Here is a 264933-nt window from a genome sequence, read left to right as displayed (position 1 = left end):
CAGGGCTGTCTGCGCTGGCAGTCATTTTGGCAAAGCATCTTTGAGGGAGGGAGAATGTCTGAAAGAGGGAAAGGAATACACTGTGTGGAAAACAGAGGCGTTCAGCTTTCCCAAGGCTATTTCACAGACTGAGTTAATCCGCACTTTTTCCAGTGGAACTCTGAGCCACATACTGGGGAAACAAACTGAAACCCATAGCAGGGCACTAACACCACATGAAAGCATTTTAGGTTGTAGCCACCAGCTGCACGTATGTCACAAACAACTTCTCAAAAGAGGCGTGAGAAGCAGTGCCACTCGGACTTTGGTAGATTACGTGACGGGGTCTGAAGGCGCGACTGCCTCCACCTTCCCAGGGCTCCCCTCGGTTTAGGTTTACCTCTCTGCCACTACCTCCTGGTATCCGCCCAAGAGGGATACTTCCAGCCTCTGAAGGCTCCCTGTCCGCACACAGGCTGGAGGCCGAGCGGCGAGGCCCCGTGCTGGGATCCTCCCCCAGGACAGGGCCTGGCCCTCATGGGCCGCGGCTTCGCCGGCTCTCCCACAGAGCTCCTCGCAGCTCTCCCCACCCAGACACCCTTCCAGGCGCCGCTTACCCCTGCAGCCTGCCAGGCTCCACTTCTTATCTTCCCTCCCACTTTTTTGCCTTTGAAGTCCTTGCCTTGCCTTTTGATCTCTCTCAAACCCAACAATTTCCTGGTTAAAACTGGGCAACAGTGTCACTGGGGAAGGAGAGAGGCTGGGCCACTCTCGCCTACCCTGAGACGCACCTTGATGGAGAGCACGCAGCAATTGCAAAACATAAAGCAAACACAGGTTGGAAGAAGACGGAATGACCAGTCACCCTTAACTTAGCTGCTTGATAAGTACCACATACAAATCTCGCTAAGCAGAAGCACTTGTAAGTCTTCTAGCTTGCTTCTGCAGATAATATTTAAAATTAAATAACCCCAGCCCTTACATTACTTCCCAGTCAGCCAAGAGAGACTTACCCAATTCACCACCGGGAACTAGCATACGAAACCAAAATGGTTTGAGAAACACCACGATATGAACCCTTTTATACGATTTCAGTGTCCGTGTCCCCGGAAGTGAGACACCTCAGGGGTATGGAAATAAAATTTGTAATAATCCAGACCTGCTCCACCTCCAATCCTTAAATTACCTGCTTACATTATAATTTTTAATGAAACCTCTCCATTGAGGTGGTACATGCAACCTATGACATCTGCCTGCAAGCCTGAATTCCTCATCTACGTATTTCGTATGGGGGGTGGGGAGCAAAGAACAGGTGATACAGCATGGAAACAGTCCCCTTGGGATTAAATTGATCCTTCAATAAAAGTTAATTTAGTACATTTTCTTGCACCTTCTGCTGTGACACCCCGACCTGTACGTGGGATAGGACTCAGAACAGTTTTGTTCTGCTTTAGTGTCAGTTTCCATGCTCTTCCTTGTATACACTATCCCTCACACCAAAAAAATATTTTATTTTTTACAAAAATTATGTATTCCAGGTAACCTGGCCTTTCCTTTGTTGCCACATGCAGTCATTCTCTCCCACCCTGTCTCTGGGTGCCTCTGAGAAGAGCCTGTCTTCAACATTAATACCCTATGGATAGCTGCAGGGAGCACAAGGATCTCCCCTAAGCCTCTTCCTCCCCAGGCTGAGCAGGTCCTTTGGCCTCCTCCCCACCCACCACCTGCTCCAGCCCCTGGACACCTTGGGGGTCCCTGCAGGACTTGCTCCAGTTTGTTGGAAGCCTTCTTGTACTGTGAGCCCCAGACTGGAGCACAGACATGTCTCAGGAGAGGAGCACTCAGACCCTGCACCTGAGGGTGAGCTCCTGAAAGAGCAGCAGAGCAATGGGAGGACCCACATCTTCTGGGTGGCTCCATAACATCAGCGCTCCTCAATCAAACTCAGTATTCCAGAAAAAATACATATATATATGTATATATATATGTGTGTATATATATATGTAGTCCCAAAGCTGGGAAAAAGACAAAGAAACCTTGAAGAAAATAGGGAGGCCTGTAGCTTGTGTAGTGTATAGTCTTTCTATAGCTTGTGTAGTCTTTTAGCTGAGAAAATAAGGAAAGAATGAAATTAATTTTTTAATTAAAAGGCCTTTGAGTGGATTCTGATTCTGTGGGCACTGCACACCGGTCACGAATCTATGGACAACATATATACATATATGTATATATATATATTCAGTATTCCAACATAAATTTGTTATGATTTTGGCAGCAAGCCAGCCAGGGAAGACTTCACTGTGCTAAGACCTTTAATGTCAATTAGGTTCCTCCTGCAGTCGCTATATTAGGGCCCCTGTTTGATTTGCTGTGCTCACAATGTGGGCTAAAATGAGACCGAGATGCACCCTTCACAAGATAGCAAATGGTGTGTGACTGCAACAGCATGGAGCAGCTGGGTTCTGCCTGCCACAATTGTGGTCAAGTAACGAAATTCTCATTTGAAATCCCCTCACTCTAAGGGAGAAGGGAGAGCCAGCGAGTGCATTGCCTCTGAGAGATCAAAGAGGCTGAGACTTCCTTCTCTACTCACTCCGAACTAGCCCTAAGTCACTCAGTGACACAAACATCGAACCAGTATTACTTGCGTGCAGAGACGAGCTCATACATCATCCAGAGACAAAGGTGCATGCTTGTGTCTGCGCTCTGACCTCCCTCTAAGTGTGTGGTGTACATGCTGCTGAGCATGGTGATGCCCCACATAGTGGCTTTTGGTTATTTAAATTGAAAGAAATAAATTCAGGATGCGTGACCACTTGGGTTGCCAATGTTCTTCCGACCACAGCGATTTGAGTAAACCTTTGGCGTAATTCATCTGCCTTTGGTAAACCAGCGGGCTGAAGGGGAAAGGGTGGTGGTCAATCCTCTTGTCAGCCCTCTGCTCTTGAGGGGTGCAACTGCACGGGGATAAAGGCAAAAACCTGGTGAAGGAATATTGTTTTGCTACCTGAGTCAGAGTTCTAGGAGAAAATGCAAAACATCACGAGACCGGCGATGATATAAGAGTTTCCAGAAGCACACCAGGACCCTACAACCAGTAGTGCCACATCCAAACAGGACAGGGGCAGTGACAGAAGCAGGTCAGATATGGCTAAAAGTAAAGGAATCTCCCACATCCCACATCCCACCCAGTCTCTAATGGCCCTCAATGATGTGTTGGGCTGGAGGATGTTTTACCGTCACAGAAAAACTGACCATGACAGGCTGACTATTTGACAGCAAGCCCTGAATCCATTCATTTCCCAAATTCTTCTCTGACGTCAGCCCTGCTGGAAGGACACGTGAATTCGCAAGCTATCTGGGCTCACTCGAGGTTATGCTGCAGCCACGGAAATAGATGGTTTCCATTAAAAATAATTAGGCAGGGCAGAGGCGGAGCAGGTCCATGTTAGCAAAGGGTTGCTTGTCTGTGTGCCTGAGGCACCTCATCTCCGGAGGCCAGGCTCTTGAATATACAAGGCAGATCCCAGGTTAAAGTTGCTGGGTCTGCTTGCTGGCTTTATTTGCTGATACTGAGCCGGGTAAGTATCTTCAGGATTTACAGATCTAAGCCTACTACTGGCGTGAAACTTCTGCTGAGATAGATTACTGCTACCCGCTGTGTAAGGAAAATTGTTTATTAGCTCTCACATCTCATTGGTGATAAGAGTCTGAAAGAGTAATAATCTTCTCCCTTCATGCTTACTTTGCTGTAACTCCCATGGATGCTCTGCAAAATGATTTCTGGCGTCCCAGCACTGGATTTAGAGGGCTAACACACCATCCTGCTCACCGAGGAGACGAAACTGCTGTGCATGTGGCTGTCATCTAAGCGGTGAAGTGACTACAGCATCGGTACGGCAGCGGCCAAGGTAAGAGCACCTGGCCCCATGGTAGGCAGCACATCCTGGCTTTTTCCTGTTGAGCCTGTTGCTGCCTTTAGCAATGGCAAAGACAGGATGGTGACAGCTGCTCCTCTTGCAGCGGCTGCAAGATGGGTGTTCTGCAAGGGCAAACAGGGCAATTAGAAAATACCTGCAAAAGAGAGGAGAATATCTTGAAGTTTACAGCTCTGCTGAAAACGTTAATTAAATCCATCGCTATCTGTGCAAGGAAATACTACTAGGGTGGAATTGTTTGGCTGAAAACCAATTTTAAATAGAAAAGTTGAGTTTGGATGTTCATAAAGAAAAACAGCATGACCAAAGTTCTCTTTGTAAGGAATGGTTGCAGAATTTGAAATAACAAACAGCCAATTTTCTCTCTATTCCTTATGTCATGCCCACATTGTGGCACGAGCAGCAAGTACCTTGCTGAAGAATTCACCAGCCAAGAAAGCAAACAGTATGAAGTTTTGTGTTGCTGGACACCAAACTGATCTGTTTTCTTTCAGGCTTGCCTGCAGTGGTGAAAGATGTCTCACCCTCCTGCCTGCATGGGGGCGGCTGCGCTCACTGACGCGTGCCCATCGTGCTGTGCCGCAGTGGACCAAGACACCTGCCCCAAACAGGATATGCATCCCTGTCCGGAGCAGAGTTTTGAGGTGGATCCCTGCCAATGCCAGGGTGCAGCCCCGTGCCTGGATGTGTGCCTTCAGCTGGGTCCTGCCTGTGCACCCCCCACTGTCCCTGTGCCTGGGGATGCCTGCTGCCCCGAGCTGCCACCTGCCTGCAACTCTTGCGTGTCTCCGTGTGTCACCGCCTGTGTGTGTCCAGCGGTTGTCCCCTGTGACCTCCAGCAAAGCCAGGGAGGGACCAGCTTCCCGCTGAAGCCCACAGCCTTGCCAATAGAATCCTGCAGCCCTGAGATCGTGGGGACATGCGGGGAGACCTTCCCTCACCAGCACCCCGTGTCACCGATGGAACCCTGCACCATCGAAGTGCTTGAGACCGGCATGGAGACCTTCCCCGTCGGTTGCACAGCCTTGCCGGTGGAGCCCTGCTATGCTCAGGCTGCGATCAGCAGTGATCCTTGCCCCGATCAGTGCCCGGTTACACACGTGGATCCCTGTACGCCTCTAAGCGTGGTTTGTGCAGAGCCGTGCATGCCCCAGAGCACTGCGGGACCCTGCGCACCCCAGAGCACCGGGGAACCCGTGGCCACCGACTCCACCAAGGGCACAAGCAAAGGTGCTGGTGCCTGCCCATCCCCACGAGCACCTTTCCGCCTCAACACCCGCACCGCGGCCATTGTGGAGCGGTGCCTGTCCCGGTGTCAGAACTGGCTGCGAGGCAAGAACTGAGTGGCATCAGCAGCAGGCGCACCAGATAGGAAAGGATCCACTGCATCAACGAGACCTCTGCTGGTGAGTCTCTTAGTTTCTTGTGTATCAACAGGAGAGAAAATTGCTTCACATTAAATAAAAAATACTTTTCAATCATCTGATAATTACAGCCCTTATTTTTATTGCCTAATATTAACTGCAATAATAATGGCAAAAGTGCAATGCACATATTAACTGAATTCACAGAGACCCGTTTCATCATCTTCAACCTTTTTACTTCCCACATATAAATAACTACTTTCACAATCTGCCTTAAATTCAGTTAGGATTTTGCCTTTGGGTTTTCTATCTTCTTTTTTAATGGTCTCTTAGATTGAAATTGTTATGAGAATATTGAGAAAAGTAGCTCAAAGGCGTGATTTTAACATAGCTCGAGAAAGGTCTTTTAAGGAGATATAAAATGACAGAAGGTATTTCAGGTGAAGAAAGAGCAAATGCTGAATAGGAAGAACTTGCAGAAAACACCAGGCAAAGAATAATGCTGAGAAATGCAAGTTTTGTTGCACAACGTCCAGTTAAGACTGAGTAAAATGATGCGTAATTAAAAGTTCCCCGCACGTAACATTCCCCAGAAATGGAGCTATATCTCTGAATACTAGCAGCAGCCTGATGCAGTAGATGGATAAAGCCTTAAAAAAATGAGTAATAGAAAGGCCAGGGGGAGAAGGATCCGCCAGTCGTTCTGCAGCTGCCCGCCATGCAGATGGGGTACCACAGCCTGATGTCTCTTGCATCCCCCTCCGGCTCAGCGCTGGCACCCCGGGCTCTCTGTGCTCCCAGGGGCACTCGCTCGCAGGCTTCTGCTTGCTGGCATGGCTGCTTGCTGCAATCAAGCCCGCTCCCGGCTCAGGGCAGCCTGGAAAAATGATGGGAACAAGCTCAGGCATCCAAAACAGCTGCTCGATGAAAGCCGGTTTTATTGGATTATGGCTGGGTCTTTAATGTCTTCTGTTAGGAAGGATTTTTCTGCCTCCATATGCACATCAAATAAAACATCCCTACGTGTTAGTGCACTGCGTGCATTTGCAAAGAGATTAAATGAGTTCCTCATATTGTAGCAATAATTGCAGCTTACTGGATTGAGGGAATAAATTTTCATGAATCTGAAAAGTTTGTCAGCTATTTCCTCACCCACCCCACCTCCCTCCCATTAAATAAATCAACAGATTTCATTCTCAAGACACCGTGCCAGATTATCGTGCCTGGAACTATATATATTACCCATTATGTTGTAATACAATTCTTTTACGAGTTAGATTAGATCTGCAGTATCAGACTTCGGAAACAATTATAAATCAAACATTAGTGAAGATAGCCTATAGTAATGTAAAAATAACTAGGATGAACCAGAGGAATACTGTTTACTGTAGTCCCAAATGTGCGCTTGCAAAGTCAGATAAGCTCAGCTCATTGTTACAAGATAGATATTCCTTTGACACGGTATTAGTAAGCTGTCCTTTACAAATTGTTGTGCTCTCCAACATGATCTCAATTACCAAAATAACTTCTCATTACACACTCTCATCGTCCCGGTTGGCACTTCTCGTCGCAACCCCAGCATTTATGGCTATGCCAACAGAGCCTGCTCCGTGCCGGCGGGTTTGACACGCAAACACCCATCCTCTGATGCTCAGAGCTTGCTGGCATCATCCTGGGTGCTTCTGAGCACAAAACAACGACAACAAAACAAAATCTGGAGGAAGAGCCATTGCCTTCAGGAAGCTGGAGGAGTTCATCAAGACAAGCAAAGATTTCTTTAGCTCTTCAGTTGGTGAGTCTACCCAGGGCCACAAGTATCGATAGTTTGTCATGTTTTATATGAAAATTAAGCCTGAAAAAAAAAAAAATCTCCTTTTTTGTTGTGCACGACAGTTGTAACTTCAGTGAATATTTATTCATTCAAACAATCTGTGACAGAGGGAGGCTTTGAGCATGGGCTGCAGTGCTGATGGCAAAGCAAGAAATCAAGAAGAGGACAAGATCCAGCTAGATCCTTTCACTGGTCCATGTTTTCTGGCAACGTGCTGCGTTTGCATCTCAGCACTCATGAACAGCCCTTTCATTGCCTTCCCCAGCTCTCTGTTCCTTTAGCAGTTCTCATGTTCCCCTCGCCATGATCTCCTCCCCTCACTTGTCTGTCATTATTCTGCCTTGTGACAGCTCATCATCATCAGGGTGGAGCGTAATTGGTACAGCTGGAAAAGAGGCATTAGGTGTGATTGTGGCATTCCGAACATATCAGCTAGCCATTTATCGCTTCCCTGCAGAGAGGAAGGAAAAGACAAAATGCCAGCTAGCCTGGCTTTGGCCGAACTTTGTTTGCAAACCCCAGGCAAAGGCCTCATTTCTCAGGCACAGCCAGTGCCGCTGAGAGCTGTCATACAGACCTCCCAGCTGCTCTCATTTTCACGGGGTGGGAGCTCAGCATTCTCGGGACATCTCTTAAATCCCATTTCCCAAAGCATCCAACAGGCAAGAGAGAAGCCTGGCACCAAATCCAGAACCCACAGCTGCCATAAGAAACCCCTGGGGGACGCACTGTTGTCAGGGAGCATGAGCCACTTGGTGGCAAGCTCCAACATCCTTCTCTTGGCCTTTTGGAGGGCAAATGTTGTTAATTCCCCAAATCAACTTCAGCCTGTGGGAACAGCAAGCATGAGCCGGGCTGCTACAAGTCCTCCCTGCCCACGATTCTCAAGCCAGAGGCAGGAGCATCGCTGTAATGACAGCTCTGCTGTCCCCAAGGCTGGGACTGCGTATCCCATGGAGCTAGGTGAGTCATTTGAGGAAGCCGATCCTTCAGAGCCGGTCAGCCGCTGCACGTCTGAACCTGAGCGGTGCCAGCCTGGAGTCCTCATTCCCCTGGCCTGAGTCACCAGCTCCGGAGGGGCTTCCAGGCACAGGGAGACCAGGAAGCAGGGCTACGAGGAGCATCTCCCACCCGCTGCTGAAAGCAGAGAGCTCAGCACCCCGTTAGCATGCTTGGGAAACTCTTCACAGCACACCGAAGCTGCACAAAGTGAAGCATTTAACACAAATAGCATTCGGCCACCATCAGATTGGATCTGGATTCACCTTTTTTTTTTTTTTTTTTTTTTTTTTTTTAAATCCCATTTTTCCCCTCTGGTTTTCAGGCTTCAGCTCAGCATCTCGGTGGATTCAGGGCCAGGTGGCTTTTGCCCATAGGCTGTGACCGGCTCCATTGCCATACAGCACAGCTCTGAACTTCAGCAGAAACATACAGCATGGGGAGAAGTTCTTGAGACTGGCTGGGAGCCTGCCAGAGCCCAGCTTCTTCCTCCGTGTTCGCCTTCGCAGCGTAAACAAACAGAAACATGTCTCTGGAACAAGGCAGCCCACAGGCAGAACTGGTAGAGCCTGGTTTCAACCGTCTCTCCTGTGTCCAACTGCCCGACAAAGGGAGAACTGGCCCATCCTTTCTACGGCGGCAGCATTAGCCAAAGCTATACTGCCTCTTTTTTTTTTTTTTTTTTTTGTAAAACTGGTAGAAGTTTAGCGTTTGTTTGAACCACACCACTGTGTCAAATTTGTTTGCAAATAACAGGTTAGGGTATAAAAATTGGGAGCGTAGAAGTTGTCCTTCTTGGGAAAGTCAGGCTAAAGGAAGATCAATCCCAATGTTTAAGAGAAAGCTCGTGATTTCCCTGTCTATCCATCTCCTGGGAAAACAGGAGTGGAGTGGGCAGGGCAGTCAGGGATTGCCGTGCTGAAAGTGGCATGGGTAATGCAGCCAGGACGAGGGGCACCAGCCTGGCTTTACCCCCTGTGCCCCGCTATCCCTCCTGACTTGTGCAGGCAGCTGCCTGCCCCACTCCTGCCACCACACACGGGTCCCTGCCAGGTGAGCGCTGTCGTGCCCCAGAGCACCCGCTCCGGTGGTCGGCTGCCAGCCCAGCGCAATGCCTTGCTCCTCCCTGGCGCACCTCATCCAGCCAGCTCCTCCACCCCGCCGGCCTGCCCTTGGTGGGGTTTCCATCAGGTCGAGTTTCCCAACACGTCCTCGCTGCCCCCCCTCCCACCCCCTGCTGCAGACACGCTCCCATCCCTGCAGCACGGCCGCCTCCCAGCCCTTCCCCATCGCTTCCTCCCCACCCGCCCTGGATGCTCCCGCAGTCGTTCCTTGGAGCTGCTGTTTGGGGCAGCAGAAAGCATCTTTCCACCCCAGCTAGAGAAAATCCATTCCCTGAAATCGCACCTTCCTTCTAAAACCAGCTAGCAAAAAAAGAACCAAAACTCTCCCGCTGAAGTGCCGGGCAGCGAGGAAGGTAACGGGGAAAGGCACCGAAATCGTCCCCACCACCAAGGGGAGCAGCCCGAAGGAGCGCAGCAGTGACTCACTTCCACCGCGGCCGCAGGAGGTGACTCAGGTCTGCACCCAACCCTCAGCCTTCTCAGACAGAGCCAGGAGGGACCACAAGGGAGCTGCTGCCCCATCCCACCTGCCCCGCAGACAGCGTGAGGACAGCTTGCGGACAGGTGGGGACAAGCTGCTGCCGCCTCCATCCCTAGCCCAGCAGAAGCGCCGAGCTCAGCCGTGTGCAGCAGGGGAAGAAGAGCACAGAGGAGAGTTCCAGCCTTCTGCGCACTGCCACGAAAACCTGGTTAATGCTTAGAAGAGGATTTTCCAAAAATCCCCATAGCTGGACGTGTCCAAGCAAGGTCTGGGGGTGGGCAGCAGACCCGGCGGGAGGGCTGGGGTCCTGGCTGACCACCCAAGCACACACAGCTGTGGTCGTGTGTGCACACACATTGCTGCACCTGCATCCTCCTGCAGGCAGGGAAAGGCAGGTGCCTGCAGAGGGAGGGGAGATTATCCCACATTTTCTGCTATGAAGAATTATCTCATCTCACCTCTGCTTCCCTTAGCTTTATTCTCGATCTCTAATTACTAAAGGTTTGCTTAACATGAAATACAGAAATTCATATGTGCTCTCCATATAACACCATGCATGGCAGTGCACCTATCATCATTTACTTAAACAGCTCTGTGTATGGAAGAGGAAAGAAACTTAGGAGTCCCTTTGCCCCTTCAGAAAATAATTTACTTGAAGATGGCTTCTATATTTTGCATTAAAACAGCCATCTGGATAAGCCATGAGCAAATGAAGCACAGAAAAATCCTGCTGTCACAAGAAGGATCAAGGGGAATAAAATAATCTGAAATACCTGTGCCCCTTTGTGAGATCTGGGGTAGAAATGCAAAAGAAGGTTTTAATTAACTTCTCCGTAACTATGGTTAACATATGTATTAAAACTGCCTCAAAACAAAGTATCCTCGAAAGCTTTGTTTCAGCCAAGAGATTAATTCCTAATTTTAATTGTGGGATTATTCAAATGCAGAAAGTCTTTTAGATATTAAAGGCACTGCTAGCTGGCTTTCAGTGCATTACCACAGGGAGCCTCGGAATCCAATTATCTCTGAAGAAATGTTAAATATGCTCATTAACATGTAAGAAAGTAGAAATGTGTATTAGAGAAAAGCTGATGTATTACACTCCTTAATGTCACAATGAATTAGCAGTAAAGAAGGCAGCAACAGAAATAACTTGCTGAAATGCCTAGGCAGCATAGGAAAATAAAGCATTTTATTGCAATTAGCTTAATTCCTGATAATGACATAGATGTAGTGATAAAGCTCTCTGCATAATGGGCTCCAGCTCTGGGAAAGTTTGGGAATTGCGCTTTGTGTGTGCAATGAGGCAAGAAAAGGGAACCTCAGCATCAACTGCTCTCAGCAGACGAAAGAAAAAAAGGGGGAAAAACCAGGCAGAAAGTACAATAACTGCGGACAAACCTCTGGATCCTGTTGCTGCATACAGTGAAGACACTACAGCAGGCTTTTGCTTTTTCTTCTAACGTCCCAAAGCAAACCCCAACTCTTTCAAGCCCCCAAAACCTGCATTTAAACACTTTATCAGGTTAAACCTTCAGTGTAACACTTTCCCTCCTTCCTCAGCGCTAACCTACACCTCTGCTCTTCCCTGCCGAGCAGGAACAATCCCACTGACTCATGCAGGAACAAACAATAATTTCCTGCTCCTTTTTGTTGAGAAACCTGACCGCTGTGACCGAACCCGCACCCCCAGGCACCCCCGGTCCCAACACCAGCTCAACACCGGTCCCTGCTGTTACCGCCCGACGCCTGCTCGTTGCAACCCCAGAGCTAACAGCTGCTAAATTATTTAAAGCCTCTTGTGCAACCGTGCACACTTAGATTTTCCACGCCTTTCTTTTTTCCTGCCCACCTGACGAGAATCACGCTCCAAACGGCCACGCCAAGGTCACAGCATCACCCCCAGCCCCCTGTGGCTGTGCAGGTCCCCAGCCCGGAGAACCCACAGCAGAAAGAAAGGCAGACTGGATGGATGAGGACAAAATTAGCGTCCAAACTCTTTAAAGAAAGCAACCAGAGTATTTTACAAACAGACCAAGTTTGAGTGCACACTGCCTAGCCAGAGGAGCTGGTTTGCCCATTGCCCCAGCACATTTTCTACCGGTGAGCTCAGGAGACAGAGCTCCTTTGGCAAACACGCCTCCAAAATCTGCGATTATCACTGCAGCTCAGTTGCCAAGCAAACAAGGCTGCAGCCTCGCTCACTCCCCCGCCACACCTTGCCCCGTCCCTCCGCGCCTCCCTGGCAAACCAGCCTCGGGAAGCCAGCCCAGATTAATGTGCATTTTGGCTGCTTCAAACGCAAGCTCCCAAAATATTTGCTGTTCTCATGAGCACGGGTGGCATCACAAGGGAAGGAGCGATCGCTCATGTTAAAGCAAGATCCTGCCCTGACATCAGAACCGTGGTGCGAACGCCTTCCCAGCACCGGCCTCTCACACACGGGGCACAGCCTCGGAGGCTGCCAGCCTCTTCTGATACTGGGGGAAAAACACAGAAACTGCAGCTCGTGCTTCACCTGAGCCAAATTGCACAAAAAGTTTAGGCTCTGCAGGCTGGCAGAGCAATTTTCCTGGCGAAAAGCAGCCGAAACACTGCTCCTGTGCTGCAGGAAGAGCTGTCGGGAAGCTCAGCTCCTTTCCAGCCACCAACCTCACCCCAGCCCTGTTTGAACCCCCCCCAGGATTATTAGAAACCAGCTGCAAGCTCGTGCAAAGCTTCCCCCACACCTCTCACCGCAGCACCGCTGAGTTCCCGGGGATTTTGTTAACCAGAAGGACCTGCCCTCTGGGTTCCTCCTCATTTAGCTCCAGCTCTCCTGCAAGCAGTGCCTCCTGTTATGCCGTTCTCACTTCATTCTTTCAACTTCTTCACGTCCCATTTGACCCCCTGACCTTTTCTGCTTTGTAAAGCACGTATGAGGTCCTGCACAACATAAACCTCTTATTGTCTATGGTTGTCTATGAGGGAGAAACGGCCCTGCCCAGGGTCTGGGTGATTTGGCCAGAAATAACTTCTGCAAGAACACCCTGAGCAATTCTGCCTCTCCAAGGCAACCCCAGTAATTGCCCCCCACCCTCCCTGCATCTTAATGGGATTAGCAGCAAACGTGCCCCGCCAGAGGAGAAGTGGTGTGCCCCCGCGCACATACAACAGACAGGTCGATAGATTAATAGAGAGGAATAAAAGCAGAATTATTGCTTCCAAGATTCAAATTCCCTTCCTTCATTCAGGTTCAAGCTGACTCTTTGTTCAGAGCCGAAGCTTGAGCATGGGAGAAGAACCAGAAGCCATCAGAAGAGGCTCCCAAAGGCCCCGAGCCTGCAGCTGGCAGCGCCTCGGGAACCGGGGGCAGCCGGTGCCCCTGCATGAGGGATGGAAGCGGGGATGGATCAGAAAATTCCCGGTTTAAGGAAAAGGCACGGCTTCAGACAGAGCTTGCTGGAGTAACAGGAACCAAGGCACAGGACAGCCACAAAGCCCTCCAGCTCTGCAGCACCCCCATTGCATTAGGGGGGCTCCTTGGCCCCCCAGTTTATCCCCTCCCAGTGCCCCTGCCCACCTGCCAGTATTTCACCCAAAATCACTGGTTCCCATTAACCCTCCCTATGCCAGGCATGGAGCAAGCTAGGGCACTTCCTGAAAGTCCTTTTCCTTACACAAAATTGGCTGTATTTTATTGTCTGTGCCCGAAACACCTTGTACCTTACAAGCTACGTGCATTTCCAGCTGTATTTTTTTTCAGACTCTCTTACCGCCAAGAAAAGGACTTTTAAAAGCAGACAGCTAAAGCGAGGACAATTAAAAGTCTTGCACAAAACTGCCTAGGAAATAACTTCCATATCACACTGCAGCTGTAGCAGCAGGGGGGATATGGCAGTGCAAGGACATACAAAGGTGGAGCAGAAGCCCCTTCCTCGCACCGTGCCTCAATTTCCCTGCCCGGTACCGCAGTGACTGCAGCCCCTGGCCACGCCGTGTCACCCCTCTGTCCCACCCCAAGTGCCACTTGGTGGCACTGTTGGAAAAGGTTTCTTCACTGGGTGCCTGCCTCCCTGTCGGGTTCCAGAAGTGGGAGTTTCTGGAAGGAATCACTTTAATCTTGGCATCACTATATCCTTATTTTTTCTACCTTTGTTTTATTTTCTCTTTATCCACCATGCAAGCGCCCCCGGGCAGCCTCCTCCCTGGTGTCAGTCACTCGGATCGCTTGCTCACCAAACACATTCGCCAAAGACAAGAGTCCCGGGCGTTGCTTGGGCATCACCTTAAACTAAATCCTGCAGCACTAAAAATAGCCTTTTCTACTTAATTCCTCTAAAATGCGTCTGCAGGTGGGGCGAGCTTAGGAAGGATCATGGCTTAACTCCAGAGAACAGCATCAGAGCCGAAGTTAATGAGAAAGAGACAAATGAAGACAGGGGGATGACAGTGTAATTGGGCGCGAGATGCGGCACCCTGCTGATGGGGTGTCTCCTCTGCGAGGTGCGGGCCGTGACTGACGACTGTATATAAGGCTGCTGAAAGCGGGGCCGCTCCAGATCGCGCTCCCGAGGCCAGCGCTCCTGCTCCTGCCCAGGTAAGCCTGGACAGACGCTGCTGGACTTCGCCACCACACTCACGCAAGAGCTTCTTCCTGGAGCTGAGCTCCTCTAGAGAAAAAATATGGAAAGGGGTTGGGAGTTATGCTGTTCTCTGGTTCATTAGAGACACCCTGCATTCACGGCTCTGCTCCGGAGAAAGCCAAGTGGGATTTATTTTTTTTCTCCTCTCTCTGAGCCCCCAGCAGCTTGGCTCTTGCTGTCCCTCATCTCTCCGGCCACTGCTCGCCCATCCTTGCACCCAGCCGTCTCCATGGCGAGCTTCATTTTTTCAGGGATTTGCTTTCCTGCAAGTCTCTTCTTGCTCTCTCCTTTCCCTCCCTTATTCTGTATCATTTTATCTGTGTCCTTCTGGCTCGTCCTCCTCTCTGCCTGTCCAGCTGCATTGTTCAAGTGTAATTTACCTGAAAACCAAGCAAACAGACAAAAGCCCCTTTTTGCCCGTGTTTCTCTCGCAGGCTGCCTCAGCTTTGTGGGGAGATGGCCCAGCTCCAGGAAAACATCAACGGCATCATCGCTGTTTTCTACAACTACGCCAGGAGGGACGGCGACTGCAGCGCCCTGAGCAGGGGGGAGCTGAGGCAGCTCATCGAGCAGGAGTTTGCGGACGTGATAGTGGTGAGGATCCAGCAAGGCGAGCCACAGGGAGGGGGGCACGGGGGTTGGCTCTGCCCCAAGACTGCTCCAGTAGTCCCAGAGAGATGTAGCAAAGGGCTCACGGGCTTTGCCAATGCTGTTTGTCTCCATGCAGAACCCCCGGGACCCCAACACCATCGAGAAGGTGCTGCGCTTCTTGGATGAAGACAGCAATGGCAAGGTTGAGTTCAGTGAGTTTCTCAGCCTGGTTTTCCGGGTGGCCAAGGCTTGCTACAGGCAGCTCCAGCAGTGCCAGGCACCAGAAGATGGTCAGGAGACGACGGTGCAAGAGGAGGCAGGCAAGGAGCAGACGCCAGAGCCGCGCGTGGCAGGGCCGGTGTCCCCCCAACAGCAGGACCCTGAGCAGCGGGTGAGCAAACAGGTGCAGGAGGGTGCAGCAACCAAGCTGGAACGGGACACCCAACATACCCAGAAGACTGAGACACCGAAAAAGGATCAGGATGCTCAGGAGACCAAGAAGGGTGAGACACCAAAGAAGGACCAGGGCACCAATCAGGATACCAAGAAGGGTGAGACACCAAAGGACCAGAACACCAATCAGGATACCAAGAAGGGTGAGACACCAAAGAAGGACCAGGACACCAATCAGGATACCAAGAAGGGTGAGACACCAAAGAAGGACCAGGACACCAGTCAGGATACCAAGAAGGGTGAGACACCAAAGAACGACCAGGACACCAATCAGGATACCAAGAAGGGTGAGACACCAAAGAAGGACCAGAACACCAATCAGGATACCAAGAAGGATGAGACACCGAAGAAGGACCAGGACACCAGTCAGGATACCAAGAAGGGTGAGACACCAAAGAAGGACCAGGACACCAGTCAGGATACCAAGAAGGGTGAGACACCAAAGAAGGACCAGAACACCAATCAAGACAACAAGAAGGGTGAGACACCGAAGAAAGACCAGGACAACCATCAGGATACCAAGAGGACACCAAAGAAGGACCAGGATGACCATCAGGACACCAAGAAGGATGAGACACCAAAAAAGGGCCAGGACACCAATCAGGACACCAAGAAGGGAGAGACACCAAAGAAGGGCCAGGACACCCATCAGGATGACAAGACTAAGGCACCAGAAGGGGATCCAAAGAGAGGTGAGACCCTGTATACTGAGACCCCAGAGCAGGACAGAAATACGCATAAAGCTGCAAAGACACCAAAACAGAACCCAAAAAGTCACCAGGCCCAAGACACGAAGGCATCAAAGCTGGGTCCAAACCCCAATCAGAGCCCGCAGACGGAGCAAGCAGAGCAGAACCTGAGCTGTTCCTCTGAGACAGCAGGGAGAGACACAAACAAGACCCAGGTCTGCAAGACCTCTTGGCAGGATCCCAACCCAGGTGAGACCCAGAAGCTGCTGCCCCCAGGATGGGGTGGGAGCCCCCAGCCAGACCCCAGGCCCTGGGAAACGCACGACAACCAGGCTCGACCTGCATTCCCCGAACCCAAGGTGCAGGACAACAGGGGGGCCGAGGCTCAGCCTTTTCTGGGACAGCAGCAACAGGGCAGTCATGGCAAAGGACAACACCCTGTGGAGCAGCAGCACTTGCAGCCTCAGTGGCCACCACAGCAGTGAAGGCTGAAACCCTGTGTGACCAAGGCTGTTGCCCCCTGCAAGGTGGGACTTTTTGTCCAATGCCACCCTGATTTTACATTCCTATTTGTTATGTCTTGTCCCACTCTTTATTAACCCTGGGCTTCACACCCCTGGTTTGTATAGAATTATTCGAGGCTTGAGACCTTTTCTCTTATCCTGTATTAGACTGCCTCTGCCTGTGTAAGCAAATCAATAAAACTGAAGGCAAAACAGCACAGTGTCCCGGTGTTTTGCTGCAAGCGTGCCCTTGGCCCAGCTCTGAGCAGGCTGACGCGGTGCAGAGGACCCGGGCACCTGTCCCTTGCATGCCACACGGCCACATTGCCCCAGGGTGGCTGCAGGGAGGCAGCGTGCTTCGGGGACAAGCAGCCTGCAGGAGCTGCTGTTCACCTTTGCAATTTAGCCAAGGTGAACTGATCACTTCTCATGGGCAGGGATGTGACATCCTGGCTAGAGATGTCTTCAGAGAGGGTAGGTGTCTGGATTAATACAATGGCATGACCAGCCTCTGAACAGATCCCCTGCAGCATCCATCTGCTCTGGGCGTTGATCATGTCTGCTGTGAAAAGAATAAACAGCTGCTTAACACTCCATGGGAGGGATTTGTCCTATTTAACCTCATTTATTAATAATCTCAGAAGCAAGGGGAATGTGGAGCATGGTATGAAGATCAAAAAAACCTTGTTAGCTACAGAAGGTTACAAAGGAAGGAGTTGAGATATACTAAACAACAGAAAAAAATGTTATTCAGGTACATGTAGTCCCAGCAACACCTGGGAGGCCAGAGACAAAAAGCTGACACGCAAACCAAGCACACGTGGAGTGGAGCCAACCTCAGACTCAGGTGGCTTGGGGTACCGGGTCCTGGGCACTCGTCCAGACGTGCATGTAGGAATGTGGGTAACTCTGCAGGCACGAGCAGCCCGGTGAAGTCAGTGGGGATTATTAGAGGGTTCGGACGTGCTGGACCACCAGGCAGGCCCAGGACTCCGCATCCCGCAGGGAGGGTGATGCTCAGCCTGTTTTTCCCCATACTATCTTTCACTTGCGACCTATCAGCCAAATCAGCAGACGACAAATGCACCCGCACCTCCTGCTCTGTGGCCAGTGACAAGCAGCACACAGAGACCTCACGAGGAAATAAAACGTCACTCCTCTGGGACACCCCAGAGTTTCACAATTTGCTGCACGCTGAATCAGAACTGAAAAACCAGCGTTTCAAAATGATCCCTAGAACACGTTGCAAAAATGATTTGGCCTAAAAGTGCTGATGTCAAAGTTAAATGTGTTAGACACAAAATACACCAGTCTGCTCTACCGCTGATTAAACACCTTAGCAAAAACAGGTTCTGACCTACCTTAATGACAGCTGTGGACATTGTCAAAACGAAATGAGACAGTCAAGATTTAAATTTCATCACCTATCCATCAAAACTCCCAATCCTACTGATTCATTCCTTGAAACATTTCATTTTCCAGAAAAAAGAAAAAACAAAAACATTTTCCTTACAAAATAGATCGCAGCTGGAGGACTGTCGAATAGCTCTTTGCTACTTCTTAGCTCTGGGTGAGGGTCTAAAACCTCCAGACCCAGCCAGCCCCCTGTCCATCTGCCCATCCAGCAGCTGCTGCCTTTTGTAACTTCAATAAAAAACTGACCTCCCAGTTCAGCAGGCATTGAGCCCTGTTAGTGACGGGCTAATTATATGCTCTATTCTGAATATCACTACTTTTGCCATCAGGAGTATTGTATTTGAAGTTGGGGTGGATTATTTTTTTTGGTTCATTTTAAGGAGAACATTACAGCCCAATGAATATTATCCCACTGACACAAATACCTATTTAAGAAACCTGCAAGGCTGGGAGGTGTCAGAAGAGAAAAGGTCTTTTATATGTCTTGTGGGGAGCCCAGTTCCACCTTGATTAAATGCAACAGAGGTTTGGCCACCCTATAGAAATGGCAACGGGGATGGGCACAGAACTGGGTAGGAAGCAAGTGCCCACCCTGTTGGGTAACAGCTTTGAAAAACCAACTCGAGTCCCTGCTTTTGAGAGCGTCCTAGAGGAAAGCCAAGCCCTTAGAGACCTGGGGTGCTGGTGCTGCCCTGATGTACCTCTCCCGAAATCTGCCCAGTGTCTCCTGACGTCCCCAGCGCCCGCAGGGGATTGCAAACTGTTATAGGACACCGTGCGTACAAGCTCCAGCCGCACTGTAATGTTCTAATTTTAATAATAACTCCAATCTACCATAAAATTACAGTTTCCCAAGGGTATCATTATCCCACAGGTGGGGTATAATTTACACAAGTATAATTTAATCTTGAAAAAAAGCTCAAAAATGAAGTATGGTTAGTAACAATCCTCTGTGCGCACTTATATGAGTATCCCCAAGCTGTTACCAGCACTAATTAATTAGGCTCCTACACCCAGTATGATCTTACCTTACAGATGGGCCAGATCAGCAACTCACCCAAGGCTGCGTGACAGGTTCATGCTCCGGAGGCTCTCCGCAATGTCTCCAGCACGCTTGTCAAGGCAGCAGCCCAGCTCCAAAACCAAACGCAGGGGCCCAAGTGGCATGGCTGATGTCTCTCTTATTTGCTCCCTGCACACGGAAAGTTCAGAATGAATAAAGAAATCTGTTGGTCTCTAATTAATTTACACTTAAAAGATTTTAAAAAAAAAAAAAAAAAAGATTGTACAGGTAATTACAGGAAAAGCTGCCTAGAGCAACCAGATGAAGCTTCAACATGAATTGACCTCCCAGCCAAAAGGTTTCTGCTTTCATTTTTAATTAAAGATCAAGCAAAGTGAAAATAGAAGTCATTCACAGAAGACAGTTAACATAAAAAATGCTTTATCACAATTTTTCTCAATGAAAAGTCATTGCTTATTTAATAGGCATTTTCTTGTAAATATATATATATATTTTTTTGCAAACTTTACCATTTACAAATGTTTCGATTTGTTGCGGGTTTTTTTGTTTGTTTCATCAAAAACCTGCATAATACAATGAAAAGGCTCCTTAATAAGAAGTTATCAAAAAAAAAAAAAGGATATTTTTGAGTACGTGCTACAAGGACACCACACAAGCCTAGACCTCCTGGAAGATTTTGGGATCTCTCTGCTGTGCACCTGCATTTCAACACGTTCAGAATGGTTAGGTCTTCATCTGTCCTTTCTCTATGAGCAAAAACCAGCCCCAAAGCCAAAGCACAAGGAAAAAGGAAGCACAAATCACCTCTGGTGGTGCAGCACCAAGCTGGAGGGACATGCAGATCCCCTCTGTCCCCAGGGTGCTTACAACAACTTTGCAAACGTCAGCACTTCTATCGACATCCTCCAAATCTGGTACTACTTTTATGGGTGTGTATTACACATATATAAGTGCATACCTATAAAAACGGGCATTCATAAAAAATACACCCTCCCATTAATACATATATATCTGCTTCATAGCTATTCTAGATATTTTTTTAAAAAAATCTGAAATACAATCACCTGTAAAATAACTTTACAGTCCGGATTAGGTGGAACCAGCTGATGCCTGAATTGCCACATGGCACCTGCTATTTCTGGGTTAAAATGATAGGTAAGGGGATGATAAGTTAAATAACCCGTTTGAGGACATGAAGGTGCAGCTGGGCTTGGCCAAAGATGAATCAGGACAACGTCCACAAAGGGTGGCTCCTTTCTGCTCCTCTGTCGGGGACCCTATATAAGCACCCAGGTCCTCTGATCACTCCGCACGGCTTCACAGGAATCCCACTTGATCCCGCTGGTGATTTGGGTAAGTCATTCCTTCTGAAATGCATACTTTGCTGGGTGAAAATGAGTTATTTCTATAGGATTCATCTTGGGTGACAATGGCATTCCTGCTTCAATATTTTCCGGGAGCCTTTTGGGTTTATCTGCAATTAAGTGCTATTTTGTGCAATTTGGCCACCTGCATGCTCTCCTTTGTTGGTGTGGCAAGGCGGCTTTCCTCCAAACAGAAAAGAGAGTGGGAGCCAGATTTGGTGCCTTACTTTGGTCTGCACTCATCTCCCAGCCAGGATGGACAGATTGCCGAAATTTTCAGTTTTCTACAGAAATGCCAAGAAACAGGGTTTCGTACACAGAGGTGCACACGCTCGCTCCTGCTTTGAGCTCATTACGGTGGCAGCGAGGCAGGCAGGGCACAGCTTCCCTGGCTGTGAGCTGAGATCCCAGCACTGATGTACCCGATAACAGGGTCGGGGATCCTACGAGAAGGACAGAGGTAGCTTTCGAGGTTTCCAGACACAAAACTCGATCAGGAGCAGTGCTTTCTGCCCAGCAGATTGCAGTAAAATTAAATAAGTTTCTCTGACCTAGGTGATCTGACAGGTCCCTCTTGGCCAAAATCTAGTTGTCAAGGATTCAGTGGTGTACGGAAAGATTCATCAATTCATTTGCGTTACTACTGGCCACAGGAGGACTGGCCACAGGGCTTGTTTTACCTCTCTGTGAGCACTCTAACTAACTGCCTCTGCCCTAGCATGGTCCTGTCTCAGGCCATGCCAGCGCTGTGTTAGACAACCTCTGACATGCTCCAGAGTAGCTGCTGTGTCTTGGCGCCAACCAGAGATAGAAGCATGGAGCCTGGCGACTGAATGCCTGGGTAGAGCCCACGGAGACTGGTTCTTGGGGTGTCTCTTGAGTCACCACCCCCAGACCCCTCCCTGCGACCCACAAACACGGGCATCCTGCCATCCCATATCAAACATCATTCAAATACGTCAGCAGACAAGCTGGAGGACACTCCCCATCCCACCAAAACCCCTAAGCATTTGAATATCTTCCCAGTGCTCTGGTGAAGCCGAGCTCACCATGGCAGACGAGTGGACACAGAGCTCACGGCACTCCGCATCTTGTTAGCTGGCCCCAGTGATTCTTCCCCCAGTTCCCACTCTCAGAGGCAAGCTAAGCTCCCATCCTTAGGTCTGCTACTTTTCTTGCAGGCTTTGTGAATCTGCAGGAAGATGTCTCGCTTCTTAGACAGCGTTTCCATCATCATTAGCACTTTTTGCAAACACGCAAAGGAAGATGGAGACCAGTCCAAACTCAGTCGAAGGAGGATGAAAGAGTTCATCCAGAAGGAGTTTGCAGATGCCATAGCGGTGAGTGCTGCAGCAATGGGGAGGGCTTGAGGCTGAGACTGGAGGTCGGGATCACAAAATGTCCTGGAGAGGGGGTAATTCATATGATCAGATCGAATAGGGATGGAGAGGCTTTTACCAAGGGTGAGCAGCAGATGTGTGCTTTTGCACTGTCCGCGACAGCTCTTTTTTATCAATTTTGTAAAGAGCAAATGGGAAAAAAATGGAGAATGGACTGTGGAGAGGTGTGGTTACCTTCAAGGAGTGGAAGGAAATGTATCCAGTGGAGCAGTACAGCATCTCCCAGAAAGAGAGCTTGTTAGTTGTGGCCATCAGGAAAAAGGAGAACACAGACACGGAGGAGATGCAGAGCTATAAAAGAGAACCTGAGAGATGCAAGGAGAAAAGATGGCCATTATCCCTGAGTTTGCATTTCTCTGACGAGGAGCAGGAAGGCTAAAATCCCTTTTTTGTTTGCCTGTGTGTTTTTTTCCTGCAGAACCCACATGACCCTCAGACGATTGACAAGATTCTGCAGTTTCTGGAGTGGGATGGGGATGGGGAAATAGATTTTAATGAGTTCCTGCTTTTGGTATTCAGAGTGGCTAAGGCCTGCTACTGGTACCTGCAGAAGGGACCATGCCTTCTGCAAAAAACAAAGCTGGTAACCAGTGGCAAGACACTGCAAGAGCCTGAAATTAAGAATAGAGGAAGCCGTCGGCAGCTGCAGGAAGAGGAACCACGAACCCGTGAGACCAATCGCCATCCCCCCTGCGAACCTGAGCCACAGCGAGACACCAGGATCCAGGAGCTTGAAACGCTAGAGGAGACGGAGAGTCATCACCAGCAACGGACCACACAAAGCAGAGACGATGCAAAACGAAGCACAAGGACAAGAGAGCTGATCCCTCAGGTACATGAAGAGAGAAGCCAAGAGCCATGCGACCAACATAACAGCCAGAGAAGACGTCAGCCACCTGAGCAGGACAGGCTAGAAGATTTACAACACCGCAAGTGCGGCAGCTCGAAGGCACGTCAGCCTGGACCACAGGCGGATGAGAGACAAAACCGAGAGGGGCCACAACCAGAACAACTGGCAGACGTGAAGAGTCACAGACATCCCTGTGAACCAAAACCACTGCCAGACCAGTGGAGTGGCCACCAGCCACGTGAGCCAGCACTACCAGCATATGATCAAAGAAACCATCAGCTACAACACCAACAAGCAGTGGCAAATGAAGGAAGAAGTCGTTGGCCACATGAACCAGAAGAAGCAGATAGGGGAAGTCACAAATGGCCACGTAAGCATGAATTACTCACAGATGAGAGAAGCCGCTACCACCTACGTGAGCTGGAACAAAAAGCACTTGAACAAAGCAGCCGCCAGCCATGTGAGTCTGAATGCCTGGATTCAGAAAGGCCCCATCAGTCATATATCCAGGAACCGCTAGAACTGGACAAAAGATACTTTGAGAAATGTGGGCAAAAAGAAACTATCTATGAAGAAGAAAAGCAACAAGAAGATGAGAATGAATACAGACATACTCAGAGACGCAGCTATCAGGTGCACAAGTGTGAAGAACAAGATGATGCAAAGAGAAAGGATCAGCCAAGGAGACACCAAAGAGAAGAATATGAAACAGAACGTAGTCTGCCACAAGAATATGAAAGAGATGGAACGAGAAACCGTGAAGCCGTGAGGTACGAAAGGACGCGGGAGACCACCGAGGTCTCCGCAGAAGCGGACGTGAAGGTCCACCGCGTGTCCCGGGAACTGCAGCCTCGTGACGAGGGAGAACGGAGGGACCGCTCCCGGGAGTGCGAGGAACCAGAGGACGAGACGAGGATTTGCCACGCACGAGACAGGGAAGAGCCCGTGGTGCACGAGAGGAGGCTCGAGCGCCAACGGGACCTGGAGGTGGAGGTCCACGAGCGCCGAAGCCGCCTCACTCGCGAGAGGGAAGAGCGAGGCGCCCCCAGAGAAGAACGGGAGGCCCACGATGGTCGTGAGTGTCGCACCCGGGAGCCCGAAGACGATGCCAGCAGACGCCATGAAGCCGTGAGGTACGAAAGGACGCGGGAGACCACCGAGGTCTCCGCAGAAGCGGACGTGAAGGTCCACCGCGTGTCCCGGGAACTGCAGCCTCGTGACGAGGGAGAATGGAGGGACCGCTCCCGGGAGTGCGAGGAACCAGAGGACGAGACGAGGATTTGCCGCGCACGAGACAGGGAAGAGCCCGTGGTGCGCGAGAGGAGGCTCGAGCGCCAACGGGACCTGGAGGTGGAGGTCCACGAGCGCCGAAGCCGCCTCACTCGCGAGAGGGAAGAGCGAGGCGCCCCCAGAGAAGAACGGGAGGCCCACGATGGTCGTGAGTGTCGCACCCGGGAGCCCGAAGACGATGCCAGCAGACGCCGTGAAGCCGTGAGGTACGAAAGGACGCGGGAGACCACCGAGGTCTCCGCAGAAGCGGACGTGAAGGTCCACCGCGTGTCCCGGGAACTGCAGCCTCGTGACGAGGGAGAACGGAGGGACCGCTCCCGGGAGTGCGAGGAACCAGAGGACGAGACGAGGATTTGCCGCGCACGAGACAGGGAAGAGCCCGTGGTGCGCGAGAGGAGGCTCGAGCGCCAACGGGACCTGGAGGTGGAGGTCCACGAGCGCCGAAGCCGCCTCACTCGCGAGAGGGAAGAGCGAGGCGCCCCCAGAGAAGAACGGGAGGCCCACGATGGTCGTGAGTGTCGCACCCGGGAGCCCGAAGACGATGCCAGCAGACGCCGTGAAGCCGTGAGGTACGAAAGGACGCGGGAGACCACCGAGGTCTCCGCAGAAGCGGACGTGAAGGTCCACCGCGTGTCCCGGGAACTGCAGCCTCGTGACGAGGGAGAACGGAGGGACCGCTCCCGGGAGTGCGAGGAACCAGAGGACGAGACGAGGATTTGCCGCGCACGAGACAGGGAAGAGCCCGTGGTGCGCGAGAGGAGGCTCGAGCGCCAACGGGACCTGGAGGTGGAGGTCCACGAGCGCCGAAGCCGCCTCACTCGCGAGAGGGAAGAGCGAGGCGCCCCCAGAGAAGAACGGGAGGCCCACGATGGTCGTGAGTGTCGCACCCGGGAGCCCGAAGACGATGCCAGCAGACGCCGTGAAGCCGTGAGGTACGAAAGGACGCGGGAGACCACCGAGGTCTCCGCAGAAGCGGACGTGAAGGTCCACCGCGTGTCCCGGGAACTGCAGCCTCGTGACGAGGGAGAACGGAGGGACCGCTCCCGGGAGTGCGAGGAACCAGAGGACGAGACGAGGATTTGCCGCGCACGAGACAGGGAAGAGCCCGTGGTGCGCGAGAGGAGGCTCGAGCGCCAACGGGACCTGGAGGTGGAGGTCCACGAGCGCCGAAGCCGCCTCACTCGCGAGAGGGAAGAGCGAGGCGCCCCCAGAGAAGAACGGGAGGCCCACGATGGTCGTGAGTGTCGCACCCGGGAGCCCGAAGACGATGCCAGCAGACGCCGTGAAGCCGTGAGGTACGAAAGGACGCGGGAGACCACCGAGGTCTCCGCAGAAGCGGACGTGAAGGTCCACCGCGTGTCCCGGGAACTGCAGCCTCGTGACGAGGGAGAACGGAGGGACCGCTCCCGGGAGTGCGAGGAACCAGAGGACGAGACGAGGATTTGCCGCGCACGAGACAGGGAAGAGCCCGTGGTGCGCGAGAGGAGGCTCGAGCGCCAACGGGACCTGGAGGTGGAGGTCCACGAGCGCCGAAGCCGCCTCACTCGCGAGAGGGAAGAGCGAGGCGCCCCCAGAGAAGAACGGGAGGCCCACGATGGTCGTGAGTGTCGCACCCGGGAGCCCGAAGACGATGCCAGCAGACGCCGTGAAGCCGTGAGGTACGAAAGGACGCGGGAGACCACCGAGGTCTCCGCAGAAGCGGACGTGAAGGTCCACCGCGTGTCCCGGGAACTGCAGCCTCGTGACGAGGGAGAACGGAGGGACCGCTCCCGGGAGTGCGAGGAACCAGAGGACGAGACGAGGATTTGCCGCGCACGAGACAGGGAAGAGCCCGTGGTGCGCGAGAGGAGGCTCGAGCGCCAACGGGACCTGGAGGTGGAGGTCCACGAGCGCCGAAGCCGCCTCACTCGCGAGAGGGAAGAGCGAGGCGCCCCCAGAGAAGAACGGGAGGCCCACGATGGTCGTGAGTGTCGCACCCGGGAGCCCGAAGACGATGCCAGCAGACGCCGTGAAGCCGTGAGGTACGAAAGGACGCGGGAGACCACCGAGGTCTCCGCAGAAGCGGACGTGAAGGTCCACCGCGTGTCCCGGGAACTGCAGCCTCGTGACGAGGGAGAACGGAGGGACCGCTCCCGGGAGTGCGAGGAACCAGAGGACGAGACGAGGATTTGCCGCGCACGAGACAGGGAAGAGCCCGTGGTGCGCGAGAGGAGGCTCGAGCGCCAACGGGACCTGGAGGTGGAGGTCCACGAGCGCCGAAGCCGCCTCACTCGCGAGAGGGAAGAGCGAGGCGCCCCCAGAGAAGAACGGGAGGCCCACGATGGTCGTGAGTGTCGCACCCGGGAGCCCGAAGACGATGCCAGCAGACGCCGTGAAGCCGTGAGGTACGAAAGGACGCGGGAGACCACCGAGGTCTCCGCAGAAGCGGACGTGAAGGTCCACCGCGTGTCCCGGGAACTGCAGCCTCGTGACGAGGGAGAACGGAGGGACCGCTCCCGGGAGTGCGAGGAACCAGAGGACGAGACGAGGATTTGCCGCGCACGAGACAGGGAAGAGCCCGTGGTGCGCGAGAGGAGGCTCGAGCGCCAACGGGACCTGGAGGTGGAGGTCCACGAGCGCCGAAGCTGCCTCACTCGCGAGAGGGAAGAGCGAGGCGCCCCCAGAGAAGAACGGGAGGCCCACGATGGTCGTGAGTGTCGCACCCGGGAGCCCGAAGACGATGCCAGCAGACGCCGTGAAGCCGTGAGGTACGAAAGGACGCGGGAGACCACCGAGGTCTCCGCAGAAGCGGACGTGAAGGTCCACCGCGTGTCCCGGGAACTGCAGCCTCGTGACGAGGGAGAACGGAGGGACCGCTCCCGGGAGTGCGAGGAACCAGAGGACGAGACGAGGATTTGCCGCGCACGAGACAGGGAAGAGCCCGTGGTGCGCGAGAGGAGGCTCGAGCGCCAACGGGACCTGGAGGTGGAGGTCCACGAGCGCCGAAGCCGCCTCACTCGCGAGAGGGAAGAGCGAGGCGCCCCCAGAGAAGAACGGGAGGCCCACGATGGTCGTGAGTGTCGCACCCGGGAGCCCGAAGACGATGCCAGCAGACGCCGTGAAGCCGTGAGGTACGAAAGGACGCGGGAGACCACCGAGGTCTCCGCAGAAGCGGACGTGAAGGTCCACCGCGTGTCCCGGGAACTGCAGCCTCGTGACGAGGGAGAACGGAGGGACCGCTCCCGGGAGTGCGAGGAACCAGAGGACGAGACGAGGATTTGCCGCGCACGAGACAGGGAAGAGCCCGTGGTGCGCGAGAGGAGGCTCGAGCGCCAACGGGACCTGGAGGTGGAGGTCCACGAGCGCCGAAGCCGCCTCACTCGCGAGAGGGAAGAGCGAGGCGCCCCCAGAGAAGAACGGGAGGCCCACGATGGTCGTGAGTGTCGCACCCGGGAGCCCGAAGACGATGCCAGCAGACGCCGTGAAGCCGTGAGGTACGAAAGGACGCGGGAGACCACCGAGGTCTCCGCAGAAGCGGACGTGAAGGTCCACCGCGTGTCCCGGGAACTGCAGCCTCGTGACGAGGGAGAACGGAGGGACCGCTCCCGGGAGTGCGAGGAACCAGAGGACGAGACGAGGATTTGCCGCGCACGAGACAGGGAAGAGCCCGTGGTGCGCGAGAGGAGGCTCGAGCGCCAACGGGACCTGGAGGTGGAGGTCCACGAGCGCCGAAGCCGCCTCACTCGCGAGAGGGAAGAGCGAGGCGCCCCCAGAGAAGAACGGGAGGCCCACGATGGTCGTGAGTGTCGCACCCGGGAGCCCGAAGACGATGCCAGCAGACGCCGTGAAGCCGTGAGGTACGAAAGGACGCGGGAGACCACCGAGGTCTCCGCAGAAGCGGACGTGAAGGTCCACCGCGTGTCCCGGGAACTGCAGCCTCGTGACGAGGGAGAACGGAGGGACCGCTCCCGGGAGTGCGAGGAACCAGAGGACGAGACGAGGATTTGCCGCGCACGAGACAGGGAAGAGCCCGTGGTGCGCGAGAGGAGGCTCGAGCGCCAACGGGACCTGGAGGTGGAGGTCCACGAGCGCCGAAGCCGCCTCACTCGCGAGAGGGAAGAGCGAGGCGCCCCCAGAGAAGAACGGGAGGCCCACGATGGTCGTGAGTGTCGCACCCGGGAGCCCGAAGACGATGCCAGCAGACGCCGTGAAGCCGTGAGGTACGAAAGGACGCGGGAGACCACCGAGGTCTCCGCAGAAGCGGACGTGAAGGTCCACCGCGTGTCCCGGGAACTGCAGCCTCGTGACGAGGGAGAACGGAGGGACCGCTCCCGGGAGTGCGAGGAACCAGAGGACGAGACGAGGATTTGCCGCGCACGAGACAGGGAAGAGCCCGTGGTGCGCGAGAGGAGGCTCGAGCGCCAACGGGACCTGGAGGTGGAGGTCCACGAGCGCCGAAGCCGCCTCACTCGCGAGAGGGAAGAGCGAGGCGCCCCCAGAGAAGAACGGGAGGCCCACGATGGTCGTGAGTGTCGCACCCGGGAGCCCGAAGACGATGCCAGCAGACGCCGTGAAGCCGTGAGGTACGAAAGGACGCGGGAGACCACCGAGGTCTCCGCAGAAGCGGACGTGAAGGTCCACCGCGTGTCCCGGGAACTGCAGCCTCGTGACGAGGGAGAACGGAGGGACCGCTCCCGGGAGTGCGAGGAACCAGAGGACGAGACGAGGATTTGCCGCGCACGAGACAGGGAAGAGCCCGTGGTGCGCGAGAGGAGGCTCGAGCGCCAACGGGACCTGGAGGTGGAGGTCCACGAGCGCCGAAGCCGCCTCACTCGCGAGAGGGAAGAGCGAGGCGCCCCCAGAGAAGAACGGGAGGCCCACGATGGTCGTGAGTGTCGCACCCGGGAGCCCGAAGACGATGCCAGCAGACGCCGTGAAGCCGTGAGGTACGAAAGGACGCGGGAGACCACCGAGGTCTCCGCAGAAGCGGACGTGAAGGTCCACCGCGTGTCCCGGGAACTGCAGCCTCGTGACGAGGGAGAACGGAGGGACCGCTCCCGGGAGTGCGAGGAACCAGAGGACGAGACGAGGATTTGCCGCGCACGAGACAGGGAAGAGCCCGTGGTGCGCGAGAGGAGGCTCGAGCGCCAACGGGACCTGGAGGTGGAGGTCCACGAGCGCCGAAGCCGCCTCACTCGCGAGAGGGAAGAGCGAGGCGCCCCCAGAGAAGAACGGGAGGCCCACGATGGTCGTGAGTGTCGCACCCGGGAGCCCGAAGACGATGCCAGCAGACGCCGTGAAGCCGTGAGGTACGAAAGGACGCGGGAGACCACCGAGGTCTCCGCAGAAGCGGACGTGAAGGTCCACCGCGTGTCCCGGGAACTGCAGCCTCGTGACGAGGGAGAACGGAGGGACCGCTCCCGGGAGTGCGAGGAACCAGAGGACGAGACGAGGATTTGCCGCGCACGAGACAGGGAAGAGCCCGTGGTGCGCGAGAGGAGGCTCGAGCGCCAACGGGACCTGGAGGTGGAGGTCCACGAGCGCCGAAGCCGCCTCACTCGCGAGAGGGAAGAGCGAGGCGCCCCCAGAGAAGAACGGGAGGCCCACGATGGTCGTGAGTGTCGCACCCGGGAGCCCGAAGACGATGCCAGCAGACGCCGTGAAGCCGTGAGGTACGAAAGGACGCGGGAGACCACCGAGGTCTCCGCAGAAGCGGACGTGAAGGTCCACCGCGTGTCCCGGGAACTGCAGCCTCGTGACGAGGGAGAACGGAGGGACCGCTCCCGGGAGTGCGAGGAACCAGAGGACGAGACGAGGATTTGCCGCGCACGAGACAGGGAAGAGCCCGTGGTGCGCGAGAGGAGGCTCGAGCGCCAACGGGACCTGGAGGTGGAGGTCCACGAGCGCCGAAGCCGCCTCACTCGCGAGAGGGAAGAGCGAGGCGCCCCCAGAGAAGAACGGGAGGCCCACGATGGTCGTGAGTGTCGCACCCGGGAGCCCGAAGACGATGCCAGCAGACGCCGTGAAGCCGTGAGGTACGAAAGGACGCGGGAGACCACCGAGGTCTCCGCAGAAGCGGACGTGAAGGTCCACCGCGTGTCCCGGGAACTGCAGCCTCGTGACGAGGGAGAACGGAGGGACCGCTCCCGGGAGTGCGAGGAACCAGAGGACGAGACGAGGATTTGCCGCGCACGAGACAGGGAAGAGCCCGTGGTGCGCGAGAGGAGGCTCGAGCGCCAACGGGACCTGGAGGTGGAGGTCCACGAGCGCCGAAGCCGCCTCACTCGCGAGAGGGAAGAGCGAGGCGCCCCCAGAGAAGAACGGGAGGCCCACGATGGTCGTGAGTGTCGCACCCGGGAGCCCGAAGACGATGCCAGCAGACGCCGTGAAGCCGTGAGGTACGAAAGGACGCGGGAGACCACCGAGGTCTCCGCAGAAGCGGACGTGAAGGTCCACCGCGTGTCCCGGGAACTGCAGCCTCGTGACGAGGGAGAACGGAGGGACCGCTCCCGGGAGTGCGAGGAACCAGAGGACGAGACGAGGATTTGCCGCGCACGAGACAGGGAAGAGCCCGTGGTGCGCGAGAGGAGGCTCGAGCGCCAACGGGACCTGGAGGTGGAGGTCCACGAGCGCCGAAGCCGCCTCACTCGCGAGAGGGAAGAGCGAGGCGCCCCCAGAGAAGAACGGGAGGCCCACGATGGTCGTGAGTGTCGCACCCGGGAGCCCGAAGACGATGCCAGCAGACGCCGTGAAGCCGTGAGGTACGAAAGGACGCGGGAGACCACCGAGGTCTCCGCAGAAGCGGACGTGAAGGTCCACCGCGTGTCCCGGGAACTGCAGCCTCGTGACGAGGGAGAACGGAGGGACCGCTCCCGGGAGTGCGAGGAACCAGAGGACGAGACGAGGATTTGCCGCGCACGAGACAGGGAAGAGCCCGTGGTGCGCGAGAGGAGGCTCGAGCGCCAACGGGACCTGGAGGTGGAGGTCCACGAGCGCCGAAGCCGCCTCACTCGCGAGAGGGAAGAGCGAGGCGCCCCCAGAGAAGAACGGGAGGCCCACGATGGTCGTGAGTGTCGCACCCGGGAGCCCGAAGACGATGCCAGCAGACGCCGTGAAGCCGTGAGGTACGAAAGGACGCGGGAGACCACCAAGGTCTCCGCAGAAGCGGACGTGAAGGTCCACCGCGTGTCCCGGGAACTGCAGCCTCGTGACGAGGGAGAACGGAGGGACCGCTCCCGGGAGTGCGAGGAACCAGAGGACGAGACGAGGATTTGCCGCGCACGAGACAGGGAAGAGCCCGTGGTGCGCGAGAGGAGGCTCGAGCGCCAACGGGACCTGGAGGTGGAGGTCCACGAGCGCCGAAGCCGCCTCACTCGCGAGAGGGAAGAGCGAGGCGCCCCCAGAGAAGAACGGGAGGCCCACGATGGTCGTGAGTGTCGCACCCGGGAGCCCGAAGACGATGCCAGCAGACGCCGTGAAGCCGTGAGGTACGAAAGGACGCGGGAGACCACCGAGGTCTCCGCAGAAGCGGACGTGAAGGTCCACCGCGTGTCCCGGGAACTGCAGCCTCGTGACGAGGGAGAACGGAGGGACCGCTCCCGGGAGTGCGAGGAACCAGAGGACGAGACGAGGATTTGCCGCGCACGAGACAGGGAAGAGCCCGTGGTGCGCGAGAGGAGGCTCGAGCGCCAACGGGACCTGGAGGTGGAGGTCCACGAGCGCCGAAGCCGCCTCACTCGCGAGAGGGAAGAGCGAGGCGCCCCCAGAGAAGAACGGGAGGCCCACGATGGTCGTGAGTGTCGCACCCGGGAGCCCGAAGACGATGCCAGCAGACGCCGTGAAGCCGTGAGGTACGAAAGGACGCGGGAGACCACCGAGGTCTCCGCAGAAGCGGACGTGAAGGTCCACCGCGTGTCCCGGGAACTGCAGCCTCGTGACGAGGGAGAACGGAGGGACCGCTCCCGGGAGTGCGAGGAACCAGAGGACGAGACGAGGATTTGCCGCGCACGAGACAGGGAAGAGCCCGTGATGCGCGAGAGGAGGCTCGAGCGCCAACGGGACCTGGAGGTGGAGGTCCACGAGCGCCGAAGCCGCCTCACTCGCGAGAGGGAAGAGCGAGGCGCCCCCAGAGAAGAACGGGAGACCCACAAAGAGGAGGAAAGGAAGAGCCTCTACCAAACAGTTGATGTTGATAGTGGAGACCTCTGTCCCCCTGGGGAAATTTCATCTGTTACCGACATGAGGGTCCGTTATATACCTGCTGACCCTGACATACAGCCAGAGGTTCAGGTCCTCCCTGGTCCCTGCGAGCCTCAGACCATCGCGTACCTGATCCATGTAATCCAGAACCTGAATGATCCCAATGCTACCACTTATGAGATTGTCTGTCATCAGCCCCACAACCTGGAGCAGCCTATCTATGTGCGAAAATGCTATGTGTCACCCCAGGCACCAGCTGTGCCATGCGTAGAGAGCAGTGTCCCAAAGGCAGAATCCTGTAAGGACGATGGCAAAACACGCGAGGCTGAAGAGCCACAGCACAAGGACATGTGCAGGATGAAACTAGGTATGGATGAGTGTCAAAAACGGCAGCTGCCAGCTTCCAGCTCCCAGGAAAACTCAGAGGAGCTTGATGAGCCTCAGAAAGCTGAATTGAAAGACGGGTCTGCAGTAGGGGTGAAGGTAGCATCTCAGCAGGCTTCTGCCCCCGAATCAGATGGTGTGAAGAGTGATAATCACCAGGTTGAGCCCAGGGAGGATGGGAGTGACAACCAGCACCCCAGAATGCCCGATGCAGAAGAAAAGAAGTACCAGTGCCAGGGTGATGGATCAAAAGCCAACAGGGAGAAGGTCCCACAGGAGTCTGAATCCAGCTGCCAGGTGAGCAAAGACAGGGAGGCCAAGAGCTGCCTGCCTCTATCACAGGCTCCAGAGCCACAGAAAGCTCATGAGCCAGGCCAGCGAGCTGTAGAAGAGCAATGTCCCCAGCCACCCCGAAGGGATGAAGCTGACTGCTGCCAAGAGGATGAAGAGCTTCCCCCACCAGAGAGGAGCTGCCAGCCACGAGAGGAGGAAAACATCAAGAAGAGCCCACAGCAAGAAAGCAGTGACCAGCCTCAACAGGAAGAGGAACCCCGTCTTTGCACCAAGCAGAGCCAGGGCTCCCCCGGCCCCGTGGCTTCACAGAAGGCAACGAGCCAACCTGCTAGGGATGAGGCCAAGGCATCTTAAGGGGTCATCCCCTCTGTGGCATTGGTGAGGTTTCTCCAAGCCTCTCTGAGGATCATTTCTGCTCTCTGCTTTCAGCTTAGGATGCCACCGTGCAGTGGCACAGAAGTGTTCAATTCAAAGGGTTAACGGGGCTCTGTGAGGTGTCAAGTGGCTTTGGGGGGTTTCCAGCTAACACATCCTCAGCAACCAGGGAAGGCAGAGAGCTATGCCAGGATCCGCAGCTCCTGCCTTCCTGCATCATGTCTATCAACCCCAATGCAGTATTTAGTCACTTTTCTGTTCTAATTGGATTCCTTGGGTCTCTCAGTCCTTTGTGTCCCTGTCATCTCTTTTACCCTGGGGCATGACAGTTCTGCATCTCAGTGCACTCACATCTCCCTAGCCCCATGGCTGGCTCTCCTGCTTGTTAGCTTCTGCTGTGCAATGCAAAAAATAATAATAATAATAATCCCAGGAGCTTAACCATACTCTTTCTGGGGCCCGAAAATTGTTGAGACTGGGATAAACACCTTTGTAGGCTCATAGCTTTTGGTTACACCTTTCTGCTCTCCTGGAAACTGAGCAGAATCCCAGTTCCAGCATCACGGACGCTTTGAAGCATCTGAGTTCTGCTGCGGTTACTGCAGGGTAATGGTGGTGGTGGGGGTGGGGGGGTCATTCTCTACTTCACAATGATGTATTGCATGAAAAATCACAATAAACAGCTGATGACTGCACTGACTGCTGCCATCCTTCATCCTTCCTTCTAATTTCTACAAGGGCTTCAGCCCACTGGGAGGGTGTCCCAGTTCAGATCACCCATCCCTCCTGATTCTAGGCACTTAATCCAGATAGGGGCTGCTGAAAATTACAAATGTCCCCTACTGTATGCCTTGGAGCCCATACACTTCTAACCTTGTGGTCCTCACTATAGATCTGCATAATTCCAAGGGCTCCCAGTGTACACTGTGATCCCAGATCCATGCAGAGATGGGCAGGTAGGAGCCACCCAGGTGCAGTTTCCCGGCCTCAGGTATCCACTTGCCTTTTCCCCTGAATTACCCCACAAGCAGGCCCATTCATGGGTCCTCAGGCAGTAGAGAGGCAACAGCACAGCATGCAAAATGCTCCAGATCCCACATACGGTGCACTTGGCCATGGATGGAGACATTCATGACCCCTCCCTGGAGAAAACCTGATTTAATTCACTTTCCTTTCTCTTGAGCAAGAGAGAATCAATTCTCTCAGCAGCAGATGGGGCTGCAGTTTTGCAAGAAGAGCGAGAAGCGAGGATGACCCCAGCAGTGGCTGAGACTTGCGCCTAGGTGCAACCAGAGCTCTCTGGCTGGTGCTGGGGCTGGCCAGGAGGAACAAGGGCAGCTCAGGTCCACCAGAGCCTGACGCGGCACTCAGGCCTTCTCTCTTGGCCAGCCACAGCCATTTTCCTGGCATGGTTTGGACGTGGTGCTAGGGGTACTCAGAGGGGTCTGTCCCAGCTGGGGCAGACGGATGCACTGGCACTGCTCTCTGCCACCCCTCTCTCATGCACGTGACCGTTGCATGTCCCGGTGACAAACATATGGCAGCACAGATGGTGCGTCTGCAAACGGTGCCAGCGCCTTGATCGCAAACACACACAGCAGCAGCAGCAAGAAATAGAAATCTCCCCAAATCCCACACCGCAGCCAGGCTGGGGCCAGGCCACAGCCCCTCCGGGATTTGCTCTTGCAAAGGGGGAGATAAAAGCTAGGGGGAGATAAAAGCCGGGCGGAGGAGCGAGCATTGCTGCAGCGCTCAGGAAACACAAAGAGGAGGCTGCAAACCGCAGGTGGAAGCGCAGACCAAAGAGCAGAAGCCTTCCTGCCCTCAGCGCCCCGCATCAGAAAATCTTTTTGATTCATTTGCAATGAACTATTTATGGGATTTAGGGTGGTGGTGGAGAAGGTATTTTTCCCCAATACACAGATAAAAATATGGGAAGGGAATTGGGGAAAGAAAGGAAGGAAATGAGATTGAGGATGTTTGCCCCCCAACCTCTCCACTCCACGCCTCCCCCTTCCTCCCCTCAAAGCTTTTGGGCAAAAATCGGGGCCAGGGCGGGCGGCTCCGTATCCACACTGAGTGCCAAGGACGTCACCACACGGCGATTGCAGCGACGGCGTGGGCAAGGCCAGGCTGACGTGTCCGAGCAGCCTCCCAGGTGCCGCAGGATGGGGAGGGGCAGGGCAGGGCTGGTGAGGACACCCCCGGGGCAGAGGCACCCAGCAGGACAGTTTCTGCCCCCGTAGCCCCCCAGCCGGGAGAGAGGTGGGCCCAAAACTTTGCCTTTTGGTGTCTCCTCTCCCTCTTCTGCTTCTCCCTGTCTTCAGCCTTCCAGCGGCACAGGGACTGAGGCTGCTTGGGACAAATCCTGCCTGCAGCAGGACCCCAGGGGGCTGCCTTCACCCCTAGAGAGCAGCTGCCCCCTTTTTTACAGCAGGTTGAGCTTGTAACACGTTATTGGCAAATAATAACAGGTTATTGGCAAAGCTCTGCCGGTGGTGAGCACAGGAAGGGGCAGGGACACGGGGGGGGGGTCTGCCCTCAGGGGTGCCCAAAGCTCGCTGGAGGAAGAGGAAGGCCCGAGGGTACTGTGGGGAGCAGCGAGGCAGCTCCAGGGCTCAGCCCTGAGAAGACTGGGTTTAAAAAAAAAAAAAAAAAGGCATAAAGAGACAAGTAGACAAAACTAAGGGGAAAAAAAAAAAAAACGGACAAAAGAGGAAATGGAAGCATGAAAAAATGAAACGCAGGAGGGAAGAGGATGGAGGGCCCGGAGGAGGGGCCCAGGCCGAGGTGGGGACCGCAGGCACGTCGGGATCTGCCGTTAGAGCCGCCGATTGCCCAACGTGGCCCAGGGGGCTGAGCCGGGGCTGGGCGCTGGCAGGGCGGTGGCGGACGAGGCTCACACCCGTCTCGATTCTACCTCGCACCGAACCGCGGTCCTGCCGAGCCCGGAGCCCCAGCCATGGTGAGTGAGCACGACCCCGGGCCTGGGGGAGAGGGCGTTGGAGCGTTTCCCTCAGGGAAGAGGCCCCGAGCTGGAAGCGAGCCGGGTCTTGGCACTGGGAAGAGGGAACGGGGCCAAGGGCTGAGCTCAGCCTCCTCGGGGAAGGGGGGTTTGGAAGGGGGCTCAGAGTGGGAGAGCAGAGGGGCCCGGGGCTGCCGGAAAACAGCAAGGGGACATTTGCCCCCTATTTATCCCCCCTCAGTCCCTTCCCCTCCCTTCACCTTCCTCTTTCCAGTGCTGCTCCCCCTGCCCAGCACTGGGCCCAGGGCTGTGGCTTCGCCTCCACTGAGCTCACAGCACCAGGGCTGGGGGCTCAGGGGGACCAGCAGATGAAAAAACGAGGTTCAGGAAGGAAGCAACTCGGTTCCACTTCACTTTAACCAAAAAAGGCTGAATTCAGCCTCAGGCGGGGCAGGATGTGGCAGGGAGTCCCCAGGATGCTGAGGTTAGGGAGGGAAGGGCGGACTCCACCCAGCCCTGCCTGCGAGGTCCCTTTTCCCAAAAACTGGAGCCCTGGGGAGGGGGAAGAGCCCCATGTTCCCGGTGCCCCCTCGCTTTTAGGGCCTGGCTGGCCCTGCTGGAGGCTCAGGAGCCACCCCAGCTCCCCCAGCCCAGGCAGCAGCAGTTTGGGGAGCCAACTCCGCTGCTGCTCCGCTCACATTTTTCTCTGGTGACTCAGAGTTTCTCCTCTGGCCAGGCAGGGCAGGGGGAGGGAAAGGAAGGTTTATCTTCCAGCCCAGCCATGCTGGAGAGCGCTGAGTAAGCCAGAGGGAGCAGCCCTCCTCCTCCCTCCGCCTGCTGGTGTCTCCCCAGGGAATTTTCCATGCTCCCAAGGCACCCAGGTGCTGCCCAAACCACTCCCTGCCCCTCCCCTGGGTCCCTCCTCACCGAAGAGCTGTGCAGGTCACCAAAAAAAAAGGAATACCGAGGAAAAAATGCACCTGGACAGGTTGGGCACAGCAGGCTCCCTAAAGGGGATGTCAGGAGGTCTCTCTCAGCCCAGCCTCCCTCCAGAAGCTGTCTGTGCTCTTCTGCAAGCACAGAGCTCGCTGCAAGCACGGGCCTGAGCTTCTGCTTTTGCTCCACTCCTGCAGTCCAAGGTGTCCCCCACCGAGACCGAACGCTGCATCGAGTCCCTGCTGGCCGTCTTCCAGCGGTACGCAGGGCGCGAAGGGGACAACTGCAAGCTCTCCAAGAGGGAGTTCCTGGCTTTCATGAACACTGAGCTGGCTTCCTTCACAAAGGTGAGTGAAATCCAGGCCAGGAGTCGCCCGTGGCAGTTAACGACTTCAGCCACATGAGTATGGGGGAGGGGGGACAGGGGAAAGACCTCACTTCTACCAGAAGCCAGAGCAGAGCCTGATTGGAGTTGCCCCAGCTAAATTCTGCTTCCCTCTGCCAAACCCTTGCTGCTGGTGATGAACTCAGCAGCTGCGGGTTTGTACCTGGGTGTGTACAGCAAAGGACAGCTTTGCCTCGAGGCAGACATTGATCCCAATCTCTTTTTTTGCAGAATCAGAAGGACCCAGCTGTCCTGGACAGGATGATGAAGAAACTCGATTTGAACAGTGACGGGCAGCTGGACTTCCAGGAGTTCCTGAACCTCATTGGAGGCATCGCAGTGGCCTGCCACGACGCCTTGCTTATTCAGGCCCCTAACCACTAGTCCCAGCAACTTTCATCTGCCCCACCACTACCAACATTCCTCAAACAAAACCCATGCAAAACTGGAAGGAGCGCCCTTAAGATTGGGACATTCCCACTCCCCCTTTTTATGAATAAAATAAAGGTTTAAAATCCTAGCGTACGGCATGGTTTTATTTCAGAGAAAGAACTAGGCAACTAGTCCAGCCACAGAGGGAGCAGGAACTCTAGGTTTTCTGCTTCTCCACTGGTGCAAGAACATAAGGTTCAACTTGTCACTCCTGGAAACTACAATCTGCCTGGCTCTGAAGACCCTCCAGGCTGCTAAGTACCACATGGAAAGCCACAGTAATACCAACCAGTACAACTAGACATGGGAAGGTGAGGACAATTTGAGCACAGGCCAACAGCAGTTCCACACTAATAATTAGCAGAAGCAGCCCCTGCTGGCATGATTCATTATTTCATTACTGCTGCCTCCATTTTCTGGAAACTTCAGAACTCTTCAGATCTGGCAGCTCAACAGCACAAATGAGGGGGAGGTGGGACGTGAAAAGAGGAAATGTAATGTGGTATCTGCTGTAAATCAGTAAGAACAACTAAGCTGCAGAACAGGAAGATCTAGACAGTCAATTTACTTTATTCATGTAGTAAGAGGCAGATCATGTTGAGAAATGCTACTAGGACAACAAAACAGTCAACACTAGCACTTGGTTGCCTAGCTGCTCTCCAGCCACTTCTGAGGGCAGCAGTGCTGCCCTGAGCAGGGACAGGCCCTGCCTCGGTACCGGTTCCAGACAGTGCCAGCCTCTTTTTGAGACCCAGGCTTGACTCCTCCTGCTGCCCAGGTTGCAGCAGGATCTTTGAGCACTTCTTTTAGGAGCCCAACACTAAAGGACGTGAGAGGCAGTCCTTGTCTCTTGAGCAGTTTCTATTGAGCGCACTGTACTATACCCAGGTCTCAGCAAGAACTACACTTTATCCTCTGGATAAAAAATGCCTGGAAGCAATGGTACACAAAACATCACATCAGCTGGATCAGATGTGAAAACAGGATCCCAAGTTAGAAACAGGATCCCTACTTAGAAGCAGCTGAGAGTCTCGCTACAGCATTCCTGGGTGGGGAAGAGCAGTTATGACACAGCACAGGCATAGCTACGGTGAAGAGACAACTAGAAGCTGGAATGGTGGGAGGTGAAAGTTTCCACACTGTGCTGTGAAACGGGACCATTTCCCTCTGATCCCACACCTCCCTGGGATGGGCACGTGCCTTAGCGGAACTGGAGTGGGCTGATCCGCAGCCCGATGACATCCTTGCCGATCTCTGTCACCTGAAGGATAAAAGGGAGATAATTAACGTTCAAAAGTAACAAAACAGCCTGACCCTGTATGTTCCGCTGACAGCCTAGATGGTTCTGAAGAACACACATTGCCAGTCGCTGCAATGTCAGTCCCTGAAGGGGACTTTTAAGCTACACTGTATTTCACAATTCCCAATCTGCTCCACCCCAAATGCCAAGTTCCCTGCCACTGACCCAAAACCCATGCTGACTCAAGATAGGGGGCACAAGGGGGAAGCTGCTGGAATCCATTCCAGCAGAAAACATCACAGACTGGGTCGCAACAGAGACTCCCTTACTGTTGTGACACGGCAGATCTGCCCCTGGAACTCAGGGCAGTAGCAGGCTCCACTAAGTGGACACTTCTCCACGGGCTTGCCACGATAGATGGGTCGGTAAGAGGCGGCACAGATGTCAAAGGGGTTGTGCATGTCGTAGTTAAGCTGGTAGGTGTCAGTGGGATTCTTCTCACACGCTGACAAGATCTTGCGGGTCTGCAAAAAGCAACCACATCAACCAGAGGTGCAGCTAGGAAGCAGTCCAAATAGGGTCTGCCACAGCAAATATTTCTGGCAGTGCACCTCACAGACATACCTGCTGGGCCACCTCAGGCTTCGGACCCAGCTCTAGCAGCCGACGAGCAAAAGTAGCAGCTGTCTTGAAGTTTTTGAGTTTGAAGAAGAGGTTAAGTGCAGTGCGCAGTACCAAGATCATGTGGACAGGCTGCAGGTTGGAGTGGGTGAAATAGGCAGCCATCTGCAGCGGGGGCAAGGAGGAAAAGTGGGGATGCAATCATTACCTAGGACGTGAGAAACTGGATGCCCTGAAAATGCTCCAAGAAACACACCGACCCCTCCCAGGTAATCACTGCCACATCTGCTTTGAAGGCAGGAAATAGAATTCAGGATTCCTGACGCTTTTTTAAACCCAAAGGCTTCTCCCAGGCACTCAGCATGGAAATTCAGAGTTATTGTACCTCACAGATTCGCTTCTGGTGCTCCAGGGTCTCCTTGGGCAGCTTCTTCCGCTCAATCTCCATTGAGAGGCCTACGATATACTCCCGGCAAATGGCTATCAGCTGCTGGGCCTTTGGGAGAGGAAGACGGAGTCAAGCATTTGGCCTCCTGCCCCAGGGGCATGCAGACAATACGGACAGAAGAGATCTGCCCCTTACCTCAGCAATCTCCTGCTTGTTGTCTACCACCAGCAAGGGCACACTGAGCAAGATGGAGCGGAACTTCTCCACAGCCTCCTCAAACTTGCCAGCTGTAGTGAGCTGGTAGCACAGCTGCAAGCGCTGGATCAGGTCATTAAGCTTCAGTCCCACAGCAGGGAGAGCATTCTTCAAGCCAGCTTCTTTCCTGGGGGCAGAGAGGGGATGGGGGTACAAGCAGGACTAATACAGGGGCCAGCAAGAACACACCTGCATTACACAGTCAGCTCAGCTGCAAATACCAGCAACGTTTTGACCCAGGGCCATGCTGTTTTTCTTGGCCATTAGCTTAGCATAAAAGACACCTGTGCTTCCATTAGTTGTCACATTCAGTGCCCAGCTCTCTTTGCATTAACACACTAGAAAAATCTGGCTCATTTTTCTACAGCAGTTTCCAGCCACCACTAAAAATACACATCTGTGTTTCTCTAGACATCCCAAGCTTTAGCCTAGCTTTGTCAGAGGCAGGGCATTAGTGACAGAAAAGACAACACCCGACTGCCTCACTCTGTTTTCACCAAAAAAAATAAAAATAGCTCTTCAACATCTTAACATCTAACCATCAGCAGAAAAATCCCACTAAAGATGGAACACGCTTCCTATTAACGTCCAGCAAACAGGAAGGCTCCTCCCTTCAGAACTGAGAGTGAAAGACTCAGGGAGGTATACGGCACCAGGAAAAAAGCACAGAAGAGGAACTAACCCAGCTGCTTACCAGTTGCGATGTGGGTATCCATACATGGTAGGGAGACATGGCAGGGCTTGGTAGGTCGTACGGCCACGGGCATAGGTCTGCAGGAACAGCTGCTTGTAGGGTCCAAAGTTTGTTACTCCTACCTGGTCATGAAGGAGCTGGAAAGAATACATTGATGTGCTGAATAAAAGCTGTCCAAGGCCATACAGAAGCCACAGTCATCACTCAGGCTCACAGAACTTCTTACTTTACATCCAGAGAAAACAACGCATAAAATGATTCACAGTAGAACACAAAACAAAGCTTCAGACTGGATCAGAAATAAAAATACATGGGAAAAGGGCATTTTTTTCCCCCAGGAACTCCAAGTGTAACTTACTCTCATCGCTGTCTCAAAGGAGCCTGCCAGAATGTGGTCAACAGGAAGCTGTGAATTGTTACACCACACCTACAAGATGGGAAAAAAACATACAAGAGGAGTTGTGCATACGCACATGTTTTTCTGATCTTACCCTCATCACCCCCCGTTCCCCTTAACAAGTTCCTGTGTTGTGCTCACAGATGAAATGTTAGTAAGGTCTAAACCTGAAAAAAGCACCAAAGCAGAAAGAAAGCAGAAAGGTTCTCAAAAATCAAAGACGTGTGCTGTTACCTGAGCTGGGCTCGTGCCCTTGGTGGGTGGCACAAAGAATCCATCCTCTGCTCCTCCTGCTGGACCAGCAGGAACATCCTGGGGGAACACACAGAGCAGCAATTAGCGTGCAAGTTTCCAGCACCCAGATGAAATCAGAGGTAGCCAAGCCTCTAATGAAGCCCATAATGCTTTTCCCCCGTCCCCACCCCACCATGACTTGTCATTGCTTTCCTAAGTAACTACAACTGGGATAAGTGAGAAGCCTCCCAAAAGCATCGTCGTCTCAACAGCCCCTTACCAGTTCAGGGGGAAGATCCAAATCTTCTTCAACTTCCCATCCACCTCCTTCTTCCTGTCCTTTACCTAGACCTTCCTCTCCAAAGCCTTCTCCAGCATCCACAAAGCCATCTGCATGGGGAGGTGGAAAAACAGTTAGAGCTCCTACACAGACACATTTTCACTTCCGTAAGACACACTCTTCAATTTACCTACCTTCGTCCAGCTGCAATTCTGCATCTTCTCCCCAGCCCTCGGTGCCAACGTTGTCAATATCAATGTCAGCAGCTAAGGCACCCCCTTTGCCTAAAAAAGAAGGACAGGATTATTCGTTTACTCATCTCTGAGTCGGCCAGGTGTTAAGAAAAGAATTAAGTTAGGCCAGCATTCTCCCCTCCAATTGCCAAATCCTATCTTGTGTTAAAAGAACAAAGATTTTTAGAAGATTTGCCGAGGATGATGTAAATACCAAGCTGCAGTCCAGCCTCTACTAGTAACACACAGCAAATCCGGGATTTAACAGCAACAGACCAGGAGCCATGGGAACAAATATCTCTGTTCTCCATATCCCAACTTCACACGACCTTCCAAGTATAAAGCAATACCTTTGCTAGCAATTGTTCCTTCAAAGAACCCCTTGGAAACAGTCAGCAGTGGCCAGTTGGTATCCAGAGGCATGACAGGAGCAGGAGGCTGCAGCAGTTTTGCATTAGGATCAATGTCTGGAATCTGAGCAGAAAGGAGCAAAAAACAGCTAAAGGCCGTATAAGGAAAATCCCGTTCTTTGACCTACCCACCTCCATGCAACACAGTCTCAAGGTTTTGTGAGTAGTGACAGAAAAGGAATATGGTGTCTCCCTCTCAGAAAGGAGCTGTCACGCCAGTCACACTAACACCATGTCCCACTGCCATCTTCTTCCCAAAACTCTAGGGTTCTTGTTATGAAGCATCAGTCACTAACCGTTTCCTTTTCAGGATCAAAGGTTTCCTTCAGGTTTTCAGCTTCCTCATCCAGACCATGAGTTGCAGCCGTGAGATAGGCCAGGGACTCTGGAATTAAGTATAACAAACATGAGTGTGTGTTCTTTGTATTCTGGAGAAAGAAAACCTCTCATACCAACAAGCATGGCCGCACTGTCAAAAGGAAAGATTAGCAGCATACTAAAGTGTACAATTACACTTCTAGGGGCGCCACTGGATTTAGGACTAGTGTGAGCAGGCAACGACTGACCACCTGAATACGCTCCAAGGTGGTTTCACATCTCCTGGATTGTATTGTGACTCTTGGGTTACTTTCTCTGTCCATCCAGTTCAGTTTCTCAGTAAGAGATTATGCTCATCTCTCTCCAGAAATTACTGTTCACCCCAAAACCTCTCCAGCTGCTCCTCAGTCCAGAGAAACACATTAGACTAACATTACTCACTTTGCCCACAGTTCTTCAGGATCCTCACTCTCTCTGCCACATCTCCTAGGTATAAGGCATTCTGGTAGTGGCCACTCATATCCTTACGGATCTCAGCTAGACAGAAACAAAAAAAAGTCACGATAGCTCTGCTGTTCTTGGCCTTCTCTGGGATGCTGCTCATTCTCTCTGGGAGCTCAGCACCTCTTAATTCATTCTCCTGCACTCACCTATCTTCATCATCTTCCGAAGCTTCTCCAGATTGCCAGTGATAAGGTAGAGAAAGGAGAGCCTATCAAAGTTCTTGGTGCGCTGGTAGCACATCTCCACAATCTGGTGATTTCCCTGCAGTAATGCCACTTCTCCCAGTTTCTCCCAGCAATTCTTGTCATCCAGAGCCTTGGCTGCTTCCAGAGCAATCTAACAAGACAATTGATGCGGTTACAAGGTCAGATCTGAAAAAAAAAATGCTCAACACACAAGACTTGAGCTTGATTCTCTGCCCAACCAAAAATACTGTGAGGGTTTGCAGAAGCAGGTTTCTCTACAGGCCTCTGTTGATAATGCCCCTTATGAAAAGCCGGAGATTACAAAGTTCACTGCACAAAATCATGCCTCCACATGAGGGCCTGCACCTTAGTAGGGCAGCTATCATCCCCAAAGTGACGACCCAAAAGACATGCCCTTCTCACGGCACCATCCGCCACCTCACCTCAATGTTGCCACACTCCAGTGCCAGGCTGAAACGGGTCTTCTCATCTTTGACAAAGTGCAGGGCCACCTCAGGGTAGCCCTTTTTCTGCAGGTAGGCAATGATGGACTGGCCCACAAGCTTAGCATTCCTCACCATGTGCAGTACCTGCAAAGAAAAGGCCCAGGCAGTGAAGCTGACGTCACTTGCAAGGCATGTTCCTGAACCCTCAGGCCATGACCAAGAAATAGCGCAGAGTTTCTCATGCCTCACCTCATCGTACTTTCTGTTAATCAATGCCAGCTTGAATTTGAACTCTGTGGGATCAATGGTGAGGACCCTGGGGCGGCATTCTCTGTCCAGGCAGTACACGTTGTTCCCCTTCACACGGGTGACATAGATAGGAAGGTCCAGGGTGCGGATGATTCCATGATCCCTATGCCAACACACAGCACATGTGCACACCAACATTTCTGTATGGCCACATCCCCTACCTCAGAGGAGGCTCACTATGCTATTTTAGCCTGCAAGCCCCAGTCAGACGAATAGAGCAGCCACCCAACCCAGCAATAAAACACTAGCGCATAGGGTAAGCGCCCAAACATGAGCCAAGCGCATCTATTTAGCTCTAACTGTCTTGGGGTACATCCACACTGTAAAAGTGGAGTTGCACCAGCACTAACTTTGGCATCTGCCAAACAAACAAAAAATAAAAACACTGGTAGTCTGCACAAGGCCGGCCAGTTCAAGGACTCTGTTTGACTCTCAGACTTACCCTGTGGTGACAGCATATTTGATGTGGTTGCTGGTGGTATAGATGAAAACACCGCTTTCATCCCAGGCACCGCTCTTGACACGGATGTTTTCGTGGATGTTACACAGGGATTCTAGCTTTCTGTTGCAGATCATGATGGCTGGAGACAAAAGCAGAAAGGAGGAGGATCAGGTAACTCTACTCTTAAATATCTGACTCTGACTTAGAGCTTCTCTCTTCCACAGTCCCAGAAATAGGGACTATATTCAGATTTAGACATTAAGGAGATGATAGTAACCACAACAAAATTGTCACCATCTGCCCTTTTTTTTTTTTTTTTTTAAGAAAGACAAAATAGCTGATCCTTTTTGAGGAATATAGCAAATCATCTGTTCTATAAGCTTGCAAAAAGGTTTTACTGAAGAGAAAAAGCAGCAGGGCTCACACTGAATCCGTCTGCAGCTGCACCTTCACCACTAGACACAGCACTGAGCAGTTACTCTAGCAGATCACAAAAACAGGAACACGCTCCCAGCCAAGGAACGACCTAGCATGCACTGGAATCCAGGTGAAACACTGCAGCCTCCCCTGCTTACCATGCTTGGCCAGCAGAGCTACGTGGGACATGTCAGCCGACCAGATGACGTATTTCACCTTGGAGATCTTCACCGAGGCCAGAGTCCTGGAAAAGGACAGCACTGACGTTAGAGAGTTGAACAATATGCCTCCACAGCAAGCTCTATAATCAGCTACCAGTCTCCAATACACTGAGCCCAATTTGCAGATGCTCTGAATCCTCTTGATGCAATTCTGAAGCTACAAAATCACGCAACAAAATTCAGTGTGTCTCTAGTTCAACAAAACAAAGCTTTCTCCATGCCTGTGCAGTAACAAACACATCTGAGGTGACAACTGACTTGAAAAATATGGAGATGATTAAGGATGGTTTTAACAGAACAAAGGAAATAAGGTATTTACGAGTAACATTTGCTTTAATAAATTTATCCATAACTTTCCCAGCAATACTAGAAAGACAAAGACACAGAAATAAGGAAATGAAACTCAAAGTAAATTCTGGGACATAAGCGATCAAGACACACCACATTTATCTGCTGCTAATCCAGAACCTTCTCAAACTGACAATGATGGCCAAAAGCACCAGCTACTTGTCTGTTTCTTTGTGGCTAGCAACACATAACCAGTACAAACTTGCTATCATGCTCCAATTTAAAAGCATTTTGAACAGATATAAAACCTAAGGGACAAGGCATTGGGCAAGCTTAGCTTGACTGAGTATGGGGTTTTTGATTTCTTTCCACTTTTATAGTACCCGATTCTGTAGTCACAGAATTTATAAGGATATGGCACACATCTCCCTATGATCAATGGCACAATGCCTGCAGCATAAACTGCACCTTGGCTATGTTTACACTCTGCTCTCCCTAACAGTTGTTAGCCGTGGTTTGGATCAGTCTGACGCAGCCTGCAGCTGATGCTGAATTCTGGAGTGCATTAATAGCTATTACTTGTCCCTAGAGGGCACACGCCAACAGGATTACAATATTAAAACTTCCCCCAGCAGACTGGATCTTACCGCTTCTGCTGCACGTCAAAGAGGGTGATGGAGTCTGCATCTCTCAGTAACAGGTTCCCTGTGCCAGCATAGAAAATCTCATCACAGTTCGGCACCTGCACCTTCTTCGTGATCTCATTCTTCAAGTTTTTGATTAGGATCTGCCATTCGATGAGAGGAAAACAAAACACAGCAACACAGGGCAGTCAGATAGAATATACAAAGAAATTTAGGATCGTTTTAGCTCAGAATTTTTGTATAACTGAACCTCAAGAGCCCAAGTTAAACACAAAGCCTTTCACAAGACAGGATCAGATATTATCCTTCTGGAAAACCCAACAACTTAAGTTTACCAGGGCGCAGACATAGGAGTGCGAGCTTTCCCTTTAACCCCACTGCTGTCGTTGTCAGCTAGCTGGTATAATTTTCAAGCTCTCCCTGCACTGAGTATATGAACAAAGTAATCATGAAGGGAAGGAGGGTGGGCGAACACAGGGTAAATAAAGGAGATGAGGAAGTTGTAAGGGGAGAACTGCAAGGAGAGAAAGGGAAGGCAGGGAGGAGTAACAAAACAGGTACAAGAAACTGTAATATACTAGGCAAAAAAAATACTGAATCAGTTACAAAATAAATAGATAAATACTCTGCATTGGGCAAAGAGTAAGACTTTTCTTTCCCTTTCCACCAAGTAAACTGAAGTGGGGAGAACTTTCCATGACTTTCTTTCCCCCTTCTTTCTATTTCACTCCACAAGTGAGATCAAAGACCTTTATAAAAAACTAACCTGCTTTTTCAGCATTTCCTCATTACTTGCATGCTATGAAAGCAACCTGGGTGGCTTCACAGCCCTGTTCTGGTCAGCTGTCATTTCTGAACTCACCTGCAGTAGCAGGCTTCCGGCAACTGAGCCAGCGTTTACCATAAATTAAATAATATTTCAACTCCCTACATTTTCATTGTATTATATTTCTTCATGTGTTATCTGCAGCTCACTTTCTATTGAGAATGCCTTGCCAGTCTATGTGGATCTCCAATAATTCTGTTAACCCAATCTCCCACTATTCCATTTGCACGTTTCCAAATGACAATATTCCCCGTTAAAAAGATGACCCTATTAAGCCTGTCCCCTTACCGAATGCATTCGATCCAGGACTGCAAAGCGGTTACGAGCTACCCACACAGCTGTTAGCCCGGAGGAACGTTTCCCTTCAGGGGCTAGGGAGAGAAAGACGCAGGCAGTGAATAAAACCTCTGGCAGGCTCTTATGGCAACACATTAGTCAGTCTTGTTTGATCCCATCTTGGCTGTTGTAGCTGCTTCCTACTAATTCATGTTTAACCTGAGGCTATTCGCAAGACTCATTTCCTCCCCCAATGTCCTTTCAGATCGCAGCGTGGCCAGCGCCAGCCCTTCTCTCCAGCCAAGGCACAAGACAAGTGGCTGTCTGTACCGCCAACGCCACTGCTTGGCGCTGAAGCGGGCCATCCTGGGCGACAGCACAGTCTGTCAAGCTAACGAGCAGAGCCTTGCTGGCCAAACAAACCGAGCAGCGAGGGTCCCGGCTTCAATGTAAGCCCCCCTCCCTCTCCCCCCTGCAAACTGACATAACGAGCTGGAGGAGAAAGGCTGCACTCTCCGCAGCACGCAGCTGTTCTCTCAGTTTTAAAATGCTAATACAAACACAGCGCTCTGCACGTCAGACACGCATAAAGAACCATGCTGCAGGATTTTTCAGATGCAGAGAAGGTTTTGAAACAGGAGAAGGGAACAAACAAGCGAGGCGAGAGAGTTGCTACTGCTCTGGTAAAACAAAATTTCTCCTTCTTTAGTTCGCAATCCCCCTTCGCTCTGGTCCTCCCGTTGCTCAACACGAATGTTTTTGCAGACCCACCCACCAGACTGGGGACTATTTCACCACGCACAGCACTGTTTGTGGCAGATCTACAGCCGAACAAATGACTTAAACCTGACTGCCTCAGCCCTCAGTTACTACCCTACGCAAGAAAGACTGGTCTAAATTCTATTTCCAGCTCTGCTTAGGGTTTTCTGATGGCAACTTCACCTGTTTTTCTGAATTGCCACAACGCAGCATTTTTACTGGCTTTAGATCTTTAACACTGGCTGTACCTCATTCAGAAAACGACTGAAGTATTTTACCCAAAAGATGATTAAGGGGTGATAAGGAAGTTTAGCTTCCCTTGTAGGTCAGGTAAATAAACTGAAGGGCACGAGGATGAGAAATCCAGTGCACGTGTTAAATATCTACATTACAGACCAGGGAAATCACGAGAACTCTGCATACACGGCAGTTTGTTAAAGAAAATATTTATCAGCTAGTAGAATTACACGCTGTTCTTGAAAATGCATTAAAGGTGCTTAGTTTTCATGAGGCCTTGACACCTCCTCCTCCAGAAGAGGATAAAACCTCTTCTGGAATAAACCCTTTCCTCTCTAAAAGGGTGACAAGCCAGGTGTCCCCAGACAAGTCAGCTTTGAATGACTCAATCAAAATTAATATTTATAATATCCTCAGTAGCATTTCACCTATATAAAGTTACCAAAAAGCTCCCTTTCTCTGTCTCTCCAAATATACCTGCTGACTGTACTCAGCAAAGAAACTTTCCCTTCATTAGATCTGCAGAAATCAATAGATGTGAGAACAAGCGAGCTGGATTCCAGTCTAACACATTCATCACTCCCACTCATTTCGAAATCTTTACTGCCATGACGACAGAGGCAGGAGAAACCAGCTGGAGTTTCAGATCCCAAATGGAATTCACAGTTAGGAGAAAGATTTTTTTTCTTTTCCTAAATCATGTTTTGACTTGTAAATTGCACAAAACTGATCTGGAATTTGCCGAGAGGAAGAATGAACACTGGCACCCTGGCACTGTCACTTTTACAGCCACTTTTCAGAGTATAAAACCTCTTCGAACAAAATATATATGGTTAAAATCCATCTCTGTTGACAAGCCAGGAATGCTGCCTGCTGCGTCGAAAGGGAAAATGGAAAGTTACTAATAACAAAATTATAAAATATATATTTGTAGCAGTAAAAGTTTGGGATGAACATGAATTTTTCAAGTCAGTGTCGTGTGATATAGTAAGCAGGAAGCCTGCCAAATGATGTGTGCTGCAGGGACATTGGGAAACATGAAGAAAAAAAATCCAATGAGCGGCTTACAAAAATGAAGCTTTTTTATATATAACACACACATAGCTGGAGAGAGGAGGAGGAGGAGACAGCTATACAACAATAAACGCTCACAGGAATAATGTGAAATAAGAAAGTGCCTACCATCCGGATTTTGGGAATCTGCATCCTTGGGAATGGTGTACAGATCATAGGTACTGTTCTCCAAGTTGCTGGCTCTCTGCACAAAGATGGGGGGAAAATTTCCAGGGTAGGATTTCAGAGAACTGCCATTCACAGCCTCATGCAAAGTTCTTTAGCACGTTACATAGCAAAACTTGACTTACTGTGCAGAGAAGGACAGCGTTCTCAGCTGGGTTGTATGACATGTTGAACACAGGGAACTTGGAACCGCTGAACAGAAGTCATAAATAAAAGAAAGTTACAGTGAAACAAGATTATTTCTAACACTCATCTTCACTTTTTTTTTTTTTAAATAAACTGAGTGCCAAAAAATGCTGTTTTGATGAATTTCCTGAACCACCTGGAAACACTGTAAGAACACCAGCATTTTATAAATGAAAGCTGGCATTTCAGTCTGAATTACTGCAAACTTAAAGCCAGTTACAAAAAAAAGTTACATCTATGCAGAATGTGACAATCTGACCTATCTGTACGTGAGGAACTAACAAGGGATTAAAGATGCTAGCAACGCCTTTCATAATATGCTAAGTACTCATCTCTTACCTTCGCAGCTGCATGACAGCAACATCTTTGGAACTGTTAAAATCAAGCTGGCGGAGGAAACGGTCCTTCACATAATACAGCATGTTCCCATGCACAGCATAAGCAGGCCGCTCACGCTCCAATTTGAACACAATCATGCCACCGTCATGGCCTGGGAAAAGGCATGCAAGAATTCAAACGTGAATTGAATCCTGTGGGTTTTCTCATCATGGAGATGCCAAGACCAAGCCCTTCAATGCTTTTTTTGTTTTGTTTTGTTTTTTACCTGCAGCAAAGAGGTTGAGGTTGGGATGAGCTGCCAATACCCAAAAGCGATCGTGATCACGGCGAAAGGTCTGAACACCCGTGCTAAATACGCAACATAAGAAATAAGGAGTATAAACAAAATGGAAACTCTGCCGTATGCTCCGGGTCCCCAAATAAAGATCCCAAACTTCAGACTAATCTCTAGCATTCAGCATGGGGAGTCCACACAGAGTTCAAAACACTGTATTCATAACCTTCTGCCAAATAATATATTCTCATTTAAAACATTTGCAGCAGCAACATCACTAGACAAGTCAGTCTTCTTCCACTTGCTTTCAGACAATTGTAAGCTTTGCCCATAACACGCATCTCAAAGGGACAGCAAACATGAAAAACATTTCTTTCTCAGTAATTATCAAACACTAGAACTAATGTTTTAAGAAGTTCTGGTCTTCAGTTTCTCTAAGAATAACTGCAGGCCTCTCACATGTGTAAAAACTTCCACGATGAGGTTGAGGCAGACGCCTGACATGCACTAACCGTTTCGACATATCCCAGACACGGATGCTTTTGTCTTCTGAATTGCTGAGGATCAGTTCCTGCCGGGGGTGGAAGACGGCACACGAGACATTGTTGTAATGTCCTCGGCAAGTGTCAACCTCCCAGGCCTTGGATTCTAACCAGAAGTGGAAAAGAAAGAGGAAACTAATGCTTGAACAGGTTAAGTTATTCCACAGGAGAAAACACAGCAAACACCTTAATGAAGTGGGCTCTATCAGCCTATTACTAAACCATTCCCTGCAATTTATTTTTGTGACGTTTAACTGCTAGCACAGTTTGCCTGAGAAACAGATAAACCAGGTTTCCAAAAAGGTGCAAAGAATTTTATATAGCTTAGCTGGACTGAGCTGGCAAAAGGGCATCCATTCCTGGTGAAGTGCTTCTCATTCTAGAATCATCTCCCTTTCTTATTCCATTGGCGCATATTCAAAAAAACTTTAGAGGCAATCTTTTCTGTTCCTACAAACCTCTGCTCAGCAGTGCATGCAAATCAAAAGCAGCTAGAAGTGTTTGCTCGGGAACTGAGCCCTCTTCAGACTGCAAAAGCCAACGCTGTTTGGGATTATTTACCACTGCATCCTACATACATGCTTGCAAAATGTAAATTACCTTCAGGTTCAGCCTACAAACGTTCAAACAAACTTCAGTTCTTAACACCCTTCTCCCCAGGGGTTCCCCCTGGAGAATCCACTTACCATTCATCCGCCAGATCTTCACTTGTCGATCATCAGCTCCTGACACAATAAGCGGCATTGTGGGATGGAAGGCAGCCCAGTTCACTCCACGATCGTGGCCCTACAGGGCAAAAAGAAAACAGTCACTTGAAGCAGGTTAGTGACTGAACGTAACGAGCAAAGGAAAAACGAAGTGACAAGACTGCAGACGGGCTTGCCAAGACGCAGCTCTCGCTATTTTTTGTACGCCATGCTGCTCATACCAAATGCTTAGACAGACTTTGCCCACAGTAACGAGCTTTGCAGATACCATCCTTCGTCAGCAGAGCAGCACCACTTCCCAGCTTTAACAAGCCATTACAGAATGCTGCTTCCAGTAACACAAGGCAATAATGTCCGCTATTTAATGGAGCTTTTAGCCATACAGAGAGAACAGTACTCGTTAGGTTTCAGTGCAAACGTCTCCAGATTTCAATTTACAGAATTCTTGGAGCACGTTACTCCACTGAGCCGGGGCTGGTATTTTAACTCTTTTCCCTCTGCTATTTTTCTGGCCTTTTAGAGAGTCATTTGGGTCACAAGGATTTCAACTAAACAAATTTGAAAAGGTTGTAGAGCACACACACTGACACTGTACCTCAAGAACATGCTTCACAACTGCATCTGTTGTCCCAAACAAATCCACCCCTGTTATTCCTCTGACATCCGATTCCACAGCTCCGGGGGACAGGTTCTTCTTCCTTAGGCCTTGCAGAACAAAGGGGAAGGAGAAACAGGGTGGAGGAAGCAGGAATTATATAATCAAGGCAACAATCCTTATCCAGAAACTAGTTGAGCGCTCTCCCATGTTGTTTACATACTTCTTCAGGTGGAAAGTGAGAACTTGAAGGAGTGGAAGAGGGTGAGACATATCCAGGACTCCCTTCCACTTCCTCCAAAAGCACAAGCTAAGATTAGACATACCAAAAAGAAAAGTCTGCAATGCAGTGCACCACTGAAAGGATCACCTCAGCTCACTGGGACACAGACAGTGGCACTTCAGCAAAGGGCTGAGGCATTCTGATTTCTCTTCCTCTCATTCCTCCTTCACTGAATTGAGCTTGCAGCTTTCAGGGGACTTTTCAACCATGCCACTCTGCCCAAATCCATAATCCTGAGGTCATCAATCTGCCTGGGCACAGGATATTTTGGGGGAGCTAAAACTATAGGGAAAAAAAAGCCTGTTCCTGATTCTGAAGAACACTAAGTTTTCCCAATTAAAACAGACGTACTTCAAGCCATTCCTCATTAAAACGCAATGTAACACAGTATGGAAAGAAATGAAAAGAGACTCTCATCTGACAGTGCACAGGGAAAGACTGTACATAAAACACTAAAACAGAACTTAGAAAATACCCTTTTAGATTCAAAAGAACTTGGCCCAAGAAAGCTATCATGGAGTTCATAGAGTAAGAAAAATCTGTCTAGGATAAATGAAGAATTGCACTTCTGTGGAGACCAACAGAGAGGGAAGTACAAGAAGAGAATAAACGATACAGAAGGCAAAAATTATTTTCTAGTTGCAATTCTCATTCCCACACTCCTCATAGATTAGCAGCTCAGCATCTCAACAAACCCTCCTGCGAAGTTAGGCTGATGAAATGACCGTGACAAGCAGCGCCTCAGAGCAAAGCACAAACGCTCAGCACACCGAGTGAGGTGCACACACAGATGGTCCAAGTAACGATGATGATGAACTTGAACGGCTGAGTGGAAACTTCTACAAAGCTGGCACAAACCACCCCAGAAAGGAGGAGTAAAACATATATAACCCAGAGGAGGCGAGGGAAGAAACGTAGGATTTTCAGAATAGAAAATACTTGAGCCTTTGACAAGCTAGCGAAACAGGACTGGAACACAAGTGGAAAATTTCTGGCATAACTGCACAAATCTAAGGAAAGGCAGAACACTCACAGAACATAGCAGCTTCCTGTGTTGCTCTGGGGAGGGAGCAGGGACAGAGAGGGGACTGGCAGCAGAAAGGCAGATATTAGGCACTCTAGGGACAGCTGTTTAGAAGAACAAAAAAAACCTGAAGAGCAGACTCAGATGGACATGCACACAAGCACTCAGAAGAGCAGGTATTAGAACAACCAGAGGAAAAGGGGCAACATACTGCCGGTGAATTACACGTTGTAAGTTAGGAGAGAAGAGAAAGAGACCAGTGAAGCATCAGGACACTCCTGGCACACATTTTCTGGAACACTTGGCTGATGTGTTAGAGACAGCACTGACCTACAGGTACGTGGTCCTTTACAAATTCTTTTCTTCTATCATCTTCCTCACAATTCGGGCCTCATACCTGAGGTCAGCAACCTACCCAAGGCGGAAACTAAAGAGGGCTCTTGGGTACTGACTACACCCCTGCTGGGCTTAGGTTCCTTCTGGCCCCTCCAATCCACCCGCGTTCAGTGGATGAGCAGAGAAGTGAAGTGGGGGCTGAAGTTGTACCAAAGGTTTTGCCAGCCATCACCACACATGCACAGAAGGTGGTGCTCAAGGAGAGGCAGCCCAGGTCTACGGGTGCCACGTGGGGACTTTCAGCCGAGATCCTCCCAGTCCCAGGGCGTCTCGGCACCACCAGCCCAAACCCTCAGGTGATCCTCACTTAAGCACGTCACCCAGATCAACTAAACGGAGTCCTGACGGAACAAGGGCGTTTTGTGCCAAGCAACAGACATCAGTTATTTGCCAACCAAGAGGAAGGTTAAACAGGAGTTGGTGTGTGGTGGGTGTTAAAGCGCAGACAGAAAGCACTCTGATCAGAGTAAGACCACCAGCATCCTCCTCACTGGTTAATACTTGAAAAGAAACAAGAGAAAAACAGATTATTTTGTAGATTTTGTAGGTTAATATCAGCCACATGAGCAAGGACTTCATTCCACAGCACAGGGGAACAGTACAACACAAATGTTCATGCATTTTAATACATAAACAAGCTTATTCTGACTGCATTCACACTCTCTCTCAGCAGATTAGCAGGAAATAGACCCTTCAACCTCCAGCTTATTTGTTTTATGTTGAAGATCCTTTATCAGCAGGTTTCAAACCAAAGACCAGTAAATTTGTGGGAGTTCAGAACTACAAGGCAGTCTTCACCCTGGTCTGGTCTGGGTCATGCTCCTCATCCCTCACACTCTGCCACAGCTGCCAACAAAGCTGAGTTTTGGGAGGGAGAATTTGGAATACGACCTTTAAATTCATTTAACTGCGGGCATCAAAGATCCAGTACTAAAAACCCCAAAGCCTGGTGAAAAATAATCCCACTGATGTCAGCAGAAGCTGCAAGTTATAAGCAGCACTCAGAAATGGAGTTAAAGCTCAACATCACATGATGCTCTCTCTGATTAGGATTATGTGGATAACAGGAATCAGACAAAATGTGGAAATAACCATTTCCAGCAGGCTGCTAGAGCCAGAACAGAGTCCTGCTGAGGACGGAAGCCATTTGGGGGAAAAACTTTTTTGGGGGAGGAAAAAAAAAAAAAGTACTATTTTCAATCTGTTTAACATCTACCCGTGTTTTTCTCCACACGCTAATATTCCTGCAGTGTCGTGTCTGACTGGAGCGACAGCTGAGTCAATAATTCAGCATGTCTCTAAAACCCCTCATCACATATCAGCTGAGGAAAAAAAAAAAAAGCCCTGTACCATCTCCAAACCAATTTGGCAGCTGGAACTCTGCTGAGAGAGAGCGTCTGTGGGAGAACGCAGCAGCAAAGCTTCCTAGCAGAATAGCTGTTAAACTCCCCGTGCTGGCAGTACGGAGAGGGGGACAGGTTTTAAATAACCAGGATATCCTGTCCCCGGCCCCTACTGTTGACACAGCTGGCCATGTCTGAGCGTGTACTACAAATAACGCAGCATGCCCAACCAAAACTGCAATGGCGAGAGCGGCAGATCAGATGAAGGGCCTCGGTCTGTCTCTAGAATAGTTTAAGTTGTACCACTTAGTGCTGCTCCCACCGGCCCCTTCTCCACCTATTTTCTTGGCTTTTAGCTTTTCGTTTACGGATCCTACGCGATTCCACTGAATCACCTCGTGGCCTTAGGTATAACCTAAGGAACACCTCAGACATCAGCAAAGGACTTTGGACTTTTGACTTGCAACTCCTGCTCTGATCTCCAGGCCACGCCTTGCTTTATGAAAGACAAGCAGACTGGACGATGAAGGAATTCCTAACGTTATCGTCCTGTCACTACCCACAATTAAGCCACCAAAAAGATCCCCTGCCCATAGTGCGATGAGCAGAGAGGCCTTTTTATCTTTATCTCAGAACAAATGACTTGCTGCTGCCTCCAAGAGATCTTGAAAGGGATCAAGGTGACCCAGAAATGTTTAGAATTTTTCCTACAAGTCTTGCACGTTGGCAAAGCTGATCAGACAACAGCGCCGTGCCCATTCTGAACAGCAATACTTGTTGCCTGTGTTGGCTATAAAAATCAAACTCTTAAGAGTTTGTTGGGCTGCACAAACCTACGGCTCACATCTACTGCTGCAGAAGGCTGCTTCAAGCATAAAGTTGGACTAGATGAGCCCCAGAAGTCCCTTTCAGCCAACAATCTACAGCTTCTTGAAAAATGAGGGGGACTAGATCCCTGCCAAACACCTAACGTTCTTCCTGAGGCTCCTAGAGCTGACAGGCTACTCTTCCTGCTCTCGGGTCGGAACCAACTTTTGCCTGCCTCGTTTGGCTTTCAGCAATTGCAGTTTTGAAGTGGGCCTTGCCACCGGACACCCCCTCGATCTGGGCAGCTCACCAGAAATATCCCAAACGCGCACAGTCTGATCCAAGCTGGCTGACACTACCAGGTCCTCAGAGGGGTGAAACTGGGCACACATCACATAGTGGTTGTGTCCTGTCAGCACGCTACAACAAAAAGGACAGAAAACACCATTTAAACATAAGATACATTAGCACGCACTCTGATTTGCACCAACAGCAATAAGCTCAGTCTCAGAAGGGACAAAGAGGAATATGGTTGATAATACTTGGAAGGGAAATACAAGAATTCAAGAACTCTTCTTGAAGAACTCTTCAAGAATTATCACAGCTACTCAACACAGCTGTTCTCAATGAGAACATTCAGGGGCTGGCTCACTGATGTCAGTAACTTCACCGGTATCAACACCGCTGCATCTTATTTTAACTTCGAAAAATTTTCAACCAAACACCACAGGAATTTACAAACGTGTTTAGTAGTATCAACGTAAGTGAGCAAAAGTCACAACTGACAGAAATCTTCATTACTAATCTGTTGGTTTTTTTTTTGTCAGTTCTGTTCCTTCAACTATCCACGGTTTGAAATATCGATACCACCTCCCACTCGAAAACAACAAACGAGGATAGCTCGCACCCAAGCCCTACAGTTATTTTTAAAGCATCCACTGATTTTACCAGACACAAGTTCTGGACTGCCAGTTCCAAACCCGAATGGTCTGGTCATCAGAAGCACTCAAAATCCACGGATATTCCTAAAAAGACAAAGCAGTTTGCACATGAAATAATACACCCCCCCACACATTCCCTCCCTCCAGCATTTTTCAGTTGCCGCCCAAAATTACCCTCTTTTATTTTATTTCACTTAAGATCTAGGAGGCAGAATTTATGCCTCTCACACCTCTAAAAAGGACCGCACCTCTACTTTTTCCTTTGGCAGAGCTTCCTTAGCAAAGATTCCCATCCAAGGAAGCAAAAGAGATTTCCACTCACACAGGAGGAACACGGGCACGCACCGGGGTAAGTACTAGAGGAGCTTACGTGGTGGAAGAAGGTGGTGCGGATGTAATCCAGGTGTCCGAGCAGAGTGAAAAGGCAGCGGCGCAGTTTGTAATTCCACACCTGAGCAACACAAAAGCAGCGCAATGAGGGTACGTGCCCCAGCCAGCTAGATTTTTTTGTGCTTTTTCACAATAGGCTAAAGATTTTAGTCTTTTCGTTCACCTACAAGCCTCTCCCTCTTCCAGTTTAAGATATTTCTAATGCAAGCCATAAAAAGACTTCAACTTGCTGCAATTACCACTAATTCCTCTGAAACAGCAGAATCATAATTCCTGAAAGATTCCCTCCCCGGGCAATGCCTTTTAAAGAAAAGTTGTAAAAGGAGTAAAAGGTTACCTTTATTTTATAGTCATCGCCTCCAGAAACAAACAGAGGCTGCTGTTTGTGGAAATCAATCCCTCGAACGGGTCCTACGAAAAGGAAGAGAAGGTTGGACGAGGCAGGCCGACTGACAGCTGGAACAGTCCCTTACATCCCATGAGGGGGGCGTTTTGCACTCCCCATTGCATTTTTTACTACAGATAAGTTGAAAGGTTCAAAGCAACAAGAGGCCACTTTAGAGGATGGTATCCCACTCCTAAACACCTTCCTTTTCATCGGCACGCTTGCAGAAAAACGTCGCAAAGCACCCAAACCCTTTGTACTTATACCCACATATCTATTTTTCCACCAGAAACGAATCCTGCCCCACTTTATTTGCGGGGAAGCGGTGCTCAGAAAGCACCAAGCCGGCCACTACAAACGGCAGGGTGCAACACCCACCGCCGGCAGCCCCGCAGAGCCGCTCAGCCCTGCTCCTGCCCCGCACGCCGCCCCCCTCGGCCCCCAGTCCTGCTCCTGCCCCGCATGCCGCCCCCCTCCCCTCGCCCCCCCGCTGACCGTCGTGCTCGTCAAACTTGTCGATGAGGGTGCACATCCGATAGTCCCACAGCTGGATGACGCCGTTGTGCAGGCTGGTGAGGATCCAGGGCCGCTTCGGGTGGAAGCTGAGCCCTGCCGAGGCACGGAAAGGGGGGATGAAGGGGCCAGGCCGGGACAAAGCACCCAGTGCAGCCTCAGGAACCCCCCTCAGGAACCCCCCAGGACCTCCCAGGAGCCCCCTCAGGAGCCCCCGAAGGCCCCCCAGGACCCCCCCCGGAGCCCCCTCCCGGACCACCCCTCAGGACCCCCCCGGAGGCCCCCTCAGGAGCACCCCCAGGACCCCCCCGGAGCCCCACCCCCAGACCCCCAGGAGTCCCCTCAGGAACCCCGGAGCTCCCCTCAGGACCCCCCCGGAGCCCCCTCAGGACCCCCCCGGAGCCCCCTCAGGACCCCCCTCAGGAGCCCCCGAAGGCCCCCCAGGACCCTCCCGGAGCCCCTCTCAGAAGCACCCCCAGGACCCCTCAGGACCCCCCCGGAGCCCCCCCCCAGACCTCCAAGAGTCCCCTCAGGACCCCCAGGACCCCCCCGGAGCGCCCCTCAGGACCCCCCCGGGGCTCCCCCCGCGGCCCAGTCCCACGACTCCCAGGCCCCCTCTGGTTCCCCCGAGCCCCCCCCCCCCCCCCCCCCCCCCCCCCCCCCCCCCCCCCGCTACCTTTCACCCGGGCCGATTTGGTCTCGAACTTGGTCAGCATCGCGCCCCCACCGCCGGCCGCCTCCGCCGCCCCGACCCCTCCACGTCGGCGTCCCGGAAGCGGCCTCGCCTTCCGCTTCCGCCTCCCGGACCAGCGAGACGCGGTCCTCCCGGCGGCACAGAGCGGCTTCCGGCCGCGCCGCAGGAAGCGGAAGAGCCGGGAAGATGGCGGCGGCGGCGGCGGGGAGGGCTCGGGGCAGGCGGGGGATGGCGGCAGCTGCGGGGAGCCCTCGGCTCCCGGCCTGGTGTGGGCCGCTGCGGGGGCTGCTCCTCGCCGTGCTGGCGGCGGGTGAGACGGGCTGGGCCGGGCTGGGTCTCCCCCCCCCCCCCGGAGCTGGGGTCCCCCCTCTCCCAAAGGGCTCTGGGGTTCCCGCTCCGCCCCCCCCACCCGGGATCTGGGACCCCCCCCCCCCCCCCGTGTCTCCCCGTCCGGGATCTGGGGTCCCGTCCGTCCTCCCGTTCCCTCCCCCGGGATCTGGGGGTCGCCCCCTTGGTCGTGTCCCCTTCCTTCCCTGGGATCTGGGGTTCCCCCCCCCCCCAAGGATCTGGGGTTCCCCCCCCCCCCAAGGATCTGCAGTCTGCAGTTTCCCTCCCCCGGGATCTGGGGTCCTCCCCCCAGGAGATGGGGCCCTGGGAGCCCCCGGCCGTTCCCTCCAAGCTGGGCAGGGGTTCATCTCCCCCCCTACCCCCCCCTTTTAGCTGGGGGGAGCACCTGGAGGTGCAGGGAGCACCCCGGTTTGTCCCTCTCTGAGGCTGGGCCCTGCCTTCTTCCCCAGGCTCCTGCCAGGGGAACTCTGTGGAGAGGAAGATCTACATCCCCCTGAACAAGACGGCGCCGTGTGTTCGCCTCCTGAACGCCACCCACCAGATCGGCTGCCAGTGTGAGTACAGCCCCGGAGCCGCTCCCGGGGGGGAGCCGTGCCCTGAGGAATGGGGTACGGCGCTGCTGGCCTGCCTAGTTCAGCACCGTCCGTGTTCCTAGCGCTCCTTGCTGGCTTTTCCAGTCCCACTCCGCTAACGCTGACCTGCTTCGGCCAAATTGAGGGGTAGAGACCTTAGAAAGTCCGCGTTTCCTAGACCCCGCAAACCCGTGGCTGGGCAGAGAGTGACGTTTTCAGCACGCGCAGCTGGTCATGTGCAGGACAAAGCTAGTTCACCACGCAGGCTGGTCCTTGCCCAGCCAGCACCCTGGGTAGGAGGCAAAGCCGCGAGCCCTGCCGAATTCACAGGCTCCTAGAGAAACAGGCAGGGAGTGAAGAACCAACAAAGCGGCGTGCGGAGGGCCCGGAGGGTTCGGTTTAGCTGCTTGTGCAACGCTTGTTGCTTTCGTGCGGTTTTTGTGCCGCGAAGATGCAGGAGGTAGGGCCGCTTGGCTGCTGGGGATGAGGGGGAAGGTAAGGGGGCCCGATTCAAACGGCGCTCCTTGCTGAAGAAGAGCAGCTGTTTCCCTTGCGGAAAGGGCAAGCCCCGAGTCAGGGATTTGTTAATTTGCGCTTGAATTTCGCTTCCCTTAGCGAGCCGCTCCCTGCAGCGAAGGTTGTGGCAGCTGCCAGGGCAGGGCAGCACAGTGCGGCTGCGCTCAGTCCGCCCGATAACAGCGCGGGGTGCGGGCTCCCCGGCCCTTCTGCCCTCTGACGTGAGCCTGGCGGTAGTGCAGACACCAGCACACGATCCTGCTGTCCCGGCCCTGGGCAGTGAGTAACGACGACCGCTTTTTCGAGCTGTGGGGGTTGTTTTTTATCCGCAGAGGCTTAGGAAAGGGCTTCGTTTTTTTGGGATGGGGTGAAATGACAAGCAGGCGGGCCTGCTCGGCTGCTAGTCCCCTGCGCTGCCCTGATCTTTTGCCTCTGTCACCTCGTGCTCCTCTGAGCTGTCTCTGAGCGCTCCGTTTTGGAATTTGCAGCCTTCGATGATGGTCAGCACGAAGCTGCTTCTGTCACTGTGGTCCTCAACTCGGGTCCTGTCTTCTCTGCGCGATTTTCTGTCCCTGGGCCTCAGTTTCCTCCCGGGCCATGCCTAATTTCCTCCAGTCCCAGGAGACTTGTAATGCTTAGATAGCTGAAGTTCCTTCGGTGCTTTAGGGGACTTAAACAAAAGATGCTTTCAAGGCTTGGGTGCTTATTTCTGTTACTTTTTGAACTGTGCTTTTCACTTTTGTTTTTCTTCTTCTAAAAGCCGTTCCTTTGTCTGTCCTGTTCCAGCGAAATGGTGCCGCTTTACCACATTGCTTCCTCCCGTCCTCTTCTGAAAGCTCTCTTAGCCGTGCAGCCCCTCCTGGTTTGGGGTCGTTGGGGTGCGAAGGGATCACGGTGAGACACCAAGGGCGCTTTCTCTTTCCGCAGCCTCCATCAGCGGGGACACGGGAGTGATCCACGTGGTTGAGAAGGAGGAGGACCTCAACTGGGTTCTCGCTGACGGCCCGCACCCACCCTACATGATATTGCTGGACGGGAACCTTTTCAACAGGTCAGCGCTTCTTATCTTCCCCGGGTGTGCCCAGAAGACCGACGGGGGGCCCTGATTTGGGGACGAGCAATCTGATTTTTTCAAGTGAGAGGTGGCAAAATCAGCCCTGACTGCACTGCTCCAAAGCACAGTGAGGGTGGAATGCGCATGTTTTGGCTGTGTTTTACTGCCTGGAATTATTTCTTCGTAAATAGCTAGTTTGGTCGTCGTTAGAGCTCTGCACTGTGCGTTTTCTTACGCCACGTTCATTGCTCTAGCCGCGCCTGAAGTTCATTAAACGAGGCGGCTAACGTTTGCCGCGTCTCTGGGGCAGAGCAGGAAAGAAGTGGTTGAAATTTTCTGCTTGTTACCATTTTGCGTGCTTCAGGGAAGGCGAGCAGGAAGGAACGCGTTGATTATTCTGATCATAAGCATAACCACGTGCTTGCGTAGTATGTCAGCAACGGCATTTCTTGGATTGTAACCCTTCGTGAGCGAATTCACAGTTTCATTCCTTTCTCTGCTCCAGGAAGGTGCTGATGCAGCTGAAGGGAACCTCCCGAGTGTCAGGCCTTGCCGTGTCCATTGCCAAACCTAACCCTCCCCAGGGGTTCTCTCCTGGTTTGAAGTGCCCCAATGACGGGTTTGGTAAGGAAATGTGAAGTCTTTTCTTCTTGCTGGGAGGAGGAGGAGGAGAAGGAGGAGGAGGAGGAGGAGTTCCTTTCCGTTGTAAGGTCAAAGCAAGAACTGTAAAGGCCACGTGAAATTGTAGCTTTGCTTTTCTGTCAAAATTGTGCCCGAGATAACATGCTCGATAATTCCTTTCGAAGTAACTGGTCTGATCTGGAATCTCATCAGTTCTGAGCAAGGGCTGGGACTGATGTTTGGGGGAGGACTGTTGGATGAGCTGGATAAAACAGCGTTAAGTCACTGAAGCGTTAAGCCTGGCCAAGGTTTGCTGCAACATCTTTTTCTTTCAGGTCTGAAACTTGTACTTTTTCCCCGCCTGCTCATTAAAGCTTCCATTTCCGTAGATTGCGTGGGGCATGTGTTAACCTCTCTTTTTGGGCCAGTTACTTTTTTCATTCCGTTCTGCCTCCCTGAATTCCCCGGGAGGTTTCAGTTAGGTTTTCACTTCGCTGGTTTTTTCATGCAGCGAGTTTACTATCTTTCAGTTTGTAGGGAGAAACTACCTTCTGGGGTTTGCACAAAGCTTCCTTCTCGGCCGTGAAGGGTGCCGTGTAAACTCCTGAGATACGAGTGGTGTGCTGGCGTTTGTCGCCTCTCTGCCTTCGTGTCCTTTGTGCAGTATCTAGGCGTTAAACAATTGGCACGTTGTGGATGCCTTAGGGGTACTTCCAGCACATGATGAGCTCAGAAAATGCTGGTTTGTGCGTTCCCCCTTTTGAAGTGTAATGTTTCTCTGTGTGCCTCCTCCGCTCTCTCAGCATGTGATAAATGCTCGCTGAGTGCTCCTGCCAGCCGCCTGGCATGTGATGGCTTTGAGCACGCACGTTTCTTATTCTCCCTGCTCGGTACGGTGCTCGGTCTCTGCCACTCTGCCGCATGCAGTGACCAGCTCCATCTCTCTAAGCTTTGTCAGCTGGTTCCCTAGCCCATAATGGTGCTCATTTGGTATTTGCTGCTATTTTCCCAGCAGGCCCTACCTTTCCCACAGGCTGTTATTCTCTCACAGGCTCGGATTTGCCCATTTCTTTCTGTTTCCAGGTGTCTATTCCAAAGATTACGGCCCTCAATATGCACACTGCAATACGACTGTGTGGAATCCTGTGGGGAGTGGGCTTTCATATGAGGATTTTGACTTCCCTATTTTTCTACTTGAAGATGCCAACGAGACTCAAGTTATTAAGCAGGTACTTAACTTCTTCAACAACTGGGAGAGGGGGAACTGCCACCCAGCTCAGGAAGGAGGGCAGAGGTTGAGGTAACTCAGCTTAGATGTCAAAATCTACAGGAAAAACGTATGGTCCAATTTTATAGGCAGCACACCACGCTGTTAGAGAAACGCTAAGTTTTGTGATAATTTTTATTTCTGTCCAGTGTTATCAAGACCATAATGTCCCTCGTGATGGATCTGGCCCTGAGTACCCGCTATGTGCCATGCAGCTTTTTTCCCACATGCATGCTGTCACCAGCACGGTTACATGCATGAGACGCAACTCCATCCAAAACACGTTCAGCATTAATCCAGGTGAGCAGATTCGTCTCTCCTTGTCTTGATAAGTCTGGTGGTAAAAATCCTAGCAAAATACAGTTTTGCAAAAGAGAGAAAATTATGCAGTTTCCTCGAAGGCTTGCTTCCCGGCTGAGCCTTTTCAAAATAAACAATTCAAGTGGTAAGGAATTTGGGGGTGTGTTTGCCATCGGTTTGGAAAATACGTAGAGATGCTGGCTGAGAAAGACGCCTAATACATAGATCATCAAGAATGGCTCTGATATTACTACTACATTAGGCTGTGTGTACCTGAATGGAAATCCTGGTCCTGGTGAATGTTTTGTCAGTGACTTCCCTGGAGCCAAGACTTTCCCCCAGCTGGGAACAAGTTTGCTCTTGTGATAGGACCACTGGTGAGCTTCAGCTGACCAGAAAGATCACTTCTCACTTACCTCTGCTGTAATCTCAACTCAAGCAATGTTGTTTCTGCTTCCTAGAGACCGTATGTGATCCGCTTCTTGATTACAATGTGTGGAGCACCTTGCAACCTATCAATTCCTCTGGAAAAGTCGATCGCGAGCAGGAAGTGATCATTGTCGCTACACGAGTAGGTATCTCCTTAATACTGCTTTGCAGAGAGGGTGGCTGGAAGGACTCCGGGAAGATACGAGCTTTGAGTCTTATGAGAATATACTCCTCTTATATATTTTCATTTCTTCCCATGTTCCAGACCTTTTAGATTTGACTGGCTATTGTGGTTCTACTGGTAGGAGCCTTTTAGTTGGTGGGTTTGAGTATTGTTTCAATAAAAGGACATGTGGGTTTTGTTTCTGTCTGTATTACTGTGTGAGACTTTTTTCAGCATTTTTCTCAGGGATGGGAAATCTTTACGGAACCAGACAAGTAGAAATAATTAGTGTGTGTGACATGCTTTCCTAAAATACTTCACATGCTTGAAACATGTTGAAGAGGGAGAGAGGGCATGGTTCACTTGTCTGTATCGATGGGAGAGGATGAATCACATGGAGATTTTGGTGTGTGTCAAGCGGTGAGTCAATGTCAGAGCTGAGAAAGAAGTTCACTTCCCTGTCTAGCAGTCTGTTTTACAGTCATTTTCCACCCTCCAGAGATACGAGTTCAAAACTCCATTTTGTGACCCGCACGGAGGCACACGCTGCATGTTGGTGCTAACAGTGAAACTGCAGCACGCCTGATAGCGTTAGTTTTCAGGTCAGGGCTGAGGGGTGTTGGCAGTGCTCTGAGGCCTCAGGACTACAAAAATTACTCATCTGGTATTTGAAGTTCCATTAGGCAGGATGCTTTGGTTCTTCCCTTATCAGTAGGGTGAGTGGGATAAGAGAGGGGTGACAGATTTGCTTTCCCAGCGCAGTATTCGTCTGTCTGTTTGCAAAATTCTTACGCCTGCTGTTCATGCTTACAGATCGACAGCCATTCCTTCTTCTGGAACATTGCACCCGGGGCAGAGAGTGCCGTCTCCTCTTTTGTGACCCACTTGGCTGCTGCTGAAGCTCTTCATAAAGCGTCAGATGTTCATTCGCTACAAAGAAATGTAATGTTCACCTTCTTCCAAGGGGTAAGAGCAGCAGCATCACTCCACCATTTGGCTTGTTCCAAGACAGCAAATCAGCCCTTGGCTCCGTGCAAATGAACTTTTTCCTAGTCTTTGTGCAGTCGTTTATCTGCATCCCCACACCATAGTTCTCTCCGCTCCCCCAGTGAGAACAGGATCTTAATTGCACTGGGATAACAACAGCAGATGGGGCTTCCAGTGGGGCAGCCCATGTTCTGCCCCACCGTTCATTCTGGTCGAATAACTCAAACTTTGCTTTCCCTCCTGTCTCTTCCCAGTGTTCCTCTCTGTCTGTCTGTTCTCTGCCTCCCCGCCCCGTTCAGGATGAACTGCAATGGCTAGGCTTTAAATCCTGAAATGAAGCCCAGAAAAAGCTAGATTAAAAATATATGTGTTGACAGCAGCGAAATGTAGTTCATTTCTGAGAGCCCAGCACTGGAGCTGGCAGCTGTGGAAAAGCAGAACAAGCTTGTGGAGGAGGGACTGATGGCCAACAGCTGATGTTCCCCTGAAGGCATCTACATTGATGGCTTCTTTTGTGCAGCTTTGTGAAACTGGCTCCCACAGCCCCATGCTGTGGCCATGTGATTCCCTTCATTCACCCTCCCCAGCACATACATCCCTAGTCAGAATTTCCCTGGGGAGGCGAGCATACAGCACGATGGAACGGACACTCTCTGTCGTGCTCCCAGGATGTAAGAGGAGTGATAAGACTTGGCTGTAAATTAGCCAAGAGGAAAGTCTGGTGGCTGGCTGACTTCACTGTCCTTTTCTGTCACGGAAATTCTCTTCTTCAGGGCATCTATTCATGCCCAAGCAAAGCTCAGCCTCTTGCAGTTCTCTTGACAAACTCGTTTCTGTCATCTTGCCTTCAATCCCGCTTTTTCCGGAGAAACAGATACCCCTCCTTTTGGGAGAGCTTCATGTCTTTAACTCCTGGAATGGAGGATTGCCCTCTTCCCTGACCTCCTATTCTGCTCTCCCGAAAACAAAGAGGAAGGTGTGTGCCAGAGTGGAGGGTGGAGTAACGTCCCTCTGCTGTTACTCACTTGCAGTACCTTGCGACTTGTAGGTACTCACATAAGCTGACTTTGTGCCTTTCTTGCTTGTGGAATCCAATAGCTGTCCCCTGAGTTTTTGCTGTTTGCCTTCATTTTTGTCCTTTGCCATGTCCCTGCCTGCAATACCTTTGTCCCTGGGTCCAGGCACAATGTAACAGTTCCTTTGGTGTGTGCAAGGCCGTCAGACCTTCAGAAATACTTGGTGCAGTAGCTGGCCCTTGAATTCTAGTTTTTTTTTCCACCTCAGCTTCTCAAATAGTGCTGCTGGTTGTGCCAGGCAGCTATCCACGTGCGGTTCATGTGTTTTATTTTTTTCTGTTGCAGGAGACTTTTGATTATATTGGCAGTTCACGAATGGTGTATGATATGGAAAAAGACAAGTTTCCTCTCCGTTTGGACAACATTCATTCATTTGTGGAGTTGAATCAGGTGAGAGAGAAGTTAGGGGACCTTTTTATTCCTTATTTTTCTGTGATAATTTTAGCTGTAGTTTTCCTAGCCAGCCTTCTACTACTTCTGTTGTTTCTTTCCTCATCTGGACTTCCCTGCTCCAGAAGATTCAGTGCTGTCCTAGTATGTGTTTAAGATGGTGGTTTGGTTTTTATTTTTCCCTTGCAGGTGGCTCTAAGGAACGGCTCCGTTTTATGGATGCATACAGACCCCGTCTCCTGGATGAATGAATCTGTTCAAACACAGGTGATTGAAAGCAATCTGTAGTTGCTCACCTACCCAAAATGCTGTGGGATCTTTGGCATGCTACAAATGATCAGGATGTTAAACTTCCCAGACAAATTGCACATCCAAAAGAAGAGCGGAACAGTGCTGTTTTCTCTTCTCGTTTCCAGGTTAGAAACCTGCTCGATATTCTGAGTAATAGCAGCGTGGGAGCAAACGTAACTTTGCAGGAAGCTGGATATTCGCAGCCTCTTCCCCCATCTTCCTTCCAGCGCTTCCTTCGGGCCCGGCACATCCCCGGAGTGGTCCTAACTGACCACCAGGCTGCCTTCCAGAACAGGTACTCCTCCGAGGTGGACAGCACAGGCTGGCCCTTGGCCAAAGGCAGCAGAGCCAGCAGAGGGCAGCCCGAGCTCCTGCAACGCCTCTGCCAGGAGCGTGCTGCCGAACATACATGTAGAGCGGCAGTCCGGGGGGAGCGGAGGAGCAAACGTGTGCCATGTAATTGAACAAGCGCAACATAATTATTCTGACAACCGAAAGAAATCCAGTTTTGTACAGAAAATGTTCCCCACAGCTGGCTGGGAGCCAGAGGTGAGCAAATGGCAACTGAGCGTGCCTAAGCCTCATCTGTTCTTCCAGAAGCTAGCTGCCTTTTTTTTTTTTTTTAATATAGCTTTCTGTTTGTGATGGCAGAAAGCCCCAGGCATTGGAAAAGGGCACTTTGGTTCACCCTACATGACCCTAATACAGCATGTTCCGTGGGGAACCCCTGTTCCTCTTCAACTTTGGAAATGGGGATGTGGGGTAGAGGACAGACATCCCCTTCTCACTTTCTCTTTTTGCCTCCCCCTTCATCCAAACTCTTCAAATTGTCTCCTTGCCTTCATCTTCTACCGTTGCTTACTGTTACTGAGAATCTGTGGCATAATAAAGGGGAAGTAGCTTCCCTTTTTTCCCCTTTCAGCTCTGTCTGCGCTGCTTTGAAGGTGCAGGAAAAGCTGAGGTGAAGGCAAGCACGCCTCCTGGGTGCGTGACCATCTTCAGACTGGGGGGATCAGTCCCACATTGTCTGGGAATATCAGATGCGTAGCCCATGCAGTGGGCTTTCAGCCCAATTCCCAGTGCAGCTGTGTGCGCTACAGACACTTGGGTGTAAATCTCTCATAGAGTTCACTTGGAATTCTTCACTGCCTTCAAGATAAGGCATTAATAAAATCCACTAGCATGATGTGCGTTAAAAGCTCTCTTCCCAAGAGACCTTCTGCATGGGTTGTCCTTGCCTCAGTTTCTCTACCCATTTAATAGATTGGGCAGTTGCCCACTGGAAAGCTAATCACAGCTTGTAAATTGCTTGGAGATCCTCAGATGGGAGAAGCTGTGGAAGGGCCAAGTTAATTATAAAGCCTCATTAAATGGTTTAAGGAGCGTGTGGCAGGGCAGTGCTTTGGCAGGGCTATATCTCTGCTCCCAGGAGACTGCTCCCACTGTTTGCTTTAGGCACACTCTGAATTGAATTCCATGCCCTGTGGTTTCTTTCTGCCCCTCCCCAACCTCTGTTTGACTTCTTCTTTTCAGATACTACCAGAGCATGTACGACACTCCAGAGAACATCCGGATGCAATACCCTGAGGGGCTTAGCCCCGAGGAGACCTTGGAGTATGTCACAGACACAGCCAAGGTTCCTACCCCACATTTTCTTTAGCTGCTGTATCTGGGATGGGTGGGGATTTGGGCAGGGACAGATCACAAGTGGGATCATGGAGAGAGGGGGAAAGCCGTTTTCAAAGGAGGCAGAAAGAAATGAGAGTACTTCGTACAGTTATAACGGCAAAAGGCACTCAGATGTTAGCACGATGTAAGCGTTTCGATGGATGTGTAGGTTCTGGCTTGCTCTTCCTTGTTTTGCTGTGTCTGCCTATCTTGATTAACACCGAGCGCTCTTCCTTTGCAGTCCCTGGCAGAAGTTGCCACAGTGGTCGCCCGTGCTCTCTACCGGCTTGCAGGGGGAGCCAACAACACCTCTGCTATTCAGGCAGATCCAAAAACGGTACGAGCAGATGGAATTGTGTCCCTGGCATCTATGATGAGCCCTCACGTACTTCCCTTCTGTCTCTGTTTATGTGTGTTTACACAGCATGCTGTCCTGTCTGTCTCCATGAGGGCTTCGCCTCTCCCCCCTTCTCCCATTCCCCACCAAGGCTGAATGAAAAACTTTTCACCCTTCTCTAGTTCCTTGCCTCTCAATCTCAAGGCAGACGTTAAGCTCCATGAGCCTTCTGCAAACAGAGCTCCTTTATCCTTGTTCCACAAAGCAGAAGAGGAAACAGGTGAAATGGCAATCAGTGCCACAGGGATCAGTCAACAGATGTGGAATCAAACCCAGCTTTCACAGCTCAGCCCTGTATTATATAAAGTTGTGACTACTTTCCTGTGCTCTTGGTCCCTGGAGTAGAAAACATCCACCAGCCAAATAATCTTGAGAGGTGTAGCTATTAAGATGCTTTGCTCTCTCTTCTTTGTATAAACCAATTTCCATCTCTTCTCAGGTCACTCGAATGCTGTACGGGTTTCTGATTAAAATGAACAATTCCTGGTTTCAGTCCATCATTAAGCCTGACCTAAAAGGGATTCTTGGTAAGAGCAACACAGGGAAGAACGTGGGGATGGGTTTGACCCCATATGTTACCTGGCAGCTTTCTAAAGCTCCACAGCAACACTGTCTGCTTCTGGCAATCTCCCCGTCAATCCCATTTCTCTGACTGTTCCAGGTGATGTTCCCCAGCACTACGTCGCTGTTTCCAGCCCTGTGAACACCACCTATCTTGTGCACTATGTTCTGGCCAACCTCACGGGCACTGTTGTTAACCTCACCAAGGAAGAGTGTTTGAACCCTGATAAAACACCAAACGCTGAGAAAGAAGTAAGTGCCGTCAGAGTGGGGTGGGACAAGAACACAGCTGTTGTCTAGTTTGCCGGTTTTCTGCTTTTGAGGGAAGCTGGTTAGGAATGTTTGCTACTCCCCATAATCACACATGGGAGAATTCATTCAACTCCTTCAATAAGGAAGCATTTTAAAGCCCAAGGGCAGCGGAGGGTTGTGTGAAAGGATCCCCTTGCAGTGAGAACCCTCAGTAAAACCCTCTGTCTCCTTCCAAAGAGAGGCAAGATTCCAGAACAAGGGCACAGTCTGGTTATTTGCTCGTGCTCTGCTGGGTCTTACTGCCCTGTTTTCATTGCAGCTGTATGATTATGCCTGGGTGCAGGGTTCTCTGGACCCTAACTCAACAACGCGAGTCCCCTACTGCGTTCGGTCAACTGTTCGCCTAAGCAAAGCGCTCTCTCCTGCCTTTGAGCTGAGGCAATGGGGATCTACAGAGTATTCCACGTGGACAGAGAGTCGGTGGAAGGAGATCCGCGCCCGGATATTTCTGGTAGCCAGCAAGGAGCTAGAGGTGAGTTTGTGCTTGTGTGAAAAAGAAAGAGGAAAAAAATGTGACGAGGCCAAATCCAAAGGTCTTTGAATAACATCTGAAAGCTGGAGAAACAGTTCAGAGTTTGTTAGATCGTGTGCTGTTATCATAGGTGAGCTTCCCAGTCAAGAAGGCAGGCTCTGGGCCTTGTGAATGGGATAACCAAGAGTGTATCGCTGGTGATAACCCTGCCACCTCCTGCCATTTGGGGGGCAATAACCTAGTCGCTGAGGCTGAGACAGAACAGAATAATCAAGAATCCCATGAGCAGGCTGAGGTCTGTGAATAAAAGATTGAAGTGGCAGGAGTCTCAACCCTCTCCCCACGTACAGGAGGCCAGACCAGTGAATCGGGCTGTTGGGGTGGCTTGCCTGCTGTGCAGCCCGGGTCTGCCTTGCTGCTGTTTGAATCCCCTCTTGCCAGCACAGAAATAACCTTTGTAAAAGCCTTCACAAGTGAGAGCTGTTGCTGGTTCAGTGTCTCAGATTCGAAGCAGCCTTTAGCTGGGTGTGATGCAGCTGAAGTGCCAGCAAAATACGTGTTAAGTGTGCGGTCCCTTTGGGCCTGGCTGCCCTCTGGTTAGCTGTTAATGAAGTTGTGCGCCCTGCCACGACAGCTCCAGAGCCTTCTTGTCATCATTTCCAGCGGTAAGCCACCCAAAGGCCATGCAAGCCCAGGTAATTGTTGCATCTTTCTGATGGTTATTTGCACTATGAGTAACTGATTTGTGTGGCACTGGACCTTTTTAGCTCTGTCAGGCAAGCACAGTGTCCTGCCCGTGTCTCTTGCCCCGTGTCACAACCTGGTGGGTAGTGGTGCCCTTGAGATGCACGTTTTGAGCCCAGCCATCCCTGAAGTGCTGATGGAAAACATGTTGTGGGAGCTGTAGCAGCACAGGAGTGCCTGGCCAGTGGATGGAGGCAGTTCTGTGATAACCAGGGGAAATTGGGAACGATAGTCCTACGTGCAAGAAGGGTTGACAGCAAGGAACCCAGTGAGGCCCTAGACTGGTCAGGCACTTAAGCTTCGGGAAACACGATGAGCAGGAGGTAATCTCAGTTATGCAAAGGTTATCGACAGATGTTGATTCTGCTAGCAGCTGTGCTTGTTGAAGGCATTTACAGTTCCTTACGGGGGGATGTGACAGTTCATTCAGGAGTAGCCAAAGCGTCCCATTAAATGCTTGCTAAAATTCTTTGCAAGCTATGTGGACTACTCCAGTGACTTTGACACGTGATATATTCTCCTTTATCAGTCATATAGTTTTCTTGCCTTTTCTCTTAAACATCTGCGTGCACTGTTGATAACTGCAGAGAAAGCTGCACTGATCCTGCTTGGCAGTCACTGTTCCTTTTGTCTAAGACTGTACGGTCCTCAGGGTTTGTTTTTATTTTAATGTGCATAGTGCCTGAGGAGTGAGAGCTGGTCTCTGTGACAGAGACCCCACCGGGTACAAATTCTGTGAGATGCTGCAGGTCCGTCTTTGTTACGACAACGCTAAGTATTTCTCATCCCTCCCTAGATAATCACTTTGGTTGTGGGCATTGCCATTCTGGTCTTCTCCCTCCTCGCCACGCATTTTATCAACGCCAAAGCGGATGTACTTTTTAGCATCCCTCGGGACCCTGGGGCTGTGGCTTACTGAAGACGCTCTCAGGGGTTGAGAAGTCTTAGTCCTTGGATTGCAATTGTCAAAGAAGAAACTACACTGGAATGCCCCTCTCTCTGGATAGGGACACAAATGGTTCACTCCAGAGCTTCCACGCTCGGGTTCTGGGGACTGAGCCCCAACACGTAAGAGACTTTCCCAGAAAACTGTGCCGACCAAGCCCAAAAGAAATCATGACTGAGAAGCTCCCAAAGCCTTTTGTTTTTAATTTGTCCTTACATCTGTGCAGCTTGAGATGATTGGTCCTGAATGCCACCGAGACGACAACGTGATGGATACGTTCCCTAAAGGAGGGCAAGGGTGGAAAGGGTAAAGGTGTTTTCTCTGGGATGTATGGACCAGCAGATTTCCGTGGTGTCTGATAGCACGGGTTGCCTGTTCATGTCCAACAGTTGCTGTGAATCTGTATATATACTACAATGCAGGGAGGGCAAGGTGTGTTTAACAGATGATTAGATGTAAAATGTCCTTTTTTTAATGGTGCAATATTTTCTGGGTTTTGTATATATATAAATAGTTCCGTTTAATTAAAAAAAAAAATCTCCGCTTACAAATTAACCCATTGCCTGCATTGTCTTCAGTTGCTGCCAAAAGGACCAAAACTGCTGGGTGTTGCAATGTGTTTTGATCTTGGGAGGAACAGCGTTTGTCTGATTCAGTTTTTGACTCTCAAAATTCTTTCTACAACTGGATGAACGAAAGCCACGGTGCCCTCTGACAGGACAGGGAGTTAACTCACCAGTGCTCAGACCGTAAGCTCTCCAAGGCAGGGATGGCTGGACGCTCCATACAGTGCCTTGATCTTGATTGATCTCTAGGTGCTGGTATAATAAATATCTTTTCTAAATTGCATGCTCACGCACTTTGTTCCCTTTGATGGTATTGCTTAGCACGCAGCAAGACCAGACTCTGAGGGCCAGCAGTCACGACTGACCGGGCTCTCAGATATTCCCAGTTGTTCACCTGTTCTTCGGCAGTCTCGATTCAGAGGTGCGATAGTGCTGTTGTCCAAAGCGAGGAGCTCAAAAACAGGTAGAGAGGATTAATCACAGAAATCAGAGCTGACTAGCACTTAAGCAGGCATCGTTTTCTCTTCCCTAGAGGACCATGCAGCCTTATTGTGTTTAAGTCTTTTCTCAACTAGACATAAACTGTGGAGTTTTAAAGTAATTCAGACCTTGTACTTTCGGTGCTTCCCTGAGGGGAGACTTTTTCCACTTGCTAATACATCTTAGTATCAGGAAACTGTTCCTGATACTTGGTGGAATGTTTCTGTGCCTGATTTATTTTCATTTCTTCTAGCCATTCCGAAGAAACTCATATCTCAGTTTAAACTGAGATATCTTTTCTTTATAGTAAGGATTTTCATGGCCTCTAACTCCTAATCTTTAGGCAGAAAATATCAGTTCCCTCAGGTTATCCAAGTAGACTATTTCTGTGCTAGAAAGTGCTTTAGTTGAGAAAGAGGACCACAAAACAGCAAGTGATCTGACAATTTTTCGAAATATATTTTTCCCTTCATAAGGTAAGTTTATTATATTTTTTTTATGTATCAAAATGCAAATGCAGAGTTCTGGGTGCAGCAGTGCCATGTTAAGAGGTGGTGGGATGAGAGATGGCTAATCAGCAAAGTGGGTCTATATACACAAGGTTCTTGATAATTTTAAAATTATAAATGCTTCTTTAATGCTTCCCTCTCTCTCTCTCCTTTCAAATCTAGGTTCTTTGGGGCTTTTTTTTTTCCTGAAGGCTTCTGGCTGGAATTTTTTTTTCCCCCTCTCCTTGCTCATTTTCCCCGTACAAACAGAAATAAACCCTTTTACCACTCCCAGCCCCATTTTCCACTCCCAGCTTTTTGTTCGGAGCCGCTCTCTGGCGAGGCGAACAAACAGCTGCCTCCGTTGTCTGTGCCTACGCCGCTCCTCGGATGGCCAACAGGTCTCCCCTGTGGACAGTGCAATGAGCAACCCTCCTATCAGTGGCTGACAAGAGGAAGGGAGAAGCAAGGGGGCTAGGCTGGCAGGCGCTGCAGCAGACGCACATTTTCCCTACCGCTGCCAATGCTGGAGAACACCAAAAGTCTTCGCTTGACTCTCAGCCCAAAATTTACCCCGAGCTGGGGATTTGCGTGTCCTTCAAACTCCTGGTGCCAGCAGTGTCGCTGAGCGGAGGGGTAGGAGGAGAGGCAGTAGCCATCGGTGTTTCCAGCCCTCCTCATTGTGTTTTGCCATGGTCAGTAAATTCATTTTGCTCAGCTGGCTTTTGATGATCAGGCTTGCGCTGCTCGGATCTGAGCCTTCCCTCCTCTGGGGAATTGGGCCTGAGTGTAGGATGAAAGGGGGTGGGGAAGAAATAGGATTGCTGGATTCATCTGGGGAGTAAATGAGCTACAAGAGTGAGTCGCTCTCCCCGTGTTTCTCTTCCCTGTCCTTCCCCTCGCGGTGCCCGTTCTCACTGGTGACACAAACTCAGCTCCTGGCCTCTTTGACAGGGGCGAGGGGATGCTCTTGAGACCTCGAGGTGAACAGTACTTGAAATACAAAGATGTTTTGTTGAAGTAGAGCTAATGTTGGTGAAAGGAGCTGCTTTGTGTGTCGCGGAGAATGAAATCGCATTTTATACAGAAACAGCACCATGCAAAAAGGTCTTACGTTCACCTGCATCCCTCTCCAGATCATAAATGGGGCAAGCCGGGAGGAATTGGGATCTCTGACCTGTTCAGTCATTTATTCTCACTCCTGATCTTCAAACAAAGAGCCGACAGTGGATTTGGGAGTGCTCGTTCCCCTCCGCTGGGACCGGGAAGGCCTTTGCTGCTTTTGTGTATGGCTGCTAAACCGCTGCCCCTTAGGGAATTGCTGTCTGCTGGTTTAAGCCCGGAGACAGTGTCTTAGCCCTGAAAAGCCTCACTCTAAAGCCATCCTTTCCATGCCTTCAGTCTGAGCAAAGTTATCCGCAGTAGGTGCATTTTCCCACTTTAAAAATGAAACAGCCCTGACCCCCTGTTTATCTTCCTTTATAACGTACGGTAGCAGCCTTTGGGGCTGGGTTGCACATCTCTGGTTCCTCCTGCCCGCCCTGATGTAACAGCAGCTGTCCTCAGCTGCACGAACCTTAAAGTTGATAACTCCCCCGATACGCTTGTCTCCATCACTCCTGAGATTATGTGCATTAATTAGAGCATCCCTAATGCTAATAAGCAACGGGGAATAAGTGTTTTCTCAGGACGCGGAAAGTAGTTTGAGCGTTGCCTTAAATGTCGGTTTTTCTTTGCAACAGCGACAAAATTACTGAGTTTGGAGGTGCAACCGCGTGTGTTTTGATGGGTGCTGGCTGAATCGGGTGGAGTCGAGGTGGCAGCCTTTTCCAGGCAGCGATGGCAGAAGAGCCATCCTTTCCTTCTCCCTCTTTCGTGCTGGCTGCTGTGCTTCAGACGGCTGCGCAGGGCGACGGCGCAAAGCTGGCGGTGTGGCCTTCTTTGAGTTGGGCTGATGCAAGCAAGATAATGCCCCTTGTTCAAAGCCTGCTTTCTGTGATAATTAGATAAGTTTGCATGGGAAATTATGCAAAGCATATGGGAAGCAAACAACTTGTCTGGTCATCTTTTGAAGCGAAGGCTTTGAGCTGCCTCTTGGTCTAGGGAAGGGAGCAAACACCGCGTGTCTGCTGTAGCTGGTCCAGGAGGACATAGTCCAGTGGGGAAATGATTCACAGGAACACTCCAGAAATAGCTGTTTTCTAGCCTTGACAGACTTCTTCTAGCAAATGACTTACGATACGCTCCCAGCTGAGTAGCAGAGCCAGCAGAGGGGACAAAAGCTCACTCCGGTGCAGCTGCTGCATACCAATCAAGTTCAGGTACTGGGGAAAATGCTTTCTTCTGCCTCTCAGACTGGCTTGTTGCTCCAAAGCACGAGGACTTGACTTTCTTCCAGTACTGCATTTTGAGGTTGTTTTACATCATTCCTGGTCTAACCTGTTCTTCCTGCTGCTTATAGATGCTGGGTAGCTTTGAGTTCCGTCCAAGCACTTGGCATCCTTGGCATTTTTTAGGCACTGAGTTCAGCAGGTCACTTATTCTGCTGGTTTAGTGGGATTGGGGAGTCTGCAAGCTCACTCCTTTGCTCAACGCTTGACCAAAGGAACAGGAGAAGGAGAAAGCAGCTGAGCAGCCCAAGAGCAAATTCACCCTCAAGGGATGGAGCCTGGGAGAAGCAAGTTCTGCGGCCTTCTGCCAGGGGCAAAAGAAGTGATGCAACTTCTAGCAAGTGTTGCCGAACTGCTCTTCAAAATAAACAGGCTGACGCCGGTGAGGGCTGGGGCAGCTGCTCCCAGGGGCAATCTCCTGTCTGCACCTTGCGCTCCTCTGTTGAAGGTGAAGGCTGCAGCTCTGCGCCTCTTCCCATCTCCTCCCCGCGTCCAGCCCTGGTGAGCCTGGTGGTGGCGGAGCAGCCCTGGAGAAGACGGAGGATGCTGGAACCAGCTTTCTTGTTGTGCTTGGAGAGGAGCGATTTGCTGCCTGTCGTTCTGCTACAAAGTGCTGAGCCTGGAACAGAAACGCAGGCAGCTCTGCCTCGCTTTTCTCCTGCCAGTCCTCGACTGTCCTCCAAAATCTACTTTGTCCCTTTGCCTTGCCCAGCTCAGAAGTCCTGTCCTTACTGATATCCCCCCCCAGACTCTCCATGCAACTCCAGCGCTGCCTCTGGTACTGAGATTGGTCGATAATCCAGGCAGCAATCTGAAGAAACTCTCCCCACACCACCTCCAGCTACATCAAAGCCTAGACTAGGTTTTTTTGGGCAGCCCCTCGCTCCTCTTGCTGAGGAGGGCAGCTGGCACATGCTGTCTCTGCCGCAGAGCCCCCAGGCATCTTGCTGAGACACTCCCCCGCCACGCACACACACAATCTGCAAGCATCAATTTCCTCTCCTCTCTCCCCACGCAACTCTACCAGGGATTTCTGCACAAAAAGAAGATGCCACTGACTCTCTTGACCTCTGAACTCAGCTGCCTCCCAGGAGGCAGAGGGCTGGGGCTGAGCCCAGAGAGGAGGGTTTGCAGCTGCCCTCGTGCCCGGAGGGGGGAGACATATGGGGGTGACAGTCAATGAGACAAGGAGAAAGGAGAGGAAATGTGTGTTTTCTTAGCGCCCGGCCTCCCAGCTCCTGGGAACTTTATGGCTCTGGAATATTAAGAGGCAGGAAAGTTAATTAATACCCAGAACAAAGCCAGGGCTGTTTGGCTTCTGGGAGAAGGAAGTAGTGGAGACAGGAAGATAAAAATCGGTGTCTTCCCAAATAATTTTTCTGTTTTATCAGCAGCTAAAATAGAGATGAAGCTGATCTGAGGATGAAGGGTTTGGTTTTTGGGGACCAAAGAAAGGCTTTCTGACAGAGGGCAGGAAAGTTTGCTCTGGTGGGAGATGAGTGAGCTGTAGGAACAGCTACCGGTGCCTTATTCAAGCTGGGGACTGAACCTGGGACTTTGCAGAGAACCGTTCATGGTATCATACTCTCCATCGCTTCTTCAGGAAGTCACCATTTCTCTTATGTGAGCTGAAACTTCTGCTCTCCACATTGCGTCCTTCCTCTCCAGGCTGCCCAGCTTCTGCCGCCTCTCCTCTTCCCAGTGCTGGAGCCCAGCATCTGCGCTTTGGGCACCAGCGGCTGCTGCTGGCCAGCGTCGAGCTCCCCGCAGATGGCCCTGCTGGGGATGTCATTCCCCCCCTTTGCTTGCCCATGATGGGCAGCATTGCAGTGGGGTTGGGTCCAGCTCCCAGTTCAGCTATTGCCAGCTTTGACACCTTGCTCAGCATTTAGAGATACCGAGGCATTGTTCTACGCGCTGCTTTTAGGTGTATTTGGGCAGCCAGGCTCTGTTTTCACAAGTGACAGTTGCTTAGGTGGGGACTAGTGAAGGGAGAGCATTTAGCCTTAACTCCCAGATAAATAGGTAGAGAAAATCTGCCACCCACTTGCTTCGTGAACAAGTTCTACCCCTCTGCCTGCCTTTGAAGTTGCTCCAGATCTCTCTGGAGTGGGCCTGAGCCCATCCTTTGCCTACACAGACTGGTCCATGGACCGCTAAAGCGGCTGTGGATGTAACGGAGCCTTTGTGCGATGCTGCTGTCTAAAGGACACATCCGGGACTGCTAAGGAATCATTTCGGTTACAAGAAGCCACCCTGGGGAAGTGTTTGCTTGGACAAAAATAAGCAGGTGGGAAATGCAAACCAGAAACCTCTGTCTGCACGTCCCTCACCCCCTTCGTGCAAGGATCACGGGGTGCCGTGTGATGATGGTGGGGGCCGCCTGTCCTTGTCCAGGACACTCCGATGTGATGGTGGAGTCAGGTGTGCAGCCTGATCTGGCTCTAAAGCTCGAGGAAACTGACGCAAAGAGACTGCACGGTCTTTTTTCCTGAGTCAATGAAAGCTGTAAGAGAACCCAGGGGTCCTGTGTCGCTGCCTCGTGTTCTACCCAGCAGCCTGCAGTTGCTCTCCAGGGCTCCTGCTGCCACAGTGGTTGACAACTGTTTTCTGTGTTGTACCCACGAGCAGCAGTGAGTCCAGCTGAAGGAGCGAAGGCAGCTTAGCTCAGGACAACCATCGCAGCAAGCAGAGGTCGTTGGCTGGTGCCCAGCAGGCATCTGAGTCTAACGCGTTTAAAATCGGGGTCTGAATACTGCAAATAGCAGTGAGGTTATTGCCAGGCTGGATCATGCCCAGGGTCCGTATCTGCTGTTGCCCTTGTCTCCGACAGAGACCAGCAACTGCTGCTATTGGGAAAGGCACAAAAGAACCTGGAGTGACCCCGCATCCCAGCTCCCAACCGTGCAAGACCTGGGCACCTGATCCCCGTGCTCAGTACCGTCGAAGCAGCCCACCCCAGCTCTGCTCAGCCTCGTCCTCTCTCTGTGTGCAGCAAGAAGACCCGCTCAGATTTTCCTACTGCAAGCCTGTGCCTCTGTCTGTCTGTCTGTCCATCAACCAGCCAGTTGCGTGCATTCCTGGAGAAAAATGCTGGGGCTAGAGGAAACGTGAGGTAGTTTGGAGAGATGGTGCTAGGAGGAGATGATGGTGCTAGGAGGAGGTTTTGCCACCACCTCCCGTTTAGTGACTCAAGCTTGCTCCTTCACAGCCTGCCCTGTGCTCCTGGGGCCCTGTCCTTTTATCTCCGTGCTTTGTGCAGCCTCTTTCACCTGCCTGTCCAGCCCCTGCGTGGTGCAATTACTCGGAGGAAGCAGAGGATGAGGCAGGGACGGAGGATGCTGCTTAGGACCTACAGCGCTCTGCTACCCAGGTGATCTTTCCCCAGCGCCAGCACAGCTCTAGCAGCGAGGTTTCTGGGGCTAATCAAGATCGACGTACAAACAGAGCAGCATCTCTGCATCTCGCAGCCAGCAGAAAGGGAGAAGCAGATGGGCTAGAGGAGGCAGGGAGCTGCTGCTAAATGGATTGATGGAGAGGCCTTTAAGAGAGATGGATTGGAGAGGGAGCCGCTGGAGGAAAGGGCCGGGGCGGCCACGCTGCGAATGGGGCAGGGGCCCAGGGAGATGATGGGAAGGGAGAAAGGCCTGCAGATAACAGATGGATGGACACAAAGACTGGAAGGGAAGAGAGGGACAGATGGACAGGCAATAGAGAGAGTCAGGAGAAGAGAGGGATCTGAACGTAATTAGATTGGATCCGATTATGACAGACTCGATTAGAGCAATATTATGATCAGGAGCTTCTGTCGCTATTTGGCTTTTAGGGGGGAACAAAGCCAGAGAGCACGTGTGGAAGGGGGACAAGCAGAGGCGAAGGGAGCTGGGAAGGATGAAAGGAAAGGGGCTCCTTGTGAAAGCTGTCAGTGGTGGTGGTGACAGATTGTCTAGTTATCGAGCACCGGGGCCGTCTGTCACCGACCGCTCACAAAACCTGCACTCAATAAAAGCCAGGGAGACAAAGGCGAGGAGAGGAGAGGGGCTATCGGAGCCGAGAGCTTCTGTCACGAGCCAGGCAAGCGTGCCCAGGGCGTGGGGTGTGCTGAGCAGAGCAGGGCCCTGCTGTTATTAGCTGGGCGCATGCACAAGGAAACACGGGGATGCGCACAAACGTGTGTGTTGAGAGGTGCTGGGCCGTGCCCTGCCACCTACCCACGCTCACACGTGCCCTGCAGCCCAAGTTTGCACACTCACTTGTGCACACACAGCTCGCACGGACAACCTGCGTGCACATGCAGTTGTGTGCTCTACCACGCTCAGCCAAAAAAGGTTTCGAGCCCGGTGTTGCGAGGGCGGCATCACCCCGAGCTGCCCTGGTGTTCCTGGGGTGCCGCTTCCCACCGACTGCCTGCGAGGTGGCCGGAGCACCGCCCGGCGGTGTCACGGGGTGGTCGGCGAGGCCGTGCACCGGCTGCACGGAGCAGCCCGAGCCCCGCAGCCAGCCCGGCTGCAGCAGTTGGTCGTAACGGAGCGCTGCAGCCCAGCCCTGATGGGGACGGCAGCTGTAGCCTCTACGACCCGCGCGTCTGCACACCTGGAAGAAGGGTAACGGCACCGAACTGTCGCCACGGGTGCTGGAGGACCTCTTCTGCAGGGGGTGGCCCAAAAACACCGGAGAAGGCTTTGGTGGGAGTGAGCAGCTGGGTCACGGCAGGAACACGGGGGAGCTCGGCAGGTTTTGTTCTGCAGAGGGTCCTTGCTAGGCGGACGGGACGTGGTCCCGCCATGTGCGTGAAGATGCCAGTCCTCGGGGGCAGAAGTGGTCATGTCCCGGCAGCGATTCTCTTTCCAGCATCCGCGAGTCGTGGCAGGGATCTCCCTCGCGCTCTCCCACCCATCGCTGGGGCGCGCAGCCCCTCTCTGTATAAAAGTCTTCAAAACTCCGGCTGGGTCTGCTCCAGCAGCCCAAGGGTTAAAGCTGCCTGTTTTCCCTGACAAGCAGAGGCCAGCGTGGTCCCCGGTGGCTTTGTACAATATGTCGCCTCATCTCCTGCCAAATGCTGCCTCTTGGAGCCTCTTTTCATACCTCCCCGTGCCCTCCCTGCACGCAGGCGGGAGGCCGGGAGCGGCGTCCCCCCGCGGGGGTCCCCGGCCGTGCCTCCTCCCGCAGCTCATCCCCAAAAACCCCTGGCTCGAGGTGGGCAAAGCCTGGGGGGCTCCGTCCCCTGGGGTGGGAGCACCACGACGGACCCACCTCGACCTCACCCTCGCAGGTCACGGCGAAGCTAGCGAGAGGTTTTTGAAAGTTGGCCGCGCTCCCGCCGCCGTTCACCAGCTGCGTTTGCCGCTTGAATGCCGTGTTGAAAGGGAGGCCCAGGAATTCGGAGGGAAGGAGGGCTTTCTGCAGGCTCCGGCTTGTGGGCTCCTGCGGTTAAGAAACCCGGTTGGGTTTGGTGAGGGATACCAGTGTCTGCCCGTCAGGAAGTTGGGAAACTGAGAAGGGAAGAACAAAGCCAAAGGGTCTCTTGTTCTCCCTCCCCCGATCCTCATCAGTTTTTGGCCAGCCTTAGGATACCTGAAGCTCCCAAGTTCTTGCTGAGGAGGCAGAGGAGGAGGCAGCAGCCGAACTCCCGGGGACCACAGCTGCTCCCGTGGGCTCTGAGCAAGGGAAGGTCGCAGCCGAGGGGGGAACTTCGGCTTGGATTGCAGGAGAAAGGTCTTGAGTTTCTCGCTGTGCCGTCACCCTCCCACGAGACCCGTGGCCATGGCTTCATCTTGGCGCGGCGGGGAGGCGCGGCCCTGCCGGTGCTCATCGAGCCCCTGCGAGCACGAGGGCTGCGTCCTGCCCGCAGGCACATCTCACGGACGAGGAGCGGCCGAGCTGAGGGACGTCCCCAGGTGAAGTCCTCCCTCCCGGCAGCGAAGGGGCCTTTGCGATCTCAGCTCCTGCCTGTGGAAGGAGGAAGGCTGGGAGGCAGCCGAGGGCAGAGTTAAGGTGATGGCAGGCTGGGACGGGGACCGTCTGCCGTGCTTGTGTCGCTGGGGCCACGCAGAGGGCTGTCCTGGCTGATGTCCCCCACCTCGGGGCTGAGCCAGGCAGCCTGCGCCCTTTGCAGGGGGAGGATGGAGCTGCCTGAGCCTGGAGAGAAAAACTTGAGTGGGGGCCTGCTGAAAGGAGCAGGAACCTGCCCCCGCGCCTGGACGCTGCGGTGGCCACGAGGCCGGCACAGCCCGGGCCTGGCGTCCCTGCGGGGAGGCTCCAGCAGCCAGCTTCGCTCCTTCCCTCCCCTCCTCCCCGAGCCCAGCCCGGCAGGATGCCCGGAGCAGCCCAGCATCAGCTGCAGAGAGAGGTGGGGCCCTGCTGGCGTCCTGGCAGGGGGAGAGGAGCTGGCCCTGGGGGTGGGCAGGCGAGACAGAGCAGAGGAGGGAGCAAGAAATAAATGCGAACAGCCCATCGGGCTCTCGGGGGAGACGGGGGCCCAGGCGGAGCGCTGCCGCGCGTGCGGAGAGAGGAGGGGGACGCAGGGGGATGTGGGGCTGGTGAGCGGTGCCCGTGCCCCTGTGGACGTGCGTGCGCTGCTCGTTTTCGCGTGCAAGAGGAGTGATTTGTGCGTGTCGTGTGTGAGAAGCGTGCGTGGGGCAGGCGTGCGCTGGGTGCGTGACGCGCGTTGCATCCAGTGCCTTCTCCAGGCGCGCTGCGCCTCGCGCGCGCGTTCGTCTCGGGGCGGATGTGGCTACTGCCACGAGCTCATTAGGCGAATATTGTTTTATAATCGGTGCCATAGCAATGGTGAGGCAGGCTCCTCGCTGCCACCTGATCCCTCCGCCTCGTCCGCCGCACGCCCTGCAAACTCCGAGACCATCTGCTGATCCGTGCCACGGGCTGGAGCCTGCCCAGGTGCCGATGCCCATCACCTGGGCTTCGCCCGCCGTGCGGGGAGGGGAAGCAGCCCCTGGGGACTGGGAGCGGGGCAAGAATCCAGCACCTGGGGGAGGGATGGAGGGGGTGACGGCGGGATGCTCCAGCAAGCAAACTGCAGGGAGGTGTGGGAGGATGCACACAAGTACGTATGTATGTGTGGGACGGGGGATGCACGGGTTTCCGAGCCGGGAGTTTACCGGTAAGGGAGACAAACTAGAGCAGATTTTTTCAAGACGGAGTTTAATGCAAGAATCTTAAATCTAGGAAGGGTGAGAGGCAGAGACGGTTTAACCCACAAAAGAGATCATTGCTTTGTGGTTGGCAGGGCTTCGGCGCAGTACCCATGTGGTCTGGGTACCTCTTCCTTTCACTTTCTTTCTCTCTCCTCACCAAACTTTACTCCAGGTGAATTTCACAGCAGCTCACAGGCAGCACCTACGGGACAGTTGCTGCTGCTGCTGCTGCTGGAGCCTGTCTGGGAGAGGCTCCCAGTGGTCCAGGCACCCACGGGTGCTCACCTGCCCCACGCGCAGACCCACGGCCGGGTGATGCCCGCTCCCAGCTGCTTGCACGCGGACACACGTGCGCGCCAGCAGTGCACGGACACACAGCCCGCCTCGCACACGCACCCACGCCGCGGCGGGGAGAGCCGCGCCGTCGGTCCCGCTGCTTCTGCAGCCGCCTCTCCTCGTCCCACCCCGGCGCAGAGCCTCGCCTGCCCATCGCTCTCTCGCCACGCTCACTCCCCATCTCTCCATTTCTCCTTTATGAAATATGCATGGAGAACAGATGTCGCCTTCTCCCGGAGCACCCCCACCCCTCCTCCCTCCCTCCCTCCCAGCCCACCACCTCCATCCACCCTCCAGGACCACATCCAACCTCCACCTCCCTCCTCTCCCGGGGGCTCCAACCTCCCGCACAGCCAATGGCATCCCCCTCTCTTGGCTTTAATATTTATGAGGGGGGGAGCAGCGGAGCGGCCAATGAGGCTGCCGGGGTCGGACCCGGCGTGCGAGGCCGGGGTGTATATATAGCGTGCGGGGCACATGCCTCCTCGGGGTGTCCATCTCAACGCGCGGTGGCCCGCCGGCGCTCCTGCCCAAGGAGTGAGATGCCAGGGCCCCGAGGCCACCGGGGCTCCCCCTGAGGCCCGGCTCCATCCCGCCGAGCAAGACGCCAACTTTCCGCCTCCTCGATGGACGGATGAGCCGAGCGGCTCCTGGCTCCCTGGATTATTTGAGCTTCTGGAAGGGAAAAGCTGGAGCCCGGGAATGGTCGGCGGCTTGGCGGTAAGGGGCCTCTCCTCGGGGTGGGATAGCAACCGTGCCCGGCCGCTGCCGGGAGCTTTGATGCTGCCGAAATTCGAGTGGGACAGGTGGGGAGGTGCGGGGTCAGCGGCGTTACGTGCTCCAGGTGCTCTCGGAAGGGGTGCCTGACCCGCTCATGCTTTGGGGCCACCTTTAGGGCACGAGCACGCACTCGTGTCCTTCGCTTTGGGCTTGGCGGTGACCTGGGGGATTCTGTTCAGAAACAAGGGAAGGAGCCTCCGCTCATATGGCCTGAAAGTGGGGTCCCAGGCACAGCCTGCGCCCTCTTTGCGTGGCCAGGGAGCCTTCAGAAATTGTCGCTCTGCTGGTCTGGAGTGCAAAGGAAAGGGCGAGGGGGAAGAGCAAGGGGCTGGGGAGCTTTGCTTCCCCTCGGGGCCATCCCTGGGGCTTTGCTGGAGGCAGGGCTGGGACAAGCAGGGGTTTACAGGAGGTTCTTGCAGCAGATGGCTTTAGGAAGGTGTCAGGTTATGGTTCATCCAAAGAAAAGAGCCCCTCAGAGCACGCGTTTCAGAGGAAAGCTTGTTGAGGCTGGACTAACCCTGCAAAGTAGGAGCAGGGTAAGGAGTACTGGGGTCCAGTTCTGAAACTTGTCCTGCTGACATCCTCCTGCGACCAAGAGCAGAGAGAGGCCCCGGGCAGGACTCCTGCCTCCCGTTGCTCGATAACCCCTAAAATTCACTCGCGAGGATGTTGAGACGGTGACAGCACAACGCGTCCCACAGCCCTCTGCACCGGCACGCTGGTGCGTGGTGCTCGGGCTGGTCCCGAGCCTGCTCCCCATCCGTCTGCCCGAGGAGAGGAGTTTTTGCAGCCTGTCCTCCCCCAGGATGGCAGTGACAGTGTCACAGGAGGCTGGGGGGAGGCTGGGGCTGGAGGCTATCGTTCCTCTCCTCCCCTGCCCCGTGCCGATGGGGCCGGGGGGCAGTGCCGCGGCTTCTTGCCACGGGGCAGCCCCGGGCTGGATGCGGCAGCACCTGAGTTTGCGGAGCGAGAGGAGAGCGGGCCCCTTGAATTCAGGGCAGCAGCGCTGGGATAACGGAGGCAGAAGAGGTCACGAGCGTGGCCCCGGGAGCAAGGGGGAGTGTTTAAAGAGGAGCCGCACACCTGAGCGCCACCCTGGGTGTCCGCACGCTGACTCCTCACCGCACCCCAGGTCCGGCACCGGGCACAGGGCTGCTGTGGCACGTGTCCGGCCCCAGAGCTGACGTCCCCCCTTCTCCCAGCCCCGCTGCAGCCTCCCCGGAGCTCGGGCTCCCGGCTGGAGCCGCAGCAGCTGGGAGCGATGCTCCAGGGAACCATATAACGAGCAGGAATGGTGTGACCACACAGGAACACAGCCGTGGTGACAAGGTGGCCAGGCAGAGCAGCGGCAGAAGGGATGCTCAGCTCGGGCACGGCTTGCTTGGAGCTGTTTGCACCCTGACACGCTGCTCCCAAGCAGCCGGCAGGGAGGGACAGAGCACGAGGAAGGAGGTCCTGGCTCTGCGGGAAGGGGACAAGAGAAACGAGGGGCTGGGGAAACGAAAGCAAGACGGGAACGGAGGAGGTTGAACGGGGTGCAGGAGGCACGGCCGTCGTACACAGCTACAGCAGCTGTGGCTGATGTGGGAACTTCAGGTGCACGCGTCTGTGTGGGTCCGGCTTCGCTGTCCGCAGGCAGAGCAAGTCAAACACGAAGCCAAAGTCGGGCTCGCCCTAAGGACAGCGTAGTTTATGTCATGCTGAAAGCCCTGAGGATATCTCCCGAGAGCCACCTTTCTATCAGCCCTTACTTAAAGCAGCTCCAGGCTAAGGGCTTCACAGGAATAACTTTTTGTTCAGGGTTTGGGTGCGTTACTTGTGCTGCCGCACTGTTCTGTGTTCCAGGAAAAAAAAAAAAAAAAAAAAAGAAAAAGAAAAAAAAGAGTCCATCTGTTTTTGTTTTTTTTTAGTGAAATCTGAATATTCCAGTGCAAGGGTGAGTGTGTAGATGCCTGGCGGGGCAAATATATGAGCCTGGGTGTAAATTACTGTGAGTAAATGGATGTGGGATTCTCACAGAGGAGTTTTTGACTGGGACCACTCGCGTGTATCTGCTGGGATGTGTGTGTGTAAGCACACAGGAACAGCCACGTATGTTAGTGTGGGGACAGGAGGACCGTGCAGTCCCTTCTGTGCATGCTTAGGGGGTTCCTTGCGCTTCCTGGGCAGCGTTTCTGTAAATGCACATCAAGGCTCCGTCCACCAGCCGCCTTTTAAAATGGGATGTGGGCTATTTCTCCCCAGTCATCGCCTGTCCATATTCGTTTAGGTTCCATTTCTCAGTCATATGGCTCATTACGAGCTTGTCAGGCCTGAGCGATGTAATATGTTGTACATCTCTGCCTGGCTGCCTTCCCAGCCCCGCTGCCATCTCTTCGCGCAGCAGCGTTTCTCCTTCTGAAGTTTGTTCCCCGGCCCCTGCTCCACCCCAGCACGTTCCCCTGCCCGGGGACAACGTCTGTGCAGCAAGCCCTTATCTCTCCCCGTGCTGGGGCTCAGGGTCCCCAGGCATCAGCGCCGAGCAGCAGAGGCAGCAGGCAGGGGAGAGGAGCGAGGACAGGAGGCAGCCTCCCCGGCCGGCGGCACAGCATCCCGGAGGGAGCGGGCAGCCAGCTTCTATTTGGACACATCAAGCAAAGCAGCTGTGTTGGGTTCCATATGTCTGGGGTGCCAGGATCCATGACATACGGGCTCATTTAGTATACAATAAGCCCCCCTTCCCCTCGCCCCCGCAGTCTGTTTTTCCCCTTCACTCATCCACCACCTGTCATCCCTCCGGAGAGCCAGGAGAGGCGGCTTCCACCTTCTCCCAGCGCTGCTCCGCGGGCTCCTTCTCCGCCACCGGAGCCCCGTCCCAGCCCGACAGGGACAGGCTTTCCCCCCGCCACCGCCGCAGGGCAGCCGGAGCAAACCATCACGCCTCCAGCATCCCCTTTCCGTCCTGCCCAGCGGCTCTGAGAGCCCCTCTGCTTCTTTTTTTCCAGAGCGCGCCGGAGGAGCTCGGCTCTGACACCTGACGGCTCCAAACCTGGGTCCTGCCGCAGCTGCACGGGGGAGCCCCCAGTCTCTGTGCACCTGCAAGGTGCCAGCACCGAGGATACTTATTTATTTTTTGTGTTTCTATGCATCCTGCCCTTTTATTTACACGGTTTATTGTTGAAGTCGTCGCCCACCCAGCGAGGAAAAGGGAAAAATTTTGAAATTCCCTTGCAGGGACGGTGTGTGATGAGGAGGAGGAGGAGGAGAATAAGCAGGGGTTCACTGTGAGCCGGGGACCTCGTTCAAGCCGAGCAGCTTTGCTTCGACGTGGTGCCCGCGTCAGTCTGTCCTGCAGTGCCTCCTGCCCGAAGCGTCCGTCCGTCTGCCTGCCCGCCCCTCCTCTGCGAAGATGATGCTCAACTCGGACCAGACGGAGATCGACCTGCCCCCGACGCACTCCGAGTCCGAGTCCGTCTTCAGCGACTGCGGCCGCGCGCGGGCAGCGTGGAGGACGCCGGCGGCATCGGTCTGTGCGCCCCGTCCCGCATGGCCGAGCAGGGTGAGGCCGTGAAGAAAGACCTGCAGCACCTGAGCCGGGAGGAGCGCCGGCGCCGGCGGCGTGCCACGGCCAAATACCGGACAGCCCACGCCACGCGGGAGCGCATCCGCGTCGAGGCCTTCAACATGGCCTTCGCCGAGCTGCGGAAGCTGCTGCCCACCCTGCCGCCGGACAAGAAGCTCTCCAAGATTGAGATCCTCCGCCTGGCCATCTGCTACATCTCCTACCTGAACCACGTGCTGGACGTCTGAGCCGCCCAGCCTGCGTGCGTGCATCCGTCCGTCCGTCTGTTTGCCACATCTCCTACCTGGACGTGTGCTGGGCATCCGAGCCAAGAGCTCAAGTCCGTCTGTCCGTCTGCGACCTGCGCCACATGTTGGGCACCCGAAATGCTGTGCCTGCATCCACCCGTCTGTCCGAATGGACCGAGTCCCCGTCCGTCTGCTCTGCCCCCTCTCTGAACTACGGTCTGTATTCCCCACCACCAAGCCCACGTCCGTCCGTCTGTCTGTCCTGAGCCACGCTGGCCGTTCGGTCCTTCGGCCGTCCGTCTGTCCTGCTGGATCTGCTGCCTCAAGGCCGTGCTGGCCGTGTGTGCTCCCAGCTCCTGTCCGTCCTCCTGCTGCACGTCCCGCTGAGAGCGCTGATGGGATCCTGAGCCCGCATCCGTCCTTCTGTCCGCCACGTCCACTGCCTGACCCACAGCGGGAGCCTCCAAGCCCGAGTTTCTCTGCATCACCCCTTTTATACCAGCCACAAACCAGCCCCGTGCAGCCCCAAGCAGCCCTGGGGGCTTGTCCATCTGTCCGTCCGCACCTTCGGCCACCGGGCACCCCACCAGCGCAGCCGCTCGGGGCGCTGGGGCTTTTGCTGCCGTTCTGCTCCTGGCGTTGTGCTGGGCACCTGATGGTCCACACGGGGACCTTCCTGCCACCCCAGCCCGCTCTGCCCAGCAGCATCCACGGGCACAAAGCAGCTTCTCGGGGTTTGTCCTGGCTTGTCAGGAAGCACAGGGCATGCTGCTCCGTCACGAGGTGCCCAGAGCCACGTTGTCCCTGATCCCATCGCAGTGGAGCTGCCTCCACCCAGGGTCTGGCCAAGCCCCTCCATTGCACATCTGCCCCAAAACCTCCTGCTTTGGGAGCATCAAACCCCAAACCCATGCATCTCCGGCTTTGCTGCCCTGGACTCTAGTGCAAAATGAGTGTGGAGCCCCCCCGGCCCTTTATTCGCTCTCTTTGCACCAACAACCGTGACCACCTGGAGCAATCTTCATCCCACCCCCCCCGGCACTTCCTCTGCCTCCCCAGTTTTTGTGTTTTATTTTAAGAGTTAATTTTGCACTGGCAGCAGCAAGAGCACAAGCAGAGCCCTGCAGGGACCAGGACCGAGCCGAACCCCCCCAGCACACCAAAAGGCAGCGCTCTGCTGGCTGCAGGACAGGCAGGGGCCGGGCCCTTAGCGTGGGACCGGGGAGATGGAGTCGGGGGGCTGGAGGGGAAATGTTCTCGGCGAGGGTTGGTGCCAGGTCCCGCAAACACCAGGGGGGCGGCCAAGCGGGGGCTCCTCCTCCTCCCTCCTCACTGTCTGTCTGTCCCGCTGCCCGCTCCCCGCAGCCCCTGCCCTCCTGGGGTCCTGCACTCTGCTTTTTGCCCCCGTGAGGTGGTCACAGCCACCCGAGCCCCAGCTCAGGAGCTCGCCAGCCTCCCAGCTCCGTCCCTCTCCTGTCACCGCCGCCAGCTCCCACCATCACCTCGCTCCTGACCTCATCTCCCCGCTCCCCGCAGAGGCAGGGGACCCGCCGCTACCTCTGTGCCACCGGGTACCTCTGTGCCACCGGGTACCTCCGTGCCACCAGGACGTGCCAGGGGCTGTGGCATCCCCAAGGGCCGGAGCAGGGCCCCCATCACCACGGCGCTCAGCGGCCGAGCAAAGCAGAGCAGGGCAGCCCACCCTTCCCCTCCACTCGCAGACCACGTCCCTGTGCCACGAGGATATTTATTGAATTAATTTATTGATAAATGTTATTATTTATTTGCTGTGTTGTGCACTTTTTGGAAAGGAAACCTAGAAAGCAAGCAAGCAAACAAACAATGACCATGGCAGAAAACAAACCGACCCACCCTTGTACACGGTGTGCCCCAGCGTGTGTTTGTCTTGGCTGTTCAGACTGTGCAAGGATTTATTATTTATGAGTTCACGAGGAAGTCGGGGAGGGGGAAATGAATTAAACCAACAGCAAAAGAGAGATCTTGAACTCGGAGTGCCCGGCTTCCCTTTTTCTTTCTTTCTAACCTTGCTTTTGACCATCTCCTCCCGGCAGCTGTGGGATTCCCCACGCCTGTGGCCGGAGGCGGTGGCAGCAAGACCTCAGGACCGGGAAGCATCGTCCTGGCTGGGCTGGGGCTCGCGCCGAGTCCTGGGCTTTTCCCCAGCTCTGCAGGCAGCAAGCACACGGGTGCTTGCAGGGTGGGGTGTAGCAATGAATCCGGGCAGGGAACGGGCACCCCGGTGATGTTCCTCCTGGAGATGGGGAAGGAACAAAGCCACAGGGCTTATGCTGAACGTCCTCGTCTGGATCGCTGCTTCAGCCAGGCTGGAAAGCTTCCTTCTAGTCCTTAGAGTTACCCAAGCCCATATTGGGCACCACAGCCACTGTTTTAGCCAGGACAAGCAGCCCGCGAGCGGTGCCGTCCCTCTGGTGACAGCAGAGGGCTGAGGACACGTGGTCCAGGCACCAGCATCTCCGAACGCGCCCAATAAATCCTCCTTCACCCCCCTGGGAAATCAGCGCAGCCCCGGCTCCAAAGCCACCCGTCACTCGCCCGTGCCCCTCTGCCCAGCAGAGCCCCCTCGGTCCCCTTCCCGACATGTCCCCACCCTGTCCCCGGTCCCCCTTGTCCCCGCGAGCCCCCGGTGCTCTCCCCGCTTCCTCGGCCCACCCCGCGCCGTGTGGGGAAGCAAGTTTGCGGCTCCTCTCCTTTGTCTGCGCCGATCCCGCGCATCCCTGGGGGCAGGTTGCAGCTGTTCACCGACTTGCTCCAAATTTCTTCATATAATCAATTGGCCTCGGCTGCAGCTCGGCTCAGCGGAGATGCGTCAAAGGGGAAATAATAAAGATGGGGAGGGAGCGGGGGAAGGACGCGGGGAGGCTGCAGAGCCCCCGCACCGGCAGCAGGAAAAGGTGGGGAGGTGCAGGAGCAGCTGATGGAGAACTGGAGCCCCCAGCTCTGCTCCCAGCACCTCCAGGTCTCACCGGGGACATCTCCATCCCACCCCATCCAGCCCGGAGGTGGGAATCGGGTTAGGGAAGCTCGAGCCCCACCTCGGCTCCCGAACCTCTGCTGTCCCCGGCTGCCAGCCCCGGCCCTGACATATGGTCCTCATTGTGTCTCACACAATGGCAACACTTCATGCTAATTCAGACGCTGGTCCTGGCCTCGCTGTCATCTCCAACAGATTGGGTCCCTCGCCTGCTCTTTGTGCTCGCAAGGTAACGGGCAGCTCTGCTTCCCCTCTGCCTCCCCGAGCACTTCCCTAGATGCTTCCCTGCTCCCGCAGCCATTCCCCCCTCTCCCCGTGCACATCTCCATCTCTCCATCCACGCCGGTGACGCTGGTCCCAGTGCACACGCGGGTGCGTGCCCGAGGGAGGCTTCACACAACATTTGGAAAAGAACCACGGAAAATTGTCAAGAATGTGCCGATGAGCGGGCGTGCATGAAACTGCTCGGCTGCTTCTGCCCGGCATCGAGCATGAGGACGAGGAGGTTGCCTCCTTTCCTGCTGCTCTTCCTCCCCCCAAGAGGAGCAGGGGGCAGGACGGGCCTCCCCGCTTCGGGAAGGGGGAAGGACCCCGCTTGTCTCAGCAGCAGCGGGGCCAGGCGTGCCTTGGAGCGGGTGGCCGGGAGGCTGCGTCCCCGGGGATGTCACCACGGGCAGCAGCTGTGTCCCCAGCTCGTCTGGATGAGGCGGCAGTGCCATCTGCTGGGTCCCCAGAACGGGGTCCCGTACACCGACGTCAGCTTCTGTCACCCCAGGCTGGGGACCCCAGGGCCCTGCAGCAGCCTTGTCCCCAGGCAGAGCGCCAGCCACCAGCGGGTGCGAGGGACAACGGGAAGCAGCGCCCGTGCGCTCAGGTGGGACCTTCCCAAAGCGCCCTCAGCGAGCCAGTGTTCAAAATGCTGCTGTCGATGCTTCTTTAGGCCACGGGGGTACCCCCAGCTGCTGGGAACGGTGAGCCCAGACCCTAAAGGGCCGATGCCCTAAGAGCCAGGGAGCAGATCCCCTGCTTCCAGACAAGGCAGCGGGCTGCCTCGCCGATCTCCCAGCAGAGATAAGCAGCAGCAAGGCAAGAGCCGGGCGGGAGGGCACACGGCCGGTGCTGTTTGGGACCTGCTGTCCCCCCCGGCAGGGTCACAGCACGTGGGGCAGGGGCAGGAGGGTGGCCGGGACTCTGCCGCCCCAGGGTTTGCAGACAAACATCTGCGGGGAGGGCGCAGACGCTGCTGATCCCGCCTGGGGCAGGGCCGCTGCTTTCTAGGACTCCTAATCTCCTGAGCTATCTGGCTGGAGCCTTCGCCCCGTCCCGGTGGTGGAGCAACAAACCCAGCCGTGCCGCCCGGGGAACGCCTCGGGGTCAGACCTGCCGGGGCTGGAAGGGGCAGCAAGGGTCCTTCGCAAGAGGATTTTGGGGTCAAGGCAACATGGAGCTGGTGCTGGGGAAGCTTTTGTCGCTGGGAGATGGGCGCACGGTGCCCAGCACCCCCATGCTGCTGAGTCCCGGTGCCCCTCGCGGTGCTTTGCTGGCCGGGGCTTTTCGCCTGCTGCCCTGAGCAGGGTGCGGAGGGAGGGAGGGGACCGTCCCTGTAAATCACAAGGTGGAACAATGCGGCCCTTCCCAGATGGCGGGGAGGCTCCGGCAGCCCCAGCTGGCCAGGAATGAGCTCCCAGGGCCCATTAATCACTCCTGGAGCCGGAGCTGGAGCGAGAGGACAGCCCGGGGCAGCTGGCTGCAGGGGGAAGGGGGGAGCAGAGGGGCCCCCACCCAGCAGCGATCCCCAAAGCCCCGCGGGGCCACGAGGGCCCGAACCCAGCCGGGGTTCCTGCACCCCCCAGGGCTGCACCTTGAGGCCAGCCTCAGAGGCTCGCGGGGCCTGTCGTGAAAACGGGGGGGCAGCGACCCCCCCAGCTCCGGGCCTGGAGCCAGGGGAGCAGCACGGGCTGGGATCTGCCTCCGGCACCGCATTGCCTCGCCATTTCGCGGGTGGAGGCCGAGAGCCACCCGCAGCAGCCCCAGGGGCTGAGGCTGAGCTCCTGCAGGATCCGGCCCAGCCGGCAGGTAGGAAAAGCTCAGGGGGGCCCCGCTCGGCCTCCACCAGAGCCAGAAAGGAGGAAAGGAGCCGTGCGGGCCCGGGGGGAGGTGGGGGGCCCCCAGCTCAACCCCACAGCCTCGGCTGCCTCCTTTGCCCCACAGCCGGCGAGGGGAGGCCTCGAGCCCCCGAGAGCGGCGGGGAGGCTGCCGCCGGCCTCCGCCTGCCCGCGCCTCTACCTGGGGGGGGACTTGGGGGGACCCCGGGGGGGTCGGGGAGAATCGTGGGGAGGATGCTGGGGGGGAACCCTGTGGGGCTGGGGGCAGATCCCGGGGGGCTACGGGGCACCGAGGCCGAACCGGGCGGAGGCTACGGAGCCTCCCCCGCCCGCAAACAAGCCATTTAAATCCCACCAATGGGGAGGCGGCGGGAGGGGAGCTCGGCACGCCATTGGTCAGCTCGGGGGGGGCGGGGCCGGCCTTTTCCCAGCCCCGCTCATTGAGAGAAAAGCGCCCGGCGCTGTTCCGCGCACAGCGCCCCCCCCCCCCCCCCCCCCCCCCCCCGGCACCCGCTATGGGGGTGCCCCCCCCCCCCCCCACCGGCCTGGGGACGTTGGGGGGGGCAGAGCCCGGCCACGGGACGGGGTGCGCAGGGGGCACCGCGTGGGTGTCCCCTGTTGACCGTGGGGAGGGGCTGCCCCCCCCCCCCCAGCACCCTGGGGTGCAAGGAGGCGGTGGGAGCACAGCCCTTGAGAATTTGGGGGGGGGGGGGGGGGGGGGGGCTGCTCCTGAATGCTTGTTCCCAGTTGCCCCAGTGGGGACCCCCGCTCCTGGCATTGGGGCTCCTGTAGGGCTCGGCTCTGTCCCTGCTGTCCCCCCCCCCGCGCCCCCCAGCACTGCAGGGGCTCCCACGGGGCCTGGCTCCATCCCTGTTGGTCCCCCCAGGTTCCCTCTCCCGAAACGTGCGGCCTGCGGGTGTGTGCCACCCTGCCCTACCCCTTCCTCTGTCCCCCTTCGTCCCTCTTGGTGTCCCCCCCCTGCAGCCATCCGTGTGCACCCCTCATCCCTGGGGCTGCCAGGAACGGGGCTGGGGGGCTCCCAGGTGCTCCCCCCCAGCTTAGGGCTGGCCCCCCCGACACCACGACCCGCGGCTGGGATGCCCCAGCTGCGACGGGCACGGCCAGACCCAGGCATCCCAGGGACCGTGCTGGAGGTGGGTGACAGACCCGGCTTTCACGGGGGGGGGACACGTTCAAGGACGGGGGGGAGACGTTTGTTCACACGCACGTCCTCACCCCAAAGCGCCCAGGCCTGGCACAAAGGGTGGGAGCAGGAGTGCGGCCCCGATGGGCCGGTGCCCTTGCAGGGTCACCTCTCCCTGGGGGAATCCTAAATTCATTAGGGTCGGAAAAGAGCTCCAAGCTCATCTGGTCCAGCCGTCCCCCTACCCACTAAATAACACCCCACTAAATAATATCACACCCTAACCCACGTCCCCAGGCACCGCGTCCAACCTCTCCGTAACCCCCCCCAGGGACGGCGATGCCACCACCTCCCTGGGCAACCCGTCCCAATGCCTCACCCCCCTTCCTGAGAAGCAATTTCCCCAAATTTCCAACCTGAACCTCCCCCGGGTTGGTCCCACCCTAAAAGGGGGGGACCCTTGGGGACACGCACACCCCCGGCACAAGCTCCTGGTGGGCTCCAGGGGCCCGCTGGCGACCTGCACCCCAAAACCCCCATTTGAGGGGGGGGGGGGGCAGCACCAGGACCCCCCCCCGCCCTCCCCATCCCCGCAGCAAGCGATGCCGGGGAGGGGGGGGGACACAATGGGGCGGACAATGGGGTCCCCAAGCCCCGGAGGGGCGCCGGGAGCGCGGATGGGAGACAATGGGAGGGGGGGGGGGGGCCGGGAACAGCGGCCGGGGGGGGGCCCGGGGAGCGGCGGGGCCTTGGGGGCCGCTCCGCTGGGAGCCGGGGCTTCCTCCGCCTCCTCCTCCTCCTCCTCCTCCTCCTCTTCCTCCGCCTCCTCCTCCTCCTCCTCGGCCGCCGCCGCCGCCGCAGCAGCCCCGGGATTTTCGTGGCGCTGGGCGCGGGGGGGGGGGGGGCGCGCACAAAGGTGCCCAAATGGTGAGTGGGGGGGGTCCGGGGGGGGTCCCGGGCTTGGGGGGGGGGGGAACGGGGAGGGGGGAGCCGCCTTGGGGCCGGGCCTGCCCGAGGGCCTGGGAAGCCGGGGACTTTCCTGGGGCCGCGGCCGGGCGGGGGAAGGCGCTGCTGGGCGAGTGGGGGCGAGCGGGGGGCGAGCGGGGGGCGAGTGGGGGCGAGTGGGGGCGAGGGGTGGGCGGCTGCTGGGAGCCCACGGGCGGGGGGGGAGCAGCGGCAGCCACCACCCCACCACCCCCCCCCAGCCCCGCTGCTGCTCGCTCGCTTCGCCCCCCCGCCCCCAGCTGCGTGCCCCCGGTGCCCCCCGCTCCCCAGCACCGGGGGGCCGCATCGCGGGGCTCGGAGCCCCTTGGTGGGCAGCAAAAGCAGCCGGCACCCCCGCACCCCCCTCCCCTGGCACCCCTGCCCGGGGAGCAGAAGGGTGCCGGGGAGGTGGGCGAGGGCTCGGCCCCCTCCCGCGGTGCTGGGTGCGTGGCGGGGAGCAGAAAGGTGCTGAGCCGCTCCCCGCCGCCACGCTCACCTGCTCCCGGCAGAGACCCGGCCGGATCCTGATCCGGTTTATCTTGGTCCTGGCCCTGGCGCAGCGCCCTGAGCCGCCTGGGAGTTCCCTGCGATCGGCGGGCGCAGACACCGGCCCTGCTGCCCCGGCTGGGGCGAGAGGCTTCATTTCCCTTGGGAGAGGGAGTAGAGCCTGTTCCCCCCCCCCCCCCCTCCCGCTGCGGGCCACGGTATAATAAGTGAGGCGGAGGTTTTAAAAAAAAAAAGGAGAGAAGAATTAAATATTATCTGCACGGAGCCTCTGGGGACGGCTCTTGCTTAATCACAGCAATTCGGGATCGTGCTGGGGCTGAGCCGGGCTCGGAGGCAGCCTGAGTCAGATGCGATCTCCGGGCTTCTCCTGGGGATTTGGGCTGCCTTTGTGCTGGGGGCGAGCGCGGGACCCGAGCAGATGATTTAATTAGCAGATGACTCCGTCGGAGGCAGGGGTAGCTCCGAGCCCCGTTGGTAGACCCGGGGGTGCCCGTCGCCACGGGGGGGTTTGGCCCCGCTGCTCTCCTCCGGAGCGAGGCAGAGGCACGGATCCAGCCATCGGCCCCGCGAGGGCTCTGCCCGACCACCGAGCGCTTCCCAGAACGTCAGGCCTAGGATTTGGGGTCGGTTCGGTTCCTTGCAGAGTCCGGAGGGGGTCCCTTCCCGCAGCTTGGGGTGCTTTGTGCTGCTGGTCCCGTTTCTGCCGTGGGTTCCTGGGGAATTTGGCCACCTCGGGGCAGCCAGGAGAGGGGGAAGGTGGGGTCTCATGCTGGCAGTGGGGGACATTCGGCAGCCAGGGCTGCCTGTGCTGAGCCCCACGCCGTGATGTGGGGTGATGGAGCCTCCTGCTCGCCCCAGGGCACCCTGTCCCACGGGGCAGAGGGTGCGAGGAGCTAACGGGGTGGCACAGCCCCACGGACGGGCGCAGCCGGCTGCCATTCCCACTGCTCCTTTAACAGCACTCATCGTTCCTACAGGGACTTGGGGCCTTGGGGGCAGCCGCAGGTTCCCATTAGGCGCACAGCGGGGCTCCCAGGAACTTTCCTGGGATGTGGCGTGCTCCAGGAATGCTTCTCCGCGGCTGGCAGCGTGCGCCAGCATTTGGATGCTGAGCAGGGACCCGGTGCTGGCCATGCTGGAGGAAAGCTGCTCCGTCCCGGGGCATTCCCTGCTGGAAAGGGTGACCCGGAGGAGGGGGGCTTCTGGCGCGATTTGCCTGGTGTTTGTCGGCTCTTCCAGGCTGGCTTCAGCCGTTTGAATGGTAAAATGTTTCTTGTTTGGATCAGATCGCAGACAATGGGGCCGGAGGGGACATGGGGGAAGGCAGGGAGCCCATCTCCCCGGCTTCAGACACGGCTGAAGCAGCCCCAGGTCTTTGGGCTGAGCTAATCTGAGATTTCAGGTCTGCTTCCCGAGGGCCGGCGTGGCTGGCAGATGCTTTATGGCTTTATTGTCCGGCCAGGATGCTGGGCAGGGGGCCTGGGAGAAGCGTGCGGCGAGGGCACCGCCGTCCTTGCCTGGCTGCCCCCGTGCTCCTGCAAGCACCGGGGTCGGAGCCGTGGCGTCGTGGCCCGCCAGCGGGCACGGGGTGACGGCACGGCGCCGAAGTCCCCGCAGGGCCAGCTGCCGACGTGCCCGGCCCCGGACAGCCCCCGTCTCTGCTCTGTTTCTCGGGGCTCCGAGGCACGGACCACACCGTCTGCCCGCCACAGCCTTGCGGGATTTAGCGCCAGGCACTCGAGCGGATTAAGCAGAGCTGGAAAACATCCACAAGTGGGGTTGTTTACACGGCCAGCGTCACTTTGGGTCGGGGCTGGTCCTTCAGGACATCGCTGCAGCACGCGGGGGGACAGGGCTTCCCGCGACGCTGTCGGAGAGGCCGCGGAGGTGAAAGTGCCGTCCCGAACCACGCGTGCTGTGGGAGAGCTCTCACCCCGCCTGAGCACCCTGCAGCGCCGCTCGGACCCCGTGCCCACCAGCGAAGGAGCCCGGGACCGCGGCGTTCGAGTCCTCCTGCGCGCCAAGACCTTGGGGTGGCCGCGGGGTTGTCGCCCCGCGCCCGCGTCCCCGCGGGAGGCACCGCCTGGGGAGCTGCTGCGAGGCCGTGGGTGCAGGGCTGAGCCCCCCGCGTGGGGATCTGAGCCCAGGAGGGCAGAGCAGGAGCAGCTGAGGGGCCGTGGGGTACGCGCGGCGCCACCGCAGTTAGGCTCCCTTGGCGCTGCGGCGTTTTGCAATGCAAATGGCTTTCTCTTTGCAGCCAGCCCTTCTCATGCAAATCCCCTGGGTTTGGTACATTTTCTCCCTCTGGTTCTGGACCTGCCGCAGCCATTTTTACCTGTGCATCCCAGCACGGCCACCACCGCCTTCGCCCCGTGAAGCAGACCCGGTGCTGGGGAGAGGCTGGGCTTTGTCCCGGAGCTGCGCAGTGGGAATCCCCGGGCGCTCGGACGTTCCTGTGGATATTGTAACAATCCCGCGTGACCGTAATTAAAGCTGACAGTTGGGAAGGGATATTAAACGTTCTGCATCCAAGCTGACGCTGAGCAATTTGAGATCAGAATGGGACCCCATGGGGGAATTGGATTAAGCTGCTCGGGCTTCCCATGGGCCTTTTGCGCGTCCCTCTGAAGCGCCTGCTTGTGCCGACGGACCGGGGACCTCTTCCAGCGTGGAAGTTTGCAGATTCCTCCTTGGGAGCGTGGTGGTGGCATCTCCAGAGCCTTGTGGGGCTGGGGCTGGACCAGCTGAAACATCTCCAAAGCGCATGAGGAGGACTGGGGCTGCTCCTGCAAGCCCATCTCGGGGGACTTCAGCATCCGATGGAGCTGAGCAGCCCCTGGCTTCTTCCCCAGCACGAGACTCCCCAGAGGCAGCAGGAGAGACGCGGCGTGGACGCAGCTCAGCGAGGAGGTGCCAGGCTGGATGTGGCCCAGAGGGCTCGGGGAGAAGAGGGTTTGAATTTGCGTTTCTGGAGGGAGCGTGCAGATGAAGGGAGCCGGGCGAATTCCCCCCAGCCCCTCGGCAGGCTTGGCTAGACGTGGCTGTGCTGTAGCAGGGGGAATGCTTCGCCGACCGGTCCCCCAGCTCCTGCCTGGGGAAGGCTGGAGCCCTTCTCCCCTTTCCACGCAGAGGACTTCAGACGGCACCCACAAAGCTTCCTGCACCTTGCGCATCACCCGCGGACACCCAGCGCCGCGGTGCCGGCAGCCTCCTCCGTCCCCGTGGATGCAACCACGGCATTTGGTGCGTGGGGGAACCACAGCCACCGCTCCGTCCCCTCCCTGTCCCCATCACCTCCCGCTTCCCCGATGGCCTTGGGGCTCCGCCGGGACGGTGGCGGCTGGCCCGGCAGGGGACCGAGGCGGTGGCTGGCCGGGGACGGCGTCCATTGTGCGGAGCCAGCAAGGCGTGTTTGTGCAGCCAAGCGAGCAGACGTGCGGGGCGCTGGGCTCGGCAGACCCCAGCACCAGGGCCGGGAGCTGCCTCCGATCCCAGGCTGTGGCAGAGCTGGGGCTGGTTTTGGAGGTGTGATGGGGGCTGGACAGGCTGTGCCCCCCGGCTCCTCCGCGGAGGGATGCTCGCTGCGCTGCTCCCTGGATCGAGCTCCCTGGTGTCAGCTCCGACGGCCCAAAAGTCACGGTGTGAAGCAGAGCTGAGGCTCACGTTAGGTTTTCTGCCTGTCCTTAAGCGTTTACAGACACCAGCTTGCGGTGTGCCTCGGTTTCCCCATCTCTGTGGCTGGCAGAGGTGTGCTGCCAGCCCTCGGGGCCCCTTGAGAGCATGAACAGCGTTGGAGCCGTGTGCCAGGATCCAGGACCCCGGCGTCCTCCCCACGGTGCCCAGCACGACGCTGCCCACCGCCTGACTCAGTTTCCCAACCGTTCCCCAGGCCTGGGAGGAAAATGCTCGCCTCGATGTGCCGGTATTCCCTGCCGCTATTCCTGCTTGGCTTCGCCGGTGGGAAGCCAGCTCTCGTCGGCGTGCAGAGGGTTGCGTTCACACCCCTTCTGGAACCACATGAGAGCATCGTCATCTCGCGCCGCTATCTCGGTGATCGATCTGGATTTGCAGATGCTTTACACCAGTGGTGTAAAGAGCACCACCTCGGCGCGGTGGTGGTGTAAAGGCACGCGGTGGTGTAAAGGCACGGCCGTACGGGCATTTAGCAACCAGGCGGAGCAGTTCAGTAGCTGGCCGGGCCGGTCCCGGTGACCCCATGGGGTTTGGGTTCTGGGTCTCGGTGGGCGCCCTCCAACCTGCCCCAGGGCAAAGCAGCCCCGGGCTGGTTCAAATCCTCCTTGGCAGGGACGAGGGGAGTGGTGCCGCCGGGCTGCGTCCCTCGGGAAGAGCTGCCTGCTGCCAGCAAATGTCCTCTCTGGCTCTTGGAAGCTCGTGGTCTCGGGGATGGAGTGGATGGGGAGAAGGTCGGTGCCCCGGCGTGTGGTTTTGAGCTGCCTGGCTGGAAGGGGAGGAGTGGGTTTGCCTCTCGGGCTCCTCCCTGGAGCTGTTTAAAGCGAGAAAGGTTTCTCGTGGAGGAGCACTTGGGTCTTTTTTGGGGCATTTGGAGGCAAGCGATAGTTGAGGTTTGAGATTCGCGGACTCAAAGGCAGGGGAGGTGGCGGCAGCTTCTTTCTGACCGCCCGCAGGACGTGCGCCCCGGAGCCCCAGCCGAGCTCTCTCTGCTTTGAAGCCCGAGATGTGCTTCAGCAGCATCCCGAGAAGCCATCCAGTCTGGACTTGAAGATGTCAAGAGATGGCAAATCCTCTCCTCCCCTGGGGAGTTTGTTCTAATGGTTAATCACCTCGCTATTAAAAAAGTGAGTTTTCCTCCTCATTTGCCTGTGTCTGGCTTCTGCTCCCAGCCCTCGGCGGTTGCTCTGCTGGCTCGCAGAGGCTGGGTAAGGCGAAGCCGCTTCTCCTCCCGCAGACGAGGCAACCATTTCCAGCTCCACCTGAGCCCCCGTGCTGCCGAACCGGCTCCTCGCTCTGCCAGGCAAACTCTTCTTTTTGAACACCACCAACAATAAAAAAAAAAATCCCTTTCTTCCCCGCCGGAGCGGCCAAGCCCCTCGCTCCTCCAGCTGCCGTGAGAAACGCCGCGCTGCTTTGTACTTGGAGCTGGGCACCGCGGCAGCTGCCTCCGCCTTCTCCGGGGACATCGCGAGGCGCCAGGGAAAGCTGGAAGAGCCCCCGGGGTGCTCGGGCTGGCCGGGGGCCGCGGAGGCACTGGGGGTGCCGGGCTCGGCGCTGCGCCTCTGGGGAAGCCGGTGCTTGGGGCGGGAGGAAGAGGAGCTCCGCGGCGAGCCCGTAACCGCTGCTTGTGATCGAAGGGCCTGAGCCGTTCCCGTGGCTAATTGCTCGCTCCCGTTAGAAACGCCTGCCTGGATTTTGTCCTGGTTCGTTGAGGGATGGTCCTGCGTGGGGTGTTTGGGCAGCGTTGAACCCGCGGGGCTGCTGGAGGGCTGCGGTCCCTCGGGTGGCGGGGACGCGCCGAAACCCCCTCCTGATTTTGGCTGAGTTTTGAGGGACTGGGTCTGGATGGGGCCAGGACCCCGAGGGGATGCCGGAGGGGGGGCTTTGCCCCTTCTGTAGGGTGACGGCGAGGGGCAGCAGGGAGGTGGCAGCCGGCTGCGTGATGCCGGAGCGTGGGGCTGGGGGCGCAGAGGGCGCGGGGGCCGCGCCGTTCCCTCCGCCCCGGGGGGCATTCTGCAGCGCGATGCCACCAGAGCTGCCTAATGCCACCACGGCTCTGCCGGGGCTCTCGTAACCGGCGACACCCTCGGTGAGCCCCGTCCCTCGCTGGTGGCTGGGCAGTGACGGGTGGGGACAAGGACACCGGCTCGTGGTGGACACGTGCTGGGGCGCAGGACGCTCGTGGTCCTCTTTGGCGTGACAATCCGGGGGCGACGCGCCCCCAGGGGAGGGGACACCGCTCCTGCCGGCCGCTGCCAGGGACGGAGACGCTTCTCTGCTCATCCCCTTTCCCTTTTTCCCCCCCCCAGCTCGGAGCCCCGGCGCGGACGCCCGACCCGTGAGCGGCCCCCATGCCGCGGCGGCCGCCAGCTGGATGCCGTCCCCGCCGCCCGCTGAGGATGCCCCGAGCGCCCCGGTGACCGCCCGCGGGGGGGACAGCGCCCGTCTCCAGCCCCAGCGCCCCTCCGGTGAGTCCCCGAGCTGTCCCCCACCGCCCCGCGGGGACCCGGCTGTCCCCTCGGGCGGGAGCAGCCAGCGGTGGCAAGGCCCCTTCGTCATGGCGCTAATGAATAGGGTCGGGGGGGGGGAAAAGCCCAGCCGTGGCCCCCCTGCGCCGAGCCGCCGGCCCTCGCATTGTTCCTGCCAGAAACCCGATGCCGGCCTCCCAACAAAGCCCAGAAGAAGGGGGGGGGGGTGTGGGGGGGGTGCTGGCAGGGGGGCCGGGGGGGGGTCCCTTTCTCCCTGCCCCTTCCCCCATCGCTCGCTGGGGACGCCGGGACGAGCTCCGGGCCCCCGTTGCCATCTCCTAGACAACCGGCGTGGGGGGGCTTTTGTCTCCATAGTGATAAACGTGCGAGCATCCAGCATCTGGGACAAAAGGGTGTCCCCCCCTTGTCCGTCCGTCCCCAGCCTCGCTTCTTTTTCCCCTCCTCGACTCCCCCCCCGAGGCCTCGGAAAAGAGGCCAGAAGACATTTGGGTTTTATTTGGGCAAAATGGCATTGCCCTGGTAACGCGCCCACCCCGAACGCAGCCGGCTCGGCCCCCACCGCCGGCACCCCCCCCCCCCCCCGGCACGCACCGGGGTGGCCGGGTGCTCACTCGGGGTGCTGGGGGTCCCTTACACCCCCCCCACCCCACCCCACAGACATCATCTGGGTGCTGACAGGGGGCTGCGACCCCCCTCAGTGGGGTTTGGGATGCCCCCGCAGGGGTGTCACCGTTCGGGGGGACACCGCGCTGGCCGCCGTCTCGGTCCAGGTCCCTTCCTGGTGGAAATGCTCCGGGGGGGGGCTGTGAGCAGCTCCCGTGCTGCCGATGGGCTGGGGGTGTAACGCAGCCGTAAAGCCCCCGTCATTTTCCCAATGCAGCGGAGACGCGGCCCTATAAGCAAGCGCGGGTGGGCGTAAGGCGCGCGTCCGGGCGGATTTACGCAGCAGCGGCGCGCAGGGAGACGTTGGGCGCCGCTGCACCGGGCTGGGGGCTCGTCCTGGGGGCTCCTGACCCCGTCCTCGAAGCCGACCCCCCCCCTCCCAGCCCCGCCGTGCCCACGGGGGCTGCGGGGCCCGCATTGATCCGGGTGTGAGATGCCGAATCCGTGCCGGGAAACTTGTTCGGGCAGAGCCCCAGACTGCGAGCCGGGCCTGCAAGCTTGCCTGCGCCAAGTTATTCATTCTTTTTTTTTGTTGTTGTTGGGTTTTTTTGGGTTTTAAGTTTGGCCCCCACCCCAGGCACTCTCCTGGCAATTAAAATAACGATGGCGATGTTCATTAAAGGGCAAATCACCCGAAACAGCGCAGTTAGAAGCTAATCGCTAATAAAGGGAAAGGAGGTGGCCCTGGACCCAACTTGGGTTTAAAATAGAAAATGCTCCAAAACGACCCAAATTCCTTCATCCTTTCCCCGCTGAAGTCCTGTCCCCGCTTTAAACCTGGATCCGCAGGGACGGGGCGGGCGGTGGTGGCGTCCTGGTGGCGGCGGCGGGGACACCCTGGGGTCCCCGGGCACGGCTCCGGGGGCCGCGGCGGTGCCACCGACCCTTCCCCGTCCCCTCCGCAGGCGGGCGCACCGATTTCTCCTGAGACGAGCCCAGCCCAGTGTTCAAAATAGAGTCCCTCAAGGTGACGGTCGACTTCCTGAAGGTGCCCCTCGGCCTGAAGAAGCCCCCTCTGAAGGAGGCCTTGGCGGCCATCCCGGGGCCGGGGAGACCCAAGCCCCTCGGCGTGGAGCGGCACAAGCCCCGGCGCGCCGACACCATGGACAATGAGTCGCAGTACTCGGGCTACTCCTACAAATCCGGGCACTCCCGCAGCTCCCGCAAGCACAGGTGAGAAGGGCTGGCGTGTCCCCGGGGGTCCCCTGTCCCCACCGTGGGCGCGCACCCACCCTGCTCCCCTCTCTGCCCCCCAGGGACCGGCGGGACCGGCACCGCTCCAAGAGCCGCGACGGGAGCCGCGGGGACAAGTCGGTGACCATCCAAGCGCCGGGCGAGCCCTTGCTGGACAACGAGTCGACGCGGGGGGACGAGAGGGTGAGGATGGGCCGGGGGCTGCCGTGGGGCCTGCCGGGCTTTGCATCGCCTCCATCCCTGCTCCAGAAAGGGGGCAGGAGCCGGCCCTGCACTTAGAGCAGCCCCAAATCCGGAGCCAACCTCGGCGGCGCGGGCCCAGCCCACGTCGGGGCTGGGAATTGGGGAAGGGGACGGCTCCAAGAGCCCCGGCGGGCGCTGCCGAGGGTGGGAGCTGCGGGGGGGGGGGTCCCGGCGTGCCTTGCCCGCCCCCGGGGAGCGGTGGAGCCGGTCGGGCTGGCCCTGGGCGGGCTGACAGCACCTCGGGGCGCTGCCTCGGTGTGCCCGCGGCGAGGGCGGGGGCCAGACGAAAGGGGACGACGGGGCTGTCGCGGTGTGGGCATGCAGCTGGGGTGGGCACGGGGTGCCCGCAGCTCCCTGCCCGCTGCCCAGGGTGGAAAACGCCTTTGGGATCGGCTCCCTCGGGATCTGCTCCCTCCGGATCCGCTCCTGCTCCTCGCTCAGCGCCTGCAGGGCGACGCCGGCTCGGCCCTGCCAAGGTTTAATAACCCCAGCCCCGTCCCTGGGAGGATCAAACGGACGAGCGGGTTTGTGCAGCCGGTCGAGCTCTCTGCTGCCGGTGCGGGACCTGCAGCCCGCGGGAGGGTTCCTGGAGCCCAAATCATTGCAGCAAAATCCAACCCCCCCCGGGATCAGAGATGCTCTGGACAGGGCACTGCAGCGACGAGGGGGACCAGGCTGGGCGCCAGCTCCTCCGGCCACCGCAGAGCCCAGACCTTGGCTTTAATCATCTCCCAGCCACCTACACGGGCACCTCTGGCTCTTTCATCTTCCCCCAGCACGGAGCCGGTGCCGCCGGTGCTGCCTGAGCTGCTCGCGGCCGCCCGCGCGCTCCTGCAGTGGCCGGAGCAAAGGACTTGAAAGACGGACTGGAAATACGGAGCGGTCCTGTGGGGGCGGCCAGCACCTCTCCGCTCCTCCTGCCTCCAGCAAGCCCCCGGCTCGGGGGTTATTTCTCTGCTCCGGTTCGGGATGAAGTTGCCAGCCTGCGGAAATTCCGGGAGGAAAAATCCCAGCTTTGTCACGTACAAGGAAACCCCCGGCTTCAGGAACGCCGAGGTGCTGGGGAGCAGGACATGAGGATAGACAGATGGACGGACAGACCCTGGGTGCGGGGGAGCGCCGCCGGCGGCGTCACCGCCTCCCTTTGCTGAAACTCCACGTTTTAACTGGGAAGGGATCAAAAAGGGACGACTCACTCCCACACCTGCGTGGCTTTGGTGAAAAAAAGAAACGAACGGGGCCAGGTCAGCCACGCTGCGGGTTTGTGTCCGCTCCCGGTCCTGCTTTTATATGGGACGGGCTGTGCTGGCTGCTGGGGAGCTGCTGGGGCCTGGCGCCTGCCTGGGATCGTGCTGGTGAAGCTGGAGGTTGCATGGAGAGGTTTTACAAGCAGGGAATACATCTGAAAACAGAAAACAAACAAACAAACAAAAAAAGCAAAAAAAAAAAAAGACCAAAAAAAAAAAAAAGACTAAGGTTTAAGAAACTGCCCCGTCCCCCTGGCAGAGACGCGTACCCCAAAACGGAGTGATGGCGAGCCGGCACGCGGCCACGAGCCCCGATCGCCGGCGATCTCGCCCTGCCCCGGCGCTGGAGCAGGCAGCGGCAGCCGGCGCGGAGGAGGCGGCAGCGAGGGTGTGTTGGGACGGCGGCCGGGCATGTTGGCTCTGGCCCCGCTAATAAGGGGATTTGCCTGGAAACAGGATGCCTTCCACTTGCAAAGCCGCTCTCGCCCGCGTCGTGCGCGGCGGGGCGGAGAGGTGGAGCGCGGCGCGGAGCCTGCGACGGGGATTTCCTAGAGGGTCCTGGTCGATTCGCCGTCCCCCCGACCCCGGCCGCTAAATGGGGGTGATGGCACCGGTCAGCACGCCGGGCTTGGAGGTTTGGGGGCCGGGGGGGGATGCCGGGCTGGGTTGGGGTCTCGGGTTGGCAGGGCCCTCCTCCACGTGACCCTCTCCCCTTCCCCAGGACGACAACTGGGGCGAGACCACCACGGTGGTGACGGGGACGTCGGAGCACAGCATCTCGCACGATGACATTACGCGCATCACCAAGGACATGGAGGACAGCGCCCACCTGGACTGCTCCCGGCACCTGGGCGTCGCGCTGGCCGGGGCGCTGGCGCTGCTCGCCTTCCTCACGCCCCTCGCCTTCATGCTCCTGCCCCAGCTGCTGTGGCGGGAGGAGCTGGAGCCCTGCGGGACGCCCTGCGAGGGGCTCTTCATCTCGGTGGCCTTCAAACTCCTCATCCTCCTGCTGGGCAGCTGGGCGCTCTTCTTCCGCCGCCCCAAGGCTTTCTTCCCGCGCGTCTTCGTCTTCCGGGCGCTGCTCATGGTGCTCGTCTTCCTCCTCGTCGTCTCCTACTGGCTCTTCTACGGCGTGCGCATCCTGGACTCGCGGGACCGCAACTACCAGGGCATCGTGCAGTACGCCGTCTCGCTGGTGGACGCGCTGCTCTTCGTGCACTACCTGGCCGTGGTGCTGCTGGAGCTGCGCCAGCTCCAGCCCCAGTTCACGCTCAAGGCCGTGCGCTCCACCGACGGGGCCAGCCGCTTCTACAACGTCGGGCACCTCAGGTAAAAGGGGGGGACGGGGACAGGGAAGGGATGGGGGGGCGCCTGTGGGTCTGGGTGAGCTCCCACGTCGGCGCGGGCTCCGGTGCGTGCAGGACCGCGGTGCAGTCGTGGTGCTTGTGCGTTCCCGTGTGTGTTTTGTGTGTTTGCACGCAAGTGTGTGCATCTGCATGCAGGTGTTTGTGTGCTCGCACGCGCGTTTTTGTGTCTCTGTGTGTGCATCTGCATTCGTGCGTCTGTATTTGTGCTTGGGCGTTTGCACCCGGGTGTGCACACGCTGCGTCCCGCTGCATCCCGGCACCGGAGGAGCCGTGCGCGTGCCCGCAGTGAGACCCCTGTGCTCCCTCCCCGTCCTGTCCCGGCCGTGTGCGTGCCCCCGATGGGTGCTAACCTGCTCTTTGTGCCCCGTGCCCCTGCAGCATCCAGCGAGCGGCCGTCTGGATCCTGGAGAACTATTACCACGATTTCCCAGTCTACAATCCTGCCCTCCTCAACCTGCCAAAATCCGTCCTGTCCAAGAAAATGTCCGGGTTTAAAGTCTATTCCCTCGGCGAGGGTGAGCTCCCCCCGTTCCCTTGGCTTCTCCTCTCGTTCTCCCTCCTCCCATCCCGGTGTTTTCCCCTCCGAAGGCAGCTTTCCGGGCCGGGCTCCGGGCGCCGAGCCAGTCCCTCTGGATTTGCGTGCGTTTGTCCCGGCCGGCGCGGGCGAGTCGGGTGCCGGTTCCCAGCCCACACCAGTAACGCCCTGCTGCAAGCAGGAGCAAGTCGAGCGCGGCCGCGGGACGGGGCCGTGCCAGCAGCACTGGGAGGCGGGGGGGTGGGGGGGGGGGGGGACCCGGAGTGCCCGCTCCCCCAGCTCTGAGCTTGCCCCTTTCCCTGCAGAAAACAGCACGAACAACTCCACGGGGCAGTCCCGGGCCGTCATCGCCGCGGCTGCCCGCAGGCGCGACAACAGCCATAACGAGTACTACTACGAGGAGGCAGAGCACGAGCGCAGGGTGCGGAAACGCCGTGCCAGGTACGGGGCCACCAGCGGGGACCGGGCCCTGGGGAAGCCCAGGAACCATCCCAGGACCCCCCTGGGGTGCCAGGAGGGAGGGAGCAGCCCCGGGGCCACCTCCAAGAGCTGGAGCTGCTTTTGGAGCAGCACATCGCAGGGTGCTGGGTGATGTCCCCGTAAAATTGCTTTCGGGGTACGGGGCACGGGGCGGAGCTGTGGGGCGGAGGGGTGGCGAGCGGCTCCCTCAACCCCCAGGGCTCCTGGGGGACCTCAGGACCGGGTTCTGCTGCCCCGACTGCCCCGCTGCACCCGTGGGCTGTGGAGTCACGGAGACCCCGAGTGGCAGCGGCTGGGGGCACTGCGGGGTCCTTCGGGCCCGAGCTGAGCCCCGTCGGGGTCACCCGAAGCAGGGCCTCAGCACCACGTCCGGAAGCTTTCGAATTGCTCCGAGGAGGAGGTTCCACAGGGTCTTTGTCCCGGCAGGCTCGTGGTGGCGGTGGAAGAGGCCTTCACCCACATCAAGCGGCTGCAGGAGGAGGACCAGAAGAACCCGCGGGAGATCATGGACCCGCGGGAGGCGGCCCAGGCCATTTTCGCCTCCATGGCCCGGGCCATGCAGAAGTACCTGCGCACCACCAAGCAGCAGCCCTACCACACCATGGAGAGCATCCTGCAGCACCTCGAGTTCTGCATCACCCACGACATGACGCCCAAGGTGCGCGGGGGCGCAACGGGACGGGACCCAGCCGCCAGGGCAAGGGGCTCGGGGGGGCTTTGCCCGCGGCGTGAGAGCCCCCCCCGGCAGGTCAAGGGGTGGGGGGGAGGCTTTTTGTGGTGCGGCGCAGCCGGAGAAGCAGGCGTGCCAGGCAGCGATGGATGGGGGCAGGTTCCCAGCTGCTGGACCTGCCACGCGGGGATGCTTTTCCTGCAGGACCTGCCGAGCAGCTTGAGGCTGCAAAAAAAAAAAAAATTAAAAAATAATAATAAAAAAAAAAAAGGCCGACGTTCACACGTCCGTTCCTTCCTGCAGGCGTTCCTGGAGCGGTACCTGAGCGCCGGGCCCACCATCCAGTACCACAAGGACCGCTGGCTGGCCAAGCAGTGGACGCTGGTCAGCGAGGAGCCGGTGACGAACGGCCTGAAGGACGGGGTGGTCTTCGTGCTGAAGCGCCAGGACTTCAGCCTGGTGGTGAGCACCAAGAAGATCCCGTTCTTCAAGCTCTCGGAGGAGTTCGTGGACCCCAAGTCGCACAAGTTCGTCATGAGGCTGCAGTCGGAGACCTCCGTGTGAGCTGACGAGGGGTGGAGAGGGGCCGGGGGGGCCACCCCGCCTCGTCCTCCCCGCCTCTGCCGAGGCTCAGCGAGGCCGCGGCCGGAGGGCAGGACTGCGGCAGGCACCTGGAAGCAGTGCCCGCGCCTGGCCCCGCCACCAACCTGTGGCCACCGCTCGCCCTCCGGCTCGGGTCCCCGTCAGGCGAGCCGAGCCCCTTCCTCCTCGTCCCCGCGCTCCCCGAAACCCAGGTCCTTGTAGCAATCCCCCAGGAGGCGCATCCAGCGCAGGACGGTGTCGCGGCCGGGAAGGCGACGGCGTCCCTCGGTGCCATAACTCAAGGGCTAACCCTCCGTTTGAATTTCCTTCACCAGCGTCTTTCCAGCGCGGCCGGGTCTGGCGGACCCCCTGCACTTTCCCGTTTTCTACCTGGCGACTGTCCTGCCTCTGGCCTTAAAACACCGCCCGGCGTCCGGGGCTGGTTTTTAATAATCGAGACTTTTGGAGTATTTTGCAAACACCTCTGCGATCTGTGGCTGCTATGAACCCCTCCCCGGCCTCCGGGGAAGGACCCGAAGCGGCGATGCGGCCGCGGGCAGGTCCTCGCCTCCCCGCCGTTTTCCACACTCAGCTCTTAACAAAAGCAAGAGAAAGTTGGGGTTTTAAGGCAAAAAGCGGCTTTTCGACGGCGGTGCGTGTGTCCCCGAGGAGATCGGTGTCCCCGCAGCCTACCCTGCCAGCTCCGAGCACGGGGGGGCTTTGCACCGTTCCTGCAGCGTGGCGAGAGCCCGAGTTGTGCTGGCTGCTGGAGCGGGGCAAAAATCATCCCAGCCTCGTCCGTGGTGCCGGGCTGGCCGGTGAGGGCGAGGGGTTGCAGGATTTGGGGGGCACAGCACCCTATAGTTTGCTGCAGAACGGCCCTAAGCACCCCTCGGGCTCCGGTGCTGGCCCCAGGTGGCTTCTTTGCAAAGGGTCTTGGTTCAGCAGGGTCTGAAATCCGTGCCCTGCGGTGGAGATGGGGACGTGGTGGCCCCCGGCGGGGCTGAGCGAGGGGACCCCGCAGCGCTCGGACCCGCGCTGCCCGCGCCGTGGGGCACCGAGCGCACGCAGGGTCCCCGTGCCTGCAGAAGCTTTTGCCTTCCCTTGGTTTTGTTAAGGTTGCAAATACCTCATGGGTTTTTTTTTGTTGTTTTTTTTTTTTTACTTTTTTTTAATTTTTTTTTTCATCTGGCTTTTGTGCTGCGGGGTAGGGGGGGGCTCACGGGGGTGACCGCGGCATCCCGAGCTGAGTTTGGGCTCGCTCGGTGGCGAGACCTGCCAAATTCCCTCGCTGTGACGCACACGTCCCACCCCAGAGGGCCTGGGGGCTTCCCCAGTAAATACCAGTAGCAGAGAGAGGCTCCCCAGTGGATTTCAAGGGCTCTCCCAGCACAAGCTTGTGGGGGGATGCAGCAGGGGTGGGGGGCGGGCACCGCCTTTCCAAATTCCCAGGAAATCTCCATTTTTCCGGAGTTTCTGTGTCTTTATAGCCCCGCCAGGTCCCCGCAGTGCCAGCGTCTGTCCCGCGCCAGCTTCCAGTCCCGTTTACACCAGCACCGCCGCGCCGGAGCCCCCCCGGGTGCCGGAGCCCCTCGGGGGGCTGGTGCCGCCGGGAGCCCGGTTTGGGGGTGTTTTACTGCAAAAAGACTTCAGTGAGTGAGAGTGGATGTTGTAGGCTGGGGGGGGGAGGGGGGAATTTTCCACTTGGAGTTTAAGAAGAATTCACCTTTTTTCGTTCTTTTTTTTTTTTTTTTTTCCGCAGAGCCGAGCCCTTGTGCATGCGTGTAGAAAATTGTAAAATGTAAAATTGTTTTTTAATATATAAAAAGCTTGTTTTTACAGTTTGCAGTGGATCGAAGCATTATGGCAGTGTTAGGAAGTTGGTTTTTTGTCTTTTTTTTTTTTTCATAGAGGATCTAATTTTTTTTTTTTTAATAAAATAAACCCGTTGGACATTTTTTTTTTTTTTTTGGCTTTGTCTTCCCCCCCCCCCCCCCCCCCCCCCGGTGCTTTGCAGCACCCGCTCCAAGCCCTGCTTGGTGTGGGGTTGGGGCCGGATCCGGATGCGTGCCCTGCAGCAGCAGGAGGCGGCCTCCAGAGAGCGCTCGGGGAAACCGGTCCCTGCCCTCAAAGGATGCTCGGGGCTCATGGGGCCAAGGTTTGGGGTTTGGGGGGGCAAGGTTTGGGGTTAACGGAGCCAAGGGTTTGGGGTCTTAGGGGTTTTACGGAGCCAAGGGTTTGGGGTTTTATGGAGCCAAGGGTTTGGGTTAACAGAGAAAAGTTTTGGGGGTTATGGAGCCCTCGGTTTGGGGTTAATAGAGGAAAGATTTGGAGGTTTTTGGAGCCGTGGGTTTGGGGTTAACAGGAAAGATTTGGGGGTTATGGAGCCCTCATTTTGGGGTTTCTGGAGCCAAGGGTTTGGGTTTTATAGGGCTAAGGACTGTGGATTTATGGGACTGAAGATTTGGGGATTGTGGAACCAAGGATTTGGGGTTTACATGGCCAGCAGTTTGGGATTTATGTTTGGGTTTATCTTAGGGTTTTGGGGGGGACACAGGTTTGGGTTTATGGAGCCATGTGCCTGGGGTTTTATGGGGCCAAAGATTTGGAGCTACCGGGGATTCGGGGTTTGCACGACGAAGGCCCTGGGGTGCGACTGGAGAAATTCCCAAACCCTTCGGGGCGCAGCCCCCACCTCGCCCCCCTCGCAGGATGCGCGCTCCGAGCACAGAGGCAGCGGATGTGCCGGCACCTGCGCCCCCCCACACACCCCCCTGGCCCCCCGCTGATTCACCGGGCCCGGGCATCAGCGTTTCCTTTGGCTTTAGCACCTTCTCCCCCCGCTCTCAGCCTCCCCAAGCATCGCCCCCCCCGCACCTCCCTCCCTGCGCCTTACGTGGGGCTGTGCGTTGGCACCACGGGGAGCAGAAAAAGGAGAAGCCGAGGCAGGGACCAGGTTAACCCAGGGACCCGGGGATGTCACAGTGTCACCGGCCGTGGGGACAGCATCCGTCCAGCTGCACGCCATCGGGAGCTGCTCGCTTCCCCGCGATGGTTTTTTTTTGCTTCTCTGCCCTCCCCGGCTTCCACCCACAGGGTGCCCCCATGGTTATTTCCAGCCCTTGCCGCCTTCCTTTTTCTCTCACCCCGCCTTTGCCCCGTGATGACTTCCAGCGCTCAGCAAATGAGCTGCCGGCACGGTAGCTGCGTGGTTTTTTTTTTTTCCCCCCCCTTCCTGCGAGTAATTAATCAGCCAAGAAACCTCCTGCCCCCGCAGCCCCCACTTTTCCCTCCGCGTGGGCCTGCGGCCGCCTCCGCTCCTTCCTAGGGCCAGGAAAAACTGACAGCTCGGCTGCGTGGGGTGGAGAAAATCCAGGCTTTCCGGGGTGAAACCCGGCTTTATTGGCTCGGCCGTGCCCCCCCACCCCGAGCCCTATCTTTGGGGGCAGTGAAGGCACACGCGGCCACGCTGCGCCCAGCCCCGTCCCACGCGGGTCCCTGTCCCGCTGGGATTTGGCGACGCGCCGGAGCATCCCTCGGGCGGAGCGGGGCGGTACACGATGCTCTCATCCCCCAGCGTCCACGTGTCCCCCCCCCCGCCGGGTGTCTTGTCAGAATTTGTCATCCTGGGGTGGCCTCGTGCTCCGTCAGGTTGTCCAAAAGCCGTCGGCTCCCCCCGGCCAGCCCTCAGTCAGCACCGGGCTCCCCGGAGCAGCGGGCACCGCCGGTGGCCTCAGGGGCATCAGGCTGCTGAGGTCAGGGAGAGGCAAAAGGAGATGTTGAGGGGGAGGGGGGGGCACAAACCCTCCCTGGGGGTCCAGGGCACATCAGGAGCATCCTAAAACCCTCCCCACGCAGCGCTTTGGGTGCACACCGTGCCCAGAATTGTGCCCTGGGCTGGCAGCTGCCAGGAGGGGGGGGGGGGGAATACCTGGGAAGGCAGCGGCTGTCCTGGGGGGGGGTCTGGCTGGCAGAAGGTGGTCTCGGTCAGCTCCTGGGCTTGGGGTTTCTCTGCCCCCTTCCTGTCCCCCTGCAAGAGAGGAGCAGCAGCACAAGGAGGTGCTGAGCATCCTCGCCACGGCTGCGGCAGGTGGGGAAACTGAGGCATGGGCTGGGGGGGGGGGGGGGAGCGGCGGCGGAGCAGCCCCCACGTGCCCGGCTCACCTGGGCAGCGGGGAGGATCAGGGCGGTGTCGTGCTCTAGGACAAGCGCATCTGCAACGCAACGCGCGGGGCCGAGTCAAGGCACTGGGAGCGGGCAGAGGCTGCTCTAACGAGCGTTGCGCTAACGAGAAACCCGCTCGCGGCTCACCTGAGAAGTCGCTGATGGAGGTGGCTGGGTCCCGCGTCCCTGCGGGGCAGGGCAGACACACGCATGACATTAGAGAGGCTGAAAACCCATTAATAAAACAACAACAACAACAACACAGCAAGCTCCTGCTGGGATGAGGAGTGAGCAGGTTTGGGTTTTGCTTTGCGAGGCCACGAGCTCGGGTTTGTGTCAAAACAGAGGCCGAAGCTGGCACAGGGGAGTCCAAAAGGTGCAAAACTGAACAGAAGAAGCCTCCTCCAGCACGAAGCCCAGTCGAGCCATGCCAGGATGGGTGGCACTTTGCTGCTTTTCGTGGTGCTCTGAGGCTGGGAGGATTTGCCACCGCCGTTTGCTGCTAAACCCATCACGGGGCTGCCCCAAGCACGGGTGCCCCGGCGAGGAGCTCACCTTCGCCCTTGGTCCGCCGGTAGGTGAAGAAGAGCACGAGCAGAGCAAGGAGCACAAAGATCACAGGGGACCAGTACTTGACGGGAACTCCCGACCCATTTTCTATGGGGAGAGACCAGAGGTGGGGGCTTGCTGCCAGCAAAAGGGTCTCAGGGTCACTGGGGGGGGGGGGCTGCAGGACCCTCCAGGGCATTTGGTGGCACAGCCCCAAGCCACATCTTGTCCTTTCCCCATGGGACTCACGGGTTTGGTTCCCCAGGCTGCCCGCTTGCGTTGGTGTGGTGATGGTGGGGGGGTCCCTGGTCAAAGGCGGGGTCGGGGAGGCCACAGGCCACGTCTGCATCCCATCCACGTCCCTGGTGGCCGCGGTGGGGTCTCCCATAGCCTCTGGGTTGTCATCGTGCTGGGTGATGTTCTGGTCCCACAGCTCCTCTCCTTCGAGGGCGAGTGCTGGGCGCAAGGTTCGTTAATTCCCGCTAGGGCCGGGCAGCCCCCGCGACACCAACACCGCACATCCAAATATTAGGAACTCGAGGTGAGACCTACTGAAACTTCACACCAAGCAGCGCGTGGCATCGGGGCTGCACGAGCCCCACCGGGATCCCGCACCACGGCTGGGAGCCGAGGCAGCTGCAATGCCCCCCCACACCCTCCCCACCCCAAATCCTCGTCCCTCCATCCCTGGGTGCCCTGGGGCTGGGTGAGCATCAGTGGCCCGGTGCTCGCGGGCTCTGCCGGCAGGCTGAGCTCCTCCCGCACGTCGCATCGCGGCCGCGCACCCCCGGCAGGAGGCTGGGCAGCTCGCCAGCGGTGCCAGCGCGGTGGCTGTGCCGGGGTGGCGCAAGGGGGACACAGCTCGGGGACACCCAACTGGCGCCAGGGCCGGGCAAGGGGCCGGGGGGGCAGCGAGCATCCCGGCTGCGGCGCTGGCAAAGAGCTGGGCTTGAAGCTCGGAGCCAGCAGCGCGGTGAGGTTGGGGTTCACAGCAGAGCCCTGGGTGCTGGGGGTGCCCAAAGCCTCCCCCTGTGCTCAACCCAAGCCATAAAGCAGGAGGCCAGAGCCGCGCTCCCCATAAAATATCAGGGCCAGCACCCTGCCCTGACGCAGGGGCCGCAGTGCCCTGGGGAGCCATCGCGGCCTTGCACCCCCGGCCTTCACGCCGCCCCCTCTTCCTCTTCCTCCTCCTCTTCCTCCCCTCCCAGCCCCGCAGGTGGGGGCACCCCCAGGCCCCGTGTCGCTCCCCCGGCCCCACTCACCGGCCCCAGCGCCAAGCACGGCGACGCAGAGCCACCTCCAGCCGGCTCCGCTCGCCTCCATCCCCTCTGCCCCTCCGAGCCCTCCACCGCAGCTCCTCGCAGCCGAATTTGCAATGCCTTCCTTCCCCTTTCTGCCCAGCCAACGGCTTCCTGTGAGCACGAAGGTGTTGCCGACATAAAATGATGATTAATGGGCAGAGAGCATCCCGGGGGGCACCGCCGGGGCTGCGATGGGGTAAGGGACGGCGCCCCAGCCGTCACCGGCGTGGGCGAAGGAGGCGGCGATGCTCCAGCGCTGCCCCGGCTCCCTTTGGGCCCCTGCCCAGTGCCACCAGTGCTGCTTCGAGCCCTGGACATTGCCCGGCTGGGCCAGGTTTGGTGCCGCAGGGGCAAATCCCTTGGCAAAGCGTTTGGCCCACTGAGGTTTTTTATTTTTTAATGGATCGGCAGAAATTCGAGAAACACAAAAACAAGTCTTATCTGGCTGCACCGTGAAAACGCGGAGAACAAAGTAACACCACGGGTTTGTCACTAATAAGACTGCTTTCCCCCCCCCCCCCAAAAAAAATACGCAGACAGAAAATGAGCTCAGATGTGTCTCGCATTTTTATTCCAGCAGCTCCTAGAGGGCTCTCCTGTGCCAGGCACTTCAAAGAAATCTCCGGTTTCATCCCTGAATAATTTACTATCCGCACAGACAAGACAAAGAGCAGGGGGAAGCAGCACGCACAGGAAGAGGCTTCCACGGCTGCGGTGTCTGTCTGGAAAACTGACGGCAAGGTGCACGTCCTGCCCAGCGCCAGCTCTGCTGGGGACGAGGCGGACCTGGGCACCGCGTCCTCCCCGAGCATCCCGAGCTCACCCGGTCCCTGTGGGGATGAGCCCGGGCTGTGCAGCCGCTACCGCCCCGTGCAGCGTCTCGGAGAGCTGCTCTGCTCGGCACAGCTCTGCCTGGAAGCAGCCTAATGCTGCAGCTCCAGCACCTCACACGCGAGCACATCATGCAAGAATAAAACCTCGTGTATAAATACATCAAAGGAGGTGAGCACAGCAGCACCAGCCACGCTTCTTGTCCCATTTTCCCCCCCCGAGACCTTCTCCTGCCCCCCGACAACCTCAGACCACTTCCCACCCAGCGGTGTCTCACGCGGGGCTGCAAGCAGCTCGCTCGCGGCACAAAGAAACCCCACGAGTGGTGGGGGAGCTGCGAGGTCTCCACCAGCTCCCCACGAGCACTGGGGGAGCGAGCACAAGCGCTGAAACCACAGTGCACCTTCATCTCATTCCTTTACCGTGTTTTAAAAAGTGTTATTTTTACTTTCTCTTCGTCCCATAACCGAAGAGGTCGAAGTATTTGCACGGTTAAAAAGTGTAGTAAAAAATCGTGGCTTTAGGACTCTCCTCGGGGCTTCCCGCCCCTTTGCGCAGCCTCCTCGAGGCTCCTCGCTGCAGGAGCCTCCCAGGAGCAACGTCTCTGCGTGGCAGGGCCGGGTCGGCAGCCGCAGTTTTGTTCCGTGTTTCTCCGGCCAGAGAGTGCAGAAAGAGGAGCCCACGTCTCACCTGGATGCCAAAACACGGGCAGAGCTCCTGCGCCAGACGAGCGTCTCTGCCTGCGCCGCAGCCCCCAGGTGCTTACGTCCTCGTGCCGAGGCCAGGGTGACCGAGGCGGTGGTGCTGAGCCGGGAAGGGATGCCACAGCCCGGCGTGCTGGCACCACGAGCAGAGCGGGCTCACAGCTGTGCTGGGCTCTGCCTGTGCCGTGGCACCCAGCTCGCTGACCGGCCAGCAGAGGCTTATCCGCTCCTAGCACCCCGGCGTGCTGCCGCCCAGCTCGTTATCATCCACCTGCAGTTACAAACGGACACAGCTACACGAAGCTCCCAGCAGCCGATGCCTCTGGTGACATCCGAGGAGGCCCTCAGGCTTGCTTAGAAGTGCTGGGCCCCCAGAAAAAGCAGTGGCGACCCCCTCTGTCCTTGCCCCAAGCCCCTGCCCCCAGCACCACGGCGCTGCGATGCGCTCAAGGGACGAGCTGCCCCTTCCCGCTGCCTCCCCGCCCTGCTCAGGTCCCATTTCTCCCCCCGGGGTCTCGCCTCCCCCCCCCCAGCGGGAGATGGCCACGAGCACCAACCCACCTGGGCCATGGCCTGGACGGTGGAATAAATGGTTTTGGAGGTCTCTGCCCCATGGGCCGGTGTCTTCTTTGGGTCATTTCTCTGTGCGTGAGGGAAATCCTGCATTTGCGGAAAAAGTTTTTTAAATGTTTCCAGGGCACAGAAGAAATGGCTCGGGGAGCCAAGGCCACCCGAATTTGGCGGGGCTGGGGACCAAGACCCAGCGCTGGTCCCTGGTGACACACGGGGAAGCACAGGCAGGTGGCTGTGGCTTTGCCGGCTTCTCTCGGCCGTCCCCTTTGCTGCCCCCGGGAGGAACCAGCAGATAAAAGCGGGGCCGTCCGGCTGCTGTCCTCCCTCCACATCCCCACCATGCGTCCCCCGCGCTGTCCCCAACCCACGCAGGGACCCCAAGGGGGTCGTCGGGGGTGAGCCCGCAGGGACTCACCAGCTGGGCAATGCCGACCTCAGCGTACACCGTCAGGTATTCTGCTGCCACCTCTGCAAGGAGAAGAAGGGGCAGGTCAGCACCGGAGCCGGCTGCGGCATCCCCGGTGCGCACCCGGCTCCTCGCCGAGGGCTGGGGGGATCCCGGCACCAACCCTGCAGAGCCACGGCCGTGCGCTGGCAGCCAAAGACAGTCAAAGCAACTCGCTAGTGAAAATCAGCTTTTTATTTAAATAGAAGATGTTTTCATGTGCTAGCCTCTCCATTTTAAGCTGCAGCCATCGCAGCAAGAAGCGTTGTCAGTCTTTGTCTCGTCAAATAGAGGATGGGGGGATTTAAGTCCTTCATAACCCTGGCTTGGGGTCAACATTTCAGTGCCTGTCATTTGAAACGGCCACGGGGACTTGGGCCTGCACAGAGAGGAATTTTTAGGGGAAGAGCTTTGCTGTTGCTGGTGGAAGAGCTGGGTCCTGCTTCTGGAGAAAGCCTGGGTCCTGGTGCTGGGTGCGCCTGCACACCCGGCCCGGGCACACAGAAACGCGAAACAAAGGGCAGCGACTGCCCCGTTCACAACAGCTTTAGCTCAGCTTAGCGAAACAACAAGACGCACACGTAAAAAAGGCGAGGGAGAGCTCTTCTGGGAAGGCACAGGCACATCCCACCGCCGATGCCGGGGGCGCAGACACCAGCAGGTGCTGCAGCCTCTCGCTGCACCCGGCCTCTCCGCTGCAATTGTGTCCTGAGCCCCGGACACGGACCCGAAAGCGATGCCACGCTCTTGGGGAAACCTCCGAGCTCTGCCCCCAAAGCCCCCCAGCCCCAAGGAATCCAGGCAGCGGCTCTTAGGGGCAGCGCAGGCAGGCAGGAGTCGCTCGGGCTGGGCACGGTGCTGCAGTGGGGCCGTTTCACTTCTCTGCACCCCCCTCTGCTGCCGCCTTCAGATTGTCCCCAAAGTCCCTCTCGTGCTTTGGCGCTGTCCTCACGGCTCCGCTTTCTTCCCTTGGGGAGGGCACAAAGGGCTCCAGTGAGGGACAAGGGCAGGGGATGGCTCCAGCGGCCGCAGCATCGCCCCGGGGCGGGGGGGGGGGGGTCAGGGATGCCTGTCCTGTCACCGTGCGTGCAGGATGGGGGCGCAGGGAGGTGCTGGGGGCTCGCCAGCCCCAGCCTCGAGCGCTACCTGGGCTCGAGGGAGGATGGACGGCGACCTCCAGCATGTCCCGGGGGGGTTAAAACTTTTGGGGGGCTGTGAGAGCGGCTATGCTGCGGCGCCAAGCCCTGGCAGTGGCTGAATTCCCTCCTGATCTTGGTGACCAGCCTGTCCTCACCAAGAAAATCGAGGACGGAAGGAAACGCCTGGGGGAGCCTGAAAATCCTACCTGTAGCGGGAGCTCCGGGCGTGGAGGGGTTGCAGATCTTCCTGCCTGGGGGAGAAGCGACACCGGACTCCGTCACCAGCAGCCCCCGCGCGGGGCTGCGCTGCAGAGGCTGGGACCTGCAGGCAGAGCCTTACCTCGGAATATCAAGACGGCCAAGAGGGCAGCCAGGATTATTAGTGCTATGATCACCGTCGCGGCTACGGTGCCGGTAAAGCTGCTCCTGTAGCTGTCTGGAGAGAGAAGAGGGTCCGGTGATCACGGAGGAGTCATTTGGGCACGTCCCGAAGCTCATCGGCCTCTTCCCAGCGTCAGACCCAGGGGTAAAGGAGCGCGGCTCTGCTGCTGACCCCTGCTCGGCCCTCCCCTGCTCGGCAGGAGCTCTTATTTCATGGGGACGTGGTGCAAGGCTGGCAGGAGCCGATGCGCTCTACTGGGACGAGCTGCTGCTCTTGCACCTCCCCAGCTCTGCCTCCCCACTGCATTAATAGTTCCCTGCTCTGATCCCAAGCTGGGACATTCGGGGACTGACCCAGGCCTCCCCCTCCAAATTTTCTCCGGTGGCAGAGACAGTGCACGGATGCTGAGGATGCCCAGAAAGCCTGGATATCCCCCACCCCTCCGCCCCCGAGCTGCAGGAAGAGATGAACTGCTCTGGCCTCAGGCTCCCCGGCCTCCAGCGCAGGGTCGGGGCAGCCCGGTGCCGGCAGCGCTGGCTCGGGCACCCTGTGACACTTGGGGACAGGACGTGGACGGGGCGGCACGGCTGCTCACCGGTGGCAGGAGAGCGGGTTGTGTTTTCTGGCGGCACGGCGTGGGGAAGAGAACAGGGACAGGGGAGAGAGGTGAGCGCTTCGGCAAAGCCCCCCACCCCGGGGGGGGGGCCACGCTCTCTCTGCTTTCTGAGAGCCTGAGGAGTGCCCGGCTGGGATCAGGATGCATCCCGTCCCCGCCAGCATCCCCCCGGCCCCCCATCCGCGCATCCTTTGAGGGCTCTCACCTGCACAGAGGGCGGCGGGCGAGACGGTGGCGTTGCTGCTGCTGACGGGGTTTCGCACCGTGCAGGTGTAGGACAGGACATCCAGCTCCCCCGGGGGGGGCGCCTCCACCACCACCTCGGGCCCCTCGGCATCCAGCTGCTCGCCGCGGCTCCAGGAGAAGGATTTGTCCCCGGGGGTGTGCACGGCGCAGCGCAGGGTGTAGCGGCAGCCCTCGGCCGAGCAGTTCCGCGACGCGCAGGTCACCGCCGGCTCCTGCAGCACGCCTGGGGAAAACGGGGCGGGGGGCGGGGGGCTCTCAGCACATCTCCCACCCTTCGCTCCTGGCACGAGGCCGAAACGTGAAAAGGCACTCACTGTACACCCGCAGGATGAAGTTGGCTTTAAACACGGCATTTTTTGCTGTGTAGTTGCCGGCATCTTTCTTCCCCAGCTGGGAGATGGTGAGCGCGCTGCCGTCCTCAGGGAAGGTCACGCGTGACTTGTAGGAGTCCTCATAAAACGAGGGATCGGGAGGCTCTCCCAGTTTGATGGTAAGTATGGTCTCTCCACGAAAGCTCCAGGCCAAATTTTCTCCTCTCAGGCCCTGGAGGTGAAACGTGACGGACCTGCCCTCGGCTCCATCCACTTCTAACGTGCTGCTGGCACACGCTGGGGAGAAAAACCAGGCTGAGCCCCGAGCACGAAACGAAGTGGGTTTGGGGGTGCCGTGCTCAAGGGGTAGGTTCGGTCCTGCGTGTGGAGCCCCCCCGACCTTAGGCCTTTGGGGTTCTTTGGGGTCCGGGCCCCGAATCGCCCTCCATGCCGCTCCCCAGCCAGCACAGCATGCGTGGCACGAGGACGGCCGGTGCATCGCCGCGGCTCTGGATGTGAGGGTGCTGAGAACCAGCCCCATCACGGGGCGCTTGCGGGAGCTGGGGGGGGGTCCCACGTGTTTTAGTCCGGGATGAGGTCCCGCAGCAGGACCGGTGCTTTCGCGTCCCGCAAGCGATCGGCACGTGGTTGTGGCTGCTCTCAGCTGCGAGACTCACGCTGCTTCGCAGGCCCCAGGAGCATGCAAGGGACAAAGCCCCAAGGTGCAAAGCAAAAAGCACAAGGCGGAATTTGTGACGGCTCCAAAAAAAAAAAAAAAGAATCAAGCAGGTTCCCTTTTCTTGCAAGAAAGATGACCAAGCTCATCCAAATGAGCAAGGAAGCAGGTGGCTGCTTCTCTGATTTTGTGACTTCTTCCCTCTTCTGAGGAGGAAGAAGACATATTGCTGTTGTTTTGGCTACTCCCCAGTTCAAATCTCTGCTGCCCCAGCCGGGCTGGGCTGGGAGGGGGGAGGTTTCCCCACCAGAGCCTGGAAAGGGTGGGTCCTGGCCCCGAGACGCTGCTCTCTTCCCAAGGGTGCTCTTCTTCGAGGCCAAGCAAAGGCACTCTTGCCCGCACCCCCCCGCCCCGGGGACCCCTCCGGGGACGCGCTTCCCCCGCTGCAGGGAGGGGAAAAAGCTGGCAGAGGAGATAGGGCTCGGGGAGGAAATGCTGCAGGCAGGGCGCGCTCGTCCTGGGGGCCGCGGGGGCTCCTGCGGCGTCTCTGCTGCTTTCCCCCTGCACCTGACAGTTTCTCTTTTGGCCACAGCCACCTGCAGACCCTGCCCAGAAGTCTTGGTTAGGAAGAGAGGAGGAGAAAAGCAGCATCTCCAGCCGGCGTGGGAGCAGAGCCCGTCCTGCACCAGTGCCTGCTTAAAGCCTGAGCCACCCCGCCAAGGCTTGGAGACATCTGGTTGCAAGAGCCAGATGGGAATCCACACGATTTTCCCTTCCAGACCTCCCTCGATATTACTTCTGTGCCCATGAGTTCATGAGACTCGTGGCGACAAGCGTCCCGGTGTCTGCAGCAGCCTGAAAACAACCAGAAAGCTCCTCGTTCCAAAAACAGACCTGAGCTCCCCGTAACGAAACCCTGGACAGGCAGCAGGCTCACAAACAACACGCGGGCAGCCACGGGGAGCAGACCCCGTGGTCGCCGCCGGACACGGAGCAGAAGGGCAAAAGTGCACATCTGGGGCACATCTGGCAGCAGCTGGACGGAGGCCGGGCTGGGGCTGAGGCCCAGCACATTCACCCGTTAGTGGGGGGGGGGGCGCGCGAGGATGGGGCCAGGAGCAGGTCTGGGATGTGCTGGGCGTGATTCACCCATCCCTTGTGGGACAGAGGAGCCGAGCCCTTGTAACGGGGTGAAAAAACAAGCCCTGTCCCCACGTAGGGCACTCGCACCGGCACACATCAGTTCGTCCCGGGCTCTCTGCTCTCGTGGGCATCCCCAAACTGCCTCCTTCCCTTCCTTCGTGGCACCCGGGGACAGGAGCATCCCACCCTTACCTGCTCGGCGCAGGAGGCAGGCGAGGAGCAGGCACACAAACACCTCCATCGGAGCACGGCGCGCTCTCTGCCCTCAGCTCTCGTGGTTTGTGGCGAGAGAAGGAAGAAGATCACACTACGCCTTTTTCTGTTTCTCACTTCCTCCAAAACAGCTCTTTAAGACCCCTGGGCTGGTTCGTTGGGGACGGGACTTCTGCAGATTTTTCCAACCTCAAGCAGCTTACCCAGGGCCGTGTCTGTGAGGTTTCAGAGTGCCCGGGCTGCCCCCCGGGGCCCCGGATGCTCTCCCACACCGGGGACAGCTCTCCCCACCCTCTGCCCACCCTGCACCCCTGCGTCCCCCCTCTGTGACGCTGCAGCCGCAGGAGCCGTCCCCCCTCGCCTCCTAAGGGCAGCCCCACGGCCGCACGCTGATCTCTGACTCCTCGCGTTCACTCCCCGTCCTGCGTGTGTAAATACTCCTAGGGAGACACCCCCCCCCCCCCGGGACCTCAAGCACCCAGGAAGGGTTTGGGGGATTTCTCCGTAACGGGGCCTCGCAGGCACTTCCTTGCTTACCTGCTGGAGGTGACCCTGCTTTAGGCCCCGTTTTGTCGGTTTTGGGATGCCCCTCCATCCTCCATCACATCGCCCCTCTTGCTCCTCAGAGGGGGCCCAGGGGTCCCCCGGTGGTCTCGGACCTTGGCCCCAGAAGGTTCGGAAGACGCTAAAGCAGAACCCAGAGGCCGCTGCATCTGTTGGCTGCTTGTGGCAGCTGTGCTCGGGCTGGCCCCAGGCCCCCGATGGAGCTGACACCGCCGCTGCAGCCCCCAGAGAACCCCCCCCCCACCGCAGCCCCCTCCTGAAGGACGGCACCCTGCCAACTACCCGACCCTGGGGCAGTTCTTGAAGAAGCGCGGCCCGGGGGAAGGAGCCAGGCAGCTGGGGGAGGATTGTACCCCGCGGGATATTCCCCCCCCGGGGCAGGGAGGAGCAAGGGGCAGCAGAGACAAAGTGTTACGTACGGACTGACCACGGAAAGGCTGGGAGTGAACCTGGGAGGAAGGGGAGGGTGAGAGGGAAACATTTTTATTTTGTTGCTCCTCACTATCCTACTCTGTTACCAACTGGAAATAAATTAATTTTCCCCAAGTCAAGTCTGTTTTGCCCGTGACAGTGACTGGCGAGTGCCCCCCTGTCCTTGTCTCAGCCCAGGAGATTTTTCCACGTATTTTCTCCCCCCGTTCTGTTGAGGAAAGGGTGTGAGAGAGCGGCTGGGTGGGCACCATGCAGCCGGCCGAGGGGATCCCGCTGACTGACATCACACAGCAGCGTCCGGCCCGTCACGAGGAGGAGTAAGGTGCAAGAAAATCCCGTGGAATACCCAGAATGGAAACCAAAACAGAGAAACACCATTCCCAGGCAAAGTGCGGCAGCCGTGACAAAGTGCATGGTGGTGACAAGTGTCCCAACAGCCAGCCCCGAGGGAGCGGGGGGGGGCATCGCGGATTGGCGCTGATGGACCCACATCACCGGGGCATCCTTTGTAAGGGACGACGAGATCCAAACTCTCCATCCCCAAAACTGTCCGAGGAACGCCTCCGCCACCAGACCTTCCGGGCTGCAGCATGACCCCGGTGTCATACTGAAATTCAGGCGAAGGAAGCGAGCTGGCAATGTCTGGCTTTAAAATACCGCTGGTTCCTCTACCATGGCAAGGGGAGGGGTTTCAGCTGCTCGCAGGGGCTGCCGCAATCCTGCCCTGATGCGGTGCTGGGGGAGGCTGGGCCAGGAGGCCGAGCGAGAGCAGGGAAATGAGAGAAATCAGCCCTGTGGGGTAATTAGCCCCGCTGAACTGCAGTACAGCTGAGGCGGGAGGAAGTGCACATGGAGTAAGAAAATCACAAGCAATCCGTTAAAAACAGCTCCTGTCTTTCACAATGCCCTGGGATGGGACAAGAGCAGGGGCAGGAGGAGATGTCCCACGGGAAGAGCCACCCACAGCCCCCTTCGGTCATCCCACCGTCGCCAGCAGCCGTGCGGGTCTGCAGCACCAGCGCCGCTTCACCTGCCGTTACACTGCCTTGGCTCTGGGACAACATCAGTTTGTTGTTTTGTTTTGTTTTTTTTACCATCCTGAGCATTTTGAGCCCCCCCGCGCTCCGCAGGTGGGCTGTGGTTGCACATCGCAGGGTCAGACCTGTATTTCTGCAAGGACGAACGAGAGAGCAGCGGGCTGCACCCTGCCAGGCACAGAAATCGGGGGTTTGGGCCCCGTTTTAGGGGCGCAAAGTGGAGCACGACTTTGCCCTTCTCTGGACCTAGGCTCCTGGTGGAAGTGACAGCCTTGCAAGCAGACTTTTCCAAGGAAGCAGCTCAGCTGATCTGCTGACGTAACACAAGGAGGAAGCTCGGGACGTGCAAAACACCAATTTGTCTTCTCGCTGCCAGCACCTGATCCAGCGCATCCCTCCCCCAAACCTCTCCGAGAGGCGTTCCTGGAACTTTGTTTTTCCTGCAGCCGCACGCGAGATCCGTCGTGCTGCTGGGCTTCGAGAACAGCTCGGGCTGGGAGCGTCGGTGGTCCTGGGGGGGCTCCCGGCCGCCCGCAGCACCCCGCTGCCGGATGCTGGCTCGGCCAGAAGTCCGGCTCTTGGAAGTCCACCTGGAGCAGCGGCCGTGGCAGGCGAGGGGGTGGCGGAGCGCAGCAGGATGCGGCCCCTTCCCACGCGTGGCCATGGGCGAGCGGCGCCGGGCGCCCTGCCCAGCGTTGTGCAACCCAAATTTCTGCAGCAGTCAGACCCAAACCCGCGCCTCGTGCAAGCTGCCACGGAGCAGAGCTCGAAACCCCGCTTGCGATTTGTTGGGTTTTTTGGTGATTTGTCCTTCTTTTTCTTTTTTTTTTTTCTTTTTTTTTTTTTTTTTTCTTTTTTCCCGGTGTCTCGGGCCGTGGGCTCCCTCTAGCGAAGCCAGGGCCGTGGGCTGCCGCCTGTGGGGTCGCATCCAGCTTCTCTCCCGGTGCTCAGCATCTCAACCGCTTGTCCCGCAGCCCCAGCCCGCAGCGAATCCTTTCCCCGCTCCGGTCCTGCGCTGGGCTCCACCGTTACTCGACGCCAGCTTTTTCGGGGCCGGGAGCAGCTTTTTTGGGTGCCGGAGGGGCCTGCCCTATTTGGCGGGGCTGAGCGGGATCCCCCCAGCCCGGGATGCGGGTGCTGGTCACGGGGCGTGGATGCCGGGGGTCTCGGGGCCAGGCTGCCGCCGCGCAGGGGGGGCTCAGATCATGGGCAGCGTCACGCTGGCGTAAACCGTCGTGGGCTCCGCGTCGGGGCTCTGCTCGCAAGGAAAGAAGGGGGTGAGCGAGGTGCCCAAATTGGGGTGCCCAAAGCGGGGAACCCGCGTTCCCTTACCTGCGAGAGGGGCGAGCGGCCCTGCGGGGTGGGCGGCTCTGCCCGGGGGCTGTGCCGGATCCAGCCGGGGGCCTGGGCTGTGTCCGGGGGCAAGCCGGTGGCTGCGGCGTAGATGGTGGTGCAGGAGGGGTGCTCCGTGCCGGGGGGGCTGCAGGGGATTTTCTGCTTCTGTGCGGGGAGCAAGGGGTGAGCGGTGCCAGACAGGTCGCTGCGGGGGCTCTTCCCTCCCTTCAGCCCTGCAGGACACCAATTTCATCCCAGAGCAGGATTTGGGAGGGGAATACTTTCCCCCAGAGCCACCTCCGGGATGTTAGGGGCTGGGGAAGCTGCAGCACCCAACTTTATTCCCAGAAAATCCCAAACTAAGGCCACCAGGATGGTTCTCGGGACCTCACCATGCTGGGGGGTGACACCCAGGGGCCCATGATGCCCCATTCCCACCACGGGCACGGTCTCGCCACCTCCCCGGCTCAGCCCCCACCAGCTGCGTCGACACCCAGTGACCAAAGCCCACCGCACGCGGAGCCACGAGCGCGCACCCGGCACGGCTTCGGGGTGCCGCTGCCTTCCCCGCTGCTCGAACCCAGGCTGCAGCCCCCCGAGCATCAACCCCCGTGCCTGGGCTGGGCTCTCTCACCTCCACCCGCTGCACTTGGGAGTAGATGGTGTGCACCTCGCTGTCCTCGGCGAATGGCGCATGCTTCCGCAGCTGGCCTGCCCCGGGGGAGACGGACGAAGTCACCGTGGCGCCGCAGGACAGCAGCTGGGGACCACCCTCGCACCCTGCTCCCAACCCCGAAGCATTGCAAGGGATGGCCTCGGTGTTTCCCCAGCACTGCAGGGCGGTGGGCTCAGTGCCGCACGTCCCCAGCACGGTGAATTTGTCCCTTTGTGAATTTTGTCCCCCTTTGTGAATTTGTCCCTGCACAGCGGACAGGGGAGCGGGGCGGCCGTCGCCCTCGCCGAGGCGTCTGGGGAGATGATGCTCTCGCAAATTTGGGCTGGGATCATGCATTTCCCCTCGAAACCGTGTGATACAATCACAGAAGCATAGCATCCGGGTAAAGCACTTGAGACCATGTGCTAGGTGAAGCAGGTATATACATATATATAAATATATATTTCTTTTTTAAGCTGGTTTCCTTCCTCCCTTCTACCCCGTGCTTCAAAAGAAGCAGGTTTCACTCCCTCCCCAGGGCCACGGACCCCAAGACGAGGTACTGCAGGGATCAGCCTGGCTGGGGGGGCTGTGATCCCCTCCTGCCCCCCCCCAAACACCCCCCCGTGCCCCCGGCTGCATTCCCTGACACTCACCCGTGTGTATGGCAGTGAAGACTCCGATGAAGATCAGCACAACCGCTATGGGCACCGCCACCGCCAGCACCAGGTTCGGCCCCGGCCTGGCGCTGCCTGCAGTGCAGAGAGGGGAAAGGGTCAGCACCAGCCCCCCAGCAGAAAAACCTCCCCATTTAAAACCATCCTGGGTCTTGTCACCTACATCTGAGGCTGATTTTTCGGTAGAACAGGAAACAAGGGGCAGGAAATGCTTTCTTTTGAACTCGGTTTTCAATAAGCGCCTCCAAACTGCAGCCGTCAGCGAAAAAGCTGCTGGGGGCTAGATCGGGGCCAGATAAGGCCCTAAATACAGCTCCGGTGGCTTCGCAGGGATCTGCAGGGAGATAGCCCCCGGGTGCTGCAGGTGCATGGGAAGGGAGCCTGGGGACAGAGCTCTGAGGGTGGCACCAGGCTGCCACCACCGTTAATGCGTGTGGCACAGGGGTGTCCCCATGTGCAAGGGGCTTGGGGGGACGAATGCGTGTGGCACAGGGGTGTCCCCATGTGCAAGGGGCTTGGGGGGACGAGGGGGGACAAACAGGCCCGAAACCCTGGCATCATCTCTTTTTGGCATCTTCCTTTCCCAGTCTGGGGAGGCCTGGAGACGCCACGGGGTTGTTTACCGGGCACAGGGCGCTGCGAGAGCCCCGGCGTGGGTCAGCACCGCAGGGAGGTGACTTCACGCCGTGTCCCCAGGGGAAGGGGCAGCCGCTGCTTCCCCCGGCCCCAGCAAAAGTCCCCACGTCACGAGGAAGGACAAGAAAACCCCAGCGAGAGAGAGCACGGCTTTTGCCCCGAGAACCTCCAAAGGGGAAGTTGTCACCGAGGTTTTTCATCCCCACCCGGCCCTCCCGGCGTGCAAATCTCATGCATTGAAAATGAGCCCTGGGCACCGGGGCGCAGCGAGAGCGGGGCGGTGGATGAGACCCGCCCGCTCGGCGTTTACGGGAAGGACCGGGCAGCCCTGAGCAGGCAATGCTGCGGCCGCTTTTCCTGCAAAAGGCTCCTCTGAGGCTGCCGAAAGCAACGTGAAAAAAAAAATCCCCTGCAGAGCCAGAGCCAGGCTGGAGGTGGGAAAGAGCCGGGTTGGCGGCTGTAGCGTCCCCGGGGACTCACCCCGCTGCTCGAAGCTGCAGGCGGAGGAGTTGAAGGTGACGGCGCTGCTGCTGACGGGGTTGCTGGCGGTGCAGGCGCAGGCCAGGCTGGTGGCGTTGAGGTGGTAGGAGAGGTGCAGGAGGCTGCCGTTGTGGGCGCAGGGCGATGAGGTGCTGGCCTCCAGGCCGGCCCAGCTGTAGGACACGTTGTCCCCCCTGGCCGCCGTGCAGTTGAGGGTGACGGTGCAGCTGTCGTTGGCCAGAGCCCAGCTGAGGACCTGGATGTCGGGATCGGACACCGACTCTGGATGGGGAGAGGGGACAGAGGCTCGTTTCTGGGCAAGGACGGAAACGCCGCCTCGTCCCCTGGCCTGGGAAATCCACCGACCTCTCCTAGCTCCGAGGGAGGTGGGGAGAAACTGATCTCACCCCAGGCCTGCTGCGGCCTCTCCAAATGGGGACAAGGTCTGCATGTACCCAAATACTCCTGTGATACCAGAGACAGTCCTGGACATCACGGGGGGCATCTCTCACCACCCCCACACGACACACCATTGCTGCCCACCTCCCAGACCCGCTCCCAGCACCACAAGAGGCCGTCACGGCCCTCCGAAACCAGCGCCTCTCACCATACACTTCCAGCTGTATCTGCCAGACCTTCTCCTCCGTGTCCTTGCTGGTGATGTACTCGTAGAGCCTCTGGTCCTGCCGCTTGGTGCTGAGGATCTCCAGCGAGAAGTTGGAGGAGTGGAAGCGGTTCTGGCTCGGATTGTAGTTGGTGTAGTTTCCATCCAAGTACTTGAGCAGGACGTCCTTGCTATGCGGGTCCTCTGTGTCCCGCTTCCACACGGCCACCCCAAATCTCTGGGTGAGGTCCTGGAATTCCTGGGGGATCCACAGAACCGTCGCCTTCCCCAGCGTGCCCAGCACAGTCTCCCTCGTCCCGCGGCCCATGCCTGGGAGGAGAGCAGAGAGAAGGGCTGACGCAGGCAGAGATGCATGAGGACAGCCCGGAGGGCTCGCAGAAGCTGCGCCCTCCCTGGTGCTGCTGGAGAACAGATGCCACCCGAGCTGCACGAGCAGGGAACGGTGTTGGACCCACCCTGGTAATCTGGAGATGGCATCTGCTCAACAATCTGCTCGGCTGCTTTACTGAACTGCATTTTCAGCCCGCCTGAACCTTTGCTCGCGCACCACATCCTGCACCAGCGACTGCCACGGCTCTCAGGGTAGGAGGGAACGCGAGGGGCTCCGTGCCCCAACGTCCCTGCGTGCTCCCAGCTCACAGGGATCCCTTCAGCACCCGCTGGAGCGGGGCCACCTCGAGCAGGGGAAGGCGATTGTGGCCCTGGTCCCATGGAGAGGTGATGCCCATGGGGTGGCCGGAGCACCCTGGAGCAGTCTTGGTGACACCAGGGCCACTTGGAGGGAAGCGATGCTTGGTGGCCCTCGGCCAAAGCCTGTGGCTGGGTGTGCGTCAAGGCATGCGCCTCCCTGAAGTGCTGCTGCTACAGATACCTCCCTGGGGAGTTTTCTTTGAGGAATTGCAGGAAACAAAGCCCCACAGGCTGGCTCTCCCTTCTCCTCTCACCCAGGATCTGGCAGGCAGCGAGGAGACGAGGTGGTCCCATGGTGTCTCTTGGGTGTCTCTTGTCTCTTCCCAAGAGGGCGATTGAGCAGCTCCAGTGATGGTGGGACTGTGCGTGCACCCCAACGTACCCAAAAGCATCCTGCCCACCCAGCAGTCCTGGGAGAGGTGCAACTCAGGGCTTCTACCCTTCTACCCAACCCTTTCCTGCTTCAGGCTGTGACCCCATGATTCACATTAGCCCACAGCCTCCGTGAACCCTGAGCTTGTTTTTGTAGGAAATAGCGTGGAGAGCTCAGCACTGCTCGCTGCTGGAGCACGGAGGGGACCCCACCGTGTCACCCCCACTTCCTTCCATCAAGGTGGAGGCTTGTCCCAGAAGGGAAAAGGAAAGTGTGGGACTCACTGCAGAAGAGCAAGCCTGGTGGGGCCCAGATAAGCCCAGTATCCGCCTCTCCTGCTGCACATATGGTTCCAGTAAAAACCACAAGAGAGCTCAGGGTGACTGTTTTCCTCTCCCACCGTCCCGAGTACATGCCATCACTTATTTTTTCCCCCTCCGTGGCACAAAACACAGCAGCTTCAGAGCTGTCCCTGTGAATTACGTCTCCACGGCGCCGACCCAGCCATGCAGACACGGCCGTTATCCCGCAGAAATGCCGAGCCCCGGCTGACCCAGCAGCTGCCACGTTTACTGTAAGGCCCAGCACGGAGCTGGATGTTGTCTTTTCTCGGCGGCCTGGAGCGCGGCGGTTAAGCTCCTGATTAATTACCGAATGGAAAAGCCCTTTTTGCATCACGTTAGAAAAACCCTCTGCCCCGGCAAGAAGCAGCTCCCGGGGAGAGCAGCTGTTTCCCCATGGGGAAGGCGGCTCGGCTGGTGCAGGGATGCTGTAGGAGGGATGCGAAGAGGGCCAAAAGCATCCGCACAAACCCAGCCGGAGGGGCTGGAGGAACGCAAGCGACGCGCAGGGTCCGAAGCAGCCCTTGCGTCAGGTATTGTGTTCATGGGACTTTCGGCATGCTGGCCGGGCAGAAAACCCCGGGGAGATTTCAAGGGCAGGTATTCTAGTAACAGTGAGCCAGCAGAGACGAGCAGAAACCCCAGCTCCGCGAAGCTGCCGGTTTCCTGGCCGAAGCCTTCGGTTTGTGCCCGGCGATGACGCAGTGGGCTGTGGGGGGACACAGTGTCCCCAGGGATGGGGACGCTGGGCTGGCTCCAAAAAGAGGGTCAGGATTCATCGCTGACCTCCCTCTGCTCGGCTCAGGGGCCCCATCTCCCCCCAAACTTCTGCACAGGTTTAACACTGAACCTTTCTCAGCACCCTCCCGCTACGTCCTGCAGCCCTTGGAAGGGAGGACCCCGCGCCCTGGCACTGCCCCGACCCCTCCTGGGTTTTCTGGGTGTCCCCCGACCCTCTGCACCACAGGGACTGTGGATGCTGGGCCTGGAGGGGTCTCAGATCCAGAGCCGATCCGGAAGGGTTTGGATCATTCATTTTTAAGCAGAAAGCGACAACGTCCCCAGACTTCACCCGCTCCCACTCCTACACACATTTTACTGCTCAGGTACCATCTCCCAGCCCACTGGCACCTCCAGCTGAGGCAACCTGAGCTAAAATCTGCCCAAATCTGCCAAATCTACCACACATCTCCCATACCCCAGCCCACATCTGGTACCGAATGATTTGCTCGGTGCTGTTAATACCCCGTTAAAACACACGCGGAGTACTTTGTTACTGCAAATACGCTCTGTCCATCACCATCTTTGTTCCTCCAGCGTCTTTTATTCACTCCTCCCTCGGTCTGCCTGGTAGGAGCGTATTAGGGATGCACGGCACATCCAGCCTGGAGTTGTGAGTCATTTGTCTTCCAGATGAATATTTATATTTATCTGCCTGCCCACCCAGCGCACGGCTCGCAGTTTCTAAAAGTCCTAAGACCTGACGATCCCCGAACCACCCGAACCACGTATTTTGCAGATAGGAAGGCGTACGTACCCCAGACGCGGCAGAAGGAGACGACCAGCCAGAGACACACGCTGCAGCCCATGCCTCGCTTCACGGAGCTGCTGCCGGAGTGAAGCTAATATCTGCTGCTGGGCTCATTATAAGACCAGGTGTACTCAAATCAGAGACACTGCTGTGGGCCATGTGTTTCCTGTTTTTTCAGCAGAATGACTGTTTTTCTCGAGTGGAAACTATTCAAAGCATAGAGTCACTGCTGAATGCTTCACTGGAGAGCACCAGAGAGACTTGCAGAAGGACCCGGACCATTGATTTATCGTTTTCACCAGAACTACATCATCCAGCCGCAGGTCCTTAACCCAAACCCAAGAGAAGAGGAAACAGCCAGTAAGAAAATTATTTCATGTACGGTAACAGCTTCCTGGGGCTGTCCAGAGCCTGTGAATGCGGTGGAGGGGAAAGAGGTGGTGACACAAGCGGATCCCACACCACAGCAGCCACAAAGCTCACCAGGGCCCCTCGCTGCAGGAAAAACACTGGATATTTCGGGATTAACCTGCTCTGGATGCATGGGACCCTTGGTGGTCCCGGCCTGCAGCTTCAGCTCCGTGGCCTCGCCGCAAGCAGGAGCAGAGGTGGCCTTTAACACCCATCGAGGAGAAGCCCAACCCTTGGTCTCAGGCTGAGCATCTTTTTGCCCCAGTTTGCTCCTGCACCGCTTAACCCCATCCCCATGGGCCCAGCCCAGCCAGGACTTGGGGGCAGGGACAGTCCCCACTCCTGTGGGTGCCCCCCATGTTGAAGGGGCAGGGAGGGGACATGGATGGAGCAGGGACCATGCTCAGTGAGCATCGGGGATGGGGAGCGCGGGGAAAACACCGCCCGCACGTTCCATTGCTGGGAAGGGGCGAGAAGAGCTTGGTTGTTTTTGTGTTTTTAGTGGAATGAATTATTCATCTCCGCCGCTGCTTGGCCTGCAAAGCGTTGCTGCTTTACAATGGGAGAAGGTTTTGGTTTGTTTTTTTCCTATTGCTCTTTTCGAGTTTTTCTTACTTTTTCTCTCCTGGTTTGCGGAAGAGAGCAGAGGCAAGAGCACAAAGCACAAGTTCCTCCGCTGGTTTAAAACAGACCAAATTTAAGTGTCAGGGTGAAATAAAAGTTGAATTTATGCGCTTCACCATTTTTCAGCGGAGCAGAGCTCTGAGCGCTCCACGACTTTTGTCACCAATAAATTATTTCTAACACTAAAAAGCAAAGTTATGCCTAAAACCACACCAAACCAGCCAGTGCTCCCTGGCGTCCTGCTGGGCCGTTCCTTCCCACTCAGAAAGCATCTGTCTGAGAAAGCAAGGCCTTTCCCAGGAAAGGGAAGAGCTCAGCAGAGGTGTAAAATAGAAAGAATGAGTAAGAGCAGTACAGAGGGGACTCTGCTCCTTTCTCACAGCATGCAAGGAGCGTGGGCTCAGCCGAAATTTGGCAGCCGGCTCGGAGGATGCTGAAGCAGCTGGATGAGAGAGGGCTTGGACATCACCTTGGTCTGATGATGGAGGGGTTGGGGATGTCAGCTGGGGGCATTGAGCAGAGCACCCAGCTGCCCCAGCAGAAATCCCACCAAGAGCCGGTGCTCAGGAAGGGTCTCTCCCATTGATGTGCTCTTCAGTGTTCTCGCACCGGCTTGGTCGCGTGGGCAGGGCGTTGGGACAGTCCCCAAGGGGGACCGTGGTTCTGTCAGGGTTTGAACACCCCCAACCACCAAGAGAAATCATTCAGACAGCACGAATCGCCATCCAGGAAGGATGAAGGGGCGAGGATAGGACAAATGGTGATGGGAGCTCACAGAAAAACTCCCTTTACCTGGAAAGGAGGATCCTACATGCTGCTGGTTTCCCCATCAGAAACCAGGCAGCTCGGGCTGAAGTCTCCTGGCTGGAAAGGTGAGCGAGGCACCAGCTAATGCTTTGGAGGGGGCTTTCTGTCGAAACCCACATTGGTACTGAAATCTCACGCTGCCACACACGAGGAATTACCCTGGGCCTCTTATTAAACCCGGGAGCTGGAACAACTCGTGCTTGTTCCTGATTCTCAAATGAGCCACTGAGGTCCATGCCACCCCTTTGGTGAATCTGGCCCTAGGAGCCTTTATTTAGTGATGGATCTGGGAAGTTTGCTCTTGGGTTGTAGGGAGAAGAGAGCCCAATTCTTCATTTTCTCCATCTGATTTGCTGGAGTTGACAGGAGCTGCAGCACCCCAGGCAGCTGTGGCCCTGTGCGATGTCCCTGTCCCCCCTTGCAGGCTCAGGGATGTCACCGTCACTCACAAGGCACGTCCCCCTGCCCCGTGCACCCCCAGCTGCTCCCGCAGGGGACAGCTGTAGAAGGGCTCCTCTCTCCAGCGAGGGCAGTGGGGACAAACACAGCTCCCCTATCACCCCTGGTCCCCAGGCACCCACTGCCACCGACACCAAACCCCAGCCCAGAGGAAAGGGGGAGCAGGAGGAGGGGGCACCAAGCCAGGAGGAATGAAGCACATGCACCCAAAAACATGAGGACTGACGTGGAAAGGAAATAATTTACTGCGTGCATACAACATAATTCCAATATTGAGCCTTTCTGGGCTGAGAAAAGTCAACCTTAACTGTCTCATGGTCATGCCCCGGTGCTCCACGACTGGATGTGGGGCTGCACTGGCCGTATCCTGCACTTTCCCTGAAAGTGCCACGTGCTGTGTACCGTCCATCATGACCACATCACACACCAGTCCCCTAACGGCATTGCCCCCCCAGTGGCTGGCAGACACCAGGTGAGAGCCGAGGATGCCCACTGCCATGGGGAACCTGCAGGAAAGGCTCAGCTCAGGTCTCAGAGCTAGGGCTGAGAGCATTTTTGAGCTGCTAGATGTCCATTTGGTGATTTGCGTCGTTGGGGTTCTCGCAGTGCCATTGCAAGAGACTTGCCATCTGGGGGCTTCATCCAGGTTCTAGCCCCACAGCGGACAACATCAGCCACAGCGTGTCATTAAGGCAGAGCAAAGAAGAGGAGGAGGAGGTGACCCAGCAACATCAGCATGCTGGTCTTGGTGGCGGTGGTGACAGCAGAGGACTCAGCTGGAGGCAGAGGGAAAACCAAGACATGAGACCAGCCCGAGCGGGACCACTGCAGGGCTGGAGCATGCAGCCCCACGGTCCCCTTCCCCGGGGGGGTCCTGCCACCCCCAGCCCATGGGAAAAGAGCCCTGACCCCTGGGACACCCGGGGACCACCTCCCACCCATCCCACCCAGGTTCTGCCACCTGGTACAGCCGGTACCTGTCCAAGAGCAGGGGTGCCTGCGGGTCAGCTGGGCGCTGCTGGAGGACACGGGGTTGCTGGCTCTGCAGGTGTAGGTTTCCAGCGAGGGGTTGAAGGAGAGGGGCAGCGTGCTGTTAGAGCCCGTTGTCATGACCCTGCTGGGGGGCATCCACTCATAGGTCACATCTTCCATCTGCACCGAGCACTCCAGGGTGACTTCACAGTGCTCCGGGTTGTCCCCGTTCACTATGGCACGCACGGTAGGTTTGGGGACCGCATCTGCAAGAGGCACTGGGATGTCACAGCCCGCCCTGTCCCCAGCAGGGTGCCAGGACCACCGCCCCCCCAGGCTCACCATACACCTTCAGGTAGATGCTGCCGGTGTGCTCCTTGCCCACCTCATCCTCCAGGTACACCCAGTAGATGTTGCTGTCATTTTTCTGCAAGCTGCTGATCTTCAGCGTATTGTTGGAGAAGAGCTGCAGGCGACCCTTGAAAGGGCCATTGGGGTACCGGACCTCCTTCCCGTTCTCGTGGATGGCGACCTTCAGGGAGCTGCCGCAGCGCCAGTGGCTTTGGTGGTAGGTGGTCTTCTGGCTGTTCGGCGGGGGGCTGAGGTACACCACCCCTCCCACGACCCCTACTGCCTGTGGCGAGGCCACCTGCACCCTTGCTGTGGGGAGAGCAGAGAGTTGTGCTACCAGACATGGCTCGGAGGGGACGGGGGCAGCCCCTTGCCTCAGCCACCTTTGTAGCCCCCGGGGCTGTGAGGCATCGGAAAAGGCTGCCCAGGGAAGCGGCTGGGTCACCATTCCTGGACATATCTGGTGTGGTGCTCAGGGACGTGGTCTCATGGCAGACCTGGCAGCGCTAGGGTAATGGTTGGACCTGGTGGCCACGGTGCTCTTTGCCCTGGGAGGTGGTGGAGTCACCACCCCTGGGCGTGTTCAAGGAAAGGTTGGACGCGGTGCTTGGGGACATGGTTTAGTGGGTGACATTGGTGGTAGGGGGGTGGTTGGACCAGGTGATCTTGGAGGGCTTTTCCAACCTTAATGATTTTGTGATTCTTTTCCAACATAAACGTTTCTATGCAGTGCCCCATGGTGGGAACATCCCTGAGGCTCATCGGCCTGACTCCTGCCTCCACAGAGGGTGGAGTCACGGCATATATCCAAGAGTGCTGTCCACATACTTGAGCATCAACTGTCTTGGGGCCATGCCCACAGCCCCGGGAGCTTCTTCCAGGGCCTGACCACAGTGAAGTCTTCCCTAATAGCCAGTCTGGCTGCCCCCAGCCCCATTTCCTCACATCCTGTCGCCAGGGAGAAGAGACCAGGGCCTGCGTCGGTGCTGCCCTCATGAGGAAGCTGCAGGCCACCGTGAGGCCTCCCCTCATCCTGCTCCTCTCAGGGCTACGCAAACCTCACACATCGCGCCCTCTGGTCCTTCCCACTCTCCCGTTGTCCTCCTTTGGGCCCATTCTGATATTTTCACGTCCTTCGTATGGTGCCGAGCCCAGAACTACACAAGGAGCTTGGGGCGAGGCCGTGCTGATGCCGATGACTGCAGGACAGCCATTTCTTCCACACCCCAGGGTTCGGGACAGCCATTTTGGCTGGCTCCTGGGCTGGCTGACCATCAGCCCCAAGCCCCCCGTCCTCCCCTGCAGGGCCACGCTCCAGTTGCCTGCCCCCGTGTCCGTACACATCCGTGCCTTCCCTTTTCTCAACCCTGGGAGCATCTTGTGAGGCACGGCTTCATGCCGAGCTCTGCCGCTGACATTTTTGCTTCCACTTTTGCTTCTACTTTCCGCCCCCCTTCATAGCTCGCTCGGCAGCCCCTTGCCCCCCAGCTTGGTGGGACACCGGGGTGCCCCATGGGGAGCAAGACGGACACTGGGGTGTCCCCACAGGTCACAGCTTAGGGATGGGAATTGCTGGGGAAAACAGTGAGGATGGGGAAGGCTCATGTAGGATGGGCAATCCACGGGCACCCCCCCAGTGCCCACCACCACCACCACCGCCGCTGCCATCCCCAGCACCATCCGCCCCCCGCCCGGCATCACAGCCCACCCAGCACCCTTGCCCTGGAGAACCCCCACCGCCCCCCCCCACCCCAATGTTACCTTGCACAATAGAGATGAAGAGGAGCCCCGCTGCAAGCCCCACCGCCATCTTCACCGCATTTTGGCGCGCAAAATTCTCGCTGAAACTCACATGGCCGAGTGTCTCAGACACCCCCAGTGCAGAAGCCCCCCAAACCCCCAGCTCCCCGGTCAAGGAAGTATGTTAGGGCGAAGAATAAAGACCGCACCCTTTCTTCCTCTTTCGGGTCCTCCAGCCTTGCCTGGGAGAGCCAGAGGGCGGCAGTCAAGCTGAGGCGGGGGAGGTTCAGGCTAGACATCAGAAAGAGGTGAGGTCGAGAGGGTGTTTGCACACTGGAAGAGGCTCCCCATTCAAAGTAATCACTGCACCAAGCCTGTCTGAACTTAAGAAGCATTTGGACTGTGCACTTAGTCACACGGTCTAAAATTTTGGGTAGACCTGTGCGGTGCCAGGAGCTGGAATGGATGATCCTTACGGGTCCCTTCCAACTCGGGATATTCTATGATTCTATGATTCTTTTGGGGGCAAAGGGCAGTGAAGTCCTGTGCTGGGGGCAACCAAACACTGGCACCTTCCCACCTGTGAAGGAAGGGCGATAGCAGCACCCACTGAGACCCGACCCAGTTTAATTTCAGCCCCCCACAGTTCACACCCATCCGTGAGAAGATGCGATGCCAGCAAGAGGTGTTCCTATGAACGTGCCAGCGCACACATTGCTGCAGCCAGACGGGCAGTGCTGTCCCCGTCCCCGGGCACAGCAGGGCTGCGCATCACCGGCTCAACGCACACCAGTGGGAACTGGCAGAAGTGGGGATCAAACTGTGCTGTCACCGTGCAAGCTGCAGCCTGGGTGCTGCAAGTCACCCCCCACGTGCAAAGCATGGCCATTAGGGGAAAATTACCATGATGGAGCATGGCTTGGGCTGATGGGTGCAGCTCAGAACTGGCACCCTCAGCTGATTCTGCTCATTAGGAGCACGGGGACCCTGCCTTTGGGGCCAGTCCCTTCTGCAAAAGGAGATGCATCTCCTACATCAGCCCCTGCTGATGGGCAGCAGCCTCAGCCCCTTCCACGTGCCTGAAGTTTCTGCCCCGGCTTCTCCATCAATGCCCACGCTGCTGTGTGTGTGGGTTGCAGCTCCCAGCCCCAACAACACAGCCAGGCACAGCCCAGACTTACCTCCCGTGGCCGAAGAGAGAGTGGGTTGGGATTTATGCCATTGGAAGGGTTATTATTCACCAAAAAGAAATAAGAAAAGTCTCCTTATGTTTGTTTGCATTTGCATTCACCTGCATTTAGCGTGAGAAGTATTCCGCTCACACCTGCATGCCTTGAAGTGCAGAAGACAGGGCGCGGGCTGGCACCGATCGGCGGCAGCGGCACGGCAGTGCCTGAGCCCCGACGGGCAGCGCCTGCCCCCCAGGTTTCCTTGCTGTGACAGCCAGCTCCCCCCCAGCACCCCCCCAGCACAGCTCCCCATTAACGATCCCCATTAGTGCTCCTTTCACAGAGAGCAGACACAAAGATATTTTGATGCAGGGAATCAGACGAGAGGGGAGCAGGCAGCACCATCAGGAGAAAGCTTCCATCAAAGTGGCGCATTTAATTTTAATTCCAAATAAAATCCCTTGATCTTGCCTTTGGTGAGATGTTTGAAGCCAGAGCCCCTCTTCCTCCTCCCCTCCCTTCTCCCAGAGCGACTCGTGCCATAGGATAACTTCAGTGGGAAGGGACATGGGGGCATTGCTGGACACAGGATGGCTCCGGGTGCTCGAGGCCATGCCCAGCATCATGCTCCTGCCCTGAAACCATCCCCAGGGCCACCCCAGTTCACACAGCAGAAACTTTTCCAAGTTCCTCAGCATTGGCTTCAGAGGCTCCCAATCCCAGAGCAAGGTGATCCGCCCCCCCCTCCTTCCCCCTCCAAGTTACATTTCAGGCTATAAATAGTCAATTAAGCTAATTAAACCAGCCCCACAATTGCCTCTTGCAGTTCGGCTTCTATTCACACTTAAAAATGAATTCACAAGGTGTATTGGATCTGTCAAAAACTAAAAAAAAAAAAAAAAAAGCTCATACACTGGCACTAACACACATCAGGCGTCCTCAGCTCCCACCGACGCACAGTCCAGATTTCAAAGCCGTCTCCTCCAAAGACAAGCTTCAACCACCCAGCCTGTCCCCCTTCCCTTGCAGCAAAGCCTCCAAGGCGCAGTTTGGGTTTGCAGTCCTTGTAAAACCCCATTTCTGGATGTTCTCGTCTTGAGCAAATCCCCAGCTCCCTGCGGGTGCTGCCCCGCGGGTGCTGGCTCCAGGAGAAGAAGAGGTCTTGCCAAAATGGCCAGGGGCTAGGAGAGGTGGTGGTCCACAGGAGACAGGGACAAGCTCCGCGGGGGGGGACTCCAGTGTTTCAAAGGCACCGTAGGCTGCAAGGAAAAGGGGGGAGTTTTAGCCCAGCAGGGACTGGTGGGTGTCGCTTCGGGTCCCCCACAATGGCATTTACAGCCCCTCACGGCGAGGGTGACGTGGGGCTTTCGTTAGTCACCGAAAAACACCCCCAAAGTCACCCAGATTCCAGCAGCAGAAGCTGCAGAGCGGAACTTGGAGAGGAGACGCGTGGGGCTCCTCTCCCCACGGGGCCGGGGCCCATTTTACCTCTGTGTAGGCAGTGCAGACCAGAGCTGGATCCAGCTTCTTCCTCCTGATGGAAGGGGACTGCAGAGCAGAGAAAGGACCCGCCGTTAGGGACAGTGGGTGGCTGCTGCCCCACCAAAGGTCCCTGAGGACATTTCAGGAGCACCGGGGGGTACCAGACCCCACCGAGCACCGATGCCTTCAGCTTGTGGGGAGGATTTGGGTTTCTCTGCCATTGCAAATGGGCTGGAGTCACAGCAGGGAAAGCTCACCTTCTTGGTAGCTTGAATAGTGGAGTAGATGGTGCAGGTTTGGGGCTCCTGAAAGGTTCTGGGCCCCTGCCAGGGCAAAACAGTGAAAACGTGAGATGAAAAGCAAGTTATGGGCAAAAGGGGCAGCCCTCTGCCCAGGGGACCACCCAGGTTCCCTCCCCTGGGTTGGAGCCCCACCTGTGCTTTGGTGGAGACCACGGCGTAGATAGTGTTTCCTACTGCATTGGCCTCCCTGTTCCTGTTCTGCAGGAGAAAGCAGCCCCAGGCTGGTTAAAGGACGCAGCCCAGGGTGACAGACACTTCCAAACCGATGCTCCCCACGTGGGGAGGGGGCTCCCAGGGACGCCCCCAACACTCACAAGGTCTTGGCCAGCTTGGACTTTGCCCACTTCCTCATAGACAGTCAGCGATGGCTCGACGTGTTCTGGGGGAGCTTGAAGGGTCAGAGCGAGGGATGAGCGGTTGCAGCCCCCATGCTGGGGGGATTCATCCCCTGGGAAGCACTCGAGTAAAGCAAAGCAGAGGGAGAAAGGCATCCCTCGGCAGTCTGGAGGTTTTGTTCCTCCTCTGAATAGAGCTAACATTGACCACAACCCAAATAGTCCCCAGGACCCCATGGGGTGAAGGCTCCAGTGCTGCCACTGGGTTTGGGCACGGCGCTGGGACAGGACTCAGCCCGTCCCCAAGGAGCACCCTGCAGAGCCAGGGGCTTGGTGGCCGCTCCCACGTCAGCCCAGGAGGGACGGGTGGCCGAGGGCCAGCACCGAGAGCGTTAGCAGGAGCGCGGAAGCTGCAGAGCCAAATCCCCGCGCCAGCCCCGGGGTCAAACCTGCCGAGCTGTCCTTCCGTCGCTTCCTCCAGCACCAGCAGGCAACAAAGGCGACGATGGAGACAGCCAGCACCAGCGGCACGGCCACTGCCCACCCCAGGATGGAAGACACTGAGAAGAATGAGGGCAGAAGGGAGACGTGGGACAGAGCCTGGACGTTTCTGAAGCACCGTCCCCATCAGTGCCACAGCTCAGCACCTGCCCAGGAAACCTCAGCCCCGATGTACATCTCCCGCGCCCAGCAGTCACCGTTCCACTCCCAGCAGGGGAAGCTGGGCACATTTTAGCCCAGCAGCAGCATGACACCCTCTGGAGTTTCACTGGGGAGTTGAAGGTCCCGGAGACCGGAGCAGTGCAGCTGGTGCACCCCCAAAGCCAGCTTTGTTGGAGCCGAGGGCAAATTACCTGTGGGCGAAGGGAAGCAGACCGTCTTGGTGTCGATGCTGGCCATGCTCCAGCTGGCCGGGTTGCTCGCGTTACAGACGTAGGTCCTGGGCTCGGAGTCCCCATGCACCGGCAGCACGTTCCCGTGCCCCAGGGGAGCCCCATCGTGGGACCAGCTGTAGGAGACGTTGGCAGCACCGGGCACGGAGCAGAGCAGCGAGATGTTGCACCGGCCCTGCTCCTGCTGCAGCACGCGCACCTCCAGGTTTGGCCGGCCGACGGTCTCTGTGAGGACAGGGGGGTGAGAGGGGCTGGGGGAGGTGGGGGGGGGACAGAGTGGGGGGGGCAGCCACTCACCCCACACTGACACGCAGAACCGCTGATGAGGAATGAAGCCAGATTCAGTATCAAACTCTGCAGAGTAGTTGCCGCTGTCTGCCTGGGTGACCGGGCTGATGCTCAGGGAGAGGGTCGCCGGGAGGAAGGTGGCTCTCCCAGAAAAAGGACCCTTTAAAACTTGGATTTTATCCTTTGAAGCCCTCACGATGACCAGCTGGGTTCCTGAAGCCAGTGCCACTCTCCATTCCAACGCTTCCCACGCTGGTGGCGGTTCCTTGGGCAGCAGCCGCAGCTCTCCTCCGGCAGGCACAGCCCTGTCCTCGCACCCTGCAGTCCCAAAGAGGAGGCACAGGGTGAGCACGGGGGGTGTCCTGGGGCATCAGAAAACACTAGGGAGGGGGCTTGCCTGCTGGAGCCCCCTGTGCTGATGCCCCTGTACCCTCTTGGCACCAGTGCTCAGCGCAGCAGGACCAGGTCCCTGGGTGTCCCCAGCTCCTGCAGCACCCCGGGCTGGCCGTGTGTCTGTCTGTACCCCGTACTCACAGCTGGCAGCTGCCCGTGTTTGCATCATCTCCGTCCTGAGCAGAGGTGTTTGCAGCCCCTCCAGTAAGGCTCCAGTTGCTCGTTTGTGCCCCAGCTCCTTTCTTGCCTGCCCAGCCTGGGGAGCAGCAAGAACCTTACCCAAGGGACCCTTCCCCCCACCCCAAAGCTGGGTTTTCTCCCCTTCCTGTTCAGAGCAGCCCCGGATGTCCGGGCCTCTGGTAGAGGTGAGATAAAAAGCCCCTAAAAAAAAAAAAAAAAAAAGAAAAAAAAAAGCCAGCGGTCACCGGGCCGAGCACGCACGCAGCCGCTCAGCTTCCTCCTGCCTGCGTGCAGCTGGGGCACTGAGGCAGCCCCAAAAGGTGGGGGGCTGCTGAGGGTCCCCAGCTCGGCACGGCACAGCCGGGTGTGCTGCTGCCCCCTCGTAGCCCCCTGTACGGCACGGCCACAGGGACGAGCACCAGGTCGGGGATCACAGCTCCGCATCGATGCTCGGAGGGCGCTGACAAAGCCACCGGCTTCGCTCTCCTTGCGTGCGTGGGTGGGGGGGGCGAGACCTGACTTGAGACACCGAGCCTAAACCTCGCCTTCATTAAACTGCAGCCACCAGACCTCGGGTACAGAGGGGACACCCCCAAGACCCAGCGTTAGGAGAGGCTGGGGCATGCGAGAGCAGGAGCAGCCTCCCTGGGAGGGATAAGCACTATTTATCCCCCGTGGGCTCACACCTGAGTCTCATTGCGCTGGGCGCCCACCGCTCCAGGCACCCAGGAGCCTTCAAGCAACGGGGACTGCCGCTCGCTGCAGCTTTGCAACCACACTGTGCTGCAAGAAAAGCACAAAAGGCACCGTGACGCCCTCGGCCAGGCTGTGCCTTGCCCAGCCACTGCGGTCCCAGCGAGCGGGGGAAGAAACAATGCGAAGTGCAGCCTGCAGAGGTGTGAACGCAGGGGCCGAGCTGGTGCAGCACGCCAAGGTTAACCACACCGGTTAGCAAGGGAGGTTTTGCAGCTCAACCGAGCCCCAGGTTGCTGCAGGTTTTGTTGCTGCAGCTTCCAGCCAGCGGCATCCCCCCCAGGTGCGACCCCCCCGGGGCTGGTTTGGCAGAGCTGGCGTGCAAACTGGTGGGGATGGGGTGCTCGGGGAGAGGAGGCAGAAGTGGTGCCCGCCCTGGTCACACCAAAAGCAGGGAACGCGACTGGGGCTACGGAAATGTGTCCGGGGGATGCTGCAGGCACCAAACGTGCCCCCGAGTCCAGGCACTTGCAGGGGCCCTGCTCCCCACGGCACAGAAATCTCCGGTTTTAGGAAGAGCCTCAGGCACTGACAGTTCCCTGAAATTGCTGTCAAAAGTGCTGACCTCACTCAGCAGAGAAATCCGGCCTGCAAAAGGGAATTGGCGCAGCGCAACGGCCAGCGATGGCCCTACATGGGCTGGGCCGGCCTGGGTGCAGAGGACAGAGGCAGAGAAAACCCCAAATACTCCCCCAGCCCCAGCCCGTCTCCTCAGGACCCCCGAGCCCGGCTGAAAACCCACGTCCCACCCGCGCATCCCCCCTGCCCTGTCTGCAGCCTCCAGCCGCCCCGCCGTGCCGTTGGCTCGCCCCGTGTCCCCTCCTCACCTTGGCCACCCGCAGGGAGCTGGGCTGCCACCCACAGCACCAGGCACAGCACCATCCACGGCGCCGGCAGAACGTCCCTGAGCTGCTCCATCTCTGGAGCGTGTGAGCAAGCTTCCTGCAGCTGGAGAAAGCCCTGGGAACCCGTGACCGGCCATCAACAACTTCCTCTCTCGCCTGCGGTTCCTCACACCCTCATGGGCGCGCGCTCCGGTGCAATATCCTCTGCGTTGCCACAGCTCGCCCCCGGCCACCCCCGCTGTCCCTGCGTCACCAGTGGGGAGGATGGGACCATCTAAGGCTCCTTTGGCCCCGGGGGGACTCGTGCTGCTGCCTCCCAAGCGAGCTCAGCTGCAGGGCGCAGCAGCTGCAAACCTCAGGGGAAACTAATTTTAATTACTTAAAGTGGGTGCTTTTGGGGTTTTGCTTTCTTTTTGCAGCTCGCCTTTGGGAGAAGAGGGTGCTCAGGGTGGCAGCGGGTGCTCACAGTGTGCAGCATGCGAGCACCCTGACGCCAGCTTGGAGACAGCCCCGAGCAGGATCTGGCCCACCAGAGAGCAGTGCCCAGCCCAGCCTGGGGGTCGGGGAGGCGCGGGACCAGGGCTGCCTCCTCCCTCACCTCCCAGCACCTTTCTCTGTGACCTAATAAAGGCACGAGGGCAGGGTTGAATTTTTTTGGACTTCTTCTCATGCACTTTCCATGTTTCGCTGCGCTTCCCACCCAGATCCGTGCAGGACCTCGGTGATGCTGCACCCACGGGCGAAGCTGGGCGATGCCCCCGCTCAGGGCTCCTCCCCTCTCCTCCCACCGCCCCACGGAGCCAGGCTGCGGGTGCAGGACCAGCCCCCAGCCCCATGCCGTACCCCACAATCTGCTGAGCCCCAGCGCTGGGGGCCGGGGCAGGATCAAACCCCACGCCTGCCCTCACGGCCACGTCACGCCTTGTTCCCGTTCCTGCGCGGCGCGGTGCGGCTGGCCATGCAGCGCGCTGCGCTTCTCCTCGTCCCTTTCCTCTTCCTCAGCCGAGCCCAAGGTAAGCTCACTGGGAAACTGCCTTTACATGCCTGCCTCAGATGGTCATTCGGCTGTGGCGTTGGTTTTGGTTCTTTTTTTTTTGTCTTTTGTGCAAACCAGCAAGAAAATGGTCCCTAGCGGAGTCCGAGATAGCCTTTTGAGTGGCTGGGGGAGAAGAACCCCAATAAAGTGATGCTGAAAGCAAAATGCACTTTTTTGAGGGCCTGAAGTTCTCCCTGCTATGCAGGGAGAATAACTTAACTCAGAGTTACTGTGAATTGTTACTATTTTTTTAGGAAAGGATGCGTATCTCTGAGAAACTGTTCCGTTTATAAGGCTTTAGTGTGCCCTGGGAGAGGGAAGCAAGCAAGAGTTAAGGCAGAGCTTCCTCTTTGTCTTTGCAAAAGGCAACTCTCTTCGTACTGGCCCTATAAAATAAACATATATTGGGAAAGAATAACCCCAAAGTGGGTGTACACATCAGTAGCTCCTTCTCACCACCCAGAGACAACTGACGATGGAGGATGTGAGAGGTGAAGGAGGAATTAGCTGGAAGCTCCTTCCCAGAACGAGGGGAACTGAGTGACACCCCCCGCGCTCATCCCATGCCTCCTCTTTGGGACCGCAGGGTGCGAGGACAGGGCTGTGCCTGCCGGAGGAGAGCTGCGGCTGCTGCCCAAGGAACTGCCGCCAGCGTGGGAAGCGTTGGAATGGAGAGTGGTACTGGATTCAGGAACCCAGCTGATCATCGTGAGGGCTTCAAAGTATAAAATCCAAGTTTTCAAGGGTCCTTTTTCTGGGAGAACCATCTTCCTCCCGGCGACCCTCTCCCTGAGCATCAGGCCGGTCACCCAGGCAGACAACGGCAACTATTCTGCAGATTTTGAGAGTCTATCTGGTTCCAATATTTCTCAGTGCTTCCGCGTGTCAGTGTGGGGTGAGTGGATGCCCCCCCCGCCTCTGCCCCCCCCCTCTCCCCCAGCCCCTCTCACCCCCCTGTCCCCACAGAGCCCGTCAGCCGGCCAAAACTGGACGCACGCGTGCTGCAGCAGGAGCAGGGCTGGTGCAACATCTCGCTGCTCTGCTCCGTGCCCGGTGCTGCCAACGTCTCCTACAGCTGGTCCCACGATGGGGCTCCCCTGGGGCACGGGAACGTGCTGTCGGTGCATGGGGACTCCGAGCCCAGGACCTACGTCTGCAATGTGAGCAACCCGGCCAGCTGGAGCACGGCCAGCATCGACACCGCGACAGTCTGCCTCCCTCCGCCTGCAGGTTTGTGGGACGTTTCCTGCACCTTTATGTCCTAACTGAGCTTTGGGACTTAAATCTGTTTGGGATGAATGAGTGGGAGATGCGGCAGCATGCGGCGGGGGGGGGGGGCTTGGCAGGATCAGTCCTGCAAGATGCTCCAAACCCAGTGGGGCTCGGTAATGCCAGGGTGGAAAATGCCTCCCTTCCCCATCTTTTGGCTCTTCAGTTGCAGGCACTTCGTGGCCCTACTGCAGAACCAAGGGGGTTCTCAGCCTCCTGGTTCTGGGCAGCCTGGTGGCCGCTGTGGTCATCACGCATGTCCTCACGCGGCAGCAGGACACGAGCCAGGCGGTGGCATCCCCGTCCCAAAGCACTGGACCCCCTGGGAAGGAACTCACAAGCAGCCCGACCCCTGTGAGTTGTTAACCCCCATGAAAACGTATGAACAAGCCAATAAACCTCTTTTTCTCCAGCATTCTGGTGTTCCTCAGTCGGTTCTCGGCCATTCCGCGGATCCCCAAACACCCTTCCTGATTTGTCAGCTGCCCTTCACCTCGGCCGTGGTGCTGGGACAGCCTTTGGGGACCTCAGGGACACGCAGCGGGGTCCTCCCCTGGCACAGGGCCAGCGTCCTGGTCCTTGTCACCTCGTGCTTCCCAAGCGAGCATCCCAAGCGTGGGGCAGGGCGGGGAGCAGCAATGCATCCCGCGGAGCCTCCCAGCCTTGCTTTAAACTCTTCCCCCCCCCCCCGGCTTTTATCTGGGCAGCTCGGCGTATCGCCCGCGCATCGCCGCAGGTTTATTCTCGCTGCCAAATCTCTTTAACTCCAGATCTGCCGCCGTCAGATAAACTGCGAGCGGGGTGCGACGGCGAAGGAGCTCCGCGTTATCTGAACGCGGCAGCAGTTCGTTGTCCCTTATCTAGCCCGGCCGAGAGATACGCTGCGAAATCGACGGCGCTGGGAGATCTTAATGAGCTTGTCCGGAGAGCGGTTTTACCCCGCTCCGCTTTGCTTCCTGCCCTGAGACTTCAGGGCTGCCCAAATTAAACCTGCGCAGCCCCGCACTGTCCCCTGCCCGGCTGCCATCGGCGATGCCAGGAGAGGGGAGAGGAGCCCCTAATCCATGTCCCCCCCTCCGCCGGCTGCATCTGCCCTGTGATCCCCTCGCCGCCGCTAATCACCTTATGGGCTTGGCGCCTAAGCTCATTGTCTCCCAGCCCTTCCCGCTGCCCGGCCAAGCGGTCAGCGCCGCGGCCCCGAGGGGAGCCCCACGCGCCCCGAGGATGCCCTGGGAGGGCCTCAGCGTCCCCGGGGACGGTGTGGATGGGTGGGAGCCGGGCAGATCCTGGGCAAAACTCCTGGAAAAACTCGGCGGCGGTAGCTCCCATCTCCCCAGGGTGGGTTTCCTGCAGCCCTGAAGCAGGCACAGAAGGGGCACGGGGTCCCCGCTCCTCCATCGCCCGAAGCGGTGGGGGATCAGCGTCAGCCCCCTCGAGGGGCGCATCCTGCCCTGCCGCAGGACCGCTCGGCCCCTTTTCTCCTTTGGGGCAGTAAAGGGGTGCCTCACACGCCCGTCGTTAATTGCTGGGTGCTCGTTAGTCGCCGCTGTGCCCTCTCGGGGCTGATTTCCCCGCGTGTGCCCGCTCCCCGCGGTGCCGTGGGACGCGGGGGCTCCCCCGGCCCCGGCCCCCCGCTCGCAGGCAGAGGAGCAAAAACTAATTAAGGCTACAAAGGAAAGGCGAGGTTGAAAACCTCCACTCCAGAGCAGGGGCTGAGCCGATTAATTAGAGCTTTTGTCTGCGGCCGGGTTCAACATGTAGGGAACAATTTACATCAAGGGGACCTTCCCTTTGCTGTAGGAGCTTTCTGCGGCTTGCCCGGGGAGCGCGAGACACGGGAGAGAGGGGGAAGAAAAAGAGAGAGGGAGGGAAAAAAAAAAAAAAAAAAAAAAAAAGGGAAGGGAATGAAAGGGAAGCATTTACCACGTTTCACAGACCACGTTGAGGAGGAAGGGAAGATGCTGCATGCTCGAAGCACCGCATTGCAGAGGAGAGGGTGTTTTTATTCAGCGCATCATCCGCGGTTTCTCGTCCCCCTTCCAGCGAAATGTGGCCCCTGAGACGTGCAGGCGCGGGGGGCTCCGGGGGGGAGCCGCTCGCGTGGCCGCACGAGGGACGGGGACGTGGGGACAAGGGGACGCGCGGCCGCTGCCGGCCCTGACCCCGGCACCCCGGCTGCGGGCAGGCGATGCTGCGGGTGGGTGCAGGATGTGGCCCGCGAGCCCTGAGCGAGGCTCGCAGGGTGCTGCTGCCGGGGGAGGCGGGGGGGGGTCCCCACGGCCCTGCCCCGCTGGGGCTGTGACCGCTTCTGGCTTTTAGCTCGCCCGCAGCCCCCTGGCTCGGGGGGCGCAGCCCGTTCCTGCAGCGCCCGACTTCCCTTTCGGTGTAAATGAAATGGGGGGAAAAACCAAGGTTTTAGGCAAAATGCTCGCCCTGCCCAGAGCGCGGCTCTGCCCGAGAGGTGGCAGCATGCGACCGCGCAGCGGGCCGGGCTGGCTCCGGGTGGGGGTCCCCCCCCCCAGGGCACCCCCCCTAGGGTGCAGCCCGCAGGTGCTGAGCCCTGGCTCCATGCATTAACCCCAAGCCGCTGGGGTGAAGCTGGGACCGGTGGAAACCCTGGCTTTGAGCGGGTCAGGGATGGCAGGAGGGTCAGGAAGGTCTGGCGTCCACGGGGAAAGGCAAATGAACGCCCAAAGCTGCTTTATGCAGCGCCTGAGCCTCTCCCAGCTCCGGGTGAGCTGTGGGGTGAGGGCAGAATTAGTGCCCCTGCTGCCAGGTGGATTTGATGGGGAACGGGCTGGGATGGGATGCTGGGGGCTGCCCGGGGCCACCTTCCCTCTCCCGGCCCCCACCAGCCCCACCGGGTTATTCATCACCCACACGGGCAGGACGGGCTCTGCCGCAGCGAAGCGGGAGCTGCCTCCTCCTCCCTGCGCACCCGGGGCAGAATCAGGCCGGGGCACACCTTAGCAGAGCTGCTTCCCCTTCCTCGGCGAAGCCCGTGCCAAGTCACCGCTTCCTTCACCCCACAAACACCCACGTCCCTCCAGCCAGCCTCGTGCAATCGCCCTCCATCAGCCCCAGGGCTTTCCTGCTGCAGCAGGGCACAGCACCGCGGACCGGGGGGTCCCCAGACACCCCCACGGAGGAGGGGACCCAGGGGCACGGCCGGGGCCGCGCTGCTCGGCTGCGTGCAAGGGGGCTGGGATGCTGGGCAGGGAGCCTGGAGCATCCCTGCTGCACCAGCACCCATCCCTAGGGATGCTGCAGGGTGTTTCTAGGAGGGGTGGGGACAGTGGGACCGGGCACAGGCACTGAGCACCATGCAGGGGACGCCACCGCACTGAGGACGGGCAGGGGGGAGCCCCTGGGTGCTGGGGGGGAGGAAGGCACCGTGTGGCCCAGGGGTTTTTCGTGGGCGCCCTCCTCGGTCCGCAGGTGATGCTGCTGGAGGCACGTCCACGTGGTGACCAAGGACTGAGCCCTGCGAGGACGAGAAATGAAGCGGCTGCCCCCAAATCCAGCGACACCTCTCCCTGCCCCTGCTCCCACCCCGCGCCCTGCAGTGCCTGGTCCCAACGCTCCCCATCCAGGGACTCCTCCGCTACCCGGTCAGCACCGGGTTCATGTTTACGGCCCCAAATTCGGTGTGAGAGAGTAACTCAGCGTCTCATAAAACCTTCCATAGTTTTTTAATAAGTGAATTATTTACTGGTGACCCTGACTAAATGCTGTGCGGCATAAATTATTGACGGGCAGATCTGTCAAAAAGTTCTCATAAATAAGTTATCCGGTGCCGTCTTAATGTTCCCAGTAAATTACTCATTCAATCTGCCGTCTAAATGCTCTCCTGGGAAAATTACTCGCGCCTGCTGATTTATGAATTAGGACTGGGCAAATAAGGACGAGCGGGAAGGAGAGCCCTGCCGGGGCACCCCGGGCTTCCACGTCGCTGTGACGTTTTGCCGCGACGTGCAGCGCCTGGCACTGCCCCATCCACCGGCCCCGCGCGGCCGCGGTGCAGGGGGTTTGTAGGGTTTGTAGGGTCTGGCTCCGGGGGTGCCACCTCCTGGGGATTTGGGGAGCATGGAGCTCATTTTCTTGCACCTATAAGGTGGCACAGATCCAGCCCTGCCCTGTGTACCAGTCCCAGCAGCTGTGTCCCCCCCCCCCACATCCCCCAGACCCACCAGCAGTGGGTTCGTGCTCCCCCCGCACCCCCCACACCCCGAGCACCCCTGCAGGGAGCCCCGGCTGGCGGCGGGCTCGTTACCTGGGCTTTATTAACACCGCGGGGCACCGCGCACTTGCTTTATGGCCGCTATCATCACCAGCCGGCAAACACGCATTTCCATCTCCCCCAGCAAGCCTAAATCCTCCCTGCCAAGGGCCAGGGCTTGCTCTCGACATCTCGAGTGTGCAGAGAGCCATATTTCTCCCAGGTCCTGCTGTCATTAAGGCAGCAGGAGCCCGGTGCAGAGGGAAAATCCCCCGGCACCGAGACCCGGCCCCTGTCCGGCACAGCTCCGCTCCCCGTCCCCTCCCCGCGTCCGTTTCTGAAGCACCTCGTTCCTCTGCCTCTTTGCCAGATCTGATGGAAATAATGCATTAAGCAGACCTCAGCCTCGTGGGGTAACGGGATGAAAAAGCGCAATCCCCAAGACAAGGCACAGGGTCCCTATGACAAGGCACAGGGTCCCCAAGACGAGGCACAGGGTCCCCAAGACGAGGCACAGGGTCCCCATGATGAGGTACGGGGTCTCCAAAATGAGGCACAGGGTCCCCAACAAGGTACAATACAAGGCACAGGGTCCCCGAGATGAGGCACAGGGTCCCCATAACAAGGCACAAGGTCCCCAAAACGAGGCACAGGGTCCCCTAACGAGGCACAGGGTCCCCAAGACGAGGCACAAGGTCCCCAAGATGAGGCACAGGGTCCCCATGACGAGGCACAGGGTCCCCATGACAAGGCACAGGGTCCCCTAAGATGAGGCACAGGGTCCCCATGATGAGGCACAGGGTCCCCATGACAAGGCACAGGGTCCCCAAGATGAGGCACAGGGTCCCCATGACGAGGCACAGGGTCCCCATGACGAGGCACAGGGTCCCCTGGCAAGGCACAGGGTCCCCATGACGAGGCACAGGGTCCCCATAACGAGGCACAGGGTCCCCATAATGAGGCACAGCCTGCGAAGCAGGCAATGAAACCCAGCCCAGAGGACAGGGAACAGGCAAGAAAATTCACACCTTTGATCTGCGAGGGCGACCTCCCACACTTTGCCCTGGGTTTGTCCCCATGGGGGGGGACGGGGACGGGGTGGACACACGGGCGCTGCCTGGGGATGCCCCTCGATCTCCGCGGCTCTCCCAGAGCATCCCAACGCTGCTCCGTCACCCGCGCGCCAGTGTTTGCTTTAATAATTGAATGCCAGTTTGGGGGACAATTATTTATTTAAAGGAAACAGCGTGTTAACAAGAACACAATCTAATCCCCCGTGACAGATGTCTGCTTTATTAGCACCTCTGTCCGAGAGCCGAGCCCGGGAGGCGAACAAACAGACACGACAAATAAAACCTCGTTAGGAGATGGAAGCACACTCCAGAAATTAGTGTGCGAAAGGGAAAAAAAAATAAAGAATAAACAGCGACGGCACCCCTTCGGTGGCATTTCCATTGGTGTTGGGGTGCTCGAGGTGAGCTGCGAGGGGTGGGGAGAGGTGAAGCTCAGAGCTGGGGCCGGACCGGCCCTGGGGCGACGATGCTGGCGGCAGTGTTTTGGCCATTTCCCTGGCATTTTGGGCAAATCCGTGGTTAGGCAGCAGCCGGCCATCCCCAGGGCTCCCAGCTCTGCTCTCGCTGGCCCTGGGGAGCCGCTGCTGCGCGGTTTGCCGATGGGGAAACCGAGGCAGCGAGCGGCAAAGCAGCTGGAACCCGAGGAAGCCCCGCTGAGATCCTTTATCCCCGTGACTTTGACCCGCTTGTGAAATTTGTTTTCCATCAGCCAAGGAGTTCAGAAGTTATTGGCAGGGAGTGGGAGCACGAGCGCATAAGCTGCGTTTCCTTAGGAAATCGAGCCTCCTGCAGCTCTTTGCAAATCACCATCCGCCGAGCAGGCAGGAGCCGGGCACGCAGCGCCCGCTGCCTCCCCTCCTGGAAGGCCGTTAATTACGGCGGAACGGAGGTCACGCTGGTGGGAGCACGGGAGTGCAGGCAAGGAGGCTGCCTCGTAATTGCTTTACAGAAATAATAATAATAAAGAGACCTAACGCGGGGCTGTGGCGCCGGGCTGGACTTCTCCAGCCTGGCCGCTTATTGAATCGGGGAGGGAAATCCACCTCCTTTCCCCGCCGAGGTGCTTTTCGGAAGCTTTCAAATTATTTTTCTGCTCCCCGTTGTTCCATCCCGGTGAGCGGAAAGTGAAATCCCATCCTCTCCATCACGCTGCGAGCGGGGCTGGCGGCACCGGCCAGGGCCCCCCAGGCATCGCAGCCCCCCAGGCACCTCCCCAGACCTCATCACAGCCACCGAAAGCCAGGGGACCCTGGGCAGCCCCGCGCCGATGTCACCCGGCACTGCGCCCATGCGGGCCAGGGCCGGCTAACGAGCGGGTTCGTTAGCCATTCCGCTCCAGCGCGCCGCTCGTAATGAGCAAAGGCGAGCGGCTGCCTCCAAATGGGTTCTGGAAGCTGCTCGGAGACATTAGGCTCTGTATAAATATCATTATGATTGTTATTATTATTGGCACAGATGGGCTTTCATGGACCGCCGCGCACCACGGGAGTTCCCGTTCTGCCTCCGGCGCTCGGCGAGTGGGAGAAAACAAATCGCTGATGCCAGCTCCGGCCCCGCGCGGGGCGCCGGGAGGTGTCGTGAGCCTGGTCCCCAGCTGCCCCCCTCCCGGCACCGCCGGGAGCTTCCTGACCGCCCCTCAGGACCCTTCCGGATGGGACCACGGGGACCTTGAAGGGTGTCCCCAAGCCACAATGGCCCACGCTTGCCGCGAGGATGGGTTCGTTCATCCCGCCCCAACTCTGGGGTCGATGGGCTTGATGCTCATCCCTCCGTGCTGCCGTGGTGGCTGGCACGTGGCGGGGGCCAGGGGGTCCTGCTCTGCTTCTTCCAGCCTTGGTTTTGGGGTGCCCCCAGCGCCGGCCCCATCGCCAGCCACCCGTGCTCCTGAGCAGCGAACGTGGCAGCGAATGTGGCAGCTCCTCTGCTCTGCTCTGCTCTCCTCCCCCCGTCAGCAAATTCCCCACCGCTCCCCCCTGACCTCCCTCCCTTTCCTTCGTGCCTGACAAACTCCCTCCTATTTATCTCCATCTCCTCCGCTCCACATTCCTCCGGGGGGGCAGGGCGGCAGCCCCCCGGTACCCTCGCCCCCCTCCAGCCCCGGGGGCAGAGCAGCGGGCTTTGGCGAGCCGAGGGCAGGATTTGGCCGCTCAGGAGGGCAGGGGACGCGACGATGCCTCGTCCCCAGCTGGAACCGGGCGCCCCCGGCGCTCAGCATCTTTTTATTGCCCGGGCGGCGGCACCAGGGGGCAGCGCGGAGCCGCCGGCAGCGGGGCCGGATCCTTCCTCGCCGAGCGGGGGGGCAAAGGGCAGGGCCGGGCCGGGGCGAAGCTGCAGCCCCCAGCCCCCTGCGAGGGACGAGGAAGAGGAGGAGGAGGAAGAGGAGGAAGAGGAGGAGGAGGAGGAAGAGCCCCCGCAGTCCGCCGTGAGCCACCTCCTGCATGGCACGGGGGGGCACCCGGCCACGCCAGCGCCCCGCGCGGAGCCCGGGCTGGGGGCGACAGCTCCGGCAAAAACTAAAAATCAGAGCGAAGGCTAGAAAGCCCTGCTAGAAATCCCCACTGGAGCCAAGCGCTTGGCCTCTCCGCTCGCGGGCGGCCTCAGCTCCCTGCCCGTCGCCCCGCGCTCCTCCACCCTTGGCAAAGCTGCAGCCGCCGGCGGGCGCAGGAGATGCCTGCTGACTCAGGCAGGCAGCCGGCGCTGGTTCCCATTTGCAATGTTTTCTCTAAAACCCTCAGGGCTAGAAATTCTATTTAAAAAAAAAAAAAAGAAAGAAAGAAAGAAAGAAACCCAACAACAACAGCCAAGAAAAAAAAAAAATAAAAACCCGACCATGAAAGCTGAAGCTTCTGCCTCTACCGAGGGCTTAGCCCGCTCCGCTCGACTTGGAAAGCTTCCCTTCCCCGGAGCCTGTAGGCAAGAGGATTTTTCGAGCCGCTGATAGCCAGGGCCTTCAGTTGGGGCTTAGAAAGTTTTCAAAAGAGGAATAGAGAGAGGGGAGGATCAGCAAGCGTGCGGCGCGGGGGAGAGGCCGCCCGAACGGCGGCGGAGAGGTGAGGCAGGGCGAGGGCGGGGGGCTCGGCCCGCAGCCCCCTGCCCCGGGTGGGTGCCGCGGGGTCCTGGGTGGGTGCTGCGGGGTCCTGGGTGGGTGCTGCTCTCCCCAGGCAGTCCCACACCGTGCACGCCCGTCCAGCTGGCCTGCACGTGCCTGAGTGTGCACACGCAGGGGGATGCACGCCCTGGGACGCACACGTGCAGCGTGACACGCGTGCACAGGCGTGCACGCACACGGGCGCAGCGGCACAAAGCCACCCCCAGCGTGCTCACACGCGTGTTCGCCCCGCGTGCACGCGCCAACACGCACGCACACGCACAAACACACGTGCACACTCATGCACACGCATGCACACGCATGCACACTCGTGCACACTCGTGCACACTCGTCCAACTCCAAGGTCCCACGCGCGTCCAGCCGCACCCCCCGGGTGCGCACCCCCTCGCCGTGCAAAAAGCCGCCCCCCCGCGCCCCCCCCAAGGCCCGGGCCCCCTCTCGCCCCCCCGCCCCCGCTCCCCCCTCCCCAACTTTCCCGAGTTGCCGCCCCCGGCCCGGCCCCGCCCCGCCGGCAGCGCGCACTCCGGGGCGGCGCGGCACGGCTCGGCACGGCTTTGCACGGCTCGGAGCGGCTCGGCACGGCTCGGAGCGGAGCCAGAGCAGCCCGCGGCCCTTCCCCGGCCCCTGCCCGGCCGGGCCATGCTTTAGCAGCGGCGGCGGGGCCGAGCGGGGCGGCGGGGCAGCGGCCCCCCCCCGCGCCCCGTGCCCGCAGCGCGGCCGGGACGGGAGCATGCGGATCCTCTTCCTCTGCCTCCTGACTCTCGCTGACTCCTACGGGCAAGGTAAGCACCGGGCACCGGGGGCACCGGAGAGCCTGGCACGGCTCCCGGGGCACGGCACGGCTCGGTCCGGCTCCGCCCGGGGCCGGGACCCGGCTCCGGACCCGCGCGGTGCCGCCGCGCCCCGCTGGGATGCGCCCGGCTCCGGCCAAAGGAGCCCGCGGCTGGGTCTTGGGGGGGCTCCCGCGGCTGGGGGGGGGCCGGGCAGGGTCTTGGGGGAGCCCCCCAGCGGGGGCTGGGACCCCGGGTTCGTGCTGGTGGACCCCGGCTGTGGAGCCGCGTCCCCGGGTTGGGAGCAAACGGACCCCCCCTTGCTGCGTCCCGATGCAGCCCGGGGTGGGCTCTGCCCCCCCCCCCCTCCCCCCCAGCCCACTTCGGGGCAGGGCCCCCCGGTTTCGGTCCCGCTGGATGCCCCGGTCGGGGCCGTGCCCCCCGCAGGGGTCCTGGCCCCCCCCGGTCCGGTCCCGCTGGAGCCGGGGTGAGGCCGTTGGAGATGGGGTCCGGGGGGGCCGCGGCGCTCGGACGCAGGAATTTTGTCGGTGCCGGGGCAGGCGGGGGGGACCCGGCAGCTCTGGGGACCCCCAGTGACCGGGGGATCCACGATAGGGGGGGGACGTGTGGGGGGGACCCGGCCTGGACGTGGCGATGCTGGCCGAGTGGGGACTGCCGTCCGTCCGTCCGTCCGCCCAGGATACCTCTCGGTGAGAGGGGGCGAGCGCCGGGGGCAGCCGGGACCCCCGGCTCCCAGCCTGGGCAGCCCTCAGGAGCGGGGCTGGGGACAGCGTGGGGCACCCCCTTTCCCCCCCCAGTCGCTTTACGGGGCTTGCTGCAACCCAGGGGCTCGCCTGAGCCCCCCCCCCCCCGTCCCTACATGACCCCCCCAAGTGACCACAGGGAGCCATCGAGGGAAACTGAGGCACGGGGCGCCGTGCGGCCAAGGTCACGCAGAGCAGGGGGCGCGGAGCTGGGGACAGCCCCGGTGCCCCCCCCGGCCACCCCGACCACCAGCAGGGCCCCACAGGGATGGGCACCGTGCGTGCACCGAGCTGCTGGGGTCTCTGCTGGGGTGTCCCCCCCCCCCGCTGTGTCCCCCCAGATGGCACAGGGGGGGCCGGTGCGTGGCCGGGGCCGGGTGCTCGAGGGCATTGCCCTGCGCCGAGCCAGCCCCTGCATGGCCTCTGGGTCCTTCCCTGCTGCAAAATCCAATCTAATTTTTAATTAAGGGGGCGGCGTTGCTAAGATGCCAGGAACAAAAATGAGTCGAACGGGGGGTTTAAAAGGAGCATGCAAAGCCTCTTAGAGGGCCGAGGCTGGGGCCGGGGGGGTGAGGGGGGGGGGGCCGATCCCAGGCTCCCCCGCGCAGGGCTCGGGGAAGCGCCGCGGGGCTCCGCTGCCCTCCCAGGAACAAAAGCGCCCGCACGGTGCCATGTGCATCGCGCCGGCCTCCGTGCTCTGCCTCGCCGCAGGGACGAGCTGGACGGGCTGCGGGGACGGGGACGGGGGTGGCAGCACCCCGCCAGCATCCCCCCGACCCCCCCCCGAGCGGCCCCGTCCCGCCACAGTCCCCATCTCGCTCCTGCCACCGCTAAGTTTCGCTTCTGCCTCCCCGCCGCGGCCCCGCTCTAAGGTGGGATGCTTGGGGAGAGGGGGGGGAGCAAAATCTGGTGGGCTCCCCCCACCCTGGAGCCAGGCGTGTGGGTGCTGGGGGGGGGGGTCTGTGCCATTCATGGAGTTACACCCGCTCGCACAAAGATGTTGAATGGGTTTCATCACTCTTCATTTCTCACTAAATAATTTTCTGTATCTTATCTAAATGAAACCCATTATTCTTCCCCCCGTTTCAATCACTCGCTGTGATTGCGCCTCAAATTGAAATATTTATTCATTTTCTGGGCGATTCTTCTTCTCCTTCTCTCTGTGGGTTGTGTGTGTGTGGTTTTTTTTTTTTTTTTTTTCTTTTCTTTTCTTTCCCTCCCTTCTTCCCTCCCAAGGAAGAGCAGCGAAATTGAAACAGCGGAGAGATGGCGGCGGGGGCTCGTCCCGGGGCTCTGGTGCCGGCGGGGGCTGCGCTGAGACCCCGCGAGCTCGCTGCGTGCCCCGGGGGAACGTGGCTGAGCCCCGCTGCCTTTGGAGCCCTCACCCCTGGGTGCATCGCTGCTGAAGGGGCAGGAGTGGCACCGGGACCGGGCGCTCCGAGGTCAGGCCTGTCCCTCCGGCCCCCATGCTGATGCCTTTTTCGGGTAGGGAGCGGGTGCAGGGCTCCGGTCCCGCCGCCCCGTGCCCCTGCAGGCACCCCAGGGTGATGCCAACCACCTGGTGCAGCACCAGCATCCCGCAACCTGGGGCTGCCCCAGACTTATGGGGCAGGAGGGACGGTGCCGGGGCACGGGGCCACCCTCCTTGTGCCGGGGAGCGGGACGAGGTGGCTGGGCAGGGGCTGCGCCCCAAATCTGCCCGCTGGAGCCGGGCGGAGGCAAAGGGGTCTCTGTGGCCACGGGGAGCTGCTGGGGACGGCGGCGGGCACCTGCCCGTGCTCCCCGCCCGGGGCCGCGGTGGCTCGGCTCCCCGCGCGCCGCCGGAGCGGCGGTGGCGTGATGTGATGTGTAAGCTGACCGTCGTCTGCTGCAGGGTAATAAAAGCCCCCGGGAGAGCTCCCGTGCCGCGGCGCGGCGGCCGGGGAGGGTGGGAAGGTGGCCACGGTCCCCGCAGCTGGGGGGTGCCAGCGCTTGGCATCGCCCCCCTCCGTGGGCAGAGGGGGGAGGCCGGGGACGTTCGGGGAGCGAAGGAGCCGCCGGTGGCTTCGGGTTGCTCGGGGCATCCCCGCCGCCCTGCACGCCCGCTTTGCCCACCCAGAAAAACCCCGTGCTGCTCTCGGCGTGATCCTACAGCGCTCGCGGACCCGTGCCAGCTGTCCCCAGGGTCCCCTCCGGGTCACCGTGATTGTCCCTGCCACCCTGCAGACCCTCATCCCCAGAACACCTCGGAGGGGGAGATGGAGCCCCAAAGGGTCACCGCGCGTCCCCCCAGCCCCACAGCGAGGGGGACCTTGGGGTGGCACCCCCAGCCCTGCACTCCCTCTGTTCCCCGCAGCACCCTTCAGCGATCCCAGTTTGGGCTATACTGGGATCAGAGCAGCCTGGGATTAAGGTGCTTGAGCGCAGGGGGAGGGGGCTGGCAGCATGGGGGGCCCGAGACCCCCGGGTGCTCCCCCATGGGGCTCCAGCACCGGCACGGAGGGAGGACGGGGGCTGCGCGGGGCGGGTGGGGAGGGTCCCAACCTCCCCAGGGGCCCCAAAGCCCCTTTGCGAGCACCAGGGATGCCGCGGTTTTGTGCAGGGTCCTGCCCCGAGCCTGCGGCACGTCCCTCGCAGAAGGGGCCGGATCCTGCCCCGGCACACAGCGAGCCCCGGCTCAGCCCCGCAGCGGGGCCACGGCAGCCCTTTGGGGCCGGCGGGACGGATCCTGCCGTGGCAGCCACGGCCCCGTGCCGGGACTTGCCTGGGCCGCCCGTGCCAGGGCTGAATCGGCCGCTCCCCCCCAGCTGGGGCCGTGGTTTACTGCCGGGGAGCATCCCAGGGGGGGTGGGGGGGGGCAGCGGCCCCGTCCCGCTCCCGTCCCGCTCCCGTCCCAGCGGCCTCCTGCCCGTTTCCTGCAGGGCCCCCAACTGCGGCCCTCCTCCCAGCCGCGGTGACCTCCGGCACCCCACGCGCCCTCCTCTCGGAGGTGAGATCGGGGTCGTCGGCCACCTCGGCCCCACCGACCCGAGCCGACCAGCATTAATTACATCCCCAGCCTTTAATTCGAGATTGATTTAATCCCGAGCCAGCTTTCTGCCTGGCCCAGAGCCCACCTGGGCTGCCCTGGGCTCTCTCGCCGCCCTTCGGGCACCCGTGGGTGCTCGCCCGCCCCGCTCACCCCATCCTTGGGGCCACCGCACCCAGCCCTGCGGCACCCACCTCGCCAGCCTGCGGGGGTGCCCAGGGGCCACCACGGCCCCAGGAAGCCCCCCGGTGTCCCCTCGGTGTCCCCTGCACCTGTAGGACTGGGGAGGGGACCCCGGTGGCCCCGCGGGGTGTCGCCGGCCCCGTCCGGCGGGGACGCAGCCCCCCAGCAGCGCGGGGCGGCGGGGGGGGATTGTCGCTAACTCCCCGTAAAGGTTCCCCCTAATTGCTTGCCTTACCTCAGGTTTTATCATCAAAGCATCCGTTATTCCCTCTCCAGCCTCCTTTTCTTTTTATTATCTCTTAATTAATCACTCTAGCTTTCACATTTAGCAGATAATTACAGTCTCCTGGGTGCACGGCTCATTTTCATAACCTCCTGCTCCCAGCCGGGGGTGGGCACGGCGCGGGAGGGCGCTGGGTGGTGGGGGGGGGGGGGGACACCAAAGGGACCCGTCCTGCGCCCGCAGCGGGACCGCGGCACCCTCGGGCACCCTCGGGCACCCGCAGCCCCGCCTGGGTGGGTGCGCGGCGGCCGGCGCTGAAAATTGACGTTGAGGGGGCCAAAATCAGCCAAAAGGCATCGTGCAAGGGGCCAGGGGGGGGCAATGGGGTGCCGGGGGTCCCCACGGGAGGAGGAGGAGGCTCGGGGCAGAGTTAAGGGGACGGAGGGAGCTGAGCGCGCAGCGGGGTGCGGGCGGGGGGCTCGGAGCGGGGCGGGGGGCTCGGAGCCGGCCAGGAGAGTGCCCGGGGCTGGGGGACGGCGGTGGTGGGGGCAGGAGGGGGTTCGAGGAGCCGAAACCCTCGGAAAAAGGCGCAGGGAAGGGAAAAGGGGGGGAGCGAGGCCTTTTTTCTGCAAGGGCTGGAACATAATGGGCTGCCAGCGCTGCCATGGCAACGGGCGGATTATGATCCAAATGGAAATCAAAATAAGGGGGGGGGTGAGGGGGGGGGGGGGGGGGAGAAAAAAAGCGAAAAGAGTGGAGTAAAAAGGAGGAGGGGAGGAAAAACAACTTTTATTTCGAACCCGAGAGCGGCCGTGCGCCGTGCGGGGGTTGCCATGGGAACGGCGGAGGGGGAAAGAAAAAAAATTAGGAAAAAAAATTAAAAAAAAGGGAGCAAAAACCGCGCACGCGGGCGTGCGAGGGAGCGCGCGTGGGTGCACGAGGGAGCACGTGCCCGGCTGGGCGTGCGAGGGGCACGAGGGGGCCCGCTGGTGGCACCGGGCCCCGGGCGGTGACACCCGGAGCATCCCCGGCCTCCTCTCCCTCGCCTCCTTGCAACGCCCTTCCCGGCGGATTTGGTGGGAAAGGGGGGGTTTTGCGGGGCGGCCGGGGGGGTTCCCGACCTCCCGCGGTGTTTTGGGGTGCACGAGGCTCAGCCGGGGGCCGGGGGGCGTCGTGGGGGCTTGGGGACGGGGCGGGGGGCACGGCGGGTGGACGGGGGCTGAGTGGGGGCTGGAGGTGGCCTCCGCGGGGACACAGGGAGGTGGTGAGGGTTGGGGACGGCCTCTGCCGGGGGGGGGCGGGCAGAGATTTGGGGGAAACTGAGGCACGGAGCCTCGCCTGGCCCCGGGGAGGGCTGTGGGGCTCTGCAGGCAGCCTGCCCAAAGCGAACGGGGAGCAGCGGGGAGCAGCCTCCCCCCCGCCCCAAATCCAGGGACGCCCCAAAAAGTGCCTCTGCCCCCCCCCCCCCCCCGGGTGCCAGCCCCTGCCCGCCGCGGGCTCGGGGCCTGGCGCGGGGAGCCGAGGGTTAAGCGCCGGGTTTCCTTTCTCTCCCTCTTCTTCCAGAGAGCCTTGGCAGGAAATTCCTCAAATTCCAGGCTTGTAGGATCATTGCTGGGCTCTGACCGCAGCCAGGGCTGCTCCAGCTTCTCCTTTGCGGGACTCGCAGGGGCCGGCGGCGAGGGGGGGGGGCTGCAGGGCGGCCCCCACGGCGCTCCCGGCCCCGTCCCCCCCACCCCCCAGCTGCCACCCCACGGGGACCCCGGCACTGGGGTCGGCCCCATTTGGCCAAGCTGGCTTTGGTGGGCACGAAGCCCCACGGGACCCCCTCGTGTCGCCGCCCTGGGGGTGCTGGCGAGGGGGGGGGGTGCCCTGCAGCCCTCCCCCCCCCAGGTTCCCCACCCGGGACCCCAAATCCTCGTGGCGGCCACGGGGTCGGGGCAGGCTGAGGTTGCTGCCCCTATTTTCTGGAGCAGAGGGGGAAGGGAGCGCGGGGCCATGCGGTGGGGGGGGACGACAAGGGTCGTGTCCCCCCCCGCCAAACCCTTGTGGTTTTGAAGGGGACACCTCGCCCCCTGTCCCCATCAGCCCCCATCCAACCCCGTTCCCTCCCAGTCGAGGTTTCCACTGAACCCCCCCCCCCTTTTGCCAGGGCGTGAGCTCAGCACCACGAACCACGGGCGACGCCGGATTTATCCGGGGATATTTATTTATGGGGAAACTGAGGCAGGGCAAGGGGCCGGGGGGGCGGGGGAGGTTGGTCCTGCCCCGTGGCACCGGGGGGGTCCCGTCCGTGGCGGGGGCTCCGTCCCCCAGCCCTCGGCGCGGGGCCGCTCTGCCCCGTCCTCTCCCACGCGCCGCGGCGCGGAGGCCCCGTACCGGAGGCTTGCGCTCCCAGCTGCTCGTCCCGATTCAATGTGAATGATAATCCCATTATTAAGAGATGTCTCATTAAGACATCTGTAACGAGAGCGCTTACCAGCAGCTCGGTGGAAGGGTGCCAGCCCTGTTTAAATATTTCTTTCCCCTCCATTAATGATTAGGGAATTTTATTTTTCTTTTTTATTTTTGTTTTTTTTTCTCCCCTTTCCCAAAGAAGAAGTCCCCTCCCCCCGGCGCGCACACACAAACAAAAGTCTTAATTAGACATTGTTCCTAACAGGGATATTACACAAATTAATTAAACTCAAGCCAATAAACAGCCCTGCTCCATAATTCTGACAGCCCCAGAAATGAAGAGGAAATAACGAGGGCAGAGGCGCCGCCAGCTCCCGGCTCGCCCATGGGTGGGGGGGGACGGGGGCACCCTGGGACCCGCCATCGTCCCCCCCCCCCCCAGTGGGGGCTGAGCACGGCGTGGGGGGGGGAGCAGCGGCCACACATCTGCAGCCCAGGCCTTTGTGCGAAGGGCAGCGGCGAGGGGAGGAGGAGGAGGAGGAAGAGGAGGAGGAGGAGGAGGAAGGGGCTGGGGTGCGAAGGCTGCCCCGCTCTGCTGAGCCAAAATGCACGGAGCCCGGCATGGGCGCTGCAGGGCCAGCTCGGGGAGGGTGCACGCGGCTGCACGTGCACACACACACACACGCACGCACACATGTGCACACGGGTGTGCACAGGAACACGGCCCGCGCTCACGCTCGCAGCTCCTGCGGACGCAAGGGTAGCGCCTTGCACGCGCACGGCTGGGGCGCGCGCGCCCGTGCAAGCGTTAAAGTTGGTGCGCACACGTGCACGCTGCTGGGCGAGCACACGGACGTGCACACGCACGTGCACGCGCTCCTGTGCAAGCAAGCGTCTGGTGCATGCACACACATGTGCACGTGCTCCCGTGCAAGCGTCTGGTGCATGCACACGTGCACACACAGGCGTGCACACACACACTCCTGTGCAAGCAAGCATCCGGTGCACGCACACTTGTACACACGTGCACATGTTCCTGTGCATGCACTTGCGCACCCATGCACACTCCCGTGCATGCACAGCGCCGTTGCACACACGCTCCTTCACGCTCATGCTGCACCCCGCTGTGGCCCCTCGCTCTGCGCCCGCCGGCCGTGCCCGGCCCCCCGTGCCCCCCAGGCGCGCCGAGCCTTTGTCTTTCTGCCTGGCTGCCCCCTTTCAGGGGCCGAGGGCAGAAGAAAGGCGCCGGGGTTCTCACAAACGGCCGCTGCCTCCGGGCAGGGCAGGTGGGGGGGAGACGGAGACCCCGGCCCCGGGGCGCTGGAGGGGGCTCGGGGCTCCTGGGGACAGCGGGGTCCTGCAGGCGTGATCGCCTTGGGGGGGACAGGGGGACCGTGGGGACCCCTAAAGCAGGGTTCTGCCAGGATCAACCCTCGGAGCGCCACGGGACGGCGCCTTGGGGTCGGCACCGGGTGCTGTGGGGCAGCAGAGGTGTCCCCAGGGGGGCCTGGGGGGGTTCCAATGGGGAATCCGGGGGGGGCAGCAACGGGATTTTCTTGGGACAGCAAGACAGCTCCCATGGGGCAGCAATGGGGTTGCTGTGGGGAGGCAACGGGGTTCCGATGGGATAGCTGTGGGCTTCCCATGGGGAAACGATTGGGGTTCATGTGAGGAAGAAGTGGGGTTCCGGGGGGCTCCCCGCAGGGCACCCCAAACCCCCCACCCCAGGCCCCTGGTGCACGCAGGACGGTGGCAGCTGAAGGGACAGTGGGGTGGCCCCATGGGGACCCTGGCCCCGCGCGGCCCCCCCCAGCCCAGCTCGTTTGCCATAACGCAATAAAGCACTTCATTTATTCGCTCCTCTATTTTCTCCCTCTCCCTGCCCAACACTGGTTTATATTTTATTGGCATCTTTGCTGCGCTGAAAGTAATGTAATTACGAGGGGAATTTATATGTTGTTTCGTAAGTCGGGAGTTCATTTTTTTTGTATTATTATTATTAGGTGGGGAATATTTAAGGCTCCTCAGGAACGAAAAATAGAACCCAATTCCACCGCGTCATCTCCCCCGGTATTTATGCCTCTGCCCAACGAGGTTTCAATTGAAAATTGCTCCGTATGTTCCCAGCGCCGCGTATTTTCTCCCCGTGTCTCATCACGAGCTGGTGCCTCCTCTCCTCCTCGTCCCTCCGGGTCCTCCGCCATCGCTCGTGGCCTTTTTGGGGATGTCAGAGCCGTCCCCAGATCCTCGCCTTGCGCTACCGCTTGCGCATCCCCTATCGAGGCGCCTTCCCCGTGCCTCAGTTTCCCCCCAGCGCCTTGCAGGGGGGGCAGCAGGGTGGTGGGGCCACGTCCCCGTCCCCCACCCCAGCCCTCCTCCTGCCGTCCCCAGCAGCGCAGGCGTCCCCGCCGCGGTGACACTGATGGGCTGTGACACGGCGGGAGGTGCTGGCCGCCCGCGCGGCGGCGCGGCGCCCGTCTCCTGCCCGGGAGGTAATCGAGGTGGAATATTTGATCGGCCGGGAAATGAGCTGCTAAATTTGTTGTGAGATTGGTGTCACAAGCAATCGCGGCGGCGCTCCTCGGCCGGCGGGGGACGGCAGCGGCGGGGAGCGAGGGGACACCGCGGGCTGGGGACACCGGGGGCTGGCGGAGCCGGTGGCGCTCCAGCTGCTTCGGTGGCACAGGGGGCACGGCGATGTCCCTGATGCGGAGATGTCCCTGATGCAGAGATGTCCCTGATGCAGAGATGTCCCCGATGCAGAAATGTCCCCGATGCGCACCCCACGTGCCGCTGCCCCCAGGGACGCCGCGCCTGGTGGCACGGCCAAGGTCACCGTGGCCAGGGCGCGGGGAGGACGGCAGGGACCCGGCGTGCCCGAAGGCGGCGGGGAGGAGGGGAACCGATCTCCTCCTCATTTGTTTTTATAATTTTGCCTTTTAAAAAATGAAAATAACTGGAGCATCCCTTCCCCGGAGAGCTTTGCTACCACCAGCTTCGGCAGCGGGAAGCGGAGCAGGAGGGGGGGAGAGGCAACGGAGCAGCCCCCGCCAGCACCGTGCCAGCCCCGTGCCAGCCCCGCGGGGACGCTGGGGACACCCCGGGGCCACTCCCCGAGATGGCGGCGAGGGGCAGGGCTGGATGCGGCCCCGTCCCCTCCGTCGGCCGCCCTGGTGCCTCCCAGCCTGGCGCTGGGCGCGTGCCAGCGATGCGCTGGCGTCATATGATGGTGGTGAAATACTTTCCGTTCCTGCTGGGACGGGAGGATCGGGAGCGGAGCCGGGGTCCTGGCTCTGGAGGCAGCCACGGGGGGGAAAAACGGGGACATGGATGGGGACGGGGATGGGGATGGGGACAAGGGACAGGGATGGGGACAGGGACAGGGATGGGGTTGGGGACAGGGACAGGGATGGGGATGCTGGCGTAGGGGGTGCAGGGTAGCTGCTGCGGGATTCAATTACCGAGGAATTAAAGGATGGTAATATTCAATTAATGTCAATCAGAGCGGGATTAGAGGAAGGAGAAGTTGTCGGATGGGTTGGATGCGGAGTGGATGGGGTTGCGCTTGGGGCTGATAAGGGAGCAGGGGGCACGGATTGGGGCTTTGGCCCCAAATGGTGCAGTTGGCATTGGGATGGGCACCCCAGCATCCTCACACCGCACCCCAGCATCCTCACACCGTACCCCAGCATCGTCCTGCCGTACCCCAGCATCATCCTGCCGTACCCCAGCATCATCCTGCCGTACCCCAGCATCCTGGCACCGCGTTCCCGTCAGCGTTCCCGTCCCTGCCACCCACCCCCCGGCCACGTTAGCGTTAAAAAGCGAAGGGGAAGGAGAAGAAAATAGAAGAGGGCATTGAGTGACTTCAAACAAGGAGCGGAAGCGGCTTCTCCTGCCAAGATGCTTTCAGAGCGCGCGGCTCGCGCTGTTCCCGGGCAGCACTGTCTTGCTGGGGTAATCGCAGTGAAGCAGCCTCATAAATTGTTGATGGCAACGGGGACCCTCTCTAGCAAATACCAATTTGCTGGCTGCGAGCTGCGGGCGAGCGTGCCGCCGGGCTGGGCTGGCACCCGGGTCCCCGTCCTGCTGCCATCGCCCGCCCGCGTGGCACGGGGACACGGGGACGCTGCGGGAGCAGGGTGGGGGCATCCCCAGCTGCGGGGTCCCCTCTGCCCCGAGCCTCGTCCCAAGTCCCATCCCTGCTCCCCGCGGTCCCCGGGTGGGTTTGGGGCCCTGGCTGCCACCCTGGGTTGGGGACACGCACGGGGCTCCGTCCTTGAGGCCACCACCTCCACCAGCCACCCGCGTCCCTGCCCTGAGACGCGGCCGGCTTTAGCAGAAAGCCCCAAATTGCCAGAGCCTAAAATAGCTTCTGCTCCTCGGCAGATGGGGCGGGAGGACGGGGAAGTGCCAGGGTCGATCACGTCTCCGCTCCGCCGCGTCCCCCGCCAGCCGCGGCACCCGCCCGCTGCACGGGCAGGATGGCACCCGCGGGCTGCGTGTCCCCCCACCCCCCCGCTCCCGGTTTTGGGGACGCGGCGACACCGCCGGGAGCGCCGCGCTCGGCCCCGTGCCTCGGTTTCCCCACGCTGGCGGTGCCCGAGGTCCATCCGTGGCGCCGTCTGGGTGGTTTTGGGGCCGGCCGCAACGCTTGCGCTTTTTTTCCATCCCATTGCCTCGTGCCGGGTGACAAGTGGCTCGGGGCGCCGGCACCGGGGCGGTGACAGCACGGTGACAGCGTGCGGGCAGAGGGGACGCGGGCGGCGGCGTGGATGCAGCCAGCAGCGTGTCCCAGGGATGGGGACGGGGACGGGGACAGGGCGATGGGGACGGGGACGGGGACAGAGCGATGGCCCCGGCTGCAGCAGCCACCCGCGGCCCCGTCCTCCCTCCCGTCTCTTCCTTTCCGCTCTGCCGGGCAGGGCCACAAGGAAGCCAAATCCTCTTTTCTCTCCCGCAGAATAAAACCAGTGGAGGGTGGTTTTTATTTTTTTTATTTTTTTTTTTCCTCCCCGTGTATTTTTTTTTTCCCCCCCCAATATAAATAGAAGCGAACAACTTGGGAAGAGGAAAAGGGGAAAGGCTTAAATTTAAAAGCGGTGAGAAGAGGAAGGGGAGGAGGGAGAGAGATAAAATAATAAAAAAAAAAAGAAAAAAAAACTCGAGCGCGGAGAGATTTAGCTCCATCTGAAAGCTGTCAGCGCGAATAAAAAGCTTTTCTTTGAACCCTGAGTTTAATAGCGAGAGGAGAGAGAGGGAGATTGGAGCACCAGCCCCAGGGCTTAATCAGACCTTCATTTGATAAATAGAGGGAGACAGGGCCGGGCGTGTGGCTCGGTCCCCACCGGGTCCCTCCGCGGGAGCCCCCCGCGTGCCCGAGCACCCACGGGTGGGCACAGGCCGGGTGCGCACGCCCGGCACCCCGCGGCGGTGCCCCGGAGCCTCGCGAGGGGTTTGTGGGCTCCTTGGCGCGATGTCAAGGCCCCGCCGCGGCGAGGGACGCGCGGTGCTCGCTGTGCCGGGGCCGAGCCCCCCCCGCGTCGCCCTGCGCCAGACTAAACAGCGGCGGGGACAGGGACGGGGATGGGGACAGGATGGGGACGGGGATGGGGATGGGGATGGGGATGGGGATGGGGATGGGGATGGGGATGGGGATGGGGATGGGGATGGGGATGGGGATGGGGATGGGGACGGGGACGGGGACAGGAGGGTGCCTGCAGCAGGGTGGGGGGCTTCTTCCCACGCCTGCACACGCGCACACCCGTGCACACGTGCACACCCGTGCCCCCCGCTTTGGCGTTCTGCGGGTGCCGCCGGGCGCTCTGTGTCACCCCGCGGTGGCCCTGGGCTGGCCGTGGGTCCCCGCTGTCTGTCTGGCGGCCGCAGCCCCCCCCCGCGCTGCCTCCCCCCCCTTCCCCAGCTCTGATCTTCCCCCACGCCCACCTCTCTCCAGGCACCTTCCTCTTTGATCTCCGCTCTGCTTTTTTATTCCCCCCCCAGCTCCATCCCTCCCCCCACCTCTCCCATTCTCTCCTTCCCTTTATCTCCCTCCCTCCCCCTGTCCCCGCTCCCGCTCCTCTCCCAAAACGCTGCCGCGGGGGGGCCACGGGGCAGGGACATCCGAGTGTCCCCAGCCGCCCCCTCCGTGCCCAGGGCCCCGTGGGCGGCTGGGGGCACCCCGGGGTGGGGGTTTGGGATGCCCACACGGGTGGGATGTGACTGGGGGACACCGGCAGTGACCGTCCCCAAGTCACCGCGGGTCCCGGTGGGCTCTGCGAGGGGCCGCAGGGCTGGATGCCCCTTCCTCAGCACCCTGGGGTGCCCCTTCCTCAGCACCCTGGGGTGCCCCGTCCGTGCGTCCTGGGGTACCGGGCCCAGGGGTGCCCCCATCCTGGGGATTTGGGGATGCCCGATGCCACGTGCGGGCTGGGTGGGGGGGGGTCTCTCCAGCTGCCTGGGGACGATGCTTTTGGGTTGGTTCCTGGTGCTGGGGCGCAGCCAGGGGGTGCTGGGGGCTCCCCGGCAGCGGCGCGGGGGTTTGGGGAGCTGCCGGGGGCTTTGGCTGCAGGATCAAAGGCAGAGGGGGGCCGGAGCGCCCGGCTCTTGGGGACGGAGCACACGCTGGGGACACAGAGCTGCGTGGTGCTGTGCCATGCAGGGCCGTGCTGCGCCGTGCCGTGCCGTGCCGTGCTGTGCCACGCCAAGTGGTGCCATGCTGTGCTGTGCTGAACTGTGCCATGTTGTTCCGTGCCGTGCCGTGCCGTGCTGAATTGTGCCGTGCCGTGCCGAGTTGTGCTGTGCCGAGCCGTGCTGAGCTGTGCTGAGCCGTGCCAGGCCTCGCCGGGCCACGCAGGCGGAGGCAGGGCTGGGGACTTAGCGGCTTCGTTATCTGCAGCTCGCTCATCCCCAGAAGGGATTTCTGCCTCCCCCTCTCCCGCTCCACAGCGGAAATCATTTGAATATTTTAGCAAGAGGCTTTCAAGGCGGGGGGAGGCGAGCACAGGGGAGAGAGAGGCAGCTCCCCCCTGCCACCCCAGGGCAGGGCGAAGTGCCCCTCACCCCGCTGTCCCCATGCTCCCCAAGCGGGCAGGGGCCCCGGTGTGCCCGGGTCCCCAACCCTGCCCCCCCCCGCACACGCATGTGACACAGCCACACGCGTGTGACACACACCCCGCGCTCCCCCCGCTGCCCTCCCAGGTCGATGCCCGCTCGCCGCGTGACGGCCGTGGCACCACGGGGACACGTCCCGGGGGGCTGGGGACGGCGCTGGGGACCCCGGTGCTGGCCGTGCCGTGCCGCACGCGGCTCCCTGGTGCCGGCACAGCCCGGTGCCACCGGTATGACGGAGCACTGGGCGCTGGTGTGTGGGGTGCCCTGGGCCGTCACCGATCCCCGTCCCACGTCCCCAGCGGCGCAGACGCGGTTCGTGGAGGAGCCGGAGGACCAGACCGTGGTGGCCGGCCAGAGGATCGTCCTCTCCTGCGTGGTGCTCAACTACTCCGGGATCGTGCAATGGACCAAAGACGGGCTGGCCCTGGGGATGGGGCAGGGCCTCAAAGGTACCCGGGGGAAGGCTCAGGGAACGTCACCGCGCAGGGCAGGGGGTGTCACCGCGTGGGAGGCTCCTGGGCGTTACGGCTCCCGCGGCGCCGCGGCCCCCATTTCCCAGCTCCATGCGCCCGAACAGGGCCACGTGCCCCGTAGTCAAGCTCCGGCAGGGACTGGGCACTGCTCTCTGCTCCTTCCTGCACACACCGGGGGCCCTGCGTGGAGCAGGGATCCTGCATGCATTGGGGTCCTGGCATGTGTTGGGGTCCTGCACACACTGGGGTCCTTGCGCACGTTGGGGTCCCTGCACACACTGGGATCCCTGCACACACTGGGGTCCCTGCACACACTGGGGTCCCTGTACACACTGGGGTCCCTGCATGTACTGGGGTCCTGCAGATATTGGGGTCCTTGCACACGCTGGGGTCCCTGCATGGACAGGGATCCCTGCACGCACTGGGTTCCTTGCACACATTGGGGTCCCTGCATGTATTGGGGACCTGCACATATTGGGGTCCCTGCACACACTGGGGTCCCTGAATACTTTGGGGTCCTGCACGCACAGCGGTCTTTGCCTGCGCCCAGGTCCCTGCACGCCCTGAGGACCCCCCCATGCCCCGGGGATGCCGCACGTGCCCCATCCCCTCTGCCTGCCCGTGTCCCATGCAGCCGGAGCTGGCAGCGGGCAGCGACCGAGCCCCCAGCCCCGGCGAATCTGGCTCAGAAGCTGGGGGCACGGGGAGCACCCAGGGGGTCCCGTCCCCTCGGCGCTGACCCCCCCGCGCCGTGTCCCCGCAGCCTGGCCGCGCTACCGCATCGTGGGCACGGCCGACTCGGGCCAGTACAACCTGGAGATCAGCGACGCCGAGCTCTCCGACGACGCCGTCTACGAGTGCCAGGCGACCGAGGCTGCGCTGCGCTCGCGCCGGGCCAAGCTCACCGTGCTCAGTAAGGAGCGAGCCCGGCTCCCCCCCGTTGTCCCTGGGTCCCCCGAGCCCCCCCCGGACCCCCTGAGCCAGCCCAGGCAGGCGCGGGGAAGGCTGCTGCTGCCTACGCCGCCGCCTCCCCCTTGCCTTGCCTCCAGCAGCCTGGCTGTGCCATTATCTTTAATGCCTTAATCTATATTCACGCCGTGGCTGAGTTACGGGACCTACGAGTGCAGTAACTTTGATTTCCCTGACTTTTGTGTCTTGTAAAAAAAAAAAAAAGAAAAAAAAAAAGAAATGATGCCGGAGCCGCAGCGGAAATGTTGCATGAATGGGGTTTTGGGGCGGATTTCTTGCTTTTCTTAATTTTTTTTTTCCCCTCTCTTTCTCCTTCTTCCCCTGGCGGTGAAATTCCCATTAGAAAGGCAGGAGATAAAAGGCGCGCGAGTGGGAGCTGTGGCTGGGTACTGAGCCCAGGGGGGTCCCCCCAAACTCCTGCCGAGCTCAGGGGTCCCCCTGTGTCCCCCACCCCGCACGGGGCTCAGATAGCGCAGAGGGCTCCCAGGATGGGGGGGTCCCCATCAGCCATTCCTCCTGCACCCGGCTCCCACCTGCATAATTGCAGCCAGCACCCGGGGGCGCTCTGCAAGCAGCCCAGCCCCTCCCCCAGTTCTCTCCCCAAGAGCCCAGCGCTAATAAATCAGTTTTAAATCAAGGTTTTAGCTCCTCAGCTTGGCAGCTGTGGAGAGTCCCCGGTGTCCCCAGTGTCCCCGGTGTCCCCAGTTGGTCCCCTGTCCCCTCTGCAGTCCCCCCCGAGGACCCCACCATCGACGGAGCCCCCGAGATCCTGCTGCGCGCGGGGACGCCGTACAACCTGACGTGCCGGGCGCGCAGCGCCAAGCCCGCCGCCACCATCGTCTGGTACCGGGACGGGCTCCAGCAGGACGGAGCCGTCACCACCACGGTACCGGCTGTCCCGTCCCCTCCCTCGGCCCCGCCGCGGCCCCGCGCGGCGCCGGAGCTCACCGCGGGCACCGTCCCCTTCTCCCTGGCAGGAGGTGCTGGCTGATGGCAAGCGGGAGACGACGACCAGCCAGCTGGCCATCAACCCCACCGACCTGGACATCGGCAGGGTTTTCTCCTGCCGCAGCACCAACGAAGCTGTCCCGGCGGGGAAGGAAACCTTCGTCAAGCTCAACGTGCACCGTGAGTCCGCGACGGGGACGGAGGGGACGGAGGGGACGATGCCGTGGCGCGGGGACGCGGCACGCGGGTGTCACCGGGGCAGAGCGAGGAGCTTCCAGGGTGCCGGGTGTTGTGGGGTGCCGGGGGGGTCCCAGCATTGTGGTTTGGAGTCCCCCAGAGGGTGCCTGGGTGGGTGGGGGCCGAGGTTGCGCCCGCTGGGGTTCACCGGAGCTGGGCTGCGCCGGCTGCAGGCGGGGGCCAGCTGGGGACGGCGCGGTGAACACCGACCTCCAGTGGCTGCTGCGGGAAGGCTCAGCCCGGCCGGGTCCACGGCCACGGTGGGCACCCAAATCCATCAGGGATGGTGGGTGCCTGCTTCTGGAAGGGATGGGGGGCACCCAAATCCGTCAGGGATGGTGGGCGCCTGCTTCTGGAAGGGATGGGGGGCACCCAAATCCGTCAGGGATGGTGGGCGCCTGCTTCTGGAAGGGATGGGGGGCACCCAAATCCGTCAGGGATGGTGGGTGCCTGCTTCTGGAAGGGGTGGGGGGCACCCAAAGTGGTCAGGGATGCTGGACACCCACATCTAGAAGGGATGGGGGGCACCCAAATCCATCAGGGATGGTGGGCACCCACTTCTGGAAGGTACGCCAGGCACCCAAATCCATCAGGGATGGTGGGCGCCCATAGCAGGCAGGGATGCCGGGCACCCCAAAAGAACATCGCAGTTTCGGGGCTCTCCCCCCGTGCCGTGCCGTGCCCTGGGTGGCAGCACACGGGGCCGGCGTTGCTGCGCCGGGCTGGGGGATTCTCCCCTCGCCCCCTTCTCTCTCTCTGCCACGCTGAGCCCGCCCCAGCGGCCGCGACGGCTCCGTCCGCCTTCCCGCAGATCCCCCGACTGTCACCCTGTCCATCCAGCCCCAGACGGTGCAGGAGGGCGAGCGGGTCGTGTTCACCTGCATGGCCACCGCCAACCCCGAGATCAAAGGCTACAGGTGAGGAGCACCCGCGGACCCTGGGGCGGGGGGGGTGCTCACCACAGCCTCCGGGCTCGGTGCGGGGCCGGGGGGGGTGCTGAACCCGGGGCTCTCTGCTCCCCCAGGTGGGCCAAGGGGGGGGTGATCATCGAGGAGGCCAAGGAGAACAAGTACGACACGCAGGTGGACTACACCTTCTTCACGGAGCCCGTGTCCTGCGAGGTGCACAACGACATCGGCAGCACCAACGTCAGCACGCTGGTGGACGTGCACTGTGAGCGGGGCAGCCCCCCCAACAACCCCCTCGAGAGCCCCCCCAGGGCTGCCTCCCACCCCCCCCCAACCCTCCCCTCTCCCCGCCAGTTGCCCCTCGCATCATGGTGGCCCCCAAGCCCACCGTCACCGACATCGGCTCCGACGTGACGCTGACCTGCATGTGGTCCGGCAACCCCCCGCTGACCCTCACCTGGACCAAGAAGGAATCCAACATGGTACTGAGCCGCGGGGGGGGGGGGGGGGCTCAAAAAGGGGCCGTGCCCCCCCCCCCGCCAGCCCTCCTGAGCCCCCCCCTTGTCCCCGTGCTGCCCCCCAAGGTCCTGAGCAACAGCAACCAGCTGTACCTGAAGTCGGTGACGCAGGCGGACGCGGGGCAGTACATCTGCAAAGCCATCGTGCCCCGCATCGGCGTGGGCGAGCGCGAGGTCACGCTCTACGTCAACGGTGAGCGGCCGGGGCAGGAGGGGCACGGTGCCCGCGGTGGGACCCCCCCCCCACCCCCGGGTGCCGCTGGGTTTTGGTGACACCCCCCCCATCCCCGTCCCCGTCCCTCCCGCAGGGCCCCCCATCATCTCGAGCGAGGTGGTGCAGTACGCGGCGCGCGGCGACCGCGGCAAGGTGGAGTGCTTCATCGGCAGCACGCCGCCGCCGGACCGCATCGTGAGTCAACCGCGGTCGGGCAGGGGGGACGCCGTCCCCATCCCCGTCCCCATCCCCGTCCCCGTCCCCGGGGGGGGCCGCGGAGAGGTGCTGACGCAGCCCCCCTCTGCCAGGCCTGGGCTTGGAAGGAGAACGTTTTGGAGGCAGGGACGCTGGAGCGCTACACGGTGGAGAGGACCAACACGGGCAGCGGGGTCCTGTCCACCCTCACCATCAACAACGTGATGGAGGCCGACTTCCAGACCCACTACAACTGCACCGCCTGGAACAGCTTCGGGCCGGGCACCGCCATCATCCAGCTGGAGGAGAAAGGTACCGGGGACACGGAGCCGCGGCCACCGCCGCGCCGCCCGGCCCCGGTTCACGTCCCCGCGGCCTCGTCCCTTGCAGAGGTCTTGCCCGTGGGCATCATCGCCGGGGCCACCATCGGGGCCAGCATCCTCGTCATCAGCTTCCTCGTGGCGCTCGCCTGCTTCCTCTACCGGCGTCGGAAAGGAAGTGAGTGGGGGACGGAGACGCCGCGGATGGGGACGGGGCAGGGGGGGACCGGCCAGGCTGTGCCCCCTCCGTGCCACCTCCGTCCCCGCGCGTCCCCAGGTCGCAAGGACGTCACCCTGCGCAAGCTGGACATCAAGGTGGAGACGGTGAACAGGGAGCCGCTGACGCTGCACGCGGACCGGGAGGAGGACACGGCCAGCGTCTCCACCGCCACCCGTGTCATGAAGGCCATCTACTCGGTAGGGGACAGCCCGCGGCGGGGCCACGCCGCAGCCAGGGCTGCCGGACCGTGGCGGGTGGGAGCGGGGGGGAACGAGGCTGTCTGTCCCCGTTTCCCCTGCAGTCCTTCAAGGATGACGTGGACTTGAAGCAGGACCTGCGCTGTGACACCATCGACACCCGCGAGGAGTACGAGCTGAAGGTCTGCTCCTGGGGCAAGGGGTGGGGAGGGGATGGGATGGGGATGGGGTGGGATGGGATGGGATGGGATGGGATGGGATGGGATGGGATGGGATGGGATGGGATGGGATGGGATGGGATGGGATGGGATGGGATGGGATGGGATGGGATGGGATGGGAGGGGATGGGAGGGGGATGGGGATGGGGATGGGATGGGATGGGGATGGGGATGGGGATGGGGATGGGATGGGATGGGATGGGATGGGATGGGATGGGATGGGATGGGATGGGATGGGGATGGGGATGGGGATGGGATGGGATGGGGATGGGGATGGGGGGATGGGATGGGATGGGATGGGGATGGGGATGGGATGGGATGGGATGGGATGGGATGGGATGGGATGGGATGGGATGGGATGGGATGGGATGGGATGGGGATGGGGGATGGGATGGGGATGGGGATGGGATGGGATGGGATGGGGGGGATGGGGATGGGGATGGGGATGGGGATGGGGATGGGATGGGATGGGATGGGATGGGGATGGGGATGGGATGGGATGGGATGGGATGGGATGGGATGGGATGGGATGGGATGGGATGGGGATGGGAATGGGATGGGATGGGATGGGGTGGGGTGGGGATAGGGGATGGGATTAGGATGGGGATGGGGATGAGGTGGGAATGGCGACAGGGATTGAATAGGATGGGATGGGATGGGATGGGATGGGATGGGATGGGATGGGATGGGGTGGGGATAGGGGATGGGATTAGGATGGGGATGGGGATGAGGTGGGAATGGCGACGGGGATTGGATAGGATGGGATGGGATGGAATGGAGTTGGGATGGGGATGGGATGGCAGAAGGTTGGGAGGGGATGGAAGGCATGGGATGGGGATGTGGACGAGGATGAGGATGGTGTGGAGATGGGGATAGGGACAAGGACACAAATGGTGCTAAGAACAGGAATGAGGCATGAAAAAAGGGAAGCTTGGAGGAGGGAAGGGGCCGGGTCTTCGCCCAGCCCACCCCAGCCACGTTCCCCTCCCACCCCCCCATCCCCGCAGGACCCCACCAATGGCTACTACAACGTCCGTGCCCACGAGGACCGCCCGGCCTCCCGCACCGTCCTGTACGCCGACTACCGCACGCCGGGGCCGGGGCGCTACGAGGCGCGGCCCCCCTCCCGCCTGTCCCACTCGAGCGGCTACGCGCAGCTCAACACCTACAGCCGCGGCCCCGCGTCCGACTACAGCGCCGAGGCGGCCGCGGGCACCGGGGCTCCCCCGGGCACGGCGGGGGGCGAGACGGCCAGCCAGCTCTCCTACGAGAACTACGGGGGCCACGCCGCCTTCCCGGCCGGCGGCGGCTACGGTGGCTACCGGCTGGGCTACGGGCAGCCCCCCAGCCTGGAGCGGGCGCCCTACGACGCCTACGACCCCATGGGCAAGTACGCCAGCGCCACCCGCTTCTCCTACACCTCCCAGCACTCGGACTACGGGCAGCGCTTCCAGCAGCGGATGCAGACGCACGTCTAGGGGTGGGGGGCGGCGGGCGGCGGGGCCCCGGCGACTGTCCCCTGATATTCAGGGGCTCATCCTGACCCCCCCTCGCCCCGCTTCTCCATGCGCCGGGTCCCTTCTCTTCGAGCTTCCACTCCCCGCTGGGATAGCGGTTGTCTTCGCGGTACCTTCCCAAAGGGGCGCGGGGCGTCCTCCCCCTGGCCCCGTGCCCCCCGTCCCGGCCCCCTTTCCCCATTCCCGGCTCGGCTGGGAAGGAGGGGGGAGCCCGGAGCCTTCCCTGATGGGGGCTCAGCCCCGCACACCCCGGCCAGCGCCGCCCGTCCCACGGCACACGTGCGGCCGCGGACGTAAGGACCGCGCCTGGCTTCTGTTTTCTCCCCAAAATGCCCCAGCCCAGCCTGTTCCCGTTCCCTGTGCCTTGACTTTTGGGGTCGGCCCACGCTCGGGGCCGGCTCCCTCCCGTCCTTCCGTCCGTCCGTCCGTCCCACAAAGCCCCCGCTCCCACCCTGCCCCGAGCCGGTGAGCACGGGGCACCCCGCTCACCCTGGGGGTCCCGGTACGGCGAGCCCCCAAAAACGCCCCCATGCCAAGGGGACGGGGAGCCCTCAGTGAATGTATTACAGGGATGTAGGATAGGGGCAGCTGCTGCACCCCGAGGCTGGGCGAAGGATTTCGGTCCCCAGACGGGCACCAGGACCCCAGAACAAGGGGGACCCTGGAGCAAGTGGGACCCCAGAACAAGCAGGACCCCAGAACAAGGGGGACCCCAATTCCCTCAGGAGCAGGGAGCCGGGTTCTGGCTGGGGCACGAGGGGTTTTGGGGGCACTTTGTGAGCTCAATGCTGGGGAGGTTTAGGGGGGGGTTTGGGCTTCCCAGCTGCTTCCTACCCAGCCCAGCTCTCGGTACCGGTACCCACCAGACTCGGGGGGGTCCCCATGGGCCCCTGGGATTAGGTACGAAGCACCCTCCCTGCCTGCCTGGCTCTGCCGTGGGGATCGGGGCGAGCTCGGTGACCCCCATCCTGCAGAGCCTCCTCCTCCTCCTCCTGGCTGCGGAGCCGGCCCCGCGGCAAGCAGGTACGATTCGGCCGCAGGACGGTTCGGGAAGGAAGGGGCACGGCACGGAGGGGGGGGTCCCCATTTTCCCCCCCTTCCCGTCCCCATCGGGTTTAACCTCGACCCCAAAGGTACTGTCAGGACGGTGCTGAACCCGACCCAGCCTGAGCCCCCCCCACCCCACCCCGGCCGGCCCGCGTGCCATTTCTTGCGATGGTGCCTGACTTAACCCCGGCTGTCGCCCCAGATGCTGCACCCCCACCGTCTATAGCAATAGCGTCCCGCCGGCCCCGAAGCCAAGCTGAAGCTTTAAACTCAACTCCCCGGGGCAGGGGAGCGGGATCGGGGTCCCCCCCCCCCCCCGGCCACGTCCAAGCCCCAAAGGGAGCCCCAGGCCAGGCGGCGGCACCCCGGGGCGCGGGGGCGAGCGGGTCCCCTCCTAGCACAGGCTGTTTTAGACCCCCCCCCTAGAGACACGTATCTGTGACCCCTGCCCCCCAAGCCACCATTTTTTTATTTGTCCTTTTCCTTTTTTTTAAATATTATGTACTATATTTTTAGTCTTAAACACGATATATTATATATATTTAATTTTTTTATATATATATTATAAATATAAATGTTAAAAAAAAAAAAAAAGAGGGGGCTGCGGTTTGCCTTTGTAGCATCTCTCTCGGGAGGGGGGGGGGCTCTGCCAGCGGGGCTGGGGACGTGGGTCCAGGGGGGGATGAGGGACTGGGGGGGGGGGTCCCGAGCCGCAGCACACCCCGCGCTGCCTCCGCCGACCTATTTTTTTTCGCCCGAGCTTTCAGCAGGAGCCGCTGCCAAGAGGGGCAGGGGAGGCGCTGGCAGCCCCTCCGCACCCGGCCTCGCTGCGCTTTATTTCTCCCAGCCAAGGCCGCGAACGGGCTCGCTTAATGATTCTGTTTCCCTACAAACGCAGCCTATTACTTTGTGTGTTTCCACGCCTGGTTTATTATGCATGAACCAGGCAATTTGCCTGCTGCTCCCGGGACCCATCTTTAAAACAAAAAGGTGCTTTGTCATTCCTAATGGCTTCTGCTGGAGCGTGGAGCGTGCGGTCGGTGGATGGATGGATGGAAGCATGGGGTGGATGCGCGGGGAGACGGATGTGAGCGGAGGGAGAGGCCTTAAGCTCCTGCTCTGCCCGGAACCCCTTTAACTCGCCGTGAGCATCCCGTCCAGGAGCGAGCCGTGAATTCACACCTGGAGATTAGATCAGCTCCGAAATCCAAGCCCCGGAGGTGCTTCCACCTCGCTAAAGAGGCAGCCGCGTTTCCCCGGGAAGCAACCCTCCCCTCCTCGCCATGCAGCTCATTTATTCCGAGATGTATTCTAATTTATTCCCCAGGATGGAGCGCGCTCGCCGCCTCCTCTCGGCTCCGCAGAAATCCCTCGCCTTGTTCGTCCTCCCTCGCCTCCCCGCAGGCACGAGGCTGCAGCCTCCAGAAGAGCAGGGGAGGGTGACGCGGGGCTGTTATTTCATTTTTCGTGCGTTCCCGCACGCCGGCTCGCGTGGATGTGCTGCACCGAGACGAGGGAGCATCCCAAACGTTTTGGGGTGCAGATGAAGCACCGCGGGCGCGGGACAAGAGAAATTGCCTTCGGCTTCGCCAGGCTGTCCCTGTCCCCTCAAAGCTGGGGACAACGGAGGGACGGGGCACTTGGCAGCACCCGGGAGCCAACAGGCAGCTGGCTTTGGGTCCTGGGGTTTCCCCCAAACCCAGCTTTGGGGCCTGGGTTTTTCCCCCAAACCCAGCCCGAGAGCACCAGGCAAGCAGGGAAGCAGCCCCCGTCACCAGGAGCTCCTGACCAGGGCAGGCACAGCCGCAGCCTCGCTCCCAGCCAGCTGCCAGCTACGGCAGGTTAAAAATAATTAAAAAAAAGAAATGAAATAAGGATCCCTCTAGAAAAGCGTAATTTGTCTCCCGGAGCCCCGGACCCGCTAATAGCACGCCGTAAGCAAACAGAGGCACGACTCCGGCTCTTCCCTCACCGCCGGCTGTCATGCTGGAATTTAATCTCTCAGCCCTCTGCTCCCCAGGCCGGTGATAAAGCAGAATTTGATTTCGTTCCTAATAAATCAGAGGCTCTTGGAGAGGAGGCGGCAGGAGGGTCGAGGACGCAGCCCCCCGGGCAGGAGTCGGAGCTGAGCCGAGGAACGGGGCTCTGGTGCCGGGCAGGGCGCGAGCAACGGGGACGGCCAAGCCCCCCTTTATCCTCAGAAAGCTGCAAAACACTGGGGACGTTTCTCCCCCCTCCATGAGACACCCCCCTTGTGTGTCCTGTTATCATGGTCCTCCAGGCTGGCGTCTGAGCCAAATCTCTCTTTTTTTGCACCAAAAGCAGGGGCAGGGCCACCAGCACCAGAAGATGGGGGAGAAGGCCCCTAAAGGCCCCTAAAGGCCCCTAAAGGCCCCTAAAGGCCCCTAAAGGCCCCTAAAGGCCCCTAAAGGCCCCTAAAGGCCCCTAAAGGCCCCTAAAGGCCCCTAAAGGCCCCTAAAGGCCCCTAAAGGCCCCTAAAGGCCCCTAAAGGCCCCTAAAGGCCCCTAAAGGCCCCTAAAGGCCCCTAAAGGCCCCTAAAGGCCCCTAAAGGCCCCTAAAGGCCCCTAAAGGCCCCTAAAGGCCCCTAAAGGCCCCTAAAGGCCCCTAAAGGCCCCTAAAGGCCCCTAAAGGCCCCTAAAGGCCCCTAAAGGCCCCTAAAGGCCCCTAAAGGCCCCTAAAGGCCCCGCGCCCTCACGGAGCCACAGCACCCCACTTCCACCACCGCCCGCCAGCCGGGCGGGCACTGAGCCCCGCCCCTTCCCGCGGGTCCATTTATACCAGCGGAAATCCCGCGAGACTTCAGCGTGGGCGAGAACGAGGGGAGGGGTGTCTTTGCGCGCCCCGCTGCTTACGTCATCAGTAGCTGCCTGGCGGCGGCCGGGGAAGGGGCGAGGGGGGGAAAATGGCGGCCGCGGGCGGCAGCGCCTGGGCCCGGGCCGGGCCTTTGGGCTCCGGAGGCTCTGGGGGGCGCCGAGGGCCCCGTGTGGGGCCTTGGCGTGGGAGAGCCGAGGCCGGGGGGCTCTGAGGAGGCCAAGAGCTGGGGGAGGACGGCGGCTGGGGGGGCGCAGCCGGGGCTGGGGCCTTGCCTGGAGCCCCGCGGGCCTCTGCGGGGAGGGCGCTGGGTCCCGGCGCCCAGCGTGGGGCGGTGCGGGGCTGCCCCTGGGGCTGCTCGGGGCTGGGGTGCAGGCAGGAGGGGCTGAGCAGGGCTCTCCCCCCGGGGCTGCCGAGCTCCCCCTTGTGTCCCGGGGCGCTCCCAGCGCTGCTGCTTGCGAAGCGCCGGCTGAAACGACTGCAGGGCTGGCCCCGGGGCGGAGCGGCGCGTACCGGCGGATCCCCGTCAGGAGCTGTTGGCGATAAACAATAAAACACCGCGCTTCCCTTGGCCGTGCGGCCTGGAGCTGTTCGCCGCGGCCCTTCGTGCGCTTTAACCCCGGCACAACTTCTTCCCGAGGGGCGAAAGCGCCTTGGAGCGAACGCGGCTCCGCGCTCCCTCCCCGGGGGAGCAGGAGGTGGTTCTGCCACCCAAAACCGTGATCCGAGCCAGTTCCTAACGAGCTGACGGGATTTTAGGGGTGGGCTCCGCTGCCCTGCGCTGTCTCGGTGGGTGCAGCCGGGACCGCGAGGCTTCCCCTGCCCGGAGCGGCTGCAGGAGGCGCGGGGCAGGATCCGGCCCCCAGCACCCCTCCAGCACCCGGCGGCGCGCGTGGAAATCGGTTTTGTGAGCTCTGCCCAGCGGCGATGAAACCCTAAAACCCTTCAGGCCTCGTGCAGGGTTACCCGGGGCCCTTTTCGTGCGGCGCCCCCGTTGCCGACCCAGCTCGTCCTCGTGCTGCCGGCTGAGGTCCGGAGCGCGGCGGCGACTCGGCGGCGGTTCCCAAATCCCCCCAAAACGCCCCAATTTCTGCCGGGTCCTGGCAGAGGCACAGCCCTGGAGAAAGCCCCGGACCCAGAGGGGCTCCGGCAGCCCCCAAGGGGCGATGGCCCCGCAATTTTGGGACCCGTCGGAGGGGAGGACCCGAACCTTTTGGCACCCACAGCACCTCGCGGGCCCTGTCCCCCTTGCCGGCAGATGGCAGGGCCGCTCGTCCCGGGGCCGTGGGGACAGCCAGCGGTGACCTCGCTCTTGTCCCCACAGCGGGTTCGCAGCGTCCCCGAAAAGGGGGGGCTGTCCCCAAAAGCACGTACAGGTCCCCGTCCCGGCGGTGCCAGCGAGGGCTGGGGTCCCCCGAGGACACGATCCTGGGCGCGTGGAGCTGCGCCGAGCCCCCCCTGCCCCGTGCAGGCGCTGTCCCCACCCCTGCGGCTGCAGCAGCGATGGCGGGGGGGGGGGGAAGTGGCTTCCCCCACGCTCGGCCGCAGGTTTCCTGCGTGAGCCGAAGGGCTCCGGCTGGCCGGGCACCGGGGGACCCCAGGGGCTGGGTGGGCACCCGGGGGGGGGGCCCTGCTGGGGGGCTATCGCCTCTCGGAGAGCCGGGGGGGGGGCTCTGGGGCTTCCCGGGGGCAGCGCTGGGGTGAGGAATGGTTTAAATCCCACCCTGGGTGCTGGCGGAGGATCAGCTCAGCCCCGCTGGGCGCAGAGCGAGAGCAAGAGGTGGCAGAAATGATCCGATCTCAAGCTCACGCGGCCCCTCGTTCGTGCTTCCAACTTCGAGGTTCAGCCTTTTTCCCCCCCCCCCAGTCGCGCAGGGTGGCTCTGTGCGGTCACGTTGAGTTCTCAGCAAATTGTGACTTTCCCGGCTGCTGACAGGCACGCTCCCTGCCCGAGGCAGCCCTGGGCTCCGCAGCTCCTCCTCGCCCGCGCACGAGGACAGCGCCGGGGGGCTCAGGAGCTCAGGATGCGGCCCTGCTGGTGCCGGAGGGTTTCGGGGTTCAGGATGTGGCCCCCGCACGTCGGCAGCGCCGGCCCCGAGCTCCCTGGGCTGGGTCCAGCCGCGTGGGGCTGCGGCTGCTCCCGATGCTCGTGGGGTCGCATCCTGGCCGTGCTGCTGGTCCCGTGTCCCACCTCTTCGGGGCATCGGGGTCTCGGTCCCGGCACTGCTGCTGTCCTGCCAGGCGTCCCGGGGACGTGCCGAGGGGTGATTTAGGAGTGAGTGGCCCCATGCAGTGGCTCTCAGCCCATCCCCTCCACCCCGTACCCCAACGCCCAGAGCCGGCCGCTTCCCAAGAGCCAAATCCGAGCACTGGCCCGGACCCAGGTGCGTGCTGACCTCAGGTTGTGTTGCCGCTTTTTGTTTGGGGTGCTCCTTGGTGCCACGGTGACGTCCCCGTGTGTCGTATGGCGACGAATGCAGCCCGTGCCAGCTGCGGGGAGCAGCCCCTGGGAGCAGCTGGCACGAATCCGGGCTCTGTGGCTTCTCAGCCTGGGGTCTGGGAGCAGGACAGGGCTGGCTCGTGTCACCTCACGCCTTCCCGAGGGTCCTTCTCCCCACCCTCTGTCCCGGGCACGCTGCTCCCCAGCACTGCTGGTCCCCCGGGGACGCATCCTGCAGGGTTCGGGCATCGCCCCCCTGCTCCCCAGGGGCTGATTTACCTTATTTTATTTTTTTTTTGCTAACGCTCTGTCCAGCCGAAAGCCGACTGAACGTGGCGCTGAGGCTCGTTCCCTCTTTGTCTTTTCCACCTTGGCTCGCTGGGGGGTTGAAATTAAAAATAAACTGGCCAAGGTGCCGATGGGGTCCGCTTCCTTCCCTGCGGGCACCTGGCACGGGGCTGGGAGGGCTCAGGGGGTCTCTGCCTTTTTGCATTCCCCCCCCCACAACCCCCGTGCTGATTTCTTTGCCCCAAGGAGCTCAGTCCAGTGGGGTTTGGGATGCGCCTCCCCCCTTGCTGCCTCCCCCGGGGAAACAATTCGGACCGAGGGGACCGGGATGCTCTGGATGCCACCGCCCGTGGATGCCGAGAGCTTGGGGGAGGGTGGGGGGGGGACCCGGCCGTGCCCCCCAACCCTGGGCCGTGCGCGTCCCGCGTCCCTGCTCGTTTGCGGCGAGCTCGTTAAGAGGCACGCGGTGCCCCGGCGCGATGCGATGCTCGCCTTCCTCCGGGTAGCGGCGGAGAGAGGCGGCTTTGCTCCTCCCCGTCTCCGCCGCCGCTGACTCTGCCCACCGAGCGGCACAGAGCAGGAATGGAGGGGGACTTGGCCACGAGCGGAGCCCGGCTGCCCGCGCTGCTGCTGGCGCTGCTCGGCCTCGCGCCAGGTGAGTGCACGGGCGCCGAGCCCTCGTCCCGCGTGGCCGGGGCCGCCCGGGGTGGGCAGCGCCGCCGCCGGTGCCACCCGGCCCTCCGCCGCCGAGCCCTTGGCCGCAGGGGTCCAAACGGCCGCGCAAGAGCGCGCGATGCTCGAAGGAGAGGTTTCGTAACCGGGGGGGGGACGCCGGGCAGCCCCCCGCTGCAGCCCCCGGCAGGGGCAGCTCGCCCCACGGAGCCCCCCGGGGGCTGTGCCCGAGAGAGAGCGGCGAGGCTCTTACGTAAAACGGGAGAGAGGAATCCCCTTAATTCCCGGCGTGCTAAGCCACACGTTTAATAATTCCCATAAAACCCTCGATTCCGACAGAAAGCATCTAATAGTCCGGGCGGATTAGCGGCGAGGTTTTATCTTCCTAACGCTTAATTGGCTTCGGGAGCGTGCGGCCGGCAGACGGGGGCTGCTGGCGCCGGCGCTCGGCGCGTGCTGCGGGCAAAAATACAGCCAGCGGGCTGGAAAGGAGGCCGGCGCGGTGCCTCGGGCTTTGCCAGCCCCCCGCCCCGATCCGAATCCTTTGCTTCAGGCGTGCGTGGGGGCGATGAGCCGGAGTGGGGTAAAGCCCGGGTTGAAATCACCTTCTGAGACCTTTGGGATCTGAGATCGGAGCTGGACGGAGCCGGACGTCACCTTCTGAGACCTTTGGGATCTGAGATCGGAGCTGGACGGAGCCGGACGTCCCCGCGCCGGGGAGCCTCGAGCACCTCGGGGGCCCCGGCTCTGCCCTCCCCCGGGGCCGTTAATAGGATAGGAGGGACCAGCCCGGGACGCGGCGTGCTTGTGCTCGGCGCCCACCCGCTTCTCCCACCCGATTTTCCTCCATCCCTCCCCGCTCCCCCCTCCTCGCACTCACTGGGGGGCTGCGGCTCGTCCCTCCTGCCCCCGGGGCTCAGCATCTGCCCGGCAGCTGGGCACCGGCCTCGCGTGCCGGACCCTTCCCGCAGCCGGGGCCCCAAAAACTTGGGAATGCCCCCGGGGGAGCAGCGCGGGAGGGAGCGGGGCTCAGCCCGGTGTCAGGCTCGGGTGGAGGAGCCCCAAAAAAGCCCCCGATAAACGGGATCGGGGCGGCACCACCGCAGGGATGCTGGGGAGCGTTCCTTCCCAGCGGGGCAGGGAGGCAGCTCGGGCTTTATAAAAAGCAAACGCTGGGATGTCCGCGTTTAATCTGCTTTAATATTCCGGCACATCTGCTTCTGGCGGTGGGGCGGGGGGAGAGGAGGGGGCACCGGGAACGTTGCGCCCCGGGTCCCATCCTGGACGGGGCAAAGGCGCTCGCCCCAAGCCCACCGCTGAGCGTCCCGGTCCCTGCGTGGGACAGGGACGGGTGGCAGAGGGGCTTCGACAAGATGCTGCCCCCCCCGCCCCTTTCCTCGGCCCCTTCCTCCCCCTGGCAGGGCCGGGGGCGGTGGAGGAGACAGCTTGCGGGTAGGCGGGCGCCGCCAGCAGAGAGGGAGCTGGTGCCGAGCGTGCTTTCGCGCGGCGAGCTGGCGGTGCTGCCAAAAACTCGCGGCGTAGGCTCAGAGCGACATCGCCGCCCCGCATCGCCCAGGTGGCTCCATCCCTCCCGGGCCCCCACGGTCCCTCGTCCCCCCCCCCGGCCGGCGACGTCCCTGCGCTCCCAGGCACGTGGCAGCGGGGTGCGGGACCTCGTGCGAGCCCCCGAGCGCCCCGCGCCTCTGGAGCGAGGGGGAACCCAGCCCGGCCGCTCCCCCCCCCCAACCCCTGCCCTAACCCCTTGTTGGTTTTTCGTAGGCATCTTGGCAGAGGCGCGTTTTAAGGCGGAAAATGAGGTTTTGCAGATGCTGGCGGGGAACTCCTCGCAGAGTCTGTTGGAGCGTTGTTCTGGTGAGCGCCCGGCCGCAGCGCCCTAGAGCGCGCCGTTCAGATGCGGCACCGGCATCCGAACACGTAGACGCTTTCTTTTTTGGAAACCGACCCCGGCGCCCTCCCCTCCCCGCCGCTAGCGGCAGCCTCGGCGTGCTCTCGGGCCACGTTCCCGTGTCCCCGGCCCGGACAGGGACATCCGCAGCGGGTTCAGAGGACACGAGGCGTCTGCGCCGGGGCCGGGCGATGCTTCCTCCTCCTCCAGCCCGGACGGCGGCACCGGGAGGGGACCCGTCCCCCGTGGGGGGGGTCCTGCTGCCCATCCCCGCGTTGTCCCCGCGCACCCCGGTGACTTTCTGCCTTGTCCCCAGAGCTCCTCTTCGGCCGAGTCCGTGCGCAGCCCCAGCAGGTGATCGGCATCCTGGGGGGCTCGGTGCTGCTCTCGCCGGCACTGCCCCCCGGCAGCAGGGTGAAGGAGATCGAGTGGAGCTTTTCGGCCGGCGCCGGGGCCACGATTCAGGTGGCGGAGTTTGGCCCGGGGGGTTTCGAGCGCCCCGACCCCAACGACCGCTTCAAGCAGCGGCTGGAGATGCTCAACGCGACGGCGCTGAGGATCGGGGGCCTGGAGCTGGGCGACAGCGGGGTCTACGGGGCGCGGATCAAACTGCACCCAGCGCTGGTGGAGGACCAGTCCTTCAACCTCTCCGTGTACGGTGAGCGATGCAAAACGGGGCCGGGCTTCGGGGACGCAACACAAACCTCCCAGTGCAGGCTCGAAAAGATGGGGGGAGCGCGGCAACAGAGCGACGAGGTGATTTAGGATTGACCCCGACCTTCCGCGCTGCCTTGCTTGGCCTTCCGTGCTCCCCACCGTGGGGTCCTTTGTGGGGTGGCCGCGTCCCTGGTGGTGGCCGTGCCCCGTGCCACGGCATGGGGCGGCGGGAGGTGGCCGAGCGGCGCTGCGCCGGGCTGACCCCGTCCTCCCCTTGGGCACAGAGTCGGTGCCGAGCCCCCGGACCCGCAGCCAGCTCCTGGCCAGCACGGTGGAGTGGTGCAACCTGACCCTGCAGTGCCAGGGCGCCGGCAAAGGCGCCGTCAACGTCACCTGGAGGAGGGACAACGGGCGGCGGGACCTGGGCACCGACCGCTCGCAGCTGTCCCCGGACGGCACCACACTGCGCCTGGCCCTGCAGCCCGGCACCGCCAACGCCACCTACGCCTGCACCGTCAGCAACCCCGCCGACCAGAAGGTCGTCCTCTTCGACCTGCAGGCCATCTGCCGGAGCGGGGGTGAGGGTGCTTGTGCTGCTCCTGGGGGTGGGGGTGGGGGGGTCCTGAGCACCCTTGGGTGCCACCGGCTCAGCCTGGGGTTGTTGGGGGGATGGGGAGGGGTCTCCAGCCGTCCCCCGGCTCAGCCCCGCTCTCTGCCCTCGCAGGGGGGCAGGCGACCTTCTCCAAGTCGGGGTACATCGTCCTCACCCTCATCCTGCTGGCCGTGAGCCTGGGGGGCGCCTTCTGGTGCTGGCGGCTGAACAGCGAGAAGTCGGCGGCGGACCCAGGTCGGTGGAGCCCCTCTCGGCGGCGGCTCGGGGCCGAGCCGTGCTCGGGGGGCCGTTTTCGGGGTCCCCCCTGACACCTCCCCCCCCTCCTCCCCTGCAGCTGCCACCCCCACGGTGCCGGCCGAGGAGGGCCCCCCCGACCCCCAGTATGCCGAGATCGTGCGCCGGAGCCCCCCGGAAGGTAATGACCAGGTGAGGAGCCCCCCGGGAGGGTCGCGTAATTGGGGCTGGGTGCTGCTGGCCGGGGGGGGGGGGCACGCTGGGGGGGTCCCCATCACCTCGGGGTCTCCATCAGAGCGGGTTCCAGGTCACACCAGGGGCCTGGCCACGTCGGGGTCCCCATCTCGTGGGGTCCCAGCCACGCAGGGCACTGCTGGGTGCTGCCGGGTGCAGGGGGGGCTCCGCGGCACGGGCCCACCGGGAGCTCTGCATCCTTCCCGTACCGGGGACGAGCGGGGAGGGCAGCGGGGAGGGCGGGGAGGACCCTCAGCAGCCCCCATTTCTGCCGCAGGGCCTCCGTCCCCCCGAAAATAACCCGGACCCGAGCCCGCCGGAGAAAGCGCCGGTGACCACCGTCTGCGAGCAGATCCGCCGGGCGCCAGAGGACACGGCCGAGGAGGTGACATAGGCCCTCAGGTGCGGGTGGCCCGTGGCCCCCTGTCTGCCCCCGGGGGGGGGGTCCAGGGCCAGGTGGGGACCCCCCCAGCCCTGTCACTGCCCCCAGCCCTGTCACTGCCCCCAGCCCTGTCACTGCCTGCTGCGCCAGGCCCCGTCCCGCTGCCGGATGGAAGGGGGAGAGGAGGGGAGATGCAGGGACGGGCAGACGGCAGCACAGAGGGATGGACAGACAGCAGCACGGACGGACGGACGGACAGGGCGGCCTCAGTCCGCCTGAAGGATTCCTCTCTCTCTCTCCCTCCCCGCAGGCGCCAGCAGCGCTGGAGCATCGGGACGCAACCCAAGGGCTGTGACGTGCGTTGTGTGCCAAACCCGACCCCTCTCCAGCCCCCGTTTCGGCTCCGGGGCACGGGAGGCGCCGCCTCTGGGTGCCAGCCGGCCGGACGCTTTCCCACCCACCTCCGGTTTGCCCAACCCTCCGCCCGAAGCCCTCCCAGCCCCTTGGGGAACAAGGAGACGAGCGGCAGCGAGGCTGGGGTCCCCCCTCCGCCACCGGGGCTGGGTGCAGCTCTGATGCCTCGGGACCGGGGTTGGGAAGGGGGGGGGGGGTCCCAGCCCAATTTCTTCAAGCTGAGACAGCAGGCTGCCCTGGCAAAAAGAGGGGGGGGGGACCAAAACCTTTTTTTGGGGTTACAGGGGGCGGGCAGGGGGCTGGGTGCACCCCGGTGCCAGCCGGGATGAGCCCACCTGGGGCAAATCGTGTCCCCCCCCGCCCCACTGCCCCAGCTGAGCCCCTGCCCTGGTCCCCCCCTCCCGGGGCCGAGCAGCCCCCGGTGGCATCCCGGGGGGGGGGGACGCGGGGGCACCGGTGCCGGCGTGGGTCCGCGCCCACTCTTCCTCTCCCCCGTCGCTGTTTCCGTGTTGCCCGTGCACTGCCTCGAAAAGGGGGGGGGTGGAGGGGGGGGTCTCACTCGTGTGTGTCCAGCACCTTCTGTCACGGGGCCCCGTGCTCGGCCCCCACCTCCCAGCCTCGCGAAACCAGCAAATAATAAAATCTTGGTGAGAGCGCAGCGGGGAGCCTGCACGGGGCTGCGCGCGCCCAGGCGGGGACCCCTCGCCCTCAAATCGTCCCCGGGGCCGCGCTGCAAAGCTCCCCGGCTTGGGGCTGCGCCCCAAAAAAAGAGCACGGTGCGGGGGGGGGGGGGGCGCAGCCGCCTCTCGCTTCCCTTTTTGGAACTGCAGAAAACGGCAGCGGGGAGCGCGGTTCCTGCTCTGCGCCGCCCCAGCCCCTGCGCTGCTCCTCTGCAGCCGCCGGCATGGGGACAAACCCGGCCGTGCCGCGCTCCCCTTCCCTCCCCTCGGCCCCGGTTTTGCTCCGGGGAAGGTTTTTTTCGACACCGCTCCCGGGGAGCCAGCTCGGCGGGGCGGGAGCGCCGGTTCGGCGCAGGGGCCGGGAGCATCCTGCACCTGCTGGCAGCATCCCCGAGCCGGGGGCCGAGCTCCTTGTCCCCGTCTCACAGCCAGCCGAGAGCTTCTCGACGGCGGCGGCGGCGGCTCCCCGTGCTCGTGGTGCCTCGCAGCCAGCAGGAGCCTCCTCCCCGAGCCCTACGCCCGAATCCCCGGGTGACGGGGGCCGGGCGCTCGTCCCCAGCCCGTGCCAGGTGGCCGTCCCCGCACGCCGCCGGCCCAGCTGGCGTTATTTACCCAACAGCGGCATCCGGGCTCCAGCCCTCCTTTATTGCACCCGGAGGAGAGCGAGGGCTGGGCAGCGGCTCCAAAGGGCTTCGGGCGCCGGAGAGGTCCCGGCGGGGCTGGGCGGCGGTGGGGAGGCTCTGGCAGAGGGGCTCAGCATCGTCCCCAGGGTGTCCCCAGGTCGCCACTCCCCTGGGAAGGTGCGCTGCTGCCTGTGGGCAGATTTGCATGCGTCCTCACCGCCGCCTGCGCAGCTGAGGTCAGCGCTGCCTCAAGCTGGTGATGGAGACATGGGGGGGTCGCGCGGCCGACGGCGTCCCCTCGAGCCCCGGCTGCTGGCCCTGCTCCTCATCGCCGCAGGTAGGCACGGGGGAGGCGGCGGCCACCAGGCCCCGCTCGCCGGTGGCCCACCGGTGCTGAGCCCGGAGGCGGTGGCGGTGGGAGAGCCGGGAGTGGGAGGCGAGCTCAGCAGCGACTCGCTGCTGCTGCAGAAACCCAGCGAAATCGTGGCTTCGGGGCTGGGTTGCAGAATGAGTCCTAGCCCTTTTGGAGGTTTCGGTGCAGGTTTGAAAATGGGGGAAACAGCGGGGTGGGAGCAGGGCTCGACCCCACGAAGGAGTCCCGGGCGCTGCTCCCAAGGGAACCCGGGCTGGGACGCCCTCGGTGCTGTTGGGTGCCGTGCCCCGCTCGCTCGCAGCCGATGGGAAGCAGCGTGGGAAGGGCTCAGCGCCGTGCACGGCATCGCCATTTATTGCCAGCGTAAATCACCACCGGAGAGCTCTGCTGTCGCCGGCGGGGCCGGGACCCGGGCGTGAGAGAGTTTGCTCCTCGTCCTGCTCCGCGTTAGCGCTCGGCTCGCAAACCGTCGGGGTTTTGTGCCGGCCCGACCCTGCCCGCCCGTCCCCGCAGGGCCCACGGGGGTCCCTTTGCTCAGCTCCCAGCTCGGAGGCAGAGGCGCTGCTCCACGCAGAGCGCTGGGGCTGGGCCGGGACCGCAGCCCCCAGCTGGGGGGCACCCAGAGCACCTGGGGGGGGGGGGACGTGGCCACCACCAGCCAGAAAGCTCCAGCTCTACGGGGTGAGGGCTTGGGGACGGGGATGGGGACAAGCAGACACCACACAGGAGCTTCCCAGGGCAGGATCAAGCCGGGAAATGCCGAGGCTGTGTTTGGGGTAAAGCTCGGGGCACGGCCCTTTGTTTGGGGCAAAATACCAGCGGGCGGCTCGGTGCCACCGGGGGCGACGCGCGGCGACGCGGGCTCGCTCTGCACCAGCGTCCCCAGAACGGGGGAGCCGGGAGGGCACCGTGGGGCTGGCCGCCCCCTCCCTCCCCACACCCCCGCTTTGCTGCCTGCATGCCAGCCCTGCAGCATCGCCTTCCTCTCTGCAAAACCAAAGCGGCCCCCGGCCAGAGCGCGGCTGCACCGGCAGCGGGTGGGAAACGCGTGGCCGGCCCCGAGCGGGGTACAGGAAGCGAGCGGCCGGCGCAGGATGGGTCCTGTGATGTGGGGACGCAGCTGGCCCCGCCGGCACGGTCGCCTCCACGCAGCTTTTCGCGTCTCGAAGCCGCATCCCGCCCCTCCTGGCGTCACGGGAGGTCTGCACGGCACGGCCGCGCTAGAAATAGGGCGCTGCCCGCAAAGCCGGCTGCACCCCGAAACTCGGCTCGCGGCTCCGGAGGGTCGCCGGCGGGTATCTCACGGAGGGCAAGCCTCCAACCTGCCCCGGCTCGAGCCCCGCAGCGAGCAGAGCGTGCCCTGCTCCTGGCCAAGCTGCTCCCTGCGGCTGGGGGGGTGAAGCCCCCCGGCAGCCGCGGCCGTCCCTGCGATGGGGACGGGGTGGCACGGGGACAAGGCGGCTCCGCGGGTGGCTGGCGTCAGCGCAGCGGTGCTGGCAGGGTGCTGGAGGCGAGGGGTGACGGATTAAGGGTGCTTTGGGCTCTGCTTCTTCCTGACCGCCGCTGTCCCGGGCAGGCACCGCAGGCACCCAGCCGCAGCCGGCGAGCGGGGTCCGGGGGCGCTCGGTGCTGCTCTCCCCGGCACTGCCCAACGGCAGCAGCGTGAAGACGGTCGAATGGTACTTCAGGGCTGGCGCCGGTAAAAAAATTCAGGTGGCGGAGTTTGGCCCGGAGGGCTTCCGTCGCCCCGACCCCCGCGACCGCTTCAAGCAGCGGCTGGAGATGCCCAACGCGACGGCGCTGAGGATCGGGGGCCTGGAGCCGGGCGACAGCGGGGTCTACGAGGTGCAGATCAAATACGACAGCACGACGGAAGTGGACGACCCGTCCTTCAACCTCTCCGTCTACGGTGAGCAACTGGAACCGGGGCGGGGGGGGTACTGGGAAGCGCTGCCGCCGCCCCTGGGGTTTCCAGCCTGCGGGGAGAGGCGACAAAGCCCTTTTGTGCGGGGAGTTATCAGCGCCCAGGAAAGGGGAAGAGAAACCGCCGAGCATCTGCCGGGGTGGTGGTGGGGGGGGATTTTCCTGGCGTTATGACAGATCCGTGCCCCACCTGCGCTTCCCTCTCCCGCCCTTTGGCTGCCCGGCCCTCCCAGCCGGCGTCCCCAGGGTGTCCCCATGCGGGCCGGGTCCCAGCAGGGTTTCTTTGCGCCGCCGCCAGAGCCCGTGCCGCCGCCGCTGATCCAGCACCAGCTCCACTCCCGCGGCGCCCAGGGCTGCAACGTCACCCTGCGGTGCTCGCTGCCCCCCGGGAGCCCCGCTCGGGCCGCCTGGCAGCTCGGGGACGCCTCGGGGACGCCGTGGGGACAGAGAGTGGACGGCCAGACCCTGCAGCTGGCCATCCCCGCCAGCGCCCTCAATGCCACCTACACCTGCGTGGCTCGAAGCCCCGCCGAGGAGCAGAGCTGCTCCGTCGACGTCAAGGCCCTGTGCGAGCACGGTAAAGCCCCGCCGCGTCCCCTCCCGCCACGGCGGGGTGGCCGGGGGGGCGTCCGGCCACCCACCGCCCCTCGTCCCCGCAGAGGCAGGCAGGCAGAGGTGGTACATCTGCCTGGGGGTGCTGGCCGCCGTCGTGGGACCGCTGGCCGTCCTGTTGTGCCTGCGGAGGAGGAGGAGGAGGAGGAGGAAGGCGGCGGAGGGAGGTGGGCACCGCCACCGGGACCGCGTCCCCGTGGCCCCAGGGGATACGGGGGGCACGGGGGGGAGCCGTGTGCCCCCGGGGTGTGATGTCCCCAGGGCTGGGGGGTCCCCGTGCCCCCACGGCGGGGTGGCTCCAGGCCCCCCGTGTCACCCCTGCTCACCCTCCCCAGCTCCTCTCTCCCCAGCTGCCCTCAGCGTGCCGGAGGAGCCGCAGTACGCCCAGGTCCTGAGGAGAAGCCCCGCCGAGGAGGACGAGCAGGTGAGGCCGGGGGAGGCCACCCGTGGCCCCGCTGGGCAGGGGTTGGGGACAGGGCCGGCCCCACGGGGGGGGGGGGGTCCCGGGGCTGTCCCCAAGGGGTGACCCCGCTGCTGTCTGCTATGGGGGGGGGTCCTGGGGCTGTCCTCACGGGGGGAACCTCAGGGCTGTCCCCCATGGGGGGGTCCCAGCACTGTCCCTGCAGGGGGGTTCCAGGGCTGTCTGTCCCCATGAGGGGACCCTGGTGCTGTCCCCCCACAAGGGACCCCAGGGCTGTCCCCACGGGGGGGTCCCGGGGCTGTCCCCACAGGGGGGGTCCCAGGGCTCTCCCTATGGGGGGACCCTGATGCTGTCCCCACGGGGAGATCCTGGTGTGCTGTCCCCACGAGGGGTCCCAGGGCCATCCCTATGGGGGGACCCCAATGCTGTCCCTACAGGGGGTTCTGGGGCTGTCTCTGGGGGGTGACCCCAGGGCCAGGGCTGCCCCCACAGGGGGGTCCTGGGGCTGTCCGTATGGGGTGACCCCGGGGCTGTCCCCTATAGGGGGTCCCAGGGCTGCCCCCACAGGGGTGTCCTGTTGCTGTCTCCATGGAGGGACCTCGGCGCTGTCCCCGCAGGGAGGTCCCAGGGCTGTCCCCACAGGGGGGTCCTGGGGCTGCCCCTATGGGGTGACCCCGGGGCTGTCCCCACGGGGCTGTCTGGGGTCTCTCCCTACGGGGGGTCCCGTCCTGACCCCGTGCCTCTCCCCGCAGCCCCCCCAGCCCCGCACCCCCCTCAAAACCATCTACAGCGAGGTGGGGGCCGGCCTGGCCCAGCCGCAGGCCTGAGCAGCAGGACCACGGCCAGACGGACGGCGGGACGGACGGACGGACAGACGGACGGGCGGACGCGCGGCCCTTTTACCCCCCTTTTTCGCTTTATTTCACCCCATTTCTGTCCCCTTCCCTCCCCAAACGCAGCGGGGCTCGGCACGGCCCCAATAAAGGCGGTTGGAAACGGGGGGGGGCGGTGTCTGTGAGCGTGTGTGGGGGGGGGACCCCACGGGGGGGGACCCCAAACCCTTAATTTTTTGGGGGAGGGGGGGGAGAAAGGGGCCCGCTTCGCTTTCCGCCCTCTTTTGTCCCCCAGCGCCACCCGTCGGCGGGCCGCGGGAAGGGAGGGGCGGGGCGGCGCCGTGCGTGCGCGCTCCCGCCCCGCCCCGCCGAGCCGGAAGCGGAAGCGGGAGGAGAGAGGGGAGGGGGGGGAGGAGGAGGGAGGGGACGGGCCGGGAGCGCGCCCGGAAGTGTGTGGGCGGCGGCGGCGGTTCCGGTTCCGGCGGCCGTGCGGGGGAGGCAGCGGCGGCGGCGGCGGCGGCGGCAGCAGGAGCGAGGCGCGCACCACATCGGCACCGCGGCCCGGCCGCGCTCCGCCGCCCTCCGCCCCCGCTCCGCCCCCGCAGGTGGGTCCTGGGAAGCGGCCCCGGGAAACGGCCTCGGGAAACGGCTCGGGAGCCGCCGCCATCTCGGGGGGGTTGTGAGGGGAGGGGGGGGGAGGCCGCGCCGCCGGGGGCGCTCCTCTGGGGGCGGCCCCGGGGGTTGGGGGGGGGGCCCCCGGTTACCGGAGCCCCCAGCGGGGCGAGCCCCGGGACTGCGGGGGGGGGGGGGGGGGGGGGGGGGTCGGGGCCGGGAAGCGGGGGTTGGAGCCGGGCGGGTTGGGGGGGGAGGGCCGGGAACGGGAGCCCCGGGGCAGGGCGGCGCTGGGGGGGGGGCAGGGCCGGGCCGGGCCGGGCGGCGGCGCTGTAACGGGAGCCCCGGGGGCGGCCCGCGGCCCTTCCCATCGCCGAGCGGCGGCGCCGAGCAGGAAACCCCGGCGGGGACGGAGCGGGAGCGGGGGCGGGCAGGGCTGGCAGCGCCCCCCGGGGCACCGGAGCCGGGTTTTGTGCGTGTCCGCCCCCCCTTTCGGTCCCGGGCCCTTCGCCCCGTCCCGGAATCGAAGCCAGCTGCGAGCTCCCGCCCGGTAACCGGGGGCTTCCCCCCCCCCGCCCCGTGTCGGTGTGGGGGAGCTGAGCAGCGCTGCGTGTTTTGGCACCGCTGCCCGGCCTCCGAGCAGGAGGCGAACGGCGCTCGCCGGGGTTTGGCACCCCCCACGTCGTGTTCCCCCCCCCCCCACCGGGGCCCTGCCGGGACGGGAGGCGAATGGTAACGGGGGGGGGGGAGGGGGAAACAGGGTCGGGGGGGCGAAACTGGGAGCGCCGCTGGCGCGTGGGGCTGGCCGGGGCTGATCTCCTTCTGTTCCTCAGTCAGCAGGAGGGAGAAAATGAAAGCGGGCTGCAGCATCGTGGATAAGGCAGAAGGAGGAGGAGGTAAGGGGGGGGCGCCCCGGGGGGCAGCCCGGAACCGGGGCACGGCGCTCGCCTCTGCCCCCCCTGGCCCCTTCCCGGCCCCGAGGAGCTCGGGCAGGATGAATCCCACCCCCCACCCCCCCACCCCCAAAACCTCCTCATCAAAAAGCCGCGTGGCGGTGGGGACGCGAGGGGAGCCCCGCTCGTTGGTACCCCCCAAAGACCTCCGGCTTTAACGCACCGAATCCTCCCCGGGGACGTTCGATTTGTTAGGGTTAATCAATTTTTATTTGTGAGGGCCTCCCCGTCGGGTCTCTTGTCCCCCCCCCCCATCCCCTCCAAGTTTTGGCACAGCCGCGGCTGTTTTCGTTCGAGCCGCCAGCCCACGACGGGGGCGTGGGTGCCGGCCGGGCACGGCGAGGCTCCGCGCCCGCTGCCCAAGCCGAAAATCGCGGCCGCGACCGTTTGGAAAAGCGCGGCCCCGGCAGCCGCACCGGGGAAACAGCTCTGACAAAAGCTGAGCTTGGCAGCCGCCCCGAAACATCTGTCGGCACGCCTGGCCCCGCAGCGGGGTGCCGCGCTCCGAAAGCCGCGTCGCCGGGGTCCCCGGCAGCCCGCCCTCCGCTCGCCTCGCTCGCAGTCGGTGCCCCCAAGTAGGCAAATCCGGCCCTCTTTGGGTCATCTGAAGCACCCGGAGCCCGAATCGTAGCGGCGTTTAAAGCCGTCGGGCTGCTTCCCGCTACTTCTGCCTTCTCTCTGTTGGTGTTTTTTTTTACGTCCCTTTAAGTTTTGTCTTTTTTTTTTTTTTTTTTTCCTTTGGAGCTCCTCCAAGGAGACTGGGGCGAAACGAGTAAGGAAGCAGGCGGCTCGAGCGAGCGAGCCGGGCTTCCCTGCTTCTTCCTCAGGGAGCGCGCGCTGGGCTCCCAGCTCCCGGCCACGCTCCGCGGCCCCGCTCTGGGGAGAACCCCCCGGGTCCGTAGCGCAGGCGCTCGCGAGCTCCGGAGCCGCGGAGTCGCCGCCTGAGCTCCTTTTCCCGTCGCTCCCCAAGGTTACCACTTCCCCGAGTGGGCGTACAAGACCGAGTCCAGCCCCGGCTCGCGGCAGATCCAGCTCTGGCACTTCATCCTGGAGCTGCTGCAGAAGGAGGAGTTCCGCCATGTCATCGCCTGGCAGCAGGGCGAGTACGGGGAGTTCGTCATCAAGGACCCCGACGAGGTGGCGCGGCTGTGGGGCCGGCGGAAATGCAAGCCCCAGATGAACTACGACAAGCTGAGCCGGGCTCTCAGGTGAGCAGGAGCCCCCCCGGCTCGTCCTGGGGGGAGCCGGTTGCGGTGCCCTGCCCCGCTCCGGGTGCGTTTCGGGGAGCTTCGTGTCGAATCGGAGCTCTGGGGTGCGACTGGGGAGGCGGGGGAGGGAATTCCTGGCTGCCCGTGCCGCGGTCCGCGGCGGCGCGAACCCGCACCTGTGGCTCAGGTGGTTATTAGCAGGACGGCTTCCTTCCGGGGAGCTTTTCTGCCTCGTTTCTCCGCTCCCGTCGCCGCCGCCGGCTTGAGCAAGAAGGTGTGGGAGGAAACCGAGAGGTGTTACTCGATTATCACGCCATCGATGGTACCGTTTCAGAGAAAGCAGCTCCCCTTTCTAACGTTTCTCGTGCTTGCCTCTTCGCTGCCAAACCTCCTCCCGGTGCCGCGGGTGGCTGGGGCTGCCCGTGACCACCCCTGGGCGCTGCTCAGGCTGGGGGGGGGACGCGTTCCCCGAGCCCCGGCGAGGCTGAAGGGCACCCTGCTGCTGGAGGCGAGGGCTGAGCGTCCCTCGCCTCGTAACGCGAAAACCTCCGCTGAGACGTCGCTCCCTTTCCTTTCGGCCCATCACCCCGTTTGGTTTTTTTTCCGAGCGTTTCGAAGCGAGGCGGTAAAAACCTCGCCGGATCCGCCGCTGCGGCCGTTTCAGCGTTCGAAGGCTGTCGGGAGCAGCCAGGTCCTCGGCGGGCCCTGGCGTTTATCGACGCGGTCGCTAACGCGGACTTCGCTGCCTTACGCCCTCTGATACCTCCTGGGTGGAGCTGGCGAAGGCAAACAAGGCAGCAAACGCAAGAGTCCCGTGCTGGAACAGGAAGGAAACGATAAATCGAGTGGCACCGAGGCCGTAATTGAGGCATGGGAGTGGAAAATAGCCACCACCTGCCAACACCGATCATGCCTTGGCATCTCGGCGCCAAGCGTGACGGCGGCAGGGCAGGAGCCGCGCGCAGGGACCGCGGCTCCCCCTGGGGAGCTCGGGCTCGTCACCCCCCCTCCTGCCAGGAGCCCTCCCCGCTCCGTTTGGCGTCGCCCGCCGCCGAGCACGGGGGATCTGCGGCTGTGAGCCGCCCGCAACGCCTCTGTTTGTACGCCGCAAGGCTGAGGACAAACAGAAGTGGTGTAAGCGGGGAGGAGGCTGCGCTGCAGGTTATGCCTCCTTTCCCCGCGGCCGAGTTCTTCCTCGCTCCGACGTCGTTTGGGGCCGTGAAGGGCCCAAAAAAGGAGCAGGAGGGGAAGGAGACCGGCCGGGGCTTGGTGATCAGCGCCGCCTGGGCAGGCGAGGGAACGTTTTCAACCCTACGGTGCTCTGGGTAAACAGGAGGGAAATAAATTCCTCGCCCGTGAGTCCGACGGCAGCAGGGACCGGCCCTCCCGATTTCCGGCCCGGTGCCCTGCGCCCTCTTTGTGATGGCGTGCCGGGCCTCGAGGCTGGGAGGAAAAATAAAAGCCAGGGGTGCCTGGGGAGCCTGGTCCCTCCTGCGCGGCTCTGGAACTGCCCCGAGCTTTGTTCTGCCAACGCCTCGGGTGCAGATTCCCCTTTTTCAGGCTCGGCGTTGCAGCGCAGGCTGCCTCCTGCCTCTGCCCCTCTCGTTCCGCTCCGGCGCTGCGTGGGGGTGCTTGTGCGGGCCCCCCAGCCCGTGGCACCGGTCCCAGTTCGGATGGGGGCGAGAACAGCAGGGGCAGCCCTGGGGGGCCTGCAGGGTCGCCCCCTTTTCCCGCGTGTTTTAGGGAATGTCACGCTTTGAAAGTTACCCCTAAAGAACTGGGGACAGGAGGAGCGAGTGCCGTCTGGAAACTTCCCGAGCCCGTATTTTGTTGCCTTCCTGATGTCAGAGCTCTGGGTGACTGCCTCCTGGCAGCCGTGTCAAAGGTGGACGTCGGTCGCGCTACAAAAACAAGACCTTTGGACGGGTTGCCACGTGCCTTGATCGCTCTCCCTGACGTTTCTTTAACAGATACTACTACAACAAGAGGATCCTCCACAAGACTAAAGGCAAAAGGTTCACCTACAAGTTCAACTTCAACAAGCTGGTGATGCCCAACTATCCCTTCATCAACATTCGTCCCAACGGTGAGTGCGGAGCCGGGGCTGCCTTTCCCTTCCCGTCGGCGAGCGCGGCGGGGCCGGGGCGGGCAGAGCAGCCTCTGCGGGTCCCCCCCCTATCGCTCGTCTCCTGCGCTCGAAAGGCTCGGCCGGGGCAATCAGGGCCGGCGCGGTGGGGGCGCCTGGGCGCCGATAAAGCTTTATCTCGAGCGCTCCTTCCCTCGGTTTGTCACCGGCGCATCTGTGGTTGTCCTCGGGGGAGCCTCGGAGCGGTTTGGTTTCCTATTTGGGCTCGCCTCGACGGGTGCCGCAGGTTCGCTCTGCTTTCGCTCCTGGGGGAGGGAGGGGGGGCGGGCGGGCGTCCTTGGGATAAGAGGGCTTTATTTCTCTTGCAGGGCCCTTGCCTCACATGTTTGTAACCTAAGTTTATGGTGCCATATAAAGGTGAGCCTCCCTGACAAGGAGCTTAGAGGCGTGCGGCCGGGCGGCCCTGTCAGCACGGTCACAAAGTCTGCAGCTCAGCAGCACTTTGCCCTCCTCCCCTGTTCCTGCAAAGCCCCCCGCTTGGTTGCGGCTCAGCTCCTTTCGCACCAAAAGGAGTTGCTGTCGTTTTAACGAACGTGCCTAGGGTTCAGAGAAAACCCGGGAGTGAGCTCAGAGCGTTTCTCGAGTTTCCAGAGCAGCGTAGGAACTCGTCTGGGTTTGACTAAAATCGCAGGTATTTCTCGATCCTCCCTGCGGCAGAACGGCGTGCTGACATTCAGGGTAACGAGAAGGAGTTTGGGAACGGAGCGTAATTGTTCCCTGCCTGTCCTAAAAGGCCTTTGAGTCTCTTGCCAGGAGCAGTAGCAGAAGTTCACGCTGGGCTTGTCCTAGAGTCAGCATTACTGCTGCGGTTTCTCTGGAAGAGGGTCCTTTGTTTCGCAGGATCCTTTTTGGTGGAGTTAAATCCCCCCCGTAGCTAGATTTCTGCAGCCGGGGCGATTGTCTGCGTAGCTGCGCTGCCACCGCGCAGCCAGGGAAATTAATGGCGATGGTGTCCGTCAAAAAATCCCCTTCTGGAAGTCATTACAGCGGGGCCCTAGACTCCAAACTCTCCGCAGCAAAGAAAGCGTGACTGCAGAGGCGCCTGAGCCAGCCTTTCTCACAGCGCCGTGCGCTCGGTTCTCACCTCCAGAAGAGCGCCTCAGGGGAAGCCTTGAAGATCTGTCTCGCAGAGAGGGAGGGAAGGGAGAGAGCAGGGGAAAGTGGGGATTGAGCGTTGACTCTGAAACCCCAGCGGCTGAGAAAAACAGGTTACGTGTGGGCAAAGCGATTTCTCATCGGCGCTGCTGTGCTCTGTGCCTACGTACGGCGATGAGCGCTCGCCGGTCTTGGCAGTTGGAGCGAGCTGCATCCCTCTCCGCCCCAGGGAGCCCCAGGCAGGCAGGAGCACGAGCGTGACGGCGAGGCATTGTCCTCCGAGCGAGCGGGAACCCAGAAGGCGAGGCTTGGGAGAGGAGAAGCGTTCGGAAAGGCCTTCTGCCTCACCTGTGTGGGACACGTCGCCTTTACGGCAGCGGGGAGGGGGAAATGTGTTCTCCGGGAGCCCTCAGCCAAAGCATGGGGGTGTAAGATGTAGTACGAAGCCGCGCTGCAGATCTATAATTACTTGCAGCAACAAGTCTGGGCAGTTCCAGCTCAATATTGCTCACTGCTGTTCCTTTTCCCTGTTTGCAGCCACTCCCTCCTATCTCTGGGGCATGCATTTAAAAAAAGAAGTTTGGAGAACTGGAATGCACTTGTCTAATTACAACCTGTTTTCTTTCCTTCTGGCTGGGATGGGGGCTGGGATATCAAACCTGTTTGGGGCACCGGAATCAGGTTTCTTGACTCCGGCTCCCGCAGCTTTGTGAAGGGAAAGGAGGACGGGACGGGGCGGCGCGCTGCGGAGGTGAGAAAGCGTGCGGAGCGACTCGCCTCCCGACGGCTCGCTGCAGCCGGAGCACGCTGGCGAGAGGCGGCCCCGCAGTGGGAGCTCGCCTCAGGAGCCTGGGGGAGAGGAGGCAGCAGGAGCCGGCAGCGCTGCCGGCGGAACCGTTTTGGGGGGGAGAACGTCCTCGCAGCGAAGCCCAAGCCGGGGGCTTTCAGTATCCCACCCCGAGAGCTTGAGGTTTAGCAGCAGCGCCTCCGCGGGCGGCGTTGGCGTGCGGTTGCCTAAGCGTGCCCCCAGTGCGCCGTCACCGAGGACGTTTTCGGGTTAAACCGGAGCGCGGAGGTCAGGGGGAGAGCCGCCCAAAAGTGGAAGTTTCCTTCGGTGGTGCCGGAGGTTCGAGAAACCTCTGCCGGGGCGGAGAGGAGAAGGTTCCTCCCCGGCAGCGGCGAGGTTTCGAGGTGGGCAGAGGAGACGGGAGCCGCGCCGGGGAAGGGAGCAGATGGGGAAGGCGCCTCCCATCCCGGCGTCTGCCGCGCTGTTGACAGCACATGGCATTTTCGTGTTGCTCTTCCAAACGCCTGCGGGCGCAGCCCGAAAAGCAGCTCCTCACCTGTGATTTAACTCCCTCGGCGGCGGCGCCCTTAACTCTCTCCCCCCCCCTTTCTCTCTCCGCCTTGCCCCAGGTGTCGTGCCGCAGAGCGCTCCTCCCGTCCCCACGGCTTCGTCCCGCTTCCACTTCCCGCCGCTGGACAGCCACTCTCCCACCGAAGATGCCCAGCCCGGCCGCTTCTCCGGCGGCTCCCTGGTCCCGTCCAACCCAGAAGCTTTGGGCGACGGCGGCGAGAGGAAGCCCGACCTGCCGGAGCTGGAGGACGGCTCCTCCGACTGGCGCCGTGGCGTGGATCTCATGGCCTCGCGCAACGCCGTGGGCGCCGGTGGCATCAACCACCAGAAGCGCAAGCCGGATATCATGCTGCCTCTCTTCACCAGGCCCGGGATCTACCCGGATCCTCACAGCCCCTTTGCTGTGTCCCCTCTGCCGGGGCGCGGCGGGGTCCTCAACGTCCCCATCTCTCCCGCGTTGTCCCTGACGCCCACCCTCTTCTCCTACAGCCCCTCTCCAGGCCTCAGCCCCTTCACGGGCAGCAGCTGCTTCTCTTTTAACCCCGAGGAAATGAAACACTACCTGCATTCGCAAGCTTGCTCCGTCTTCAACTACCATCTGAGTCCGCGGACTTTCCCCCGCTATCCGGGCCTCGTGGTCCCGCCACTACAGTGCCAAATGCCCCTCGAGGAGCAGCCCCAGTTCCCCATCAAGCTGCAGCCTCCGCCCGTCGGGCGCAAGAACAGGGAGAGACTGGAAAGCGCCGAGGAGTCGGCCACCCCCCAGCTCGCCAGTCCTCCCCCCAGGGTGAAGGTCGAGCCCTCGGTGGACAAGGAGGCCGAGCGCCAAGAGCCGCCCGCCAAAGGGAAAGACAAAAGCGAGAAGGAGGAAGGCTCCGGCATGGCAGCGGCGCCCGGCGCCGGCCCGGAAGAGGAGAAGGGGCCCGTGTTTGCCAGACCGGCCGCCCCGTCCTGGCACCCGGCCCCGCCGGCGCCCACCCAGGCCGCCTTCCCGGCCGAAGAGCCGCAGGAGCGAGGGGAGAGCAGCGGCGAGAAGCCCCCGAGAGAGCCCGCCGCAGAGCCGGGGGCTCAGGAGAAGAGGGAGGACGCCCTGATGCCCCCGAAGCTGCGTCTGAAGCGCCGCTGGAACGGGGACCGGCAGGCGGACGCCCCCGAGGAGCGCCCCAACGGCCGCCTCCACTGGCACGGGGCGCTGGGCGGCCCGCACCTGGCGGCCGGACCCAAGGCCGTGGCGGCCGCCGCCGCCGCCTCCGACGCCTAGGCCGGCCGTGCCGAAACCGGCCGTGTATTTATGTAGCAAGGTTGCAGAGCGTTGGGGAGGGGGGGCGGGGGGGGGGAGGTTGGGGGCGGGCGGGCGTTGGGGTGGGGGGGCCGGGGGGGGGTTGGCGCCGGGGCTAGACATGGTTTGGTAATCGTAGAGACTAGGGGTTTGTGTTCTTTGTTTTCCTTGTTGACTTGCAGGTGAGACGCGGTTGTCTTGTTCCGATCGGGAGAGGCGAGGGAAGCCGGCGAGCTTCAGGCCTCGCGCGAGCTCCGGAGGGGTTGAGGCCTCCACCGAGACGGAGGGACTCCAGGCGCAGTCGGTTTTCCGTGCGCTCTAGTATTTATAGAAGCGGCGATCTCGGAATTCATCTAGTTCCCCCTTTTTTTTTGTTGTTGGTGGTGGTGGTGGTGCTGGTTTATTTTTTATTTTTTTTTTTTTTACGGAGTCCGGCGCGATGGCGGGAGAGGATTTCCTGATGCCGTGCCGCTCGGCGGCGGCAGGAGGGGTAGGGGGAGAGGGAACATCGAATGTCGCACGGTCCCCGCGTGGCGGCGGGGTGCGGGAGGGCGGCTGCCAGCCCCCCCGGGGACGTGGGGCGCCGCCGGAGGAGCGGCGGCGGCGGCGAGGTCCCGGCGAGCGGGTCCTGGGAGCGCTTCGGGACCGGGCAGGCGTCCTTTTAGCCTTTCAGAAATAGCGCAGAAGCCATGAGCAAATTACAGGATCTTTCAGGGAAGGGAGTGGGGTGGGAAAAAAAAAAAAATAACCTAATGCCTTTAATACACGCATTAAAATGTACCCTAGGTTGGTTTTTTTTTTTTTTTTTCTTTTCGTAATTGTATGGGTGGAGCTGGGAGTGATTGGAAGCTTAACACTGAAACGATTGTGGGTGAGTTCATAGAGAAGGAATGACAGGAGCTTTGTTAAATCTCATTTCCTTTGTTCGGTTCCCCTATCACTTTGACTCATGCCTTAACTACGTTGTACACTTTAGGAGAGAGCAGGGGCTGGTGACAGGAGGAGCCCGTGCGGGTGCCAGATGCCTTCGGCCCCGGGTCGGGCCGCTCGGTGGAGGCGGGCTGAGCCTGGCGGAGGCGGCCGGGAGCCGCTCGCGAGCTGGCGGCGGCAGATCTCGCGGCGTTGGCCCCCCAACCCGCTCTCCCCCGACGTAGCCGCGGCTCTCGTTAGGCCGATGAACTCGGGCTCCGGATTGCGCCGGGGAACGCGGCTCCCTCCCGCTGCGCCACGACGGATTTCGAACGATTCCTTGAAAGGAACGTTTTTTTTTTTTAAAAAAAAAAATTAATAATAATCGGTAGAGCCGCATCCGCAGCGCCATGACCCACGCGGGTCCCGGCGAGGGGCTCGTGCGGGAGGATTCCTTCTGCAGCCGGGGGGCTTTAGGAGCTGTTGGGAGAGGGCAGGGAGCGCGGGCACGAGGTTGTTCGCGTACGCTGTTAGGCAGGGAAACGCCGGCCGCGGGGCCGGAGACGCCGCCGCACGAGGAGGGGACCCCGGGGGGAGCTGGGGAGGGGGGGGGCAGCGATTTGTGGCCCCCCCACCCCACCCCGGGCTGCCTCGTCCCCGTGGGACCCCGCACCGGGATTTACCTCCGGAGGGGCGGGGAGGGAGCCCCTCGGTCCGTGGCCCTCCTCTCCCTTCCCCGCAGCCCCGACGTCAGCGTGAACTCAGGAATTAGAAACACGAGGCCTTTCCCCCACCCCCCCCACCCCCCCAGTAACGCGTATCGGGGCCCCCCCCCCCAGTGACCCAAGTGCCGGAGCCCGCGGGTGCTGCTCCCGTTTGGGGTAGGGGGGGCACGGCCCTGGTCGCACTTCTTTAAGGCAAAAAAAAAAAAACAAAACAAAACCCAAGAAACAAACGGAGTCGGGCTGTCGTTTGGCTTTAAAACCGAGTTCGGTTTGGGGGCCGGGGCGTGCCGGGGGGGTGTGTGTTTTTTTTTGGGGGGGGGGGGGTGGGGTTTGTTTCTTCATAGCCATTGCACTGCAAACCGGGAGCTCCGCGTTCAGGGATAAAGGACTCAGGTTCTCAGGACAACGGACCAGGGACCGGCTGCGGGCGGTGGGCTGCGCCTCGGGGGCATGAGGGGTGGGGGGGGGGGGCGGCCAGGACCCCCCCCCTCCCCAAAAAAACCCCCCCCCGGCAGTGCCACCCGCGTCCCCGCTGGCTCAGGGGTCACCGCGGTGCAAGGCTGGGGCTCCTCCCGGCCAGGCGGCGTCGCATCGCCCGGCGGCAGCCCCGGGGGGAGCACGCTTATAAAGAACATTTTAAATAAGAAAAAGGAAAAAAAAAAAATAATTAAAAAAAAAAAAAATTATATATATTCCGATGTGCCAAAATATTTAAACTTGTAAAGTTTAAATGGTTGAAATCTCAACGTCCACCTGTATTAATTAATCAAGAGCATGTTAATGTTTAAACCATTTTTTGCTTTGTTTAGCTGTAGAGAACCTGTAGGAAAGAGACTTTAATCGGACAACCAGCCGCGAGCCGAGAGTTTGGGGGGAAAAAAGATAACGCGGGCAAGACAGGGCAGGGAGGATTAGCCCCGCGGCTGCCCGTAGCGGTGAGCGAGTCCCGCGGACCGGCCTGCACGCCCCGACCTGGACCCCCCCCCGATCCCCGCGGGGGTCTCGGCGGAGGACCCCCCCCTCCAGAAGCATTAACCACGGCGGCGGGACCTTTCCACCCCGCGCTCGGTTGTCCCTTGTTTTTATTTATTCCGTAATTATGTTTTCGTTTTTAAAGTAACTTTTTTTTTTTCTCTCTTTTTTTTTTTTGTCTTACGGATCCTGGTGGGTTTAAAAAAAAAAAAAAATGAGTTTCTTCTTTTGGTTTGAAATAATCGTAATCAGATTGTTTTTAAAGACAAAGTTCGATTGTAGAGTGTTTTTAAGGAGAACGTATTTACCGATAGAAAGTTTCCTTTTTTTTTTTTTTTAAAAAAAAAACAAACACTTTTCCTGAGGCATGTTCTTTGACTTTACTAGACTCGATTCAGCAGGGATTAGCAGGGGTGCATACACATACGGGCGGGGACGTGGTTGGCTTCAGCTGTCTGTCCGCGGAGAGCAGGAAGAAAAGTGTGTGTGTATATGTACATAACAATGTAAAGTAGTCCTTAAATACTCCATTGTGCAGTGCCTTTAGACGTTCCACTTTCTATAAAGTCTTCAAAACAAAAAAAAAGTTTGCATATATATATTATATATATATGATGTAATGTTATAGAAATATATGTATAATATACATATTTTTTTCCAGGGGTATCTGATAGCTCTGTATTTTGTTATGGAAGTTGAAAGAAAAAAAAAGAAAAAAAAAAAAGTATTTTACCTCAAATTAAAAGTTAAATAAACCTTTTAAATAAGCATTTCTGCTCTTAGCTCGCTTCTTGGGGGCTCCCACCCTGCGTCTCCTAGACCCGCCGCCGGCTCCGCCGCGGTCGGCGCCCGCTCCTCGGCCCCGCTCGGTCCCCAGGGAGGAGACGCTGCCCCAGGTGAGCGCCGCTGCGGGTCCGGGCTCGGGTCCCGATCCCATTCCTGCCGTCGGGATGGGGCAGAGCCTCTCCTCCCCGGCCCCCGACGGCGGCCGGGATTCGTGTCCCCCCCCCGGCACGGGACGGGGATCGGGTTGTTGCAGCGCATCCATCGCGCCAGAGCCTCTTGGCTCGGCAGCCGCGCCGCTCTTGAGGCCGTTTTAAACTAAATTTAACTAAAACTGGCTGAAATCCACGCCCTGAAATCGGCGCGTTGTTGACCGGGCTTTTTGCCAGGTTTTTTTTTTTTATTTTTTTTTTTTTAAGAGCGTTTCTGCAGTGGAAAGGGGCTTGGGAAGAGGGGCCGGGGGGGAGGCGTGGAGCAGCCCCGCTCTGTCTGGGGAGGCGGGACGGGGCTGCTTTATTTGATTTTTTTTTATTTTTTATTATTATTTTTTTTTTGAGCACAGAGACGGATCTGTGTCAGGAGGGGATTAGGGGCTGGAGCTGCTGGCTCCCGGCCCTGTGCTTGCACCACGCAGCTCGGCGTCGCCGCCGTCCCCTTTCCAGGCCTTTCTGTTGTGCTCCTGCGAACGGGGCAGCCCTGGCTCGAGCCCCGCGGCTTTCTGCTCCCTTCCCTCGACGCACGGCGAATCTAACGAGCAGCGCGCGTTTGATTAAGCCCCCGGTAATTCCCAGGCCACGTGCGCTGGGGTCCTGAGGGCTGATCCTCCCTCCCCAGCCCTTTCAGCCCTTCCCGTTCCGGCAGTTTTCAGGCGTCGAATCGAAGACCCCTGGCGGAGGGGGCTCTGCGCCCGCTGCTGCCCGAATTCGCTCTCGCCGCGTCTTGCGGCCGCGCGGAGCTCTCGCGGGGTGCCCTGAACGAGAGGCCGCCGCGCCGAGGGTTTAAGGCATCCCTCAGCACGCGCTGGGCCTGCCGGGGGAAGTTCCCAAAGCGCCCGCCTGCGGGTCGCGAGCCCCCCTCCGCCGATGTTTTTCTTCTCCGCGCGTTCGCCCCGCGAGGTCCAAGCGCAGAAAATGTTTCCACGCGCCGGAGCGGAGCTGGCAAGTGAGGGTGAGGGGGGGACGCTGCTCCCCGTCCGAACGCGGGCTGCGGAGCTGCTGCTTCTCCCCCGACGAGCCGGAGCTTCGGGGGCTGCCGGAGACGCCCCCCCTCCCCGCGCGCGCCTCCCAAATCCTCTCGCACCGAGCGCTCGCTTTGGGATGCTCGGCCCCACGCAGGGCCAGCCCCCACCCTGGGGGGAGAAGAGCCAGGAAAACGAGGGGAGAAGCTGAAGTTTCGCAGCCGCCCTCCCAGCTCCTCGATGGGAAGGGGAAACGCAGTTTCGCGGACGCTTTTCCAATTTTGTGATTAAAAAGGAGCCCTCTCCCAGCCCCCCCGCCAACCTCTCTGAAGCAGAACGCTGTCTGCTTTCCAGGGAAAATAAGGGAGGTTTGGGCCCGAGCTGGAAAACCAAAGCTTAGTATTTAGAAACTTCCAGTAAAATCAAAGCAGTAATTTTCCAAAGCGGCCCCAGCAGCTCTTTCTGGGAGCCTGGAGCTGATGGCAAAGCTGATTAGAGGCTCCTCGCCTGCCTGCGCGCTCCCGGCCAGGTGCTCCCCCTCCTTTCCAAACACCGGCGCAGCCAAAAGCCGAGTTCAAAGCCCCGCGCGGGGGGCTCAGGGCAGCGACGTGAGCCGGGGGGGTGCTGCGGGAAAGCCCCCAGCCCAGCTCCCCCTTCCACCTTCCCTCGCTTCCCACTCCCAGAGCTGCGGCAGCGAGGGGGTGACGTTGCAGCCTCCTGGTTTTTTTTTTTTGGGGGGGGGGCACGCAGCGATTTGGGGCTCACAACACCCCAGGGGGGAGGAAAGGGGGGTCGCTGATGGAGCGGGGAAGCGGCAGCCTCTCGCCCCGCGCCTCCTTTCCATCTCCTTGACCCCCCCCCAAGGTTTTTTTGTGGGTCCCCGTGTCCTTGCTGCGGGGGGGGGGGGGGCGACGTGCCCCACGCGGCAGCCTCGGGGGCGCTCAGCCCCGCAGCGGAGGGCACGGGGCGGGAGGGGCCGGTGCTATTGATCTGCCAGATTACTCAATTTCACCCGTATTGATCAGGTAATTGCTTTATCTCAGTTCTCATTTGGCCGCTGCTTTATCTGCTCCCAGCCCCGCTCCCCGGCACCGAGAGGCACACGCTGGAGGGGGGGGGGGGGGGTGACAAAAAAACCCACCGCCTCCCCCCCCCAGCCCCGAGCATCCTGGGTCCCCAAATCTCTTTCTCCCCGGCCAGCTGCGGCGCTCACAGCGTGCATGGGACCGAAGCCCCCCTTTGGGACCGGGCATCCCTATGGGGTCGATGCTCTGGGGTGGGGGAACAGCTCGGGGGCTTCCCAAAGGGTGTGTGAAGGGTGCCCAGCCCGGCTCTCGGGGGGATGCTCGCACGCAGCTGGGCGCGTGGGAGGGCTCCGCACCCCGCCGGGGATTCCCCGCGCCCTCTCCCCACGCGCGGGCCAAGGGCAGCTCTGCCTCGCTTTGCTTTCAAGCTTCGCCCCGGGTCTTCGCGTGAAGCCCACCAGCCGCAGGGGTCGGCGCTGCCTGGAGGGGGGGGACGGGGGCTCTTTTTTGGCCTCTCCTCCCCAAAATCCCATCCCACGGGGCTCTGCTCCACAGGGCGGCTTCGCCAGGACGCTCCCGTGACGGCGGGAGCCTGCCGATACCCCCAAATTCGCAGGTGCGACGAAACCCCCCGAGCTCTTTCATCCCGTCCCTGCCTCCTCCTAGCGCAGCCTTACGCCGGGCAATTAAAACCGCCTCCAGCCCCGCTCCTGCCTCGGGTGCCGTAATCCTCCCTTGGCACCCGAGCCGCGGGGAGGAGGGACGAGCAGCGCCGCCGCCTCTGCCGGCTCCGCGCAGCCCCAGGGCCCGATCCTGCCCGGCACGTGGGCTGAGCGCGAAGTCGCGCTGGATGGGGCCGGGGCGCCCAGAAATGTGAGCGAGATGGGTTTATTACGCGGAGTCTGTTGCTGCGATTGTTATCGATCCGCAGCTGTCACCTTCCATTGCTGCTAATGGGACGTGAAGAGGCTTCGGTGACCGGAGAGGCGCGTGCGCTCCCGCGTGCCGGCCTCATCCTGCTCTGGCGCAGTCCCCCAGCACCCCTGCTCCCGCTGCTGCCTCCTTTCTCCTCTCCTCCTTTCGCATTCCTGTCCATTTCTGCCATTTCTCCTTCTCCCCTCTCTCTCCAGCTCACTTTTCTCGTGCCCTCCTCTTGCAGCCCCCTTTTTCCACCCTCTCCTCCTGTTTTCCATCCCCTCTGCTCCTCTCATCTCGCTCCTGCTCCCTTTTCCCAACGGCTCCCTCCCTCCCTGCTCCCTTTTCGTCCCAATTCCGCCTTTCATTTTTGCCATCACCTCCCTTGCATTTGGCCGTCTCCCTCTCTCGGCCGCACGGCCGCCCCATCCGCTTGGAGCCCCTTTTTGGGGTCACCATCGGCTCCGCTCCCACCCCGCGGAGTGGGGCTCTCCGCGGCCTCTTCTTTTTCTGCTTTCCTGCCCCGCCTCCTCCTATTATTTTAATTTGAGAGGGCAAGGAGGGAATTAACCCGTGAGAAATGACACGTTGACCCTAGGGCCATCACGGGGGGGGCGGGGGGCACAGGGAGGTGGAGGCGCGTGCCCCCCGCTGCCCTCCGGGGGCCGTCGGGGCTGCCCCAGGGGCATCGCCCGGCACCGGGGGCTCCTGGAGCCAGCGGCGTGGGACCGGGATCTGGCCCCGTGGTCCCCGTCCCCTTCGCGTGGTGGGGCTGGCGGCCCCGCTCCCTCCCTCCCCGTGCCGCTGTCGGGAGCCGTTCAAGTCTGAACAGATAGCGAGCCGCCCGGGCGATTACTCCCAATTAAGGGGAGGGAAAGCAAAAGGAGCCGGAGCCCGCGCGGCGCTTTGGTAGGCAAAGCTCGCAGCGCCCGGGGCCCTGGCACCGTGCCGCCGTGGCTCAGGGTGTCGCAATGGGTGGGCAGCCGCGCTCCGGCTACGCCCTGCAGGACTCGCAGCGAGCTCCTGGATCGGCAAGAAACGAGCGGCGGCTCCACCCGGCCGCCGCGCTGCCCGGGCGCGTCCGTCTGGCTCCGGCTGGGCTCGGGCCGCGGGCAGCGGCGCTGCTCCGCCTGGGATCGGGGCGAGCCTGGCCCCAAAGCCCGGGAGGTGCCGCGGCGTCGAGCGGCGTCCCGGTGCCTCCCGCCCTGCCCTGCGCCCTCATGCGTCGCCCGCTCCCCGGCCGTGCCGCCACGCGTCCGTCTGTCACTCATCCCCCCCCACACCCCAACCCCGGTATCGCTTTCCATCACGTTAGCCTCGGTTGATTTAACCAGAAAACAACCCCAGAATTTAATTCCCCGGCAATGCTTCTCCCATCTCGATCAGGAGGCCGGGCTGCTCCCTGCTGCCTCCGCTGGAGCCGAGCCCCTGAGTAACCAGGGGATGGGGAACGGGGCCAGCCCGCAGCCCGGGCTTTGTAGGGTGGGCGAAACCCGCTGCCCCCCGGGGGCTTTGTGCCCGCGGCAGACCCCACGTGCCTGGTGGCAACCCAGGCTGGAGCCGGTGGCAGTGCCCGGCCCCGGCGGCCACCCCGAGCCCCTGCGCTGGTGGCTGGCTGTGGAGCATCCCGTTGGGGACGTGCCGGGCTCGGGGCGATAGCAGCCCCCGTGCCTTCTTGTCCCCGTAAAAAAGGTTTGGATGGGGAAAACGGGGCTGGAATGAACCCAGAGCCATCCAGCAGGGTCGGGCTGCCGGCAATTCGGGTGCCTCTGGGCTTCGTGCTCGGTTGCGTGGCTCCAAGGTGAACCCCGTCCCGGCCAGCGCGTCCCACCCGCTTCCCCCGCTCGCGCTGCCAGCACCGTCCCTTCGGTGCAACCCCTGCGTCGGGCACAAAGGGTCCCAGGGGCATCCCCATTGCCCGCGAGGAAGAGGAGGAGGAGGAGGAGGAGGAGGACGGGGAAGAGACCGCGGCTGCCACAGTCGGGCGGCTGCAGCGGTCGGCAGCCCGCGGCCGGTGAGGGGTTAACGCGATTGTCTCCGCAGCCACGGCCGCCCTCCCGGGAGCGCCGAGGACTGGGTTTTCATTTTAAGTAACCCTAACGCGGCATGCGATGAAATGCATCGGGGTCGGGCGCGACAGAGGCGAGGAGCGCGTCGGGGAGGCGGACGCCGAGCGGCAGCCGGGAGGTAGGAGACGTGCCAGCGGTCCCGGTGCGAGGCACCGCGCGCGCGACCCTTGCCGTGGGCGTCCCAGGGGGGTCCCAGCCCCGGCGGTGCCTGGAGCAGGTCCCGTGCCCATTCAGCACAGGGCATGGGATGTCCCCGGGCACCCCGCTCCTTCCCCCGGTGCTGCTGGGGCGTCCCTTCGGGGTGGTGGCGGATGCTCGGGGTCACCACGGCGGTGGCAGCCTCGTGCTGCCGAGGCTGCTCGGTGCTTCGGTGCGTTCTTCACCGATTTCACCAAGGTCTCGCCCCGCAGACAACTTCCAGGTGGACTCGGCTGCGTCTCTCTGCTGGGTGACCTGCAAGAGAGAAGGGAAAAAGCGGGTAGAAGGGGAAATTTGGGGGGATGGCTTCTCCCAAGCAGGGTTTGGGGAATTATTCCCCCCGGCTGAGCATCCCCCCAGTGCTCGCGTACAGCCAGGTTGGTGCCCCTGCGCCAGCACCGAAGCGGATTTAGCCAGCGAGGGAAAACCCCAAAGAGCTTTAGGGATTAGGAGCAGGCTCAGGGGATGCAGTGGCCGATATCCCATCCCAAATCTCAGCCCCGCTCCTCCGCAGGAGCCGTGGCAGCAGCGAGCCGGGGAGCAGGGATGTGCAGCTGCTCTCAGCCCGGCCCCACAGTCAGCCTGCGTCTGTCCCGTAGCAGCCGGTGTCCCCGTGTCCCCTGTCCCCAGGGTCCTGCAGCCCCACGGTGGCCGTATCCAGCCCCGGACACGCTGCCCCGGCTCAGCATCGCTCCCATCCCAGCGCCGGTTTTGCTCGTTAGGGACTCGCGTTTAATTCCCGCGGCATCGCCCGTGGTGGGGACGGAGCGGAGCGCAGGGGACGGCGTCGCTCCTGCTCGCTGGGGGTGCACAAAGCCCCCGTCCCCGACCCCTCGCCAGGACGCTCACAGGGCTTTGACTTTCCGAAGTGACCTTCACCCCCTGTCCCCAGTGTCCCTCCCGGGTTAGGGTTTCTGTTTGAGCGCGTTACAAAAGCCTTTTAAATCCCACAGCCCCTGGAGACCGAAGGAAGGGAAGGAGAGGGAGGGAAGGAGGAAAACCGCTGCGAGCACCGGAGCCCGGGACGGATTTGGGGCTGGGGTCCGACCCTGCGGCATGGGGGGCTCCCAGCCCTGGGAAATGGGGGGGGGATGTGTCACCGGGGGTGGCTGCGATGACGCTCCGTCCCCATCGCTCTGGGGACGGGGACGGCCGGCAGCCCCTCTCCCTGCCCCATAACCCGGGATGGGGGCGCAGGGGGCGGCCCCACGGCCCCCAGCCCACCCTGCTCGACTCCCCCTGCCCCTTGCTGTTCCGATGGCCCCTAATCCACTTGTTTTAATAGCATTAAATGCTTTTAAACAAACAGGCCCTTCACCTCTGCCTGCTCCATGCGCGATGCCCGGGAGGGCTGGGCGGGCTGGCTAAGGAGATTGGAGCGGGATTTGGGAGAGATAAAGGGGCAGGAACCCGGCCAGATCTCACCCCGGACAGACAGACGTGTTTGTCTTGCGCTGTCCCTGGGCAGGGGGGGGGACACCCAGGTGTCCGGGCTCCTTGAGCAGGGCAGCGGGACCCCAGCCCCAATTCGGAGCCCGCCGCCTCCTTCCTCCACGTCCCCGCTCCCCTCCTCTGCCCCGCGCTGGGGGTCGCTCGCCCCTGGATGGGGCACCCCAGGGCGACCACCCCCGGGCTCGGGGGTCCCCGAAGGGCTCTGGGGGGGGGGGGAGCGCCCTAACCCCGCAGCCCTCGGCACGGCGGGATTGCAGGCAAGAGACTTGAAAGAGGCGGCGAGGCCCTCGCTAATGAGGGAGAATAAAGAAGCGGGGAGAGAAAAGCAAATGAGGAGAGCAAACAAGGAGGAAAGAAAAGGCAAGAAGAAAAGGCAAGAGTCATTTTCATAACCGCTTGGTGCCGAGCAAGCCCTCGGGGCGGTTTTTCGCCTCCTGCCCTTTGTATCTGCTGTTCTCAGGGGCCTGTTTGCATTTCTGCTCGAATCCAAACACCCCGGATTGCCCCGGTTGTATTTACCCGTCTGGGACGGCGCCGGGCCCATGGCTGAGCCCGCAGCGAGCCCGCCCCGAAAGGCACGGCGTGGGGCGCGCTCCCCTCCGCCACCTCCCATCGCCCCCGTCCCTTTTTTTGCCTTTTTTTTCCCCCCGTTTTCCTTTGAATCTCGAATCACGCTCAGATAAATCACGGGGCATCGAGCCCTCGTCCTCCCGTGCGCCAACAAGCACAAGGGGATGTGCCCCGGGCGGGGATCGGTCGCTCCATCTCTTTCCCTTCCGTGCCCCAAATTTCCTCCTCCATGGGGGGAAATTTCCTCCTCCACGGGAGGAAATTTCCTCCATCATGGGGGGAGCAAGGGCTGGGGGGGGGGCTGCGGGGCAACAGAGCCGCCCCTGGGCAGGATCCGACCGCGGGAGCCCCCAGACCGCCCGGCCCCGCTCCCCCTGCACCTTTCCAGCAATTTCTCCGCTCCCTGCCAGGGGGGGTAAGAAGATTTACGCGTAACCCATCCCCTCCCCGTATATATGAAGGCGATTCTCCCTAAGACCCTCAGACGCTTTCTCTCGCCCTGCCCGGGACGAGGTCCCCAGCGGTGCCGCAGGTGAGTGGGGCAGGATGCGGCCGTGCCCCGGGGCCTGGCGGTGCTTTGGTTTCCCTTCTCTCCTGGGACACGGGGAGGGCTGAAACGCCACCCGGGCGCTCCAGGGAGAGAGGAGGAACGGTGAATTTGGAGGGTTTTAGCCTGGCGGGGTGCTGGGTGCCACCTGCACCCCTCCACCTGTCCTTCTGCTGCCCCAGGGATGACCAAATCCTGGGCTTTCCCCATCCCTCCCAGCCAGCCCCGTTCCTGTTCCCTCCATCCCCAGGCCTGGGGGCCCCAGGAGCCCCCCCGAGCCCCCCAGCCAGGACACTGCACCCCCCCCCCCCCCCAGCCCACACCCCCCCTGGGGCAGCCCCTGCGAGCGAGGACGTGACTGTCCCCACGAGGGATCGCGGCGCGGACGGGCTGGGGGACCCCATCGCCCCTCTGCTTTCTGCCCGCAGGCTGCGGGATGCAGTGCGGCTGCGTGCCCCCCCCGCTGCCCGCCCTGCCCGGCTCCTACTGGGTACCAGGTGAGCGCCCAGCACGGCCAAACTGGGAGAGGCGGGGAGCGCCCTGCGGGGCCGAGCGCCCCCAGCGATGCTCCCCGCCACGGACCCACGGCCACCCGGGGGTCGGGGGCACGTCACTGTGGGCCCCCCCCGGCAGAAATGGAGCTGCCTCGGGGGGAGCAGTGATGCTGCGGGGCGATGCCCCCGGGCCCCGGGGAGCCGTCGGGGCCCTAAGAGTGCACGGCTCGCTCCGCAGGGCTGGCCTTCCCCGACTGGGCGTACAAGGCTGAGTCCAGCCCCGGCTCGCGGCAGATCCAGCTCTGGCACTTCATCCTGGAGCTGCTGCAGAAGGAGGAGTTCCGCCATGTCATCGCCTGGCAGCAGGGCGAGTACGGGGAGTTCGTCATCAAGGACCCCGACGAGGTGGCGCGGCTGTGGGGCCGGCGGAAATGCAAGCCCCAGATGAACTACGACAAGCTGAGCCGGGCTCTCAGGTGCCGCAGGGAACGGGGTGGGGCGAGGAGCCCTCGGGGACACCGAGAGCCCTGGGGGACACCGAGAGCCCTCGGGGAAACCGAGAGCCCTCGGGGACACCGAGAGCCCTCGGGGAAACCGAGAGCCCTTGGGGACACCGAGAGCCCTGGGGGACACCGAGCGCCCTCGGGGACACCAAGAGCTCTGGGGGACACCGAGAGCCCTTGGGGACAACCAGAGCCCTTGGGGACACCGAGAGCCCTGGGGGACACCGAGAGCCCTCGGGGACACCGGGAGCCCTCGGGGACACCCAGAGCCCTGGGGGACACTGGGAGCCCTGGGGGACACCAAGAGCCCTCGGGGACACCCAGAGCCCTTGGGGACACTGAGAGCCCTGGTGGACACCGAGAGCCCTGGGAGACACCAAGAGCCCTGGTGGACACCGGGAGCCCTCGGGGACACCCAGAGCCCTGGGGGACACCAAGAGCCCTTGGGGACACCGAGAGCCCCTGGGGACACCGAGAGCCCTGGGGGACACCGAGAGCCCTCGGGGACACTGAGAGCCCTCGGGGACACCGAGAGCCCTGGGGGACACCGAGAGCCCCTGGGGACACTGAGAGCTCTCGGGGACACCCAGAGCCCTGGGGGACACCGAGAGCCCTCGGGGACACCGAGAGCCCTGGGGGACACCGAGAGCCCTGGTGGACACCGAGAGCCCCTTGGGGACACCGAGAGCCCTGGGGGACACCGAGAGCCCTGGGGGACACCAAGAGCCCTCGGGGACACCGAGAGCCCCTTGGGGACACCAAGAGCCCTTGGGGACACCGAGAGCCCTCGGGGACATCGAGAGCCCTCGGGGACACTGAGAGCCCTCGGGGACACCGAGAGCCCCTTGGGGACACCAAGAGCCCTTGGGGACACCGAGAGCCCTCGGGGACACCGAGAGCCCTCAGGGACGTGGTGGCCACAGGAGTGGGCGGTCCTGGCCCCACGGGCTGCAGCACAGCCCCCCGTATGGGGACAGCGGGCATGTGGCCAGGGGGACCCCTCGGCTCTCCAGGTTCCCAGGATTTCGTGCAAAGCCCCCCCCCACCCATCTGCCCACCCTCCCACCCCCCGTGCCGCTGACACCCCGGTCCCCCCCCCCCAGGTACTACTACAACAAGCGCATCCTGCACAAGACCAAGGGCAAGCGCTTCACCTACAAGTTCAACTTCAGCAAGCTCATCTTCGTCAACTGCCCGCTGTGGGACGCGCGCTGCCCGGCCCTGCTGGCGGGCGCCGTGCCCCCCGCCCTGCCGAGCCAGGTACGGGGGGCTCAGCCCCGGGGGGACGGCCCCGGGGACCCGCTGCCCCCCTCCCCACCGCCGCCACCGCCCCGTTCGTCCCCGCAGCTGGTGCAGAACGTGGTGCTGAGCCGGCGGGCGCTGCTGGAGCCGCTGGTGTGGTCCCGGGGTCCCCGGCACCCCCTGCACCCCGAGGTGCTGGAGAAGAGCCGTAAGTGTGGGGGCACGGCGGGCACGACCCGGGGTGGGCACGACCCACGGGGGGCACGACCCACGGGGGGCACGACCCACGGCCTCGCACGCCCGCGTGCACCAAGCCCGTGCCACCGTCGAGCACGCTGCCACCCAGCCGGGGAGGGGACCCGCGGGGTTCGGTGCCTGGGGTGGGGGGCGGTGGGTGCCGGGGTCGGTAGGTGCTGGGGCCGGTGGGTGCCAGGGTAGGTGAGTGCCAGGGTCGGTGGGTGCTGGGGTTGGTGGGTGCTGGGGCTGGTGGGTGCCAGGGTGGGTGGGTGCCGGGGTCGGTGGTGCTGGGGCTGGTGGGTGCTGGGGTCGGTGGGTGCCAGGGTCAGTGGGTGCTAGGGTGGGCGGGTGCTGGGGTTGGTGGGTGTTGGGGTAGGTGGGTGCCGGGGCCAGTGGGTGCCGGGGACGGTGGGTGCTGGGGTTGATGGGTGCTGGGGCCCGTGGGTGCCAGGGTGGGTGGGTGCCGGGGTTGGTGGGTCCCAGGGTCGGTGGGTGCTGGGGTGGGTGGGTGCTGGGGTCGGTGGGTGCCGGTGTAGGTGGGTGCCAAGACTGGTGGGTCCCAGGGTCGGTGGGTGCAGGGGTTCTCGCCCCCTGGGTGCAGGCAGCAGGGCCGGGTGCAGGCGGGGCCGCCGCCGTTGCCGGTCCCACAGCAGCACCCAGCGGCTGCGGCGGGGAGAGAGGAGGGGGCCGAGGGTGCCGGGGCCGAGGCGAGGTGGAAGGAGAGAGGGGGATGGGGTGGGGGGGGGAGCACCCCGGGGTCCCAGCGTCCTCGGCCGTGGTGGCCGGCCGGGCTCTCAGGGTGCTCCCCGTCCCTCTCGCTGCTCGCAGGGCTGGGCTCCGCGTCCCCCCCGTGCCTGGGGGGCTCCTGCTGCCACCCCGAGGAGTTTCCCCCCTTGGCCGCCTTCCCCTGCCCGCTGCTGGCCCCCCCGCTGCGCGACTGGGCCCCCTTCCCCGGCCACGTCCTGCCCCCCCCGCGCCATCCCCTGCCGCTGCTGCCCCCCCAGCTGGGAGCCCCCAGCCCCGGGGGGCTCCCCAAAACCGAGCCCTTCCTCCTGGGCCCCCACTGCCCCCCCCGAGCCTTCCCCGGGCTCTTCTTCGGGGGGGGGCTCGCAGCCGAGCACCCGTGCCGGCCGGGGGAGGACGGCGAGGAGGAGGAGGATGAGGAAGAGGAGGACGAAGGCCGGCACGGCGTGGCTCCCGTGCCCCCCCGGCCCCCCAGCTGGGCCCTGCAGCCCCCCTAGGGTGGGCTGCCAGGGGGCAGAGCAGCAGCGAGGCCCCGCGCCTGCCCCCGGTCCCCCCCCCCCCCCATAAGACGTGACCCCCCCCCGCATGGCTCAGAAATAAAGCGTCGTGCAGCGAGGGGGCTCGGCGTCTCGCTGGCCCCCCCAAAGCCACCGGGACCCCCGGCCTCGCAAAGGGGATTTTGGGGGGGGGGGGGGGGGAAGGTGGCGCAGGGGGAGGCTGGGAGCGCTGTGGGGTTCATGGGGGGGGGGCGGGGGGGGGCGATCCCGGCGGCCACCGCTCGCTCCCAGGGATTCCCGGAAAAGGGCCCCGGCCCGTTTTCGTTTTCGCTTTCCTTTGGTTTTCCTGCTGGGGAAATCCGGGGGGGGGGTGAAAACAGGGGGGGGGGACACGGGGGGACCCCCGCACCCCGCCCACGGCGCCCCCACGCCCAGGACGCGTCTGCGGGGCCCCAACCCTGAGGCTGTGCCCGTGGGTCCCCAAATCTCCGACGTCCTTCTGGATGCCCCCCCCCCCCCCCCCCCCCCCCCCAGGCCGGTACTGCCCACTGTGGGTCCCCGAAACCCCGGGTGTCCCCCTGGGTCCCCCAAATCTGTGCTGCCCCCACACCTGGGTGTCCCCGAGGGTCCCCCAAATCCCTGCTGTCCCCGTAGGTCCCCAAATCAGTGCTGTGTCTCTGCTCCCCCCCTGCCCCCCCCCTGCCGTTCCTGGATCCCCCAAACCCCCGCTGTCCCCGTAGGTCCCCAAATCCCTGCTGACCCCGATGGTCCCCCAAATCCCCGCTGTCCCTCTGGGCCCTCCCTGCACCCTGCTGTCCTTGTGGGTTCCCCAAATCACTGCTGACCCCCAGGCTCCCCAAAATCCCTGCTGTTCCCACAGGTCCCCAAATCACTGCTGTGCCTCTGACCCCCCCCTACACACCTGGCTGTCCACAAAGGTCCCCCAAATCCCTGCTGTCCCTGAAGGTCCCCAAATCCCTGCTGTCCCTGAGGCTCCCCCAAATCAGTGCTGTGCCTCTGACCCCCCCCCTGCCGTCCCTGTAAGTCCCCAAATCAGTGCAGTGCCTCTGACCCCCCCCCCCCCCCCCCCGCTGTCCCTTTAGGTCCCCAAATCCCTGCTGTCCCTCGGAACCCCCACCCCTCCGGGTTGTCCCCGAGTGTCCCCAGATCCCTGCTGTCCCTACAGGTCTCCAAATTCCCCCCGTCCCCGAGGCTCCCTCAAATCCCTTCTGCCCCTCTGAACCCCCACACCCAGGTGTCCCCAAGTGTCCCCAAACCCCCGCTGTCCCCAAAGCTCCCCAAATCCCCGCTGTCCCCCAAGTGTCCCCCCCCCACTGCCCCTCTAAGACCCCAATCCCCCTCTTTCCCCTATAGGACCCCAAACCCCCCCTCCCCCCCTAGTGTCCCCAAACCCCTACTGCCCCTATAGGACCCCAACCCCCCGCCTCTTTCCCCTACAGAACCCCAACCCTCCACCGCCCCCCCGGTCTCCAAACCCCCCCTGCCCCTACAGGACCCCAACCCCCCTCTTTCCCCTACAGCACCCCAAGACCCCCCTGCCCCTCTAAGACCCCCAACCCCCCTCTTTCCCCTACAGGACCCCAACCCCCCCTTGCCCCTCTAACACCCCAAACCCCCTCTTGCCCCTCTAAGACCCCCAACCCCCCCCCCCCTATAGGACCTCCCCCCCCGTCCCCCAAACCCCCTCTTTCCCCTCTAAGACCCCCAAGACCCCCCTGCCCCTATAGGACCCCAACCCCCCCTCTTTCCCCTACAGGACCCCAAACTCCCCTCCGCCCCCCTCGTCCCCCCAACCCCCCCCGCCCCTCTAAGACCCCCAACCCCCTTCTTTCCCCTATAGGACCCCAACCCCCCCCCGCCCCCCTCGTCCCCCAAACCCCCTCTTTCCCTCTAAGACTCCCAACCCCCCCCGCCCCTCTAAGACCCCAAACCCCCTCTTTCCCCTACAGGACCCCAAACCCCCTCTTGCCCCTATAGGACCCCAACCCCCCCCCCTATAGGACCCCAACCCCCCCCTTGCCCCTCTTGTCCCCCAAACCCCCTCTTTCCCCTCTAAGACCCCCAAGACCCCCCGCCCATATAGGACCCCAACCCCCCCTCTTTCCCCTACAGACCCCAACCCCCCCTGCCCCTCTAAGACCCCATCTAAGACCCCAAACCCCCTCTTTCCCCTCTAAGACCCCCCCCCCCCCGTACAGGACCCCCACCCCCCCCTTTCCCCTACAAGACCCCAACACCCCCCCCCCCCCCGCCCCCCCCCCCCCCCCGCCCCTCCAACTCCCCGCCCCCCCCCCCTTTCTCCTACCCCCCCCCCCCACTTTCCCCGTGCCACCCCCGCCGCCGACCCCCCCCCGTGCGGCGGCAGCGGGGGCCGGGCGAGCCCGGGGATTGGGAGCGGCCCCTAGGCCTCTCCCTCGGCCCGGCCCCCCAGCGCCGCCGGGCGGGCGCTCGGTGGCGGCGCGGGGGGGGGGGGGGGGGGGGGGGGGGCTGGAAGCGAAGCCTTTGGGGGGGGGGGGTGGGTTCGTTGAACCGGAGCCGGGTCGAAGCGAGCCGGGGCCGGGCCGGGCAGGGCCCGCCGGGGGCCGCCGGGGATGGTGGCGGCCGGCGGGGGTGGGGGGGGGCGGCGGCGGCGGCGGCTCCCGGAGCCCTGAGAGCGGAGCCGAGGCCCAGGGGCCCCCGGGCGGCGGCCGCCGGGGGAGGCACCATGAGCGTGAGGCCGCCGCAGGCCGCCCTCGACAGGTAGGAGAGGGGCCGGGGGGGCGGGGGGGGGGGCACGGGGCTTTGGGGGGAGCCCCCCGGCTTCGGGAAGGGGCTGCGAGGGCTGGGGAATGGGGGGGGGGGGGGGAGGGAACGCGGCCTTGGTGGGGGGGGGGGGAGAGCCCCGGCCCCGGGGGTTGCGGAGCCGGTGGGGGGTGGGGGGTGAGGGGGTGAGGGGGGTGGGGGGGTGGGGGGGGTGGGGGGGGGGGGGGGGTCGCTGTGAGAAAGGGGGGGTGAAAATGTATAAAAAGGGGGGGGGGGTCCCTCGGTGAGACGGGCCCCGCGGTATGGGGTCGGGTCGTGGTGTGAGTGGGGGGGGGGCGGGGGGGTCGGGGGGGGAAGGGGGGGTTAGGAAAGGGGGGGGGGGGGCTACAAAAATGGGGGGGGTCTTGCGGGAAAGGGGGTCCTTAGGAAAGGGGGGGGAGCCTAGTGAGATGCCCCCCGCGGTATGGGGTCGGATCCTGGTGTGGGTGGGGGGGGTCAGGGGGGTCGGTGGGGAAAGGGGGGGTCCTAGGAAAGCCGGGGGGGGAGGTGGGCTACAAAAAAGGGGGGGGGGCTACGAAATGGGGGGGTCCCCAGTGAGGCGGCCCCCGTGGCGTGGGTTTGGCCGCTGGTGTGGTTGGGGGGGGTCAGGGGGGTTGTTGCGGAAAGGGGGGGGTCTCTGTGGAAAAGGGGGTCCCTGTGAAGGGGGGGGCCCTGCGAAAGGGGGGGGGCTACGAAAATAGGGGGTCCCTAGGAAAGGGGGGGGTCCCCAGCAAGGACCCCCCCCCCCCGTGGCATGGGTTTGGCTCCGGGTGTGCTTGGGGGGGGTCAGTGGGGTTGCTGTGAAAAGGGGGGGGGGCTAGAAAAGGGGGGGGAGGCTATGAAAAAAGGGGGTCCCTAGAAAAGGGGGGGTCTGCAGCAAGGATACCCCCCCCCCCCCCCCCGTGTCCCCACAGTGGGTTTGGATCCTGGTGTGGTTGTTGGGGGGGGGGGTTCGGTGGGGTTGCTACGAAAGGGGGGATCCCTATAAAAGGGGGGTCCCTACGAAAGGGGGGGTCCCCAGTGAGGACGCCCCCCTATGTCCTGGGTTTGACTCCTGGTGCGCTTGGGGGGGTTCAGTGGGGTTGCTATGAAAAAGGGGGGGTCCCTACGAAAAGGGGGGGCCCTGCTAAAAGGGGGGGCCCTACCAAAGGAGGGTCCCCAGCAAGGACGCCCCCCCCCATGTCCCCGCAGTGGGTTTGGATCCTGGTGTTGTTGGGGGGGGGGGAGCTTCGGTGGGGTTGCTACAAAAGGGGGGGAACCCTACAAAAAGGGGGGTCCCTGTTAAAGGGGAGGTTCCTACGAAGGGGGGGGTCCCCAGTGAGGCCCCCCCCCCCCCCCCCCGTGTCCCCATAGTGAATTTGGCTCCCGCTGCGCTTGGTAGAGGGGGGGTTGGTGGTGCTGGGGGGGGGCTTCAGTGGGGCCCCTGTGAAATGGGGGTCAGGGGGGTTAGGGTCACACAGCCGGGGTCCCATCGGGGAGCGGGGTCAGGGCAAAGGGGGGGATTTGGGGAAATCGGGGTCCTCCCGCAGCTCCCGGCCCCCCGGCACGACGCGGGGACACGGGGGGGGGGGGGGGGCACCGAGAGCCACGGGCTCCCCGTCGCTCCCGCCGGCCCCGCGGGGAGGCGTTGGGTTAATTGCAATTAATACAAACGGGGTGCCGCCGCCGTGGCCAGGGCTCCCCAAACGTCCGAACCTCGCGGTCCTCGGGGTCTGCAGAGGGGGGGGGGGGGCTGCCATGCAGCTGCGAACCCGCGACCCCCCCCCCCCCCCCACAGACACCCCCCAAAGGCTTTTATCGAGTCCCCGGGGCGCTCCTCGTTGCCTTGGGGCTCCCGAAAGGCCGGCGGATCCGCAGCAAGGTGGCCAGCGGATCCGCGGCGAGGTGGCCGTCAGGAAGGGCACCCCAGGCTCGCCGCCCCCGCGAGCCCACCGGTGCTGCCCTTACGGCCCCGCGGCCTCGGGACCGGCCGTCGGCCCCCCCCCGGGGAGGGGAAAAAACCCAAAGAGCCCGACCGAAGGCGGCCACGCAGCCTCAAACGGCAGCGGGCGCCCCGGCGGCGGTGGGAAACGGTGGCCGAAAGGAGAAGGAAGGAGGTTTGGTCCTCCGCTGTCCCATACCGATATCGGGCCCCCCCCCGCCCCCCGGGCACGCGGAGGGGGCGTTTTGCCCCGATTTTCCTCCGTTTCGACCCGATTTCGTGGGAGGGAAGGGGCGGCCAGGTGAGCGCCAGGTTACGGGGTCGGGGCCGGTGCGCCTCTGCTCTCCCACCTCCCGCAGCTATATAATAATAATATATATAATAAAGGGCTGGGACGTGGCCTTGGGGCCTGCGTTTGGGGTTAAATCTGCAAGGAACGGGCGCCTCTGGCCCTGGGATGGAGACGGGGACGTTGTACGGGCAGGGCGAGCGGCGCCGGCCCCGTGCTCGCCGCTCGCGTCCCGTCCCGGCGTGGGCAGCGTGGCGCCGGGCAGAGCTCCGGACGCTGCCCTTCCCCGGGGGGGGGGGTTTGGGGGTTGGAGACGGGCATTTTCCTTCCTGCGTGAGGAAGAGGGCGACAAGTTTGCACGTCGTACCCCCAAAAAAAGCCCCACTGCCTTTTTTTAGTGCCGGGACGGAGGCAGGAGGGTGAGGGGCTGGGGCAGGGGGGCTGCGGCCCCCCACGGCCGAGGCTCAGTTTTGGGAACCCCCATCCGGCGTCCCCGCGTGGGGACGCGGCGCGGCAGGAGGGGTCCGCGACCTCGCTCGCGCCACGGCCCCGAGCGTGGGGCAGGGCCGGGGGCTCCGGGGGGGGGACGGTGCTCGCCCCTGAGCGCCCCCGGGGTGCCGGGAGCCTCGCCGGAGGCTGGAGGAGGCACGAGGGCAGGTGCTCCCTGCGTTATCCCCGCTCCTCGGTGCTGGGCTCGCCCTGCCCGCGGGATAAACGGGGCGCTTCCACCTCCGGGGTGGAGCGCGGCCTTCGAAGCCGCCCCGCCGGGCTTTGCCCCCGGGTTCGTTGGCTGGGGCCCCGCAAGAAAGAAAAGCCCCCGGGGGCGCAGGGGGTGCCGCTCGCTGCAACCTGGGCGAGCGCCGGGCGTTACTGCGGGGCTCGGGGCTGCCCCGCGCTCTTTAAATAGCCCCCGGCTCTGCCGCCCTTTAAGGTCAGGTGCCTGAAGCGCCCTGGGAGCCGCTCTCGAAGCCACAGGCGACGTGAGAACGGGTTAAAGCGAGGCCTTTCTCCCTCCGCTTCCCCCCCGCGGAGCCCCGGCAGGGCTGCCCCGCTCCTCCCGGCTCCCCGTCCCCGGGCCGCTTTTGGGGCCGGGGGCGCACGGAGAGCAGGGGGCCCCGCTGTGGCTCCCACCCGGGCTCGGCCTCTGCCCTCCGGCCTCCCTCCTCGGTGAGGTTTCGGTCGCGGGAGGACCCCGCGGGAGGCGTTCCCCCCCCGGCGGTTGTTCGCACCCGTTCCCGAGCCGCGCTGGCACGAGGAGACGCGAGCTGCCCCGCCGCAGGGCGCATGGCTCGCCTCCGCGAGGGCGCTCAGGGAGGAGACGTCGCCGCGGGGCAGGTTATTCCCTATCTCGCCGCTACACCCACGTCTCGCACCCCCAAAGCGCCATCGGCGGCTGCCAGCGGCCGCCGGGCCGTCCAGCTCAGCCGGGCTGGGTTTATCCGGGGCTGATCGGCCCCGGCGGCACCGGTGGGGAGGGTTCGGGCAGGGTTTGGAGCTCGTGCTCCAGCCGGAGCCGCTCGCTGCCTTTCCCCGCGGGCCCCGGCCCCGTTCCTGGCAGAGCCGGGCCCTGCGCTGCGTGGGAATCGCGCTTCCTTCGCTGGGGATCGGGATCCCGGCCCTGATTGCCCTGTCCGACTCCCTCCGCGCTCCCGTGGCGCGCTCTCCTCGCGGGCAGGGTGGGGAAGGGTGGCACAGGCGCTTTTTCAGACAAAATCGGGTGGGAGGAGAGGGCTCCCTGGGGGCTGCTGCTCGGCTCGCTGAACTCCGCTGGTGGCGGTACCAACGCCTGGCATTTAGGCAGCACGGCTCCCGAGCGGCGCGCTTCGTGAACGCCGGCTGATGGAGACGTAAAGACCCGGCGCTGCCCGTCCTCGCCTCCCGGCCCGGCTCTCGCAGCCCCTCGTGCTCCTGCTGCCGATCTCCGCGGGCGCGGCTCGCGGCTCTTGAGCAACGGGAGCCTTCTGGACACGCTGCCGCCCGGCAGCTCCCGCCTCGGCCTCCGGCCCCTTGCCCTGCTTGGCACGGCCGGGGCGCTTCGAGTGGCCCCACGCCGCCCCTTGGCACACTGTGGGACCGGGGACCCAAGCGAGGGCACCGGGGACCCAAGCGGGACCCCCAAGCGAGGGCACCGGGGACCCAAGCGAGGGCCGTGGCCGGACCTTCGCGTCCCCTCCTTGGGCTCTTCCACCCGTTTTACGAAACCCACCAGCTCCCGAGGCGCAGCCTCCCCGCAGGGACCTGGCATTACAAAAATTTGCAGCACACAGACAATTAGAGACGTGGGGAACGGCGCCTGCTCTGCCAATAAATAGGCAGGGCTGCTGCGCTCGCCGGGTTAATTTTTTTTTTTTTTTTTCCTCCTTTTAATTAAAAACCTTAATTTAAACAAAGCTCTCGCAGAATCCCCTGCCTGCTGCAGCGAGGTTGCTGCTGCAGGAATCCAGGGATTTGAATTTGGTTTGCTGCGGCGTGGACTGGGGCGGGGGGGGCGGCTTTGCGTCTGATTTGCAAAATGGAAATCGTTACCCACGGGCCGAGGCTTCGCTTCGCCGCTCTCCCTCGGAAATAAAAGCTAAAAAAAAAAATAATAAAGGGGGGAGATTTGCTGCAGAAAGCCCCAAAAACGAGCCAGGTTGGACCGCGGCCTCCTGGCGCAGACGGGCAGAGCAGCTGCGGGGTTTTTTCGGCAGCCGCGGGGACCCCGGTGCGGACGGGGCCGCGCGCCCTCCGCTTCGCCCCGCCAGCAGCAGCCTCGGCAAGGCTGCGATCTGCCTCCGCGCACAAACTTGGGAGCGGACCCGTAATTACGAGCTTCCCCCGTGCGTCATCGTTCGGCAGGCGAGCGGCCGGGCCCCGCCGCGGGAGCAGGGGGCAGATTTGGGACCGAACCCGGCACCGGCGCGGGCAGCGGCGAGGAAGCTGCCGGGCGCTGCGCACGTGCCGGGGCTGGACGCGGCCGGGCAAACGCCGCGTCCCTCTGCGGCGCCGTGGGGAATGGTTGGGGGGGGGGGGGGGAAGGGGAGGAAGTTGAATCATTTTTAGCTGAAATTCCTTCCTTCCTTCCTTCCTTCCTGCCCCCAAATATCGGGAGGCGGCCGGCACGGGAAGGGCCGCGGCTGGGCAGGGCTGCGGGCTTGCAGCGGGGAGCGGCGGATCGGCGCGGCGCTGCCTCCACCGCGGCATCCCGCTGCAGGGCCCGCCGGGGTGGCGAGTCGGGCATCCCCCCCCGGGAGGCGCATTTCCCTCCCCGAGTTGTGGTTTTGCCTTTGTTTTTTTTTCCCCGATTTATTTCTCTTTCCCGCAGCTCTCGCCCCGCTGGCGGGGCCCGCGGCGGCGCGACCGTGCCCGAGCGTCGCGTCCCCGGGAGGGGGGCACCGCGGGGAGCAGCCATTTGGAGCCCTGGAAGGAAAAAAAAGAGCGCGGCGCCTCGGAGGCAGCGGCTGCGAGGCGCTGGCTGGAGGCTGACCCACTTTGCGGGTTCGATTCCGTTTCCCTCTTCATCTTTTAATTGCGCCGTTCGCCCTGCGCGGGCTCCTGAGGTGGCAGCGCGGGCCGGGCCCTAGGTGTTTGCTCTGGGGCGTGGGTGCTGATTTTTCTCCCTTTTTATTGATTTTTTCCCCCACCCTTTTTCGAGCTGAATTGTCCGGAGTGCCCTGTCCCGAAGGAAACAAAGAGGCAAAGGAGGCGGACAAAGCTGGCGGTGCCCACCTCGACCCCGCCGGGTGCTGGGCTCCCGCCGTGCCTCGCCGTGGGGGGCTCAGCACCCCCAGCGTGCTGCCACGGGGGAGATCCCGACCAGAGATGATAATTGAGCTAAAAATAGCCGGAATCGGGGCAAAGAACCTCAGGCCAGTAACGTGACGTGGCCCGGGCGCAGCGGAGCGTGGGACACCCGAGCGGTCGGGCGGGGACGGGGACGCTCCGAAGGGCCATCGCCGCCGATGCCGGTTTGGAGCGGGCGAGCGGCCGGAGCCTGGCCCCGGGCCCGCTGTGCCGGGCCCCGATGAGTCAAGGGCGCTGGCGTGAGTCAGCCGGCAATTCCCAAGGAATTTCGGGCCCCGGAGGAGCCTGAAGGGCCTCGGAGCTAAAGCTTGTAGGAAAACCTGAGCGCTGGTCCTTCTGCAGGCGCTGGTTTGGGACCCGATGGCGTCCCCGAGCAAGCGCGTGGCCACCAAAGGCGCAGGGCTCGTTTGTGTGCCCCGTGCGGGGAGCCCGTCACCCCCCCGGGCAAACATCTGCGGGGCCAAAATCCCTGCGGGAACGTGGCAGTCGGCGCCGAAGGAGAAACCCCGGCGCTGCTGGAGGAGCTGCTGCAGCTGGAAACCCGCGCCAGGGTCAGGACCGAGTCGAGGCGGCACAAGCGCCCGCGCGGCCTTTGGTTAGAAACGGCCCCGTTTTGGCTTGCCGTAAGTCAATTAGGAAGAAGCTTACGCAAAGCCGAATTAAACGACTCTTGGAGACGGAAATAAGCTGGCGCTGGCCTGGCTTCCACGGGCCGTGCGGGAAGGGGATCCCGCTGTAAGCGTGGCGTTGGCGTCGCCCCGCGTCGTGCTGGTGCGGGGCTGGGGGCTGCCGGCCGGGCTCCGGGCGCACGCGGGCACCTTCGGGTACCCGGGAGCTCACCCTAAAGCCGGCCCTAAAAGGCTGCTCGGGCCTCGGCCTCGTTCGTCAGCGCCTCCCCTCTTAAGTCCTCGCATCCGGGGCGATGCCAAAAGAGGAGCCGATCCTTCCTTGGCCTGGATTAACGGCACCGCCTGACCGGCCGGGTAATCCCGCGGGTAATCTCAGCGGGATCACGCCGGTGCCGTGCCCCCGCGCCTCCCGTGTGCCAGGAGGGAAAGCCGCTGGCTCAGCTCGAGGCTGGGGGGCTTAGGGTTTGCGGGAAGGTCTGCTCCCAAAGGCTCGCCTCACAGCGGGGCCCTGTCCCTTTGTTTCCCGTCTCCGCTGAACCCTCACCAAATCCCCCAGGCCACGGATCTGCCCGGGCTCCTTCCCGCCGAGGGCCTGATTTCGTCCCCTTTTTTTTTTGGGGGGCTGTTTGCATCACCGGGGTAGGAAACCAGGGAAGGAGCTGGAGCAGGAGGCGTTGGCCAGCCCCGTGCGATGGAAACGTCCGTCCCCACTCTCCGGCTTGGCCGGGGGGTGCCAGGCAGGGAGGGGACGCGCAGGAGAGTGCTGATCCCACGGAAAGGGGCGCAATTACCCCAGCGCGCCTGTAATTGTGGTTTCGGGAGCCGTTGCGTCTTGGAAAGCGGCAGCGAGGTTCTCGGGCTGGCGCTGCCGTGGGCTCCAACTTTCCTTCCCCTGGGGGGGGGGGGTTGGGGCCGTGCAGAGACCCTGCTGGGTGCCCCCCCACCTCCCGCAGCCTGGGTTTTGGTGCCAGCGCGGGGCAGCTCGGCACGAGCGCACGCGTGGGCTTGCGTGTGCCCGGAGCTACAGGAGATGGAGCTCCATCCGGGGGTGCCTGGTGCTCCTAGAGGCTGCTCGCCCTCTCCCCAGGCTTCCCGCAGCCCCCCTGCCTCCCGCCCCCTGTCCCTGCTCCTTCCCAAGGCCGGGAGGACTCGCGCAGGCGGTGTCCGAGTCTCCGAGGCCGTGCCGGGCGGGAGGAGAAGCCCCGGAGGGAGCGCAGGACGCGGGGAGGCGGTTCGGGGTCCCTCCGTCTCTTGATCCATTCGTCTCCTCTTTCCGTCCTCCCCGCACCGCTGTCCTCGGGGCCTCGTGCCTCCTGCCACCACCCTGGCTCCGCTCGGGGTTTCTGCCCCCGGGAAGCGGGCTCGGGGCTGCTCGCACGCTGCAGCCTCGCTTCTTCGCCGCCTTTGGGGCGCACGGCAAGGACCGGCGGCCGCTCCTGCCAGCGGTGCTGCGAGCCCCGCAGCGCTTCTCCGGGCGCTTTGGGACCCCTGCGCCACCAGCACGGTCCCGGGGGGGCTGCTGGGGCTGGCAGGAGGAGGGACGGGGATGGGACCGGCTCGGGGGACGGAGGCAGGGCCCCCTCCTCCTGCCGCAGCCCTTGGCAGCCGGTGAGCGGCTGCGTCCCTGCGGTGCGCCGAGCGCCCCAGCCAGCTCCCGCGTCCCGCACCCGAAGCCTTCCCGCAGCACCGGGGAGGCTCAGCGAGGGGAGGAACGCTCGAGCACCCGTCCGTGGTCTGTCCGTCTGTCTGTCCGTCCGTCCCCATCCGTCCCTCGCAGCTGCGTCTCTGTCCTTCCCTTGCAGCCCGCTGAGACCTGCGGCCGCGCGCCCTGCGTGAGGCGTCTGTCCCCTGCCTGTCCCCTCCGCTGCTCTCCCTCAGCCCCACTCGGGACCCCAAGCGTCCCCTGGGGCTCACCCCAGCGTCCCCTGGGGCTCTCCCCGAGCGTCCCCTGGGGTTCCCCCCGAGCCCGGTGGCGGGGCTGGGCTGGGAGAGGCGTTTTCCCGAGGCCAGGCAGCTGGGGGGGGATGGATGGGTGCCAGCTGCCGATGCTTTCCAGCGCCGGGCATCGGTTTTTGCCGAGAAGGGGACAGGTCCCAGGTCCCGGCGGTGCCTTGGGGTCGCTCCATCTGCCCGACCCCGCTCTCCTCCCCCGCAGGTTGAGCAGCCTGTCTTCCCTGGGCGATTCGTCTTCGGAGCGGAGGTCTCCCGGCCACCGCCGCCAGCCCTCTGACTCCTCCGAAACCACAGGTAGGCTGCGCTGCCCCTCTCGGCGGCTTCTCCAGGATGGCGCTGAGCGCCCTGCCTGCGCCCTGCAGCACCCAGCACTGGCAGTGCATCTCATCCGTCCCCGAGGCATGGGTGGGGAGGGAAATGGGGTTGCAAACGGCCTCTGAAACGTCCCCTGGGGGGCTGCAGAAGACGGGGGGGGGGGGGGGGGGGGGGGCTGCTGCTGCTCCTGCTGCTGCTGCTCCTGTTCCTGCTCCTGCTCCTGCTGCTCCTGCTGCTGCTGCTGCTGCTGCTGCTGCCAGGGGGGCCAGGCGGGGGCTGTGGCCCCCGAAACCGGGCGCACCGGGGGATCCGAAGCTCAGAGCCTCGCTTTTTATTCCTCTCCCGTCCCTCCCCAGGTCTGGTCCAGCGCTGCGTCATCATCCAGAAGGACCAGCATGGCTTCGGCTTCACGGTCAGCGGGGACCGCATCGTCCTCGTCCAGTCCGTGCGGCCAGGTGAGGGGGCGGAGGGGACGGGGGGGGGGGGGACCCGCAGCCGGTGGTGGTGGTGGGGGGGGTGCGGGTTTCCTCCCTCAGCCCCGCAGCGGCCGCATCCTGCCCGTGGCGGCCGCTGCGGGAGAAGGGAGGAGGTTTCGGGGCGAGGGTACCCGCAGCTCCCCGCCCTGGGGGCAGCGCCAGGTTAAGGCCGGGCTCCCCCCCCCTCCCCGTGCAGCCGGCGGGTGGGTGGCTGGGGAATTCCCTTCGGCAGCCCTGGGTAAACACAGATCCAGCAGCCCGCGGCGGCTCTTGGCGCTGTGCTGCAGGAGACACTGCCGGTTTTGCTGTATAATGACTTTGCGGGGTGGCAGGGCTCGGAGCAGCAATTTAGACAGACAATGAGCTGCTTATTTTACAGCGGATGTTCCCACCTCCTCCCCCTTCCCCCCCCCCCCCCTCCTAGCCCGAAAGCCAGGAAAAATGAGAATATAGGGAAGGGAAAACGCTGCGAGTTTCGAGGGCAGGTCAGCGCCGGAGGTCCTCTCTCCAGCACCGGGAGCTGCGTGGAGAGACCCCCCCCTTGTCCCAGGGGGACGGGGATGGGGACGGGGACCCTTCCTGGAGGTGCTGGTGCTCAGTGCGTGGTCAGGGGCGCGTGGGTGCCCCGGCGAGGGCGAGCGCCCGGGTGCAGGACAGGGGGGGACTCCCGCACCCCCGGGCTGCTCCAGCTGCCACCAACGCGAGCGTTAAAGCCGGAGGAGTCGCAGCAATCCCGTGGACTTTCCACTCTCCGAGCTCGCTGCCGTGTCTCGGGCCCTTGGCCCGGAGTCGGAGCTGATGGAAACATTTCCTCTCGGTTTTGGCTGGAAGAAAAGAGCATTTTTCGCGTCTTTTAACCTCGACGGCTTTGTTACAGAGCGGGCCGGGGGGGTGGAGGCGGGGGGAGAGAGGAGGCAGAGCGGCGCTGCTCCTCCTGGGCCCCCGCTCCTGCCTTTGGACGGAGGCGGCTCTGGGGACGGGCAGGAGTCACCGGGGACCGGGGGGAACCGGGGATGGGGGGGTCCCGGCTCCGGCCAGGGCTGGCAAAGTTCGGGCCGCGGCTGCGCGAGCGGCACGGGGCTTCTCGGGGCTGGCAGGCGGCGCTGGGGGCTGCGGCGAGCCTGGCAGCGCGCGGCCTTGGTGACGTCCGTGTGTCCTGGCTGTGCGGCAGGAGGAGCGGCCATGAGAGCCGGGGTGCAGGAGGGCGACCGCATTGTCAAGGTGAGCACCCCCGGCCCCCCGCCTCGCCGCCGCCCCGCGCGCCCCGGCCTGACGCCGCTCCTCCCCTCTCCTCCCCTCGCCAGGTGAACGGCATGATGGTGACCAACAGCTCCCACCTCGAGGTGGTCAAGCTGATCAAGTGTGAGTACGGCCGGGAGCCGCGGAGGAGATGGGTGGGAGGCGCACGGACGTGACGGGGGCGGCTCAGCCCCCGCAGCCGTGGCCGATGGGCACGGTCTGCCCCGCGGCAGGGAAACCGGGGCCCGAAAAGCACAGCTCAGCTGGCCTCCCCGCGGCAGAACCAGCAGCTTCTCAGCTCTGCCCCGTGCTGGCGCGGTTTTCCCCGTGGACGGAGGGCACCAGGGAGCATCGAGCCTGCTGCCGCCCAGAGCTTTCCGTCCCTTTTTGCTCCTGGGGATGAGGCCCGTCGTAAATCCCCAGCTGTGAGGCCTAAAGACAGGGCTTGGTTCTTGGGAGAAGATGAGGAAACCCGTCCCGGTCCTTCCTGCACAGGCTCACAGGGACGGGGACGCGGCCACCCCGGTGCCGTGACACTTGCCCGACGTTTGGGGTCCAGGCAGCGAATAACGCAACTTTTTCTCTCCCTTCCCTTCCCTCCCCGCTCCCGGCTTCTTCCAGCTGGCGCCTACGTCGCTCTGACCCTCCTGGGCTCCCCCCCGCCGTCGGTGGGGCTCTCCAGCTCCCAGCAAGACGTGAGCACGCCGGGGGCTCCCCGCGTCGCCCCCGCTTGCCCCCCGCCGCCTCCGCCCCCGCCGCTCCCACCGCCGCAGCGCATCACCGGCCCCAAACCCCTGCAGGTCGCGCACCCTGCCCGCCGCCCCCCCCCTGCCCACCGCCCCCCTCCCTGCGTGGCCGAGGTGAGGGGGGGGGAGACGGGCAAGGCTCAGCCCCTCTCTTTCGCGCCCACCCTCCCTCCGTTGCAGGACCCCGAGGTTCAGAAGCACGCCACGCAGATTCTCCGCAACATGCTGCGGCAGGAGGAGGCAGAGCTGCAGGTACGGCGCAGCCACAGCATTTTTCCTTCCCCCCGAGGAAATCCTCCTCCCAGGCTGGGTTTTCCCTCCCCCCGGGGGCAGCCCACCTCTCTCAGCCCTTCGTCCCCGCTCGCCGCAGTCCGCAGCGCCTCCGCCGGGCCGCGCTGGCGGCGGGGGGAGAGGGAGGATATTCGGGTGCTGGCCCGGGGGAGCCCCTGCAGCACGCGGGTGCGCGGTCAGCCCACCGCCCCCTTCAGCTGCGCCTTTTCCCTCTCCCCGCGGGCTGTGGGATGGGCCGACGGGCTCGGGGCCCTCGTGAGCATCCTCGTCTCTCCGCCCAGCGCTTCTACGAGGCCTACAGCCGCAACCCCGCCACCGTGGTGGAGGAGCAGATCGAAGGGGCACGCCGGCGGGTCAGCCAGCTGCAGCTCAAAATCCTCCAGGAGACCGGTGGCTCCGTGGTACGGGAGACGCGCGGGAGGTTTTGGGGGAAATTCGCGGAGTTGGGACGTCCTGGTTACGGTTCGGGTGTCCTGGGCTCCCTCCGGGGCTGGAGGTGGCCGGGCAGGGTGGCGGAGATGTTCGCGCTTTCCCAAATTTGCTGCCGCGGGTGGGAGCCGCTGCAGCCGGGCGTCCCCTTGCTCCATGCCCGGGTGTCCCCGCGCGCTTGGTGGCATCCCAACGCCTCTCCTTGCAGGATTCGGGGCGGCTCTGCGGTGACTCCGGCTTGGCCGCTTTCAGAGCGGCAGAAGGTGAGCGGTGCTGGCAGCTTGGCCCTTCCCTGTCCCGCTGTGTGGGGCAGTCCCAAACGCGGGGCTCAGCCCCTTCTCTGTCCACAGGCCGCCTCTCGCTGGACTCTCAGGACGGTGACAGCGGCTTGGAGTCGGGCACAGAGCGGTTCCCCTCCTTCAGCGAGGTGAGAGCGCACCCCAACCGCTGCCGGGCACTGCCGGGGGGGTGAAAATGGGGGTGGAAACCCGCTGCCCCTCACCTGGGCTGGCTGAGGACAGCAGCGAGCCTCAGACGGAGGGCGCTGTGCACCGCTAGGAGCCGAGGAGCTGGCTTTGCGGGTGTAGTTACTTGTTTGCCTTCTGAACAAGCTGAATTTCTTGTAACGCGGTCTCAGCTCTGAATTTTTTGGCCACGCAAGGCAGATCCTGAAATGCAGCGTACCCGGGCTCGTGGTCCCAGTCCCAAAGTCCTCCCAATAGCCCCGGAGCATGGCTGTGGTGTCCAGGTTCCCCAGGCCCATTGAGAACGGGGTCTCAGGGTCTCTGAGCTGGAAACTGCTCCCGAGACAGCCCCAAACATCTCGGCCGGGCGGGCGAGAGCCCCCCCCAGCCCCCGGTGGTGGCGCGGAGCCGTCCCCGCACCCGTCCCCTCCGTCACCTCCCCGTCATCCCGAGCAGATGTCCCTGAACCGCAACTCCGTCCTCTCCGACCACGGCCTGGACAGCCCGCGGACCTCCCCGGTCATCACCTCCCGCCTCTACCAGCACCACCGCCGCCAGGGCTCCGACACCCCCTTCGCCCCCACTGCCGAGCAGGTAGGACGGGGCCGATCCTGCCCTGCCATGGGCTGGGTGCCGTGGCGCTGGGAACGGCCCGGCGGGCGTCCCTGCGCTCCCCGAAGCCGGCGCCTGGCTCCCAGCGCCGTCCCTTGTCCCTTGCAGGGATCGGAGCGCGCGGGACGCCCCCTCATCATCGGGCCGGAGGAGGATTACGACCCGGGATACTTCAACAACGAGGTAGCGGCGGCCAAGCTCCTCTTGGCTTTCGTCCCGTCTCGTCGGGGGCGGCTGGCCGGGGTCACGGGACGGGGCTCTCACCCCTCCCACGGCCTTCCCTTTGTCGCCGCGTGCCCTGGTGCCCGGGAAGCGGTGGCATTTAGAAATCCTCCCAAGGAGGATTTCAGCCGGGCCGCTGACCTCCGCTGCCCCCATCGCCCAGCCTCTGCTGTCACCTCACCCACGCGGCGGGGACGGGGATGGCCCCGGTCGAGCTGGCGGTGCTGGTCCAGGGGAGGCCGGTGGCCCCGTCGGGGTGGGAGATGGGGAGCAGGGGCTGGGGTTTAGGCCAGCGATGAGCCGCGGGGTGGGGATAATCCGGAGAATTCGGTTCCTTTCTTGCCTAACTGGTGCTTTCTCCTCCGGGTCCTGCAGTGCGACTCCCTCTTCCAGGACCTGGGCAAGCTCAAGTCGCGGCCGGCACACCTGGGGGTCTTCCTGCGCTACATCTTCTCCCAGGCCGATCCCAGCCCCCTGGTAAGAGCTACGGGCACCAAACGGGGGGAAATACCGACGGGGCAGCGTGTTCGGGGCCCTCCCCGTTTCCCTGGGGTCCCGCAGGGCGCTGGTGGTTTGCAGAGCGCCTTGGCAAAGCGCGGGCTCCGCGCAGGGCTCCGGCAGCCGGCTCCTGCCGCAGGCAGCTGCCAGCCAGTGGTGTCCCCAGCCGTGCCTGCGGCGAGGGGAAAGCCCAGTGTAGGGTTACACGGCCTCCCCTTCCTCCCAGGCGTGGCACGGGGAGGGTGCTGCCCTCCCCGGACCCCCGTGAGCGTTTCCTGTTTCATGGCCGTCCGGCGTTACTGAGCGTTTCACCTTCCTGCCTCGAGCCCTTCCTCCCTCCTCGCTGACCAGCTCCGCTGTCCTCTCCTTGCAGCTCTTCTACTTATGCGCAGACGTGTGCCAGCAGACGGCCGCGAAGGATTCCCGGGTCTTGGGAAAGGAAATCTGGAACATCTTCTTGGAGAGGAACGCGGTGAGGACCGGAGCTGTGAGCCTGCGTGGGGACGGGAGATGGGAGGGGAATCAGCTGGAAAGCCAACCTCGCACTTCGGTGTCACGTCCCTTGCACAACGGCCCTTTTTTTTTTAACGGCGTTTTTGCCGCTGCCGTCGCTTTGCTGGTTCCTCCGCATCGGTGCACGTTGCGTAAGGCGTGTACCCACGCGTTGCACAACGGCAGCGGCCTCAGCGCCCGGCAGCTGGGAGCAGGAGGGGCAGGAGGAGCAGGAGGGGCAGGAGGAGCAGCAGGAGCATCCTGGCAGCAAGGATGGGGCTCGAGGCTCTGCCCCTAGCGCTCCTGGGGCACCTACTGTTTGGAGGGAGCAGGTTTCGCTCCTGCTGCTCCAGAGGATTTTGTATTTTGGGTGCTGAGATGAGTGCCGGGCGTTTGTGTGTCTGGGAGCGTTGAGACTCTCAGCTCTTGGCTGCAGCAATGCCAGGTGGTGGTGCAGGAGCACGGGCACCCTCCCCCAGCAGCTTGGTGCTGCTGTGAGCGTGGTTTCAGCACCCCCAGCTCCTTCCAGCCCTGCTCGCTGCCTGGCAGAAGCGAAGCGGTGCTGAGCTGCTCTTGTGTCGCCTTCCCTCCCCCAGCCTCTCCGAGTGAAAGTGTCGGAGCAGCTCCTGGCTGAGATCGGTGAGTGAGGAGGGTCGGTGAGCTCCAGGCAGATGGCGAGGCTCTCGCAGCCTGCCCCGGGGCAGCCAGGGGATCCTCTGTGCCCCCCCCCGCGGGCTGCGGTGACACCGGCCGTCCTCTCCTGTCACCCAGAGACTCGCCTGCGGAACGGGGACGATGTCCGAGCCGCCCTCTTTGAGGCTCAGGAGATGGTGATGCCCGAGATCCAGGAGCAGATCCAGGACTACAGGTGGCCCAGCGGCGCAGAGCCCGTCGTGCTCCCCCCCGTGCCTCCGCCCGGTGCCCGGGCTCGTGGCACTGAACCCCGTGTGCCCGCAGGACGAAGCGCACCATGGGCCTGGGGAGCCTGTACGGGGAGAACGACCTCCTCGACCTGGACGGGGACCCCCAGAAGGAGCGGCAAGTGGCCGAGAAGCAGCTGGCCCAGCTGGGTGACATCCTGTGAGTGCCCGTCGGGAAGGGATCGGGCACGGGAAGGGCTCGGCTCCTCCGTCCTGCCACCTCCCCGTCGTTACTGGGGGAGACTGGGGGAAGGAGAGTTTGGAGCGGGAGCTGGGTGCGCTGGCATCGGGGCAGGAGGAGGGGGCTCCTGGGGGGAGTGGGGGGAGGAAGGGCTCGGTGCTGGGAGCACCTCACCTGGGGGCTGAGCAGAGGAACCCTTCCAAACAAGCTCTTTCATCCCTGTCTCTCTTTCCAGGTCCAAATATGAAGAGGACAGGAGGTGAGTGACCCCTGGACACGGCAGGCGTGCGCCCAGACGCGGCTGCACTGCAGTCGTTAGCTCAGGAGGCAAAAGGGGGGCCCAGAGAGGAGGTGTAGGGGCACCCCCTCCCCGTGCTGGCCCGCGGCACCCTCTCCCAGTGCCGTGTATCCCCGGGGGCCCTCGGGGTGGCCCCGGGGAAGGAGCAGACCCCGTCACCCCACACCCCGCAGGCCATCCTGGCCTCGTTCGCCTCCTCCAGCCCCCGACGCTGTGTCCTGGTGCCTCACCTCCAGCTCACGCTCGCCTCTCTTCCAGCTCCCCCATGGCCTTTGCCCTCAGCACGTACATGAACCACACCGGCATCCGCAGCCGGGAGCCGCGCGTGGCCAGCGCCAGCGAGAAGGCGCAAGCCCTCCCGGACAAGGACAAGTGGCTGCCCTTCTTCCCCAAGACCAAGAAGGTGGGTGGCTGGCTGGCAGCCGGCCCTCGGGGATGGTGCCGCCGCCTCCTGAGGTCGGGGTGACCCTGGGGAGCCGCGCTGTGACGCCAGCGCTCCTCTCGGGTGGCCCAACAGAGCAGCAGCACGAAGAAGGACAAGGATGCCATGGAAGACAAGAAGCGCAACCCCATCCTCAAGTACATCGGGAAGCCCAAAATCTCCTCCCAGAGCAGTGAGTACCGGCACCTTCTGGGACGCCGTTCCACCGACGCCCCGCTGCCGGAGGGGACCTGCAGCCACCCGCCTGCCCTTGGCTCCCCTTCGCCCACAGCAGGCACCTCGCAGCCGCTCCCCCACGCTCTCCTCCTCCAGCCGCCCATTGGAAACCCGTTATCCGGGCCATCCATGCTCCCACGTGGCTTTGAGGGGAGCAGGAAGGGAGCTGAGCTTGAGCTCTCCCCAAAATTCATCCTAAATAACCCCATCCTGCAGGCTGCCACAGCCCAGGAGCTGCTGGGGTGGGCTGGGATGGTGGAGAGCCTCCGCACGTGTGCCTACAGCCGTGTGTGTTCCCCTTCCTCCCCTTCTGCTTTCAGTTCTCATGCCGTCAGCTCACACGCTCCCTCTCTGCCTCCTTCGCCGCTGAAACGCAGGATTGATTTGACATCTCATTTTTGTTTTTCCTTTCAGCATTTCATGTCCCTTTGTCCCCTGTCGAAGGTAAAAGGCCTCTTCTTTTATTTGCCATTCACCTCATGCGCTTGGTTTTTGGTTTATCCCCACCCCGAGGCACCCAGCGTTGGGGCGGGAGGAGGGCTGCCCCGCCTGCGCTCGGGACGTCTCCCCGGTGCTGCCCGCTGGCCTTGGGGACACCCCCGTGGTGAGCTCCGGCGGCTCCCCCTGCCCGCCCTCACCGGGGTCCCTTCCTCGCCTTCGCCCCAGCAGTCAAACCCGGCAATGTGAGGAACATTATCCAGCACTTTGAGAACAACCAGCATTACGAGAGCCAGGAGCCCGGCACGCAGCGCCTCTCCACCGGCAGCTTCCCCGAGGACCTGCTGGAGGCTGACGGGTAGGGTGGAGGCTGCCGGGTGCCCTCGGTGGTCCCGGGGCTCTTTCTGGCCGGGACCCTGAGTTTTCCTGCACGTGTGCGTCCCTGAGGCCACGTGTGCGTCCCTGCTGCCTCCCCGGGCTCGGCCTGACTGCTCCCGGCTTTGTCTCGCCACTGCAGCTCTCGCGCCGAGGTCAAGCTGGGCCGGTCGGAGAGCTTGAAAGGCCGCGAGGAGATGAAGAAATCTCGGAAAGCAGAAAACGTGCCCCGGTCCCGCAGCGACGTGGACATGGATGCCGCAGCCGAGGCCACCAGGCTTCACCAGTCGGCGTCGTCCTCCGCCTCCAGCCTGTCCACCAGGTGGGAGCCGCTGCTGGAGCCCAGGCTGGGGGGCACCCGGGTTCCCCTCGGCCCTCAGGAGGGAGCTGGGATGCTCGGGGGCCTGAAACCTCCCCCTCGGGCTGTGACGCTGCCTCCCGGGCAGGCTCCGTGGGTCAAGGCCAAGCCTTGGCCACGCAGAATGGGACGGTCGCTGCGGCACCCAGCTGCCTGCAGAGCTCCGGGGCTGACGTTCGTCATGGGAAACCGGGGGGAAATTGGGCTTAATCTGGTGGGAAACGCCGCAGGGGTGCGGCGGCGGGCAGAGGGGGCTCGCGGGTGATGCTCCTGTCCCTCCCCAGGTCGCTGGAAAACCCCACGCCCCCCTACACGCCCAAGATGGGACGCAGGTGAGTGGCCCGGCCGCCGCTGCCATCGCCTCTACCGCGCCGCCCCGAGCCCGCCGCGGGGCCGGTTTCCTACAGAGCAGGAGGGTCACTGTAGAGGGGACCGGGGGGGTCAGAGGGGCTCTGCCTAGCTTCTCCCTTCCCACCCCCCGGGGCCTTGCCAGAGCACAAGGGGAAACGGCGCCCAGGGCTGCCCCGGGAGGGAGTCCCCGGAGATGCCTCCGGCTTGGCGCAGTCGTGCTGCGTAACGGCAGCTCCCCGTCCTCGGGGGCTAGGGGGCACCTCTGTTCCCTTGTGTCTCACGCAGGAGCTTAATGGACCTATGTAGATGGCTGCTGGGGGACCTAGTCTTTTAGCTCGAGAGTCAGAGGCTTGTGCTTCTTGTGCGGAAGGTCCCGGGTTCAAGCCGAAATAGGGCCCAGGTAGATATTGGCTGTGCTGGGAGCGCTGCAGGCGGGCTCGCTGGCGGCCGCCGCCGCGGCGTACTCCCACCGCCGCCTTTCACCCTCCCAGGAGCATCGAGTCGCCCAGCCTGGGCTTCGGCGTCGACCCCTTCCTGCCTCACCTCCTGGAGGACGAGCAGGGCCAGCTCTCGGACCTGGAGCCCGAGCTGGACTCACAGAACTGGCAGCACACGGTCGGCCGGGAGGTGCTGGCCAGCCTGCCGCAGAAGGAGATCGACCGGCAGGAGGTGATCAACGGTAAGGAGCCGGGGGTCTCCGGCCCCCCCCCGCCGGCACCTCGGGAGGCCCAGGGGACGTCCCCAAGCCCGCCTGCCTCTCGCGCAGAGCTCTTTGCCACGGAAGGGTCTCACCTCCGCATCCTCCGGGTCCTCGACCTCCTCTTCTACCAGCGGATGAGGAAGGAGAGCCTGCTGTCCCGCGAGGAGCTGGCGCTGCTCTTCCCCAACCTCCCAGACGTGATCGAAATCCACAGTGAGCCTCCTCCCTCCCGCCTTCCCCTCTCCCCCGCAGGCCTGGCAGCGCCGTCCTGTCTCACCTCTCCTCCCTCTCGTTTCCCGGTGGCTCTCCAGAGCCTGTTAAATTCTGGGATCTGCCAGCGCCCGCCTCTGGGATGCCCGAGCGTCACCAGCCTTTGCGTAGCGTGATCCAAGGACAGGCATCGGTGCCCCGCTCCTTGGCAGATTTCATTCGAGCGGTCCGAGCTCACTTCTTGTCTCTCGCATCCTCGCCCAGATTCTCTCTCCGAATCCATGAAGAAGCTCCGGGAAGAAGGACCAATCATCAAGGAAATCGGGGATCTCATGCTGTCTCGGGTAAGGAGGGACGGCTGCGGGGGGGGCGCGGGGGCGAGGCAGCCCTGGGGACGTCTGGTTATCCGGGAGGACGGGCTGGAGGGGATGGAGGGGGCTCTGTGGAGCCAGGGCAGCGGGGCGGACGAGCTCTGGGAGAGCCCTGGATGGGGTCGGGGTGGGCCAAGCCTCGGGGTGACCGAGCACCCCCTGTGCCCCCCCAGTTCGACGGCCTGGCCAAGGAGGAAATCCAGCAGGTGACTGCGGACTTCTGCTCGTACCAGTCCATCGCCCTGGAGCTGATCAAAACCAAGCAGCGCAAGGAGACCCGTTTCCAGATCTTCATGCAGGTTCGCTCCTCTCCTGGGCCGCTCCTCGCCCTGGCGCTCCCCCGGCTCGCCCCCGTCGCACCTCGGGGCCTTCATCCTCTTCCTCCCGCCCTAGGAAGCAGAAAGCAACCCGCAGTGCCGGCGCCTGCAGCTCAAGGACTTGATCATCTCCGAAATGCAGCGCCTGACCAAGTACCCGCTGCTGCTGGAGAACATCCTCAAGCACACCGAGGGTAGGGGCTGGGGGGGCGCCGGGGGGGGGGTCACTGGCGGCCGTGCGCTCACCTCGGGCACGTCCTTCAGGAAGCGATGGCTTTGGGCCGTGGGGCTCGTGCCTCTCCGTTGTCACCCGGAGCCAAATCCGGGGGCTGTGAGGAGGACGTGCTGCTTTCCAGCCGGGCTGAGGGGGGGGGAAACCTCCCCCCCCTTTCAGCAGGGAGCTCATCTCTGGGCCCGGGGTGCAGCTGCGGGTGCGGGAGCTGGCACGGAGGGATGGGGCAGCACCATCCATCTCCTCCTGACCCTCGGCTCCGCTCCGCCGTCCCAGCGGGCACCTCGGAGCACGACAAGCTGTGCCGAGCCCGGGACCAGTGCCGGGACATCCTCAAGTACGTGAACGAGGCCGTGAAGCAAGCGGAGAACCGGCACCGCCTGGAGGGCTACCAGAAACGCCTGGACGCCACCTCGCTGGAGAGGACCAGCAACCCCCTGGCTGCCGAGTTCAAGGTAGCCCCAGCTCCCCGGGGGGTTCAGGGGGGGGGTCGCCCGGTGCCAGCCACGCTCACCGCTGCCCTCTGCCCCCCCCCCCGCAGAGCCTGGACCTCACCTCCCGGCGCATGATCCATGAGGGGCCGCTCACCTGGCGCATTGGCAAGGACAAGACCGTGGGTACGGACCTTCCCGGGGAGGGCCGGGAGATCCCGCCCCCCCCCCCCCCCAGCCTCCTGCAGGATCTGGGCCTTTCACCCCGCGTCCCGGTGGCGTTTTGGGGACTCCGTGAGGCTGGGGACGGCCGGGGACAGCGTGTCCGCGGGGCCACCGTCCCTCCCGGCCGCGAGGAGCTGCGAGGAGCTGAGCCCCCGCCGTCCGCTCTCGCACCGCAGACCTGCACGTGCTGCTCCTCGAGGACCTCCTGGTGCTGCTGCAGAAGCAGGACGAGAAGCTGGTGCTCAAGTGCCACAGCAAGACGGCGCTGGGCTCCTCGGACAACAAGCAGACCTTCAGCCCCGTCCTCAAGCTCAACTCGGTGCTCATCCGCTCCGTGGCCACAGGTAGTGGGGTTTGGGGGGGGACCCGAGGCGGGTGGCAGGGGACCTGTCCTGCTGGGACCAGGCGGCCCTTGCCGGACCCCGACCTCCTTCCTCCTCCCGCTCCCCGCGCAGATAAGCGAGCCCTCTTCATCATCTGCACGTCGGAGCTGGGCCCCCAGATCTACGAGCTGGTGGCGCTGACGTCCTCCGAGAAAAACACGTAAGGAGGAGCGGGACGGGCGCTGGGAGCTGGCGGGGACTTGGGGGGGGGGTGGAGGACGGGGGGGTTCCTCCGGGTGTGCCCCCCCCCCCCCAACACCCCAGGAGCTGAAGGTGCTGCTCTGGGCCGCCCCAGGTGGATGGAGGTGCTGGAGGAGGCGGTGCAGAGCTCCACCAGGAATGCCACCTTCCCCCCCAAGCGCCGGACGCCGGAGCCCACCCGCGCGGCCCCCTCCAGGTGAGCGGCGGGGCCTTACTGGGAGCCGGGGCCGGAGCCCAGTTCGGCACTGGTTCGGCACTGGGGGACGAGGCCAGTGCGCCACGGGCTCTCTCAGACCCAGGGCGCTGGGGACGCGGCTCCCCCCCTGGTGCGAGAGCGGCTCGCTGGGGACCTGGGGGTGGCTGCCAGGGCTCCCGGCCCCTTGTCGCTGCTGCCCCCCCCCCCCGCCTAACCCCCCCCCTTTCCGTCCTCGTAGCCTGGTGCTGCCGGACGCCGACGTCTCCCCCATCCTGTCCCGAGGCGCCGGCTCCGCAGCGGAGGCGGAGGAGAGCTCCTCGGGTGAGCCCCCCCCCGCACCCCCCCCACCGCCTCGGCTGCCCCGTCCCCGGGGTGGGGGGGGGGGGCGCAGCTCTGAGCCCCCCCCCCGTGTCCCCGCAGCGGACGACAATCCCGCCGAGCTGCTGGGCGAGGAGAAGCCCCCGGCGCTGCCCGAGGAGCCGCAAAGCAGCGAGGTAGAGGAGGAAGGGGAGGAAGAGCCCGCGGGGGCGGCCGGAGCCTTCCCGGAGCCCCCCATGCGCCTGGCGCTGCCGGTGCCGCTCTCGGCGGAGGGGCTGGCCGAGGCGGCCCTGGAGGACGGTGAGCACCCTTTGGGGGGGGGGGAGATCAAGGAGGGGGGGTCCCCCGAGGGAGCGGGGGTGGGGATGGCACCCAAAAACCGCCTCTTCCCCCCCCCCCCCCCCCCCCCCCATCCCAGTGGAGAACCTGCGGCTCCTGATCCTGCGGAGGCTCCTGGGCGGCCGCGACGCGGAGCCCGAGGACGACGTGACGCCCACGCCGTCGGTCAGCGGCGGCGCCCAGCCGTGGGACCCGGTGCTCTGCGGCCACGATTCGGCCTCCCAGGAGGTGCTGGCCGAGCCCCCGGCACCCCCCGAGGAACCGAAGCCCCCGCACCACCGAAGCTGGGAGGAGACGAGCCAGACGCGTCCGGTGGCGGAGGAGCCCGGCGGCTACAAGGTCGTCCGGAAAGGTAGGGGGCTGCCGACAGCCCCCCCCCGGGCCGGGCAGGGGTGCGGGCACCCAGGACCCCCCCCCCTCAGCCATGTCTCCCGTACCTGCCCCCGGCTGCAATTTGGGTGCTCGCTCCCTGCTTGCGCGAGGTTTGCGTGAGGGGTGCGGGTAAACCCCGCTCCCTGTGCACGGCGCTGGGTGCTGGTGCTGGGTGCTGTGGGGTGCCGGTGGTGGTGGTGGTGCTGGTGGGTGCTGGTGGGTGCTGGTGCTGGGTGCTGGTGCTGGGTGCTGTGGGGTGCTGGTGGTGGGTGCTGGGTGCTGGTGGTGGGTGCTGGGGGGTGCTGGTGGGTGCTGGTGCTGGGTGCTGGTGCTGGGTGCTGGTGGATACTGGTGCTGGGTGCTGGTGCTGGGTGCTGTGGGGTGCTGGTGGTGGTGCTGGTGGGTGCTGGGCGGTGCTGGTGGTGGGTGCTGGGTGGTGCTGGTGGTGGGTGCTGGTGGATACTGGTGCTGGGTGCTGGTGGTGGGTGCTGGGGGGTGCTGGTGCTGGTGGTGGGACGCTGATGTGGTGCTGGTGGTAGGGAGCTGATGGGTGCCAGGATTGGGGTGCTGGTGGTGGGGTGCTGATGGGCGCTGGTGCTGGGGTGCTGGTGGTGCTGGTGGTGGGGTGCTGGTGCTGGTGGTGGGTGCTGGTGCTGGTGGTGGGTGCTGGTGCTGGGGTGCTGGTGGTGCTGGTGCTGGGGTGCTGGTGCTGGGGTGCTGGTGTTGGGGTGCCGGTGGTGGTGCTGGGTGTGCTGGTGGTGGGTGCTGGTGGGTGCTGGTGGTGGGTGCTGGGGAGTGCTGGTGGTGGGGTGCTGGTGGTGCTGGTGCTGGGGTGCTGGTGGTGCTGGTGGTGGGGTGCTGGTGCTGGTGGTGGGTGCTGGTGGTGGGTGCTGGGGGGTGCTGGTGATGGGACACTGATGGGTGCCAGGATCGGGGTGCTGGTGTTGGGGTGCTGGTGCTGGTGCTGGTGCTGGTGCTGGGTGCCGGTGGCGGGTCCCGCTCACCCCCCCCCCCCCCCCTCTCTTTCCGGGGTGCGCAGCCGGGGCTCAGGAGGGTGCCCGGGAGGCCACGCCCCCTGCAGGCAGCAGCCAATCAGCACCCGAGCTGCAGGAAGGAGGCGGAGCTCGTGTAGATGGTAAAGGGACCCCCCCCCCCCCCCCCCCAGTTCCCAGCCCGGGGGGGGGTCCCCGGGTCCCAGCAGGGACGCGCGGCCCCGTGATGGGGGGGGCGCCCCCGTGTCCCCCGGGGGGAGCCGTGAGTCCCAACGATGACACGGGGCGGGGGGGGGGGACACGTCCCTGGGATGGTTGGGGGGGGGCTGTGTCCCCTGGGAAGGGGGGGGGCCGTGTCCCCAAGGACCGTGCCCCCCCCCCCCCCCCCAGGGGATGCCACCGAGCGCCCTGGCAGCCCCGCTGCCCCACGATCCCGTGGCCGGATCCTGCCACAAATGCCCCCCCCTGCAGCCCCCCCCCCCCGGCCATGAGGCCGCCAGCCCCCCCCCCGTGCTCCCACGGCCCCCCCCCGCCACCCCAACACTGCTCCCCCCCCCCCCTTCCAGGCAACTACTTCTACGTCAGCATGCCCCTGGGACCCCCCAAGCCTGCGCCGCCCCCCAGCCCCCCCCGGGGCTCCCCCCCCCGGGACCCCTCCTCCTGCCCCAGCACCGCCGAGGCCCCCCCGGAGCCCCCCGGCCCCCCCCGCGACGTCGACCTCATCTTCCGCACCATCGAGCAGCTGACGCTCAAGCTCAACAGGCTGAAGGTGAGCCCCCGTCGTGGTGCCTTGGGGGGGGAGGGGGGCTTTTTGGCATGGGGGGGGACACCCCCAAACCCGTGCTGCCCCCCCCCCCCCAACTCCGTGCCCTTTCTCTTTGTGCCCCCCCCAGGCCGTGGAAAGAGCCCACCGGGAGCTGCTGCGCTCCCTGGGGCACGGCTCCTCGCCCGACGCCACCCCCGTGGGGGGCTCGGCCCCGGGGACGGAGGGGGGGCCCCAGCGGCCCCCCAGCCCCGAGGGCGGCAGCCCCCTGACCCTGCGGAGCCTGCAGGGCCCCAGCGCCAACACGCCGGGTGAGTGGCGGTGCCTGGCCCCCCCCCCCGACCCCTTTTTCCCTGTCCCCCCCCCGTTATCCCCCTTTTTCCATCCTTTTTGCCCTTCTCTCCATCCCCCTTCGCCCCCTTCTCACCCATTTCTCCCCCCCCCATTTCGCCCCCCACCCCACTTTTCATCCCCTTCTCACCTTCCCCTCGCCCCCCACCCTCTTCCCACTGCCCCCCCCGCCCCACACCCCTTTGCCCCCCCCCCCATGGCCCCCCCCTTCCATCTCACCCCCTTTCTCCCCCTCTCTTCCAGGCTGCCGAGCCCCCCTGGCCGAGGACCCCGCTCACACCGCCGACCTTTAGCCCCGCCGCGGGGTGTGGGGGGGGGGCAAATCTCCCCCCTAAAAATCACTCTGAAGCTGGGGGGGGGGGGGAGCTGCCCACCAGCCCCCCCCGGCACCCCCGGGGGCCGGCAGCGAGCGCGAGGAGCCTCGAGACCCAGGCTGCTGGGGGGGGGGGCTTCTGCTGGAAGGAGGGCGCGCGGGACCCCCGCCCCGCCGGCCCCCACCCTGCATGGCAGCCCCGGCTCGGCCCCCCCCCTGCGCCCCCCCCGGCCGCGAGAGCTGGATCTAGTCTGTATAAATGCACTTTGTTTCGTTCCTCTCCGTGCTGCGGCCCCCCCACCCTGTCCCCCCCCCCCCCGCTGCCTATAAATATGTACGTACGTGCCCCCGCCGTGTAAATAACCCCGCGGCCCTCCCGTGTGTCCCCCCCCGACCCCCCCCGCAGCCAGGATGGGGCCCGTTGTCACCGGGTTGGGGGGGGGGGGGGACAGCCGGCGACAATCGGAGGCAGCCAGCCCCCCGGGGGGGCCGTGGCGAGGGTCTGGGGGGGGGGTGCCTGTGCCCCCCCCCCCTCCTTCATCCCCGTCCCGCGTGTAGAGGCGAGGCCGGCGCTGGGGTGTGGTATATATATTATATATAATAGAGCCAAGACCGACTGGTTGCTGTTCGATGCTGTATAATCTCGTTTATTTCCTTCCTTCCGACGGTAAAGATTTTGGTTTGTGATTATTATTTGATTTTATTTTGATTTTTGTTCCCCCCCCCCCCCGAATCGAGCCGTCCCCTGGCTAGGGCGCCGCACCCTGCTCCTCCTCGCGGCCCCGCGGCCCGGGGACGGGGTCGCGCCGCTGCAGCAGCTCCCGGAGCCGGGCGAAGGCCTCGCAGCTGGGAGGGAAGCCGTTCCTCTGCGGGGACACCAGGGATGAGGCCGTGTCACCGTAACCCCCCCCCCCCCCCGTCCCCTGTCCCCCCCCCCGTGCGCCCCGCTCACCTGCAGCGAGAGGCGCAGCAGCCCCGGCCGCCCCGCGGCCCCCCCCGGCTGCTCCTCCTGCTGCTGCTGCAGCACGGCCAGGAAGGCGCCCAGGCCCCGCTCCGTGATGTGGTTGTCTGCCGGGGGGGGGACACAACATGGACACAGAGGTGGGGACGGGCCCCGTGCCGCCGCCGAGCCCCCCCCCGAAGGTCCCCCCCCACTCACGGGCCAGGTTGAGGTTGAGCAGCGCGCGGTTCCCCGGCAGGACGACGTGCCCCCCGCGGTGCCACGCCGGCTCCAGCAGCGGGTGCGACGGCTCGGCCGGATCCTGCGCCTGGGGAGGAGGCGGAGGGGGGGGGTGCTGAGGGTGTGTGGGGGGGTCCCAGACGCAGCATCGTGTCCCCCAGCCCCCCCCTTCCCGGTGCCACTCGCCTCCACGCTCTGCTTCTCCTTGCTGGCGGCTTTGGCGCCGCGGCCTCGGGTGGGCCGGGGGTCTGCGGGCGCTGTCGTGGCTGGGGGGGGGGGCAGAGGAGGAGGGAGGTGAGCCGGGCACGGCCCCCCCGCGCCCCCCAGGCCCCTCACTCACGCTTCTTGGGCTGCTTCAAGTCGTCCTTCCGCAGCAGCTCCTGCGAGGGACAGCGCCGGGGAGGGGGGGGGGGCACCGAGTTCAGCCCCGCTGCACCCCTCGGGCAGCACTTTGGGGACCCCCCCCCTTGTGCTGGGGGGAAACTGAGGCACGGCCACAGCCCCGCCGGCCCCCAGACAAAACCAGAATTTTTTTTTTTTTAATCTGGCAGCTGTCTGATCGGCCGTGCCCCCCCCCAACCCCAAACCCCCCACGCTGGCCGCCCACCCCCTCACCTTCTTCTTGGCCATGCCCTTGCTGTGCTTGGCCGGAGGCAGCCTCTCGGCGGCCGCGCTGCCCTGCAGGCTCGGGGCGTGCTCGCTCCTGGCCTCAGCCTGCTTCGGGAGCCACACACCGGTGCTGGGGGGGGCCCCAGGAAGCCCCCCCCCCATCCCGCACACAAAACGCTCACCGCCTGGGGCTGTCCCAGCGCCTCCGCCAGCAGCAGCCGCCGCCGTTCCACCACCTCGGCGTGCGTCAGCGTGAAAGGACCCAGCACCTGGCACGAGCGGGGCCGGGGCTGCGATAATGGGGCCGGCCGCATCCCGCTCCGACCCCATCCCACTCAGCTCCGACCCCATCCCGCTCTGACCCCATCCTGCTCAGCTCCGACCCCATCCCGCTCTGGCCCCATCCTGCTCAGCTCCGACCCCATCCCGCTCCGGCCCGACCCCATCCCGCTCCGACCCCATCCCGCTCCGACCCCATCCCGCTCCGACCCCATCCCGCTCCGACCCCAACCCGCTCCGACCCCATCCCGCTCCGACCCCATCCCGCTCCGACCCCAACCCGCTCCGACCCCATCCCGCTCCGACCCCATCCCGCTCCGACCCCAATCCCGCTCCGACCCCATCCGACCCCATCCCGCTCCGACCCCATCCCGCCCGACCCCATCCCGCTCCGGCCCCACCCGCTCCAGCCCCATCCCGCTCAGCTCCGGCCCCATCTCCCTCCGGCCCCATCCCGCTCCTGCTCCCTTGCTGGGGGGGGTGAAGCCCACCTCGGCCAGCCGCAGGGCCCCCACGTCCCCGATGTCGTTGTGCGCCAGGGACAGCGACAGCAGCGAGCGGTTCCAGCGCAAGCCCTGGGGGGGGGGCACAGGATGGGCTGAGGTGGGGGGGCCACGGGCAGCAGGCAGCAGCTTGCCAAGCCCGCAGCCCCCACCTGGGCGATGTGCCCCGCTCCCACGTCCGAGATGCGGTTGAAGCTGAGGACCAGCGAGACCAGGCCGCGGTTGGAGGAGCTGAGGGTGGAGAGGCTCTGCCCGATGAGCCGGGCGGCCTCGTCGCCGATGCCGTTGTTGCGCAGCGAGAGGTGGGACAGCCTGCGGGGACGGGGGGGGGACAGCGGGGGTCCTGGTGGTCCCAGGCGGGATTTCGCCCCGTAGCGTGCCCCCCGCCCCGCTCTGCGCGGGGTCGAGCGCGGCACTCACGTGCTGCCGGGCCCCATCAGCAGGTGGAAGGAGTGCTCCGGCAAGGGGTTCCCCTCCAGGCTGAGCGTCCTGCGGAGGCAGGAGTTTCCAAAATTCTCTTAATTAAAGATAACGAGACACCAATCAAGGTGTTTCCCCCCCCACACCCCCCCCCCACCGCCTACCCGAGGCCGGGGCAGCGTGCCAGCAGCGTGGTCAGCGCGGGGAGCAGGCGGTCGGTCAGCCCGGCCCTCCAGAGGCTGCGGGGGGGGGACACAAGTGGCATCAAGCGGCATGTTGCTGGGGAGGGGACGTGGCAGCGCCTGGGGGGGGGTCACCCGCGTGCCCCCTCCCCAGCCCCACACTCACTGCACGGCCCGCAGGTGGGCGAGGGCGGGCAGGCACTTGCCGAGGACGCCCAGCATCTCCTCCTCGACGGTCCAGCCTGACGGGGGGGACGAGGCCAAAAAAGCGGGGTGGGGCGGGGGAAAAGCCCCCCCAAACGTGGCCTCGACCCTCCTCAAGGGCCTGCTGCGGCTCGTCCCCCGTCCCCCTAGGGACATTTTGGGGGAATTTTGGGGGCTCACCTCGCACGAAGACCTCGCGGACGCTCCGGGGGTCGTCGTGCTCCGTCTCCACCTGGACGCAGCGCTGGACGTGGCCGTGCCGGCGCCGGGTGCGGGTCTCCGGCCCCGCCGGTTCCTCGCCCTCCGCTGCAGAGGGATGGGTGCCTCGGGACCCCAAACCCCAGCACAACTCCCCCCGCCCCCCCTCTCCCGCACCCCGCTCACCGGCTGCGGGGCCAGCGGGGGACGGCCGCGGGGTGACCGCGGGGACGGCGGCGATGCCGGCGCGGGCGCAGAGCTCGGCCAGGTCCTGCTCCAGGAGGCCGCTGCACTGGTACTCCTCTGGGGGGGGGGAGGGGGGCGAGGTGTCAGGGGGGGTCCCACTGACTGTGCCCCCCCCCCCCCCAGCACTGCCAGCCTCACCTGCGCCCTGCTCGCCCTTCCTCGCCGCGTTCCTCGCCTCCTCCTCGGGGGCAGCCACCGCCACCTTCTCCCGGGGCGTTCGCTCCCGGCGCCGCCTCATGGCCGGCAGCTGGGGAGGGGCCGGGGGGGGGGACACTCAGCGCCCCCCCCCCCCCCCCCCAGCACCCCCCGGCCCCGAGGCTGGCACCCAAAGGATCCCTGGGCTAAGGGGGAGCCCCCTCCGAAGGGGACCCGGGGTGGGGGTCCCAGGGGTGGGGAGGACCCTGGGGGGGGTCCCATAGGTGGGGGGGACCCGGTGGGGGTTCCAGAGGTGGGGGGGGGACACCTATGGGGGTCTCTATTAGGGGATGTAAGGGGGGTAATGGGGGGGGGGGGTGCAATGGGGGTCGCCACAGGGAGCAAGGGGGTTGCAGGGATGGGGGGGGAACCGCATGGGGGTCCCCATGGAGGGCTCCAGAAGGGGCATGGGGGGGGGGGGGTCCCAAGGCTGGGGGGTGCCCGTGGAGGTCTCCATAGGGGTTGAAGGAGGGTCCCGGGTGCTGAGGGGCAGCACTGGGGGGGTCCCCAAAGGGGGAAACGGGGGTCCCAGAGCGGGGGGGGGCCTATAGAAGTTTGCTTAGGGGGTCGGGGGGGTCCCAGGGGGTTTCCACCGCCGGAGGGGGGAGCTGTGGGGGTCCCCCCGCGGAGCAGGGGGGTCCCGGTGCCGGGGGGGCCCCGGGGGGCTCCTCGGGGGTCCCCATGGGGCCGGGGGGGGCCAGGCCGGGCCCCACCTCGCTCGGCGGCCTCGGGCCGTCCCCATGGCAACGCGGGGGCGGGGCCGGCGAGCGGGGGGCGGGGCCGAGACCGGGAGGGGGCGGGGCCGGGAGGGGTGGGCGGGGCCGAGGTGGAAGGTGGGGGGGGTAAGGGTGGGGCCGTGCTGCAGCGCTGATTGGACAATGATTGGGCCAATCACGGGGCGCGCTTTGGATCCGCTCCGGGAGCGTTGCTGGGCCAGGTCCAGGGGCTGGGCCGGAGCTGCCCTGAGCCTGCCCTGGGCCGGCAGTGGGCGCCCGGCGGGGCCCTCTTGGGCAGCACTGGGACTTACTGGGGCCTTTCCTGGTGTTCTCCTCTGAGTTACGCTGGGCCAACCACCGGCATTTTGTTGGGGCCCTCATGGAAGCACTGCTGGGCCTTTCGTGCAGCCCTCACCGGACCATCACAGGGACAGTCACTGGGCACGTTCTGCTGCTGTTTCTGACTCATTATGGGGCAAATACTGAGCCTTCCCCGGAGCCTTCCCCGGAGCCGTTATTGGAGCATTCCTGGGGCAATCACTGGGCCTTTATTGGAGCCTTAATTGGACCAGAGTTGGGCCACAAACTGGGCCTTTACTGGAGCTTTCATTGCACTTTACTGGGCCATACAGTGGGCTTTTATTGAATCCAGCATTGGCCATTAATGGGCAAGTCACTGGGTCCTTAGTGGTGTTTTATTAGTACCATTATTGGGCCGAAGACAGGGTCTTTAGTGGAGCCTATTGCAAATTTTCTGGGGCAATCCCTTGGCCTGGTTGGGGTCTGTCATGTTACATAGCTGGGCAACCGCTGGGCCTTTAGCGGAGCCTTAACAGGACCAGAGCGGGCGCAAGCCCGGCCCCCCCCGGAGCCCTGCTGGGCAGTTCTGGGCCCGCCACTCGGCCTGGTTGGGCTCTGTCGCTGGACCGGAGCTGGGCCAATCACGGGGCCGGTGCTGGACCTTCAGCAGCCAATCACGGGGCGCGCTTTGGATCCGCTCCGGGAGCGTTGCTGGGCCCGGCCGAGGGACTGGGGAGGAGCTGCCCCTGAGCCTGCCCTGCGGGGCCCTCTTCGGGCAGCACTGGGGCACGGACTGGGATTTACTGGTGCTGGCCTGCGGGCCGTACTGGGCCGATCACCGGTATTTTGTTGGAGCCCTCAGGGAAGCATTGCTGGGCCAAAGATGGGGCCTTTCCTGCAGCCCTCACGGGACAATTCATGAGCCAATTAGTGGGGTTTGAGGGAGCCGTTACTGCAGCATTCCTGGGGCAATCACTGGGCCTTTATTGGAGCCTTAACTGAACAGAGCTGGGCTAAAGCCTGGGTCTTTACTGGAGTGCTGTTGTACATTTTTTGGGCCAGTCGCTTGGTCTTTTTTTGATCTCCCCTTGTCCCAGAGCTGGGCCCATCACTCAGTCTGTACTGGAGCTGTCCTCGCACCTTTACTGGGCCAGTCACTGGGCGTCTTCTGCAGCCCTCATTCAACCATTACAGGGGAAACTTCTAGACATATTCTGCGGCTGTATTTGGATCATTCTAGGGCCAATTCCCGAGCCTTTCCTGGAGCAGGCACTGGTCCATTCCTGGGCCCATCCCTGGCCCTTTCCTTGGGCCCTCGCTGGTTCATTCCTGGGCCCGTCCCTGGGTTATTCTGGGTCCGTCCCAAGCTGTTGCTGGAGCTCTCCTGGCACCTTCCCTGCACCTCCCGAGGCGCTCCGTGGGGGCCTCACCGGACCGTTACCGGTTGACCCCCGCGGGCCCTTCCTGCAGCCCTCTGGGACCACCCCAGCCCCCGCTGTCCCTTGGCCCGGCCCCGGGCCACGCTCGGGGCTTCGCCGCAGCCCCCTCGGATCGCCCCTGGGCCAATCACCGACCCTTTGCCGGCGTTGGGCGATCACCGAACCAATCAGCGGGCAGAGCCTTGCTCCGGAGTGACCAATCACGAGGCGCGCTCTGGATCCGGCCTGGGCGCTTTGCTGCGCCATCCCCGCGCCCTGCTGCAGCCCCCCGGGCACGTAAGGGGGGTCTGGGGGCCCCTACCCGGCCCCATCCCGGGGTCGTTCCCGGCCCCATCCCGGGGCTGCGCCCCCCGGGGCCCCCTCTGTGCTCCCCCCACCCCTGGCACAAGGATGCGGCCGCAGGCAGCCTGGAGCCCCGGTTCCAACAACCCGGCTTTATTTACAGGCTGCACCCCCCAGGGCTGGGGGACAGGGACAGGGGCTCCGGGGGGGGCGCTCAGCCCCTGCACGGACCCTGGGACGGACCCACCGTGTCCCCTGTCCTTGTCCCCATAACGTCCTGGAGCCAGGGCAGGGTCCCTTGTCCTTGTCCCCGAGGCAAGGGGCGGTTTTTGGGGCGGGGGGCAGGCGGGGGGGCGGCTCAGCGGTCCTTCCTGCGCAGCGGGGGGGACGGCGGGTGGTGGCGGACGGGGGGCACGTCGTAGTGGCTGGGGATGTGGCTGTTCTTGGGGGAGTCGTAGTGGCTGGGGGGGGCCGGGGCTGGTTCCGCGCCCTCTGCCCCCCCCGGGATGCTCTCTGGGGGGAGAAGAGGGGGCTGCTGGGGGCAGCTGGCAGCAGGGCTGGGGCCGCCCCCCCCCGGCTGTACCCCCTCGTCCGTACCCTCCTCGGGGCCGGCAGGAGGCTCCTCGAGGAGCCCGATCTCGGCGTAGGACATCTCCCGCTGCACCGGGGCCTTCATCTCCATGTAGCTGCCCTCGGGGGTCTTGGCCAGGAGGGGGGGGCAGGTCCTTGATGGTGGCGTAGGGGTTCTCGCTGGCCAAGGAGCTGGCGCTGGCCCCCAGCCCCTCCTGGGGGTGCTCTGCGGGACGAGACAGAGGGGTCCCCATCACAGGGGCAAGGGAGCAGCCCTGCACCAGCTGTGTCCCATCCGTTCCACCCCTCGCTGCACAGAGTGCTCGGTTTTATTCCCGTTTTCATCCCTACTCCCAGGCCTTCTCCTCTCCATCCCCATCCCCATTCTCTTCCCCATCCCCATTCTCTTCCCCATCCCTATCCCTATTCTCTTCCCCATCCTCTTCCCCATTTCCATCCCCATCCCAATTTCCATCCCCGTCCCCTTCCCCTACCCCCATTCCCTTTCCCTATCCCCCTCCCCTTCCCCTTCCCCATCCCCGTTCCTGTTCCCGTCCCCATCCCCTTCCCCTCCCCATCCCCTTCCCCTCCTCATCCCCTTCCCCTCCCCATCCCCTTCCCCTCCCCAGCCCCAGCCCTTCCCCGTGGGTACCCTTGCCGTAGTACTTCCCCAGGCTGCAGCTGTAGCTGTAGCTGTAGCTCCGGTCCAGGTGCCCCCCACCTGGAAGCCGAGGACCGTGAAGAAGCAGGGGCCGGGACAAGGGGACAGGTTTGGAATCCCCGTCCCCCCTCTGCACCCCACAAGGTGCTCCCCCCAAATCCCGGGGTGCCCAGCACCTTCCCCCGCTCCCTCTCACCCCTGGGTCCCAGCGGGGGTGCCCCGAGGTGCTTCCAGTCGGGGGGCAGCGTGGCGTTGCCTTCGGGGCCGTAGGGTCTCTCCGCACCGGGGAAGAGCTGGGGGCCGGGTACCTGGGGCCGAAAAAGGAGCCAGGTAGGCCACGGGGCTCCCAGCGTAGCGCCCGGTGCCGTGCCGTGCCGTGCCGTGCCGTACCTTTAGGGAGCTGGCTCTGTCCTGGGCGCTGGGGGCAGGCAGCGTGCACTGGGACAGCGTGTGGTAGCTGGGGTTGGAGTAGTAGTGCGCGTGGCCCGGTGGCACGTCTGGGGGACAGGCGTCAGCCCCGGTGCCACGGGACCCCGGGGGGGGGGGGGGGCTGGAGAGCCGCGGCCCCGCGTGCCGCTCACCTGGCACCACGTACTCGGAGGTGTCCGTCCGTCCCGCCGTGTACGCCACGGCCAGGTGCCGGTTCTCCTTCCCCTTCTGCCGGTGGCGGTAGCACAGCGCCGCGGCCACCACGGCCACCAGCAAAGCCACCAGGGCCACCAGGCTGACCACCACCCCCAGGGTGCTGTAGGCCAGCGGAGGGGTGGGCACGATGGTGTAGGGCTGGTCGGGGGTCGCTGCAGTGGGGGGGGGGACAGGGACAAGTCCTTAGGGTGGGCAGGGACCCCCCCGCAACCCCCCCACCCCTCTCCGTGCTCACTCACCAGCCTCACAGTGGGGTCCGCTCCTGCCGGGGGCGCACGGGCACGCGCCGGTAACGGGGTGACAAGTGGCATTTTGGGGACAGCGGCACAGCTGCTCACACTGGAGCCCAAAAGTCCCGGGGGGGCACTCTGCAGGGTACAGGGGGTGCCCAGGATGGAGCCAGCTGGTGGCTCCGTACCACCCAGGACCCCCCCAGGATGGACACTGGGGGGGGGCACGGAGCTGCAGGGTGGGGGTGGGGGGGGTCCCCCACCTTCTTCGCAGTGCGTCCCTGTCCAGCCCGCGGCGCAGAGGCAGACGCCGGTGGCGGGGTGGCAGGAGGAGCGGTTGGAGCAGGAGCAGCTCAGCGAGCACCTCTTGCCGTAGCGGCCGGGCGGGCAGGCTGCGGGCGGCAGGGCTGCGGTGAGACGAGGGGTGCTCGCTGGCGGGGTGCTGGGGGGGGGGGGGGGGGGGGGCGGAAATAACCCCGCTCCCCACCGGGGGCACTCACAGCGCTGGCAGTTGGGGCCGCGGTAGCCCGGGGCGCAGGTGCAGGATCCGTCCTCGGGCGAGCAGGACGCCCCGTTGCGGCAGGAGCAGGGCTGGCCGCAGCCCCGGCCCCAGAAGCCGTGCGGGCAGCCCCGCTTGCACTGCGGCCCTAAAAAGGGGGAGAAACCGTGAAGGACAAGGACGGGGCGCAGCGGGGTGTCCCAACCCACCCCCCAGGTCCCCCCTCACCTGTCCAGCCGGGCAGGCAGCGGCACTCCCCGGTGACGGCGTCGCAGCCGTCCGCGTGGGCGCAGTCGCAGCGCTGCCCGCAGCCGGCGCCGAACGTCCCGTTCTGGGGGCACGGGGACGGGGTCAGCGGGGGGTACGGCGGCACCGAGCCCCCCCCCCCCCCCTCCTTGGTGCAGACAGGGCTGTTGGGGACGGGGACTGCTCACCGGGCAGGGCTGGTGGCAGCGGGGGCCGTGCCAGCCCGGGGAGCAGCTGCAGGTCCCGCTCTGGGCGCTGCAGGCGGCCCCGTGGGCGCAGTCGCAGCTCCGGTTGCAGCCGGGGCCCCAGGTGCCGGCGGGACACGGCGCCGAGCAGTCGGGTCCGTGCCAGCCTGCGGGGCGAGGGGAAGGGGGGGGGGGGGCGGCGTGGGGATGGGGATGGGGAAGGGCAGGGGGATGGGCCTCCCCCACCACCACCACCAGCACCACGTCCCCGCTGCGGCCCCCGTGGCGCACCCACCTTCCTTGCAGGAGCAGGAGCCATCGGTGGGGGAGCAGGCGACGGCGTGCTGGCAGGAGCAGCGCCCCGAGCAGTTCACCCCGAAGGTGTCAGGGGGGCACAGGGAGGAGCAGTGCTCGTCCTGGGGGTGGCAGGGACAGGAGGAAGGGGGGGTTGTGAGAAGGGGAAACCCCCCCAAGAGCTGGGAGTCCAGGGACCACCCTGCTCCCTCCCCTTGGCGCACCGGTGCTGGAAGCAGAGCGGGTGACCCCAAAATCCCGACCTCCCAAGGGACCCCCTGAGGTTGCCCCAACCCCCCTCGACCCCAAACAGCCCCCAGACATAACCAGACCCCCAAGCCCACCCCGAGGATGCCCAGTGTCCTCCCCAGGGCCACCCCCCATGTCCCATCCCCCCCCCCCCCCAGGGGGTCTCCACACCCTCCCGTGTCCGTCCCGCGGCGGTGGCAGCTCGGGGACGCACCGTGTAGCCGGGGGGGCAGTGGCAGCGGCCGGTGGCCCCGTCGCAGGTGCCCCCGTTGAGGCAGAGGCAGGACTGCAGGCAGCCGGCCCCGAAGGAGCCGGGGGGGCAGCTCTCGTTGCAGAAGAGCCCGGCCCAGCCGGGGCGGCAGGAGCACTCCCCGAGCAGCGGGTGGCAACTGGGGGGGCACCCGCTCAGCGCCCCAGTGCTCCCAGTTTGGGGGCAGCGGGTGCGCCGGGAGGGGCTCTGCAAACGGCGGGGAGTGGTGGGGGAGCCATCCCCTGCCCACCCTGAACCCCCCCCCCCCCCCCAAAATTCTGCATCCTGGGCAGGGACGCGGGGCCCTACCTGAGGCTGTGCTGGGGGTGGCAGAGGCAGCGGCTCTGGCAGTGGAGGCCGTAGAGGCCGGGCAGGCAGCGCGGCTCCTCGCAGCGGCTGCCCTGGAAGCCGGCCTCGCAGAGGCAGGCCCCGTCCACGTGGAAGCACTGGCCCCCGTTGGCGCAGTCGCAGCTCTCCCGGCAGTCCTGCCCGTACCTGCCCACCGGGCACCGCTCCTGGCACCTGCGCGGGGATGGGGATGGTTGGCACGGCCCACGGGGGGGGCTCCCGGGACCCCCTCTCCATCCTCCAGGCTGAGGCCGTGCAGCTCGCCGCATGCCACACCGCCTGGAGGTCCTGCTCTGGCAGCACCGGTGTTTGGTGACCCCGTCCCCCACGCGCCCCATCCCCGCGCCCCCCCCCCCCCCCCGTGTGCGCCGCTGTCCCCTCCAGGTGCGCCCCCATCCCTCTGCCCCCCAGCCCCACGTTTCCCTGTCCCCTGTGCCCCATCCCCGTGCCCACTTCCCCACGTGCCCCCGTCCCCCTGCGACCCCCGTCCCCACACTCACTGCTCTCCGGTGAAGCCGGGGGCGCACTGGCACTGCCCCCCCAGGGGGTCGCAGCGGCCCCCGTTGTGGCAGCGGCACTCGCCCTGGCAGCCGGGGCCGAAGCGCCCGGGGGGGCACGGCGTGGAGCAGATGTCCCCCTGCCAGGGGACAGCGGGGTCAGCGGGGCTGGAGGGGAAAACGGGGACAACCCCCGTGCCTTAAGGGGGGGGGGGGTCCGCAGCCCACCCACCATCCATCCATGAGGGCACACGCAGGTGTTGGAGCCCGGGGGGTGGCAGATGCCCCCGTTCTGGCAGGGGCAGTGGCTGTCGCACGGCGTCCCCTCGGGGCAGGGCACATCACAGCTGCGGTGGGAAGGCGAGGGGTGAGCGGGCGGCTGGGACCCCCCTCCCCAAGGGGATCCCCCCCCCCCGTGGGACCCCCGCACTCACAGGGGGCCGGCGAGCCCCAGGGGGCAGAGGCAGGCGCCAGTGGAGCCATTGCAGGGGGCTCCGTGGTGGCAGGGGCAGCGGAGGCGGCAGCCCTGCCCGTAGGTGCCCGGGGGACAGGGCTGGCGGCACAGCGGGTCGGCGAAGCCGGGGGGGCAGGCGCAGACCCCGCTCAGCGGGTCGCAGGGGGCCCCGTGGTGGCAGTCGCAGCGGTGCCCGCAGTCCCGGCCCCACGACCACTCGTCACACTCTGCACGGGGACACCACTGCTGCCTCCCCACGCCCAGCCCCAGCCCCACACCCAGAACCTGCCACATCCCAGTCCCGTCCCAACCCCGCTCTATCCCAGCCCCATTCTGTCCCCATCCCCATCCCACCCCTCATCTCCATCCCCATCTCCCTCCCAGTCCCTATTCCAATCCCCATCCCAGCTCACCTTTTCCCTTCTCCTTCCCTCCCATTCCTGTCCCTACCTCATCTCCATCCTCTTCCCCATTTCTCTCCCAGTCCCCATCCCCATCCCATCCCCATCCCCATCCCCCCCATCCCCATCCCCATCCCCATCCCCATCCCCATCCCATCCCATCCCCATCCCCATCCCCATCCCCATCCCCATCCCCATCCCCCCATCCCCATCCCCATCCCATCCCCATCCCATCCCCATCCCCATCCCCATCCCCCCCATCCCCATCCCATCCCCATCCCCATCCCCCCCATCCCATCCCCATCCCATCCCCATCCCCATCCCATCCCCCCATCCCCATCCCCATCCCCATCCCATCCCCATCCCCTCCCCTCCCATCCCCATCCCCATCCCCATCCCCATCCCCATCCCCATCCCCATACCATCCCCATCCCCATCCCCATCCCCATCCCCATCCCATCCCCATCCCCATCCCCATCCCATCCCCATCCCCATCCCCCCATCCCCATCCCCATCCCATCCCCATCCCCATCCCCATCCCCATCCCCTCCCATCCCCATCCCCATCCCATCCCCATCCCATCCCCATCCCATCCCCATCCCCATCCCATCCCCATCCCCATCCCATCCCCATCCCATCCCCATCCCATCCCCATCCCATCCCCATCCCATCCCATCCCCATCCCCTCCCATCCCCATCCCATCCCCATCCCATCCCCATCCCATCCCCATCCCATCCCCATCCCATCCCCATCCCATCCCATCCCCATCCCCTCCCATCCCCATCCCATCCCCATCCCATCCCCATCCCCATCCCATCCCCCATCCCCTCCCATCCCATCCCCATCCCCATCCCCATCCCCATCCCCATCCCATCCCATCCCCATCCCCATCCCATCCCCATCCCATCCCCATCCCATCCCCATCCCCATCCCCATCCCCATCCCATCCCATCCCCTCCCATCCCCATCCCCATCCCATCCCCATCCCATCCCCATCCCATCCCCATCCCCATCCCCATCCCATCCTCATCCCATCCCCATCCCATCCCCATCCCATCCCCATCCCATCCCCATCCCCATCCCCATCCCCATCCCATCCCCATTCCCATCCCATCCCCATCCCATCCCCATCCCATCCCCATCCCCATCCCATCCCCATCCCATCCCCATCCCATCCCCATCCCCATCCCCATCCCCATCCCCATCCCCATTCCCATCCCCATCCCCATCCCACCCCATCCAACCCCACCCCATCCCCATCCCCATTAACCACCGGGACCCGCCGCACTCCCCCCATTCCCCCATCCAACCCCACAGCCCCACTCTGGCCCCCACACCCGGGGGTCCCCCACCCCGCGGCCCCCCCACCCCCCCTCCCTGCCGAGCCCTCACCGCTGGAGCAGTCGGCGCCCCGCCAGCCCGGCTCGCACTGGCAGCGCTCGGGAGCCACGCACCGGCCGTGGACGCACTCCTGGGTGCAACGCGCTGCAGGGACACGGCCAGGAGGTGAGGGGGGGGGCACAGCCCGGGCCCCCCCAACCCCCCCCCTCGCCCCCTCGCCCCACTCACGGACACAGACGTCCCTGCTCTCGTAGTAGCCCAGGCAGCACTGGTAGCGCCGGCGGTAGTCGGTGCGCACTGCCTGCCGGTACTCGGTGCGGTACACGATCCTGTGCCAAAACCAGCGCCGTGAGGACGGGGTGCAGGGGGGGGGGACACCCTGCCCGAGCCCCCCCACCCCATCTTGGCCACGGGGCAGCACCCAGAGGGACAGCGGTGAGGACACGCTGCGGTGGGACAGGAGAGCAGGGACCCCCCCCCCGCCCCGGCCCCGCTCCAGGCACCGGGGGCTGGATGAGCAGGGTGGTTTTTTTTGGGGGGGGCTGCGCTCACCTTTGCTGCAGGCAGAGCTGGGATGTGCCCAGCACCCCGGTGCAGGGCTCGGTGGAGGCCACGATGTGGGGCTTGGCGTACGACTCCTTCACCGCCGCCGTGAAGCTGCCGGGGGGGCAGAGGGCGTGGGGTGGCGGCAGGTCCCGCGGGGTCCCCGCCGCCCAGTCCCCCCCCCCCCAGTACGGCTCCTACCTCTCCCAGTAGCTGCAGACGTTGGGGTCGCCGGGGTGGAGGGCGGCCAGGAGGCAGGCGTGCACTGCCAGCGCCGCGGCCCGCAGCGCCATCCTGCACGGGACACGGCGCTGAGCTCGGAGCCGGGCTCGCACGCCGCGTTCCCGCTCCCCACCCACCGCCCCCGGCTCGGATCGGGCTCCCCGCGGGGCCGCGTTCGCATTCCTGCGTGCGGAGGAACGGTCCTGGCCCCGGCCCCAGCCAGGCGTTAAGGGGAAACTGAGGCACGGCCGCACGGGTGGCCCCAGCACCGCGCCGACCCCACAAGCAGCCAGAAACGCCCCGGCCCCGGAGCTGCGCCCGCTCTGCCCCGGCCCCAAACACAGCCGCTGCTGCTGCGGGGCCCCAAATATCCCAGCCCAGGGATGGTTTTTGTCAACCGCCACCACCGCGGCCACGGCGCTGAGGACATCCCATGGGACGCCCCAGGCCTTATCCTGGCATCTCCTCACCCTCAGAACCTCAGCTCCAGCCTCTCCCCCGCGTCCCATCGCAGCACGCAGCCCTGCCAGGTGTCCCCAGGGTGCCGGGGACCAGGCTGCGGGGCGTGGGGAGGGGAAGGAGTTAACCCTCCCCCCCCCCCCCCCCAGGCCCCCAGCCCTGGCAGCCGCCCCACGTGGCCCCGTTTCAATGCTTTTAATATTTATTTGCAGTTGTGTTTCCTGGATCCGCCGTGTTCTTGCTCAACCGAGCGAGGGACCGGGCTCGCCGGGGCGGCGCTGGGAGCGCGGCCAGCTCGGAGCGGGGTCGGCGGACGGGGCCGCACGCTGCGGAGTTTGGGGGGGGGGGGGGTGCACATCGGGGCTTTGGCAAGACCGAGCAGGAGGGAAGGGCGAGGGCCTGGGCACCGTCCCCATTGGGGACGCCAGGACCCCGTCCCGGTGACCCCGAGCCAGCCCCGCGTGGCCCCGAGCACGCGGCACCGCGTTTACGGGGCCGTTCCGCGGCTCTCCGGTAAATGCACGTGTGCCGCGGGAGGAAACAGAGGTTTCCTGAGCCACGCAGCTGGATTTACGGCCGCTTCCTCGCTGCTCCAGCCAGGCCGGGGCCAGCCACTGGCCCAGCCTGGCCGGGGACACCCCAGAGGTGCCACCACCCCCCCCCCCCCCCCAGCACCATCCTCCTCCTCCCCGCTGGGGCCGCGCTGGCTTGGTGCAAACCCAGGCAGCGGGCGAGGGGGCTGGGGGTGACCCAGCAGCCCCCGCACAACTTCCCCGGGGCCGAGCCCTCCTCGTCCCAAAGCGGCGATGTTTTTCTAGTGGAAAAACCGTTTAGTCAGAAAGTTTCTCCCCGTTTCCCTTCAGCTCCCAGCGGCCGTTTCCAGGGTGAGTAATTGCTCGCCCGCTTCCGAGCCTCCCGCCCCGAGCCTCTCCTCCCTGGGACGGGACCCCCGAGCCCTCCCCACAGCCCCGCAGCGCCCTGGCCCCGGCCCTGCTCCAGCAAAGCCCCGCGCCAGGGGCTGGGGGGCCCCAGCGCCGCTGCGAACAACAGGAACCGCTTGGAGATGCTGGCAGGAAAAGCGAGGAGTCATCAAAACACGGGGCCCAGCTGCTCCTAATCGGGGAGCGGGGGCGGTCTCCTGAGACCCCCAGGGTTGTCTTGGGGGCGCACGGCAAGAGGGACCCCCAAGAGCCAGCTCTGCCCGGCCCCACAGACCCCTCCAAACCACCTCCGGAGCAGGGAGCAACCCATCCCCGTTCCGGGGAGCCCCGACCCTATTTGGGGACAGGGCTGGGGTGCTCAGGCGCTGGCGGGGGGGGTCACCAGCACCCAGACCTCCGTCACCTTCACCCCTGGGGTGGCAGCTCCCCTAGGGACCCACCTGCATACTCCTTTTGCAAACCAGACCGGGGGAAAGGGGACACCCCGAGGGGCTGGGGGATGGATTTCATCCCGACCCCCCCCCACGAAGCTCCCTGCCTTCTCCCTCCCGGGGCCGGGGGTGACGCGGGATCGGGGAGCATCGCCCGCGGGTGCAAAGCCGAATTGTGCAGCGTGGGAAGCTGGGGGCGGGGGCTGCAGCCGGGGTGAGGGCAGGGGATGGGGGCTCCTGCCCCGTCCCCATCGGGGACACGGAGCCCGGGAAGGCGCCGGGGCCCCCGGAGCTGCTATCTGTGCCCCGGCGCTTCCTCTGCCGCGGGCTGACGCGTTTCCTCCGGGGGCTGCGAACGTCGCGGGGCCACCGCAGGGACGGGGACAGGGATGGGGATCCGGATGGGGACAGGGATCGGGATGGGAATGGGGCTGGGGCTGGGGCTGGGGATGGGAATGGGGATGGGGAATGGGGATGGGGCTGGGGATGGGGATGGGGATGGGTCCCTCTTAGGGTCAGGGTCAGCGCTGGGGTCACCACGGGGGGTCGCAGCTCCATCCCCCGCCCTCCCCCGCCACCGGGGGACCCCAGAACCGTGGGCACGGGGCTGGGGACCGTCCCCTCGGGGCCACCCCCGGGGGGCGCGGCGTGGGACACTCACCGGGCCGGGACCGGGACCCCCTCCGGGGTGGGACCGGGACCCCCAGCGGGCCGGGACCGGGACCCCCAGCGGGCCGGGAGGCGCAGCGCGGCCGTCGGAAGCGGAGGGAGGGCCCGGAGCCGCTGTCAGGAAGTTTGGACGCGGAGACAACTACGGAAAAGGGAAAAAAAAAAAAAAATCCTAGGGTTGGGTGGTTGTTCTTTTTTTTTTTTTTTTTTTCCTCGCCTTTTCTGGCCAGAAACCAGCAGGTTTGGAACAACAACAGCGCCGGGGCTCGGGGCGGGGGGGGGGCGGTCCCGCAGCCCCTCCGTGGGACACCCCCAAGTGGGTCCCGGCCCCCGACGGCTCTGGGGGACACGAGCGCGGCCCCGAATCCCCCTGAACTCCCCAAATCCCCCCCCTTTTTTTTTTCTTTTTTTTTTTTTTGGGCGGGGGGGGTCAGTACGTGAGGAGGCGGCACCCCCCCGGGGCAGCCCCCGGGGCCGCGCCCGGCTGAACAGCAGCACCTGGCGGCCGCGGCCAGCAGAGCCCGGCCGCGCGTCCTGCCGGCAGCCCCGGGCACGTTTCGGTCCCGCAGCCCGGGCGCAATTCGTCCTCGCGGCCCGGCAGCCCGTGCACACATCGGCCCTGCAGCCCGGCAGCCCGTGCACGAATCGTCCCGGAATCCCACACACATCATCCCGCAATCCCAAGCACATCACCCCTGCATCCCGCACACATCACCCCTGCATCCCGCACACATCACCCCTGCATCCCACGCACGTGTTGTCCTTGCCGCCCTGCATCCCATGCACATATCATCCCTGCAATCCCACACAACGTCCCTGCATCCCGGGCACAATTTGTCCTTGCAGCCCAGCATCCCCTGCACACATCATCCCTGCATCCCACACGCATCATCCCTGCATCCCAAGCACATTTTGTCCTTGCCGCCCTGCATCCCCTGCACACATCAGCCCTGCATCCCATGCATATTTTGTCCTTGCAGCCCGGCATCCCATGCACACACCAGCCCTGCATCCCCATACAACATCCCTGCATCCCATACGCATCATCCCTGCATCCCAAGCACATTTTATCCTTGCAGCCCTGCATCCTCTGCACACATCAGCCCTCCATCCCAAGCACATTTTGTCCTTGCCGCCCTGCATCCCCTGCACATATCATCCCTGCATCCCATGCATATTTTGTCCTTGCAGCCCGGCATCCCATACACACATCGGCCCTGCATCCCCCTACAACATCCCTGCATCCCATACGCATCATCCCTGCATCCCAAGCACATTTTATCCTTGCAGCCCTGCATCCCACACACATTTCGTCCTTGCAGCCCTGCATCCCATGCACATATCATCCCTGCATCCCCATACAACATCCCTGCATCCCGTACACATCATCCCTGCATCCCGGGCACAACTTGTCCTTGCAGCCTGGTATCCCGTACACATTATCCCTGCATCCCACACGCATCACCCCTGCATCCCGTACACATCATCCCTGCATCCCAAGCACATTTTATCCTTGCAGCCCTGCATCCCATGCACATTTTGTCCTTGCCGCCCCGCATCCTGCACACATCACACCACGGCCACGCGCCGGGTCCTGCGCTTTGCCCACACCGACCCCGTGCAGCGCTGCAGGCTTGGGACAGAGTGGCTGGAAAGCTGTGCAGAGGAAAAGGCTCTGGGGGTGTCGGTCGATGCTCACCTGACCATGAGCCCGCAGTGTGCCCAGGTGGCCAAGAAGGCCACCGGCGTCCTGGCTGTGTCAGCAGTAGTGCAGGCAGCAGGAGCAGGGAGGTGATCGTCCCCCCGTACTCTGTGCTCTGCTGAGGCTGCACCTCGAGTGCTGGGTTCAGCTTTGGGCCCCTCACTCCCAGAAGGACATCGAGGCCCTGGAGCGTGTCCAGAGCAGGGCCACGAGGGTGGGGAAGGGCCTGGGACACAAGTGCTGTGAGGAGCGGCTGAGGGACCTGGGGGGGTTGGGGCTGGAGAAGAGGAGGCTCAGGGGAGACCTCATTGCTCTCTGCAGCTCCCTGAAAGGGAGGTGTGGGGAGCTGGGGGTCTGCCTCTGCTCACAGATAACCAGGGATAGGACCAGAGGGAATGGCCTCAAGCTGCGCCAGGGGAGGTTCAGGTTGGAAATGAGGAGACATTTCTGCTCAGAAAGAGCAGTCAGGCGTTGGGACGGGTTGCCCAGGGAGGTGGTGGCGTCACCGTCCCTGGGGGTGTTCAAGGGAGGTTGGACGTGGTACTTGGGGACGTGGTGCTTGGGGACGTGGTTTAGTGGGTGACATTGGTGGTAGGGGGTGGTTGGACCAGATAGTCCTGGAGGGCTTTTCCAACCCTAATGATCCTGTGATCCTCCCTGCAGCCCATGCGCATTCTGTCCCTGCAGCCCAGCGCCCCGAGCACTCGGTGTCCCCGCGTGCCAGGATCCCGGCCACAGGCCACACCAGGCACACGTTGTCCCCACATCCCCGGCAGACGCTGTCCCGGCAGCCTGTGCACGCAGCAGCCCCGCGCTGCAGGATCCTGGCCGCTCAGCACCCCTGCGGCCTGGCTGGACACCACGGGATGCCCCCCGGGGCAGCACCCCATCATCCTGGCCTTACACCGCGGGTACCCCACCACGTATCTCCCCCCCATCCCAAGACCCCTGCCCTAATACCACCCCACATCCCGGGCTCTTCCCCCTCACATTTCACCCCTGGGGGGCTCCCCCAGCCAGGCGGCTCAGCACCGCGCATCGCCCCCTCCCCGCGCCCAGCCGCCCCCCGCGAGCGCGTACATTAGCCGGCCTCAACTGATGTCAAGGCGCCGTTAATTGCCTCTCCTCGTTACAGTAATAGCTCTAATCACTCGTAACGATTTTCACGTCCCAGTGTGGCTCAACCGCTCCCCCCCCCCAATGGGCTCCATTAGGAGCAAGCCCACCCGCGGCCCCGGGGTTTGCCACGGCCACCCCAAAACGGCCCTGCCCGGAGCAGGGCTGGGCACGGAGGCTGTAGGGGCAGGGGGGCTGCGGGTTGGGGACAGCGGGATTGGGATGAGCTGGGGACATCTGGGCTGGGAGCCCCCTGGAAGTGACGTGTCCCCCCCCCACACACAGACACGCACACATTGCTCTTAAATAAGGCATCCCCGGGGTCACGGGGAAATGCTGCTCGGGGACACTTCAGCAGCACTTCAGCTGCGCCTCGTTAGCGCTGAGATGCCTCTGCAGCCCCTCCGAGACCTCCGGGGCCGGGGGATCGAGGCCCCACAAGTGCACTTAGGGGCTGTGTGGGGTCCGGCCGCCACTCACCCCCCCCCCCCCCCCGAGACCCACGGTGCCGGGACGCAGCTGCATCCCCGCAGCTGCCACGAGCGCCGTGCCGGCCCCAAAAACCATCCGGCCCCAAAAACCATCCGGCCCCAGAACGGGGCAACCTCCACGCACCAAACCCGCAACCGAGCGGCGCCCCCGGGGGCTCCTCCCGCCCCACAGCGCTGTGGGGGTGCCCCATGGCGCATCCCTGTCTGACGGGGGGAGCAGGGCCAGGGGCACCCCGCCGCGCAGGATGCGGCCACAGCATCAACAACCTCATCCTGCTGGATGCGGGATGGGGCCCAGGACCCCGAGCCCTCTTTAACCCTCATCAGCCCCGTCCCCAGCCCGGCTGCGGTGCTGCTGGGGGGGGTTTGGGGGGGGGACACTCTTCCAGGGAGCAGAGCCGTTAATTACCTCATTGCCAGAGTCCATTACCGCTCCCCCCGGAGCAGCTGAAATGG

At 61.9% G+C, this 264933-nt stretch overlaps 21 protein-coding genes and 1 long non-coding RNA gene across 54 annotated transcripts in view; 13 read left to right on the top strand and 9 right to left on the bottom strand.

The window, feature by feature from the left end:
• LOC106049215 (keratin-associated protein 10-4) overlaps nucleotides 1-1098 on the bottom strand; it is a 3509-nt gene extending 2411 nt beyond the window's left edge. The window contains exons 1-2 of the mRNA XM_066986253.1: nucleotides 993-1098; nucleotides 1-58 (exon numbers count right to left, since the gene is read on the bottom strand). The exon at nucleotides 1-58 is cut by the window's left edge and continues 2411 nt beyond it. Coding sequence (XP_066842354.1) covers nucleotides 1-58; nucleotides 993-1017 — 83 coding nt within the window. The 5' untranslated portion in view covers nucleotides 1018-1098. The remainder of the gene's footprint in view (nucleotides 59-992) is intronic.
• Nucleotides 1099-3409: 2311 nt separating this feature from the next.
• On the top strand, nucleotides 3410-4551 carry LOC125180206 (uncharacterized). 2 transcript variants are annotated; one of them, XR_007158569.2, is made up of 3 exons: nucleotides 3410-3560; nucleotides 3775-3890; nucleotides 4412-4551. It is a non-coding gene; the product is annotated as an uncharacterized lncRNA (long non-coding RNA). The 2 variants fall into 2 exon arrangements; XR_007158570.2 differs by having other exon boundaries at nucleotides 3416-3641.
• A 9597-nt stretch (nucleotides 4552-14148) lies between these two features.
• On the top strand, nucleotides 14149-16792 carry LOC136788213 (cornulin-like). Its single transcript, XM_066986370.1, has 3 exons — nucleotides 14149-14295; nucleotides 14776-14935; nucleotides 15069-16792. The coding sequence occupies exons 2-3, from the start codon at nucleotides 14798-14800 to the stop codon at nucleotides 16557-16559; spliced, it is 1629 nt and encodes a 542-aa protein (XP_066842471.1). The 5' UTR covers nucleotides 14149-14295; nucleotides 14776-14797; the 3' UTR covers nucleotides 16560-16792.
• A 3539-nt stretch (nucleotides 16793-20331) lies between these two features.
• LOC136788074 (trichohyalin-like) lies at nucleotides 20332-34230 on the top strand. Its single transcript, XM_066985872.1, has 3 exons — nucleotides 20332-20370; nucleotides 21563-21721; nucleotides 22200-34230. The coding sequence occupies exons 2-3, from the start codon at nucleotides 21584-21586 to the stop codon at nucleotides 33129-33131; spliced, it is 11070 nt and encodes a 3689-aa protein (XP_066841973.1). The 5' UTR covers nucleotides 20332-20370; nucleotides 21563-21583; the 3' UTR covers nucleotides 33132-34230.
• A 1644-nt stretch (nucleotides 34231-35874) lies between these two features.
• On the top strand, nucleotides 35875-37958 carry S100A11 (S100 calcium binding protein A11). The gene is made up of 3 exons (XM_066986371.1): nucleotides 35875-36117; nucleotides 37251-37400; nucleotides 37670-37958. Exons 1-3 carry the CDS (start codon nucleotides 36115-36117, stop codon nucleotides 37820-37822), a joined length of 306 nt encoding a protein of 101 aa, XP_066842472.1. The 5' UTR covers nucleotides 35875-36114; the 3' UTR covers nucleotides 37823-37958.
• A 462-nt stretch (nucleotides 37959-38420) lies between these two features.
• Nucleotides 38421-59291, bottom strand: COPA (COPI coat complex subunit alpha). The gene is made up of 33 exons (XM_066986368.1): nucleotides 59135-59291; nucleotides 58441-58554; nucleotides 57898-57971; nucleotides 57541-57621; nucleotides 57178-57254; nucleotides 56540-56649; nucleotides 52377-52486; nucleotides 51761-51860; nucleotides 51045-51180; nucleotides 50524-50606; nucleotides 50259-50409; nucleotides 49859-49925; nucleotides 49677-49752; nucleotides 47511-47593; nucleotides 46400-46539; nucleotides 45402-45487; nucleotides 44827-44965; nucleotides 44325-44487; nucleotides 44073-44219; nucleotides 43591-43780; nucleotides 43382-43477; nucleotides 42919-43007; nucleotides 42563-42686; nucleotides 42174-42263; nucleotides 41980-42089; nucleotides 41700-41777; nucleotides 41427-41495; nucleotides 41069-41205; nucleotides 40315-40501; nucleotides 40117-40227; nucleotides 39735-39896; nucleotides 39440-39634; nucleotides 38421-39131 (listed from the first exon to the last, which is right to left on the bottom strand). Exons 1-33 carry the CDS (start codon nucleotides 59172-59174, stop codon nucleotides 39072-39074), a joined length of 3675 nt encoding a protein of 1224 aa, XP_066842469.1. The 5' UTR covers nucleotides 59175-59291; the 3' UTR covers nucleotides 38421-39071.
• A 15-nt stretch (nucleotides 59292-59306) lies between these two features.
• On the top strand, nucleotides 59307-72821 carry NCSTN (nicastrin). Its single transcript, XM_066986369.1, has 17 exons — nucleotides 59307-59462; nucleotides 59950-60054; nucleotides 61516-61639; nucleotides 62148-62266; nucleotides 63347-63492; nucleotides 63680-63830; nucleotides 64292-64401; nucleotides 65236-65388; nucleotides 66771-66875; nucleotides 67065-67142; nucleotides 67292-67461; nucleotides 68700-68802; nucleotides 69076-69171; nucleotides 69671-69758; nucleotides 69893-70044; nucleotides 70364-70576; nucleotides 72117-72821. Exons 1-17 carry the CDS (start codon nucleotides 59339-59341, stop codon nucleotides 72237-72239), a joined length of 2160 nt encoding a protein of 719 aa, XP_066842470.1. The 5' UTR covers nucleotides 59307-59338; the 3' UTR covers nucleotides 72240-72821.
• A 10897-nt stretch (nucleotides 72822-83718) lies between these two features.
• Nucleotides 83719-89987, top strand: NHLH1 (nescient helix-loop-helix 1). The gene is given in 3 exon segments (XM_048049137.2): nucleotides 83719-84400; nucleotides 87445-87929; nucleotides 87932-89987. Coding segments are annotated over 2 exon segments (399 nt in total). The 5' UTR covers nucleotides 83719-84400; nucleotides 87445-87848; the 3' UTR covers nucleotides 88250-89987.
• Nucleotides 89988-95305: 5318 nt separating this feature from the next.
• Nucleotides 95306-110298, top strand: VANGL2 (VANGL planar cell polarity protein 2). 4 transcript variants are annotated; one of them, XM_066985968.1, is made up of 9 exons: nucleotides 95306-95438; nucleotides 102005-102163; nucleotides 103753-104020; nucleotides 104104-104224; nucleotides 106253-106860; nucleotides 107277-107413; nucleotides 107739-107874; nucleotides 108340-108571; nucleotides 108887-110298. In XM_066985968.1, the coding sequence occupies exons 3-9, from the start codon at nucleotides 103950-103952 to the stop codon at nucleotides 109145-109147; spliced, it is 1566 nt and encodes a 521-aa protein (XP_066842069.1). In that variant the 5' UTR covers nucleotides 95306-95438; nucleotides 102005-102163; nucleotides 103753-103949; the 3' UTR covers nucleotides 109148-110298. The 4 variants fall into 4 exon arrangements, with proteins under 4 accessions (XP_066842069.1, XP_047905253.1, XP_047905255.1 ...); XM_048049296.2 differs by lacking the exons at nucleotides 95306-95438; nucleotides 102005-102163; nucleotides 103753-104020; nucleotides 104104-104224 and adding an exon at nucleotides 104243-105919; XM_048049298.2 differs by lacking the exons at nucleotides 95306-95438; nucleotides 102005-102163; nucleotides 103753-104020; nucleotides 104104-104224 and adding an exon at nucleotides 105927-106144.
• Nucleotides 110299-111921: 1623 nt separating this feature from the next.
• LOC125180229 (uncharacterized) lies at nucleotides 111922-115624 on the bottom strand. The gene is made up of 7 exons (XM_066985972.1): nucleotides 115141-115624; nucleotides 114128-114334; nucleotides 113885-113986; nucleotides 113477-113515; nucleotides 113330-113379; nucleotides 113097-113195; nucleotides 111922-112915 (listed from the first exon to the last, which is right to left on the bottom strand). The coding sequence occupies exons 1-7, from the start codon at nucleotides 115199-115201 to the stop codon at nucleotides 112853-112855; spliced, it is 621 nt and encodes a 206-aa protein (XP_066842073.1). The 5' UTR covers nucleotides 115202-115624; the 3' UTR covers nucleotides 111922-112852.
• Nucleotides 115625-115723: 99 nt separating this feature from the next.
• Nucleotides 115724-123261, bottom strand: LOC106049228 (SLAM family member 7-like). 3 transcript variants are annotated; one of them, XM_013201428.3, is made up of 9 exons: nucleotides 122438-123261; nucleotides 120430-120723; nucleotides 120075-120338; nucleotides 119849-119875; nucleotides 119212-119307; nucleotides 119078-119122; nucleotides 117703-117755; nucleotides 117276-117374; nucleotides 115724-116985 (listed from the first exon to the last, which is right to left on the bottom strand). In XM_013201428.3, the coding sequence occupies exons 1-9, from the start codon at nucleotides 122484-122486 to the stop codon at nucleotides 116944-116946; spliced, it is 969 nt and encodes a 322-aa protein (XP_013056882.3). In that variant the 5' UTR covers nucleotides 122487-123261; the 3' UTR covers nucleotides 115724-116943. The 3 variants fall into 3 exon arrangements, with proteins under 3 accessions (XP_013056882.3, XP_066842071.1, XP_066842072.1); XM_066985970.1 differs by lacking the exon at nucleotides 119849-119875 and having other exon boundaries at nucleotides 122438-123260; XM_066985971.1 differs by lacking the exons at nucleotides 115724-116985; nucleotides 117276-117374; nucleotides 117703-117755 and adding an exon at nucleotides 117910-118700 and having other exon boundaries at nucleotides 122438-123259.
• A 228-nt stretch (nucleotides 123262-123489) lies between these two features.
• LOC106049209 (signaling lymphocytic activation molecule-like) lies at nucleotides 123490-132424 on the bottom strand. Of its 2 annotated transcripts, XM_048049291.2 has the most exons (7): nucleotides 131841-132422; nucleotides 128882-129208; nucleotides 128275-128556; nucleotides 127138-127233; nucleotides 126461-126537; nucleotides 125824-125991; nucleotides 123490-125746 (listed from the first exon to the last, which is right to left on the bottom strand). In XM_048049291.2, the coding sequence occupies exons 1-7, from the start codon at nucleotides 131890-131892 to the stop codon at nucleotides 125690-125692; spliced, it is 1059 nt and encodes a 352-aa protein (XP_047905248.2). In that variant the 5' UTR covers nucleotides 131893-132422; the 3' UTR covers nucleotides 123490-125689. The 2 variants fall into 2 exon arrangements, with proteins under 2 accessions (XP_047905248.2, XP_047905247.2); XM_048049290.2 differs by lacking the exon at nucleotides 123490-125746 and having other exon boundaries at nucleotides 125929-126059; nucleotides 131841-132424.
• Nucleotides 132425-134362: 1938 nt separating this feature from the next.
• LOC106049230 (SLAM family member 8-like) lies at nucleotides 134363-137416 on the bottom strand. The gene is made up of 4 exons (XM_066986099.1): nucleotides 137220-137416; nucleotides 135450-135767; nucleotides 135113-135373; nucleotides 134363-134911 (listed from the first exon to the last, which is right to left on the bottom strand). The coding sequence occupies exons 1-4, from the start codon at nucleotides 137266-137268 to the stop codon at nucleotides 134823-134825; spliced, it is 717 nt and encodes a 238-aa protein (XP_066842200.1). The 5' UTR covers nucleotides 137269-137416; the 3' UTR covers nucleotides 134363-134822.
• Nucleotides 137417-137929: 513 nt separating this feature from the next.
• Nucleotides 137930-144055, bottom strand: LOC106049205 (natural killer cell receptor 2B4). Of its 4 annotated transcripts, XM_066986096.1 has the most exons (10): nucleotides 143821-144020; nucleotides 142202-142316; nucleotides 141677-141985; nucleotides 141341-141604; nucleotides 140936-141046; nucleotides 140466-140599; nucleotides 140284-140349; nucleotides 140107-140172; nucleotides 139856-139915; nucleotides 137930-139626 (listed from the first exon to the last, which is right to left on the bottom strand). In XM_066986096.1, exons 2-10 carry the CDS (start codon nucleotides 142227-142229, stop codon nucleotides 139549-139551), a joined length of 1116 nt encoding a protein of 371 aa, XP_066842197.1. In that variant the 5' UTR covers nucleotides 142230-142316; nucleotides 143821-144020; the 3' UTR covers nucleotides 137930-139548. The 4 variants fall into 4 exon arrangements, with proteins under 4 accessions (XP_066842197.1, XP_066842195.1, XP_066842198.1 ...); XM_066986094.1 differs by lacking the exon at nucleotides 142202-142316 and having other exon boundaries at nucleotides 137931-139626; nucleotides 143821-144055; XM_066986097.1 differs by lacking the exon at nucleotides 143821-144020 and having other exon boundaries at nucleotides 137931-139626; nucleotides 142202-142449.
• A 336-nt stretch (nucleotides 144056-144391) lies between these two features.
• Nucleotides 144392-146558, top strand: LOC136788117 (SLAM family member 9-like). Its single transcript, XM_066986098.1, has 4 exons — nucleotides 144392-144851; nucleotides 145461-145769; nucleotides 145841-146104; nucleotides 146310-146558. The coding sequence occupies exons 1-4, from the start codon at nucleotides 144518-144520 to the stop codon at nucleotides 146507-146509; spliced, it is 1107 nt and encodes a 368-aa protein (XP_066842199.1). The 5' UTR covers nucleotides 144392-144517; the 3' UTR covers nucleotides 146510-146558.
• An 8501-nt stretch (nucleotides 146559-155059) lies between these two features.
• Nucleotides 155060-176414, top strand: KIRREL1 (kirre like nephrin family adhesion molecule 1). Of its 2 annotated transcripts, XM_066985982.1 has the most exons (15): nucleotides 155060-155326; nucleotides 169298-169447; nucleotides 170235-170384; nucleotides 171169-171326; nucleotides 171418-171568; nucleotides 172437-172542; nucleotides 172650-172798; nucleotides 172888-173015; nucleotides 173118-173244; nucleotides 173360-173460; nucleotides 173574-173772; nucleotides 173851-173958; nucleotides 174058-174197; nucleotides 174302-174379; nucleotides 175423-176414. In XM_066985982.1, exons 1-15 carry the CDS (start codon nucleotides 155275-155277, stop codon nucleotides 175891-175893), a joined length of 2268 nt encoding a protein of 755 aa, XP_066842083.1. In that variant the 5' UTR covers nucleotides 155060-155274; the 3' UTR covers nucleotides 175894-176414. The 2 variants fall into 2 exon arrangements, with proteins under 2 accessions (XP_066842083.1, XP_066842082.1); XM_066985981.1 differs by having other exon boundaries at nucleotides 173574-173958.
• Nucleotides 176415-182915: 6501 nt separating this feature from the next.
• Nucleotides 182916-193282, top strand: LOC125180241 (SLAM family member 8-like). 6 transcript variants are annotated; one of them, XM_066986165.1, is made up of 8 exons: nucleotides 182916-183194; nucleotides 185434-185775; nucleotides 186059-186352; nucleotides 186499-186621; nucleotides 186722-186802; nucleotides 187133-187240; nucleotides 187548-189291; nucleotides 190904-191042. In XM_066986165.1, exons 1-6 carry the CDS (start codon nucleotides 183122-183124, stop codon nucleotides 187153-187155), a joined length of 936 nt encoding a protein of 311 aa, XP_066842266.1. In that variant the 5' UTR covers nucleotides 182916-183121; the 3' UTR covers nucleotides 187156-187240; nucleotides 187548-189291; nucleotides 190904-191042. The 6 variants fall into 6 exon arrangements, with proteins under 6 accessions (XP_066842266.1, XP_066842265.1, XP_047905230.2 ...); XM_066986164.1 differs by having other exon boundaries at nucleotides 187133-187257; XM_048049273.2 differs by having other exon boundaries at nucleotides 182917-183194; nucleotides 186722-186813.
• Nucleotides 193283-193562: 280 nt separating this feature from the next.
• Nucleotides 193563-204704, top strand: ETV3 (ETS variant transcription factor 3). 3 transcript variants are annotated; one of them, XM_066986177.1, is made up of 5 exons: nucleotides 193563-193721; nucleotides 194562-194624; nucleotides 195652-195889; nucleotides 197860-197975; nucleotides 200547-204704. In XM_066986177.1, the coding sequence occupies exons 2-5, from the start codon at nucleotides 194579-194581 to the stop codon at nucleotides 201746-201748; spliced, it is 1602 nt and encodes a 533-aa protein (XP_066842278.1). In that variant the 5' UTR covers nucleotides 193563-193721; nucleotides 194562-194578; the 3' UTR covers nucleotides 201749-204704. The 3 variants fall into 3 exon arrangements, with proteins under 3 accessions (XP_066842278.1, XP_066842277.1, XP_066842276.1); XM_066986176.1 differs by having other exon boundaries at nucleotides 193568-193721; nucleotides 194566-194624; XM_066986175.1 differs by having other exon boundaries at nucleotides 193595-193721; nucleotides 194569-194624.
• Nucleotides 204705-204841: 137 nt separating this feature from the next.
• LOC136788153 (ETS translocation variant 3-like protein) lies at nucleotides 204842-216899 on the top strand. 3 transcript variants are annotated; one of them, XM_066986182.1, is made up of 7 exons: nucleotides 204842-205268; nucleotides 210316-210459; nucleotides 213537-213605; nucleotides 213841-214078; nucleotides 215209-215365; nucleotides 215453-215555; nucleotides 216413-216897. In XM_066986182.1, exons 2-7 carry the CDS (start codon nucleotides 210384-210386, stop codon nucleotides 216823-216825), a joined length of 1056 nt encoding a protein of 351 aa, XP_066842283.1. In that variant the 5' UTR covers nucleotides 204842-205268; nucleotides 210316-210383; the 3' UTR covers nucleotides 216826-216897. The 3 variants fall into 3 exon arrangements, with proteins under 3 accessions (XP_066842283.1, XP_066842281.1, XP_066842282.1); XM_066986180.1 differs by having other exon boundaries at nucleotides 215209-215555; nucleotides 216413-216899; XM_066986181.1 differs by lacking the exons at nucleotides 204842-205268; nucleotides 210316-210459 and adding an exon at nucleotides 213030-213093 and having other exon boundaries at nucleotides 215209-215555; nucleotides 216413-216899.
• Nucleotides 216900-219356: 2457 nt separating this feature from the next.
• ARHGEF11 (Rho guanine nucleotide exchange factor 11) lies at nucleotides 219357-244972 on the top strand. 6 transcript variants are annotated; one of them, XM_066986149.1, is made up of 41 exons: nucleotides 219357-219585; nucleotides 228405-228496; nucleotides 228874-228972; nucleotides 230165-230214; nucleotides 230298-230355; nucleotides 230854-231032; nucleotides 231159-231230; nucleotides 231551-231670; nucleotides 231907-231961; nucleotides 232049-232125; nucleotides 232619-232756; nucleotides 232883-232957; nucleotides 233372-233473; nucleotides 233868-233966; nucleotides 234583-234625; nucleotides 234758-234854; nucleotides 234944-235066; nucleotides 235323-235346; nucleotides 235644-235788; nucleotides 235903-235999; nucleotides 236458-236487; nucleotides 236713-236839; nucleotides 236999-237178; nucleotides 237499-237546; nucleotides 238057-238244; nucleotides 238332-238478; nucleotides 238740-238819; nucleotides 239020-239145; nucleotides 239240-239357; nucleotides 239672-239850; nucleotides 239937-240012; nucleotides 240228-240395; nucleotides 240507-240594; nucleotides 240730-240831; nucleotides 241070-241152; nucleotides 241252-241449; nucleotides 241568-241840; nucleotides 242900-242995; nucleotides 243419-243621; nucleotides 243746-243926; nucleotides 244210-244972. In XM_066986149.1, the coding sequence occupies exons 1-41, from the start codon at nucleotides 219551-219553 to the stop codon at nucleotides 244257-244259; spliced, it is 4521 nt and encodes a 1506-aa protein (XP_066842250.1). In that variant the 5' UTR covers nucleotides 219357-219550; the 3' UTR covers nucleotides 244260-244972. The 6 variants fall into 6 exon arrangements, with proteins under 6 accessions (XP_066842250.1, XP_066842253.1, XP_066842249.1 ...); XM_066986152.1 differs by having other exon boundaries at nucleotides 236710-236839; nucleotides 242942-242995; XM_066986148.1 differs by having other exon boundaries at nucleotides 236710-236839.
• Nucleotides 244921-249090, bottom strand: LRRC71 (leucine rich repeat containing 71). Of its 8 annotated transcripts, none has more exons than XM_066986172.1 (16): nucleotides 249009-249090; nucleotides 248239-248347; nucleotides 248041-248157; nucleotides 247837-247962; nucleotides 247619-247694; nucleotides 247435-247509; nucleotides 247271-247339; nucleotides 247003-247162; nucleotides 246839-246922; nucleotides 246251-246337; nucleotides 246075-246176; nucleotides 245800-245839; nucleotides 245646-245725; nucleotides 245439-245547; nucleotides 245232-245347; nucleotides 244921-245145 (listed from the first exon to the last, which is right to left on the bottom strand). In XM_066986172.1, exons 2-16 carry the CDS (start codon nucleotides 248336-248338, stop codon nucleotides 245029-245031), a joined length of 1458 nt encoding a protein of 485 aa, XP_066842273.1. In that variant the 5' UTR covers nucleotides 248339-248347; nucleotides 249009-249090; the 3' UTR covers nucleotides 244921-245028. The 8 variants fall into 8 exon arrangements, with proteins under 8 accessions (XP_066842273.1, XP_066842274.1, XP_066842268.1 ...); XM_066986173.1 differs by having other exon boundaries at nucleotides 246075-246173; XM_066986167.1 differs by having other exon boundaries at nucleotides 245439-245725.
• A 2074-nt stretch (nucleotides 249091-251164) lies between these two features.
• Nucleotides 251165-261322, bottom strand: PEAR1 (platelet endothelial aggregation receptor 1). Its single transcript, XM_066986159.1, is given in 23 exon segments — nucleotides 251165-251545; nucleotides 251630-251750; nucleotides 251752-251828; nucleotides 252255-252323; nucleotides 252460-252571; nucleotides 252654-252760; nucleotides 252845-253060; nucleotides 253148-253276; nucleotides 253402-253530; nucleotides 253639-253785; nucleotides 253866-253968; nucleotides 254072-254235; nucleotides 254364-254484; nucleotides 254826-255000; nucleotides 255171-255383; nucleotides 255710-255846; nucleotides 255939-256053; nucleotides 256141-256387; nucleotides 257955-258047; nucleotides 258132-258232; nucleotides 258456-258560; nucleotides 258648-258740; nucleotides 261161-261322. Coding segments are annotated over 22 exon segments (2928 nt in total). The 5' UTR covers nucleotide 258740; nucleotides 261161-261322; the 3' UTR covers nucleotides 251165-251390.
• Nucleotides 261323-264933: the final 3611 nt, after the last annotated feature.

This window comes from Anser cygnoides, chromosome 33 (assembly GCF_040182565.1).
Source record: "Anser cygnoides isolate HZ-2024a breed goose chromosome 33, Taihu_goose_T2T_genome, whole genome shotgun sequence".
Taxonomy (NCBI): Eukaryota; Metazoa; Chordata; class Aves; order Anseriformes; family Anatidae; genus Anser; species Anser cygnoides.
The sequence above is the reverse complement of the archived record's forward strand: the minus strand, read 5'-3'. Positions and strand labels throughout refer to the sequence as shown.

Bases quoted from the DNA above. Each gene is read 5' to 3' on its own strand.
- LOC136788153 (XM_066986180.1), top strand. From the start codon at position 210,384: ATGAAATGCATCGGGGTCGGGCGCGACAGAGGCGAGGAGCGCGTCGGG. The intron at 210,460-213,536 runs GTAGGAGACGTG...TTCTGCCCGCAG, and splicing joins CGCCGAGCGGCAGCCGGGAG to GCTGCGGGATGCAGTGCGGC. The intron at 213,606-213,840 runs GTGAGCGCCCAG...CTCGCTCCGCAG, and splicing joins CGGCTCCTACTGGGTACCAG to GGCTGGCCTTCCCCGACTGG.
- LOC136788213 (XM_066986370.1), top strand. From the start codon at position 14,798: ATGGCCCAGCTCCAGGAAAACATCAACGGCATCATCGCTGTTTTCTAC. The intron at 14,936-15,068 runs GTGAGGATCCAG...GTCTCCATGCAG, and splicing joins AGTTTGCGGACGTGATAGTG to AACCCCCGGGACCCCAACAC.
- VANGL2 (XM_066985968.1), top strand. From the start codon at position 103,950: ATGGACAATGAGTCGCAGTACTCGGGCTACTCCTACAAATCCGGGCAC. The intron at 104,021-104,103 runs GTGAGAAGGGCT...TCTGCCCCCCAG, and splicing joins CGCAGCTCCCGCAAGCACAG to GGACCGGCGGGACCGGCACC. The intron at 107,414-107,738 runs GTGAGCTCCCCC...CTTTCCCTGCAG, and splicing joins AGTCTATTCCCTCGGCGAGG to AAAACAGCACGAACAACTCC.
- COPA (XM_066986368.1), bottom strand. From the start codon at position 59,174: ATGCTGACCAAGTTCGAGACCAAATCGGCCCGGGTGAAAG. The intron at 44,488-44,826 runs GTAAGTCTGAGA...GTGTTGGCATAG, and splicing joins AAATATGCTGTCACCACAGG to GGATCATGGAATCATCCGCA. The intron at 43,478-43,590 runs GTGAGTGCAGGA...GTTTCTGTCTAG, and splicing joins TCGGAAGATGATGAAGATAG to CTGAGATCCGTAAGGATATG.
- LOC106049209 (XM_048049291.2), bottom strand. From the start codon at position 131,892: ATGGGCTGCAGCGTGTGTCTCTGGCTGGTCGTCTCCTTCTGCCGCGTC. The intron at 128,557-128,881 runs GTGAGAGGCGCT...CTCCCCATCCAG, and splicing joins GATACAGCTGGAAGTGTATG to AGTCGGTGTCCGATCCCGAC. The intron at 127,234-128,274 runs GTGAGTCCCCGG...TCTGCACTGCAG, and splicing joins CTGCAGCTTCGAGCAGCGGG to GCAGCGCCAGGCCGGGGCCG.
- KIRREL1 (XM_066985981.1), top strand. From the start codon at position 155,275: ATGCGGATCCTCTTCCTCTGCCTCCTGACTCTCGCTGACTCCTACGGG. The intron at 171,569-172,436 runs GTGAGTCCGCGA...GCCTTCCCGCAG, and splicing joins CGTCAAGCTCAACGTGCACC to ATCCCCCGACTGTCACCCTG. The intron at 172,799-172,887 runs GTGAGCGGGGCA...TCTCCCCGCCAG, and splicing joins CACGCTGGTGGACGTGCACT to TTGCCCCTCGCATCATGGTG.
- LOC125180229 (XM_066985972.1), bottom strand. From the start codon at position 115,201: ATGGAGGCGAGCGGAGCCGGCTGGAGGTGGCTCTGCGTCGCCGTGCTT. The intron at 114,335-115,140 runs GTGAGTGGGGCC...CCTTGCGCCCAG, and splicing joins CGTGCTTGGCGCTGGGGCCG to CACTCGCCCTCGAAGGAGAG. The intron at 113,516-113,884 runs GTGAGCTCCTCG...CCTGCCCCGCAG, and splicing joins CCGGCGGACCAAGGGCGAAG to GGACGCGGGACCCAGCCACC.
- LRRC71 (XM_066986167.1), bottom strand. From the start codon at position 248,338: ATGAGGCGGCGCCGGGAGCGAACGCCCCGGGAGAAGGTGGCGGTGGCT. The intron at 246,338-246,838 runs GTGGGCTTCACC...CGCTCGTGCCAG, and splicing joins GGGCCCTGCGGCTGGCCGAG to GTGCTGGGTCCTTTCACGCT. The intron at 245,348-245,438 runs GTGAGTGGGGGG...CCCCCCCGGCAG, and splicing joins GCTCAACCTCAACCTGGCCC to ACAACCACATCACGGAGCGG.
- LOC136788117 (XM_066986098.1), top strand. From the start codon at position 144,518: ATGTTTCGCTGCGCTTCCCACCCAGATCCGTGCAGGACCTCGGTGATG. The intron at 144,852-145,460 runs GTAAGCTCACTG...TTGGGACCGCAG, and splicing joins CTTCCTCAGCCGAGCCCAAG to GGTGCGAGGACAGGGCTGTG. The intron at 146,105-146,309 runs GTTTGTGGGACG...TTGGCTCTTCAG, and splicing joins CTGCCTCCCTCCGCCTGCAG to TTGCAGGCACTTCGTGGCCC.
- LOC106049205 (XM_066986094.1), bottom strand. From the start codon at position 143,911: ATGGAGCAGCTCAGGGACGTTCTGCCGGCGCCGTGGATGGTGCTGTGC. The intron at 141,986-143,820 runs GTGAGGAGGGGA...TTGGGACTGCAG, and splicing joins GCTCCCTGCGGGTGGCCAAG to GGTGCGAGGACAGGGCTGTG. The intron at 141,605-141,676 runs GTGAGTGGCTGC...CTGTCCTCACAG, and splicing joins GTTCTGCGTGTCAGTGTGGG to AGACCGTCGGCCGGCCAAAC.
- ARHGEF11 (XM_066986148.1), top strand. From the start codon at position 219,551: ATGAGCGTGAGGCCGCCGCAGGCCGCCCTCGACAG. The intron at 234,626-234,757 runs GTGAGTGAGGAG...CCTGTCACCCAG, and splicing joins GCAGCTCCTGGCTGAGATCG to AGACTCGCCTGCGGAACGGG. The intron at 240,832-241,069 runs GTGAGCGGCGGG...CCGTCCTCGTAG, and splicing joins ACCCGCGCGGCCCCCTCCAG to CCTGGTGCTGCCGGACGCCG.
- LOC136788074 (XM_066985872.1), top strand. From the start codon at position 21,584: ATGTCTCGCTTCTTAGACAGCGTTTCCATCATCATTAGCACTTTTTGC. The intron at 21,722-22,199 runs GTGAGTGCTGCA...TTTTTCCTGCAG, and splicing joins AGTTTGCAGATGCCATAGCG to AACCCACATGACCCTCAGAC.
- S100A11 (XM_066986371.1), top strand. The intron at 37,401-37,669 runs GTGAGTGAAATC...CTTTTTTTGCAG, and splicing joins AGCTGGCTTCCTTCACAAAG to AATCAGAAGGACCCAGCTGT.
- ETV3 (XM_066986177.1), top strand. From the start codon at position 194,579: ATGAAAGCGGGCTGCAGCATCGTGGATAAGGCAGAAGGAGGAGGAG. The intron at 194,625-195,651 runs GTAAGGGGGGGG...TCGCTCCCCAAG, and splicing joins TAAGGCAGAAGGAGGAGGAG to GTTACCACTTCCCCGAGTGG. The intron at 197,976-200,546 runs GTGAGTGCGGAG...GCCTTGCCCCAG, and splicing joins CATCAACATTCGTCCCAACG to GTGTCGTGCCGCAGAGCGCT.
- LOC106049230 (XM_066986099.1), bottom strand. From the start codon at position 137,268: ATGGCGGTGGGGCTTGCAGCGGGGCTCCTCTTCATCTCTATTGTGCAA. The intron at 135,374-135,449 runs GTGAGCCTGGGG...TGCCTCTTGCAG, and splicing joins CATCTACCTGAAGGTGTATG to ATGCGGTCCCCAAACCTACC. The intron at 134,912-135,112 runs GTACCGGCTGTA...CTCTGCCTCCAG, and splicing joins GCACCCCTGCTCTTGGACAG to CTGAGTCCTCTGCTGTCACC.
- LOC125180241 (XM_048049269.2), top strand. From the start codon at position 188,556: ATGGGGACAAACCCGGCCGTGCCGCGCTCCCCTTCCCTCCCCTCGGCC. The intron at 189,292-190,903 runs GTAGGCACGGGG...TGTCCCGGGCAG, and splicing joins CCTGCTCCTCATCGCCGCAG to GCACCGCAGGCACCCAGCCG. The intron at 192,287-193,035 runs GTGAGGCCGGGG...CTCTCCCCGCAG, and splicing joins CCGCCGAGGAGGACGAGCAG to CCCCCCCAGCCCCGCACCCC.
- NCSTN (XM_066986369.1), top strand. From the start codon at position 59,339: ATGGCGGCGGCGGCGGCGGGGAGGGCTCGGGGCAGGCGGGGGATGGCG. The intron at 63,493-63,679 runs GTACTTAACTTC...ATTTCTGTCCAG, and splicing joins AGACTCAAGTTATTAAGCAG to TGTTATCAAGACCATAATGT. The intron at 66,876-67,064 runs GTGAGAGAGAAG...TTTCCCTTGCAG, and splicing joins CATTTGTGGAGTTGAATCAG to GTGGCTCTAAGGAACGGCTC.
- LOC106049228 (XM_013201428.3), bottom strand. From the start codon at position 122,486: ATGGAGGTGTTTGTGTGCCTGCTCCTCGCCTGCCTCCTGCGCCGAGCA. The intron at 119,876-120,074 runs GTGAGAGCCCTC...CCGTGCCGCCAG, and splicing joins GCCCGCCGCCCTCTGTGCAG to AAAACACAACCCGCTCTCCT. The intron at 119,308-119,848 runs GTGAGCAGCCGT...TTCTCTCTCCAG, and splicing joins AACCCGCTCTCCTGCCACCG to ACAGCTACAGGAGCAGCTTT.